General features: G+C 43.5%; 1 protein-coding gene across 1 annotated transcript; it reads left to right on the top strand.

Moving 5' to 3' along the window:
- The first annotated feature begins 46,641 nt into the window (after positions 1-46,641).
- Positions 46,642-227,317, top strand: LOC129696620 (eukaryotic translation initiation factor 3 subunit E). The gene is made up of 13 exons (XM_055634678.1): positions 46,642-46,797; positions 52,046-52,163; positions 59,047-59,164; positions 97,621-97,663; positions 98,139-98,243; positions 104,553-104,678; positions 104,805-104,929; positions 127,562-127,688; positions 151,736-151,837; positions 177,642-177,751; positions 214,668-214,770; positions 219,809-219,943; positions 227,142-227,317. Exons 1-13 carry the CDS (start codon positions 46,708-46,710, stop codon positions 227,178-227,180), a joined length of 1,341 nt encoding a protein of 446 aa, XP_055490653.1. The 5' UTR covers positions 46,642-46,707; the 3' UTR covers positions 227,181-227,317.
- The last annotated feature ends 14,917 nt before the right edge of the window (positions 227,318-242,234 follow it).

Below are 242,234 nucleotides of genomic sequence, written 5' to 3'. Positions count from 1 at the left end.
GGGATGTTTTATGTTAAATTCTATCGTGTGTTGTGTCCTTTATTTTTATTGTATGGCTGTATGGGAATTTCATTTCACTGTGCCATCTGGCACATGTGACGAATAAATGTATGTTGTATCTTGTATCTTGTATAAGCCAGGTGGAGAAGATGCCGACCTGAAAGAAACCCAGAAGGAGAGAAACAAGTTATGAAAGCAGATGATCAAGAAAATAAAATCCAGAAGAAACTAATGGAATCAAAAGAAAATGCGAAGATAGTGCAATCCAATCTGGGGCAATTATTCAGCCTTGGTCACGAGGTTGAGGAAAGCAAAAAGCACTGTTGGATTTACAGCTGCCTCAGGAAGAAATCAAAAGCTACACCCAGTGGTTCCAAGAAAGATTGAATTTTTTTCAATGAGTTTGTAGATTATGTGTAAACAACAAAGAAATGTTTAGTTGAAATCGAACAACTTACTTATGGTACAGTTGAAAGTGCAACAAGGTGCTGAAATGGAAGAGGTGATTACGCCACATGATAGTATCTCGAATGTATCTACACGAAGATCAAGACATAAATCTGACTATAGCTAGTTCAGCGTCAAGGGCCTCTGCTCGAATGGAGGTCGAAGCTGATCTAGTTGCTCTCTCAATGACTTGGAGAAGAAACATGAGATGAGGCAACATGAAGAACAGCTGAAAGGAGAGACGAGGAGACAAGGAGAACTGTTGAAAGGAGAGATGAGGCGACAAGAAGAAGAGATGAGGCGACAAAAAGAAAAGCTGGAACTAACCACAAAGTTGACGGTTTTCAAATCGAAGAAGGAGATAATGGAAAGTGAGGGTTCAAGATGCGGCTCTAAAGCATCTGATGGGATGAACTCTTATTACAGAAAAGGAACTGCTCAAAGGAAACAACAGCTAAACCAAATCTGCAGCCAGATGCTATCCGGCCTCGTGACTCAGAACTAACACATAGCCAGTTGGTGGGCGACAAAACTTCATCTCAGCAACTGGGTGCTAGACCGAAGAAAATTTATGGGCCTCCTGATGAGGCTCGTAACAAACCACCAATTCAGTATTCTTTTTGGAGACCTAATACACAGGCTCGAACAAGCCAAGATTGGCAGATGCCTGTTTATGATACGAAGAGGCCTAAGCAGGTAAAAACAACTAGTCACATGACTCGTGACAAAGCTTACTCAGACCAGTATTCTTTTCAGAGGCCTGTTTATCGTACGTCTGGGCCAAGCCAAGGATCTCAAGGTGAATTATTTGAATTGGTGAGGAATTAAGCTGAAATCAACAAACTCATCTCTCAACAAAATGTCCCTACCACCAATAGAAATTCCTAGATATGATGGTGATCGATTGCGGCAAGAAGCTTTCATAATGGGATTTCACAAAGGAGTAGAAATAAAAACTACTGATGAAAAAGAGCGCTTAAGGGCCTGTCCCACTAATGCGACCTGTCAGCGACTGTCTTCGACCTTCAAGCTCGAGGGCACTTGCCTGAAAAACTTCAAGCTGGATCGACTGTCAGCATTGAAACCTTATTTTTCTCAACGAGCTTTACCTTCGACTATCTTCGATTGCCTTTGATTACCTATGATAGCATTACGACCTACCTCGACTAAACCTACGAGTAAAACAATATCGATTTTTTCCATGGAGACCTTTTTTTACTCGCGGGCATTTTTCAACTTGCTGAAAAAAAACGCAGAGGCCTCGACTACGTGGGGACTACTCTCGAGCACGAACGAGAGTTACAAAGACCTCCTAGGACCTTGTGTCGACCATGCTGCGAGTATGAGTCGAGGGCAAACTCTTCTAAACGCGCGAATTAGGTCACCGCAGTGGGACAGGCCCTTTAATATTTCTGGTGCATTACACAAGGGGACTGTTTATTAATGATCCACAGCAACACACATAGTGAAGATCAATCTTGATTCCACAGGCAAACAGGGACATTCAAACAGCCAGCCATTCTCATCTAGCTCCACTGGTGTGAGAGAGAGAGAGCTGACTGACCTTGTTAGTGTAAAGCTGTGTAGTACCATAGTACGATGTAAAGGATGGCATGCACATATGTTCAGTGGAGATTATAAATGGCCTGGAATAATAAGGGTTAATCTACACGGACATGCTAAGGTGCTTGTAGAAAGTTGTCTAAAAGGGCCTGGAAGCCAAGGCTATCGAGAGGCAAGAAGGTTACTTAAAGAATGTTATGGTAACGAACAGAGCATTTTTAATGCTTACATGAAAAAGCCTATGCTGGAAAGATATCGTCAGAAGATATGGAGGCATTAAGTGAGTTTGTGATATTTCTTAGAGGTTGTTGTAGCTCGATGAAAAATCTCGACCATGTGGAGGAAATGAATGCTGTTAGTAATACTAGAGCCATCATTCTAAAACTGCCCTGTAGACCTAGAGAAAAGTGAAGAGATAAAGCAGGCCAAGTAATGGAAACGATGAATCGAGCAGCCATGTTACCAGACCTGGTGGCTTTCTCAGAAAGGGAAGTACGGTTCACGCCAGATCCACGCCACGGAAGTATTCAAGATTTTAAACTAATTCCAACTCAATAATTAAGTTTGCTGATGACACTGTGGTGGTGGGCCTGATCTCAGACAACGATGAGAAGGCCTACCGGGAGGAGGTGGCTGATCTAGCACTCTGGTGCCAGGACAACAGCCTCCTCTTGAGCATCAAAAAAACTAAGGAGCTGATCGTGGACTTTAGGAGGGCACATCATCCGAGGACGTACACTCCATTGAGGATAAATGGGGATCCTGTGGATAGGGTGAACTGTTTTAAATATCTGGTAGTCCACATCTCTGAGGATATGACATGGACATCACACGCCGGAGCACTCGTGAGTAAGGCAAGGCAGCGCCTTTACCACCTCAGGCAAATGAGGAAATTCAGAGTGTCTCCGAGGATCCTCGAGTGCTTCTACTCAGCGGCTGTAGAAAGCATCTTGTCCAGAAATATTACCATCTGGTTTGGGAATTGCTCTGCCCAGGACAAGAAGGCTCTGCAGAGAGTAGTGCGTTTGGCCGAACGCACTATGGGAACTTCACTCGCCCCCCTGCAGGAACTATACAACAGGAGGTGCAACTCCAGAGCAAATAAAATCATGGGAGTCCCCTTCCACCCCTGCAACGGACTGTTCCAGCTGCTACGGTCAGGCAAACGCCTCCGTTGCCATGCAGTGAGAACGGAGAGGTTGAGAAGGAGTTGCTTCCCAGAGGCCATTCGGTCTGTAAACTCCCATCTCACCAAGGACTAACTTTACTACGTTTTTCCTTCCAATATTTAATATGTAAAAGAATATGTGTGTGTGATGATTGTGTTTATAGTTTGTTTGGTTGTTTGTTTGTTTGTCTTTTTGCACAAAGTCCGCGAGCATTGTCACTTTCATTTCACTGCACATCTCGTATGTGTATGTGATGAATAAACTTGACAACTTGAAATGTCAAAGGTTCTACCTTTACTAAAACTAAAGGAAGATCAGGACCTAAGGGAGGCAGTTTTGCTACCGCTATAATACCTGTGGAAACGACAGGTGGAATGAAAGGAGATGTATCTACTATCAAGAAAAAAGGATTTTGATTGTTATGTGATGAAGTTGGTCACACAATAAGGTGGTGTCGAAGATTCAAAAAGAAGGAATATAAAGAAAAGATGGATTTTTTAAAGGAGAAGGGAATCTGTTTTGGATGTTTGAAAAAAGGACACATGGTAAAGACTCACAGTCCTATAACTTGTGACTATTTTTGCGCAGACTCGCTAGTAGTTTTTAGTTTAGTTAGAGGAAGCATGTGGGAGAAGGCACAGCTTTCCACCATGCACGAGTTTGGCTACGAGTAAAGGGCCTGTCCCACCAGCATGCGATTGCATGCGTCTAGTGCGACCAAACATGGTCGCTTGAGGCGTACGGCCTCGCGGGGCCGTCTCACTTCGATCGGCGGAGGCGTATGCGGTTGTGCGGGGCTGGACCCGACATCGCGCGGGGCTCCAAAAATCCAGCACTGTCCGAAAATCCCGCGCATCAACGACCTGTTGGCCCGCAGGCGCATTGAGGGCGTACGAAGCGTCTCGATGGCCGTATGCAGTGTCTTGACGGCGTACGCCTAGCGCGTGGCGTTGCGCAATGGCGTCACCGCCCGGCGTGCCGTTGCATGATGACATCACCGCCCGACGCCGTGCGACGTCCAAATTCAGTCGGCCCGCATCCTGCCCAGCTGATTGGTGAGTATGATGTCGGGACCAGCCCCACACAACAGGCCCTTAAGATCAAAATTTACTTAAACAAGAAGAAATTTGGATGAATATCTTTCTGCTTTTACGATGACAATAAAGAAACGAATTAAGAGTGTTTTTTGAAGATTTATCTTTGGACGGCTTTGAATGTCTCGTGGAGAGCTCGTATGTATATCACAATTATCTCCTTACCCCGTCTTCAATCATAGTGGCTAGATACCTTGAACAGTATAATAATCTGCCATTATAATAGGGACAGGTTGCATCTTTTGCGGTTGCAGGGAAAGGTACCAGAGGAGGATGAAGTTTGGGTGGGAAAGGATGCACCCGTCCACTCTCTGCACCCGACGGACTCTGCAATCAGCCACCTCTGCACCTGATCAACTTCAGCACCTGTCCACGCTCAGCGCCCAATCAAACTCCGTACGTGCCCACACTCGGAATCTGATCGCCCTCTACACCTGTCCACACTCTGCACCTGTCCACACACCTCACCTGTCCTCCATACTGCACACCTGATCACTCTTTGCACCAGTACACACTCAGCACCTGATCCCACTCCGCACCTGACCATACTCTGCACCAGTACACACTCGGCACCCGTCCACACCTATCTACACTTGGTGCTGCACCTGATCAAATTCCACACCTGATCCTACTCTGGACGCATTTTCACTCTGCACCTGTCCACACTCCAAATCAGTTCACACTCTGCACCTGATCACACCTGGCACCTGTTCACACCTTGCACCTGCCCACACTCCACACCTGTCCACACCCCACAGCTGATCCCCACTCTATACCTGTCCACACTCCACCCCTGTGTGCTATCCACACCTGATCCCAATCTGTACCTGCCCATACTCCACAACAGCTGCACCTGTCCATACATCCTACCTGTTCACACTCCGCACCTGCCCACATATTTCAAACTTGTACACACTCTGCACTAGTCCACACCGCCCTTGCCACACATCTTGTACCAATACATTCCTGTCACCTGACCATTCTCCGCACCTGTTCACACCTTACACCTGTCCACATTCCGACCGTATCCACTCTCTGCACCTCACCGCTCTCTTCACATGTTCACTCTGTGCACCTCTCCATTTTCCACAACCATCCACCCTCTACCCCTGAACAAACAGGCACCTGTCCATCCCCGGCACCTGTCCCCTCCGCATTTGCCCACACTCCGCACTTGTCCACATTCCACATCTGTCCACGCTCTGCACCTGTCCAAACTCTTCTCCCACTGGTCCCTCACACATCATACCTTCTACCCTCCTCACCTTCACCACCCATCCCTGTTCTCCTCACCACACCACTCCTCCTGACCATCGCTCCACTTGGCTACACCCTCATCAACTTTTTCTTATCTATCTTGCCTTATCCTATCTCACCTGTACACACCAACTTCATCACATCACGCTTCACGCATGTCCATGTTCCTCACTCGCCATGCCGTGTCAGCATCCTAGCCTCATGCCTCACCTAGCAACACTTCCAGTTACCTATCCGCAACATCCCTACTGATCCTATCCACCTTCTCACCCTCCTGCACATAGCAGCTCTGCACACCAAATTAAACTGCAAGAAAACAGTTGAACATTGTGTGCAGTGTGTAATTATGTGCAGTTTTGGTCACCCTTGTACAGAAAAGATGTGGAGCTTTTGGAAAGGTTCAGACAAGATTCACCAGAATGCTGCCTGGAATAGCTAGAATTAGCTAGAAGGAGAGGGTGGAAAATGTAGACCATATTCTCTTGAGCTTCAGAGCTTGAGGGAAGAACTGAGTGGCGTATAGAAAATTATGTGCGGCATAAATAGGGAGACAATCAAATCTTTACTACCAGGGTGAAAATATCAAAGACAAGCAGGTATAGCTGTAACCATTTAAAGATGTGAAGGGAAGTTTTTGCACAGAGAGTGGTGAGTGCCTAGAACACCCTGCCAAGGGGTGGTGGTGGAGGAATATATAATGGTGACATTTAAGAGGCTTTTTGATAGGAACATGGATATAAAGGGAATGAGAAGATATAGATCATGTGCAGGTAGAGGTGATGAACTTGGGATCATGTTCAGTACAGACTTTGTGGGCCGAAGGGCCTATTTTTGTACTGTACTGTTCTATGTTATTAACAATTATAGATTCATTATAATATAAATAAAAATGGCAGTATTCAAGAAGGAATTCCCACATCATAACTTGGGGTGGACCCAATGAAAGCGGATGGCCCCATCATGGTCACTATCTTCACTCCCCTCTCTCATGTCTCACCACTTCTTCCATACGCAATGCAACTCCTGCTATGGAAACATTCGAGAAACTTACTATATATTGTAAAGAATAACACATGTCTGTCAACTCTTTTTAAATCTTGATTCATTTTCTCAGGTCTATGGAGACCCATAACCCAATCAAATTTTGCTTGAAAGGTTTACGAAGCCATTAAAAGCTTTTGATTGAATTACCTCGTTGAAATATAATGTCTCTTATCCTCTGATGCAATGATGTAGGGCCAAGCCACATTGCCTTTTCCATGCAGAGCTCCCAGGGGATTTGGTATGGGCTTAAATCACCTGATAAAGACTTTAGGTGTCACACTAGCGTGCTGTAAGAATCTCGACCCTGACACAATAACATTTTATTCCTGAAACAGCTACTTGTGGAAGGGATCGGGTTTGTTATACAATTCAGAGCAGCGTGGATCTTTCAAAACAAAAAGGAAAAGGAGATAAACTTGCATTTCTGAAGCACCTCTCCCATCTTTTGAAGTGCAGCCTGTTACAATGCAGGAAGCAGACTGCAGTCACAAACAACAATGAGCTGACATGTGTTGGGGCAGTGTTAGACGTTACTCTTTTGAAGAATGTGCTACATCCAGCCAAAAGAACATTGACTAATGTTGATAATATCAGGCATTTCGGGTGCTTAACAAAGTGGAGGATTTCTGCTTCTGTAAAACCTGCTTGTCATCTTTTGCAAAAGCTGCAAAGACCATGAGGCTCCAAAGTGTCTGGCTTGGGATGAGGTTGAATAGAGGTTGATGTCCAGATGGCCTTTAATTGTTAATATGTATGAGATTTTGCAGAAGGAGCTAGGTCCTGTTGAAAATGCTTGGGATTGGTTGGGAAATGATGGGTTACAATAATGTTGCAGACTATGTTATGCCGTTACTGGTGATTGGTCAAGGAGAGGGATCTTACCCAAACTGTTTACTTTACCTAGTATAATGTTTACTTAGCAGAATTGTTTCCCACTAAGTGCTTTTTATCAAAACTATGTTATGTGATTGGGTTAGGGAACTGTCATTCAATGTATTTTGTAATCCTTATTGATAATTGGCTTGTAGGGGATCACCCCCCCCCCCCCCATGTATATTCACGCCAAGGGTATAAAAGAGGGGTGAGCACATTGGGGTGTGCCGATCTTCTGTGATAGCGCATTGTAGTGTGCTGATCTTCTGGAGTTGTTCTATTTGCACAAGGCTGATGGGCTTGATTGAGTAGAGACAAGGATCGGACCCGTGGTATTGGACTAGGCATTATATTGGACTAGGTATTGTATTGGTGTGGTGTATAATAAAAAGAGTTGGATTCGAGTGTTTCGTATTCAGTGTTTGACTGAACCAGACTAGGGGGGTAAGATTAGGACGGGAATTACATTGTGGGCTCGTCCGGGATCTCAATGGATTGCCAAACATAAATTTGCGATCAGAGAATTGAGTCGTGTCAGATTGCAAGAGGAGAAATCAGCGCCACGGTGCGACTTTCGCATCGGTTTTCCCCGCTCCGATGATCTGAGATAAATCGGTCAATCACGTGCTTGTGCTTGGGTTCCCAACAAGATCGATAAGATTACTTAAGAGGCTTTCTCACGGGGCGACTTGACGCAAGAGGTAACCAGAGTTGAACATCGTGGGAACCTCGTACGATAACCGTACGGCATTCGTGGACCACCGTGGCGCTAACGGCAGGTACTCGTGTAACTTGTTGACTCGGGAGAAAATTCAAGCAAGCTTGAATTTCTCCAAGAGTGACTTGTACACTTGTGGTTGAACATTGAACCATTATATGGACGTAGTGGCCAGTGCAATATCCGTAATAACTCTTGCGTTTACCGTGGGAACTCCTGCAAACGGTGAACCCGGAAGCTGGACAGAGGGGACAGAAGGTGAGTAACGAAGGTGGTCTCAATATTTGCCAATGGAACATGTGTCCATCGAGGACGTCCCACCTCATTGTCATTGTTGGAGAATCTTTTTTCACTGGAACACTTGCAGTGATGGCTCCCAGAAAAGCTCAAAGAAAGGGGGTAAAGCGTATCAGAAAGGTTTTTGCCATGCAGGAGAATGAGGAGGAGACACAGCAAGAGAGACAGGTGGAGAGGCAACAGGAGATGCCACAGATAACACTGCCTGTGGGCTCCTTGGAGCAGGGAGAAGGTGAGCAAGGTGGATTTCAGATTGCCTCCCCAGTAGCCATTGTAGGAATAGCCTCAACAGATGCGTATATAAAGGGAAGATGGCAGAAGGTAAGGCCATATAATTTCACCAGGGAACAAGAGGGGGAACTTGTAGAATGGTACCAATTCAACAAAATTCTTTACGATAAATTCAGAGAGGATTACAGAAACAGGGAGAAAAAACGGAACCTGCTGGAGACAAAGGCTGCGGAGTATCCCGGGTGCTCATGTGACTATATATATAACGATATATATATAGTACATCAACAGGAAAACCATTTAATGTTATCCATGATTTAAAAACATACATTGCTATTGATGTAAAAGTGCTGTTTTTGCAATTAAATTAAACTTCTCTTATTTTATAGTGTGTGAAAAAAAAGTGACATCATTTGTGCCACGTGATGATTTAACAACACTTCACAGTTCACAATGTTCATTCAAGATTTAACGGGAAAGCTCGGGAGCTGGACAAGTCACTCGCACAAATAACAGAAATGCCGAGTACCCGTGGGAACTCTTTATCTACCCCCCGTTATATCGTGTGATATCGTGCTAGACCACGACCACTTCACTCTGGTTACATCTTGCGTCAAGTCGCCCCGTGATTTTATATACTGTACTTATTGAACAAGTAAGAATGTCATTGTTCCGTTTTTGATGTCCATGACGATAAAACTCTTGACTTGATGGAGCTAAAAGGGCGATCTCTCGGTGCGACCTGAAGCAAGACCTAACAAGAGTGTAACATCATGGGAACCTTCTGCGATAGCTGTACGGCATTCGTGGACCACCGAGGACCTCCGTGGCGCTGACGGCAGGCAGTCGTGTGACTTGGTAAGGTCGGGAGAAAATTCAAACATTTTTGAATTTCTCCAAGAGTATCTTGAGCAGCGTTGCAACATTGTATGAGTGCAGATGCCAGTGCGATATCCTTGCGATATCCGTGCGATATCCGTAATGACTCTTACGAGTACCGTGGGTACTCCTGCAAACGGCAAACCCGGAAGCTTGACAGAAGGGGCATAAGGTGAGGTTAAATAAATATATTTTTTACTATCAGATTGATGTCTGCAACTCTTCATTAACACATCACTACAAGAGGAATGTCTCTAATGTTATAATCCCTCTCATGCTGAACCACAAAATAGTTGAAGGGAGGTGAAATAATCACATTTTTATTCTTTTTCATTTTTGAATGTTGCTGAGCGATTGTACTCTCACTTGTTGAGCTATTGTACTCCAGCAGTTTGTGTCTCTTTTTGTCTGAAAGCAGTTTCTAACTGGAGGAACTCCGCGGGCCAGGCAGCATCTACGGAGGGAAATTGACAGGCGAGCCTTTCCTCAGGCTGCCTTATCTCTCTACACACACCCCCCACCCCCTCCCCCCAACTGCCACCCACACACACAAATGCTGGAGAAGCTCAGCGGGTGCAGCAGCATCTATGGAACAAAGGAAATAGACAACGTTTCGGCCCTGCTGCACCCGCTGCACCCGCTGATTTTCTCCAGCATTTGTGTGTGTGGGTGGGAGTTGGGGGGGAGGGAGGGGGGGGGGGAGAGAGACATAAGGCAGCCTGAAGAATGGGTCGCCTGTCCATTTCCCTCCGTAGATGCTGCCTGGCCCGCGGAGTTCATCCATTCATGCCTGTGTGAGAGGGAGGGAGGGAGAGAGAGAGAGAGGCACACACAAGGTGAATGTGAAATCTCACCTGGCGATGGGTCGCCTGTCCATTTCCCTCCGTAGATGCTGCCTGGCCCGCGGAGTTCATCCATTCATGCCTGTGTGAGAGGGAGGGAGGGAGAGAGAGAGAGAGAGAGGCACACACAAGGTGAATGTGAAATCTCACCTGCCTGTTTCAGTGACAGACACCCACCGCCACTAAATGAAGACACCCCCATCTGTCTCCCCCTCCTCTCCCTCGACTCCCCCACCCTTCCCTCCCAACTCCAGTCCCGTCCCAAGTTCGGTGTGTGAAACGCAACACGCCAGCCCCGACAACCAGCCTGGTGGTCAGTCCTTCGAAGATAGACACCAGTTGCTTGGAGCAACTCAGCGGGACAGGCAGCATCTCTGGAGAGAAGGAACGGGTGGCGTTTCGGGTCGAGAGCCTTCTTCAGACTGAAAGTTTCACCTCTCAGTAGATCATAAAATAACACAATCATCACGGTCAATGTGAGACACAGTCTTTATTCATATTTGACAAAATAAAAAGACGACTTCTTGCACATATTGAGAGAAGGTGCATCACACCAAACAACATTTGTCTAAAAAAACACAGATTATTCTTCAGCTCATTAAAGGGCTCGGGTGGAAAAAACCAATATAGTGTGTGACACAAAGTAACATCAATTGTGCCACGTGATTAACTACACTACAGTCCACGATGTTCATTCAGATAACGGGAATGATCAGGAGACGGACAAGTCACTCGCAAAAATGAGAGAATTGCAGAGTACCGTGGGAACTCTTTATCTACCTCCCACTATATCGTGCGGAACTCTTGCGGAACTCTTACTGGACCACGACCACTTCACTCGGGAGAGATCTTGCATCAGGTCGCACCATGAGATCTAGCCATAAGTGTCCTATTCCTGCTACTCGCTGTTGTGTTGCCAAGTAACATCCAAAAGACAGTACCTCTGAGAGTGCAGTACTCTTGCAAGGCCTCTTTGCAGACATGCACTGCAGGGGGATGTTGATGGGTGCTGTGTGATCTTTCAGATACATTGTTAAGCATTGTTTCATCTGCTTTCACAGATGAAAATTGCATGCAGCAGTTTTGCAGAGCAGGGGACTCTTGGTATCCTGGAGAAAGTTTACCCCTCGATCGACAAAACTGGGCAGATTACCTGGCCATGTTAGCAACTGTCCCTTTCACATAACAACTGAATGCACCTCGTAAAATACTTCAGGGACACTTTGGCATGTGCTGAGCATGGCATAGGAATTTACCTCCCTATTCTTTTCCTCGTTCTTCCACATGAACACATTAAAGATTCTTCATTAGTTGGCAGTGTAGATTAGACACAGTGCCCTCTATTAATGTATGCAATTGTAAATAATACCATACTTATTGAGTCCTAGCGAAATACATCAAGGAAATAGGCCCTTCGGCCTGTTGAGTTTGTGCCAACCTACAACTGCTTTAATCCTACATTAATCCCTTCATTTATTTACATCATGATGAGAGAATAAAGAATAAAGCTTCCAAATTTCTCTCATGACCTCTCTGTTCATCAGTTGGGTTTTCTCTCAGTAAAGTCCTGTCTGCATATCCCTGTTTTTACTCCGTATCCGTTGACACCCTGCCCCAACAAAAATCTAACTAAGTAGCAATGTTACAAAATTTTGAGATTTTAAAATTCAAGTCTGCAATTTATCCCATCAGATAAAGCATAAAATGAAGTTTAATTTGACACCTAATTCACTTTCATATTTCAAGTATTAAAAAAGTTATGGCCATTTTCATACTCTGGAATTAGCATCTTGTTCGCTATTGATTTTCTATGGATATAACAAAAAAGCTGTGATTGTGGACAGTCAAAAGCCCATAACTTTCTTAAAAATTTCTTAAAAACTTAAAAATTAAGAGAACTGAATGACATTTTCAGTTATCATAGATTGAAGCATTCTGAAACAAATATAAAATAATCTTACTTGGATGACCTGAAATTAAAGCATATAATTAGTTAGTTACCCAATTGTAGCTAATTTCAGACTTCAATTACTACATCTAAACATCTATCCATTTCTTAATAAATGATTAACATTTTTAAATAGCCTAAGTGTCCAAATAATATTCACAAATAATTCACAATAAAACATGATTTTTAAATCTCATTTAAATTAATTTATAGGCCAAATGGAAGGAATTTAGTGTTCAATTGCTGTAAATTAAAGTCCATTTAAATCAGCTTTCTAGTGGGATCCTGTGAATGCGCTGGTTTAGAACGTTCACATTGCGGTAGATTTGTGCCCTCAAATGTCCAGAAAAACACTGCGGGATATAATGGGGCCCAAATTAGCTACTCGCAATATTAAACTTTGTACAAAGGGATCTTAAGAAGCCCTTTTTAACATAAAAATAAACAGCCTACCTTCCATTTTCCCCTGTATGAGATCTGGCCCGTTGGCGGTCGGGGGTTTAGAGGTTAATTTTTAACCTACTATAACAAGTAAAGAAAGCCCTTAAAACTAAAAATAGCTCCAGCTACGGAATCTTCCAGCGATTTTTCGATAACAATTAACTAGGCTGAAAAATCCCAGCCTAGGGAAAATCACGTTTTAAACCCGCCCCCCTCTAAACGGCACCAAAATCGCGCACACGGGCTGGAACAGATTTTCAGCGACGCTTCAGGTAGGCTTTGTAACATACCTATACTAAGCATGAGGCTGTGCCCCTTTAATCTAAGAGGGACGATCGGGACTATAAATAATACTTTTGTAACTTTGTCGGCAACCTATAGGTGATGATTTTTTGCATACTTTGTGTATTTTATGCAAAGCAAAGAATTTCACTGTACCTAGGTATATGTGACAATAATGTATGACACAAAGTGTTGGACTAACTCAGTGGGACAGACAGCATCTTCAGAGGGAAGGAATGGGTGACGTTTCATGTTGAGACCCTTCTGCAATAAAGTATCATTGAGACATTCCCGCCAGCTGTGGAGCAGTCACTCACACAAGCATAGCTGTGGAAGAATCAGCCACACAGGCACGACCGTGGGAAAATTAACCACTCAGCTAACCACACAATCACAGCCGTGGGACAGTCAGAAATGCGGAACAGTTGACTATATTGGGCAGGCCACATCATCCGCATGCCCGACACCAAACTCCTTGAATAGGCATTTTGTTCCAAGATCTTGTGAGAGGCTAATACCAGGCAGAGAGGAACAGAATGAAAGGTGTGCTCAAAGCCTCTTTGAAGAAGTTCAACGTCCCCACCAATTCCTGAGAACCTCGCGCCCACGACTGCGCAAGTAGAAAAGGAGCATAGAAAAGGACGTAGGGCCATGCATTCGAAGCTTACAAAGGCCCTACACTAGCAGCAGAAGGATGGCACCACCTTGCAAACTTCCAACCCACCTGTTCCCCTCATGCACCCCCTGCCCATCTGTGGAAGAAACTGTAGAATCCCCATCGGCCTCATTAGCCACCTCCGAACCCACAGAACCTGAGAGGAAGCAATTCACTCTTGATCCTGAAAGCCTGGCTAGGAATAGGAAGAAGACATGGTTTCACTGTTCATGGCCCATTTAATGTTTATTAGTGAACTGGATTTGCAAAGTGGTGAAAGGTTTCTAATTAACGTACTAAGTAATATAGCTTAAACCAAGCTACCTTTGATCTCATTTAAATTGGCTTGTGGAGAGGTTTATACTTAGACATCTGAAAAATGGAGAAAATGTCTAGCAGAGAAGGATCATTACTCCAAAAACCACAGTAAGCCATCTGGAGCTGGGATGTCACTCTTTCATCTGCCTGTTTGAGAGAGCTGGACAACAGTGTCCCTCAGGCCTGGCTGCACTTGACATTGGTAGATGTGCATCACTCAGGAGGTGGTAAGTCTTTGGAATTTTCATCCCAGAAAGGCTGTGGGGATTCACTGAGTATGCTCAAGGCAGAGATTGATAGATGTTCAGTCATAAGAGAATTGAGGGATAAAGGTGTGTCCGGTGAACAGTTTGGCCGGGTTCATTTTACTTTAGTTCACTTTCGGGATACAGCACGGAAACATGCCCTTCAGCGCCCCCTCACCGTTCAAGCAGTGGAAATCCATGCAAAGGCTGAAGAATACGGAATCAATTAAAAGTTTCAAAGCCAAGGTAGCTGAACATTTGTTGTAATTACTTCCTGAGAAGATTACGGAGAGTCGGTTTGTCAAGGAGGACTCTCTCGAACTTCTAAGGTGCACAGTAGAGAGCATGCTGACCGGTTGCATCGTGGCTTGGTTCGGCAACTTGAATGTCCAGGAGCGGAAAAGAATGCATTAAGTTGTGACCACTGCCCAGTCCATCATCGCCTCTGACCTCCCCACCATCAAGGGGATCTATCGCAGTCGCTGCCTCAAAAGGTCGCCAGCATCATCAAAGACCCACACCATCCTACCCACACACTCATCTCTCCATTGCCATTGGGAAGAAGGTGCAGGAGTTGAAATCTGGAATATCCAGGTTCAAGAACAGCTTCTTCCCCACAGCCATAAATGTGAGGTTATCCACTTTGGTGGCAAAAACAGGAAAGAAGACTATTATCTAAATGGTGGCCGATTAGGAAAAGGGGAGATGCAACGAGACCTGGGTGTCATGGTACACCAGTCATTGAAAGTAGGCATGCAGGTGCAGCAGGCAGTGAAGAAAGTGAATGGTATGTTAGCTTTCATAGCAATAGGATTTGAGTATAGGAGCAGGGAGGTTCTACTGCAGTTGTACAGTTGTCTTGGTGAGACCACACCTGGTGTATTGCGTACAGTTTTGGTCTCCAAATCTGAGGAAGGACATTATTGCCATAGAGGGAGTGCAGAGAAGTGAAGAGTGGTGAATCTCTGGAACTCTCTGCCACAGAGGGTAGTTGAGGCCAGTTCATTGGCTATATTTAAGAGGGAGTTAGATGTGGCCCTTGTGGCCAAAGGGATCAGGGGGTATGGAGAGAAGGCAGGTACGGGATACTGAGTTGGATGATCAGCCATGAATGGCGGTGCAGGCACGAAGGGCCGAATGGCCTACTCCTGCACCTATTTTCTATGTTTCTATGTATCAGGCTACATACGACATCAAACAAGCTCTGAACAATAACAGTCTATTGCACTTTTATCTGTTTATTTATTGTGTATATATATATATGGTCTATGGTGTATAGACACACTAAACTTTTATCTCCTGTTCTGTATTATGTTTGACTTGACTCTTGAGTTACCGAATCAGGGCAGGTAAATCATGTTGCAATACAGAACCAGCATGAAGGAACAATCCTAAAGGGCTGAATGACCTGCTGTTCCTCACCTACACACACAGCATAAGGTGACTGTATATTTCAGAAAGTGACCCGAACACATTGTCCATTGCTTTTAGTTCCTTGATCTCTCAAAAAATTATCTCCTCTTTAAATACCCCCAATGATCCAACCTGCACACCCTCCAGGGTAGAGAATTCGAGAGAGCTCCATGAAGGATGGTTTTACCTCAATGCTTTGTAGTGCATCATTCCATGACATACAGAAGTACACAAGACATTCAGCGCAGGAAAAGGCCATTCGTCCCATTGCTCCACTCAGTCCTCCTGCCTTCATCTCAATCTATCTGCCATCCTCTCCTCTCTCCTCTCCTTGTCCTCCCCAACCCCCATCTATTTGTCCAGCCTTCCCTTCAATAAATTGGGACAATAGACATGAACCCGGCCCCATAGGAGCCAGTTTAAGATTCTCACCATCCTTCAGAGAAATAAATGTCTTTAGAATTTCCTGCTGGATTTCCATTGGGAAATATTCCCTCACTTCCTTAGTGATTTTGAATGAAACCACTGTGAGCCTCTTTTTTCAGAGACTACAGTACCAGCCCTACTCGGAGAGCTCCGCAGGATCCAAGGAAATTCACGCCTGAATTAATTCCATCTCGAAAGCTGCCGAGCCCCATGTTTGGTGGATGGTTCAGCAGGCAACTTCTTCTCATGTCCCATTCTCAGCTCTGTCTTTAAAGTATATCTGTTCTATACCTTGGTAAAACATGGTAAACATGGCCTCTGTAGATGGTCCCAAAAACAAATTGTTTGGTAAGCCCTGCCCGTTCTTCCTAAATTCTGGTTAAGGCCTGATACTTGAGCTGTTGTTCTGTGTTTGCCACATCACCTACAGGCCCTCTATTTTATGACTCCACTGAGCTATATTCATGGGTATAAAGCTTTGAGATGAAATCTGAGATTGGCTGTCCAAAGGTATACAGACTGCCTGTCTTTGCGTGTGATGTTAAACCAGCCCCTGTTTGCCATCTGTGTCTTTGTCAATGTTAGTAAATAAACACAGTGGTTCTCACTAGTGTCCCAACTATTTACCTCCCAAACAATCATTTTAAAAAAAAGACTCAAAGTGCTGGAGGAACTCAGTAGAACAGGCGGCATCTCTGAACAACATGGATAGCTGACGTTCCAGGTCAGGATCCTTCTTCAGATTCCTCAGTTGAAAAAGGATCCCGACCCAAAACGTCATCAATGCAGGCTTTCTGGAGATGTTGACTTGCCCACTGAGTTACTCCTGCACTGTGTCTTTTTATGTAAACCAGCATCTGCTGTTCCTTGTGTCCTACCTCCCAGTGTTGCCAATTGGATGCTCTTTTCACCAGCATGAGAGTACAATGGGCCGAATCTGAGTTGCATCATTCTATGGTTTGACTTAAAGTCAGGCAATCTGTGTGACAAAACCTCCAAAATCTGTACTGGAAATGCCACAAGGAAATTATTAGTTGAGTTTAAAAGGTTTCATATAATGAAAAGGTGAATTTCTGCAGCCAGTTTCAATTCCATTCACTCCAATTGCTCCAGATTTAAAATGTATCTCTCACAGAATTGAATAATGAAAGACCACAAACTCTCCCAGAAAGGATCTGAAGAGACACTAGCACACTGCAAACTTTATCTGTGGGGGAAATAACAGGGATTGCTTGTTAAAGCAGAGCAAAGTGACTGCAGAAAGAAAATTTGAGATAAACGGAGAAATCATTCAACCATGGCACTTTTGTGTGCACTTTTATAATGATCTCTGAATCAGCATATAGAGATGCTACCTGTCCCGCTGAGTACTCCAGCATTTTGTGTCTATCTTTGGTTTAAACCAGCATCTGCAGTTCCTTCTTCCACCTATCAATCTCCACTGTAAAAACACCCAATGACAGCCTCTATCACCCTCTGTGACAATGAATTCTACAGGTTTACCACCCTTTGGCTAAAGAAATTCTTCCTTATTTCCATCCTAAAGGTACATCCTTTTATTCTGAGGCTGTGCTCTCCGGTTCTAGACTCACTCAATACTGGAACCATCCTCTCAACATTTCAGTGACACTCTTCTCAGTGAACTACCAACTTCTCTATTAGTGAGCTGGTCCCCCAAGATTCAGATAGAAGGTCTGTCCTCTAAAAAGCTCAGGTGGAGATGGCCTCCTGTTCCTGCTTCTCCCTCCGATAGAGTTTGTCTAGCACAGTTCACTCTCGTTGTCTATCTTTGGTGCTTTTTTTAAAATATGTTTTATTTATTATTTATTTTTATGTTACTTGACCGTAAGGAAAATCCATTTTGTTGTCTCTTATGAGATAATGACAATAAATTGAATCTAATCCAATCCAATTTGCAGGCCCAGAGGGAATGCTGGCATTTCTAAAAATAAATAGTAAAGTTAGAACGTATTTTTCAGGGATAATACAGAAATGTTGCCTTTGTCATCGATCTCACACCAGTGGGGATTGGCTTGAGTTATAAAAAGCCAATTGTCCTCACTCCCTCTTGGGTAAACAGCCAGTTTATAGACGTCCATCAACAGTTGCAAAAATATTCAGCAAATGACCCTATTTCCATCTGTTGTTACCTCAGAAAGTGAGTATTCAAAGTACTTTCAGTTGGTTTGTGTTCTTCGTCCTTACATTACTTTCCCAGCTCTTCCCCCACACCTGTGAATTCATTGTAATCTCTATATTCAAGGATTTATCAGAGAGCTGCGGCTTCCGTCCGTTGTGAAGGAACGGCCAGGGAAAGAATGTGAGCTCTTCAAATTTGAAATATTTCCAACTGAGTGAAAATCGGGGGTAAATATCAGTTCATTATGAATAAATCCAAACAGGAATTCAGGGAAAAGCTTCAACTAAACATCAAGTCCTGTGGAAGATCTGCAACTTGGTGAAAGATGCATCCTGGCCCGTGTGAAATATTTGGGTCTTCCATTACAAGATGATCAGAATGGCACATTCCAGGGAGCAGGGGGAAGTTTTAGTTTAGGTATACAGCATGGAAACAGATCCTTCGGCCCATCAAGTCAATGCTGACAATTTCATCAGTTCATACAAGTTCCATGTAAACCAACTTTCTCATTCACACCCACACACTGGGGGCAATTTATACAGGTCAATTAACTTACAAAGCCACATGTCTTTGGAATATTTGAGGAGACTGGAGCAGCCAGAGGAAACTCACACTGTCGCAGGGAGAATATGCAAACTCCACATAGACGGCGCCTGAGGTCAGGATCAAATCCAGGTCTCTGACGCGGTGAGATAGCAGCTTTACCTGTGCACCACTATGCCGTCCAAAGTTCTGAGAAACACACCAAAGCTCAGTGCAGCCAATGCAAAGGCTTTTTGGAGAAGGATCCAGACTAGGGAAGGACCACTGAGGGGCTAGGCCCTGTGTTACATCCTCTCAAATATGTTTTGTGTGTATTGGTGCAAGAGTCTTTGAGTACGGGAGACAATACAATACAATACCGTTTATTTGTCATTTGAACCACATGAAGTTCAAACGAAATTTGGTTTCTGCAGTCATACAAGAAAAGAACCAAGACACACACCAACACAATTTACACAGACATCCATCACAGTGAATCTCCTCCTCACTGTGATGGAAGGCAAAGTCTTATCTCTCCTCTGCTCTCCATTCCTCTCCCGAAGTCAAAGAGCCCAGCGGGCGCTAGCAAGTCCCACGGCCACTTAAAGCCACGCTGGGCGATGTAAGGCCCTGCTCCGGGTCCCGATGTCGGAGCCCCTGGCGGGCACTAGCAGGTCCGCGGCCATTTAAATCCGCGCCGGGCGGTGTAAGGCCCCGCTCCAGGTCACTCTCAACCCCGCAATTCGAGCGGGAGAAGTCGCCGTTGCCGGTGCCCCGCAAAGCAGTCTCCCACCGGGGACCCGCGAGCTCCCGGTGTCACCATCCACCAGAGTCGGGTCGCAGCAACACGCCAACGCAACTCTCCACGCTCCGAAGCCGGCCAGCTCCACAATGGTAGGTCCGCAGCACCGCAGGCTCCGTGACTTGAGCTGTCGTTCCGGTTGTACAGGGGAAAGGTCGGGTCCCCGTACAGGGAAGAGATCTAAAAGTTTCCCCCCGCCCCCCACACATACACAGTCAAATACCCACCACAAACTGTACACTCAACAGGACAATAAAATAAAAAGAGACAGACGGACTGCAGAGGCCGCTGCGACATCGGTCCCACTGCCAACCCACTTTTATCTGTTTTTCCTCTCTCCCTCCTGTTTTTAAACTGTGGGGTTGCTACCTTCTAATCTGTAGGAACCATTCTAGAACCTGTAGAAATCAGGAAAATGACAACCAATGCATCCACTATTTCCAAAGTATTATCCTTTCCTACTCTGGGATGCAAATTATCCATCCCCGAGGACTTAACAGCTTTCAGTCTATTCTTTTCTTAACTTCCTTTAATCGCTCACCTTCAGTAGGTTATTGGTAAGTTCGATGCCTTCCTGGAGAAATCACCAGTAGTGTTTACAGACCTGTGCTGCTGCTGCAGCTTGTAAGAACGTCATTATCCCGTTGCGGGACAAATGACAATGAAACACTCTTGACTCTTGGTAGATTGCTAACAACTCCAACTGCTCCTCCACATCCTGCTCTAAGAATACTTCTATTTTACTGAACAGGTGTTCAAAAAAACCCAAAACAAATTAAACTCCCAGTTTAGCCTGAATGCACTGCCCCATCGTGTTCTTCCTCGATTCCTGGTCACAATAGGAGGATGTCAATTTCTGGTTGAATTACAAACTACTCATCATCCTTATAATTTTCAGAATCTCCTACATCAGCCGGCTACAGATAACGTTTAATAAATGTATGATGTTCTCGCTGTATCCTTGTGTATTCATAGTGCAACCCTGTTGGACAGGAAAGTCATGTGGCTTGCAGCAAGGTCGTGCTCTCGCAGGCTTCACCAAGTTTCATCTACCAACATGCAAATGGTGCATCATTCCAAACTAAACCATTCCTTTTTATGTTTAAGAAGGAACTGCAGATTCTGGAAAATCGAAGGTAGAAAAAAGTGCTGGAGAAACTCAGCGGCTGGGGCAGCATCTATGGAGTCTCCTTTCTCCTCCCCCTCTCAGCTCTCCCTCAGCCCACTGGCTCCACCTCTTCCTTTCGTCTTCCCGCCCCCCCCCCCACCCACACCTCACATCAGTCTGAAGAAGGGTTTCGACCCGAAACGCCTATTCATTCGCTCCATAGATGCTGCCTCACCCACCGAGATTCTCCAGCAATTTTGTCCACCTAAACCATTATTTTGATTAGATAGGTATACACCTATCATAATGCGTTTATGAAAATCCTTTAAAATGTTCATGAAAATATTTTCTCTTCACAGTTCCCGAAAAATACTGACAATTTTCGTTGAGCAAGTGTTAGCAAAGTTTGGGTGGTACAACTATTTAAAAACCATTAAATGGAACCTTTGCAAATGGGGTGCATTGCGAAGCAAATGAGAAGTAAAATAGGGTTGAGTCACAAGTTCTCCAAAGATGCTGTGCAAACACGCAAATGCTGCTCTCATCCAAATCCAATGGAAATGGCTGAAAACTGTAGAAATAAGGAACTGCAGATGCGGGTGGTGAAAACCGCTCAGCACATCATCGGTGCCCCGCTCCCTGCCATGGATGCGCTCCACCGAAAACGATGTCTGAGACGGGCCGGGAAAATCATCAAGGACCCCTCTCACCCGAACCATGGACTGTTTGCCCTCCTCCCATCAGGGAGGCGGTACAGGAGCCTCAGGCCTCGCACAAGCAGGATGAGGAACAGCTTCTTCAATAACACCATTACACTGCTGAACTCACAGTCCCGACGCTAGATATCCTTAGACTCTCCCATTTGTATACAGTTATCTGCCTATGTATCAGTTTTAATTCATCCACAATCCACACATTGTTAACCAGTATTTTCTTTAACTTTTATTGTATGCCAACTGTAAAGGAGTCTAGTCTGACACACTATAACCTTTACTAGAGTCTTTAATATAGCACATGGCACACACGTCCAGGTACTGGCTGCACCCAGCCTTCAGGCGTACCAGGACAAAATGGGAGGAGGAGAAGGGAGGAGATCATAGTTATACTGATGTGGGAGGGCGTGTTAATGGTGATGAGGTAGCTACATTATAGGTTGCATGCATAAACCATCTACACCAACTTTGTATTTTTATTGTTACTTCTACTATCTTGCACTATGACTATGACCAGACGCTAAACTACATTTTGTTGTACCTATACTTGTATTTGTGCAATGACAATAACGTTGAATTGAATTGAATTGGTTCACAAAAAGGACAAAGTGCTGGAGTAACACAGTGGGTCAAGCAGCATCTCTGGAGAACAAGGTGAGGAGAGATTTCCTGTCCATGTTCTCCAGATATTTTGCCCAACTCCAATACTCTATGCTTTTTTTAGCTGTAAACTGGATGTTTGGGTCCTGAAGCCAGACTGAAACAGTTTTGGTAAAGAATCCATCTTTGCTTTGCAACCTTAGTACCTTCAGAGATTGTGCCTAATGCATTGGGTGTACAGCGTGTGTGGAAGATGGACAAATGCAGCAAAGTGATGGACTGTGCATAAAGTGACATTCAAATCTGCACTTAAAATTGTTCTGTCAATGGAAATGGCATCCAAAACCACAAGCAGTTGCACTAAACGCCATTCAATTTATCCTTTAACTATACACGATGGACGGTTTGATTGTAATCATGTATAATCTTTTCTCTGACTGGATATCACACAACAAAAAGCTTTTCACTGTACTTTGGTGCACGTGGCATTAATAACTAAACTAGCTGCAGCATAAAGTTGGACAGCCTTGGCAAAGACCAAGGAAAGGAAACCTAGTTTAAATAGTACTGGAGAGATCAGCTCAGTTGGTCGCTGTTGTTGCAATTATCATCACTCACCAGTTCTGTCTGTTTACAGCTGCCAAGTTGCCGAATGAAAGGCTGCATTTTGGCAGCTTGGAGATCCAAATTGTCAAGCAGTGCTTCAAAACAACAGAAACAAATATTGTTTTACAGCTCATTCTGTCACCAGTGGACAGGGGCTGAACTGTACCACTAGAAATAGGGGCAGACGTCTGAATTACTAGTGCATTGCTGAGGTAGACTGGCAGACTGGCCAGCAATAAGTCAAGCCATGTATGCCAGTGGGTTCAGACCCAATGAAATCCACGGTCACATTGTCATTTGTCCTAGTGAAATATCACCACATGTGGCATTTAAGAGACAATTGGAAAGGCACTTGCATATGCAGGGAATGGATTATGTTCAGGCCGATAAGAGTTGATTTTGGTATCATGATCGGCACAGACATTGTGGGCCGAAGTGCTACACCTTGGCAGGACAAATCAAAATAGGATGTACATGGTAAATGGTAGGGAATTGAAGAATACAGTTGAACAGAGGGATCTGGGTATAACCGTGCATAGTTCCTTGAAGGTGGAATCTCATATAGATAGGGTGGTAAAGAAAGCTTTTGGTATGCTAGCCTTTATAAATCAGAGCATTGAGCTGGGATGTAATGTTAAAATTGTACAAGGGATGTGAGACAATTGGTACTAACTGTTCTATGTTCAATTTGTGCAAAAATGTGCACAGTGCTACACAACGGACAACCAGTACAACTGCACAGCAGTGTCTGGGGCCTAGTCGTCACTCACAGCTTGTGGAAGAGCTCAGGAATGTCAGGAGATGTCAGGAACGGCAAAGGGTAAGTCAAGGTGGGCAAACATGAAGCATACTGCCCTGCAAGATTTAGATGATAAATCTTTTGGTTTATGTATGCTTCATTTTAATGACTTCAGAAGAAAACATTGCACCTGTTACATATATACCTCACCGTGTGTGCATATGAACATGCTCATGTGTGTATGTGTCTGTCTCCATATTTGGGTAATGGGTGTTAGTGTCTGTGTGTGTATTTGGGGAGATTGAGAGACAGGGATTTAGTGACTGCAAGAAACAAAGATAAGAGATAGAAATAATTAATTGTCCAGGATAAAGGGATAGAAGGAGAGGGAAGACAGACGACGATGACGAGAGACAAAGTGAGGAAGATGTGAGAGAATTGTAGATTGGATCTGGACATTGCTGTTAAGGCTAGCATTTGTTTTTACAGTTATAGCTACAGCATGGTAACAGGTCCTTCGGCCCACCGAGTCCATGCTGACCATTGATCACCTGTTTATACCAGTTATTCCACTTTGTCTTCCACTCCTCACACACCAGGAGCAATTTGCAGAAGCCAATTAACCTATAAACACATCCGTCTTTGTGATGTGGAAGGAAATCAAAGTCCCCTGAGGAAATCCACATAGTCACAGGAAGAATGTGCAAACTCTACACAGATAGCACCCGAGGTCAGGATCGAACCCGGGTCTCTGAAGCTGTGAGACAGCAGCGCTACCAGCTATGCCACGGTACTGCCTTGAAAGAGATAGCTAACTATGTGGTCCTCCTGGTGAGGATGCTCCCAAAGTGCTATTGGGTAGAGAGTCGCAGGAATTTAGACCCAGTGATGAAGGACTGGCAATATATTTCCACGTCAGGATGGTGTGATTTGGAGGGCAACCAGTCGGTGGTTCTGTAGCCGTGTGCCTGATGCTCTTGTCGCTTTTAGTGGTTGAGGTCATGGGGTTTGGGTGGTGCTGTCGGAGTAGTCTGGGTTAGCAGTGTGTGCTGTGGAACAACCGTGTGTCAGTCGTGGAAGGAGTGAGTGTTTATGGAGATGGATGGGGTGCTGACTGAGTCAGCTGCTTTATCTGCAATGGTGTTGAGGTTTGTTATGCTTTGGTGAGAGGAATTAATGCGCTAGCGAATGCAACAGTGAGAACAAATCGTCGGTACAGGAGGGGTCTTGATTTTCCTTCAGCTCAAACTGACAAACGTGCATTGTATGCTCGCCATCCCTGTGAGGGCCTCATTGATCTCTTAGCTTTTAATCTTCAAACCTGCAATGTGCCTTCAAGCGAACATGTGGTCAGGCTGGCTCGACATTCCAAATAATAAAGAAACCACATAAAAATAATCAAGGGCTCACTGAGAGTCTCTGCTGCTGGCACCACCAATGGTGAAGATTACTGTGGCGTGCTACACATGAGGCTCAGGACCATTTGACATCAATGCCCCAACTCGGTTCATTGTACGCTTGAGTCTGAAGCCAGACCACAGAAAGAAACTTTGACTGAGAACACTTGCAGGTTATTTGGATTGGAACAAGATGATTGTGGACACGCACGTTAGTCTTAAAATCAGGGGTTCTAGTGCTTTAATAAATTAAACAAGTGGAGCTCAAAGCCTCATCTGATGGCTGCTCACTGAATCAGGCCCAGATTTTCACTGTGCTCGAGTACTTTGGCTTAAACAAAGTACACAAAGTCACCTGTCAATTTCTTCTCACTGGATGAATGTTGATGGAAAGTGTGACAGATTTGGAAACTTTTACTCTGAGGCAATTTTCTGGGAAGTGACGGAGCTGGAGAATCAAATAATTCCCAACTTTTAACCTCCTAAAACCCATCGAGGGAACACGGTCATATCTAGCACAATACAAAGTCAAAGAAAGGTTCACGAAGAAGAAGGTGGAAGATGAGGAATCAAACATCTGATCGCTGGTCTGATGGAGGGGCAGAGGAGACAGTGGCAATTGGAGAAGAGAGCTTTGGAGAGAGTAGCTGAAGACTTGGATGTCAGTGGTAGGAAGAATAGATGGAGATGTACAAGACATGAGAGGCAGTGAGACTAATGAAAAAGATTGCTGAGAGAAGGAGAGCAAGATAATGGAGAGATTTAACAAGAAGGGTGAAGGTTTCACAATAAGGCCTTATTGGAATGAAAGCCAGCTTGGCTCAATGAGTATAGATGCACTTGGTTTGTGTGAGGGAACAGGCTGCGCTGTTTGGCTGAGCTTGACTTGACTGAGAATACTCGATGTAAAACAGGGGACCAGCTGAATAATAAAGGAAGGGGCAGGGGTTCTGTAAATTAGATGAGGGAGGTCAGGATGATCTTTCAATATGAAGACAATTTTGGTCAGAATGGGTCAGAGGACAGTAAAGCACCTAGTTCAGCTGAGAGACTGAATAGGGGTAGAATGGGTATTAAAATATCTGTTTGGGCTCAGTCATATGTGTGCTGAAGAACCAGGTTTCTCCTGGGGTAGGTTGGGAAGATCAATGGAAGGGCATTCTTGTGTGAATTACCACCAAAGCTCAAGGCAGCATCTGTGAAGAAACACAGTTCAGGGAGATGACTCCAGTTCTGATGAAACCTCATCAACCTGAAATGCTGACTCTTTCTCTCTCCACAGATACCACGGCCTGCTGTACATTACCAACTGTCCTTTTTATTGCAGATTTATAGCCTTCTATATTTTATTTTCGGATATTGGGCATGATATTGCAAAGCACATCTCAGTTATAGCATTACTGGTTCATCACTGATGAATTATCTAAAATAATCTAAAATAATTGTTTATAGATCCCTCCGTTATCTTGCTCCTCCTTTCCTTTGTCCCCTCCTTCAGCCCTCAACCATCACTGCATTCCTCCAACTCTAAGCTCCTGATCATTCTCAATTCTCATTGTTCCACCACTGTCAGCAGTCCCTTCAGCTGCCTGGACCTTGAGTTCTGGAACGCTTTTGCTACACCTCTCCTGACTAGGTTTTAGGTTTAGACTGTTGTTGTGCTATCTCCGGGAGTAACTCAATGTGAAGCTTTTGCTGGACATTGCTCCTGTGATGTGCCTCGAACGTTTGCTCCATTTAAGATGATAAATTAAACGTTCCCATTGTCCTAGCAAAACAAATAAGCAGGGCAATGTGACATTCGTTATGATTCTTCACTTTTTGAAATTAGGATTTTCCCGTAATTTGGTTAATTTTGCTGTGAGGAAATGAAAGGGGAGTTCATTCCCAGATTTGTTTTCTCCCTTTGAGGATGTACGTGACTTAGTGAGCTCACCAGGAATGTTTGTTACAAGGATGAGTAACTGTTTGGCACCACACGCCCAGATCAATACGATATTGAACTGTTTGCAACATGTTGAATTCTGCGGCGTTGGTAATCAGTGAGGAGGCTGTAATTCAATCAGAGCTCCAATGATGTCATGTCTTTTAGAGAGAGGAGCAAAAAACTGGGGTGATGCTGCTGCACCCAGCCAACCCGTTCAACATGTGATCTCTGCTTTTAACCAGACTCAACACGTGATCAACAGGCTTCACTGCAGATTGTGGGCCACCTATAGAATCCACGTGTGATCTGTGTGCTTCACCACAGACTCCACATGTGGGTTTTACTGCTGAGTCACATGCGATCTGTGGACTTCACCATAGACTACACAAGTATTGCATCAGGTTCACCAGCAGAGTACACACACATGTGATCTATTTGCTCCACATGTAACCCTAGGATTCGCTGCAGAGTTCACATGACCTGTGGACCGCACCAGGGGAATGCAACATGGTCCCAGGGTTCCAGCCCTCACTCGTCTGGCTCCTGCTTGACTCTTGCAGCTCTGACTCCAACTCTCAGTGTCAGTGCCCTGAGCCAACACGGCATTGGAGTGGGCACATTGGTGTGTTCGGAGAGGTTGGGCTGGTCCTTAGTCAGGGAACGTTGAGAGCAGTCGGGGCAGGTTTCTAGGCTGGGGCTGCAGCTTTATAGGAATCTGGATAAATCTCCCCAGAGCATTAGAAGGCTACGCAGATCATGAAAGGAGAGGTAGATTAAATCTGGACTTCCAGTGGTTGGAGTGTCAATAACCGTGGACATGAAGAATATTGGGTGAAATGGCGAAGGCTGGAAGGGAAGTTGGGGGAAGACTATCTTCATGTGTGAGTCACTGCATTCTCAGATGTGCTGCCCGAAAGGGCGGAGAAACATAGAAACATAGAAACATAGAAATTAGGTGCAGGAGTAGGCCATTCGGCCCTTCGAGCCTGCACCGCCATTCAATATGATCATGGCTGATCATCCAACTCAGTATCCCGTACCTGCCTTCTCTCCATACCCCCTGATCCCCTTAGCCACAAGGGCCACATCTAACTCCCTCTTAAATATAGCCAATGAACTGGCCTCAACTACCCTCTGTGGCAGAGAGTTCCAGAGATTCACCACTCTCTGTGTGAAAAAAGTTCTTCTCATCTCGGTTTTTAAAGGATTTCCCCTTTATCCTTAAGCTGTGACCCCTTGTCCTGGACTTCCCTAACATCGGGAACAATCTTCCTGCATCTAGCCTGTCCAACCCCTTAAGAATTTTGTAAGTTTCTATAAGATCCCCTCTCAATCTTCTAAATTCTAGAGAGTATAAACCAAGTCTATCCAGAGAAAGATAGTTCAACTGGAACTTTCAAGAAAGCAGTGGATAACTCCTTGTGGTGCTGACATATGCAGGGTTCTGGACAAAGAGCAATGTAAGGGAGTGATTGAAAAGGGTAGCGCATTTATGATGGGCCAAACATCCTCTTCCAACAATATGACAGTGGCAGGCATTGTCCAAAATGCATTGAGTGGACATGAAAATACTGCTAGGTATATGAATTCCATCAGCATTGGTCAACCACAGCAGCAGATCGGAGGTAACAGGGCAATCGATCTGATCAAGTTTAAGCAGAAAGTTTCATGCACATAATCCCAGCCACCCTCTGCCATCAGTTACCCAACAAATACTTTCCACCTATCAGTGATGGGAAGGAGCAAAACCATTGCAGTGATAGAAAATAAAACATTCCAACAGTCTGTCTTTCATCTCTAAAGAATGGTCCTGACCAGAAGAGTTACCCAATGATCTCTTCCAGAGATGCTGCCTGGCTGATTGAATTACTCCAGCACTTTGTGGGGTTTTTTGTTGTAAAACTGCATCAGCAGTTCCTTGCATCTTGACAGGTTCAGCAGGATTGTAGAAAAAGGTGAGAGTTCACACCACAGGTGGATGGGAATCCAGGCATCCCTGGCAGCCAGCTATGTCAGAAGCAAGGCCCTTTGTACAGGTTGTCAAGCGATAGAATGCACGGGCTTAACAACCCTCAGAGCTGAGGAGGATTACCTTCGACTTTGAAAAGGTTCCCTCCACAGATGCTGCCTGACCTAATGGGTTCCTTCTGTGTTTTGCGCAAGATTCCAGCATCTACAGTCTCCTGTATATACAATGTTGCCTTCTGCACTGTTAATCTTATCCTGCTTGACAAACTTGTGGGGTCTCACCTGGCTTTCACTTCGAGACTGATCTCCAGCCCACCAGCAGTGGCCAGCTCTCCCGCTGATGGAAACCCCTCTCCCATCTCCTCTCTCCTGTATCCCATCTCTCTGAGACTCCCTATGGTGCTGGGTGTAATGGACCAAGCAATGCTCGAGCCAAAGGCTGTGCGTGTTAAAGGTGTCACATAGATGGAAGACTTTGCGGAGCGATAAATAATGATAAATCAGTTTAATAGCTGGAAACTAACCACTGAGCCTTTGCCAAGAATTCCTGAAAGTGGTTAGGAAAAATAGCCCGGAATGGGGAGCAGGTCATGATGACATTGTCGATGAATGTTGAGTTCTATCAAGGTGCCTTTCTCCAGATCGCTTGAGACTGAATGTGGGTGACGGCTGTCAGTCACCTCAGTGTGCTTGGCCTCATCCCCATGAACGCTGCGAGAAGCGTTTGTCAGTAACTGAGCGTCACTGATATTACTCCTGACAACGATAATGTTTCAATGTCACAAGGTGTAATATGAGTTGCTCCTGGAGTGAAACGATAGCTAATACGGACTTTACAAGTGCACAGGAGGTGTTGTTACTGCAGTGAATATCTTCAAAAGACAATCTATCATGCTGTAAAGCTGTTCGGTGCTGTTCAATGCATCAGCTACATCTGGCTATTTGACATCCAGATGTAGCTAATTACACGTCTGATTAATAAATAAACAATGAATTAAACTCTTCAGTTGGTCCTATGATCACAGGACCTGGAGACTTTCAGAGTGTGGCTGAGCTTTAACTGAGTATGCTGCACTGTGATGGAAGTGTGAGGGTTTTTTTTAATCGCAGTCATAGCTTAACCTGCCTGTTACTGATGGTGGAAGAAGACAAGAATATGAAGAAAGAAAGCCACCTTCAGCAACAGTGGGCTCTCTTGGAGCCCTGTCAGTCGATCAGACACTTTCAAAGTGTGCTTGATGTTTGAGGGGAAAGTGCAGCATATCAGTCAGCAAGTTCCCCCCATGTCACTCTGGCCACGACCTGGCATGTTGATCCTAGAACACAGAGGCATGCCTGGTGCTGTTTAACTTTCACACATCGAGACCTTCAAACCAGCAGCTGGGCGGTGCCAATGCCTTGATTTAATACAAGCCAAAGAACAGTAGATAAAAGCATGCAGTCCATTCATGAGATACACTTTGAATGTAGTACTACCTCAGTAATACCCCTCCTACGGTGCAGTGGCCGCTCAGTACTGCCTCTCACACAGTGTCGCTTCCTCAGTATTGCCTCTCCCAGAATGTGGCTCCCCTTAGTACCACTCCTCCAACAGTGCGGTGATCCTTCAGTACTGCCTCTCCCATAGCGTGGCACTCGCTCATTATTACCCCTCCTCTGTATTGTCTCTCCCACAGTGTGGAACTCCCTCAGTACTGCCTGTGACAGTGTGTCATGGCCTCAGTACTGCCCCTCCCACTAGGTGGCATCCCTCAGTACTGCCCCTCCCACAATACAGCATTCCCTCAGTACTGCCCCTCCCACAAGGTGGCACTCACTCAGTACTGCCCCTCCCACTGTACGGTGCACCCTTAGCACCATAGATCCTATAGGATCTTTGCTTAGCACCGCTCTTCCCACCGCTTAGTGCTCCTGCCCCTCTCATAGCACTTGCCCCAGAGCATCAGCCTTGACTTTGAGCTGTGGTCACTAGAATTGAAAATGGTAGCAGCTATCTTCTTGCAGAGAATGAGAGTCTCCTGCTGACTCGTGTTTGACGTGCTACAGGTGTAGGTTGAAGCCTGTGACAGCCAATGGATGAGGTTGGATCACTCTGTGATCACCTTGGTATATTGACTCAGTTAAAGCTCAGCCACTCTGATCAAAGAAGAGGGCAAGAACATTGTGCTTTATCTGAATGGCTAGCTATATCCAAATGATGTTGTTGTACTTTCACTTAATATTAAATGGTTGCAGGAACAGTGATAATGGAAGTGAAGATGACCTGACGAGTGGGGGTGGGGGATTTATAAAATCCTGTAGTACTCCTGAATCCTGGCCGACACCAATCATTGTACTTTAGGAAGGATAGGGTGGTCACATTCTATGCCAAGGACAAGGGGCCACATCTGATCAGTGAATGAGGAAGCTAGGACTGCTCCCCTTACAGTAGGAATGGTGAAGAGGAGATTGAACAGAGAGGTTTTGAACTAGTAAATATGGAGAAACCTTCCCAGGGTAGAATGGCAGGCGATTAGTGGACATAGTGATTGGATAAGAGGCCAGGGGAGTGAGGGGGTGCATGATTTTACTTGGCCAGTTGCTGTGATCTGGGACACATTGCTGCCAGGGCAGAGCAAACAGATTTAACAGGAACTTTCAAATGGTGACGTTCAATGGGGATGTTTTGCTGGGCTACCTGGAGTGGGCAGGAGGTGTGGGAGCATTTGGAGAGCTGTTCTGAGAGCCCTTGTGTGAGGTTCTAAGGATTTAGAAACAATATGGGCTAGAGTTCTATCATTCTCATTATACCCTCAGTTCAGTAGAAGGGCATTTGAAATTAGAACGATATTATTCACGCAGTGGGCTGTAAGTCTACATATTGTTAGGGGGTCGGATAGGCGTTTCTGTGGAAGCAGTCGGGAGACCAGGATGGTGGTCTGCCTCCCTGGGGCCAAGGTCTCGGACGTGTCTCAACGCATCCAAGATATCCTGAAATCAGAGGGAGAGGAGCCTGAGGTCGTGGTACATATAGGTACAATTGACATAGGTAAAAAAGGGGAAGAGGTCCTGAAGGGAGGATTTAGGGAGTTGGGAGGAGAGTTAAGGAAAAGGACCAAAAAGGTAACAATCTCAGGATTACTGCCTGTACCACGCGACAGTGAGAGTAGGAATGGAGCGAGGTGGAGGATAAATGCGTGGCTGAAAGACTGGTGCAGAGGGCAGGGATTCAAGTTCCTGGATCATTGGGACTTCTTTTGGGGAAGGTGGGACCTGTACAGAAAGGATGGGTTGCACTTGAACCCGAGGGGGACCAATATCCTGGCGGGGAAATTTGCAAAGGCCACTGGGGAGACTTTAAACTAGAATGGTTGGGGCGAGGGACTCAAATAGAGAAAGTTAGTAGACAGAATGGGAGGCAGGAAGCAGAAAAGGGAAGCACTCGGACACAAGAGGAGAAAGAAAAAAAAGGAAATAAACAGAGAAGAAGAGACGGGGGGTTTCTTAAATGTGCATATTTTAATGCTAGGAGCATTGTAAGAAAGGTGGATGAGCTTAGAGTCTGGATAGACATCTGGAAGTATGATGTTGTGGCGATCAGTGAAACGTGGTTGCAGGAGGGCTGTGGTTGGAAACTAAATATTCCAGGATTTCGTTGCTTCAGGTGTGATAGAATTGGAGGGGCAAGAGGTGGAGGTGTTGCATTGCTAGTCAGGGAAGATATTACAGCAGTGCTTTGGCAGGATAGATTAGAGGGCTCATCTAGGGAGGCTATTTGGGTGGAACTGAGAAATGGGAAAGGTGTAGCAACACTTATAGGGGTGTATTATAGACCGCCAAATGGGGAACGAGAATTGGAAGAGCAAATATGTAAGGAGATAGCAGATATTAGTAGTAAGCACAAGGTAGTGATTGTGGGAGATTTCAACTTTCCACACATAGACTGGGAAACACATTCTGTAAATGGGCTGGATGGTTTGGAGTTTGTAAAATGTGTGCAGGATAGTTTTTTGCAGCAATACATAGAGGTACCTACTAGAGGAGGGGCAGTGCTGGACCACCTGTTAGGAAATGAGACGGGACAGGTGGCGGAGGTATGCGTTGGGGAGCACTTCGGGTCCAGTGATCACAATACCATTAGTTTCAATATAATTATGGAGAGGGTCAGAACTGGACCTAGGGTTGAGATTTTTGATTGGAGAAAGGCTAACTTTGATGAGATGCGAGATGATTTAAAAGGAGTGAACTGGGACATTTTGTTTTATGGGAAGGATGTAGAAGAGAAATGGAGGACATTTAAAGGGGAAATTTTAAGAGTACAGAATCTTTATGTTCCTGTTCGGTTGAAATGAAACAGTAAAAATTGGAAAGAGCCCTGGTTTTCAAGGGAAATTGGACATCTTGGTCGAAAAAAGAGGGAGTTCTACAATAATTATAGGCAGCATGAAGTAAATGAGGTGCTTGTGGAGTATAAGGAATGTAAAAAGAATCTTAAGAAAGAAATTAGAAAAGCTAAAAGAAGATATGAGGTTGCTTTGGCAAGTAAGGTGAAAGTAAATCCAAAGGGTTTCTACAGCTATATTAATAGCAAAAGGATAACGAGGGATAAAATCGGTCCATTGGAGAGACAGAGTGGGCAGCTATCTGCAGAGCCAAAAGAGATGGGGGGGATATTGAACAATTTCTTTTCCGGTATTCACCAAGAGAAGGATATTGAATTATGTGAGGTAAGGGAAACGAGTAGAGTAGCTATGGATACTATGAGTTTCAAAGTAAAAGAAGTACTGACACTTTTGAAAAATAAAAAAATGGATAAGTCTCCAGGTCCTGACAGGATATTCCCTAGGACATTGAGGGAAGTTAGTGTAGAAATAGCCGGGGCTATGACAGCAATATTTCAAATGTCATTAGAAACAGGAATAGTCCCCGAGGATTGGCGTACTGCGCATGTTGTTCCATTGTTTAAAAAGGGTTCCAAGAGTAAACCTAGCAATTATAGACCTGTTAGTTTGACTTCAGTGGTGGGCAAATTAATGGAAAAGATACTTAGAGATAATATATATAAGCATCTGGATAAACAGGGTCTGATTAGGAAGAGTCAACATGGATTTGTGCCTGGAAGGTCATTTTTGACTAAGCTTCTTGAATTTTTTGAAGAGGTTAGTAGGGAAATTGACGAGGGTAAAGCAGTGGATGGTGTCTATATGGACTTTAGTAAGGCCTTTGACAAGGTTCCTCATGGAAGGTTGGTTAAGAAGGTTCAACTGTTGGGTATAAATGCAGGAATAGCAAGATGGATTCAACAGTGGCTGAATGGGAGACGCCAGAGGGTAATGGTGGATGGCTGTTTGTCGGGTTGGAGGCAGGTGACTAGTGGGGTGCCTCAGGGATCTGTGTTGGGTCCTTTGTTGTTTGTCATGTACATAATGATCTGGATGAAAGGGTGATAAATTGGATTAGTAAGTATGCAATGATACCAAGATAGGGGGTGTTGTGGATAATGAAGAGGATTTCCAAAGTCTGCAGAGTGATTTAGGCCATTTGGAAAAATAGGCTGAAAGATGGCAGATGGAATTTAATGCTGATAAATGTGAGGTGCTACACCTTGGCAGGACAAATCAAAATAAGACGTACATGGTAAATGGTAGGGAATTGAAGAATACAGTTGAACAGAGGGATCTGGGAATAACCGTGCATAGTTCCTTGAAGGTGGAATCTCATATAGATAGGGTGGTAAAGAAAGCTTTTGGTATGCTAGCCTTTATAAATTAGAGCATTGAGTATAGAAGCTGGGATGTAATGTTAAAATTGTACAAGGCATTGGTGAGACCAAATCTGGAGTATGGTGCACAATTTTGGTCGCCCAATTATAGGAAGGATGTCAACAAAATAGAGAGAGTACAGAGGAGATTTACTAGAATGTTGCCTGGGTTTCAACAACTAAATTACAGAGATAGGTTGAATAAGTTAGGTCTTTATTCTCTGGAGCGCAGAAGGTTAAGGGGGGACTTGATAGAGGTCTTTAAAATGATGAGAGGGATAGACAGAGTTGATGTGGACAAGCTTTTCCCTTTGAGAATAGGGAAGATTCAAACAAGAGGACATGACTTCAGAATTAAGGGACAGAAGTTTAGGGTAACATGAGGGGGAACTTCTTTACTCGAGAGTGGTAGCGGTGTGGAATGAGCTTCCAGTGGAAGTGGTGGCGGCAGGTTCGTTGGTATCATTTAAAGAGGAGAACTTTTTTCACACAGAGAGTGGTGAATCTCTGGAACTCTCTGCCACAGAGGGTGGTTGAGGCCAGTTCATTGGCTACATTTAAGAGGGAGTTAGATGTGGCCCTTGTGGCCAAGGGGATCAGAGGGTATGGAGAGAAGGCAGGTACGGGATACTGAGTTGGATGATCAGCCATGATCATATTGAATGGTGGTGCAGGCTCGAAGGGCCGAATGGCCTACTCCTGCACCTAATTTCTATGTTTCTATGTTTCTAAAAATAAATTGGATAAGCATATGGATGAGAAGAGAATGGAGGGTTATGGTATGAGTGCAGGCAGGTGGGACTGAGGGGAAAAAGTTGTTCGGCACGGACTTGTAGGGCCGAGATGGCCTGTTTCCGAGCTGTAATTGTTATATGGTTATATGGTTATATGACAGGGCCACACACCATAGGCCCCGAGTGCAGGGTCTTGCTCGGCCCTCTATTAGCACCAGTGTTAATGATATTAATAGCAGTAATGAAAGTGTGGCTTTTATCTTGTATTTTCATCAGCCGAACTAGACACAGGAATCCACAAGAGAACGCAGTGTTAAAGGTAGAATGGCAAAACGTTCAGTTAACGTGCTGACCTCATCCAGATTCAATAGCTGTGTAATATATATATCACCTTTTGACATGTTAGCTTTAATTTCACTCAGCCCTTGGTCAGATGCTTGATCACATGCAGACAAGGGAAGCACTGTTTTCCCTGACACTGGTTCATTCTGCAGCGACCGAACGCTGTGCACGATGCCATGAGGTTGTCAAGACAACAAGGTCAGTGAAACCTATTAGAAATGGCCAAGTGAGCAGCTGGTTTTGGCTGGGTAGGATCGGCACAGAGGCACCTGCTCACAGACGTATAAACCCACCGCAAAGATCTGCAACTCATTTATTCCAGATCAGACTCATCTGGCTTTGAAATATTCCCTGCACCTTCAGCCACAAAGTGTCCCGACGTGATCACTCACCTCAATGCCCAGTGTACAGAAAGGACGGGGGAATCACCACTAATTCTTGAAAAGGATACAAAAGGTGAGATATAAAAGTCTTTCTTTTTTTCACTCATCAAAGCTTTAAACAATAGACAATAGGTGCAGGAGTAGGCCATTCAGCCCTACGAGCCAGCACCGCCATTCAATGTAATCATGGCTGATCATCCCCAATCAATACTCCATTCCATCCCCATATCCCTTGACTCCACTATCTTTAAGAGCCCTATCTAGCTCTATCTTGAAAGTATTCAGAGAACTTTCTTCAGTTGTGAGATGTATATTCTGCAATTTAACAACAATTTTAACAAATACTTTGTTTTTAAACACAGAAAGAGCATCCTGCTAGTGCAGTAGATAGTGCTGCTGTCTCACAACTCCAGAAATGCAGGTTCTACCTTGACCACCAATGTTGTACGAGTAGTTTTTGCACATTCTCCCTGTGACCATGTGAGTTTCCTCCAGGCCTTCCGGTTTCTTCCCAGATCCCAAAGATGTGCGAGTGGGCTAATTGTCCACTGTATGTTGCCCACTTATGTGGGTGGCAAAATAATCAAAGGAGGGATCATGGGCAGGTGTAGGAGAGAATAAGTTGCAAGGATACAGGGAAATAAAGAGAATGGGATTGGAGCTGGGAATGCTCTGCTGGGATCCAGCATAAATCTGATGGGCTGAATAGCCTCCTTGTGTTCTAGTAGGTATATAAAGTATAACATCCCCTGAATTCTACAGGAGTATCCTCAATCTGGATTTTAAACCTTCAAGTTAAATTTGACGATTGTCCTAAAACTGTAGGAGGGAGGTTGTGGGGTTGGTGGAGGCAACATGGGTGGGATTATCACTACATCTGGAGCATTGTGTTGACCTTTTCCATGGCAAGCTGAGCCAGTTGTCGTGCAGTGTGAGTGCTACACACAGACTCCACCAGAGCATGCGCAAGTGGGGAAAGCCAGCCCTCCACTTCCACCTCACTCACACAAGTTTCAGGCTTTGCAGTGAACCAGGACCGCCAGCACACAACAAGCTTACCCTAATGCATGCAAGTTAGCAACCACCTGTCTTCTGGTAGAGTTGAAAACTATTGGCACCCCAGTTATGTGTTGTTATCACTTGCTCATCTGTCACTGGGGCCAAATATCTATTCTGGGGGATCAAATCGCATTATCATCGAAAGACATTAACTACAGATGCTGGAATTCTGAAAAAAACAAAACCTGAGAATGTTGGAAGTGACTAGTAGATCAGGCAACATCTGTGGAGAGAGAAAGTTTTTATTTTATGTCAATGGCTATTCATCAAAAAGTGAAATGTCACTCGTTTCACTACCTACAAATTCCTCTCTTTTTCTCACGGTTTATTCACAGTATAAGCAACACATCTGCACACCCAGAACCGTTCCTATTCCTTCTTTCCAGAGATGCTGTCTGATCCACTGAGTTACTCCAACTATTTATGTCTATCTTCAGTTTAAACCAGCATCTGCAGTTCCTTCTTACACACCCAGAACCATTCATTTTTATCCATAGATGGGAAGTTAGTCTGGTAAGCTTGAGTGTATATTCATATCATCAGGTGAGTCTTGGTTTAGTAACTCAATCAAAAGGTGGCACCTCCAGCGACATGGCACTCTCAGTAATGCACTCAAGTGGCAGGTTCAGGATTATGCTGTGCTTTCAGAAGGCTGGGCAGTCTCTTACAGGGAAAGCCTTGTCTACAGAATGGGTTTTATTGAGTTTTATTTATTTGGAAACCCCCACAACAGTTACGTTAGAAATAGTCAAAACCATAAAATGTTGAACCAGCTGGAGAAAAGGCTAAGCATTGTTAGCCTGATTTACACTATAAAAAGCCCGCTGTCAGGAAAATGGTGCTTAACATATCTGCAAGGGAGCAGTCTGCATGGTGTGTGCACTGCACATATTTAGCTGCAGAAAGTTCACTAGATTGATTTCGGACAACTTTATTAGAAAGCTTTGTTCAGCTCAAATTCTTCTTCACAACCACTGTCAATCTTTTTGGACCATGTGACTCCCACAGAGACTGAGTGGGGAGAAGCTGGATAGGTTTCCAGGTCTTGGCGCTTCCCTTGTTCCATACTCGTCATCTGCCATGCTGTTTTCAGTGCCAGGGTTAACACGTCACCCTCCAATTATAAATAAACAGGTTAGGAATTGCTTCAAAGCTGTCACAGGGGGAACATTAATCATACTGAACCAGTTGAATAACAGCAGCTGTAGTAGATCGAGGTTTCCATGAAGCCCATGAAAAGACGTCACGTTATGGGTAGAAGGTAAAGATCACAATGCATGCTGTCGGGGGGGGGACCAGTTGTGGAACAGAGATGACGCTTAGTTGAAGAGGAGCATAGGGCAGCCGATCAGTGTTCCAGGAATTAGGATGTGGTGTCCCACAAAGATCACCATGGGACCGCAGTTCACAATTTATATTAATGATTCAGACTTTGGAATCAAAAACTACAATTTCTGAAGCTGAAATTGAGAGGGATAGTGAGCACCAAGGAGGATTGCACAAGTTCTAAACCTGCAGAACAGGCGAACGACATCCTGGATATTCGAGTTATTTTTCTTCCTGAACCATGGCTTCTCCTCTATCATTGTCGGATGACCCCTTGGTCATTTATTTCATCCACATTTGCTCCCAACCCCACTCTTCCTGGACAGAGCAGGATAGAGTTCCCAGGTCCTCACTTTCCACCATATCAACCTTTACATTCAATGGCTCATCCTTCACCATTCCATCAGATCCAACAATATTCCACCACCATCTTCTCCTCTTTCTGATTCTCCTCTTCTTCTCAACACAAGTTCGTGCAAAAGCACCTTAACTGGACTCAATATTAGAATTTGCACATTTAGGTAACATACTTTCTTCATCCATATCAGAATCCGCCAGATTCTGTTGGTCCCTAATACTGGCTCAGTTTTCCTCCCTCCATTAACACACCCTGACCTACGGGGCACTTCCCACACCCCTGCCTATATTTCTTTGTTGGTGTTCTCTCTCTGTCTGGCTGACTATCCTTATTAACTTCACAATCAGATCATTTCAGTTCCATCTTATTCCCAAGGCAGCCCTGGCCTTACTTGTTCACATTCCCTCTGATCTATCCCCACATTTTCTGCAATTTAAAACTAACTTGATTTCACTTTTCCCACTTCGAGCTGAAATGTTAAATGTTTATTTTTCCACCAACGCTGCTTGACCAACTGAGTGTCTTATGGTCTTGATATCTAGATTTCAGGCACCACAGCTTCTAAGTGAGGAACTAGGCACAGTGCTCCTGTGCTTTACACTTCTATGAGCAGCCAAGTGACTCCCAACATTGAAGACTCACAGTACATTACTCATAATGGAAGCATCCTTCAATTTGGAGTCATCCAGACAGTATCCAATCGCCAAATTCACATCACACTGCTACGTTTTGACTAAACAGTGATTAAATAGTGTCTCCATTTTTTAATTCAAATTATAATCATGACTTCTTCCCTCCATGTCTCTGTGAGACTTCCAGCCTCTGAGTCACTGAGATCTCACCTCCTCTTTTGGCTTCTTGATCATTGCCATTATTATCACTTCACGTCGGGGTCACCAGCCACTCCAGAGGCCGTACGAGGGCCCGTTCCGGGTGCTGGAACACGGGCAGTCGACTTTTGTCCTGGACATGGGGGGCCGGCCGGAGGCCGTGTCGATTGACCGTTTAAAGCCGGCGCACCTGGACATTGACCAGCCGGTGCTGGTTGCTCAACCTCGGCCCCGAGGGCGCCCCCCCTCACGACTCCCTCCACCTGTCACTCCACCTGTCCTCCCGCCGGTCCCTCGACCTGTCCCTCCACCTACGCCCCCGCAAGCCCCGGGATCTGCTGACTTCCGCACGCGGGCCGGCCGGGTCGTGCGCCCGCCGGTGCGTTTTGTGCCTCTGGTTCTGGGGGGGGGGGGGGGGGGGGGGTCCTGTGGCGGCTCCTAAGGGTCGTGCCATTATACTGCCGAACCCCTCGGCACAGGAGTGGTGCAGTCCGGAGGCGGTCCTTAGCCGGAGGGTATAAAAGGCAGGGTTTGGGTGCCATCTTTTCCTGGTTTCGTCTTCCCCTGAACCGGGAGGAATTAAAGTAAAGTGCTTCTCAAACTTCGGACTACTTGCCTCATTTTGAGACCCACGCACTACAACTTCACCATTTAAATCTTCAACCACCTTTTCATCTGTTTGGACCACAAACTTTTAAATTCCTTCCTCAAACCTCTGCGCCTCTCACTTTCCTATGGTTGCATGCTTTTCACAATCTACCACCGATCAATCTTTTGATTGCTTACTCCAATATCTCCTCATGCAGGGTATTCTATAGCTGGAAGTTTTTATTAATGATAATTGGCAGAAGCCCAACCTGTAGCTTGGCGAAATGTTATTTATATTATCAAGTAATAGGGAGGCTATTCAATACTTTGCAAAATGACTCTAATGTAATTAATTATCTGTTTCTGATTTTTCTCAGTAATTACATAAAACATTCTAAAGAAAAATATTCCTTCAATTCTCAGTCACTTGATTTTTGTTATGAATATCTCCAGATAAAACATCCTGCAATTTATTAGCATTAGATACCAATTATGAATTTACTTCTAAAATCACATTAACAATGCTATAGATAATAGAATTTATCTAATTAGAACCACATGAACCATGTTGTTGGAAATTGTCTAGTAAAGGATTGAAACGTACTGCTCTTCACACTGTCCTGCTTCTTGTCAATAGTGAACTCTCTCTTAGGAGATGCATGGATACGAGTACACTCCAAACACTGTCTTCTGCCAATTGCCCAAGCACATAATTATAAAGATAAAAAATCAAGAATTTTCCCTTGTGAGTTATCCCACAGTTATTGCTGGCAATAATTCAATATTTAGAATGATTATTTCTGACCTAGGCCCCATGACTATTAAACCTAGCTTTACCATCGTCACCTTGTTTGACCAAAATGCAAATTAAGGCAATTATTGAACGCTGGTTCTTTCTCAATATTTGCAGAGATTTGACATCTGTTTTTTGTATTAAAAATTGAGAACTGATGGGGAGAGAAAGTTTCCAAGGGAGGTGTAGCTTTCCTATGGTTGTATTAGTGGTTTTTAGTTGGCATGATGCTTGAAAATTGCTGGAAATCTAAAATAAAAATAAAAATTGAAGGACTCAGCAGGTCAGACAGCTTTTGTGGAAAGAGCAACACGATGATTGTTTCAAGTTTATGATCTTTCACGATACCCTTTATAGAACTTTTCCCCTCAAGTGTCACGTCAAGTGTGTTTTATTGTCATATGTCCCAGATAGAACAATGAAATTCTTAGTTGATGCAGCACAACAGAATATGTAAACATAGTACACTGTAAACAATATGATAAACCTCATTGCCAGAGTTTAGAATATTATTGACTAGTTGCAGAAAATTCTGGAGGAATTGGCTAAAAAGCTAGAGTCAGGATCCATGACGGAGAAAAGGCATTGGGATTCTGAAGACAGATTTCCCCTGAAGGCCCCATGAAGGTGGCTATCTCAAGATTACACCATTTCCAACCTGCCAGTGAGGTGGGTGCTATACCATGAGGAGCGTGCAGATGACTGGTTGGCTGGATAGGTGGTTTAGTTCAGTTTACAGATATGGCATGGAAATAGGCCCTTCAGCCCATCGAGTCCAGGACTACCATTGATCACCCATTCACACTAATTCCATGTTATCCCACTTTCTCATCCATTCCCTACGCACTAGGGGCAATTGACACAGGCCAATTAACCAACACATCCACAGGTCTTTGGGATACAAGAGGAAACCGGGTTATCCACAGGAAACCCACACAGTCCCAGGGAGTACATGCAAACCCCACACAGGCAGCACCCGAGGACAGGATCGAACCTTGGTCTCTGGTGTTGTGAGGCAGCAGCTCTACCAGCTGTGCCACTCCTAGTGGTGGTGGAGGGGTGCTTTAGATTCCTGGGAACTGGGTCTCAGTGAGGTGGGACCCTGCACAGGCTGGATGGATTGAAGTCCAACAGAACTGGGACCAATGTACTCACAGGAAGGTTTGCAAGAACTGTGAAGAGATTTATTTTTAGTGGCTCCAATCTAATGAGGTGAGGTGTTGCATTTTGGGACGTCTAACAAGAGCAAATGGTATGACCATTGCAAACAGTGAATGGTAGGTTCTACCTACAGGGTCTTGGTGAGACCACACCTGGAGTATTGCGTAGAGTCTCCAGAGGGGATGCCTAGGAGTGCAGGTCACCAGCATTCCTGGGATGTTCCATGATAAGGTCAAGTAGGAGAGGTAGAAACTTACAAAATAAGGTGGGACAGGCTAGATGCAAAGGCGATTTTGGCACACAGTTTAAGGATAAGGGGGCCTTCGAGATCAGTCAGAGTATTGCTCTTGTGGCTAAGGGGATCAGAGGGTATTTAGCAGGTACGGGGTACTGAGTTGTATAGAAGTTGTGTAAGGTCATGTTGCAGTTGTGTAAGACATTGGTGAGACCGCATATAGAATATTGTGTTCAGTTCTGGGCACCATGTTATAGGAAAGATATTGTCAAACTTGAAAGGGTTCTGAGAAGATTTACAAGGATGTTGCCAGGACTAGAGGGTCTGAGCTATAGCTCAGACCCTGTGTTCTCATTCCTTGGAGCGCAGGAGGATGAGGGGTGATCTGATAGAGGTGTATAAAATCATGAGAGGAATAAATCGCGTAGATTTAATAGGAATCTAAGGGGTAACTATTTCACACAAAGGATGGTGGGTGTATGGAACAAGCTGCCTGAGGAGGTAGTTGAGGCTGGGACTATCCCGATATTTAAGAAACAGCTAGACAGGTACATGGTTTGGAGGGATATGGACCAAACACAGGAAGTTGGGGCTAGTGTAGTTGGGACATGTTGGCCGATGTGGGCAAATTGGGCTGAGGGGCCTGTTTCCACACTATCACTCTATGACTATAATGGCATTGAAATTGGCCGTTCGCCTATTTAAGATCTGGTTCACCCTTGTCCATACTTACCTTAAAACTTACAGGATTAAGATTCTGCAGGCCACAGGCCACTTGGCCGGAAGGCAGGAGGCAGTGTGGTGACCTCTAGAGAGAAACTGCCGAGTCAGGCCCCTGCTCGTCCCCTAAGGAACAGCGAACCAGAGTGGAGGATGTACGGAGCTGGCAGACATAAGCGGAAGGACCAGAAAGAGAGTGAACCAAGTTCCCTCAACGTCGGCTGCGGGTGGCGCCCCCGTGACACAAAAGTTGAAGGTGCCCGGGCGATGAGAGGGACGTCTACGCTGGACGATTCGGACAGAGGTGACGGGTGGAGGCCTTGCAGCAGCCTGGGGCTCTCCTGGATTGGTCGCTGGTCCAGAGGATGGAGTGCGCAGTCTGGACTGGACTTTGGAAATGGTGCCAAAGTCTGGCGACTTTTGCATGAGGTCCTAGTGGACCATTTCTTTGATTGTCATACTATTGGAGATTGCGCTTAGGTATGGCAGCACTTGATGAGTCTATAGAAGTGTATAGAAGTGAGATCGACCGACTGACCAAATGGTGCCAGCACAACAACCTGGCTCTCAATATCAGTAAAACCAAATAACTGATTGTGGACTTTGGAAGAGGAAGGCTGAGGACCCACAATCCTGTTTATATGAATGGGATGTTGGTGGAGAGAGTCAAGAACTTCAAATTCCTGGACATGCATATTTCCGACGATCTTTCCTGGACCCAGCACACTGTTGCAATTATATAAAAAGCACATAAGCTCTTCTACTTCCTGAGAAGACTACGGTGACTCGGTATGTCAAAGAGGATAGTCGCGAACTTTTATAAGTGCACAATAGAGAGCATATTGACAGGTTGCATCATGGCCTGGTTCGGCAACTTGAACGTCCATGACCGGAAAAGACTGCCAAAAAATATGAACTCTGCCCAGTCCATTACTGGCTCTGACCTCCCCACCATCGAAGGGATTTATCGGAGTCCCTGCCTCATAAAGGCAGCCATCATCATCAGAGGCCCACACCATCCTGGCCACACACTCATCTCACCACTGCCATTGGGAAGAAGGTACAGGAGCCTGAGAACTGTAACATCCAGGTTCAGGAACAGCTACTTCCCTACAGCCATCAGGCTATTAAACACTACAACCTCATATTCTCTGAACTACAATAGACTATTATTATTATGATTATTATTGCACTGTTATTGATTGTTTTTTGAGTATGTGTGTGTATATATATATATAAACATATGTGAGTATGTGTATATATACACACTGAACATTTTTTTTCTCTAGTTTATATTATTTACAGTGTACTATGTTTGCATATTATGTTGTGCTGCAGCAAGCAAGAATTTCATTGTTCTATCTGCAACATATGACAATAAAACACTCTTGACTTTACTGAACTGTATGCAAAAAAAGAATTTCACTGTACATCTGTCCACGTGATAATAAACAGGGCTGCCAACTCTCACGCTTTGAGCGTGAGAGTCACGCATTTCAACCAATTCTCACGCTGATAACAGAATTCTCACGCTGTCTTCAGTCCCTGCACAGTTTGTCTCTGCACCACTTTGCAGCGATTTGTGTGGTTTGGGGAAGCGCGTTGGTTGACCACAATGAGGCCAAACATCTAGGACCAGGTGAATCGGTTGTAAAACATGGGGGGGAGGGGGGGGGACCACAATGAGGCCAAACATCTAGGACATCGTAACCCGAAATAATGTGTTTTTTTTTCAATTTGTTTTCATGGGGCCAGGGCAGGCGAGCCGACCTGGGAATTACAGCCAGTCCCTGGGACACGGGCTGATCTGGGAACTGCAGCCAGTCCTGGGGCACACAGAATGCCAACTTGATCAGTACGGACAAATTGGGCCAGCCATGTACATGTTGTATAACTCTGACTATGCAGATCTGAATGGGCTTAGAATGACCAATTAAGCAAAATTGCCTCCACTTTCCCCATTTTGATTCTTGAGATTAATATCCATTTGCTCTGTTAACAGCATTAAAGTACTTATGACGTAGTCAGGAAAGGGAACATGTTATTTTTTTTAGTTTGCTTTAATTTGTTAGTTGATTGTTAGTTGACTGCCATAATTTCTGAAATGGTCTTAAAGTAACTTAATTGTTATAAAGCAGTAATAAGTGATTTTTGTCCAAACAATTGGAACTTGCATAAAATGTTTGCATTATTAGCAGGACTGCCAACTCTCACGCATTGAGCATGAGAGTCACGCATTTCGTAAAATTCTCACGTTCTCACGCTGATCCCAAATTTCTCACACTCAAAAATCTGCTGGTGCTGAAAGTTCAAAATAAAGCAAAAATGTTTTAGATGCGAGTAAAAACCATGAGGGGAATATAAGGTGAATGCATAGTCTTTTTCCCGGGGTATGTGACTCAAGAACTAGAGGGCATTGGTTTAAAGCAGGGCTGTCAAACCTCCGGCCCGCGGGATGATTTGGGGGAAAAAAAGCACTTTAGTTTAGTTTGTTAGCAGATGGTGTGATAGGTGAGACACTGCGGTGGTCCCAGCACCAGCACCAACCCCCCCCCCCCCCCCCCCCCCCCCCCTGAGGCACCGCTCTCACCTCCTGTGTCCGTTGGCCGCTCTGTCCACATCCCATGGAGTTTTAACCCCAGGAGTGGACCGGTTAAGTGGGGGCGTCGGAACCACCTCCGGTGCAACGGGGATGAATCTCAGGCTAAGGCTCCGCTCCGATGCCCAACCACCGGGTCACTGACCCTCACCTCCCCTGGACCCCAGCTGGACACAGAGCACCTGGGCTGGCCTGCATTCCCAGGAGGGGGAGGGGGGAGAAGAGACGTGGGGGGTAATCTGATTTCCATACATGAATATAGTCATTCATGTGCTGCACCTGTTGATCAGAGCCTGGCTCTACTGTGGAATCTAATTAGGAATGTAATTTAGCCTAACCTTATTCATACCTAATCCAATTTAAAGCATAAATGTTGCATTCAAGTGTAAGTTAAAAGACTCGCTACAGTATCCACCAGATAGCACAATTTCAAGCTGAAAATTGCGAAAGCTCCCTACCGACCCCCCCCCTTCGATCGTTACACTCACTCAAAATTTCTCACTCACAACTCTCACCAAATGTTGGCAGCTCTGTAATAAAGAACCATTGAACCATATGATCACTATCTCCAACTAATTGCCCAGCTACATTACCGAAGATGAGGTCGAGCATTTCGTTGTCTCTGTACTGTACACTGACAATGACAATTAAAATTGAATCTGAATCTGAAATTGAATCTGAGCACTGCTTCTCCAAAGTAACCCTCATTTGGACTTGAAAATCCCAGCCCCTTAAGGCCTTTCACATTGTGATCATCCCAGTTAATTTTGGGGAAGTTGAAATACTCCACTGTATCTCTGTTATTCTTACATCTCGCTTTCTTTATATCTCCATTTCTGCATACCTGGTCCTCCATCTATCTCTGCTGAGTGTTACGAGGCCAGTAGTATAGGCCAAGCAAATGAATTGCTTTTTTATTGCCTCCTCAGATATTGATTACTCCTTGATCATTAGTGCAATGTCACCTCCTGGTTTACATGCCCCGCTTCCTGCTCGTGGGTTTGCAGATGTTACAGCCTAGTTGGCTGTAGACGGGCTGAACGGCCCTCGGCCCGGGCTTGATTGACAGGCGGGAGTTACCGGCTGCACCAATGGGCCGCGCCGGGGGGCGGGTTGTGTCCGCGGACAGTGTCTATTGATAAAGTTGCGAAAGTTTGAATCCCTTTCTGGCCAAGATGGCGGACTACGACCTGACGATGCAGATCGCCAATTTCCTGGATCGCCACCTGGTTTTCCCGCTGCTCGAGTTCCTGTCGGTCAAAGAGGTAAAGGCGAAGGCCGCGGGCCCGCGCTGTCAGGTCCCGCGTTGCGGCTCCGAGAATCTGCAGCGGCCCCACGTGAGGCGGCCTCGAGTCAGGGCCTCGAGCCAGGGCCGGGAGCGGCCGCCGCCGCCGCCACACGTCCCGTCTCCGCCTGGGGCCCGAAAACTGGTGGAGGTTCAGTCCTTCCCCATCCCACTGCTCTCTCCCAACATCACGACCCGCCCCCCACGATCCCTTCCCACCCCCATCATCCCCCCCCATCCCCCCCTATCCCCCACCTCTCCTCCTCTTCCCCCCATCCCTCTTCCCCTCCCCAACTCCTCCTCCTCTTCTCCCCATCCCTCCTCTCCTCCCCCCCCCTCCTCCTCTCCTCCCCATCCCTCCTCCTCTCCTCCCCATTCCTCCTCCTCTCCTCCCCATCCCCCCTCTCCTCTCCCCCCCCCCTCCCTCTTCTCCTCCCCCCATCCCCCCCTCTCCTCCCCCCCCATCCCTCTCCTCCTCCCCCCCCCTCTCCCCCTCCCCCCCCATCCCCCATCCCCCCTCTCCCTCCCCCCATCCCCCTCTCTCCTCCCCCCCCCATCCCTCTTCTCCTCCCCCCCATCCCCTTCTCCTCCCCCCCCCTCTCCCTCTCCCCCCCCCATCGCTCCTTCCTTCCTCCTCCTCTCCTCTCCATCCTCTTCTCCTCCCCATCCCTCTTCTCTCCTCCCCCATCCCTCTTCTCCTCCCCCCATCCCTCTTCTCCCCCCCCCCTCCCTCTCCCTCCCCTCTTCCCTCCCCCCCTCCCTCTCTCCTCCTCCCCTTCTCCTCCCTCTTCCCTCCTCCCCCCATCCCTCTCTCTCCTCCCCCCATCCCTCTCCTCCTCCCCCCATCCCTCCTCCTCCCCCCATCCCTCTTCTCCTCCTCCCCATCCCTCCTCTCCCCCATCCCTCCTCCCTCCCCTCCATCCATCCTCCTCTCCCCTCATCCCGTCTTCTCCCCCATCCCCCCCCCCCCCCCCGCTCCTTTCTCTCCCCCCCCCCCCCCATCCCTCCTCACCCCCCATCCTCGGTGACTCTCACGGTTATCTGGACACCACTTCCTCCCACCCTGCCTTTTGGAAAGACGCTATCGCTTACGTTTAATTTCTCGAGATGTCCTCGATCTTTAGTAAACATGCTCAGTCTGTCAGGGTCTACTGCTATCTCCTGGTTTCTAAGCAGGATCTTCCCCCAAAATAAGCCCTCGCCCGTATCAATCTATCACCTGCCAGGCTTTGCCCTGCCCCTTTTCTCTACCAATTTTATCTCATCCCCTACAATCAGTCTGAAAAAGGGTCCTGATCTGAAATATCACCCATCCATGTGCTCCAGAAATGCTGCCTGATCACTCTGAGCTACTCCAGCATTTTGTTTTTTGTAAACCTGCCTCTGCATTTCTTTGTTTCTACTGTTAAAGTAGGTTGCCTTCCTAACTATTCTACTTCTCACAAAGCAACAAATCAACACATCTTTGTACATAAATATTCCAGAATTTCTACAAATAAATTGTGATATGTTTTAAAAATCTCAAATAAAAAAAATACTGGAACAGTCCTGAAATAAAACAAAAAACATTGCAAAACACTCAGTAGGTCAGGCAGCATCTGTTGAAAAAGGAATGTGATTAACAGTTCTAATGTTCAGATCTATTTCTCGTTCAGTAGATGTTGTCTGACTAGCTACATGTCTTCAACACTGCGTTTATTAAAGATTTTTCTGATAAGCAGTTTCATTTAAAAAAAATCCATTCGCTGAAAATGCTTAGGGTGCATCTCTGGAGGAAGAAATAGTACAAACCCTTCAACCCAATGGCCTTTCCTTTCATGCTATCTAACCAAAGGAGCAAAAAATAAGTTGTTGAGTTATGAGGGGAGGGTAGATCTATGATGAGATATAATAGATGAGAGCGTTTGCCACAAATGGTGATAGTGCTAGCTGAATGGGAATGGTAGAGGCAAGTAAATAACAAAGGGAAGACTGCAGGTGGTGAAATCTGGAGCAACAAACAATCTGCTAGTGAAGCCCAGCCAGTTGAGCACATCTATTGGCACAAAAGGAATTGTCGAAGTTTCATGTTGAAATTTTCCATCAAGAATAACAAAAGGACCTGTCTGGACAGATAAAATATATAATATTAGGATTCACCAAAAGGACTGGTGGGGATGGGGCACCGAAACATTGTTTACTTTTAAGATATAGCACGGAAACAGGCCCTTCGGCCCGCCACGTCCATGCCGACCAGTGACCCCCATACACTAGCACTATCCTACACACTACAGATAATTGGCAATTTTACTGGTCAATTAACCTACAAACTTGTACGTATTTTAAATGTGTGAGGAAACCGGAGCTCCCAGAGAAAATCCACGTGGTCACGGGGAGAACATGCAAACTCTGTATAGTCAGCACCCATAGTCAGGATCGAACCTGGGACTCTGATGTTGTACGGCAGCAACTCTACCACTGTCCACCAAGTGTGAGGTGCTACATCTTGACAGGACAAATCAAAATAGGACTACATGGTAAATGGTAGGGAATTGAAGAATGCAGGTGAACAGAGGGATCTGGGAATAACAGTTCCCTGAAAGTGGAATCTCATGTAGATAGGGTGGTAAAGAAAGCTTTTGGTGTGCTGGCCTTTATAAATCAGAGCATTGAGTATATAAGTTGGGATGTAATGTTAAAATTGTACAAGGCATTGGTGAGGCCAATTCTGGTCGCCAAATTATAGGAAAGATGTAAACAAAATAGAGAGAGTACAGAGGAGATTTACTAGAATGTTGCCTGTGTTTCAGCAACTAAGTTACAGAGAAAGATTGAACAAGATAGGTCTTTATTCTTTGGAGCACAGAAGGTTAAGGGGGGGACTTGATAGAGGTCTTTAAAATTATGAGAGGGATTGGCAGAGTTGATGTGGATAAGCTTTTCCCTTTGAGAATAAGGAAGGTTCAAACAAGAGGACATGATTTGAGAATTAAAGGACAAAAGTTTAGGGGCAACATGAGGGGGAACTTCTTTACTCAGAGAGTGGTAGCTGTGTGGAATGAACTTCCAGTGGAAGTGGTGAAGGCAGGTTCGTTTTTATCATTTAAAAATAAATTGGATAGGTATATGGACGGGAAAGGAATGGAGGGTTATGGTCTGAGTGCAGGTAGATGGGACTAGGTGAGAGTTAGTGTTCGGCACGGACTAGAAGGGCCGAGATGGCCTGTTTCCGTGCTGTAATTGTTATGTGGTTACCCTGAAATGAGATTAGAAAATGCTGATAATAGTCAGGTTAGGTAGCATCTGCAGAGAGAAACAATGTTTCATGTCGATCACCTTCCCTCAGAATCAGGCAAACTTCGAAATCAAACGTTTTCAATTGCCGCGGTAGAGATGGCATAGAGAAAAATCTGCGATTGGATGGGGGCAAAAGTAGACTGAGTGAGGTATGTGTTGGTGCCAGCTGATGAGTGGTGAGTAATTGCAGATGGATAGTGTGCTTAGGAAATTACTGAAAACATAGAGAATAAATAGGAGTTTTATCAAAAAATGTGGAGAAGCAAAGCACACCAGAGAAATAAAACACGATGGATGCTGAATTTGCAGAAAATTTGGAAAGATTTGGGGCAGTTAGCAACTGTAGAGAGAAATCTGATCTATGACCTTTCCTTGGATTGGTCTGTTTTTGACACACACTGGAAAGGAAGGTTATCTGAAATTCTGAAGTCCCAAGGGCTGTAACATACCTCTTTAGAGGATGAATTTATGTTCTTTTTGGGACATGCTTTATTTGAGCAGTGCAAGAGAATTTGGACTGTGGTGGAGAATTAAAGAGAGCGGCAAGTCCTCATTACCTTCATCATTGAATGTAAAGGTTCTGTTCACAAAGTCAAATATATTCTGTTCCATCTATTAGTCATAATTATATAGTGTGAAATGTTCATCCATGCCCACCAAATTGTCCAACTCATCCATGCCCACCAAATTGTTTACTTGAGCTAGATCCATTTGCCTGTGTATGACCAGTATCCCGCTGAAAGTTTCCTATGGACCTCCTGCCAAAATGGATAATTTCACATATTTCAGATCATACTCCATATGCCACCATCTTGCCTATTTATTACCTCTTCTTTCTCATTCCTGCCTCAAGCATTTTAGAGACACTTTGCACCTTCCTCACATACGTTTGAACATATTGACTGAAAGGAACAACAAAATCAGTTTCCACTAGTCTCGAATACCAATTGAATAAGTACATCAAGATATTTTGCGGTACAATGGCTCAGGTGCCTCACAGCTCTTGCAAAATTAGTTTAATCCCATTTTTTCTGTGGAGTTTGCATGCTCTCCCTGTTCCTGGCTGGCTGCTTTGGTTTTGTCCTCCCTACCAAAGGTAAGCAATTTGGGAGGTTAAGTGGCTGGTGTAAGTTAAGCCTACCTTAGGGCAGGTGTTAGAAAATCGGAATGGTATAGATTTGCTTTTGAAAGAGAATGGAGAAAGAAGAGTGGGAGTGGCGAATGGGGTTGCTTTGAGTGCAGGAAAGAACTGCAGATGCTGGTTTAAATCGAAGGTAGACAAAATGCTGGAGTAATTCAGCGGGATAGGCAGCATCTCAAGAGGGAAGTGATGGGTTGCTTTGAGAGTTGGTATAGACTTGATGGGTTGATAAAATACATTTTTAATCAAAAGAAAAATTGAGATGGAAATATGAACAAGCTGGGCTTTGCGATTGCATTGAGCAACTCTTCAAAGAGTCGTCTCAGGCATAATGGGCCGAATGAAACCTCGGCTGCAACATTCTTTACTGCGAAGTGTTCATTCAAAGCTGTACATAGATTTTTCACTGAAGTAATAATGTAAACATTCTTATTACTTTGCCTTCTGCTGAAGTTACTGCAGCAATTATAACAGTTCATCAGGTTTTCAGCAAGTGTCTCACGCAATTGTCTTATTTGGAAATTTCAGCATCCACATGTAATTCTAGGCATTGAAAATGGGAAAAATCTCTTTCAATATTGTTGTGTAGGATTGGATATTATTCTCTTATCAATGTTGACTGTCTTGCTCACTGACTCGCACCAGAATGGGTTGTATTGGTTGTTTAGCACTGGCACAAAGAATGACTTGTGGTCTGTATTTATCTAGATGTAATGTTCAAAGTTCATCTGTCTTGAATACCTTGTGATGTTGTGATTTAAAATGAATAAATAAAAACATTTCAGAATTCTCCGCTTGCATTTGATTTTAGATTTACAATGAAAAGGAGCTTCTCCAGGGGAAACTGGACCTTCTCAGTGCCACAAACATGGTTGACTTTGCTATGGATGTGTACAAGAACTTGTATCTTGATAAAGAGATTCCTCAAGGTGAGTTGTATGCATGATAAATATTTTTCAGGATGTACAATATTACACTTGTCACAATACATAAGCAACATTCACAACGCCCCGAAGGAATACACTGGTATGGTTCTACAACTCATTATAATTTTGCATTTGGGTTAGATGTGTATTTCCTATTTAATTGCAAGTCCACTGCTCTGCTGTGCTATGATTTAAAAAATCTTGGTGCAATCACTTCTGTACAATGGTTGACATGACCTTTCATGCATTTTTTGCCAGCTGATGCAATGACCCTTGCATTAGATGCAGCAACCACCCTTCAGTCATCAGAAAAAAAACAGGAAGAATGAGGTATATAATAAGATGGGTTAAACAATCTGAACATAACTGAACAAAATTCAAAATGCTGGGGTAACTCAGTGTGTTCAATCTGAAGAAGATTCCCACCCCAAAACTTTGTCTGTCCATTTCCGTCTACCAATGCTGCCAGATCCATTGAGTTTCAATCACACTTTGTTTTCTGCTCAAGATTCCAGCAGTGTCTTGTCCCCAAAACTGAACAATTGTTCCAAGGTACTGTTATGAATGTGTTTACGCTTTCAGCCACTTTAAATGGGTTGTGTGCATTCCCAGTTGCTTTTGAGAGTGATGGGAAGCTGTTGCTTTGAACTACTGAAATTCTCAGGTTACTTACTTACTTTTATTACAGACTCAAGGTCCAGATAAAAGACAAGACATTACATAAATAAATTACATACAAAGGCACAATAAATTACATACAAAAACACAGAAAATTACTTCCAAAACCACAATAAATTACATACAAAAGCAAATAGTTGGGAATTCCAGGATGACCTCACGATGATTACAATATGGTGATAAGTTTTCAAGTTAGAATTATGTCGGACATGGAGGGTAACCTTTTGGTGGAGATTGTGCCTTGTGTGTCTGTCCTCTTTAAAGGTGGTTTAGGTTGAAGAAGCCGTGGTAAGTTCTAGCATATTTATTATTAATTATAGTGCAGAGGTGTTTCATGTTTGGTGAAGAGCCATTGTGCATTGCTTTGTCTTGGATGATAATCATTTTGAATGCTGTTAGAGTGCTGCTGGAAAAGTTGCTACCTCACAATGCCAAATATGCGGAAACCTGACAGGGTGCTGTGTGTGTGTGTGTGGAGTTTGCACACTGGAAGTGTTCGTCCCTCCCTTATCCCAGATGTGTGGGTTTTCACATAACAAAACCAGGGCTTCACCATTTAGGTGGTTATTTAAGATTTAGGTGGTCATGACACGTGCAATAATGTGCTCGGACGAAGTGCGTCGTTACCAGTCAGAATTATGGTCAATGAAGCATTCACATATTATTTCTGCTTTAAATAAAATCACAAACTAAACATATTCACCAATCAAAACATGATATATACCACAATGACATGCAGCAAAATTACAATACAGTATCTCAACTCCTTTTGCACTTTGCAAAGAATGCAATTTCTATTATTTCTTTCCACTTCCAAACAAAATTCTGGTTGGATTATTCAGCGTATGATCAACCTCAGTGAGACCAAGTGCAGGCTTGGCGATCGCTTCGCACCACACCTACACTCAGTTTGTAATAACCAACCTGATCTCCCAGTGGCTCAGCACTTCAACTCCTCCTCCCACTCCGAATCCAAACTTTCTGTCCATGGCCACAATTTGAGATTTGTAATAGAAAAAAATCACATGTGGTTAAAGTGCACATTGTCAGATTTTAATAAAGGCCATTTTTATACATTTTGCTTTCACCATGCATAAATAACAGCAGTGTTTATACATTGTTCCCCCATTTCAGGGCACCATAATGTTAGGGACACAGCAATGTCATGTAAATGAAAGCAGTCATGCTTAGTATTTTGTTGCATATCCTTTGCGTGCAATGACTTCTTGAAGTCTGTGATTCATGGACATTTTTCCTGCATCTCAGTTGCTGGGTGTCTTTGGTGATGCTCTGCCAGGCCTGTATTGCAGCTTGTCCCCTTCAGTTTTCTCAGCATATAAAAAGCATGCTCAATTGGGTTCAGATTGGGTCATGGACTTGGCCACTCAAGAACTGATCATTTTTTAGCTTTGAAAAACTCCTTTGTTGCTTTAGTAGTGTGTATGGGATCATTGTCTTGCTGTAGAATGAACCGCCGGCCAATAAGCTTTGAGGCATTTGTTTCAACTTGAGCAGATAGGATGTGTGTATACACTTCAGAATTAATTATGCTACTACCATCAGCAGTTGTATCATTAATGAAGATCAGTGAGCTAATACCTTCAGCAGCCATACATGCCCAGGCCATAACACACCCTCCACCGTGTTTCACAGATGAGGAGGTATGCTTTGGATCTTGGGCAGTTCCTTCTCTCCTCCATACTTTGCTCTTGCCATCACTCTGATATAAGTTAATCTTCACCTCATCTGTCCATAAGGACAGATGAGGTGAAGATTAGTTTTTTCCAGAACTGTGGTTGCTCTTTTAAATACTTCTTGACGAACTGTAACCTGGCCATCATATTTTTGTGGCTAACCAGTGGTTTGCATCTTGCAGTGTAGCCTCTGTATTTCTGTTCATGAAGTCTTCTGCGGACAGTGGTCATTGACAAATCCACACAAGACTCTTGAAGTGTGTTTCTGATCTGTCGGACAGGTGTTTGTGTTTTTTTTTAATTATTGAGAAAATTGTTCTGTCATCAGCTGTGGAGGTACCCCTTGGCCTGCCAGTTCCTTTGCGATTAGTAAGCTCACCAGTGCTCTCTTTCTTCTTAATGATGTTCCAAACAGTTGATTTTGGTAAGCCTAAAGTTTGGCTGATGTCTCTAACAGTTTTATTCTCGTTTCTCAGTCTCATAATAGCTTCTTTGACTCTTTAGCACAACTTTGGTGCTCATGTTGATAAATAGCAATAAAAGTTTCCTAAGGCGATGGAAAGACTTGAGGAAAGACTAGGTGCTGAGAGCTCTCTTATACCTGCATTTAGGAGGCAATTAAACACATCTGAGCAATTACAAACACCTGTGAAGCCATGTGTCCCAAACAATATGGTGCCCTGAAATGGGGGCACTATGTATAAACACAGCTGGAATTTCTATATGGTGAAATCAAAATGTATAAAAATACCCTTTAATGAAATTTGACAATGTGTGCTTTAACATGTGATCGGGAACATTTTTCCTGCATCTCGCCTGTCCAATTCCTTAAGAGTTTTATATGTTTCTATAAGATCCCATCTCATCCTTCTAAATTCCAGTGAATACAAGCCCAGTCGACCCATCCAGTCCCCCATGAACTAATCTTAATCCTGGTTCATCCTTAGGTGCACTCCCCCCATCCCAAGAATGTTTTTCCTCTAGGAGACCAAAACTGCAATATTCGGTCCCACCAGGGCCCTCCTCTGCAGTAGGACCTACACTCGCTGCCTCCCATCAATAGCTTTCTTCACTGTGCTACCCCCAGCACTTTGAGTGCCTCTGATGCACAAGGCCACTAGTCGCTGCCTGTCCCCTTTTTCTAATCTGACACCACACAGATAATTCCCTTCTTGTTCTTTGCCACCAAAGTGGATGCCTGCCATTTTACCCACTTATACTGCATCTGCCCTGCATCTGCCCACTCATCCAACCTATCCAAGTCACCCTACAGCCTCATAGCATCCTCCTCACAGCTCACACGGCCACCCATCCGCAAACTTGGAGATCTTACATTTAATCCCCTCGTCTAAATCGTTAATATATATCATAAATAGTCGGGGTCTTAACATTGTGGTCCCACCACTGAGCCTTGCGGCACGCCACTAGTCACTGCCTGCCATTCTGAAAAGAACACATTAATTCCGACTCTTTGCTTCCTGTCTGCCAACCAGTTCTCTATCCATGTCAACACCTTACCCCCAATACCTTGTGCTCTAATTTTGCGCACTAATGTCCTGTGTGGGACCTTGTCAAAGGCTTTTTGAAAGTCCAGATGCACCACATCCACTGGTTCTCACTTGTTACATCCTCAAAAAATTTCAGAAGATTAGTCAAGCATGATTTCCACTTCATAAATCCAGGCTGACTTTGACCGATTCTGTCACTGCTTTCCAAATACAATGCCATTACATCCTTTATAATTGACACAAGCATTTTCCCCACTAACGATGTAAGGCAAACTGGTCTATAAGTCCCCGTTTTCTCTCTCCGTCCTTTCTTAAAAAGTGGAGTAACATTAGCTTTATCTCGCAGTATACTTTTACATCCTCTCAGTCTGCATCACCAGCAATCTTGGTATCATCTGCAAACTTACTAACCAACGTCTAAATTTACATCCTCTTCATTTATGTATATCGCAAACAGCAGAGGTCTCAGCACAAATCCCTGCAGATGTCCACTGGTCACAGAACTCCAAATTGAGTATTGTCCTTCCTTGGGTCTTCTCTCAGTTAGCCAGCTTTGATCCATACGACCAAGTCACTGTTAATTCTGTGCATCGTAATCTTCTGGTTCATCCTCAAACATCTTCACAATTGGTGCGGAGGCACATGTCCTCTGGAGTGAGAAATGAAGCTAACATTCCTGGTCAAAGATACTTAAGTATTTGTTAATGTGTAAATTTTGCTTGAAGACCCAATTTGAAAAAGGTCACCTTGAAAAGTTACTCTGTTTCTCTCTATACAGATGCAGCCCCACTTGGTGAGTGTTTCTGGCTTTGATTGTTTTGACACTTTGATGATTACTTTTGTTATGGTTTAATTTTTTTATACTATTCTTTGGATTTGACCTATTCTTTACTGTTGTTTAAGAAAGAACTGTAGATGCTGGAAAAATCGAAGGTAGACCAAAATGCTGGTGAAACTCAGCGGGTGAGACAGCATCTATGGAACAAAGGAATAGGTGACGTTTCGGGTCGAGACGCTTCTTCAGTCTGAAGAAGGGTCTCAAACCTAAATGTCACTGATTCCTTCGCTCCATAGATGCTGCCTCACCCACTGTCTACCTATTCTTTATTGGTCAGCTGCTAATTCTCACATCGGATTCAATTTCGCTTTGGCCCTAAATCTCACAACCTGGAGAGATGTGGCTCTAGTAACGTGGTGATACCTTAGTGCTTGCTCGCTGCTCTTTTCTCCATTTCACAGAGGTGGTGGGTAGATTTCATCTTTTTAAATTCACAGCCTTCATTGAAAGTCAAACAACAGGTTTGCCTTCCAGTATGTGGGTTGTTTAGATGCACCACTGTTCATCTGCTTCAAATTTCCATATTGACCTTTTTATTTTCACCTTGTTATTTTTGCCATCAGGTCTGCTGAGCAAAGACTTAAGATTTGAGGTCCTGATTCACAACATGTTTTAATGTTTAATTCTCGTCATTACTGTTACTTCAGGATTATAAGGCTTAAAGGTTTTGAACATCAAGTATTTGATGGTAAATGCAGTGAAATCAGTGCCAGACACCTTAGCAAAGTCCATCATCTAAATGCTCTAAGTGTTCTTTCACATTGCAGAACCAAGTAGAAAAAAAAATTCTGTACACTTAGAGGCTGCAAGCAATTTAAGCATGATTGATCTCACACTTAGCAGCACTTGATTAAGCAATCATGGTAGCCCAGCAGTGAAATAGTTCTGTACTGCAAGCAGCAGTGAAAAGAAGCAGGATCTGTAATAGTCATCCACATTGGGATATGTCAACTTCTGAAGTATTGGCTTGATGTTGCCACACAGAGAATGGGGATTTGTGTATATTGTCAACATAAAGTAAGCTTTATTTTTGAAATGACCACTTTCTGAAAATTTGTTAAACAAGAAATACTCTTTTTACCGGGATTGTAATAATTTGCTTCTTTGAGTCCTAGAATTGCCATTATGTACTAATACGTACATGTGAAAAGCACACTTATTCACAGTCACCTATGCCAACTTCACAATGTCCAGAGTGTTTTACAGCGACTGAAAGAGCTTTGGAAACATACATTTTTATTTGGTGTGTTCTGTGATCCTTATCAGTGACTGAGTAAACTTTAGGCTATCTATATCAAGACATAAGTAGAAGTTCCGCTGTGCTAACTTTGAGACAGAAAGGACGAATCTGTAATTAGAAGACCATTGGAGAACATTTCAGTTTTACTTTGACTTATTTGAAATGTTAACGGTATTGTTTTTTCTAAAGTTGAAAAACTTCAGATCATACAGAACCGAAAGTATTAAAACACTCGGCAGGTCTCGCAGCATCTGTGGAATGTGAAACAGAGTTAATATTTCATGGTCTTCATCAGGGTCGTATGAAAGGTCTTTGACCTGAAACATTAATTGGTTCTCTTTTTGCAGATGTTTCCAGCTGAAAGGTTTTGGCATTTTCACGGGCCTGTTTTTCATGGCGATGGGGCTGGGGAACACAGAGGAAGTTTGGTTGTTGGAAGAAGAGCACTGGAAAGTTACTGTTTTCCATAGCCCAATTAGCAATTGATTGACTGCGGCACGGTGGCCCAGCAGTAGAGTCGCTGACTTTCAGCGCCAGAGTTCTGGATTCCATCCTGACTACGGATCCTGTTGTAATGTCTGTCACCGCGTGGGTTTTCTCTGGAGTTCCAGTTTCTTCCCACACTTTAAAGACGTACAGGTTTGCAGGTTAATTGGCTTGAGTAAATGATAGTAGATTGTCCCTAGGGTGTTAGATAATGTCAGTGTACTGGGGTTGCTGGTTAGTGATTAAATTAAATTAAATAGTGTGGACTCGGTGGGCCGAGGACCAGTTTTCACGCATTATCTCTAAACTAGACTAATATTGGAAAGTCCATGAAAAGATGGCCAGCATAAATTAGAGTCTTTTGCTGTTATTAAAGTTCATCACTGTTATAAAAGCTCATCTCTGACCATTTGGGTAAAAGAGGACATGTTTGCATTTTTAGCTTTGAGGGAAAAGCGTACAACTGTGGTTGCACAACTGAAACAGCTTCAATCAGAAACTGAACCAATTGTGAAGATGTTCGAGGATCCAGAAACTACAAGGCAAATGCAATCAACCAGGTAGGAAATACAAAACTCTAATACATATTGTTTTATATTTACCTTGCAGTCATTTATGGAAATGCCTTTTGTGTCAAATGTCTGACCTGGTCCTTAACCATTGAAGGATGAATTTGATGATAAGCTATCTCACACGATTTGTCCTGAAAACCCAGAATGGTAGGAAGGAACTGCAGATGCTGGCTTAAACTGAAGATGGACACAAAAGACTAGAGTAATTCAGCGCTTCAGGCAGCATCTCTGGAGAAAAGGAATACGTGGTATTTCTGGTCAAGACCCTTTTTCCCTTGACCTGAAACGTCACGTATTACTTTTCTCTGGAGATGGGTAACTCATTTGAACATATTTAATTTTATTGCAAAAGTAGAATAATGAATGATAATACAGAGTTTATTGCAGGTGCACTGTAGATTTTCATGATTGGAAGATTGTGTTCTATATTAAACAATGTATTAAACCTACATATTATGCTGTGATTTAAAATATGGTGAAATTATGACTCATACATTCAATCCTGCTAGTGGCATGCCAATAGTACCATGAACAGTTTTATTCATCCAGCATGATTAGAAATCATGAGCCTCTAATGGGTGTGCTCTTGTTTGGGTAGCCATCCTTTGTATGACTTTGTATGGTTTTGATTTTGTATGCTGATGCTAATGCCACCCATTTAGTTTTACTGAGTTTGTAATGTAAAGGAGCTTTATAGTTGCAATTTCCCCACGTATAATTTGCTGTCAGTTCAGTAATCAATGTCTTGCAGTTTACAATTTATTTAAATAATATTTTTGACAGTGCTGAGAGCCTTTCCTATCCAGTCAAATCATTTTGGAAATGAGTACAATGAAATCATACATGCATACAACGGGCAGTGCAAAGAGGAAATTGCAGAATGTCGAGTCACAGCGCTATTGGGTTCTAGCTGCAGAGAATCTGCAGATTAACAAAAAATCCAAGGGCTGTGGTAAGGGAGTTTGGGAATTAATCCTTAGTTTATGGGATGCCTGTTCAGCATTTAATAATAGTGGGGCAGAACCTGTTTTTGTGTCAGGTTGTACATGCTTTGAAGCTTTTTGCATCTTCTGCCTGGTTGAAGAGGGGAGAAGGGGTGTCGAGTTCTGGGGAGAAGGCAGGAGAATGGGGTTGAGGGAAATATAGGTCAGCCATTATTGAATGGCGGAGTAGACTTGATGGGCTGGATGGCCTAATTCTGCCCCTATGATCTATGAACTTGCAAAGACGGAATGATCAGGGTGCAAATGGGTGATGATGCTTTCCGGAGGCAATGTGAAATGTACATGGAGTTAATGGGGGGGGGGGGCGTAGATGCTGATTTGTGTATTAGCATATCATTTATACATTTATATGCTAGCTTTCTGTATTTCACATACGAGTCTCAAAATCCTTTTGTGTTGTGGCTTTTTGGAGTTTTTCTCCATTTTTGTAATACTCTGTTCTTCGATTCTCCTTCCAAAATGGACCTCATTTTACCACATAATATTCCATTTGCTAACTTTGTTTTCCAATTACTTAATCAGTATCTGTCTATATAAACAGATTGAATGCTCCATGCAGCTTGCACCAATTGTAGTGCCCCCCACAAATGTATTTATTCAAAGTACATTTATTTTTTTTCCATCAGATCATTAATATATTGTTCATAGTTGCAATCCCAGCATTTGTTGTCATCACTAAATTCCCATTGGTATAGGTTTCAGCTACACATACAGTGTCCCGTTCTAATGTGCTTAGGAAGTTGCATGAACATTTTTTTTTCTTGGTTGACTGTCTCTGGGGTTATAGATTATGATCAGATTGATTTGCAGTTTGTGATGATCATTCCTCTGGCTATTAAGAAAGGAAAATAAATCAAAGGACTTTGAAAGGATTTACTGTATTTGGGCATCCTAAACGGAGTTCAGTAGTTTGTCCTGTAATAGTAAGTAATGGCAGTATAAAACGATCATTGATTAGCAATGTTACAACATTTTGAGATTTTACATTTTTATCCCATCAGATAAAGCATAAAAAGAAGTTTAATTTGACACATAATTCATTTTCATATCTTCAGTATTAAAAAAGTTAGGGCCATTTTCATATTCGGAAATTAGCATCTTGTTCCCTATTGCTTTTCCATTGACTGAACTCAAAAGCTGTGATCGAGGACAGTCAAAAGCCCATAACTTTCTTAAAAATTAAGAGAACTGAAATAAATTTTCAGTTATTATAGATTGAAGCATTCTGAAACAAATATGAAACGATCTTACTTGGATGACCTGAAATTAAAGCATATAATTAGTTAGTTACCTAATTGTAGCTAATTACAAAGTTCAACTAGATCTAAACATCTATGCATTTCTTAAGAAAAGATTAACATTTTTAAATAGCCTAAGTGTCCAAAGAACATTCACACAATAATTCACAATATAACATGATTTTTAAATCTCATTATCATGAATTTATAGGCCAAATGGAAGGAATTTAGTGTTTAATTCCCGTAAATTAATGGCCATTAATCATCTTGCGAGTGGAATTTTGCGGAACGCGATCGATTGGAACGTTGTGGTTGCAGTGAATTTAAACTCCATATCGGCAGGAAAAACACTGCCGGTTCGTATGGGGCCTAAATCACCTTTTCGCAACGTAAATTTGGATTAAGGTAATCCTAAGAAGCACGTTTATATGTAAAATAAACGACTTGCCTTTAGTTGTCCCGTACGGGAAATCCGTCCCGCTGTCAGCGTTGACGGCATTAGAAGCGTATTTTTATATTACTCCAGCGCTAAAATTGTACCACGATTTAACCCCCCCCCCCCCCCCCCCCCCCCCCCCCCCCCCCCCCCCCCCCCCCAAAGGCGCAAAAGTCGCGCACACGGCCAGTGGCAGAACTGCAGCGCTGCTGAAGGTAAGTTTTGTAACATACCTACATTGATTAATATGTTTTCTTCAGCATTTGTTTGATGGCGTTGAGGAGATTGGTATTGAGGACGCAATTATTGAGTGGAGTTGGGTGAAATCTGCTTGACATAAAGGACACCAGCATGCAGTTGGATATTTGCTATCTTACCATACAGCGCATGGTTTATTATAGGGACATGATATTCTGCAACCAAATAAAATGGTGAGAGGGAACCTACAAGTTTGTCAAGTGGTTTATTCACTGCTTGGATTTTTGATGTAAGCTTTCAGCAGTTGTAATTTTTTAATTATCTGAGATAACATAGGAAATTTTGGATTTGACTGGTTTACTATTTAACTTGTTAACTATTATTACTAGCATTATGCAAATAGAAAGCACTTGAGACACTCTGACTATAAAATGTCAAAATGTTTCTCCCGGTTCCTTGAAGTGACAACCACAGATCTACAGATGCAGTACTGTATTACCAACAATTGAAATTCAATCCCTTGAGCTGCTTGATATCTGAGGACAAGCTGTGGTAATAGTTCTCCTTTTCTTCATTTTGCTGTGTAAAGATTTGTAGTGGTAAAAATTTCAATGTAACGGACAGAATAGCGATGAGGTTTTTCATTTGTTCTGCTCTTATCTCATGTTCCTGCGTGGAAATAGAAGATATTTAAATAACTTTTAAGAGGTTGAAAGTGTAAACTTCAGAAAGAAAGATTTGAAGGGCATTCAGGAAAGAATTGAGAGAGTGAGACAATTGGATACCACTGTAAAAAGAAGGAACAGCCATACCAGGCTGAATGGCCATTTTCTGTTCAGTTTTGTTAGATTCCACGACGACCATAAATAAATAACTGGCAATCTGTGACTATTTCAGGTGAGGTCTGTTGCTTTTTTTATTCTGTTCATCGGGGTCAGAATTTTTAAACACATATGTTAGAATCTGGGAATGTGTAGTACGCATTGTTTAGTTTAGAGAAACAGCATGAAAACAGGCCCTTTGGCTCACCGAGTCCGCGTTGACCAACAATCACCCATGTACAGTGTCCTCCATGATGTTTGGATAGCCATTTATTTATTTGCCTCTGTACTCCACCATTTGCAATTTGTAATAGAAAAAAATCACATGTGGTTAAAGTGCACATTGTCAGATTTTAATAAAGGCCATTTTTATACATTTTGGTTTCACCATGTAGAAATTACAGCAGTGTTTATACATAGTCCCCCCCCCATTTCAGGGCAGCATAATGTTTGGGACACAGCAGTGTCATGTAAATGAAAGTAGTCATGTAAATGAAAGTAATCATGTTTAGTATTTTGTTGCATATCCTGTGCATGCAATGACTGCTTGAAGTCTGCGATTCATGGACATCACCAGTTGCTGGATGTCTTCTCTGGTGATGCTCTGCCAGGCCTGTATTGCAGACATCTTTAGCTTATGCTTGTTTTGGGGGCTAGTCCCCTTCAGTTTTCTCCTCAGCATATAAAAGGCATGCTCAATTGGGTTCAGATCGGGTGATTGACTTGGCTATTCAAGAGTTGATCATTTTTTAGTTTTGAAAAACTCCTTTGTTGCTTTAGCAACATTGCTAATAGGTGCAGGAGTAGGCCATGCGAGCCAGCACTGCCATTCACTGTGATCATGGCTGATCATCAACAATCAGTACCCCGGTCTGGCCTTCTCCCCATATCCCCTGCCTATTGTCTATTTTGTCTACTGTCATCCTAAATTCCAGAGTATACAAGCCCAGCTGCTCCATTCTATCAACATATGACAGTCCCGCCATCCTGGGAATTAACCGCGTAAACCTACGCTGCATTCCCTCAATAGCAAGCCTGTCCTTCCTCAAATTTGGAGACCAAAACTGCACACAACACTCCAGGTGCGTTCTCACTAGGGCCCTGTACAACTACCGAAGGACTGCTTTGTCCAATACTCCACTCCTCTTGTTATGAAGGCCAACATGCCATTTGCTCTCCTTCACTGCCTGCTGTACCTGCATGCTTACTTTCAGTGACTGATGAACAACGACCCCCAGATCTCGTACTTCCCCTCTTCCCAACTTGACACCATTCAGATAATAATCAGCTTTCCTGTTTTTGCTACCAAAGTGGATACCCTCACATTTATCCCCATTAAACTGCATCTGCCATGCATCTGCCCACTCACCCAATCTGTCCAAGTCACCCTGCATCCTCCTCACAGTTCACACTGCCAGCCAGTTTTGTGTCATCTGCAAATTTGCTAATGTTACTTTTAATCCCGGCATCTAAATCATTAATGTATATTGTAAATAGCTGCGTTCCCAGCACCGAGCTTTGCGGTACCCCACTAGTCACTGACTGCCATTCTGAAAGGGACCTGTTAATCCCTCCTCTTTGTTTCCTGTCTACCAACCAATTTTGGGATCATTGTCTTGCTGTAGAATGAACCGCCAGCAAATGAGTTTTGAGGCAATTGTTTGAACTTGAGCAGATAGGATGTGTCTGTACCCTTCAGAATTCATTATACTACTACCATTAGCAGTTGTATCATCAATGATGGTAAGTGAGCCAGTTCCTTCAGCAGCCATACATGCCCAGGCCATAACATCCCCACCACTGTGTTTCACAGGTGAGGTGGTATGCTTTGGATCTTGGGCAGTCCCTTCTCTCCTCCATACTTTGCTCTTGCCATCACTCTGATACGTTAATCTTCATCTCATCTGTCCACAAGACCGTTTTCCAGAACTGTGGTTGCTCTTTTAAGTATTTCTTGGCAAACTGTGACTTGGCCTTCCTAACCAGTGATTTGCATCTTGCAGTGCAGTCTCTGTATTTCTGTTCATGAAGTCTTCTGCAGACAGTGGTCATTGACAAATCCACATACGATTCCTGAAGAGCGTTTCTGATCTGTCGGACAGTTGTTTGGGGATTTTTCCTTATTTTAGAAATAATTCCTCTGTGATCAGCTGTGGAGGTGTTCCTTGGCCTGCCAATCCCTTTGCTATTAGTAATCTCACCAGTACTCTCTTCTTAGGTAAACAAAAAGCTGGAGAAACTCAGTGGGTAAGGCAGCATCTATGGAGCGAAGGAATGGGTGACGTTTCGGATCGAGACCTTTCTTCAGACTGATGGGGGTCCCGGGAAGTAGAAAGGAAGAGGTGGAGATAGTAGGCTGTGGGAGAGCTGGGCAGGGGAGGGGAAGGAGAGAGAAAGCAAGGACTACCTGAAATTGGAGGTCAATGTTCATACCGCTGGGGTGTAAACTACCCAAGCAAAATATGAGGTGCAGCTCCTCCAATTGGCGGTGGGCCTCACTCTGGCCATGGAGGAGGATCAGGACAGAAAAGTCTGATTCGGAATGGGAGGGGGAGTTGAAGTGCTGAGCCACCAGGAGATCAGGTTGGTTAATGCGAACTGAGCAGAGGTGTTGGGCGAAGCGATCGCCAAGCCTGCGCTTGGTCTCACCGATGTAGAGCAGTTAACACCTAGAACAGCGGATGCAATAGATGAGGTTGGAGGAGGTGCAGGTGAATCTCTGCCTCACTGGGAAAGATTGTTTGGGTCCTTGGATGGAGTCTAGGGGGGAGGTAAAGCGACAAGTGTAGCATTTGCTGCAGTTGCAAGGGAAAGTACCAGGGGAGGGGGTGGTTTGGGTGGGAAGGGACAAATTGACCAAGGAGTTACGGAGGGAGTGGTCTCTGCGGAAAGCCAAAAGGGGAGGAGATGGGAAGATGTGGCCAGTGGTGGGATCCCGTTGGAGGTGGCAAAAATGTTGGAAGATATCTGGTGTATGTGACGGCTGGTAGGGTGGAAGGTGAGGACAAGGGGGACTCTGCCCTTGTTACGAGTGGGGGGTGATGGGGAGTGAGAGTGGAGCTACGGGATATAGAGGAGACCCTCGTGATAGCCTCATTTATAGTCGAAGAGGAGAACCCCCGTTCCCTAAAGAATGAGGACATCTCTGATGCCTTGGTTTGGAACACCTCACCCTGGGTGCAGATGCAGCGTAGATGGAGGAATTAGGAGTAGGGGATAGATGGCTTACAGGAAGCAGGGTGGGAAGAAGTGTAGTCCAGATAGCCATGGGAGTCAGTGGGTTTGTAGCAGATGTTGGTCAGTAGTCTGTTACCTACAATGGAGATAGTGAGGTCTAGAAATGGTAGGGAGATGTCGGAAATGGTCCAGGTGTAATTGAGTCCCGGATGGAAGTTAGTGGTGAAATGGATGAAGTGAGTAAGTTCTGCATGGGTGCAGGCGGTGGCACCAATGCAGTCGTCGATATAGCGAAGGTACAGTTTGGGGATAGCGCCATGGTACGCCTTGAACAAGGATTGTTTGACGTACCCTACAAAGAGGCAGGCATAGCTAGGGCCCATGCACGCGCCCATAGCTACGCCTTGGATTTGGAGGAAATGGGAGGAGTCAAAAGAAAAGTTGTTGAGGGTAGGGACCAGCTCTGCTCGGCGGAGGAGAGTATCAGTAGACGGGTTTGGTTGGTTCTGCAGTCGAGGAAGAAACAGTGGGCTTTAAGACCCTCCTGGTGGGGGATAGAGGTGTAGAGTGACTGGACATCCATGGTGAAGATGAGGGAATGGGGGCCTGGAAAACAGAAGTCAAGGAGGAGACAAAGAGTGTGTGAGGTCTTGGACACAGGTAGGGAGGGATTTAGGGTGGGGCGGGAGGAATAGGATGGAGTCTAGGTACGTGGAAATAAGCTCGGTGGGACTTGTTAATAGGCGGAAACAATGGGTCTGTCAGAACAGTCAGGTTTGTGGATTTTGGGGAGAAGGTAAAATCGGGCCGTGCGGGGCTGGGGAACGATGAAGTTGGAGGCTTGAGAGGGCAGGGAGCCGGAAACGATGAAGCCAGTGATGATGTTTGAAATAACGGCCTGGTGCTCGTCTGTGGCGTCATGGTCCTAGGATAATTAGGAGGAGGTGTCTGAGAGTTGGCGCCTGGCCTCAGACCGGTAGAGGTCAGCGCGCCAGACTACCACGGCACCTCCCTTGTCGGCAGGTTTGATCACCCAGTCGGGATGTTGCCGAGTGAGTGGAGGGCTGTACGTTCGGGGGGGAGAGGTTAGAGTGAGAAAGGTGAGAGGAGAAGTTGAGGCGGTTGATGTCCCGCCAGCAGTTTAAAATAAAAAGGTGTAAAGCAGGTAGGAGGGGGAGTCCAAGAGGAGGGGGTACGTTGGAGACGGGAGAAGGGGTCATCACTGGGGGGCTATGACTCCTTCCCATGGAAGAACACTTGGATGCGGAGGCGATGGAAGAAGAACTCCACATCGTAGTGGATGCGGAACTCATTAAGGTAGGGAACAGGTGAAGCCTCTGCTGAGGACAGACCATTTTGTATCAGAGGGAGGGGGAGGTCAGGGGGGGTGGCGAACACACGGCAAGGATGGGGGTTGGGGCTGGAGGAAGGCAGGTGAGTGGACGGAGGCTGTGGCGATGTCTGGTGGAGGGGGGGGTGGTATGAGGACTATATTGTGGGTGGGGAGGAGCTGGGGTTGTACAGTACAAGGGGGAAGGGGAAGACCCAGTGGAACACCCACTGAGGTTCCCTGGGATCCAGCGCAGTCAGACCCCATGGTGTGAGAGTCTGCAGTGTGGAGACTTCAGTCCCGGTGCTGAGCCTGGGACCGGGGAAAGGCGACGGTTGTGGCCTGCTGGTGGGCGGTTGAGAGGCGCAGGTCGGTAGAGTCATTGGTGGAGTCCCGCGGGTAGTGGAGTCCAGGTCAGCAGGTGAAGCGTTGGAAGTCCCGGTCAGCGGATTGCTGGTGAGGTGGCGAGGGTCGGCGGGCACAGTGAGGTGATGAGGGTCGGCGGGCACAGTGAGGTGGTGAGGGTCGGCGGGCACAGTGAGGTGGCGAGGGTCGGTGGTGGCGAGGGTCAGCGGGCACAGTGAGGTGGCGAGGGTCGGCGGGCACAGTGAGGTGGCGAGGGTCGGCGGGCACAGTGAGGTGATGAGGGTCGGCGGGCACAGTGAGGCTCGACGTGGCGAGGGTCGGCGGGCACAGTGAGGCTCGACGTCATCGGTGGGTAGGTGAGGGTCGGCGGCAGCGGCCAGGAGGAGGTTGGCGACGGGGGTGTCTCGGGGCCTGGGCCTGAGGTCGGTCAGAGAGGCGGTGAGTGTTGGTGCTGCTCCTCGTGGCAAAGATGGCATCGCGGGACTGGGCCTGGTCGTGTTCGGGCAGGTGGCCCGAGCCAGTGTTGGGCAGTTGATTTTGGTGAGCATAAGGTTTGGCTGATGTCTCTAACAGTTTTATTCTTGTTTCAATCTCACAATGGCTTCTTTGACTTTCATTGGTACAACTTTGGTCCTCATGTTGATAAACAGCAATAAAAGTTTCCAAAGGTGATGGAAAGACTGGAGGGAAGATTAGGTGCTGGGAGCTCTTTTATACCTGCCTTACAGAGGAATTTAAAAACACCTGAGCAATTACAAACCTGTGACAATGTGTCCTAAACATTATGATGCCTTGAAATGGGGGGGGACAATGTAATTTCTACATGGTGAAACAAAAATGTATAAAAATGGCCTTTAATTAAATCTGACTGTGCACTTTAACCACATGTCATTTTTTTATATTACAAATCTCAAATTGTGGAGTACAGTGGCAAATAAATGATGTGTCTTTGTTCCAAACATTATGGTGTTATCCCAGTTTTGCATCCTACACGTTAAGGGTGATTTTACAGAAATCCATTAACCTGCAAGCTGCACGTCTTTGGGATGTGTGAGGAAACTGAAGCTCTTGAAGGAAACCCACACGGTCTTAGGGAGAATGTACAAAGTCCGTTCAGACCGTATCCATACTCGGGATCAAACCTGGGCCTTTGGTGCTGTCAAGCAATAACTCTGCCACTGTGCCGCCCAAATATTTTACACGCGTGTCACCTTTTTCCCCTTTGGCAGTCAGATCCCTTGATTGGTGTTTTGGGCGCTCGATTACGATCTATTTTAATTCTAATTTATTTTAAAATCATTTTTATAATTATATTTGGTTTACCTGATTGCTGTGGTTCAATGTAGAAGATATCTATCTGACTCGGAAGCCTGTAGGTTCAACATCGAACACAGATGTCTTCTAGGTCAACCTACAAGAGCAGTACAGTGTGTTGCAATGACATAATTGCCATGTTTTGGATGAAACAATAAATTGAGGCCCCATTTGCTCTCATGATGATGTATCACTATTTTGAATAAGATCGAGGAAGTTCTCACAGGTCCCCTGGCCAACATTTATGCTTTAGTAAACATATTAAACAGATTATTTGGGTCGTTCGCATCTCATTGTTTGTTGGAGCTTGATTAATTCAAGAGAACAACATTTTCAAGACCTTCAATGAAGGCTTTGAAAAGTACTTACTGTATTTCCCAGCGAAGAAGACGCTATTTTTTACCCTAAAATAAGGCCCGAAAATTTACCTGCTTCTTGGAGGCTAAAGGTTAGGTTGTTAGCCAAGAAAGCTAGACATCAAGAACAATTTTTCTGTACTGAGGAATAGCCAAGTCTATCTGCCATTACTGGCAGCTGATTTACATTCTCTGGCTACGTCCAGTTTGCTGATGGCGACATTTTACCAGGACTTGGGTCCTGTCCCCAGGGCGGGAAGACGGAGCAGCTTTCCGCTGGGGCAGCAGGGACAGTGGGCGTCCGCTGGAGAGGAGTTTGGCCGAGCAATGTCACTCTCGTCGCGACTACTCCACAGAACCTGCCACGCCTTCGACCCTGGAACTGTGAAGTGTGAAGCGGGTGTGAAAGGACATCGCCGCTGTGGGGGGTCCCTTTCCACAGAGTGTGGGGATTCTGGCTCGTGTCAGCACGGCCTGGTATGCACAAAGTAGCAAACTTGGCTGGGCTGGCAGGGGTAAATTTGCGGGGAGGGCAGGAGCAGTAGGAAGGAGTGGGGATCATGCCAGCAACTCACTCACTCAGTAGCTCTGGTGGCTGCGAGCCACCTCAGCACCTTCTGCCGGTCACCTCAACGCCGTCTCCAGCCACAGGCGCAACCGGTGGTGGTTGCGGTTGGCGAGTAGCTACTGGGCCGAAGGCTGGCCTCTCTCTTTTTTCAAATATAGCGATTCAAAATGGAGGTGCGTCTTCTTCGCGGCGAAATACGGTAATTAGTAGAGATATCAATTAGCACAGGAGTCAAAGATGTTACAGAAGTGTAAATTGTTATGTCTGTTTAAAAGTGTTGCTTTATAATAAAAATATTTGATTCATTTTTATTTGTAGCCTCGAACTGTTTAGTGAGAATCCTGTAGTAATTGATGTTTCCGTTTTGAATATTGCTGTTTAATAATTGCATGTGGATGAATGGTAAAACAAAATACATCAATAATATTTATAATTATATTCAAAGTACATACACCAACGTATATTTTTTGTTGAAATCCTGGCTCCTTGAAGTATGAACAGATTTCAGTTTAATGGGATCAAAGGATTGGTTGTGGTAGCATTTACGCAGATCAAAGTTTGAGATCAGGGCATATAACTTGACATTTGCTCCATTTGTCAAGCCACATCAGACACAGTTGCAGAGAGGCCCATAATGTTTGCTGTTTGAGTGACCACAATTGAGATGCCAGCTCGACTGGAATGACAGGCTAGCGATCCACGAGTGAGGGGATCAGAGATCCGTGCATCATGTTCAGAAGTAACTGAAGATAGCCATATGCCTGGGTTGTGTTCTGTGACCATTCCTGGTATCCCAGCTTACCTGTTGGAGTCTGCTGGTAGAATCTGTTGTGGTGCATTCCCTAAAGAAGGAACATTGGATTAATTAAAAGGATCATTGTAGCATGCTATATAGAGATGTGTTACAGACAGCATTACCCTGCGGGGAATCTGACAGGCCCTCCTGCCCCTGCTGCTGAGGGCTATTGATTTTAGCACCTTGTTAAGAGCTCAGCCCTCCACTGGCAGTCCTGCAGCAGTTCAGCGTTCACATCACCTCATGGATTGGTGTGGATTGAACCATTGTGGTGGTCTGTGAGGGCTTGTGTTGAATGGGCTGGACGATAATGTGGCAGCTCATGGTCCAGACGTGAAGCTTGGGGCAGCACCAGAGATTAGTATACAAACTTAAAGCACATGGCATTGGGGGTTCAGTATTGATGTGGATAGAGAACTGGCTGGCAAACAGGAAGCAAAGAGTAGGAGTAAACGGGTCCTTTTCACAATGGCAGGCAGTGACTAGTGGGGTACTGCAAGGCTCAGTACTGGGACCCCAGCTATTTACAATATATTAATGATCTGGATGAGGGAATTGAAGGCAATATCTCCAAGTTTGCGGATGACACTAAGCTGGGGGGCAGTGTTAGGTGTGAGGAGGATGCTAGGAGACTGCAAGGTGACTTGGATAGGCTGGGTGAGTGGGCAAATGTTTGGCAGATGCAGTTTAATGTGGATAAATGTGAGGTTATCCATTTTGGTGGCAAAAACGGGAAAGCAGATTATTATCTAAACGGTGGCCAATTGGGAAAGGGGGAGATGCAGCGAGACCTGGGTGTCATGGTACACCAGTCATTGAAGGTAGGCATGCAGGTGCAGCAGGCAGTAAAGAAAGCGAATGGCATGTTGGCTTTCATAGCAAGAGGATTTGAGTATAGGAGCAGGAAGGTTCTACTGCAGTTGTACAGGGTCTTGGTGAGACCACACCTGGAGTATTGCGTGCAGTTTTGGTCTCCAAATCTGAGGAAGGACATTATTGCCATAGAGTGAGTGCAGAGAAGGTTCACCAGACTGATTCCTGGGATGTCAGGACTGTCTTATGAAGAAAGACTGGATAGACTTGGTTTATACTCTCTAGAATTTAGGAGATTGAGAGGGGATCTTATAGAAACTTACAAAATTCTTAAGGGGGTTGGACAGGCTAGATGCAGGAAGATTGTTCCCGATGTTGGGGAAGTCCAGGACAAGGGGTCACAGCTTAAGGATAAGGGGGAAATCCTTTAAAACCGAGATGAGGAGAACTTTTTTCACACAGAGAGTGGTGAATCTCTGGAACTCTCTGCCACAGAGGGTAGTTGAGGCCAGTTCATTGGCTATATTTAAGAGGGAGTTAGATGTGGCCCTTGTGGCCAAGGGGATCAGCGGGTATGGAGAGAAGGCAGGTACGGGATACTGAGTTGGATGATCAGCCATGATCATATTAAATGGCGGTGCAGGCTCGAAGGGCCGAATGGCCTACTCCTGCACCTAATTTCTATGTTTTCTATGTTTCTATGAGCCAGTGCACTTTAAATGGACCCTGGGAGGTGGGAGTGTAAAGCAATCTGTTATCTTCTTGTCTCTTGGTTTGGTGGCACAGCACCCCCCAACCCTAAGAACTTGTCTTTGGATAATAGGCTCAATGTCTAACCATAATTGAGCTTGTTATCATGCAGAACTCTTCAGGCTGGGAGAGCTGTGTAGCTATACAGTGGGGCAGCCATCAGCTTCTATTAAATCTTAACAGGAGCTGCTCAGAGCGATTACAGGATCCAGTTGATTTGTCAACATGTGGAGTGGGTGATGTCAGCCCATAGCAATTGCCATACTTGCTGTGCTGCACAGCCCCCCCCCCCCCCCCCCCCCCCCAATCTTGACTCTGCTCATCCCAGCCCTCCTCACGTTGGGCCGCACCAACAGCCACTGTGCAGAGTCTCAGTTGTTCGGTTGCTGAATGATGTGCTAATTAAATCTACATTTTATTGGTCTGAGTACAGGTTAATGCCTATATTTTTGGCAATTCAATGCATAGTCTGAGCAATCATCTCTTTCAAAGTACAAAGGGGTTTGGACTCCTAGACTGAATGAACAAACGGGCGTTTAGACTCCTAGACTGAGTGCTAAACAGGTATCAGTCTACAGAACGATAGATCATGGAAAGTAATTGATGAAATGAATGGAACTAACTCATCAAGCCAGGACTCTCGCTTAACTTTTTTTCCCTGTTGCCATCCGGACAACCTTGGCAGCTTTTTAGGTTGCCAAATGACAGTTTAGGTGGTCATTTAAGATGGCTTGCATGACGCGTGCTCGGATGAAGTGTGTAGTTACCAGTTAGAATTATGCTCAATGAAGCATTCACATATTATTTCTGCTTCAAATAAAATCAGAAACTAACATATTCACCAATCAAGACATGATATATACCACAATGACATGCAGCAAAATTATAATACAGTATCTCAACTCTTTTTACACATTGCAATTAATGCAATTTTTATTATTTCTTTCCACTTCCAAACAAAAATGTGTTTGGATTATTCAGCGTATGATCAACCTGTGTCAATAATTCCTGGACCTTGATAACATATATGTTTAACCATGCACACTACAGATTGATGTAAGCATGTTTTCTGTGAAGGACCGAAAATTATCATGACATGGCCATAGCATAGCAATGTTACAAAATTTTGAGATTTAAAAAATCAAGTCTGTAATTTATCCCATCAGATAAAGCATAAAAAGAAGTTTAATTTGACACCTAATTAACTTTCATATCTAAAGTATTTAAAAAGTTATGGCCATTTTCATACTCGGAAATTAGCATCTTGTTCCCTATTGATTTTCTATGGACATTACAAAAAAGCTGTGATCGTGTGCTGTCAAAAGGCCATAACCTTCTTAAAAATTAAGAGAACTGAATGAAATTTTCAGTTATCGTAGATTGAACCATTCTGAAACAAATATAAAATAATCTTACTTGGATGACCTGAAATTAAAACATATAATTAATTAGTTACCCAAGTGTAGCTAATTTCAAACTTCAATTACTAGATCTAAACATCTATCCATTTCTTAATAAATGATTAACATTTTTAAATAGCCCAAGTGTCCAAATAATATTCATAAATAATTCACAATAAAACATGATTTTGAAATCCCATTTACATTAATTTATAGGCCAAATGGAAGGAATTTAGTGTTCAATTGCTGTAAATTAAAGTCCATTTTAAATCAGCTTTCTAGTGGGATCCTGTGAACGCGCTGGTTTAGAACATTCACATTGCGCTAGATTTGTGCGCTCAAATGCCCTGAAAAATACTGCGGGATATAAAGAGCCCAAAATTAGCTACTCGCAATATTAACATAGAAACATAGAAACATAGAAAATAGGTGCAGGAGCAGGGCATTCGGCCCTTCGAGCCTGCACCGCCATTCAATATGATCATGGCTAATTATCTAACTCAGTATCCTGTACCTGCCTTTTCTCCATACCCCCTGATCCCTTTAGCCACAAGGGCAACATCTAACTTATAACCATATAACATATAACCATATAACAATTTACAGCACAGAAACAGGCCATCTCGACCCTTCTAGTCCGTGCCGAACACATATTCTCCCCTAGTCCCATATACAGGTGCACAACCTTTTATCCGAAAGCCTTGGGACCAGACACTTCTCGGAATTCGGAATTTTTCGGATTTCCGAATGGAAGATTTTTAGCGTAGATTAGGTAGGTAGCGCGGGCGGCTTGAAAAGTCTGGAGCGGCTGCCTCCTCCCCGGAGACCGGGGAATCATTGTAAATCATTGCTTAAATGTTAGTCAGTTAGTTTGGAGGGATTTTATGTGGTGGTGGGGGGGATGAAGGGGGAAACTTTAATTCTTAGTCCCCTACCTGGTCGGAGAGGCGTGGAGTGGGCAATGCCTTACCGGGTCGCCGTGGAGTAAGCTCCGGAGCGCTGTTGCCGCCGACTCCCACCATCGCGGAGCTGGGGGCTGCGGGCGTCCGACCGCGCGCGGCGCCGGTTGTAGCTCCGACCCCGGCAACTCTACCCCTGGCTGCGAGGCGCAACAAATCCAGCACCGCCCGTGGCCGGACGCCAGCAGCCCCAGCTCCGCGATGTTGGGAGTCGGCGGCGTCGCAGCGCTGGGATACCAGCGGGGAGCGGGCAATGCCTTACCGGGTCGCCGTGCGGTAAGCTCCGGAGCGCTGTGGCCGCCGACACACAACATCACGGAGCTGGGGCTGCGGGCGTCCGGCCACGGGCCGCGCTGGATTTGGAGCGCCTCGCAGCCAGGGGTAGAGTTGCCAGGGTCGGAGCTACAACCGGCGCCGCCCGCGTCGAACGCCCGTAGCACCCAGCTTCGCGATGTTGGGAGTCGGCGGCCACAGCGCTCTGGAGCTTACTGCATGGCGACCTGGTAAGGCATTGCCCGTCCCCGCCTCTCCGACCAGGTAGGGGACGAAGAATTAAAGTTTCCCCCTTCACCCCCCCCCCCCCCTTCACATAAAAGCCCTCCAAACTAACTGACTAACATTTAAGCAATGATTTACAGATGTTTAAGTGTCTCCCCGGTCTCCGGGGAGGAGGCAGCCGCTACAGTAGTACAGACCTGGGTTGACCGTGGGTCGTTTCGGGTCAAGTTTGGCACCAAACGCGAGCTTTGGTGTGCAGACGACATCCTGGAAAAAATGTCTGGTTTTCGGAGCTTTTCGGTTTCCGGAACTCCGGATAAAAGGTTGTGCACCTGTACCTGCGCTCAGACCATAACCTTCCATTCCCTTCCCGTCCATATAACTATCCAATTTATTTTTAAATTATAAAAACGAACCTGCCTCCACCACCTTCACTGGAAGCTCATTCCACACAGCCACCACTCTCTGAGTAAAGAAGTTCCCCCTCATGTTACCCCTAAACTTCAGTCCCTTAATTCTCAAGTCATGTCCCCTTGTTTGAATCTTCCCTACTCTCATTCCCTACTCTCAGTGGGAAAAGCTTTTCCACGTCAACTCTGTCTATCCCTCTCATCATTTTAAAAACCTCTATCAAGTCCCCCCTTAACCTTCTGCGCTCCAAAGAATAAAGACCTAACTTGTTCAACCTTTCTCTGTAACTTAGTTGCTGAAACCCAGGCAACATTCTAGTAAATCTCCTCTGTACTCTCTCTATTTTGTTGACATTCTTCCTATAATTAGGCAACCAAAATTGTACACCATACTCCAGCATTGGACTCACCAATGCCTTGTACAATTTTAACATTACATCCCAAATTCTATACTCAATGCTCTGATTTATAAAGGCCAGCACACCAAAAGCTTTCTTTACCACCCTATCTACATGAGATTCCACTTTCAGGGAACTGTGCACAGTTATTCCCAGATCCCGCTGTTCGCCTACATTCTTCAATTCCCTACCATTTACCATGTACGTCCTATTTTGATTTGTCCTGCCAAGATGTAGCACCTCACACTTATCAGCATTTAACTCCATCTGCCATCTTTCAGCCCACTCTTCCAACTGGCATAAATCTCTCTGTAGACTTTGAAACTCTACTTCATTACCTGCAACCCCACCTATCTTAGTATCATCTGCATACTTACTAATCCAATTTACCACACCATCATCCAGATCATTGATGTACATGACAAACAACAGTGGACCCAACACAGATCTCTGTGGCACACCCCACTCGTCACTGGCCTCCAACCTGACAAACAACCATCCACCATTACTCTCTGGCATCTCCCATTCAGCCACTGTTGAATCCATCTTGCTACTCCACCATTAATACCCAACCATTGAACCTTCTTAACCAACCTTCCATGAGGAACCTTGTCAAAGGCCTTACTGAAGTCCATATACACAACATCCACTGCGTTACCCTCATCAATTTCCCGTGTAACATCTTCAAAAAATTCAAGAAGATTAGTTAAAAAGACCTTCCAGGCACAAATCCATGTTGACTGTTCCTAATCAGACCCTGTTTATCCAGATGCTTATATATATTATCTCTAAGTATTCTTTCCATTAATTTGCCCACCACTGACGTCAAACTAACAGGTCTATAATTGCTAGGTTTACTCTAAGACCCCTTTTTAAACAATGGAACAACATGTGCAGTACGCCAATCCCCCGGCACTATTCCCGTTTCTAATGACACTTGAAATATTTCTGCCATAGCCCCTGCTATTTCTACACTAACTTCCCTCAATGTCCTAGGGAATATCCTGTCCGGACCTGGAGACTTATCCACTTTTATATTTCTCAAAAGTGTCAGTACTTCCTCTTCTTTGAATCTCATAGTTTCCATAGCTACTCTACTTGTTTCCCTTACCTCACATAATTCAATATCCTTCTCCTTGGTGAATACCAAAGAAAAGAAACTGTTCAATATCTCCCCCATCTCTTAAACCTTGTATAAAGGGTTCTTAAGAAGCCCTTTTTAATGTAAAAATTAGCTACATACCTTCTGTATACAGCTCCATGCGGCCATGTGGTTGCGTGAGGTTGCGGGTTTAGAGATTGATTTTTAAACTATTATAACTATTATACAAGGCCATAAAAACTAATAATACCTTTTGCGACGGGGTCTTTCAGCGATTTTTCGTTAATGATTTACTAGGCTGAACATCTTCGATTGGAATAGCCTAGTGAAAATCGCGTTTTAAACCTGCCCCCCTCTAAACGGCGCCAAAATCGCGCACACCCGCAGCGACAGATTTTCAGCGACGCTTCAGGTACGCTTTGCAACATACCTACATAGCATGGGCCGTTATTGCTATTGGTACAGAAACACCCCCGCTTCCCACATAATTTATCCACAACAAAATATACAGGTTGCAAAGAATTTTCTAAAGGCATTTTATGATAATAGCTGTTAAAACTTACTATACCCATCTGACAGGTTAAACATTGCACTAACGTTCAAGAAGATGGCCAAAGGACATAAATGCAGCAAATGTTCTTTTGGTAATATATTTAAAGGTGTCAAGACGCCACATTAACAGACATTCAGATTAGATGTATGTGTTGTGAACAGCAATGAAGATACCCAGATTGTAAGCAACAATTAAAAAAAAAATTGTTGATAAACGCTGTTTCCATCATTCCCACCGGAATTAACGTTAAAATTTCCACTGAAATATATCCTGACCAAATCTGTGATGTATATGACTGACTATAGAAGTAAAACCTGGATAAATCCAACATATAGTTGTGAATGTTGCCATTAAAATTAATTCTGTAATAACGTGTCAAAGGTAGCAGTGACAATCGAACGCTGCGGTTTTAATGTTTCACGTGTTCACAATTTAATTAATCCATCTTTATGGATTAAAACAAATAATAACATTGGGAATTAAAACATTTTATTGCATTCCATTATCAAACATAGTCAATGTTAACTCTGAAGACATTTCCAGCACAATAGGGTCGGGAGGGTGTGTGAATCAGTGCAGGATGGATAGATGGTGGTGGTGGTGGTGGGGGCTTGAGAAGGCAATCGGTGCGGATTGGATGGATTGAGGCAGGGGAATTAGTGCGTGTTGGTTGGAATAGGTAAAATTGTGAGGGGAGAGCGCGGGGGATGAAAGTGGGTTGAATGGGAGGGATCTGTGCAGGATGGATGGGGGGGAGCAGTGCTGGATGAAGGGGAGGAGCAGTGCAGGATGAATTGGGGGATTAGGATTGATGGGGAGTGGCAGGAGAATCAATGCGACGTGGATAGGGAGATCAGTGCAGGATGAATGGGGGGGGGGGGGGAGTAGATGAGGAGGGGAGCACAGGGGATGTCAGTGAGGACTGAATAGAGACAGGAATGGGGATCAGTGCAGGATGGAGAGGAGGGGGGTCTCAGGATAAGGGGAGTGGAGGTGGCCGTACAAGAGAGAGAGAGAGAGAGAGGAAGAGAGAGAGAGGGGCAGAGGAGGTGTGAAGGAAGGCCAGTGCTCTTTGGATAACACCGGCATCATCGCTGCCTTGGGCGTCCCTGTCGGGCACGGAAATCGCTATCAAAATATGGAGGGGTCGGGGGACAGGATACCATGGCGGCCGCGCGCGCATGCGCACACTCACACGCACATGCGAGGATTCAGAGGCCCTGTGAATGGTAATTTCAGCTCAATCCAGCGCTAAATGCAGCTCAACTCTGCCTGTTTCGCCTACAGCCCTGTCTCAATCCAGACAGGGACAGACAGAGTTGAGCTGGGTTTAGCGCTGCTTCTCTGCTGGGCACCACACCCGTCTGACTCCCGACGCCTCTGGCCACCCTCGGGCGTGGGGAGCCTCTCGGGTGGGGACGGGGATGGCCAAATGGCGGTTCGGCAGCAATTGCAACGCCGGAGACCGGGATCAATCCTGGCTGCGGTGCAGGGCTGCCGAGTGTTTTGGCACGTCTCCCTCCTCCAATCACCGCGCTCTATCCTCAGTTCCCCTCCCCACTTCCGCCTCTGACCGACACCTCCCTCCTCCAAGGGTTTGTTTTGAAAGCGCCGTTGGCAGAGTGGCAGCAGCGGCCGTTATCCGGGCGGGCGGGGAGCGGGAGGAGGAGGAGATGGAGCCGTCACCGCCGCTGTGTGGGGCCCATCATTCGCCCCGGCCCTCCGTCACGCCACACTTACCATCTTTCCCGCAGCCGTCGCCGACACAAAACGTCACGTTCCTTTTCTCCAGAGATTCTGCTGGACCCGCAGAGTTACTCCAGTTTTTTGTGTCTATCTTCTGTATAAACCAAGTTGCCAAGCCGGGCAAAATGACTCGCCGTTTAGGTTGCCCGGCGGTACTTTGAGTGGTCAGTGGCACCTGGGCAACCGCTAATTTCGAGCCCTATGAGCGTTGTTCAAACAGAAGTTGAAAATGTACTGGGTTGCACAGTGCACAGCTGGTAGAGCTGCTGCCTCGTGCCACCAGAGACCTGGGTTCAGTCCTCAGGTGCTGTCTGTGTGAAATGTGCACGTTTCCAGCTGTTTGGGTTTCCTCTGGGTGCTCCAGTTTCCTCCCACATCTCAAAGCTTGTAGGTTGATTAAAAAATCACACGTGGTAAAGTGCACATGGTCAGATTTTATTAAAGGCAATTTTTACACATTTTGGTTTCACCATGTAGAAATTACAGCTGTGTTTATACATAGCCTCCCACTCCCCCTTTCAGGGCACCATAATGTTTGCGACACATGGCTTCACAGGTGTTTGTCATTCCTCATGTGTGTTTAAATGCCTCCTTAGTACAGGTATAAAGAGCTTGTCCCACTTAGGCTATTGTCGACTAGGCCACCTTTTTTTCGGCCACCTGCTATGACTAGGACTATGACAGTCGCCTAAAATTTTCCTAAATGGGACAGGCCCTTAAAGGAGCTTTCAGCATCTAGTCTTTCCTCCAGTCTTTCCATCACCTTTGGAAACTGCCCAAGACCCAAAGCATACTACCTCATCTGTGAAACACAGTGGTGGGGGTGTTATGGCCTGGGCATGTATGGCTGCTGAAGGTGCCGGCTCACTTATTTTCATAGATGATAAAACTGCTGATGGAAATAGCTAAATAAATTCTGAAGTGCATAGACACATCCTATCTGCTCAAATTTAAACAAATGCCGGCGGTTCATTCTACAGCAAGACAATAATCCCAAACATACTGTTAAAGCAACAAAGGAGTTTTTCAAAGCCAAAAATGGGTCAATTCTTGAGTGACCAATCACTCGATCTGAACCCAATGAGCAGTCCTTTTATATGCTGAAGAGAAAACTGAAGGGGACTAGCCCCCAAAACGAGCATAAGCTGAAGATGGCTGTAATATAGACCTGGCAGAGCATCACCAGAGAAGACACCCAGCAACTGGTGATGTCCATTAATCGCAGATTTCAAGCAGTCATTGCATGCAAAGGATATGCAACAAATTACTAAACATGGCTACTTTCATTTACATGACTCTGCTGTGTCCCAAACATTGTGGTCCACTGAAATGAGGGGGACAATGTATAAACACTGCTGTAATTTCTACATGGTGAAACAAAAATGTATAAAAAGGGCCTTTATTAAAATCTGACAATGTCCACTTTAAACACATGTGATTTTTTATGGGAAAGGCACTTTTCTTTCATTTCAAGAGTTACAACGGAATCATGGACTGCACTCAAATAATTTCTTCAGATATCTACAAATTAGAGATTATGTTAAATTTAATACACAAGTCTACGGGACTAGGGAACCAGAAATCCTTGATGAATGTTTGAACAAGCACCCTAACACTGAAGAATTAATAGCTTATATTTATAACACCCTCCTAAACAACGAGGTACCACCGATGGAACCATATAGACACACATGGGAAAATGAATTAGGTCATCCTATAACGAAAGATATTTGGGACGAATGTTTACAACATATACATCAATGTTCGTTAAATGCCAGACATGCTTTAATACAATTTAAAGTCTTACATAGATTACACTATAAAATAAAACTAAATAGAATCTTCCCACAAATCTCTCCTATTTGTGATAAATGTCTACATCTTGAGGCTAATTGAACACATACGTTTGCAAATTGTATAAAAATTAAACATTTCTGGACTGATATTTTTGAAATAATTTCAGAAGTTATTAATATAAAACTGGGTCCAAACTCAAAATTAATAATACTTGGAATATCAGAACAAAGTTTAACACTCACAACAAGCCAAAGAAATTTCCTCGACTACAGTATAATAACCGGGAAAAATTAATATTAAAATTTTGGAAACGCCCCACAATTAAATTACAATTAAAATGTGGATTGTGGAAATGTCGGAGACCCTATATCTAGAAAGAATTAGACTTGTCTTAATGGACAAACAAGAACTTTTTGATAAAATATGGGCTCCATTCATTAATTATCTGACGGGATAGATTGGCCCAGCACGAAAACCCAACTGAAACTTGAACTCGGGATTAGATGAAAAGTCATAGTTTATAATCTACGAACCTATCTCCAAAGACGTATTATAAATAATCCAATCCACCTTTTCTGTTTTTTTGATATTTGTAACTCTTTATTCTCTCTTTCTCTCTTTTTCTATATAAAAAAAAACTAGAAGCAGAAGTAATCGACAAATGAAAATTTTAATAATGTATGACTGATGTATATGAAAAGTTTTTTTACTATAATATGTAACTATACTTTATAATATGTCTACTAATAAAAATATTATTAAAAAAAAAAAAAATTCAATTCAATTACCCTTTACTGTCATTCAAACAAGCAAGGTTTGAACAAAATTTAATTCCTGCAGTCATAACAGCAAAAAAAGACCAAAACATACAATTAATTCCACATAAACATCCATCACAGGGAATCTCCAAACACCTCCTCATCGTGATGGATGGCAAAAGTCTTATCTCTTCCCTGTCATTTGTTCTTCTCCCGCGGTCAAGCAGCCAGGCTGTACCGTCGAGGCGGCCGGGGCGCCCGATGATAAAGCCCCCAACGGGCAATGGTAATTCCCGCGACCGTGAAGCCGTGCCGGGCGATGTAGGTCCCTGCTCCGGGCTGATTCAAACCCTCGATTCGGGCAGGAGAAGTTGCCATTGCGGGAGCTCCTAAAATCGGTCTCCCACCAGGGACCTGCGATCTCCCAACTCCATCGTCCGCAGTTCCCGCGGCCGAAGTTCCTAAGCTCCGAAGTCGGGTCGCAGCGGCAGCCGCAGCCACAACCGCAGCACTGCCACAGCTCCGAAGGGGGGGAGGGTGATGGGGGTGATTGCAGATCTCCAGGGTTCAAAGGCTGGCCAGGTTGAAAGAGAAAGTTCACCTCCTGGACTTTAGGGCAACATGAATCCTCTCCAAAGACAAAGTGTAGGAAGCTGTGAATACATGTGGGAAGAACTCATTATGTATCCCTTTGGGATTATTTAATCTCAAAATGAATTGGCTGTTCTCTCTGCTTGTATCATGATGTGTGCTGCCCATTTTCCCTAACAACCAACAACACTCAACACCCCTCCTCCGCAACACCGAGAAACCAGTAGAAGAGTGAGAACACACTGCATGTTGTGCTTTATACCACTGGCTAATGGCCAGCTCTGATATTAGAATGACAAAAGTCAGAGGAGTGCGCTGTCCATTAGTGGTCAGCTGCAGTCAGGCAAGAGGCTATTATACCAATTAGCCAGAGGAAATACGCACACAACTACTGCCCCAGAGGATCCTTGAGGACTGCCAGAGGGAAGCATTTATGATATGATTGATATGTTTATCCCGAATGCCTGACAGAAAGCAAGGAACCTTGAGGAAACCATTTCCAGCCTCTTGTTCGAGAACAATCATCTCCACTCTGGAGATGCCATTCACTATTGCATCAGTGTCCACAGACAGTTTCTTTTGCCAATGGGGCCATATTTCAGCTGCCAGGGAGACAATTTAAAGCCTTCTCAAGCTGACCTTGTTAGTCTTTTCACAACTTAACGAAGTTGGTGACCTGCGAGTTGCTATGAGTGTGTCTGGCATTTGAGGCCCTCCTTCCAAACCTGGTACCCAGTGGACCAAAGAGCCCTTTTCATTGCTTCTATATTTCTGACTCTAATCAGTGTGATCATCATTGTGAAGCACCTATTGTATTTAGTTTTCAAATATTGATGAGACAACATGCATATCACATGGCTATCTGGCTATCTGGACTACACTTCTTCCCACCCTACTTCCTGGACTCCTACTCCCAATTCCTTCGTCTACGTTGCATCTGCTCCCAGGATGAGGCGCTCCACACCAGGGCATCTGAAATGTCCTCATTCTTCAGGGAACAGGGGTTCCCCTCCTCCACCATAGATGAGGCTCGCACCAGGGTCTCTTCCATACCCTGCAACACTGCTCTCTCTCCCCATCCCCGCACTCGCAACAAGGGCAGAGTCCACCTAGTCCTCACCTTTCACCCCACCAGCCATCACATAAAACAAGTAATCCTTCGTCAGTTTCGCCACCTCCAATGTGACCCACCACTCGCCACATCTTCCCATCTCCCCCCATGTCTGCCTTCCGCAAAGACCGCTCCCTCCGTAACTCCCTTGTCAATTCTTCCCTTCCCTCCCGTACCACCTACTCCCCGGGCACTTTCCGTTGCAACCGCAAGAGATGCAACACCTGTCCCTTTACCTCCCCTATCGACTCCATTCAAGGGCCCAAGCAGTCGTTCCAGGTGCGACAGAGGTTCACCTGTATCTCCTCCAACCTCATCTGTTGCATCCGCTGCTCTAGATGTCAGCTGATCTACATCGGTGAAACTAAGCGGAGGCTGGGCGATCGTTTCGCTGAACACCTCCGCTCGGTCCGCAAGAATCTACCTGACCTCCTGGTGGCTCAGCACTTCAACTCCCCCTCCCATTCCCCGTCTGACCTCTCTGTCCTGGGTCTCCTCCATGGCCAGAGTGAGCAACACCGGAAATTGGAGGAACAGCACCTCATATTCCGCTTGAGGAGTCTGCATCCTGCAGGCATGAACATTGAATTCTCCCAATTTTGTTAGCCCTTGCTGTCTCCTCCCCTTCCTCAGCCCTTGGGCTCCTCCTCCTTTTTTCTCTCTTCTCCCCGCCACCCCCCCATCAGTCTGAAGAAAGGTTTCGGCCCGAAACGTTGCCTATTTCCTTCGCTCCATGGATGCTGCTGCACCCGCTGAGTTTCTCCAGCATTTTTTTGTGTACCATGCATATTTGTGATCTCGGAGAAGTCTTCAGATTGAGCATTCAGCCTCAGATGTTCTGCGGGGACTAGAGATTTCATTATGCAAGGCTCTATAAATCTTGCAGCTGCAGAGCAAGCAATAATGTGACAACCTGATTAGGTTGTGACTGTCCATTGAGGGGTCTGCAAATGTTTGCCAGTGCTAAAATGGCTCCAGATTAGGATTGGCATTAGGAGGTGCATGGCTGATTTTCCAGGATGGCGTAATTTCATCTAGAAACAATATCCACCATTCCCACGAGCCACTCCCGGAATGGTTGACTTTCAACTGCACAGCAAATGAAAAAATGCTAAACATTTAGATTCGTAGGCAATTAGAGATGTCCATCCAAGGAACAGGTAAATATGGCGAAAAGCCAAGCTAGGAGAACCCTGGAGAATGTCACTTGTCACATCTGCTAATCAGAGTTCCTTGCCTTCATCCAAACACTGACAATTCTCTTCAATGCATTGAGAAGCTTTCCTCCAGCTCAAGGAGCTGATGAATAAATTGTCAGTTCTGATATCCGGGCAGATTGATCTGCCAGTTTTCAATATAGTCACATCAAAGCTTAGTTACTCTTTTTTATGTAGTTGTAACTACTTTCAAAAGTAATTAAAATCATTATGTTTCAAAAAAGTTTCTCCCTTTCCCAAAGACAGTGAGCTGGTAAAGAGTTTTAACCCCTGATTTTTTTAGTTGGGGCATAAAAATGCTCATAAAAGCAAGAGCTCTGGTTAAAACACTTGATAGCTTCATCAGTGACCAACAGTTGAGTCCCAATACTGAAGAGAGATAGTGATTCAACAAAAATGCTTACATTAAAGACAATTAATTCCTTTGCCAGACCTCCAGTCTTTCCATTTTCCACCATGCATGTTTTAACTATAATGTTTACTTCAACAAATGTTTTTAATCTCAAACATTTTAAATCAAGCCAGTATGGTCTTTCAGGAGACACAAAAGACTGATGAGAATGATTTAAAGAAAGTGAGAGGAATCTAAAGAAAAGGTGTTATCTATGAGAGCAAGTTTTGCCAAGCAGAGGAGAATTAGTTAAGGGAAACTGGTTGAAAGAAGAACCGAGGGCCCCGAGACATTCCTGATGGGGAATGGTTGTAAAGTGACTGGAAATCCATAGTAAAGATGAGACGATGGGACCTACCACCAACAAGAACATAGATTTTTGATTGGTTCGGGTGTTAGGGGTTATGGGGAGAAGGCAGGGAATGGGGTAAGGAAGGAGCGATGGATCAGCCATGATTGAATGGCGGAGGAGACTTGATGGGCCGAATGGCCTAATTCTGTTCCTATCACTTATGACCTCATGACTAAGTAATTGGTAGTTCTTGGAGAACGCGTGAGCTGTCTGAGAAGTAGAAGGAAAGAGACTGTGCAAGCCGGGGATCAAGACAGATTCATGGTATTTGGAAATTAGTTTGGTGGGGCAATAACAGGCAGAAATTGTAGGTCTGTCAGTGCAGTCATATGTGTGGATTTTGCGTTAGAGATGTAGTGTACAATCAGTCCTCAGCAGAGGCTTTACCTTTGTACCACTACGCCTGCATCCCAACGAGTGTTATGCTCTTCTGGATTCCCCCCCCCCCCTGTTACGGGGTCCTTTCTGCCCTTTTCCACATCTCCAACATTCCTCCCCCTCATGGACTTACCCTGCTGGCCTTCTACCCTCTCTGGACTGTTTTATTTCCAACTGCTGGTGCAACATCAGCCATCTTGTTTTCTCCACTCCTCTTTCCCTCTCCAATCTCGCCCCCTCTGAATGCACAGCTCACACGACAGCAATCCCGGCACTTTGTAACCAACCTAAACCGGCACGTTTGTGCAGAGTTGCTGCCTCAGCGCCAGAGACTTGGGTTCAATCTGTCTATGGGTGCTGTCTGTACAGCGTTTGTACTTTTTCCCTGTGACCGTGTGGAGTTTCCTTGGGTGCCCCGATTTCCTCCCACAATCCAAGGAAGGGCAGGTTTGTAAGTTAATTGGCATGTGTGAAATTTCCCGAGTGTGTAGGATAGAGATAATGTTATGGGTGATCGTTGGTCGGTGCTGCGTTTGCGGACTGAAGGTCCTGTTTCCACACTGTATCTCCAAACTAAACTAAACCCTTTCTCTAACTAATAAACCTTTATTCACATTATCCAATAATCAGAGCATTTTAAGAGCCATACTGCACAACCAATGCTGCATTTTTTCTGGCTTATTTCATGTTATCTTTATTATTTTCCAATAAGTGGAGCCTCAATCTTTAATGGAAGCACTCTGTGCCCCAGTGGGGTTGGAGAGATTTATCTGTTGGGCTGGATGTGCACATGGATTATGTGTTATACATCTTTCCAGGAATATTTGTCAGTGGTGGTTCAGTCTTCTGGAGCATGTTAGTGAGCCATTAGGACACTCTGAGAGTTTAATGTTTTTATTTAACCGTTATAATTAGAGATCATGTAATCAAGTAAATATTTATATTTATATCTAGCTTGGTGGGGTTGGAGCCCTTGTCTCTGGATTATTAGTCCAAGATTTTTGATTACTAGTTCTCCAGTTAAAAGCACATCTGATCCCAAATTGATTTGTAGCCTGCTGTGCCTAAGATCAGGTCTCTGAAGAGTTTAGCTGCTGTGGCATGCATGCACTTGCACAGTAGACGAACTCACAGATATTTATTTAAACATTTACTCGACTAGGGAATGGAATGCAATTTGAACCTTTGCATTGCCCACTAGTTATAAAATATGGCTGATAATTGGGCTGATGTTAAGGCATGCTGTTCTTGGGCATTGTCTATCAGTGCAATTGGTTTTGAACAGTTAATGAGTTTGACATTGAGTAATTGGAGTTTAACATACCCTGTTGGAACAGCATGATTTATGCCTGCAGCAACAGTTTGTGACTCCACCTTGACTGATAGTAAGCTCCCTCGCGTGGCCTGATTTGGCAGCTCCTCCAGGCTGCTCCCCTGCTGATGCGCTGAGCGCTCACTTCAGCCTTTAAAGAATGGTGTGCTGGAGCATGCAACTCTTTGTAACTGCTTTTAAGGAAGACTTAATAGTAAGGCTCTTTGTTGGTTTGGTTTCAAATTGGACATGTAAAATTCCAGATGTACTATGAAACCTCCTGCAGGTCAGTCTATTAGATATTACTTTCAAAAGACAGTATAATTGCATTACAAGCTGTTCACCAACATTTTCCAGTTCTACATTAGAAGTATCTTACATGAGAACTATACTATTTCTTTCAAAATCTGAATTTAGTGCTTCGTGCAAGACCATATAGGACACAAAATTGAACGATTGTATGAGTCAGTTATAGATTCCTTTATAGTCTCTGCTGAAAGTTCTGGATATACTTAGTCAAGTCTTTGAAGAGTAAAATGTTCCTGCCAGTGACACTTTTGTGACTTGATCAAGGAATTCCGGTTCCCTGGAGTAGATTAGATGGCTGCAACTTAATTTGTGAGAATATTATATCTTGCTTTGCAGCTCCACTAATCATATCTATCTACATATTAAAACTGTGTGTGTGTGTGTGGGTGTACAGCATTTTGCATTTGAAATGTATCTCCTCGAAAACCAGACGCAAAAACGTGGAGATTTTTAAAATTTCGGTAGGGATTTAACTTACGATTGCATAAATGCATTCCTCTCTAAATTCGGCCAATTATTTCCCCAGATTTTGAATACAAATTTTCACAAAACTCACTTTAAAAAACCTAATTGGCGCTTGCTAGCTGCTACGCCCCCCCCCCCCCCCCCCCCCCCACCTCCCCCCCCCCCCCCCCCCCCCCCCCCCACCCCCTCCCCCCCCCCCCCCCCCCCCCCCCCCCCCCCCCCACCCCCCCCCCCCCCCCCCCCCCCCCCCCCCCCCCCCCCCCCCCCCCCCCCCCCCCGCCCCCCCCCCCACCCCCCCCCCCCCCCCCCCCCCCCCCCCTCCCCCCCCCCCACCCCCCCCCCACCCCCCCCCCCCCCCCCCCCCCCCCCCACCCACCCCCCCCCCCCCACCCCGCCCGCCGCTGTGGATTAAAGGCGCAGAAAGATCGAGAAAGTTCTGCACAACAAATATTCTACAGCTCCGTTCCGCTATAGGATCTTTCATCTGCAGATCTCGGATCAGCGGGGCCTCTCCCGCTGAACCTTTTCCTCACTGCCAGCGCAGCTTGTGAAGCCCTGCCCCTCCCAGCTGTGGGTTTCCAGAGAGTCAGAAGCCCGTGCAAACGCGTCTTGCCTTCGCGGCTTTAAATGGCTGTTGTCAGCTGGCAGTTATCAACGGCTGTTGATACCGCTATAGGATCTTTGCTCTCTACCCGTCACAGGGGACGATCGTCTGTCCCCCACCCCCCGGCTCGGCCCGGCTGTCAGACTGGCGGAAGCCACGATCGGCTGGTGCTCCCACTGTGTTTCACCGTTCTCAGATCGCTACATGCCTCGCTCGGGCTGTCGCCCCGCCACTCTCCTCTCTCTCTCTCTCCCCCCCCCCTCTCTCCCCTTCTCCTCTCTCTCCCTATTCTTCCCTTCCCTCTCCTCTCCTCTCTTTCTTCTCCCCCTCTCTCTCCCTCCCCCCTCTCTCTCCCTCCCTCTCACTCTCCCCCAGCTCCCTCCCTCTCTCTCTCCCCCCCTCTCTCTATCTCACCCCTCTCTCTCTCTCCCTCCCTCTCTCCTCTCTCCCCCCCCTCCCTCTCTCTCTCCTCCCCCTCTCTCTCTCCCCCCCCCTCTCTCACTCTCCCCTCCCCCTTCCTCTCCCCTAACCCACTGCCCTCCCCCCACCCTCCCTCACCCTAAACCCCCTTCCCCCCTCCACCCCTCCCCTACCCCCTCCACCCCCCCTCCACCCCCTTCCCTACCCCCTTCCCTCCACCCCCCCCCTCCCTTCCCCCCCACCTCTCCCCCTTCCTTCACCATCCCCTCTCCCTCTTCCCTTCCCCCCCTCTCAATCCCCCTTTGCCGTCTCTCTCTCTCCTCCCATCTCTCTCTCTCTCTCCTCCCATCTCTCCCTCTCTCTCTCTCCACCCCCCTCTCTCTCTCTCTCTCTGTCTCCTCTCCCTCTCTCTCTCTGCCTCTCCCCATTCTCGCTCTGCCCTCACTCTCTACCCCCCCCCCCCCCCCCTCTTGAGTGCGCCTGTGAGTTGGGGGCCTTTGCGTCAGTGGATAGGGCGGTTATGGGGTAAAAGGAGCAAAGTAATAATATTAATATAATATCAAGGGGGGTAGTTAGCGTTTGTGCGTGTGTGTGAGATGCCGCATGCCGCCCCCCCCCCCCCGTAACTACACGTTGGGGGAACAGACTTGGTCTAGTATCTTATTAAGAAAGATTGCAGGTATGGCAAAGTTCTTCCGTACACAGAGCTTGAAATTAAAGGAGCAAGATTCATTGAAATGAAAAATGGGTCTGTTTCATATGGTTGTCGTAGCATTTAACCTGAAGTTTTGCTTCTTGTGGCCTGAAGATTCTTTTGTGACTCAGAGTACAGTGATTTTCCTTAAACTAAGCCTGTGCAGAATGACACAGAGGTTAGAGTCTTAGAGCCTACATGATGGGTCAAATGGCCGCTTCTCTCATGAGGAAACAAAAATGCTTGCTTTGCACTTTATCTTTTGTCAGTTTCAATCTATGAATGAAGAAAATTGTCCTTATTCTGTTTCCTCTCTGGAGCTTTCACCTATTCTATGAGGGGGGACCAGAATTTTATATACTATTCAAAATGATAGTGCCTGAATTTTTAGGTGCTGAGCTGCGATATTTCTTTGAACTGTCTTCTGGCACTTCCTAGATTGGTAATAATAACCTCGCTGTCACTGTTGTCACTATGTCTGTTTTAAACCTTCCATCATCATCATCATTTCAACTTTTTGACGAATGGGTGTTAGTTTGCATTTACAAAAATGAATTGCCTCTTCACTTACAACACGTTAAAATCCACATACCGTGTTTATGCAATTTCTACTGTCACTCTTAATGATCTTATTTGGGTAGTCAGTAAATTTGTCAGACATCAACACATGCTTTAAATATTTAGTTCCTTTACATAGGTGAAAAATACATTTTGGTGACTGGTTTGTCAGCTGGAATCCTCCTCTGCACACCATAATTCTAATTTTGAAGTTTTGGCAAGTGTTTTCCTTCATTCCTGGGATGTCAGGACTTTCATATGTAGAATGACTGGATAGACACGGCTTGTACTCGCTAGAATTTAGAAGATTGAGGGGGGATCTTATAGAAACTTACAAAATTCTTCAGGGGTTGGACAGGCTAAATGCAGGAAGATTGTTCCCGATGTTGGGGAAGTCCAGGACAAGAGGTCACAGTTTAAGGATAAAGGTGAAATCTTTTAGGACCGAGATGAGAAAAGCATTTTTTCACACAGAGAGTGGTGAATCTGTGGAATTCTCTGCCACAGAAGGTAGTTGAGGCCAGTTAATTGGCTATATTTAAGAGGGAGTTAGATGTGGCCCTTGTGGCTAAAGGGATCAGGGGGTATGGAGAGAGGGCAGGTACAGGATACTGAGTTGGATGATCAGCCATGATCATATTGAATGGCGGTGCAGGCTCGAAGGGCCGAATGGCCTACTCCTGCACCTATTTTCTATGTTTCTATGTTTTTCCCATTTTTAATCACAGTGTGCCAAGCTGCCTGATTTTCGTCCCATGTTTTGGTTTCAGTTCAAGGTTATCCTGTGGGGAATTACTGGAAATCTAAGTAAATGATACCTTCTTAAAATGTGTCACCATATTGGAAGGGATGCACACCAGCATTGGTTCCATATGTTGACCCGATGATGCTCTTGCTTATTGGAAGTCGACAGAAACCAAGATTTGTGCCCAAGAGTATGCTTTTGTGACAACTGTCCCACCTTTATTGTTTGATTGTTTCAAAATGTTAACTGAATTCTTGCAATATGTTAATGTTCTGTTACATGGCTTCCTTGAGACAAACCCCGTCTTGCCGATTCACATGGACATCATTGAGACTTGGAACAGTTTTACATTTGAGGAAATTGGTGTCCATAAAGGGAATGAAATGTTGACCCAGCCCTTGGATTGTTTTCCTTATAGGCACTGGCCACAACAAAATAATAGTGTTTCTTTAATACAATCTATACACAAGAATATGAATAACAGACAGCAGTGAGACATTCTCCATTTTTTCAGTGACCATCATATCAAGCAGTTCATTCTGGCTAATGTTCTAGGCAGAAATGGTGATTCTAGGCAAAAATGGTGGTCTAACCAATAAAATATTGGTTGACAAGTTACAAATGACAAAAAATGTAAGCTGAGCAATATGGTGCAAAATTCTTTGAATGATTTAAAAGCCAGTGATCGATTGAATTGTTTGAAGTTGACCTGTTGTGTCATTTACAGTAATAGCAGGTTGGAACCTTGTAAAAATCCCAATAACTGTCAGATTTTGCACAGTTTCTACAGGGATTTAGATCCATTAGCTGTCTGCGACAAATCTAAAGGATTGTTGGAAAGTAGCCAAAATCTAATACTGCAGTGGAGATGAATCTGTTTTGCCTGTTTTTATCCTCCCTGCTATTTCATTGCAAAGATGCACATTTGTAAGAAATATAAGATAACTAGGGATTGAGCTGAAATATATTCATCAAGTTCAGCTTGTGGGATGATAGTCACGTGCTGCACAGGTGGTCTTCATTTCCCTTTTCATGTTTGGAAGATATTTATAAATTACATACTGCGATGCGCATGGACCAAACTCTTTAGTGTGGAAAGGTCCTTGAAGAAAGAATAGAATGGTGACTGCTATTTTATGTATGATAACCAGTTGTGCTCATCCGGTTGTTCTTGCTGTCATCTAAGTGTAATTTAGGTGCCCCATGCTGCTTGAATGTTTGAAGTTAAATCCTTGTATAATTGTGCTTCAGGACAAGGGCAGTGCCATAAGGCTGAGGCAAGTTGGCTTTGAACTTTAATGGCGTTCCAGGGTTATTGCGCTGACAATGTCTGCCTATAATTATCATAATTTCTTACCCATGCTGTTTGCTGGTGGATTAACACAAACTAAGGGAAATATAACTTCCTGCAACATTACTCATAGAAACAATGATTTGTTTGCAACAAGTAGGATTGATGAAACATTTGAAGTTTGATCTTAATTGAGTCAATCGTTCAAGAATACTAGAAGCTTGAATGAATAATTCAGGCTTTGAGTAAATGTTGAGAATGACAGATTAAGAGCTGCTGCAGTGCATTGCACTGTTACATTTTATCGCCTCTCCTGTTGACGCTTGCTAATACAGCTTAATGATTTCTGCTACGTATTTAATGTTTAAAAATCTGGCTTCTTATGCACCAGCACTGTTAATTGTTTCCCCACCCGTGGCTGTTGCCTTCAACTCCTGAGGATCTAATACCTGAACTATTTTCTGTCTCTTTCTGCCTGTTTAAGGTGCGACCGAACACAGTCCCGTGGCTATGTTTTTGACTATATAGTTTTAAGATTTCTTTTGTGATTTGATGTCAGTTTTCTGGCTAACGGGCTGAAGGAGGAAGAGCTTTGAAAAAGCTAAATTATTTATGCAGTCACAGGCCCTTGTCTACAATCCCTCACGCCAAACTGTGAAGACATGGCGCCTTGGCTATGGCCATTTCTGCGATCCATGTCTACAGAGAAAGCGAGTAGTGAACTCAATCAGCAGTTTACAGAAACTGTAGTGCAAGCACTTGATTTTTATTGAAAGGAAAAATAAGATTTTTTTCCGAATGACAACCTGGGCTTAATGCTGTTCTCCTTAGTGTAAGTAGAAACATTCAGCAACCTGTGTGGTAAGAGCTACTTTACCCACAATAGTTTTGAAGGATCCCAAGCACCCTGCAACTGTGACGTCGTAAAGGATCCTTGAACAATAAACCACGGAGAAGATAAATTACAGTTTACTAATTGACTTTTTAATATCAAACATTTTGGTGTTAAAGATTTGAATAGTAAAAAAATTAAAATATAAAACTTTGTTAAAATGTAATTTTAATAGTTATTGCAGATTAAAATATTTGTAGCATTTAGATATAGGAGAGCATAAGGAAGGAAAAACCATTTGGCCTCTTTCATCTATACTGTATGAATTGAATATTCAATGGTTCAATTATCCCTTTTTCCCCACATACCCAGGTACAGTGACATTTTTATTTTTGCATGCAGTTCAGTAAAAATCTTACTATACATAAGCATGATCGTACGCAAGTATAAGAATAGTAAATTACACTGAGGCAATATACAGGATTGTCATGTTTCTAGCACTATCTTGTACCATTTGTTCAAAGTTGAGAGATCAAAGTTCATCATGGGAGTAGATGGAGGCTATGGTCTGGTACAGATGATTGTGGGAACGTGGTTTATAGGGGATGTCAGTTGATAATCTGACCCCTGTGATGGAGAGAAGTCCCTACTTATCTTCTGCAATATCAATGACTGCTTTGGTGCTGCTTCCTGTACCTGTGCAAAACGTGTTGATTTTGTTAACTTTACCACCAACTTTAACCCTGCCCTCGACTCACTATCTCTGACCTCGCCTTTCTTGATCTCTCTACCCTCTATCTTTAATAAACGTGGTTTCCCCTACACTATCATGGATCAGCGTCTCCTCTGTGTTCGATAGTTCTGTTCTCGCACCCTCTTTTCTGCCCCCTACCCCAGATGGAACAGGATAAAGTTCCCCTGGTCCTTTCTTCTCACCCCATCAGCCGCCACATCCAACACATTGACATTGCCACCACCGTTGTCATGAATTCACCGCCACTCACATCTCCCCTTCCCCACCACTTTCCACTTGCCACAGTTGCTTGCTCCTCATTGGTTTACTTATTCGTTCCTGTCAAAACCACCCCTTCGGCTGGTACTTTCCCCCACAACTGCAGGATATGTAACTCCTGTCCCTATCGTTTCTCCCTTGCATCCATCCAGGGACGTTAACACTGTTCCAGGTGGGACAGGGCTCACATGAACCTCCTCTAATCTCATCTACTGAATTCGGTGGTCCTAATGTAGCATCCTTAGAACGACCATTTCATAACGTTGAGGCCAGTTCATTGGCTATATTTAAGAGGGAGATAGATGTGGCCCTTGTGGCTAAAGGGATCAGGGGGTATGTAGAGAATGCAGGTACAGGATACTGAGTTGGATGATTAGCCATGATCATATTGAATGGCGGTGCAGGCTTGAAGGGCCGAATGGCCAACTCCTGCACCTATTTTCTATGTTTCTATAAGATCATAAAGGATAGAAGTAGAATTAGGCCATTTGGCCCATCATTTACTCAGCCATTTAATCATGTCTGATCTATCCCTCCCTCTTAACCACATTCTCCTGTCTTCTCCCCATAACTTCTGACACCTGTACTAATCAAGAATCTATCTCTGCCTTAACAATATCCACTGACTTGGCCTCCACAGCCTTCTGTGGCAAAGAATTCCACAGATTTTGAGTATAGAAGTTGGGATGTGATGTTAAAATTGTACAAGGCATTGGTGAGACCAATTCTGGAGTATGGTGTACAATTTTGGTCGCCCAATTATAGGAAGGATGTCAACAAAATAGAGAGAGTACAGAGGAGATTTACTAGAATGTTGCCTGGGTTTTAGCAACTAAGACAGAGAAAGGTTGAATAAGTTAGGTCTTTATTCTCTGGAGCGCAGAAGGTTAATAGACTTGATAGAGGTCTTTAAAATGATGAGAGGGATAGACAGAGTTGACGTGGACAAGCTTTTCTCATTGAGAGTAGGGAAGGTTCAAACAAGAGGTCATGACTTCAGAATTAAGGGACAGACGTTTAGGGGTAAAATGAGGGGGAACTTCTTTACTCAGAGAGTGGTAGCTGTGTGGAATGAGCTTCCAGTGGAAGTGGTGGAGGCAGGTTCGATTTTATCATTTAAGAATAAATTGGATAGGTATATGGATGGGAAAGGAATCGAGGGTTATGGTCTGAGTGAAGGTAGATGGGACTAGGGGAAAATAATTGTTCGGCACGGACTTGTAGGGCTGAGATGGCCTGTTTCCGTGCTGTAATTGTTGTATGGTTGTTGTATGGTTATTCACCACCAGATTTTCATTTGCTTACCATATTAATTCCCTTCCCATTCTCATACTAACTTCTCTGCCTTGGGCCACTGACTTGCTGCCAATCAAACTCTCTCCTCCCACCTATATCCAGCTATCAGTTGCTAGGCTTTGTCCCACCCCACCTCTTCCTGTTTTCTCCCCCTACTACAATCAGTCTGAAGAAGGATCCCAACCTGAAACATCACCTATCCATGTCCTCCAGTGATGCTGCTTGACCCACTGAGTTACTCCAACATTTCCTTTTTTGTAAACCAGTGTTTGCAGTCCCTTGTGTCTATATAATATTCCAGGTGTGGTGTCAACAGCGATTTGGATAGCTGCACTGATTTGCCTAGTCTGAAGAAGGGTCTCGACCAAAAAACCTCACCCATTCCTTCTCTCCAGAGATGCTGCCTGTCCCGCTGGGATACTCCAGCATTTTGTGTCTATCTTCGGTTTAAACCAGCATCTGCAGTTCCTTCCTGTACTGATTGAATGTTTTTCTGAAATAATCTTGTAGTTAAGGTCAATATTCTGCCTGTTTTCCAAATTTCTTGATATATCTTCATGGTAACTTTGAGTTATTCGCACATGAGAATACACAAAGTTGTCTCAGCACGATACTCAAAACTCGTTAAAACTCAACGTTTTAAAAACACACTTTTTTCATCAAATTGTCCAACTTGATGTCCTTCCCCATTATTTCATCTGACATGTCCCCATCTATTCACTTAGCCCATTTGTATCTCCAGAAGAGTCTCTGTACTCTCCTTGCATCTTGTATGTCCATGTATGAATCTTGAGCAAACTTAGATATATTGAATTTGAAGCTCCCGTTCAGGTTATTGTTGCAGATTATGAACAGCTGGGGCCTAGTACTGATCCCTGTGGCACCTCACTCGTTATAGCTCTTTTAAAGCTAGAATATGTTAAACTATGGCTTGTTGCCACATTAAATTGCATAGTTGCTGATAGCTCACATTATGATTTTAAATTGTTGACATGATGCATTCATGAAAATGGCTGGGTGGCAACATTGGACAGTTATGCTATGATACCTATATAGATCTGCTTCTCTGGCTGGAACTTGGGAGTTGATGATGCTGTGAATTATAAATTTGTCGAATTTTAACATTCTACGGATTAATTTTGTGTAGGAGAACACATTATGGGTGTTGATGTAGCCTATTCATGAATTGCTCAGAGTGTACCAAGTGAATCAAGCCAGATTCTTAAAATTAACTGTAGCATCTGAAGAACATTCTATTCAATATCTATAATTACAAGCATCTGTGATGCATATGTACTGCAAGTATTTTTTTGCATTAGTAATTTATATTTTAGCAGCATTGAGTTAATTGCATTTAGGATGCAAGTAAAAACAAAGAGAAATGGGACCTCCCTTACAGTTGTAGGTGGTTGGATATTACCTTCATATATAAATGTAGAGTAGGCATAGTTACATGATGTGACTCATAATTGTCCCATAACCAGCAATGGGATCACTGGTTTGCAGTGAAATTCTCTGGCTGAGAAGGGGAAAGATGCAATTGGCTCTTCCTACTCTTTAATGTCTGTCTACCACTCTTCCACCTACTTCAATGGTTAAAGATTCCTGGGGTCAGCAGAAGTGAACCATTTATTATGTTATTCACAGTGTACAATGTTTACATATTCTGTTGTGCTGCAGCACAAGAATTTCATATGACAATAAGACACTCTTGACTCTTGACTAATGAAAACCAGGATTGTGTTTTGAATTGTAAGAACCTAGTGAGGATTTAGTATGATTTGAAATAACTTTTAGCCCTATTTAGGAATCTATCTTGACCTATTGTGATTATATGTATGAACATGTGTACAACGAGTTGGTTTAACTTCCATCAACATGTATCCACCAAAAGATGATGATGATGATGGAGACTTCCAAAAGTTGATATTGTTCTTCATTTCAAATAGATGGGGGTTTTTTTTCAAGAAATGTAGCATTCTTAAAATAGTATAAGGTATGATTTCTCCTTTGTCTTTCAGTCTTAAATTAATGCAAATGGAATGTGTTTCCAATAAAACTATTCTTTCTCCCAATAGGGATGGACGAATGCTGTTTGATTATTTAGCTGAAAAGCATGGGGTAAGTGACGGACACGTGTTTATTATCATGAATATTTATAGCCAGCAATAGCATAATATTATAGCTCAGCTGCTGAGAAGTGAATGACAGCGATCATGAGTAATAGATGAAGCAGTGCGTTAGGACCAATATTACACTTGCCCTGAGATGCAATTGATTCTGCAAATGTTTGGATAGGAAAAGAATGACGTCGCATTGAATAGTGCCAGTCAATGATTATTTAACTGATGACATCATTAGTTGTTAAAATAAATCAATAATTTGGATATACTCTGACATCAGGTTAATAATGTAATGGCATCACTTCATCATAAGAAAAGTTAATGGGAAAATTTGTTTTTAAATACTGCAAACTTAATTTATATTGTGCAGGATTTTGTTTGCTTCCCAATGAAGAAGGTAGTGTCTTAATTTAAAAAAAGGTCTTACTTTCCTTCAGCTCATCTTTTGTGCATTGTATACTTTGATTTTGTAGTTTCGTCAGGAATATTTAGACACCTTGTACCGATACGCTAAATTCCAGTACGAGTGCGGTAATTATTCCGGTGCAGCAGAATACCTCTACTTTTTTCGAGTTCTGGTGAGTACCATTTCCTGGAGGTGAGTGAAGTTTGTTGCTATACTGTCCCAAGATTTTGTAGATCTGTGGCAGAAGCATTTTATATATTCCTCATGCTCGAAGCTAACCACAAAGTTGAGCAAGGAATTTTAGCTCAGCATCAACAACTCCTTGAGAGAGATTTGGCACCCTTGTGTAAGCTGATATCCCACATGTTGTCTTTCGTCCTAGAACCAGATAAAAAAAAATTGCATATCGATCGAGACCATGACACCTTGTTACTTGATAACATCATTATAGATTGGGGACGGTTTGCAAACCAGTCTGAAAGCATTGGAGTTGGCCAGTATAGAAGGGAGCTTGAAAATGGCATGCGAGAAATATGAATAGAATAATCCGTGAAAAATGTTTTCAAACCTGCCCATCTGCTATTTAAAACTAATATAAGCCAGGCTTATATTGTTCATTTTCAAGCTCATGAGCATAGTAATAGCTTTTTTTTTTTTTTGCACCAGTTATTGTAGCTTGTGTGCAGTTTTAATCAGTCGTGTGCCTTTGGTATTGGCTGGAAATACAGTATTTATCACTGAATTACACTTGGGAAGTTGGTGGCAAGCTGCTGACCTGGCGCCCTGAATCTGTGTGACGAAGTGACTCTCAGGATTGAGAGCAGTCGCAATAAATTGACTGTAGAGAAAGCAGGGACTCTGCAGAAGGGCTTGGGCAGGTTGAGAGAGTGGGCAGAGAAGTGACAGGTGGAATATAGAGTAGCAAAGTGTGGAGTCATGCATTTTGATAGTAGGAATAAAGGCATAGACTGTTTTCTAAATGGGGAGAGAATCCAGAAACCGGAGGTACAATGGGACTTGGACGTGCTGGTGCAGGATTCTCAAAAAGTTAATTTGCAAGTCGAATCAGTATTAAGGAAGGCAAACGCAATGCTAGCCTTTATTTCAAGAGGGCTGGGATACAAAAACAAGGATGGAATGCTGAGGCTCTATAAGGTGCAGGTCAGACCGCATTTGGAATATTGTGAGCAATTTTGGGCAACATATCTGAGAAAGGATGTACTGGCTCTGGGGAGATGTCCAGAGGAGGTTTACAAGAATGATCCCAGGAATGAGTGGGTGTTTGACGGCACTGGGCCTAAGCTTGCTGGAGTTTAGAAGGATGAGGGGGGGGGGCCTCATTGAAAACGATCGAATATGAAAGGCTTGGATAGAGTGGATGTGGAGAGGATGTTTCGACTAGTGGGAGAGTATAGGACTAGAGGTCATAGCCTCAGAATTAAAGGATGTTCCATTAGGAAGGAGATGAGGAGAAATTTATTTAGTCAGAGGGTGGCGAATCTGTGGAATTCTTTGCCACAGAAGGCTGTGGAGGTCGTTAATGGATATTTTTAAGGCAGAGATAAATAGATTCTTGATTAGTACGGGTGTCAGGGGTTATGGGGAGAAGGCAGGAGAATGGGGTTAGGAAGGAGAGATAATTCAGCCATGATTGAATGCAGAGTAGAGATGATGGGCCGAATGGCCCAATTCTGCTCCTATCACTTCCACCCTTATGACTTTGATATTTTACAAGTTAACGGAATGTGTGACTTGGAGAGGAAACTTGCAGGTGGTGGTAGTGTTGTTCCTATGTTCCTTGTCTTTCTTGAGAATGCTGGTGAGTTTGTATGGTACTGTGAAGAAAGTTGTAAGTTTCTACAGTGGTAAATATTAGACCGTGCAGTCATGGTGCATCTGATAGTTTCAGGGACACTATTTCATTAGCTGAATTTAACTTCCCCAGCTTCTGTGGAGAACTTATGTCTCCAGATCACTCGCCTGATTCAATGGGTCTCTGGATCAGTTGCATACCCACTCTGGTATCTATTGCATTCTTTATGGTTGCACAATGGTTACAATTGACAGTGTGCGTGGAAGGACGGAGACGCTAGAAGGATTTATACGCTGGAAGTGGTCCACAGGTGTCAAAACGATGCTACTGTTACCACCAGTAATAGCTTTCACTATCGAACAATAAGTCACCCCAAGCGATTCACAGTCATAAGTGTTGATACATGATAGGATATTTGAGATGTTACAGTGCTTCTCTAAGGTTGAAGTTAATGCCACGTTATGTAATGTGATCCTGGAAATGAATCAGGATTCCTTAATATATAAAGTTGAAATGAAAGCTTTTATTTTATTTCTAAGGAGGTGAGAGTTATTTCCAGTGTAGGTTTGTGGATCAACTCATGAACAGCCAGCTGCCTTTTCTAGGCAGAGAAATCTAAGAATACTAACAACCTTTTGTGTCCAATATTAAGAACTGTTTGCAGAGACCACATAGGTTTAAGTTGAAAATCAATTTGTTTTCCCCCTAGGAGTGAAATTAAGGATGCCGGCCAGCTAGTCATTTACTTTCTATTGCTTCAAATAAATACTAGAAGCCAAGAACCGCTGAAACATTCCTCCAAACAACTATCGGTCCATCAGTTATTGCAAGAGTTCAGCTGTAAATAAATAATTGGATTTGCATCAATTTTATATGAGTGCTGTGAGTTAGGAAGTCCAATGGGGAAAAATAATATGTTCTACAAAAAGCTCCCATTGTTCACTGGGTTTGTCTTGCATTTTAACAACTCTGAGGTACAACACAGTTTGCCAATCTCCAGCTTTATGATGGCCCGTTTATACACTGCTAACTTTAACCTCTTCCTCGAGATCCAGGTGCAGGACTGAACTGGTAGACTCATCATTTCATCCTTATATTGCACTGAATGTATTTCTTCCTACCTTGATTCCATCCTTTCTTTTTGGAGATGGTGCCTTATCATTTAGATCCACGCCAACTGTCCACCGCTTTCCATTTCCTTAGTTTCATCTTGCTCATTATTCACCATGGACATTCAATCCCTCTAGACTTTTAAAGGCCCAGTACTGGGACTCTTTCTACATGCGTCTAAGCTAAGTTTGTCTCAGGACTGTCTTTGTAGTCTGTATCCAAACTGGTTCATTCACATGGTCATCAATCTGTAATATCACTATTAATTTTCTCTCTTCAGGGATATTCCTGACCAATTGGATGTTTCCAGCATCTTCTTTTATATCACATTTTGTGTGTCCGCAGTTTGCTGTATCTTGGTTGCACCATATTTTTCTTCCTCTACTGCTCCGGGCAGATCATCTGTAATTAACATCAGTTTCTCCAAGATTGCACGTTCATCACATACACACATGAATCACAGTCTCGCTTTCTCTCCAACCTGTCACCAATATAGAACGTAGAACAATACAGCACAGGAACAGCCTTTACCACGCACAATGTCTGTGCCAAACACAGAGTTAAACTAATCTCTTCTGCCTGCATGTGATCCATATTCTTCCATTCCTTACATATCCATATGCTTATCCAAAAGCCACTTAAATACTACAATCGTATCTGCCTCCACTACCACCATGGCAGCGCATTCTAGGCACGCACACACACACTTGTGTAGTTAAAAAACCCCAACATACTTGCCTCACACATCTCCTGTAAACTCTGCTCCTCTCAATTTAAAGCTTTGTCCTATCGTTTTTGGTATTTCCACTGAAATAAAGGTTTAAACTACTTATTCTAAGCCCCTCATAATATTCTTCCATCAGGTCTCCCTTCAGCTTCCAGATAAATTCCTCCAGAGAAAACCAATCTAACCTCTGCTCATAGCCAATACCCTCTAATCCTTGCATCATTCTGGTAAGCCTCTTCTGCACCTTCTCCAAAGTTTGCACATTCTACCTGCAATGGTCAACCAGAATTGCACATAATATTCCAAATATGGCCTAATCAAAGCCCTATAGAGTCGCAATATGACTTCCTAACTCTTTTACTCAATTCCCCGACGGATGAATAGGGCTTCTTGCCACTCTATCTGCTTGGGTTGCCGCCTTCTGGGAATTATCAACCTGGACCCCAAGATCTCTCTGTACATCAATGGTGTTTGGGGTCTTGCCATTAACTGTATACTTCCCTCTTACATTCGATCTTCCAAAGTCCAACACCTCACATTTGCTCAAATTAAACTCAATCCGCCACTTTGCGTCAGTGTTCATAGAAGCCGACACCAGCAACGTGCTGGAAATTCAAGAGAATCGGGGGCAGAAGCTGGTGGAGTTGTTATAACAAAGGAGAAGGTGCATGGGAGGCTGAAGGTAGACAAGTCACCCGGTCCAAATGGACTATATCGCAGGGGTCTAATAGAGGTGGCTTTAGAGAATGTGGAAGCATGAGTCGTAAGAATCGCAGGAGTGCTTTATTTGTCATATGTAACTGCACAGTAAAATTCTTTTTGCATATATTATTCAAAGTCCGGTCGTGCCCGTATTGGAGCAGTTTCCGCGAACCAACGTCCCTCTCTTCTCCTTTGTGTTCCGGGGGCACTTCCTGCAGCTTACCTGAAGGAGCTGGAGGCATTACCCTGCTTCACCGTCCTGCCGGTCCTTGCTCTTTGCATCGGACTTCCCCAGCTCCCTCCCATTCACGCCGTCCGTCGTGCTTTCGGGAAGGTTCCCGACCCACAGAAGTCTGTGGAGACTAAGTCAATGGATATTTTTAAGGCAGAGATAGACAGATTCTTGATTAGTATAGGTGTCGGGTTATGGGGAGAAGACAAGAGAATGGGGTTTGCAGGAAAAGATCGATCAGCCACGATTGAATGGTGTAGTAGACATGTTGGGCCGAATGGCCTAATTTTGCTCCTATCACTTATGAACTTATCCCGCCGAGCCTTTGGGCGAGGTCCTCGGTCCTGCTGGAGACTGCAGCGGGCGAGTCGGGCCTGCTTGCTGGAAAGGTCCCGGCCCGCTGCTTGCCGGGAGCGTCCCAGAGGACTGGAAAATTCCAAGTGTTACTCCACTGATCAAGAAGGGAGCAATGCAAAAGAAGAAACAATAGGCCAGTTAGCCTGACTTAAGTGATTGTTAAGATTTTACAGTCCATTAGTAAGGATGAGATTTCCGAGTACTCAGAAGGACATGATAAAATATCTGTGATTCTGTGCTTGATGGCGCAAAGTTCCTCCAGTATTTAGTGCTTTGCTCCAGAAACCAGCATATGCAGTTTCTTGTGTCTCCATGTCACCGCATTTCCTTTGAACCTTCAAACATTCCAGGTTCTGTGCAAATTAAAGCTTTGTTATGCTTTTACCTATCGGGTCAAATGACCTTTTATCAGAACCGGAAAATAAATAGTTATTTCTCTCTTCACAGATACTAACCGACCTTTTCTGTATTATTTATTTTCCAGTTCTTAGCTTTTTGATGTGAGCCGCGCATTTTGGCACCTGAATTTAGAAACAAAACAGATGAATGGTTGCCTTTTTTCTCTCTCTCTAAACGTGGTTCTATATATGAAATAATTGTGAAATGATTGTCCGTTGTCTCCTTTGTTGTGTTTTCTGGGCTTCTTGTTTAATCATAAAGCCACACAGAATGTAATCCCGTTCCTTCCAACTCTAGTCTGGATATTTTTAAGGCAGAGATGGACAAACTCTTGATTAGAACGGGTGTCAAGGGTTATGGGGAGAAGGCAGGAAAATGGGATTAGGATGCAGAGATCAGCCATGATTGAATGGCGGAGTAGACTCGTGGACCGAATGGCCTAATTCTACTCCTATAACTTGTGAAGTCCACACTATACATCAACCACGCCTTGACATTAATCCTATATCATTTTCTATTCTCCCCACAATATCATCAATTCTTCATGGTTTCTACCATTCAGCTACACACTAAGGGCAATTCACCTACCAACTCGCATGTTTTTGGGATGTGGGAGGAAACCATAGGGCAAACGTGCAAACTCCATAAAGACAGCGTCTGAGATCAGGATTGAACCCAAGTCTCCAGCAGTTTGTTGCACCACTGCTGTTTTAAAGGTGTTTGATCTAATCAACTGCTAAATCATTGTTGGCCAGGCATTATCAGTTGTAATAGAAAATGCAGAACAAATACTGGATACCAATCAAGGAATCCTTTTGTTAATATAACTCGTTTTTGAAGCTGCCAGATTGCTGTCATATTGAAGTTTGTGGTAGCAAACCAATTCTGGCAAAGCTGTTTAACTATTCATCACCTTCCGATGTATTAACAAGTACTATTGTGCAAGGGCTAAGTTGTACGCTTCAATTGTACATAATTGTACACTGTAAAAGAGAGATTATTGGGATGTCCATAATGCCAGCTTTAAGCAACCTCTACCTATGTTTATGATTGGTTTGCCTCACCTGCGACATGCGACGGAAGAAATTCATTAGGTTGAAATATTCCGACATAATAATATGTTTTCTTCATGTTTTTTCAGGTTCCTTCAACTGATCGGAATGCCTTGAGTTCACTCTGGGGGAAACTAGCTTCAGAGATACTAATGCAGAATTGGGAAGCTGCAATGGAAGACTTAACGCGACTTAAAGAAACCATTGATAATAATGTGAGCATTTTTAATGTATTTATTCCCTGACAAAAGATTTAATTTAGTTCACTTTCAGGTAGATTAGGTTCTTACCAGGTTCAACCTGCAGACTAAAAATGTCTCTTTTCTTTTTCCTTCTCACAGTCGGTCAGTTCTCCTCTTCAATCTCTCCAACAGAGGACATGGTTGATCCACTGGTCGCTGTTCGTATTCTTTAACCACCCCAAAGGCAGAGACAATATCATTGACCTTTTCCTCTATCAACCACAGTGAGTAGTGTGCATGCAGAGCACTTTCACTTGTTCCACATAGTATACAGTAGCTTAGACGAATGGGAAAATGGCAATCACCTGGTTTTAATTAGGTTCTAGATATGATATTAAGCAATTTCCATTTGTGTATTATCAAAATACTCTTTGTTTTCAATGCAACCTGATGATTTTTCCATATTATATGACTTCAGAGATAAAACTAAGTGTATACACTGATATATTAGAAGATTATTAAACCATGACCACAAACATGTAGACTATTCAGCAAAACCAGCTGTACTGATGCGTTTTATGGAACTTTTCCTGCAAGCAGATGCAATAGATAAATTTCACGATACGGGAGGGGTTGTAAAATATTCTACAACTTTGAACATAAACCAGCTTCCTATTTGAAAGATTAGACAAGTTCATTTTTAACCACGAGAAAATGAACACATTGAGCAGTCTGCAAGCTGTCTGCTAATTTCTAGACAGGCAGGAATCTAAATCATGAAATCGTTGGGGTTTAGAGCTTGTGCAGTTCTAAATTAATTGTCCATTTACAAGCAATGCGAATGTATGTGCACAGCTAATGAACTTGCTCAAAGAACTCTTGTGAGTCTGGTCTGCACTCACGGACATATGGGAAGCTTCTAATACAGAACACGTGAGTGCCACACATCTATTGCAGTATATGGCGTGTATGAATTATGTTTAAAATTACAAGATGTTTTGACTATTGTATGCTTTTCTAATTTGTCCTTGAGTATGTGTCGCTGATTCTTAATTGCTTCCGGTTCCATTAAGTGTTGATCTTGCTGTAGAGAATTTTGCTTGCGTATTTTATCTCTGCTTTTTGTTCCGAGGAGTTCTGTTTCATCTTCTTTATCCGTTGCCCATTATAGCTTGTGGCATTCAAAATGTTACCGTACAAATGTGTGTGTGTGTGTGTGTGTGTGTGTGTGTGGGAGGGTGCGGCGTGATGGCTGGATCAAGAAAAGCAGAAGCAGTTTAGTGACAATATTTTTGGAGCAAAATGATTTAAAAGGAGAATTGATCAAGTAGCCATTTTGGGAGAGGGACGGGGAAGATTTAACAGGAACCTGAGGGGTAATTTTTTTTTCACTCAAAGGGTGGTGAGCTGCCGGAGGAGGTAATTCAGGCAGGTACCATCACGATGTTTAAGACATGGATAGGACAGGTTTAGAAGGATGTGTGCCACTGGGACTAGTGTAAATGGGACATGTTGGACGGTGTGGGCAAGTTGGGCCGAAGGGCCTGTTTCCAGGATATAAGACTCTGATTCACAATTGTCAGTGTTAAATTCAGTGTTATCATTCCTCAGCCCCCCCTTTCCTACTAATTTTAATCTTGTTGTAAACTTAAATAATTTTTCTCACTGTCCACAATGCCATCAATTTTGGTATCATCTGCAAATTTACAAACAATGTTAACTGCACTGTCAACCAAATGGTTCATGTATATAACAAACAGTAATGGACTCAGCACTGGTTGCTGCAGCGCTCCACTATTCACAGGCCCCCAATCGGAAAAACAACCCTCCACAACTACTCTTTGACCCCTTCCTCAGTCAATTTTGAATCCAGTTGGCTATCTCACCTTGGATGACATGTGATATAACCTTACAGACTGGCCTTCCATGAGGGACCTTGTCAAAGGCTTTGCTAAAATCCATACAGACTATCCTCTGTCCTGCCCTCATCAATCCTCTTGGTGATCTCTTCAAAATACTGCTGTCAGATGCTGGTAGATTCTGTCTTTCAGAAACCCCTGCACCTACTTTCACACCACTGACTTAAGGTTCACCGTCCTGTCATTCCCAGGCTCGTTCTTGCTGCCCATCTTAAATAATGATACAACATTAGCCACCCTCCAGTCTTCTAGAATTTCATCTGTGGCTGAAGATGATACAAATATCTCTGCATGGATCTCTGAACTTTCATCCGTAGCTTTCCACCATGATCTGAGCATCCAATGCTGCCTCTTGGGTAATTTAGATATGATCCAAGACATTGCAATACCTATGCTTCAATTTCTCAGCTTCCTTGATCTTTGCATCGGTAAAAATGAATGAGAGGTTTAAAAATTAATATCTCTCCCCATCTCTTTTGACTTACACAAATATGTCATGCCAATCTTTAAGGGTCCTATTCTGTCCTCTGCCATTCTTTTACACAATATACCTGTAGAATCTCTTGAACTTTTCTTTAACCTTGCTTGCCAGCTCCATTTCAGATCCTTTTGGCCATCCTGATTGCTGCCTTGTGTCCTGCTCCACATATGTAGTAATTTGCAGTATCCTGATTAAATATGACATATGCCTCCTCCTTTTACCTGACCAGAGTGTCAACATCTCAACTCAAGTAGGGTTCCATAAATTGGTGGGCTTTTCCCTTTATAATAGGGTTCCTAATAGCAACCTGCTGCCCCTGTATTGTTGCTCTTTTTTTTTATTTTAAAGCTTCCCACTTGCCTGTTGTCCCCTTATCTACAAGAAGACTTTTCCAATTGATCTCTGCAAGCTCCTTGCTAATGCCCTCAAAAACAGACTTGTCTCAGTTAAACCTTACCTTGTGGGCCAATCCTATCCTCCATAACTACTTTAAAATTAATGAAATTATGGAGACTTGTCACAAATTGCCACACCCCGTCCTCTGATGAGTGCTGATTCTATTATGGCTCTCATTCCTGACAATGCATCCTGTGTGCTAAGCCAGTGTATTTAAAAAGTGAAACGAGGCTTACGTACCTGGTTATTAACCATTTGCCATACAATTTGAAATTAGCCTGATCCATCTGACCTCTATCTTGGTGTTGGCCCTCTTCCCTGATTGCCAAAGTGGGCTTCTACACAGTGTATTGTACAGTGTTTAGGGCCATACCCCCTTCTTTTATGAAGTAGAATAGAGCATTTAGAAACAGTTCTAATTGTGCAACTTTCCTTTTTACTTGCTGCCATTTGCTTTGGGAAGTATTTTGGAAAACATCTCATTCAGAATGTATTTAGCAAAAGAGACCACTGAGGAAAGCTGACCTGCCCCAGATAAATATCACAAACCTCAAGTAAATCCTCAGTCCCAGTTGAACCTTCTTCCAGTAAATAATAACACTCATCCAATCCAGCTTTTAAATCGTGGCATATGTCTAAGAATAAAACTCTAGCGTGCCAGGAATGTGCTGCCAGGGGTGGTGGTAGAAGCCAATACAATAATGCAATTTAAGAGGCTATAAGATGGGCATGTGCATGGAATGGAGGGATATGGAGAGCATGAATGCAGAACGGATTAGTTTAAGTAGGCATCATGTTCGGCACAGACATTATGGGGTGAAGGGCCTTGTCTTGTGCTGTACTGTTTTATGTTATCTCATTTCTAAGGACTGCAGAAAGCTCTGGTCTTAAGTATGTTCTCAGTATTTAGTTTAGTTTAACCGTAAATCAAATTTATGGTTTAAGAAATGGTGTAATTGTAAAATCTCCATTATATCAGTTTTATCATAGACTTTGGTAGAGATTTTAAGTCAAAATAAAATGAGATAAATGATAAAGGAGAATTTTTGGAAAAAAAAACCTTAAACTAATTAGTTTCAAGAGTGCTGGAGTTGTGCCAGGATTTATGGAAGGTCATGTTTGACAAAGTGGGCAGGTATTGTATGCAACTGTGCTGTGCATTTATTCAACTTTGTTTACATGTTTGGAACTAGTGAGATGTAACCACTCAGAAAATATACTTAATTACAAGTTATTTGCACATTTTGGGAGACAATTTAATTTATTTTGTGTATGTTGGATAACATGGTACAAATGATTGCTCCATTTTGGTCTCAGAGAGAGAAGTGGAAAAGTCAGCTGTCATTTACCTAATGCATCTTTATTAAATTACAACTGTCTGCATTTCTGGTTGTCATCAGGGTGGTCAAAAAGGCTTTTGGCACATTGGCCTTAATCAGTCAGAGAATTAATTAGTGATGTTGGGAGGTCATGTTGCAGTTATGTAAGACGCTGGTGAGGCGACATTTAGAGTATTGTGTTTGGTTTTGGACACCATGTTGTCAAGTTGGAAATGGTGCAGAGAAGATTTATGAAGATGTTGCCAGGATACGAGGGCCTGAGCTACAGGGAGAAGTTGAGCAGGCTAGACTCTATTCCTAGGAGCGCAGGAGCATGTGGGGTGATATTATACGGGTGTACAAAATCATGAGAGGAATAGCTTGGGCAAATGAACACAGTCTCTTGCCCAGAGTAGGGGGCTAGAGAGCCAGAGGACATAGGTTTATGGCGACTGGGGAAATATTTAATAGGAATCTGAGGGGTAACCTTTTTACACAAAGGGTGGTGGGTGTGATGAACAAGCTGCCAAAGGAAAGTTTCAATAGTTGAGGCAGGTACTATTGCAACATTTAAGAAACAGTTCGATGGGTACATGGATAGGACAGGTTTAGAGGGATATGGGCCAAATGCAGGCTGGTGGAACTAGTGTAGATGGGACATGTTGGTCGGTTTGAGGACGGGTTGGGGCGAAGAGCCTGTTTTCCATGCTGTATGACTATCTATTTCCACTTTCTGGCGTTACATGTTATTGCACCAAATGAGAAAATGTTGTCAACTTGTGTGTTTTGAGAGTGCATTTCAATTGTACACTTTGTGAAACCTTTTCAATGGGTTGCTGCACAAGCTATCACCATTTGTGTCTTCTGATAATTGATCATACAAAGGCTGTCTCCACTGCATTTTGTTATGCTTTCCTCTTTTAAGATTGTACCTTTTTTTTGGTGCCTTTACGATTATGGAAGGTGACAGGGTAGGTTGAGATAGGAGGGATGAAGTTTAAGATGAAGGATTAATCTGGTTTGGACTTTGGTCTAGAGTGAATTGTTTGAGAGCCAGATATTTTGCATCTTGGGATGTTCTGGTGTTAAAGGCATTTATTTAAATGAAAGTTAGTGCTGTAGTACTTCTGGAGCTCTGTTGGTATTGCTTGTTTATATATTGTCAATGTAAGGTCATACCTGTGACCAAATGTATTTACTTTCCGTTCAGTGAAAAACAAATGGACTTTTGCTGCTTAATTATAAAGCTCTTGATTGTCCATTGTTTAGAAATTAATGTTATGTAGAAGTCTGACCCAAAACATCACCTTTCCATGTTCTCCAGGATGCTGCCTGACCCGCAGAGTTACGCCAGCAATTTGTGGCCTGTGTGAAAATGTATGTTTGATACAGCCTGTGAAATGTTCATACTTTACTGGATGTTATTAATTTTGACATCTAATGATGGAATACCTCAGTATTCTTAGTTTCCTATTACAAAAATGATGTAGATGCACTGGAGCTCAATGGAAAGGGCATTGCTTTCAGCAAAGAATGATCTTGCAAAGAGGAGGTTGAGTGGTAAACTAATAAAGATCTTCAAAATGATCAAATATTTGATAAATTGATATTGCATCAAGGAGTATCAATGTACTACCGATTGTAGTAAAAGGACTTTATCAAAGTTGCTACTTCAATGAAACACAAAGTTCTGCAGCAACTCAGCAGGTCAGGCAGCATCTGTGGAGGGAATGGGTAGGTGACATTTTGGATCGGGACCTTCCTCAGATTAATTACAAGATACATCTATTTGTCACATGTACCAATTGGTACAGTGAAATGTGTGGTCACCATACAGCCATACGAATAATAAAGAGCACAGAACACGATAGTCTTCAACACAGACATCCCCACACTGCTGGATCAAAGTTTCCCACTGTGAGGGAAGGCTCCAAAATCCTCCTCTGTTGTCCTCCCATGGTCGGGGGAGGCTCCCGAACGCCCCGCTGTCACCGCTAGGGGGGCCCAATGTTCAGGCCCGCTCGCCGGGGTGAAGGTACTCCGACGTCGGGACTGGAGGACATCCTCAGCGGCTTGGACATCCGAACCGGCCACCTCCTACCGGAGTCCGCGGCTCCCGAAGTCCACAAGCCGCGCTGGGCGGGGATTCAACTCTGGCGGCCCTCGGCAAAGGGATCCCAGGACTCCGCAATGTTGGTCAGCGCCATCCGCGCTGGAAGCTCGACGAACCACAGCTCCGATGTTGAAGCAGCAGGCCAAACACTCCGGAGCCTCAAACGGTGATCCAGGAACGCAATCGCCCGCTCTGCGATGTCTCCAGCGCTGCGTCAACACTGCTGAAACTCTGATCCGGGTCCCCGACAGGAAAGGCCGCGAGGAGGGGGGGCGAGGACGCGACTCGGAAAATAGTCGCGTCCTCGTCAGGAAGTGACTGGGAAACGGTTTCCTCCTTACCCTACCCCCCTCCCCCACTTTTAAGACTGACTACAAATTAAAAAAAATACAGAAAAACAGTCAAACTGTAGGCAAAGGCTGCCATCATCAACGCAGTGCCCCTAGTGCAGGGCTGCCAACATTGGGTGAGAGTTGGGAGTGGGAAATCTGCGAGAGACCAAGCCCGAGGGAGCATCGCGACCGGGGGGGGGGGGGGTTGGATGGATCGGGAGGAGGGTGCCCCGTCTCATTGGTATGCAACATTTGCATTTTTCAGCTTGAAATTGTGCAATATGGTGCACACTGTAGCGTTTCTTATAACTTACACTTGAATGCAATATATATGCTTTAAATTGGATTGGAGCGTTTTTGAAAGGGGGGAGGCTGTGCGATCACTGACCTTGGGGGTACTGGGTGAGGGAGTGGAGCAACCGAGTGGGGAGAGGGTGTGGAAGAAGGGTAGGAACGTTTTGAAATTTGATGTATTAAAATCATGTTTTAGTGCACTGTAGAAGTATGATTTCAATGTTTTTTGTATGAAGTATTTTTAAGAGGTAACTTTTTAAGGGGTAACTTTATCCACACAAAGGGAGATGGGTGTATGGAACAAGCTGCCAGAGGAGGTAGTTGAGGCAGGGACCATCCCAACATTTAAGAAAAAGTTAGACTGATACATGGATAGGACAGGTTTGGAGGTATGGACCAAAAGCAGGTAGCGTAGCTGGGACATGTTGGCGGGTGTGGGCAAGTTGCGCCGAAGGGTCTGTTTTCACACTGTATCACTCTATGACTACATTATACCTCCACCATGCATGAATGCTTCAAAATCAAGTGATCGAGTTTTATTGCCATATACTCAAGCATAGAAACATAGAAAATAGGTGCAGGAATAGGCCATCGGCCCTTCGAGCCAGCACTGCCATTCAATATGATCATGGCTATTCATCTAAAATCAGTACCTCTTTCCTGTTTTCTCCCCATATCCCTTGATGTCGTTAGCTAAATGTAACTCTCTTGAAAACATCCAGTGAATTGGCCTGCACTGCCTTCTGTGGCAGAGAATTCCACAGATTCACAACTCTCTACGTGAAGAAAGTTTGTTCTCATCTCAGTCCTAACTGCCCCCCCTCCTCCTTTATTCTTAAACTGTGACCCAATGTTCTGAACGCCCCCAACATCGGGAACATTTTTCCTGCAGTTACAATAAGTGAAAATCCAACAGGCAAGCAGCATGCTTTCTCCAACCACCCCCATTTGAAGTCCACTACCTTCCACCGTTTCTACCCAGTGCTTGGTACTTACTTCCAGCAGCCACTGGTTGTCCTCCAGGATGCACCGAGCCACAGCCTGATCCCTGATCCATGCCGGTCACCTGGGCAAATTCGACACAGAGACTCTCTCTCTCTGCCCCCTCTCTTCCGCTCTCTCTCCTCTCAACCCCCCCATCTCTCTCTCTCCCCCTCTATCTCTCCCCTCCCCTCTCTTTCCCCTCTCTCTCTCTCTCCCTCTCTCCCTCCTCTCACCCCCTCTCTCTCCCCTGTCTCCCCCTCTCACCTTCCCTCTCTCTTCTCTCTCCCCCCTCTCTTCCTCCCACCTTACTCTTCCCCCTCTCTCCTGTCCCCTCTCCTCTCTCTCTCTCACCCCTCTCCCTCTCTCTCCCCTCTTTCCCCTAACTCTCTCTCCTCTCTTTCCCCTAACTCTCTCTCCCATCTTTCTTCTCTCTCTCTCCCCCCCCTTCTCTCTCCCTCTCTCTCTCCTCCTCGCTTCCCCCTCGCTTCCCCCCAACCTCTTTCTCCCTCCCTCTCTATCTCCCCCTCTCTCTCCCTCTCCACACACTCTTTCCCCCCTCTCTCTCTCTCTATCCTCTCTCTTCTCCGTCTCTCCTCCTCTCTTCCCCATTTCTCCCTCCTACCTCCCTCTTCCCCGTGCCCTCTCTCCCCTCTCTTTCTCCTCTGTCTCTATCTCTTTTTCTTTACCCACTATCTCATTCTTTCCCCCGTTTCTCTTTCCCCCTCTCTCTTCTCCTTCTCTCCAATTCTCTCCTACCCTCTCCTCCCTCTCTCTCTTCCCTCTCACCCCTCCCCCCCTCCCACCTCACTCTCCTCTCTCCCCCCTCTCTCTCCCCTACCTCTCTCTCCCCTCTCTTCCCCATCCCTCTTCTCTCTCTCCATTCACTCCCCCTCTCTCTCCCCTCTCTCTTCCCCCACTGTCTCCCTGTCTCCTTCCCTTCTCTCTCTCCACCTCCCTTTGAGAGTCTGTCCCTTCGGCACAGAGACTCTCGCGGCAGCGGCGCAACGCTTCTGACGCCTCCGACGCCCGGGACATGCACTGTCCGGAGTGCTCCATGGCCAGAGCTGCAATGAGCAACACGCCGGCCCCGGCAAACACTTGTCCGTCCCGGCTCCCCGCATCTGTTCCGGCCGCTGGTTCTGCTCCCATCCCTCCCGCAGCCCCGGCTCTCCAACACCCGCGGACCAGGCAGTTTATCCGAGTTTTTAAATTTTCGTTGATCACAAAATTTCTCACCACTGAGCGTGAGAAATTTCTGATGAGCGTGAGGGCGTGAGAGTTTGCTTGAGGGCGTGAGTCTCGCGCTCAAAGCGTGGGAGTTGGCAGCCCAGCCCTAGTGGCAATTATAGTTGGGGGAGGGGAGAATGATAAACCTCAAAGCAATGCAAGTGAAACAAATACTGGCAGGTGATGGGTGGATATAGGCATTCCATTCCTTCTGCAGCTGCCTGGCCTGCTGAGTTCCTCCTGCACTGAGTTTTGATCAAGATTCCAGCATCTGCAGTTCCTGTGTCTCTAATTTGCTAGTTCAGTGAGTCCTTGAGACAAGTCGTATTTATAAATGAAGGGAAGGCTGTGCAGCATTGGGAGATTTGCAGAGATGGTTATCAGATGGTTGAGGAAGGATAGGAGTCAAGGTCACCAATCATCTGAACTGGGGGATGATAAATGTAAAACCCACGGTTGGGCAAGAACCATTATCAGTCACCATGGATGAGTGATAAAGGACGATATGAGTTGGCTTACAAACAGCAGAGTTTGTGGTCTGGAGAATGAGAGCAGCCAGAAAGTAGTCAAATAATCAGATCAAGGGATAATGCAGACGGGGACATTTTCTTCACAGATAAACAGGCAGAGCCAGTTTCAGGCCAATAATGTGCTGGCTGTTAATCTACATGCATGCCTATAACAGGGGTTTTACTGCTCAGGAGGCAAACGTTAACTTTATTGCTGTTCATGCAGTCAGTCTTGTTTATGATGCTGACAACCCCTCTCGCCAAACAACCCATTCCAATAAACTATTTTTCCAATAACCCTCCAAATTACTTTTTCTAACAACCCTTGGGGTAGTGGCAGGTATTTTTTTTTAGGATTTTTAAGTGACTTTGGCACTGTTTGATGAGTTGTTAAATTGGATAATAGATGAATGCAAATGGGGTAATTGCCAAGCTTGAGGTAAGTACAACTGACTCTAGAATGTTCAACAGTTCAACCATAACACTAGGCAGCACATAGATCAGTACAAGAGTTGCCACTGGACTTTGCTCCAGTTCTGACGTTGCATTAAGTGTCTTCATGCCAGGCTAATGGAGGAGTTACACAGTTTTATTTTTTTGAAAAGGGAATTAAATCCGAGTGTGACGTGTTTAGACATTGAATGTACAAGGGTGATGACACATCTGTAGATTTGTGATTATGATGTTTTACTTGAGGTAACTTGCTTTTTTAACATTTAGTAGTTTATAGGTCAGGAAAATATCAGAGAACTACTGAAGGCTTGTAGTTGCTGGCAGCTTGGATGAATATGACCTATTAAGTAAAATTTATGGTCTCTTTATTTGAATTTTAAAATAAAATTAGTGAGGTAATACATTTTGGTAATAGGAATGAGGGCCAAAATAAGTCATAATATCTGGAACAGAAAAATAGTGTTTGCTCAAAGTAGCATCTAAGAAATAGTTGTAAATTATAAATTGAAAGGAGGGAAGAACTCTAGGGAAAATTGTGATTGGAAGGAAGTGGCACTGAGTAAATTGTTGGAGCTGTGAGCTGATGAGTCTCCATGTCATGGTGGACTTCATCCTAGAGGCCAAAGCAACTGGGAAGGCTCAATTGGATTGGAAAATAGGATTGTAATTATTTCATTTGAGGAGCAAAGTTGAAACCTACAGTTCAATGAGCCTAACATCTGACATAAAGAAAATGTTGGAAGCTATTATTAAAGATATTATAATTGGGTCAACAGGCAAAATCAACATGGATTTGTAAAAGGAATATCATGGTTCACCAATTTATTGGAACTCTTTGGACAAGTTTCAGTGCCAATAGACAATAGGTGCAGGAGTAGGTCATTCGGCCCTTTGAGCCACCACCGCCATTCAATGTGATCATGGCTGATCATCCCCAATCAGTACCCCGTTCCTGCCTTCCCCATACTCCGCTATCTTTAAGTGCCCTATCTAGCTCTGTCTTTAAAGTATTCAGAGAACCGGCCTCCACTGCCCTCTGAGGCAGAGAATTCCACACTCACAACTCTCTGTGAGGAAAATGTGTTTCCACGTCTCCGTTCTAAATGGTTTACCCCTTATTCCTAAACTGTGGCCCCTGGTTCTGGACTCCCCCAACGTCGGGAACAACCTCCTATTGTTTGTCATATATATTAAGCAATTGCATGTCAGTGGCAAGATTAGTAGATTTCCATATGAATATAAAGCAGGATAGTAAAAAGAATATAAAGCAGGATAGTAAAAGCTTCTTTAGGTATGTGAAGAGGAAAAAATTAGTTAAGACTAAAGTTGGACCCTTGAAGACCGAAAAAGGTGAATTTATTATGGGGAATAAGGAAATGGCAGATGAGTTGAACAGGTACTTTGGATCCGTCTTCACTAAGGAGGACACAAACAATCTTCCTGATATAGGAGTGGCCAGAGGATCTGGGGTGACAGAGGAACTGAAGGAAATCCACATTAGGCAGGAAATGGTGTTGGATAGACTGATGGGACTGAAGGCTGATAAATCCCCAGGGCCAGATGGTCTGCATCCCAGGGTACATAAGGAAGTGGCTCTGGAAATCGTGGATGCATTGGTGATAATTTTCCAATTTTCTATAGACTCAGGATCAGTTCTTGTGGATTGGAGGGTAGCTAATGTATTCCCACTTTTTAAGAAAGGCGGGAGAAAGGGAATTATAGACCAGTTAGCCTGACATCGGTGGTGGGAAAGATGCTGGTGTCAATTATAAAAGATGAGATAGCCGAACATTTGGATAGCAGTAACAGGATCGGTCCGAGGCAGCATGGATTTACGAAAGGGAAATCATGCTTGACTAATCTTCTGGAATTTTTTGAAGATGTAACTAGGAAAATGGACAAGGGAGAGCCAGTGGATGTAGTGTACCTGGACGTTCAGAAAGCATTTGATAAGGTCCCTCATAGGAGATTAGTGGGCAAAATTAGAATAGAATAGAATAGTTTCTTTATTGTCATTGTAACATGAACCATGTACAACAAAATTAAAAAAATGTCAGCCAGTCAGTGCACCATTCAAACATTTCTAAAAGCTAACGATACATACACGGTAAAATATTAAAAGTTAAACAACTAAAATAAATATCACGAAAATAGCACGCATAAACACCCAACACTCCATCCTTCTGTCGATTTCACAGTGTACCCCAGTCCCTTAGTATGTCTCGCCCCTGCGTTCCTTGGCGGCTACATTTAGTGCTTTTATAGCAGTGGGGTAAAAACTGTTTTTTAGTCTGTTCGTCCTTGTCCTTGTAGATCTGTACCGTCTGCCTGACGGCAACAGTTCAAACAGGGAGTGTCCGGGGTGGGAAATGTCCTTTATGATACTCTGGGATTTTTTGGTGCAGCGGGAACTGTGTAAGTCCTCCAAGGTAAGGAGAGGGCAGCCGACAATCCTCTGGGCGTTGTCAATGGTCCTCTGGAGCGCTTTCCTCTGAGCCGCTGTGCAGCTGGTGTACCACACGCATACACAGTATGTTAGTATGCTCTCAATGGAGCACAGATAAAAGGACAGCAGCAGTCTCTGAGTGATGTTATTCTTCCTGAGCACCCTCAGGAAGTGCAGTCTCTGCTGGACCTTTTTCAGCAGCGCAGTGGTGTTCACGCTCCACGTCAGGTCCTCCTCAATATGGATTCCCAGGAAGCGGAAATCCGCCACCCTCTCCACACAGTCCCCTCTGATAGTCAATGGTACCATGTCCGTTTTATTCTTCCTAGGGCACATGGTATTGGGGGTAAAATGCTGACATGGATAGAAAATTGGTTGGCAGACAGGAAACAAAGAGTAGGGATTAACGGGCCCCTTTCAGAATGGCAGGCAGTGACTAATGGGGTACCGCAAGGCTCGGTGCTGGGACTGCAGCTATTTACGATATATGTCAATGATTTGGATGAAGGGACTCAAAGTAACATTAGCAAATTTGCAGATGACACAAAGCTGGGTGGCAGTGTGAACTGTGAGGAGGATGCTATGAGAATGCAGGGTGACTTGGACAGGTTGGGGGAATGGGCAGATGCATGGCAGATGAAGTTTAATGCGGATAAATGTGAGGTTATCCACTTTGGTAGCAAAAACAGGAAGGCAGATTATTATCTAAATGGCGTCAAGTTGGGAAAAGGGGAAGTACAACGGGATCTGGGGGTCCTTGTTCATCAGTCTATGAAAGTAAACATGCAGGTACAGCAGGCAGTGAAGAAAGCGAATGGCATGTTGGCCTTTATAACAAGAGGAATCGAATATAGGAGCAAATACACTTCTGCAGTTGTACAGAGCCCTAGTGAGACCGCACATGGAGTATTGTGTGCAGTTTTGGGCCCCTAATTTGAGGAAGGACATTCTTGCTATTGAGGGAGTGCAACGTAGGTTTACAAGGTTAATTCCCGGGATGGAGGGATTGTCATATGCTGAGAGAATGGAACAGCTGGAGTTTAGAAGGATGAGAGGTGATCTCATTGAAACATATAAGATTGTTAAGGGCTTGGACTCGCTAGAGGCAGGAAACATGTTCCCGAAGTTGGGGGAGTCCAGAACCAGGGGCTACAGTTTAAGAATACAGAGTAAGCCATTTAGAACGGAGGCGAGGAAACACTTTTTCATACAGAGAGTGGTGAGTCTGTGGAATTCTCTGCCTCAGTGGGCGATGGAGGCAGGTTCTCTGGATGCTTTCAAGAGAGAGCTAGATAGGGCTCTTAAAAACAGCACAGTCAGGGGATATGGGGAGAAGGCAGGAACGGGGTACTGATTGGGGATGATCAGCCATGATCACATTGAATGGCGGTGCTGGCTCGAAGGGCCGAATGGCCTACTCCTGCACATATTGTCTTTTGTCTGTTGTCTATTGACACCAAAATTGGTGGTATAGTGAGCATTGGTCTCGTGTTACAATAGGATGTAGATAAACTGAGAAAGTGGACAGCGGAATGGCAGAGGCAATTTAACTCCAACTAATGAGAAATGGTCAAACCAGGCAAGGACATGCACAGTGAATGGAAGGACTCTGGGGAGTGTTGTTGAACATGTCTTTGCTGTAGCTTGGCGACCAGAACTCTAGTTTTATTTTGATTTCACATATTGCTGGATACATTGGGAAGATTGGAGGGAATTTCTTCCAGTTTCAAACATGTATCAAATCTACTTAGTCTTGCCAATGGGGGAAAAAACAATCCCACTTTCTCCTGTCCACCAATGTACTGAGATTTGTCATCCCTGGAATTGTTCATACAAATAGCATCTTCATGTAATTTGGGATTAAATATAGGATTATGATGACATTGGGGAAAATACAAGGATTGTTGTTTCGTTGAAAATGCATTTCGTTGTCTCTGTACTGTACACTGACAATGACAATTAAAATTGAATCTGAATCTGAAGGATTTACAAACCGGTTGTGATAAGGTAGAATTATGTAATATGATTAGGGCCTGAAATTGCATCTCTATGAAAAAGTCTCTGCTATGATTTTATCATCATTTAATGTGCCTTCTGCCTCTCATTGCAGTTGTGTTTTTAAGGCTGGATATTGGGAGCCAGGATAATTATTTAAAGTGAGATAATATCCAAAATTAGTAATTGAAAACACTGAAATTAGCTGCTTAGGTAATTTGTGGCAATGAATTGCTGATGATTGCCAGTTCCTGAATTTATGATAAATTACTGCATTACTTGCACAATACTGTAACATACATTTGGCTAAAGACCTTGGTCAAACACAAGCAAATGCTTCTTATGACTGCATTAACATTTTATAAACTTGCTCACTGCAAAATGATATTAGAAATAGATGCAACAACTACGTCATTTTGATTACACTATTGATGTTTTCCACGTACAATGTGGTTTAGATAATATGTCTGCGGTAAAAAATGAGTGCAGATTTGGTGCGATAACTAATGGATATCAAGATAAACTTATCTTGATCGCCCTTATCTTGATCGCCTTATGGCTGGATTTCAACCTGTTCAGTCTGAAGGTCTCAACGCGAAACATCACCTATTCTTTCTCTCCAGAGCTGCTGCCTGTCCTGCTGAGTTATTCCAGCTTTTAGTGTCTATCTTCAGTTTAAACCACCATCTGTAGTTCCTTCCTACACTCTTTGTTATGCGAAACAGGTCCTATTCTCATAATAATATTCACCTTCGTTGCTGCAGATAATACAATCCCAGTTATCAAATCTTTCTTCAAAGTGAAAAAAAAATCCAGCTTTGCCAATATATTTATAAATCGCCCCTGGATCGTCTCCAGAGCAATTGCACCCTTTCTACAGTGTGTCATAGTCTTACAGCATGGAAACGGGCCCTTCATCCCAACTTGTCCATGCAGATCAAGATGCCCCATCTAAACTATTCCCATTTATCCACATTTGGCCCATATCCCTTTAAACCTTGTGTGCGCCAGGGTGTGTTTTAGGTTGTGCGAGTCAGTGAAGCGGGGACAACACCTGGAGTGAGCGGAGACTTGGCGATGTCCGGCGAGCATTTCCCTCTCCCCCTCCCCCCCCCCCCCCCCCCCCCCCCGGGAATGCGGGCCGGCCCAGGTGCTCTGTGTCCAACTGGGGTCTGAGGGAGATGAGGGACAGTGCTCGGGGGTCCGGGGGATGTGACGGACAGTGACCTGGGGGTCGGGGAGCTGAGCCTTAGCCCAAAATTCATCCCCACGGCTCTGGAGGCTGCACCGATGCCCCCACTCACCCGGTTCACTCCTGGCTCCGGGCCGAGATTAAAACCAAAGATCCTATAGCCGCCGGAGGTGAGAGTGGGAGGTGTGAGCCGTGCCCCCCCATTGGGAAAAACGCTATCAGCCGCAGACTGGCGCGTAAAGCAATGCACAGCGCTACACGCTTGCTGCGCAAATCAATACACAGTGCTTCAGACTTGGCATGTAAAGGTAATACACACAGCGCTGTCGGTTTGGCGCGCAAAGGTTTAAACAGAGCTCTGTCGGCTTAACGTGTGCAGATTTAAACAAAGAGCTGTCGGCCGCAGCGCAATGCGTGCTAAATATACTGCTACCGGCTGCAGCTCTATGGGGTTTAAATATAGCACTATGGCCTTTAAACATAGTGTCATAGGTCACAGGCTGGGAAATTTTTGATTTTGCCTTTGAGGATTAAATGTCCAGGCATCTTTAAGAAATGTTCACAATTGCCCTCAGAGTCTTTATTTGCCTTCAAAGATAAACTGAACCTCATTGCAATTCATCCAAAGGGCAGTATATCTCCAATAAACATTGTGACCGTACATTGGGACATCACTCTAGATGAGATCACTCTTGAGTTTGGCTTGAGCGGACGAAAACTAATATGGGGAAGAATATAACCACTGAGCTAAGCTGACTCAGGTAGAGATAGAGATAGAGCTAAACTGACTTTTTAAAGAAAGTGAAAGGAAATCGCTGAACTTTTCAGATATGTTGGTAGACAAAATTGCTGGAGAAACTCAGCAGGTGCAGCAGAGTCTATGGAGCAAAGGAAACAGGCAACGTTTCGGGCCGAAACCCTCCTTCAGACAGATATGTTTTCTGTTACTTTTGAACAAAATGGTTTTGGAGAATTACGGTAGAGTATTTAAATATGACTCCCAGCATCCCTTCAGGGCTTGTTGAGTTGTAAAAATTGTCCTAATTCAATTCAGAAGGTGTCAGCCAACAAATAAGATTTTTTCCTGGTTTTATATTCTTAGATGAAGTAGTGGAATTTGCAGAATTCACCCTGTGTGGTGATGGAATTAAAGAGTCATATGGTGATACAGCGTGGAAACATACCCCTTGGTCCAATGTACCCACACCGGCCAACATGTCCCAGTTACACCAGTCCCACCTGCTTGCGTTTTGTCCACATCTCTCCAAACCTGTCCTATACATGTACTAACTGTTTATTCAATGTTGGGATAGTCCCTGCCTCAACTACCTCCTCTGGCAGCTTGTTCCAGACACAGCTACCAGCCTTGGAGGGCATCTACAATACACGGTGCCTCAGGAAGGCCATCAGCATTCATAAAGACTCCTCGCACCCTTGCAATAGTCTGTTTGAACTTCTACCATCCAGCAGACGTTACAAGGCCTTCTACGCCTGCAGCTCCAGACTTAGGACAGCTTTATCCCCAGAGCTATAGCTGCTCTGAACCAGTCCTGCTGGGTGCCCTCCCCATGAACTATCCCTCGGATGGTCACGTCGCACATTTTTTAAACTTTTTTTTAATCTTGTTTCTCTGGGTGTCTAAATGTTTAGCTAATTAAGTTATTACATCGGATGGAAGTTGCATTGCAAATCTCGTTGTACCTCTGTACAATGACAATAAAGATATATTATTATTATTATTATTATACACCCAAAACCCTTTGTGTGGAAATGTTACCCCTCAAATTAAATATTAAATATTTTCCCCTTCACCTTAAACCTATTTCCTCTGGTCCTCGATTCACCTACTCCGGGCAAGAGACTCTGTGCATCTACTCAATCAATTCCTCTCATGATTTTATACACCTCTATAAGATCACCCCTCATCCTCCTGCGCGCCAAGGAATAGAGTCCCTGCTTGCATAACCTCTCACTATAGCTCTAGTCCTGGCATTATCCTCGTAAATCTTCTCGGTACTCTTTCCAGTTTGGCAGCATCTTCCCTATAACATGGTACCAGAACTGGGTACTGATTTTGGACGAACAGCCATGATCATGTTGAATGGCGATGCTGGCTCGAAGGGCCAAATGGCCTACTCCTGCACCTATTTTCTAAGGTGTTTTTCTGTCTTGAGTTTGAGACAAGAATTTTGCTAAACTTACAATGGATATTTTTATTTAATTAATATGGTATGTGGTTGATTGATATGGTGAAAACCAAAGATCATAGAGCGGAGCAAGATGGTCCACTCCTGCAAAATCTAATGGACTGACGTGTAGTAAGGAACGGAGCGGGGCTCTATGATCTTTGGTAATTAACGTTGCGGGGGAATAATAGCAATATGAAGATTCCAGTTCCTCTACTTTTGGAGTGTTCCTTATTGTTTTTTTGTGTCTATGGAATTGTTTTGAAACAATAAAATGGGGTTGGTCTTCCTAATAGCCAGAGAGTGAAATGAGATCTGTCTGTAATAGTGAGGGTTATCTAAATGAAGTATTTAACAAACTAAAATTTGTTTTGAGCAAGATTAACAATGGATGTATAACTTGTTCAGCGGTCATACAACTTATTTTATTCAATACACAATAGACAATAGGTGCAGGAGTGGGCCATTCGGCCTTTCGAGCCAGCACTGCCATTCAATGTGATCATGGCTGATCATCCACAATCAGTCCCCCATTCCTGCCTTCTCCCCATATCCCCTGACTCCACTATCTTTAAGAGCCCTATCTAGCTCTCTCTTGAAAGTATCCAGAGAACCGGCCTCCACCGCCCTCTGAGGCAGAGAATTCCACAGACTCACAACTCTGTGAGAAAAAGTATTTCCTCGTCTCCGTTCTAAATGGCTTACCCCTTATTCTTAAACTGCGGCCCCTGATTCTGGACTCCCCCAACATCAGGAACGTTTCCTGCCTCTAGCGTGTCCAAACCCTTAATAATCATATGTTTCAATAAGATCACCGCTCATCCTTCTAAACTCCAGAGTATACAAGCCCAGCCGCTGCATTCTCTTCAGCGACCATACAACGTATTAGATTGTGTAGGAAAGAACTATAGATGCTGGTTTAGATCAAAGGTAGACACAAAATAGAAGAAGGACCTCGATCCGAAACGTAACCCTTTCCTACTCTCCAGTGATGCTGCCTGTCCAGTTGAGTTACTCCTAACTTATTGGATTGATCAATTCTAAATTGCAACCATATACAAGTGTTGAATGAGAATTTTGTATACTTAAATGTAACCATCTTTACAGCTCCAATTTCCGAACATTGCCATTTGGTATGTCCTTTTGCTTTTCGTCAAGGTGCCATAAATTTGACAAGTGATGTGAAAGGGTGAGGGATTAGCTGTTTTAGCCATTGTATTTCTCCCCCTTTCAATAAATTCAGATGGTTGTGTTTATGTTTCTCTGGCAAAATGGGCACTTGGATGAAATATCCTGGCAGTTTCATCAAAGAATATGTTTGTTTAAAACAAAAAAAAACTCTACTGGGGAATTTTGCAGACCATTCTTGTTCTCTTTATCTTATTTCTATGATGTACATGTCATAAAGGCAATTTTATATAAATTATATTTATATATATAAACACATATATTCATTATATATCTTATATCTATATATCTATCTATCTACTAGATCAAGTGCAGACCCTCTGTTACCCCAACGTGCGGTTGGGGGGGGGGGGGGGGGGGGGGAGAGGCGGCAAGCAGCATCACACACTAACTACCCCCCCCCCCCCGCACTCACGCTAATAGAGGGGGGAGGAGAGGGGGAGAGAGAGGGGGGGGGGAGGAGAGAGGGGCGGGGGGAAGAGAGAGGGATTGCAGAGAGGGAATGGGGAATGTTGTAAAAACATTAATATCTCTGTCAATTTTCATCGACGGGAAAAATCCTCGGCACATATGCGGCGGAGGGGGGCTCTCAGCGAGGTGGCCAAAAATGACGGCCGTAGGTGGCGGCATACTCTCGGAAACCGCAGCACAGAAAGCCAAAACCTGACATTACTCAACCATCTACACAGGGATGAAATTGATGGAAGGGTGAAAATGCACTGGCAGAACTGATATGCTCGGGACTCTGGTGGTAGAGGGACAAAGCAATGACCTTGTCTGACTAACTCCATCGTCTTCCTCTTGCTCTTCTACGTCCTGTCGCATTCCGCAATTGTGACGCAAAGAAAGACAGTGCAGTTCTTGTAAAAGTTCACCAGCTCCTCTGATCAAGTCACTAATTGCATGGGGCGCTGCGCTCACTGCGGCTGTTCGTTGCTCCGGTTCCAGTCATGGTTCCTCTTTGTTTAAGGAGGAACTGCAGATGCTGGAAAATCGAAGGTAGACAAAAGTGCTGGAGAAACTCAGCGGGTGCAGCAGCATCTATGGAGCGAAGGAAATAGGCAATGTTTCGGGCCTAAACTCTTCTTCAGACTGATGTTGGGGGGGTTGGGGGTGGGGGTGGGGAGAAGAAAGGAAAAAGGAAGAGAAGGAGCCCGGGGGCTGAGGGAGAGCTGAGAAAGGGAGGAGACAGCAAGGGCTACCGGAAATTGGAGAATTCAATGTTTATGCCACTAGGGTGCAGACTGCCCAAGCGGAATATGAGGGGCTGTTCCTCCAATTTGCGGTGGTGCTCACTCTGGCCATGGAGGAGACCCAGGACAGAGAGGTTGGATTCGGAATGGGAGGGGGAGTTGAAGTGCTGAGCCACCGGGAGATCAGGTTGGTTAATGCGGACCGAGCGGAGGTGTTCGGCGAAACGATCGCCAAGCCTACGCTTAGTCTCACCGATGTAGATCAGCTGAAGATGGCTGCACGTCGCCGAGACACGAGGTTGGCAAACGGCGAGCCGCCGTTTGGTTTGCTCTGGAATGTTCTGGAACATTTCACAAATGAAATTAGAAGTGCCATACATGGATACAGATTGTGCCACTACACACACGCACATGCACACACCCACACACTGAATTTTAAGTTTTGTTAATTCACTCTCCAGCTATCAGGGGGGCGCACTATCCTAGCTATTAACCTTCCCAATGCTTGAGAATTTGACTGCATGTATGAACTATATGTTGGGATGATTTGGAAGATTGATGTAAAATATTCTTGCATAATTCTGTCCAGTCAAATCCTGGACCTCCCAGATAGTACGAATAAAGAACAAATTAATTTGAGCAATAAAGGGCACACAAATCGATAAATGTAATTTACCCAGGAAAATGGACAGCTTCTTCCTTGGATTCTTTTTAATTGACTGAGCTATGGTCCACAAAATTATCTGGAAATATCATTGACCAAAGTCTAAGTCTTCTGAATGGAATAATAATAAGGTAATTTTTGATAGAAAAGGAAATGATAAAACTCAGGGACAAACTTACTTGGATAAACGTGAGGCAGAAGCAAACTGACGGCAGTTTGAGAGCATTGGTTAAACTTGACGCAAGATCTTGTAAGTTATGCTAGAGCTATGCAAATTCTGCCATGGAATGCATTATGAATCGGTTATTACATTACCAATTGTACTTCATTCCTGGAACTTCGGAAAGAAATGTTCACAAAGAAAAATCTTACAGATTCTGAGAAATCTGAATCAAGAACAAGTACTGGAAATACTGAAGTTAAGAAGAAATGGTTTAGGCAGGAGAAGGGATGGCAACCACATTGAAAATAATTCTCAAAAGATCCAAAAATTAGGTGAGATTTTCTGACCGACGATCTTGAAAGTTGCGCTTGTAAAGATAATTGAAGCAGTTACAGTGCTTGCAGTGGAGAGTTTGTATAATAATTGAAAATAAAACATTAGCAAGGTGCTAAGAAAGTGTAAGATAAACAGGGGTAACAGGAAAGCTCTAACAACGTATTGGGATAGTAATGTTAAGTGAAATGGGCTCCTTTTATGTACTATCATTTCAAAGTTCACCTCTTAGTGGGCAGAGCTGTTCAGTAAGAAGTTCATGCAGCTCATATCGATCAAAGATTGCTTTGGATTGAGGATATTTTGGGTTTTTTCCGGTTGTATTCATTTAAAGGACAATGCGCTATGAGCATTGTGTAGCCATTATAGAAACATGGATTGGTGTAAAGCCCATAGTAATTAAATGTCATGGCTATAAGGTCTCCTTTGTCCTGGATTTCTGGTGCATCAATGAGAAGACATTTTCTCACTATCTGACTGTTGTACCATAATAATAATTACTTTATACTTGAGTTTGGAAAGGCTGCAGTAACTAATAAGGGTAATTGGTGAGGTTTATGATTGTTGAGAGATGGTGAAAAGATTGACGTAAAGTTTCAGATGTGGTCGAGGTAAAATGTAATAATACCAGTTGTCATGAAATTCTGCAATTAAAAAAAGAAAGAAAATAAGTGGTTTTGGTATCCTTGTGGTCAGCAGAACATTATGGGCATTATCTAAAATTGGATGTTGTGTTTATAAGTATTTTCCGCTAAGACACCGTAACATTGACTACATGACACTGTAACTCACAGCTCTAGGCTAAATTTTAAAAGCCGAAAATTGGACTTTAAAATTACTTGGGGCCAGATGCAGATTGTAGAAGGTATTACGCTGCTAGTTCCAAACATGCTATTATTTGTACAGTTATGAATATCACTGAACATGGTTGTCACAAATCTCTAAAATTTGCACATTGCTTCAGCTTCTTCCCAAGCTGCTGATTTTAAAATACACATAGTCAGAGAAAGAGAGGCTAATAGCTAAAGCATTATTTTTGGATTAAGGACAGTTAATCGGGAAGTTTGAAAAAATTCAGGAACAAATTGGACCCATTTCATGCAACTGCGTTATCGAAATTAGCATGTTAATGCCATTTGTAGCAAATTTATTCTGTGGTCCAGCTCAACTGATTTTGCCATGATGTGTATTTTAGTTTCTCGGAGCATTTTATTTTGGGTTTTATTCTTATTGAGACGGCTGCTGCTCTCGTTCACTATATCCTCCCTCGCTCAAAAGAACAGAGGAGATTGAAGCAACCACTCAATATAGCCGTGTGGTATGAAGCTTTACCAAATCTTGAGTTTCATGAATAACATTTCTACTTTACATGACAAGCAAGTCTGAATATCATAAGGAATGGAACATGCGTTAAGGGTGCTTTGAACTATAGTGTTTGGCATATCACCATATCTGTTTCTTGCCATGTTTATGTGCTTACAGGTCCCTGTCTTTTATGCTGACATATCTTTTGTCTCTTTATTATTTAGATATCTAAATGCCATTCAAACTATGTGTCCACACATTCTTCGTTACCTGACCACCGCAGTGATCACCAACAAGGATGTCCGAAAACGTAGACAGGTCTTGAAAGATTTAGTGAAGGTCATCCAACAAGTGAGTACTCATTTATTCATTTGCATATTCCTCGAAAGGATTTCCTTTTTTTCCACACCCTATATCGGGAAGCATCTTACTTTATCCTCAAGTTAGACACAAAATGCTGCGGGACAGGCAGCATCTCTGAAGTGAAGGAATGGGTGGCGTTTAGGATCAAGACCCTTCTTCAGACTGAGAGTCAGGGGAGATGGAAATTCAAGAAATGGAAGGAAAAGGTGTGAAATGACTGATGAAAGCAGATGATATCAAGGAAATGTAGAATGGTTCATTGTTGGCTGAGGGGAAGGTGACAATGAGGCATAGAAATAGTAAAACTATTCTGGAGGACAGTGAAACCAGTCAAAGAACTAGGGTGGGGGGGAGGTTGTGGACAGAATGGAGAGAGAGGGAAAGCAAGTTAAAGAAGTTAGATAAATCAATATTCATACCACTGGGTTGTAAGTTGCCAAAACAAGATATGAGGTACTGTTCCTCCAATTTGCGTTTGGCTTCACTCTTAACAGTTGAGGAGGCCCAGGAAAGAAAGGTCAGTATGAGAATGGGAGAGGTTTTTAAAGTGTTTGGCAACCGAGATATGGCGTAGGCCGAGGCAGACTGACCTGATCTGTCGGACAGATGTTTGGGGATTTTTTTTTTTTATAGAAAGATTTCTTCTGTCATCAGCTGTGGCGGTCTTCCTTGGCCTGCCAGTCCCTTTGAGATTAGTAAACTCATCAGTGCCCTCTTTCTTCTCAATGTTGTTCCAAACAGTTGATTTTGGTAAGCCTAAGGTTTGGCTGATGTCTCTAACAGTTTAAATCTAACAGTACAACAAGTAGCCCGTATTTATTTTGGTCTTCCTCCACTTATCCACTTGCTTCCATCTCCCAACTCCAACATTTCCCATCCCCTATCTAGCTCCAACTACCTGTCATCCTTCACCTACTGTCAGTCAAATAATTATCTACTAGCTTAATCGTTTTACTCTTTTTTTGATACTGACTCTTTTCAAGCACAGACCCGATGCGGATCTTTGACTCAGAATGTAAGCAATTCCTTTCCCACTGAATTTCTCCAGCATATTGTTGCTCTTGAATGTAGTAATTATTAGACTAAGTGAGACCTGTTGGGTCCCAGCATCACAGGGGAGGGCTGGTCACCAACGCAATATTCCACCTCTCCACCAATTCCAATGTTGCTCGCCAGTGGGGGAGGGGCTGTCTGTTGCGCTAGTATGGGTGTTGCGGGCCGAAGGTACTGGTCTCCAGAGGGCTAGTATAGACATTGTGTGCCGAATGGATTCTTGGGCTGGCATCCAAGTGTTGCAACGATTTTTTTAAAAGCCAAGCCAAGGCAAACAATTGGGATGCAGCCACCTGACAACCAAAATTCATTTTGTGAACACAAACATTTTAAAAAGGTGAGGCAAACACTTGGGCAGCAGCCACACCTGACAACCAAAATTCATTTTGTGAACACAAACTTGTGAACACAAACTTGTTAAAAAGGCGAGGCAAACAATTGCGCTGCAGCCACGTGACAACCAAAATCCATTTTGTGAACACAAACTTTTTAAAAAGGCAAGGCAAACAATTGGGCTGCAGCCACTTTACAGCCGCAGCTCAGAGAGCCGTGACCCTCTCGCTTCCTGAGTCTGGCAGAGACTGAGTGAGGCATTACACTTCCGGGTTTTATATTCCCTCCCCCTGCCACCAGCGGGGGCAGCAGAGAGAATGGGGATTTAAAAAAACCCATTAATATCTCTCTGATTTTTCATCGATAAGAAAAATCCTCTGGTCCAGGAAGGCGGAGGGGGTCTCTGAGTGAGGTGGCCAAAAATGACGGCCGTAGGTAGCGGTGTTCTCTCGGATATCTCACCAAAGTGGGCTAAAAGCGGTCAAGATCAGACTTTTAGTAATATAGAAGATATCCGATTGCTTCTTCTGATACCATTCTGGATATCATTCACTCACTATATATTAAAAAAGTCCCTCAAATGTGCTTTAAAACTTCTTTCTCTCACCTCTGGTTTTTGATAACCCCACTACAGGAAAAAGATTCTGAATATATTTCATATCTATATTATCTTTGAAATTAATATTTCATATAATAATGATATTTCTAAGCATGAATAAAAAAAGCTGCAGGTATATTGCCATAGTCTTCTTCCTATGGCTCTGAAGCCATTAGGCCGTTATTTCATATTTATATATGAAATAGCTGTAGTCCCAACACCGAGCCTTGTGTTACCCCACTAGTCACTGCCTGCCAATCTGAAAGGGACCCGTTGCGCCCCACCCAAGGTTTCTCTGAGGTTCCCGGAGGTTTTGGTCCCTCTCCCTAATGGTCGAAAGTGGTTTCCGCGTAATCGAGGCTTCTTCTATGTTCCTGAGATTATTTCAACAAATTCAAAACCAGCCTCAACTAAAAATAGGTTGCCGTTTGATCGAAGCTAGGTAGAGTGGGGTTGCTATTTACTTACAGGCAGTCGAAGGCCAGCTCCTTCGCTGACCCGGCCATTTTGATTGGCTCATTGGAGTTTCAGCAAAGATCCTGTAGGATCTTTGGTTTTCAGGACCTAGAAGATCCGCCGGAAGGTAAAACGCCCGCTAACTTTATTAAACTTTAAACTGTCTCCCCCCCTTTCTCTCCCCCTTCTCTCCCCTTCTCTCTCCCCTCCCCCCTTCTCTCCCCCTTCTCTCTCCCCTTCTCTCTCCCCTTCTCTGTCCTTCTCTCCCCTCCCTCCCACGCTCTCTAAAGGACTTACCATGCTCTGTGGCAGCCGTTTACCTTCTTCTTCATCGCGCAGACAGTGCTCCTCCGCTGCCCCTGGCCCCCACCTTCACGATGTGTTTGTGTGTGTTTACCTCGAGTTCCCTTATCAAATCCAGAATTGCCTTCTCCCTGATAGGCTCCAGTACAAGCTGCTCTAAGAATCCATCACGGAAGCACTCCACAAACTCCCTTTCTTGGGGTCCAGCACCAACCTGATTTTCCCAGTCTACCTGCATGTTGAAATCTCCCATAACAACCATACCATTTCCTTTGCGACGTGCCAATTTTAACTCTTGATTCAACTTGCACCCTATATCCAGGCTACTGTTTGGGGTCCTGTAGATAACTCCCATTGGGGTCTTTTTACCCATACAATTCCTCATTTCTATCTATACTGACTGCATCTCCTGATTCTATGTCACCCCTCCCAATGGACTGCATTTAATTCCTCACCAACAGAGCTACCCTACCCCCTCTGCCCACCTGCCTTTTTGATAGGACTTGAATATTCAGTTCCCAGCCCTGGTCCTCTTGCAGCTATGTCTCTGTAATTCCCACAACATCATACTTGCCAATTTCCAATTGAGCCTCAAGCTCATCCACTTTATTTCTCATACTTTGTGCATTCATATATAATTCTTTTAATCCATTATTCCCTTCACCTTTCAGATCGATTCCTATTTCACTTGCCCATACTCTCCTATCCCTTCCTGAGCTTTCTGCCCCGTTAAAGATCATAAATCTTTGGTTTAAACCCACCCGTTTGGTTTAAAGTCCCCCTCCTGTTAAGGTGCAACCCGTCCTTTTTGTACCATTCAACCTTCCCACAAAACAGATCCCAGCGGTCTGTAAGGTTCTAAATCCCTGCTTCCGACACCAGCTCCTCAGCCACACGTTCAGATCCCCTATCTCCCTGTTTTTGCCCTCACCAGCACGAGGAACTGGAAGCAAACCGGAGATAACATCTCTCGAGGTCCTGCTTTTCAGACCTTCCGAGTTCTCTGAAGTCACGCTGCAGAATGTCTTTCCTCTTCTTCCTGACATCATTTGTGGCGACATGCACTACTACTTCCGGCTGCTCACCTTCACCTTTGAAGATGCCCTGCAATCGGTCCATGACGTCCTGGATCCTGGCACCAGGGAGTCACCAGGCTACAAGCACCCGACTCGTGCAAAAATTTGTGGCGAATTCAGGCTCACATGGTTTTTAGGTACAGCTTGTTCCGGTTGCCTAGCAACGAGCAGCTTCACGTGAGGGTCGAGAGCTGAGATTCAAGCTCTGAGGCCAAAGGGCATAACGGGCTTATCTGTACAAGGGGAGGTTGAGGAGATTTTTATTAAACGAGGCACAAGCTTGGTGTCTCTTGTCCTTTACTTTCGGTCGTGAGATTTAATGGATTCTACATATTCTTTCCTAACCAATCCTCTAGATCTTCTTTTAGTGATCCTTTGTATTCAGTCTTAAATGCTTTTAATGCTGTTAATTGCAATACCGTAGGGTTATGCTTACCATATTGAGTGATTTTGTTTATTTCCTCATTGACAAACTTAAATTATAAAGGGCTGTAAAAAGAGCCTGTTTGTTAAGGGGCTGTCCCACTTGGGCAACCTAATCCGTGAGTTCTGGCGAGTTTACCCTCGACTCGTACTCGCAGCATGGGCGACACGAGGTCGTAGGAGGTCTTTGTAACTCTCCTTCATGCTCGAGAGTAGTCCCCCGCGTACTCGAGGCCTCAGCTAGGTCGCGGCGTATTTTTCAACATGATGAAAAATGCCCACGAGTAAAATAAGGTCGCCATGGAAAAAAAATCGATACTTTTTTTACTCGTAGGTTTAATCGTAGTAGGCCGTAGTAGGTCGGCATGTTAGTCGTAGGCAATCGAGGGTAGTCAAAGGTAGTCGTAGATAGTCTTCATTATGGTCAAAGGGAGGTCGAAGGAGATCGAAGGAGGTCGTCTTCACTCTCCACTATTTCGGTGTCCAATTTTCCCAAAGTTAGTTGTAGCTAGTCGAAGCTAGTCTTCAACATAATCGAAGGAGGTCTTCAACATGACATTTTTTCAAACTCTTCTAAACTCTTCTAAACTCGCCAATTAGGTCGCCCAAGTGGGACAGCCCCTTTACTTGGGTGCAGCCTAGTATTGTCTCTGCTCCCATGACCCCCCACAGGCAGCTCATTTCAGATATGCCCCGCCATCTGTATGTAAAAACCTGCCCCTCAGACCTTCTTTAAATTGCTCACTTTAATCTTGTGCCCCCTACTGCCTTGCATAAACAATTGACCATATATATTCTATATATGCCTCTCTTAATTTTATAAACCTCTGTTACATTATCCGTCGGCCTCCTAGGTTCCAATGACAATAAACCCAGTATATCCAATCTGTCCCTGTATAAACAGCCCTCTGTGTCAGACAACATCCTCCTGAATCCCTTCAGTGCTCTCTTTTGCTAGCATATCCTTCCTAGAGTATGGCAACCAGAACTGTAGATGAGAATCCATTGCTACCTGATGAATCATTTGTGTTACATGGCATCCCAACATATGTACTTTGCTTATAAAGGCAAGAATGCCCAATACCTTTTTCACTATTCTATCCATCTACATTGCTTCTTTCAGGGAGTAATGGACTTGCACCACAAGATCTCTCAGTACATGAAGCTGTATATGAGATGAATTTTAAAGAAAGGTTTTGAGCAACATAAAGAGCTGAGCTTGTCTGAATGTGTTATCTTTAACAGTGAGAAAGGAAGGGAAAGAGAGAAAATCAGATGCCAAACTCACTGGAACTGTAGAAAGTCCATTGCCACTACAAACACATACAGATATGTAAAGCTAAATATAGGGCAAGAGTGGAAGGATTAAAAATCTTAGGGCTATTTTAAGTCTTGTATAAAACAGCACAATCCCGAAAATCCACAAATATACAGATTTGAATGGGTTGCATTGGCCAGTGAGAAAATAAATGCCTGTTTTGTTTTCTGCAACATGCTGCAATAAGGAAATAATGTACATATATAATAAGATTAAAATACAGTAGATGTAACTTGAAGACTCTTGATGAAAAAGTTATAGTTGCATTCCTCTTTATGTATGTCTGCCTGAAATATTTGGAACAGAGCAAAGTGCAGATTTTTGAATTTAAGAACATTTTGTTCGCATCAAGATGTCCTGCTGAGAAATAAATTTCAAGCCTCTTTGGAATTTCAAAATAGGTAGTAGGTGCTTTAAGAATATTAAGGAATATCCGTAAAAATGCTGAAAGATTTTGATTTATTCTGTAAAGATAGATGGTCCAAATTGAATTTGTTATGAAAAGGAATACGCCGTTGTGAAATAGATGTAAAACATGATAAAACTTCTTCCGAATGTGCAATATGGAGATTTATGACTTTGTATTTTGACATTCCAGTCATTTGCAGAGCTTCGTGCAGCTCCTGTAAGTATGGAATAAGAGCAGTTATTGCAAATGTAGAACGCTTGTACCCAATATGCCAATCCATTAGGACGCCCTATTTTCAGCATTTGATGTTGAAATACTTTTTTTAAATTTGTATAGTTTTGTTATTTCTATCTAAGATTGATGGAATTTCTCCAAAGTCATCTCGACCTATCCACCTGATTCACCTTCTTTTGCGTATCTGTTACATAACTGCTTTAGTAATCTTTGTTTTGTCGCCAAAGTCAGCTTTTGATCTGTGGTAAAAGAGGCTCTAGAAGGTATTCCATGCAATAGCATATCTTTTTTTTGACACACGCCGTGGTCAACAATATAGCATATCAAACAATGTCCCCGTTTCTCATTCCTATTAATGTTGTGATTATGTATCAAGGAGAACATCTTGTATAAAATTATCACCCTGCCTCCTTTTCCAGAGATCATGGCCTCACTGAATCTATTTTAAAATTACCAGAGGAAATGCTTTTAATTCCAGCTGTTTCACACCTGCATGAAGTAATGTAAAGCATCTTTGTTTTCTTTTGCATTTTTACAATCAGACAACTCGTTGAGTATTACTGTAGGGAATAGACTGGCTTTATACAGCAATGTAGACCAAGCATATAAAACAAAGAACTGCAGTTGCTGGTTAATACACAAAAGGACACAAAGTGAAGTAGTAATTCAGCAGGTTAGGCAGCATCTCTGTACTCTGATGAAGGATCTCGACCCAAAACGTTACCTATCCATGTTCTCCAGAGATGCTGCCTGTCCTGCTGAGTTACTCCAGCACTTTGTGTCCTTTAAGGTAGACCAATCATCCCTCTAACTAGTATTGGAGACACAACAGAATACAGGTGTTGGAATCTGGAGAAACAAACAATCTGCTGGAGGAACTCAGCAAGTTACGTTGCATGTGAGGGAGGGAGGAAATGTTGACATTTCGGGTCTGAAACCGGCTATTCCTTCCCTGCGCAGATGCTGCTCGATCCGCTGAGTTCCTCCAGCAGTTTGTTTATTGCTTGTATTGTTATCCCTGAGTTTCTGTAAATATAGAATATTAACTCATTCTTTTGACAACAGTCAGCGGATAGAACAACTGTAAGAGACCCAACTGTTGGCGGACAACCATGACATCAGTTTTGCACCTCCGTCTGATGATTAAGGTCCTATCCAGCTGAGAGGCAAGAATACAGGAAAGCTTCTCAAGAATTATGATGAGCTCAGTGCATGCTCGATGGAGCACTTCTTAACCAAGACTCCTCAATGCATGTATCCTTGATTTCATCTCTTTCCGCCTTAACCTTGTTACAACAACAGCTCAGCAATTGATTAGAAAGGCCATCCATATGTTGTAACATGGACTAGAACCGGCAAAATCGCTGCTGAAGTAATAAAGTATGGCAGAGAACAGCTTCTGGCAGAAATGCATGACCGTATCTCCCACATCTGGGAATAGAGAACATGCCAGAGAACTTCAAAGACACAGTAATCAACAAAGGAGGCAAGTCCAGTTGAAATAATGATGGAGTCTGCCTGCTGTCTGCCATGGCGAAATTATTAAACGGATTCTTAACTGCTTCTTCTCAGCAGCTAAAGTTTCAGGGTCAAGAAGAGGATTTTGCCTGTGAAGAAGCGACAAGGGCATAATGTTCACTTCTCAGTATGTGCAAAGAGCAACATCAATCACCAAACTTACCTTTCCTTGTCCTCACACAAGTCTCTATTGACCAGGAGCAATTATGAAGGATCCTTCTCCAGTTGAGGTGCCCACAAAAATTTGTCACCATTTTGATTTGGATATTTGGTCAGCTATGTGAATAGGAAAGGTTTGGAAAGATATGGACCTGATGCCAGCAGGAACCTTTGTAGATGGGGCATTCTGGTTAGCATGGGCATTGGGCTGAAGGGCCTGTTTCCATGCTGTATGACTATCTTGCACTATTCAAGTTGGTCAAATTCAAAGCACTCTAACCTTCTGCAGCTCTGCAAATTTTAGCGTGTTGTAATATAACACTCCATGTTATGCATCACACACAATATGACTGGATGGGAGATATGAACAAAGCTTGGTCGCAGAAGTAGGAATTAAAGATTGTTTTAAAGGAAGATGAGGAGGTTTGGAAGGTTAATCCAGAGGATAGTGTCTCAGCTGTCAATGGAAAGAAATAAGGGACATGCAAGGAGTCAAAATTAAAATTACCTGAGGTTTCCAAGAGATTGATAATGGTAGGAAATTAGGTATTTAATCTCAAGAATGTGATTAAAAAACTAGAGATATGGCTTGTGGAAGAGCCAGTGTAGGTCAGTGAACATTGTGTGATGGACAATTGAAATATAAGCAGCGATGTTTTTGGGCAAGTGAAGTTTGAGGAGATTAGAAAATTAATCAAATGGATTGATGTGATACGGAATAGCAAGAGTCCATTATACCAGTGTAAATATGTGTAGAGAACTTTCTGGAATGAAACCACAGAAAACTAAGTCCAAGGCTGCTCAACACTGACCTGTTGATTTGTACCTCTTTGTTATTGAGTTGTGATGAGAAAATCGTGGAAATCTTTTATTTTTATTGAAAGACGTCAGAGGTTTGATTATCAGTCAACAATTATAAAAATGAAAGAAGTTGAAGGGCCAGTTTGTAAACTGCATTAATAATTGCACACCCAGAACTCAGACTTTCAATTAATTTAAAAATCTGCTTTGAATCCTGGTGACATTGCTTCATTACGTGCCGATCAAGCTTTATTTTATGTGTAGATTGTGTATCAGATATGGTGAAAGGGTTAGAAAACAATCCTGTCTGTGTTAGTCAATCTGTTCTGCAGCAACTGAAGTATTAAATTATTTGGGTAATATTACAAGAAATAATGTGTCCTCATTACATCACTCGTGTTATAGTGCTGATCTCCTGTAACATTACACTTCTGTCCTTCAACTTCATCTGATGCAATGTTTCTCAGCTGTTTATTAGACTAACCTCCCATTGTTTGACCAACTTAATACTTGGCTTAATTCCTTTGTGTTTAAAATATTAGACCAGGATAATTTGGCATTGGCAGACGGCATGTTGATGCAAGGACCCAAGCTCTTTGTGTTGACAGTGTCTGCAACATTTGTCGCCCTTTCATTCCGATTGTTGTTTATTTACTTGTGCAAATTTCATCAATTCAAGGACTGGTATTTTGACCAGACAGATTTCATTAAAAGGCGTTAATATTTTAAGGAAAACGTTTGCATTGTCCATTTTGAGAGATTGGAAAACAGACCAAGGAATAAATCTCAACCATTGTGTTTTGTATTGCCACCTGCAGCTGGGTCAGAGTTCATAATCAATACTGTTCTCTAGTACTGCCTCTCACGTTGGGCCTAGCAACAATGACTGAAACTATCAAATCTGTTAGAATTTTTTCTTCTGTTTTTAACCATACAAAACGGGAGGGCTAGTTACCATGTTGTCACTGGGCAAATGTTGTGGCACCAAATTCAACTGGTGGAGTGGCTGAATGGATGGGTTTGGGTGCCCTATGCACAGTCAGCTTTTACCTTCCATTATCCCCCCTCCAGAAGCCTGACGACTGGGTTCTGATAGTCAACATGCATCCAAGCTTCTAAATGTTCTAATTTATTTCTGAATGGACATAGCTGTCAAGGCTTTTTTTTAATTGCTTTCAAGGAGGTAGTGAACTGTCGTCTTAATCACTGCAGTCCTTTGCACGTTGTGCTGTTAGGAAATAGGTTCAGGATTTAGAATCAGCAGCAATGAAAGAACAACAGGTTATTTCTAGGTCAGGGTGATGTGCATGATGATGGGGAATGTGCAAGTAGTGGTGTTTTTTTTACATACCTCAAACTCTTGCCTCCTTAGTAGATGTTCTGGGTTTGGGAGGTGCCTTCAGAATATTCATGTTTTTAATTGCATGTTATAAAACCTGCACTCTGCAATGGTGGTGTTGGGGGAAATTAGTTTTGTTTATTGTCGAATGGTGTATGTGGTACCAATCAGATGGCCTGCTTTGTGCTGGATGGTGTCAAGCTTCTTGAGTATACATGTCCCTGCATACTAGACAGAAACTGTGTTGTACTTTTTTTTTGAAAGTTTAACTTTCCTTTGTCATATTATGATTTATTTTTGCCCTATAGGAAAGTAAAAAAAAAAATTGTACTCCACAGCAAGCTACATCTTCAACACAGTAGAACTTGAAGTTTAATTAAATTGGTGTTGGGGGTTTGGCTGGTTTCCTTTGACGATTATATATTCATGCTTGTGTACACTTGTATACTCAGTTTTCTAATCTTTAAAGTGCACTTAGAAGAAAGTACAGTGCTCAACAATCATCTGACTTATTGTATTGTAAAATGTGAACCATGATCTCATTCTCTGCAGTAAGTATTGATGGAAATCTAATCCTTTGGGGCCTGTTAAACATCGAAGAGTGTTACTTGGTCCATCTGACTCTGCTGCCAGTTATGATTTGGCACGTAAATCGTTGTTCAGATTTGTTTGTATTTCCAGCCTCTTTTCAGCTAACTGTTGCCCATCCTGCTACATGAAGGCCGAGTGTGCCCTTACTTTTGGACCTGCAATTGTTGTGGGCTGTAGCCTTTCAGTGGTAGAAGTAGATATGGTTCGAGCTTTAAAAGGAACATGATAGATACTCAAAGGGCAATCATTTGCAAGTATATAGAAACATAGAAAATAAGTGCAGGAGTAGGCCCTTCAAGCCCGCATCGACATTCAATATGATCATGGCTGATCATCCAAAATCAATATCCCGTTCGGCTTTTTCCTCATATCTCTTGATTTCCTTAGCTCTAAGAGCTAAATCTAACTCTCTCTTGAAAACAAGTAACTCGAGTAACTTTCCAACTACAGATGTTAAGCTCACTGGCCTATAATTCCCAGCATGTTTCCTGCAGCCCTTCTTGAATAGAGGCACAACATTAGCCGCCTTACAGTCTTCCGGTAGCTCACCTGTATTTAAAGACGACTCGCAAATTTCAACTAAGGCTCCTGCAATTTCCTCTCTAGTTTCCCCACAATCCCCTCGGATATAACTGATCAGACCTTGGGGATTTGTCTATCTTCATAAACAATAGTACCTCTAGCACCTCTTCGACCGTAACACTGACCGCTCTCAAGCCACTTCCATTGACTGCCCCAAGTTCCTCTGTCTTCCTGTCTTTCTCCTTGGTAAATACAGAGGAGAAATACTCATTGAGGACCTTGCCCATGTCCTGCAGCTCCACACAGAGTTAACCACTTTGATTCCCGTGTTATAAATTTAAAAAAAGGTAGAAATACTCATTGTTGGGAGGAAAAAAAACTAGAATTAAAGGTTAATGAACAGGTGGAGGTACAAAAGACTGCTTTGCAGTACATCTTCGTTCAGTCTGCAAGGATGACCATGTGCTTCCAGTTGAATGTCGCTTAAATTCTCCATTCACTCCCTCTCTGAATTTGAGCTCCGACACTGTTCTCACACAAGTCGGGGAACAGATTGTCATCTCATTTCCAGGCACATTACAACGCATAGAACGGCAAGCCTTTAACCAGACATTCCAGTTTGTAGCTATCATAAAAGATTACCAATCTGAAAGGTTAACTGAATTTATTTTCTCTCCTGAGATGTTAGTTGGCCTACAAATAATCGGTGTATCAGAATTTACCAGTTTTCTTTTTCCCTCTCCTCTATTCTCAATCATCTACTATTTACATTGCATCAGACAGATCAGCTGTGATTAATAAGCTTTCACTGCAGCGTCTCAGGCATATTCACCACCACGTGTCATTTTTGTCTTCCTCGGACTTCTCCCTTCTGAACATGCTCCCTTTGTTCTTTGCATCCCTCCATTTTTCCTGCAATTTAAAACACAAACCATCAAATTGGCCAAATACGAATATTTATTTTCACATGAGTTTTCACAGCCAGCTACTAGTGAGTGTTATCAACTCACTCAGAGGGTGGTGGGGCTGTGGAATGTTATTATTGTACCTGATTCAACTACTTTCTCTGGCAATTCATTCCTGATCCCCACCACCCTCTGAGTGAAAGTTGATAACTCTCACTAGTAGGAGGCTGTAAAAATTCATATGTGAATATCAATATTTGTGTTTGGCCAATTTAATGGACTGTGTTTTCGTTTTCTGCAATACCTGGGAAGCTCCTTTATAAAATCTGTTTATCAGAATACTTACTTTCAAACATGGTCAGTGTAAGACTGCTCCTTGACTGCCTGTATGGAGCACATGGCAGTGATTCCTGGGTGTGGCTGGCAAACACCTTTAATAGAGGAGGATAAATAATTTGCTGTTGCAAACTCTTAACTGTCTTAAGTACACCGAGGATGTGAGCCATCTGAAACCCATATGAATACTGATGAATATTGATAGTTTAGGAGGATATTTTTAAACAGTTAGCACAGTCCGCACTATTCTGAAACTTCATGATATGTGAAAAGAAAGAGATTAGTTAAAACAAATGTAGGTCCCTTGCAGTCAGAAACAGGTGAGTTGATCATGGGGAACAAGGATATGGCGGACCAATTGAATAACTACTTTGGTTCCGTCTTCGCTAAGGAAGACATAAATAATTTGCCGGAAATAGCAGGGGACCGCGGGTCAAAGGAGTTGGAGGAATTGAGTGAAATCCAGGTTAGCCGGGAAGTGTTGTTGGGTAAATTGAATGGATTAAAGGCCGATAAATCCCCAGGGCCAGATAGGCTGCATCCCAGAGTACTTAAGGAAGTAGCTCCAGAAATAGTGGATGCATTAGTAATAATCTTTCAAAACTCTTTAGATTCTGGAGTAGTTCCTGAAGATTGGCGGGTAGCAAACGTAACCCCACTTTTTAAGAAGGGAGGGAGAAAGAAAATGGGGAATTACAGACCAGTTAGTCTAACATCGGTAGTGGGGAAACTGCTAGAGTCAGTTCTTAAAGATGGGATAGCAGCACATTTGGAAAGTGGTGAAATCATTGGACAAAGTCAGCATGGATTTACGAAAGGTAAATCATGTCTGACGAATCGTATAGAATTTTTCGAGGATGTAACTAGTAGCGTGGATAGGGGAGAACCAGTGGATGTGGTGTATCTGGACTTCCAGAAGGCTTTCGACAAGGTCCCACATAAGAGATTAGTATACAAACTTAAAGCACAAGGCATTGGGGGTTCATTATTGATGTGGATAGAGAACTGGCTGGCAAACAGGAAGCAAAGAGTAGGAGTAAACGGGTCCTTTTCACAATGGCAGGCAGTGACTAGTGGGGTACCGCAAGGCTCAGTGCTGGGACCCCAGCTATTTACAATATATATTAATGATCTGGATGAGGGAATTGAAGGCAATATCTCCAAGTTTGCGGATGACACTAAGCTGGGGGACAGTGTTAGCTGTCAGGAGGATGCTAGGAGACTGCAAGGTGACTTGGATAGGCTGGGTGAGTGGGCAAATGTTTGGCAGATGCAGTATAATGTGGATAAATGTGAGGTTATCCATTTTGGTGGCAAAAACGGGAAAGCAGACTATTATCTAAATGGTGGCCGATTGGGAAAGGGGGAGATGCAGTGAGACCTGGGTGTCATGGTACACCAGTCATTGAAGGTAGGCATGCAGGTGCAGCAGGCAGTAAAGAAAGCGAATGGTATGTTAGCTTTCATTGCAAAAGGATTTGAGTATAGGAGCAGGGAGGTTCTACTGCAGTTGTACAGGGTCTTGGTGAGACCACACCTGGAGTATTGCGTACAGTTTTGGTCTCCAAATCTGAGGAAGGACATTATTGCCATAGAGGGAGTGCAGAGACGGTTCACCAGACTGATTCCTGGGATGTCAGGACTGTCTTATGAAGAAAGACTGGATAGACTTGGTTTATACTCTCTAGAATTTAGGAGATTGAGAGGGGATCTTATAGAAACTTACAAAATTCTTAAGGGGTTGGACAGGCTAGATGCAGGAAGATTGTTCCCGATGTTAGGGAAGTCCAGGACAAGGGGTCACAGTTTAAGGATAAGGGGGAAATCCTTTAAAACCGAGATGAGAAGAACTTTTTTCACACAGAGAGTGGTGAATCTCTGGAACTCTCTGCCACAGAGGGTCGTTGAGGCCAGTTCATTGGCTATATTTAAGAGGGAGTTAGATGTGGCCCTTGTGGCTAAGGGGATCAGGGGGTATGGAGAGAGGGCAGGTACGGGATACTGAGTTGGATGATCAGCCATGATCATATTGAATGACGGTGCAGGCTCGAAGGGCCGAATGGCCTACGCCTGCACCTAATTTCTATGTTTCTATGTTTCAGCGATAGCACTGCAAGTAATCATTGCCTTTAAACCATAACTTAAAGATTTTTGTATTGTTTAAAAAAATAAACTCTGCAATATTGCACTACATATAACAAACAAAATAATGCAATATTTCAATTTATAACTACCACAACATTTCTCAATAAATGAAGAAGGGTTTTGGCACGAAACGCTGCCTATTTCCTTTGCTCCATAGATGCTGCTGCACCCGCTGAGTTTCTCCAGCATTTTTGTGTACTTACAACATTTCTCAATATTGTACATTAATTTTGTACATTTGTAATATATACTTTTGAATCTTTCTTACACTTCAATAAAGTCTTGCGTCTGCAATGTGATGTATTAAATATCTAGAATGTTGAGCACATGACAGCATTTTAACCTCCAACAAAATAATGTCATTTTTAACAGTTGGTGATCAGCAAAGATCCCAGAGGCACCCACTGAAAAGTAATCACTTGATATACTATATTTTAAATAATTTATATTATTGAATTTAGTTAGCATCAACAACCTTTAGGCTTGTCCAGCATTCTGACATTCTAATGGTAAAAATGAACAGTACTTTTCTCCAAGATACTGGTTTAATTTGATTTTGAGGGGATCCAAGTTGTATACTGATCTTATAACGTCCCTCAGGGAAACTATTCCACAGGTGGAACACCCTCCATAAAGCGGTGCTTTCTTTCATCATGTTTGAATCTTCCCACTCAGCCAATTCCAGTATCACCTTCCTGTACCATGGCTAATGTCACTGTTCTTTCCATACTCAAAACACATTTCTGCCTTTGTACATTTTCAACACCTGAAGCAACCTCATTCTGAAGCATTCTTCCTATTGAATAAATGTAAATCCAATCTACTTGGTCACACCCATGTGTTTTTCAAATGACCAGTTTTAAAATGGGCTTTAAAGTGGTGGAAAAACAAAGAAGTGCAGATGCTCGAAATTTGAAAAAAAAATTAAAGATTCAACATCTTCAACATGTCATCTATGAAAATAAAAACAAAGTTAATCTTCAGGTTGATTTTTAATCAGGCTAGGAAATGTTGGAAAACAGGCATGTTTTAAATTGCAGGGAAAATGGAGGGGTGGAAAGAACAAAGGGAGCATGTTTAATAGGGAATGGCAAGGAAGGCAAAAATGATACGTGGTGGTGAATGTGCCTGAGACGCTGCAGTGAAAGCTTATTAATCACAGCTGATCTGTCTGATGCAATGTAAATAGTAGATGATTGAGAATAGAGGCAAGGGAAAAAGAAACCTGGTAAATTCTGATACACCGATTATTACAGTTACCTGACAAGTGAAAAAAAAAAAGATAATTTCTAGAACTATTTGTAGGTCAACTAACAGCTCAGGAGAGAAAATAAATCCAGTTAACCTTTCAGATTGATGATCTTTTATGATATATACAAACTGGAGTGTCTGGTTGAAGGCTTGCTGATCTATGCATTGTAATGTGCCTGGAAATGAGGTGAGAATCTGTTCCCCGACTTGTGTGAGAACAGCGTAGGAGCTCAAATTCAGAGAGTGAGCGAATGGAGAATTTAAGCGACATTCAACTGGATGCCCAAAGCAGTCTTTTGTACCTCCACATGCCCATTAACCTGTTAATTTAATTTATTTTTTCTCTCCACAATGAGTATTTCTAGCTTTTGCTAGTCTTGTTGGCCATAGTGCTTTGCATTGGTATAAGAATAGTATAACAAACATAGATTAAATACAAACATTACTACATACATATAGTCCTCGCTCAGAGGACGTCAAGAAAGGCTTGGGAGTAGAGATGAGTTTTAAGTCTCGACTTAAAGGAGGCGATGGAGGGGGCAGTTCTGATGGGAAGAGGGATGCTGTTCCACAGTTTAGGAGCTGCAACCGCAAAGGTGTGGTCGCCCCTGAACTTATGCCTAGACCCCGGGATGTTCAGCAACCCCAAGTCGGCTGATCTGAGGGACCTGGAGGTGGTGTGGTCGGTAAGCAGACTTTTGATGTAGGTGGGGGCAAGCCCATTGAGGGCTGTGTAGACATAAAGGAGGATCTTTTTATTTGGAACTGCACAGGGAGCAAGTGGAGAGAGGCCAGCATCGGGGTGATGTGGTCCCTTTTTCGGGTGTCCGTCAGGAGTCTCGCTGCGGCGTTTTGGAGGCGGGACAGGGAAGATTGGCTGCTGCCAGTGTAAAGGGAGTTGCAGTAATCTAGGCGGGAGGAGATAAATGTGTGGATGATCTTTTCGAGGTCATCAAACTGGAGGAATTAGTTTATTTTAGCTATCGTCCGAAGCTGAAAGAAGCTAGCTTTTACCACGGCATTGACTTGTTTGTCAAATTTCAGTCCCGAGTCAAATATCACGCCAAGGTTTCTGACGTGAGGTTTGAGTAGTGGGGTAAGGCTTCCAAGGCTGCCTGCTATCATTTTGATTGAGTCCGAGAGGCCGAGAAGGATGACCTCAGACTTACTCTCGTTTAGTTGGCGGAAGGTCTGGGCTATCCAACACTTTATATCCTCGAGGCAGCGGATAAGGTTAAGCAGATTTGATTGGTTTTTGGGCTTCAGGGGGAGATAGAGTGTCCTCAATGAGTATTTCTCCTCTGTATTTACCAAGGAGATATTTACCAGGAGGACAGAGGAACTTGGGGCAGTCAATGGAAGTGTCTTTTGAGCGGTCAATGTTACGGTCGAAGAGATGCTAGAGGTACTATTGTGTATGAACGTAGATAAATATCCAGGAACTGTTCAGATATATCCGAGGACATTGTGGGGAAACTAGAGAGGAAATTGCAAGAGCCCGAGTTGAAATTTACGAGTCGTCTTTAAATACAGGAGACCTGTCGGAAGACTGGAGGGTGGCAAATGTTGTGCCTATATTCAAGAAGGGCTGCAGGAAAAATGCTGGGAATTATAGGCCAGTGAGCCTAACATCTGTAGTTGGAAAGTTACTCGAGAGCTACTTTTTTTCCAAGAGAGAATTAGAATTGGTTCTTAGGGCTAAGGGAATCAAGGGATATGAGGAAAAAGCCGCAACGGGTTACTGATTTTGGATGATCAGCCATTATCATGTTGAATGGCGGTGCTGGCTTGAAGGGGCGAATGACCTACTCCTGCACCTATTTTCTATGACGGACAAGGGCTGATTGGGGATAGTCAGCATGGTTTTGTACGTGGATGGTTGTGTCCCCTTTTAAGACGTGACCAAAATGGTCGATGAGGGCGGTGCTGTAGATGTGGTATATTTGGACTTCAACAAAGCATTCAACAATGTTTCACATCGTAGGCTGTTCTGCAAGGTTAGATTGCATGGGATCCAAGGGGATGTAGCTGAATGGATAAAAAATTGGTTTTGTGGAAGGAATCAGAGTGTGATGGTGAAAGGTTGCTTCTTGGACTGGAGGCCTGTAACTAGTTGTGTGCCTCAAATTCAGAGCTGGGCCTGTTACTGTTTGTCATCTATATCAATGATTTGGATGAAAACAAACATGGCAAGCTAAGCAAGTTTGCAGATGATACCTAATTGCGTGGTTTTGCTGATAGTGAAGATGGTTGTGGAAAATTGCAGCAGGATCTTGATCGTTTGGCCAAGTGGGCTGAGTATTGTTTGATGGAATTTAATAGAGAAATGTGAGGTATTGTCTTTTGATAAGTCTAACATGGGCAGGACCTACAAAGGGAACTTGGGGCAGTCAATGGAAGCGTCTTTAGAGCGGTCAGTGTTACGGTCGAAGAGATGCTAGAGGTACTATTGTGTATGAACGTAGATAAATATCCAGGAACTGTTCAGATATATCCGAGGACATTGTGGGGAAACTAGAGAGGAAATTGCAAGAGCCCGAGTTGAAATTTACGAGTCGTCTTTAAATACAGGAGACCTGTCGGAAGACTGGAGGGTGGCAAATGTTGTGCCTATATTCAAGAAGGGCTGCAGGAAAAATGCTGGGAATTATAGGCCAGTGAGCCTAACATCTGTAGTTGGAAAGTTACTCGAGAGCTACTTATTTTCCAAGAGAGAATTAGAATTGGTTCTTAGGGCTAAGGGAATCAAGGGATATGAGGAAAAAGCCGCAACGGGTTACTGATTTTGGATGATCAGCCATTATCATGTTGAATGGCGGTGCTGGCTTGAAGGGGCGAATGACCTACTCCTGCACCTATTTTCTATGACGGACAAGGGCTGATTGGGGATAGTCAGCATGCTCTTAAACCCTACAAAGTGAATGGTAGGGCGCTGGGGAGTGTTGTGGAGCAAAAGGATCTAGGAGTACAGGTGCATGGTTCCTTGAAGGTGGGGTAACTAGTAATATATAGTGGTCAAAAAGGCATTTAGCATATTGACCTTCATCAGTCAGAGTTTTGAGTATAGAAGTTGGGAGGTCATGTTGCAATTGTATAAGGCATTGGTGAGGTCGCATTTAGGGTATTGTGTTCAGTTCTGGAAAGATGTCAAACTGGAAAAGGTACAGAGAAGATTTACGATGATGTTGCCAGGACTAGAGGGATTGGGCTATGGGCAGGGGTTGGGTCGGCTGGGACTCTATTCCTTGGAGTGCAGCAGGATGAGGGGTGATCTTAAATACGTGTATAAAAGAATAATAGATCAGTCAGAGTCTCCTGTCCAGAGTAGGTGAATTGAGGACACAAGTTTAAATCCAAGGGGAAAAGATTTAATGCGAATCTGAGGGTAACTTTTTCACACAGGGTGGTGGGGGTATGGAACAAGCTGCCAGGGGTGTTAGTTGAGACAGGGACAATCCTAACATTTAAGAAACTGTTAGACAGGTACATGGATTGGACAGGTTTGGAGTGTTACAGGCCAAACGCGGGCAGGTGGGATTAGTGTAGTTGGGACATGTTGGCCGTTGTGGGCAAGTTGGGCCGAAGAGCCTGATTCCACGCTGTATCACTCTATGACTCTATAAGATGTGAAATCTTCCTTAAACCGCTACCAGCCCCAAACTGAACCTACTTTCATGTTTTGCATCAGAATTTGGTTGAGTATTGAAATGTTCCTCTCTTTTATTTGTTGGGTCTTTCTTTGTTTGATTAAACCCCTGTGTAGTGCCGTGGGCTTTTTCTGTGCACTGAAGGATTCAATATAGAAGCCAGGTGTTGAAGATTAAAATAAAATTGAACAACTTTACAAACTTTGTGCCTTTTGGGCAATGAAGGAAATGACAGATTTATGGATAGGTTAGGAGAAAGTGGAAAAGAACATTTTGAATGCCAATGGTGGGCTGCAACAAGAAATGCAAGGTTGCAGCCAAGTTTGACAAATATTTCCATTAAATTTGAGCTCATCTGTAACTGCTTTGAATTCTTCTGCTGGTTATACTGTGGATATTGTGAGTGGGGGTTAGGGATTCTGCAAAGGCTGGAAATCTAAAATAAATAAAATACTGAAGATTTTCAATAATTGACGAGCCACCATGGACTATTGAAAGATAAATCATGTTTGACAAATCACTTTGAAGCTGTAACTAACTGAATAGATAAAGGGGTACCAATGGAAGTGGTATATTTGGGCTTTCAGAAGGTCTTGTGTATGATGCCATTCAAGGGCATATTAAAAGTACAAAGGATTGAAGACATTAAACCTTGGACTTGGACTGAGGAAAGGTCAATTGGCAAAAACAGAGCAGGAAAGATCAGGTTATTTTTTAGTTGTGGGACTGTGTCAGGTCAGGTGCCTTCAAAATTGGCAGTAGATCCCTGATTGATCACAGTCTATATCAATTATATTTATGAGTATTATGAATATATTTATATTTATGACCATGATGAATAATATATCTGTTTGCCGATGATAGAAAAGCTGGGTGGGAGTGTGGGTGGTTCAAAAGACCCGAAGCCTTTTTGAAAAGGTGACCAAGAAAATTGATGAGCACAATGTGGTGGACAGTATAAACGTAAACTTTAGCAAGGTCTTGCACGGTAGTCTGGTTTGTAAAGTTAGATCACATGGGGTATAGGGTGATCTAGCAAATTGGGTATAAAATAGTAGCAATAAAAGTAGCTGGAGGTCAGGCAGCATTTGTGGAGGGAAATGGACAATCAACTTATCAGGTCAAGACTGAAAGGATAACAGGGAAGTCACCAGTAAAAGAGATGAGGGGAGGGATGGGGCGAGAGGTAGCAAGCAGTAAATAGGTAGATACAGACAAGGAGGGGAATTGATAAATAACAGTCAGGTGAGGAAGGGAAGGGTGGGATGGAGGGAACATGATGCTGGGATGCAATAAATGGAGAATAGAAGCCTGCTGATTCTTGAATTTGGTGAGCAAGGAAATTGTATGGGAAGGGGAATTAAAATGGCATATGTAGATCAAACAGTATTGCTGATTTGATCTGTGTCTGGTTTTGCTGCTGATGACCTGATCCATAATCCATGTCAGGTTTCCACACCACCACCACCTCGTACCATGCGGGAAGCCATGTTAGTTTTAACTTACAATTCGGAGCCTACAGTACTCATCTCGATGGTCTCTGTATGTATACAAATTAAAGTACTTGTTATGATATATATAATGACTCTGTATCATAAGTACTTTGCTTAAGAAGTGGGATTTTGGTTTGACTTTGGCTGTTATTTACAAGCTTTTCATACTCAGACATGGCGGAAAACCAGACACGGATCAAATCAGCAATACTGTTTGAGCTACATCCCCCTTCTTTAGTTACCATTTTAAACAAGCCTATACATGCTGCTCTGGCACAGCTTCAAAGAATGATGCTGCAGCTACAGAAGTATGATATCTCTCTCACTGGCAAGCAGGGTAAGCACATGTATCTGGCTGACACATTATCTTGTGCTCCCAGGAGGTCGAGCGCCCAACACACATCAGAAGTAGACACGTTTGACGTCATGGCAATTGATATCACTCATCCTTCACATCTGGATACCTTGGTGGTTCACACGGCAGATGATGCCACCCTGCAGATGCTCGCATTGGTCATCAATCACGGATGGCCTGGCATTCAGCATTCGTTTCCGCTTGCTGTTCCGCCTTAATATTCTGTCCAAGACGGACTGGCCATTGAAGGCGGGGTTATGAAAAAGGGCCATAAGGCAGTGATCCCGCCTTCACTACAACAGAAGTACTTTGACGCTGTACACGGAGGTCATCCTGATTCTGAAGCTACGGTGCAACGAGCATGTTTTTCTGGCCTGCCATGTCGGATTATATACGCAACAGGGTGCAGTCCTGCGCTGTGTGCAACAGCATGGCTCCACATCAACAGAAAGAGCCCCTTTTGTAGCACCCAGTTCCTGACTTGCCGTGGTCTACTGTGGCTACTGACATTTTCGACTGGCGTGGCAAGCAATACTTGGTCCTGGTTGAGTCTTACTCCGGGTGGTTTGAGATCGATCTCCTCCCCACAGCTTCCACTGCGGCAGTCGTCAAGAAACTTGCGAGGCATGGGGTCCATGGGGTACCTCAAACTCTCTTGTCTGACAATGATGGCCGATTCGCAAGTCAGCGTTTCAAGGACTTTGCAAAGGAATGGGATTTTAGGGACATTATCAGCAGTCCGGAGTACCCCTAGTCGAATGGGCCGGCTGAGCGAGCTGTCCGCAGTGCAAAGGATCTCATGGAGAAGTCCAGCAGGGCCAGGTCTGATGTGTTTTGGATCTTCTCAATCTCCGCAACATTCCACGTGATCCCACACTCGGTTCGCCGGCTCAACGACTCGTGTCCAGACAGACCAGGGCTACTCTTCCAGTCTCGAAGCAGCTGCTCCAGCCACAAGTCTGTGAGCCCGAGGTGGTTCGGGCTCGTCTGGAGCGTAAAAAACTGATGCAGAAGGCGTACTACGACCATTCGAGTCCAGGTGGTCCATCTCCAAACCCAGAAGGGTTATGACGTTATGGGCACGGTCAAGGAGGTGTGTCCGGAACCAAGGTCTTATTTGATTCAATCTGATGGAGGTCTATACAGACGAAACCGACGACATATTCTGCCAGTAAATGAGCTGGTGCCATTGAGGCAGGTTCAGTATGATGATGCAGATGACCCAGATGATGTGTTATGGACAGAGGATGGAACAAGTATCTGAATAAGAGACATGTGACAGCAGACGGTGAGCAGTTATGTGATCAGAACTTTGATTCTCTACCTGCAAAAGGACTGCGTGCCAATGACGAAGACCCCTGTAAAGCCTGTCGACAAATCCCCTGCGAAACCTGTGCTTGTTGAGCCATCGCCTGCTAAGAAACTCCCGATGGGGGCCGTGCCTGTGGCGTCATCTCCTGTGAGGGGATGTGAGGCCTGTACCATACGCGTGCAGGACGGGTCAGCAAGCCTGTGGCTAAATATGGGGATTATGTCTAGATGTAGATCTTGGATTCTAATTAACTATAACCGACGATACTTACATTACTTACAGTATATCCTCCATTGCTTTAATGTAGATGATAGTTACTTTTTATAGCTTTATATACATATTACTTCTGCATGCTTTATGTTTGCCCTTTGGGCAAATGCCCAAGAAGGGGGATGTAGATCAAACAGTATTGCTGATTTGATCCGTGTCTGGTTTTGCTGATGACAAACTTACGATTTAAAGCTTACAGTACTCATCTCGATAATCTCTGTATGTATACAAATCAAAGTACTTGTTATGATATATAATGAGACTATCATAAGTACTTTGCACAGCATATTTTTCCTGGTGATGGGTTTTATGCTTATTTTGGGTTTCACTACCTGGAAAGTATCGTTCTGCATGTTCTGTTCCCTATCTATAAACTGATGGAGGTGACCCAGAGAGTGATAATTTGCACCCAGAGTTAGCTTAGGTACTGATAATCCACACTCTTACACTTCCATAAATAATGTGAGTAACTGCAGTTTCTCCTTCCTGCCCGGACAACAGGCAATTTCCGAAATTGCTGGCATGGCGCATAAGGATCATTGAGTGTATGTCATGTAAGTGTGTGCGCTACCCATGAGCCCACAAAAGGTTGGATTCACAAACCAGACGTCCAGTTCATTTTTAATTTGCAAGATTTGAATTCTTCATAACAAATGTAATCTGAAACGATGATAACCCCAAAACTATGCTTCATTAAATATTTAATGTTGTGGGCTGATTATTTGGAAAATAAAAACTATTGACAGTTTTAATACTTAAAATAGCTGGACTGAACTGTACACTGTTTTGTATTGGCAGTCTGGGTTATTAATATTTAGTCAAGAATTAACTTAACTCAGGCAGCTAAATAATCGTAGAATAAATTTCATGTGAACTAGAACAATTGATTTTTCTTGTCCTTAATGGCTCTGGAATGGAATTGATCGTACTTGAACCTTTTATCACGTAAAGGCTTGATCAAAATGAATGGCGGTGCAGGACCGAATGGCCTCCTCCTGCACCTCGTTTCAATGTTTCTACGTAAAGGTGTATCATGCCATCCCATTTCAATGTCCTTTAATTTGAAATTAGTTCACAGTCTGTTTAGAAACGTACCTGGTAATGATGAGTAAATCTCCAGGCTTTCATGATTAATTACTGTTACTTAAGTATTACTTAAATGATTTTATTTCTTGATGATTGTTGCAGGAATCCTACACATACAAAGACCCGATTACTGAATTTGTGGAATGCCTGTATGTGAATTTTGATTTTGACGGTGCTCAGAAGAAGCTCAGAGAGTGCGAATCGGTAAGTGTTGTTTCAAAGCTTGTTGCATTATTAATAACAGATGGGTCATCCTTTGCCACAAGCACTGCTATGTGTGGTTTGCAATCTTTTAAATAAAAACTGCGTTTTAATTCCTCTATGAAGAATGTGTCAAGTAAATGAGTGTGCTCACTGGTTTGCAAGAGTGCTTTTGGGATTGTTAACATTTAGGAAATGCATTAACACACCTCCAACATTCCTTCACTTCATTCTTCTGAAATTTTGGTTGTGGTAGCATGGAATCGAATTGAGTGGCAGAACATGCATTTAAACCATGCCTTTGTTCAGAATGTGCTCCCAACAGCTTCACTGCACCATCCAAATGTTGCCAGTATGTGTGGTACTCAGCAGGACACTATGGTGAGTGAGCTATTTGGGCTCATTGTGTATAATGAAGTTCCTTCTGTTCTTTTATAAATTGTATTGAACGGTAAGGTTATCATGGTTTCTCATAAAGCACCATAGAAAAAAAATGCTGCTATATTTAATGTGTGAATATTATATTACAAAGCTATGCTAGGAGCACATAGCCATTGCACCATACCCCAATGCAAGATCCTAACATTCTCCCTGCTACTAATAATAAGGTAATTGTCCTAGAATTCTGATTTCTCCCGGGGGAGGGGGGACTTTCTGGAGCACTAGTATGGGTGTTGTGGGCCGCAGGGACTGGTTTCCAGAGGACTAGAATGGACATTGTGGGCCGAATGGATTCTTGGGCTGGCAGCTCAGTCACTCGGGCCTGGTGGTCTGGCCGCTCAGTCACTCAGGCCTGGTGGGCTGGTAGCTCAGTCACTCAGGGTTGGTGGGCAGGCAGCTCAGTTACTCAGAGCTGATGGGCTGGCAGATCAGTCACTCATGGCTGGTGGGCTGGCAGTTCTCACTCATGGCTATTCCTTGAAATTCCATTTCAAGCAGAGCGCAGGCCACCAAATTAACTTTCATAGCATTTCAGGCAGAGAGCAGGCCACCAATTCAATTTCATAGCATTTCAAGCAATGCAGGCCACCAAATTCAATTTTGTAGCATTTCAAGCAGAGTGCAGGCCACCAAATTCAATTTCATAGCATTTCAAGCAGAGTGCAGGCCACCAAATTCGATTTCATAGCATTTCATGCAGTGTGAAGGCCACCAAATTCAATTTCATAGCAATTCAAGCAGAGTGCAGGCCACCAAATTCAATTTCATAGCATCTCAAGCAGAGTGCAGGCCACCAATTCAATTTTATAGCATTTCAAGCAGAGTGTAGGCCACCAAATTGCCAAACATCTCATTGCATTGTCGTTAAGGGCTAACAAATCATTTATTGCAAGTACATTGCAGACTCACAGTTCAGTTGATTCACAGCTTAGAATCACAGTTGTGGACTCTCCATCACGTTCTTCCAGAGTGACTGACTCACATCCAGGCATCCGGGGTTTTATAGTCCTGCCCCTCCTCTGGAAGGTGCGTGGTGATTGACAGACGAGAGGACCAATCAGCTGATCTCAAGATTTTTTAAACGCATAACTTTTTTATTTTCCATCGACCAGGGCTGCCTCGGTGGAGGAGCATTGTGAGTAAGACGGCCAAAAATCATAGCGATATATGGTAGCGTTTTTTCTAAAATCAATATATAGTGCAGACAGGAAGTGGTCAAGATGAGACTTTTAATTATATAGATGGCAGAAAAATCCGAGAACCAGTGAAAAATATCTATGGTGGGTAAGATCCTGGAAGGCGCTCTGATGGGTAAGATATACACGCGTTTAGAAAGATAATGTCGATTAGGGATAGTTTGCAAATGTGAAAAATCATGTCTCACAAATTTGAGTTTTTTGAAGAAAAGACCAAGATGGTTTCAGGGCAGTAGATTTAATCGATATAGACTACAGCAAGGTTTCCTAGTTTGTATTTTTCTCCAGAGGAGACATTGGGCTCTAATGCATCTTTACCTTTGGATCCTCTGCCTCTTGCTGCACTCAGCCTTGAAAGTTAATTTCATTAGCAGACTTTGGACAATCATTCAAGCATTCTCTTATTTCATCATAGTTCCTTGACTTTATTTTTTTCTACTTTCATACTAACCCTAACCCAAGCCCAACTTAATATTTTTGTCTTATTTACTGCCCTAGTTATATGACATGTCAGGATACTGATCCCAACCCAGTTTAAGTTGAGCCGTTCCTCGCAGTATAGCATTTTCTCTCCAGATTTAGTGTCACTGTTCCATGAAGCTAACCGAATGTTTCACACACAATCCTTTCAGCCACATATTTAACATTGTGTGTTTAACAATATGGCAGTCAATCCAAAGATTAATTCTCAGAAGATTCTGAGTTTTAGGTTGGACCCTGGTTCCCTGAACTCTCTTGGCAGAATCTCATTCCTGGCTATATTGCTGGTTCCCATACATATCACAGCATCTGGATTCACACCCACTTCATTTTCACAGCCAGCTGCAACAAGATGCTCATTGCTCCTCCCATTTCCATTCTGTTTCACTGTCAATGTTTATGTGCAGTGCTCCCCACCCCAATGTGCTATCACTTCCTTTACTATCATTTTACTCCCAACATTCCACTGTGCTATTGATCCACCTTCAGCTTCATTAAAGGCTACTAAATCTGCCTTGGAATTGCTACTTTTAAAAATATTGTTAATGCTGACAAATTTCATTTAAGTTGGGCTGCATATATACAATGGAAAAAACATTATTGATATAACTGCATATGATTATATGTGCCTTAATATTATGGTATTAGTGGTGGATCTCCATCAGCTACCCCAGGTTCAGGTGCTATTATGACATATAATTTGCTTGGGCTCAATGCTTAATGCTAATCACCTTGGCAAACAGCAGGCCAGTTCGTATTTCGCTAAGTACTACAACCATATGTTGCGAGCATGACTTGCTGCTGACCGAATGCTGACACCACAAAACTATTATATTGCCAGTAATTTTGAATTTGAGCTTTATTACTTTTATTTGTTCCGAGTGCTCAATTGCACATTGTTGAGAGCATTTTGTTTTCCAAAAAGAGCTTAAAGTAAGTGAAACAGAAGTGACCAAGCCTGCTTCATTCATCGGCACTTCAAATATTTTAAAGGCATTCAAACAATCAAAGTTCGGTCTGTAATTCCAGCCATATAAACTGTGAACAACGTAACTCCTAACCAATGAAAGTGAGTATGTTCCATACGTTGCGTGTTACCAAATTTCTGTAACATATATGGCTTTCACAATATTACATTGTAGCGCAGGAAACGGAGACACACTGCCAGGCGAAGATGGCAGTGCGGGCGCTTGGGGCAAGGGCCGGAACGGAGGGTGACCCCGAGGGCGAGGCCGCGCAAGTAGCACCGGCTGGCTGATGTCTATGTGTTCCGGCTTCAGCCGCGCAACGGAGACCATCTCACGACGACCCCCCATGTCAGAAAACGAAAGTGATGGGGCCATACTCGAGGACCTTGTATGGTCCTTCGTATGGCCACTGAAGGGGCGTCTGGTGTGCGTCCCGACGCTGGAAAACAAACGGGCAGTCCTGGAGAGCGGAACGAACCTTGGCGAGATGTCGGCACTGGTGCCAGCTTGCCCACCGTTTGCCGAAGCCGTTGCAGGGCGGCTGATGGCAGCTCCGCCTGGCCCTGTGCTGATGGGATAAACTCACCGGGCACTGTCAGCGTGCCCCCATACACCAACTCAGCTGAGGAGGTGGCCAAGTCTTCTTTGGCGCGGTGCGGACTCCCAGCAAAACCCACGGCAATGCTTCGACCCAGTCCCGGTCCATGAGCCGAGCCTTCAGGGCAGCCTTGAGCTGGCGGTGGAAATGCTCATCCAGGCCGCTCGCCTGTGGATGATACGCCGTAGTGCGGTGCACGTTAACCCCAAGAAGGCGAGCCATGGCCGACCACAGTTCAGATGTGAACTGGGCAATGTCGGACGTAATTTCCAGCGGCACTCCAAATCGGCCAATCCAGTGGGCCGCCAAAGCACGGGCACACGTTGCGCAGAGGTGTCTGCCAATGGAACCGCTTCCGGCCACCGCGTGAAATGGTCAACCACGGTCAGGAGGTGGGTGAAGCCCCGAGAAGGTGGCAGCGGCCCCACGATGTCCACGTGGATGTGGTCAAACCGCTAGCGAGGAACTCGGCCCGCACATGCCGCTCTACCTTGGCAGTTTAGCACGGGATGCAGGTGCACGCCCAATGACCAATCTGTTTGCGCAACCAATGCCACATGAAATGGGAAGCCACGAGGGCCGTCGTCACCTGAACGGAAGGGTGGGCCAGCCTGTGGAGCACCTCGAACACTCTGTGCCGCCAGGCGACAGGGACGATGGGCCGCGGCTGACCAGTCGAAACGTCACACAGCAACCTTGCACCCCCGGGGCCACATGGAACATCGTCCAACCGCAGGCCCGAAACTGCTGTACGATAGGCAGACATCTCATCATCCGTCAGCTGGGCAGCAGCCAGGGCTGAGTAGTCAATGCCATCGGACACCTGCAAAACGGCGTTGACCACGGGACGAGACTGCACTGTTCTCTTTGCCCTCGATGAAACGAATGGAGGTCGTGTATTGAGAGACGAATGCCAACTGCCGCTGCTGGCGAGCGGACCATGGGTCAGAAACCTTGGTGAACACAAAGGTGAGGGGCTTGTGGTCCGTGTAAGCGGTAAATGTCCAAAAGGTAACGGAAGTGGCACTCGCTGAGGTAAAGGGCGAGGAGCTCGCGGTCAAAGGCACTGTAGTGCCGCTGTGCACTGCTGCGGTGCCTGCTGAAGAAGGCCAGAGGCTGCCAACGCCCATCGATCAGCTGCTCTAGCCGCTCCAACAGCTACATCAGAAGCGTCGACCGTCAGCCCGATTGGTGCATCCGCCCTTGGGTGCACGAGCATCGTGGCCCTAGCCAGGGCCTCCTTGGCCTGGTGGAATGCTGCCACCGCTTCGTCAGTCCATTCGACCTTTCCTTTGCCCGCCATGAGGTGAAACAGCGGGTGCATGATCCTGGTCACAGACGGTACAAAACGGTGGTAGAAGGCCACCATCTCGACAAATTCCTGGAGGCCGCTCATGGAAACTGGTGCACAGCGTCAACCTTGGCCGGGAGCGGCACCGCACCTTGCAGAGTTATACGTTGGCCCAGGAAATCAATGGACGTCACTCCGAAACGGCATTTGGCTATATTGACGGCCAGCCCATGATCGCTGAGACTGGCATAGCTGGCGGAGATGGGTACAATGCACTTGCCGCGAGCGGCTTGCCACCACGATGTCGTCGAGGTAAATTAACATAAAATCCAGACCACGGCACACGCAGTCCATAAGCTGCTGAAAGGCCTGCGCAGCGTTCTTAAGTCCGAATGGTATGCGCAGGAACTCGAAAAGGCCGAATGGTGATATGATGGCCGTCTTGGGCACGTCGTCGGGGTGGACAGGAATTTGATTGTAGCCCCGTACCAGGTCGACCTCGGAGAACACCGCAGCCCCGGCCAGGTGCGCATTGAAATGCTGAATGTGGGGTCCGGGTACCTGTCACCGGGTACCTGTCATTAAAACGACGATAGTCTCCGCAAGAGCGCCAGCCACCGTCCGCCATATGGAGCGAGGACGCCCACTGGCTGTTTGAGTGGCGCACGATACCCAGCGACTCCATAAGGCGGAACTCCTCCCGAGCTAAACGGAGTTTGTCCGGTGGAAGACGCCGTGCAGGGGTAGGCCAGGTCAGAATGCGATGCTCCACCTCGTGTTTTAGGGCGGAGGAGCGGAACTGCTGGTCGAGGATTTCGGACGAGAATGTAGCATCCACGGACGACAGGGGCCCATCAGGCAGCAGGACCGGGTCGCCCACGCAGAGGGAAACAGGCTCCAATGTTACAGAGTGCACCAGACGCTGCCGCTTAACATTTGCTGGGCGCAGGGAATCCGCGCCCAGCAAAGGCTGGGAAATGTCAGCAATGAAAAGAAGCCCTCGCCGAAGTTGAGGGAGAGCGATGCGCACCCCGTATAAGCGGATTGGGCTCCCATTTGCCGCAGTGAGGAGGAGGCCGCGTTTATCGACACACGATGAATCTGGCCGGCCGCCGAAGCAATCACTGACGGCCGTCCCATGCATTTCCCGGGAACGTATAGGTCTGCCGACACTGATGAGCTGCAGCCCTCCAGCAGCGGTGATAGTAGCACCAGCTTCCCCTGCTGGCATATGAAGAAACAGGTGGAAGTGCAGGCTGATCCGACCACCAGAGACCTCTAGTAGCGTCCAAAGGAATTGACGGCAGGCCACGCTGGAACGACGTGCCGGCGTCCGGGTGTGCAATGGCGGCCGGATCCCGCTGAGGTCAAATTTATGTAAGAGTAGGGCCTTAAGAGCCTCATACTTATTAGCCACTGGGGTGGCGCGGATAAAAGGCTTAACCCGTCGTGCAGAGGCCTGGTCGAGGGCGCTGATAATATCATTGTTTTTCGTTGCATCTGCCATCACGCCCCACAGTGCAAGCTGTGCCTCGGCCTGGTCAAACCAGATTTCAGGCTCGTCTGTCCACAGGGTAGGCAGCTTCGGCTGACCGGATTGTGCGTCCTGCAGAACATTCTGGTCCATCGCGACTTGCGACGAAATGTCGAGGGTCACCAGTGTAGCGGGTACGTGAGAGAATGACGGCGAGAAGCCAGGCAAATTCTGTTGAGGCTTTAATGAGCACAGCACACTACTCTCCGCTTCAGTGAGAGACTGAAGATTGGTCTCGCGGCAAAAATCCCAGCTCATATCTTCGTAACTGGAAGCTGCCCCCGGTCCTGTCCATCAAGTGCTGAGGGGGATGAACCAGGGAATGGCCTACTCCCCAGGAACCGCCACAATATGTAATTAGCAATACTAATTAATTGCAAACTGCTGTGTTTTCTGTTTATGCTGGTGTCACAGCATTAAGCTCAAAAGAGGTGGTTTAGTTCAGAGGTACTGCATGGAACCAGGCCTTCAGCCCACTGAGTCTGTACCAATCAGTAATCACCCATATACTATTTTCTGTGTAACCTTCGATTCTCCAGCATCTGCAGTTCCCTCTTAAACACCCATATACTATTGCTATCCCACACACAAGGGACTATTTACAGAAGCAAATTAACCTACAAATCTGCATGTCTTTGGAATTTGGGAGGAAAATGGAGCCACTAGGAGAAAACCCAGACAGCAACCTTAGTCAGAATCAAATCCAGGTCACCTGTGATGTAAGGCAGCAGCTCTACCACTGCGCCATTGTGCCGACAACAATTGACAGAATCAAGAAATGTGACATTTTCTAGATTTAATCATGATATTCTATTTTGATTTTCAGACTGATTCTTACTCTGTTGATAAAAATTAGGTCAAGAGGGAGAAAAGTGCTCAAATGTAGTGAATTTTGACCCTGGATAGGAATGTTTTCTGAAACAATTTCGTCCCGACTCATTCACGCTGACCAAACTATCTGTCTCGTGAGGCTAATCCCTTTTGCCCACATTTGACCCATATCCCTCTAAGAACAGACGGGATCAGTAATGGTTATGTTTTAATGCTAACGATGTATATTGGTGATAGTTTTATGCATCTTGTAAATTTAGCCTGAGGCCTTTACAGATGTGGACTTCCAAAAACTTGTCTATCACTGACTGATCTAGATGGGGTCATTTTCGATATAATCAATTTGAGATCATTCAGCACTTTTTTTTACTGTTTGTATGAGAACATTGCCATTATGAGCCAGCATATGTTGTGATGAACTTCCCGATCCAAGTCAAAATCTTCCAGAGCATTCCATGTTAGCGTTGTTTGCATAGTTTAATTTTGACAAGAGGGAAAAACATTTTACAAAGGTCTTCATTTCAGATGTCAGAATTTTGATACTGAATTTTCATACCTACATTATGTGAAGATAATGTAGATAACTCTGATCGTAAGCATGGGTGGAAGAAGCACAAAAATGATTAACACTGATTTCTCGATGGAGCGGAATAGTTTGAGTAGACACTTAGTTTATCGTGGGCTTCAAGTAAAGGAAACTGTGACCTGAGAATACTTCCTGGCAGAGTTTTATCGAAATGGAAAGTGTATTTTGCTTCCAATGCTGACAGCCTTCCTTTGACCCAGTATAAGATTCAGCAAAATAGTTTTTATATCTTTCCAATAAATCTGAAGCTGGATGAACAGATTAGTGGAAATATCGCATACAGTATTAAGAAGCCTTCATTTATAAATTCATCAGGAGGAGGACTAGCTGGATTTGTGGTGAACTGGAGACTCTATTCAGAGCCAAGAATTGCCCTCCTAGCAGAAATCTGTCAGGGCCTTGGCAAACCCACGGCACATATGGGACGCAGACCAAGATATTTCACTTAATCAGGATTGTTATCCAAAGTACGTGCAGAGGGATTTTGTTGCGTGATTTCTTGTTCATGGTATTTCAACGAATATTCTTGAATAAGGGTGTAGAAGATAACACTGCCCAAACAATTAAACTGAGGAGTAAATTGGATTAATTAGGATTCATTTGGCATGAAGTGCTAAAACGTTTAATGTTCTAATGTAACAATATTTTTTAAGAGTGATATTTTGGTGCATTTATAAACCACTGCTTTATACTCATCAAACCTGCGTGCAATTAAATAGACAGTGGGTTTGCACTTCTAATGAATAGTTAAAGGAATATCACAATGATCGTGAAATTGCCTTGATCACCAGGAGAAAATAATTGGTTGCGGTTCAAGCATTTTGAACTAATAGTCCGAACTAAATACTGAAGTCTTGCACCTGAATCTTGAAATAAGTTGGAATTCCCTTTAAAGAAGAGAGTCTTTCCACCGTGGGGGAGTGAAGGCCACTTCCAATGCAAGGTTTTGTAGCCCACCCTAAATTGCCATTGAGCACACGATAAGGGTAAGTTTTGCGTATACTATAGGTTACGTGAATATATTCCTATTAGGCTGTCAGGTTCACAGATTTCAGGATTCATAGTCACGTGGGCATTGCAGTGAAGTTGGTTTTAAATCTATTATATGCAATGATGATTCTGATCAATGTTTCACAATAGTTCTATTTCAGAAACTTAGATTTAAATCTACAGCATGCTATATGCTATAGGAATTCAGTGGGAGGAGCTGTGTATATGGAAAGAAATAGACAGTTGATGTTTCTGTTCAGAACTCTATGCCTGGCCTGAAATAGTAGAGAAAAGATCACCAGTATAAAGAGGTGAGGGTGAGGGCTGAGGCTAGGACTGGCGAGCAATAGGTGGATCCAGCTGAAGAGTGGCTGATTGGCAGACGGAGTCAAGTGGGGAAGTAAATGGTGGATATAGAGACGTAAGCAAGGAGATGATAAGTGGAGGCAACAAAGAGCAGCATACAACAAAATAATTCAGTGGGCAAATGGGAACAGTGGGAGAGGGGCCCCAGTGAGAGGAATGGATGGGTGAGGGACAGGTGGAGTGGGTGAGGAAGGGGAAAGGAAAAAAAAACAGGTGATCAGCAGCTGGGAAGTGGGATGGCTAGGGAGGGATTAGTGAACCAGGAAATTGTAGTGAGAGTTGCTTAATGGAAAACTGAAAAATATGTGGACGGAAGATATGATTGGCGGCAAGTTATTGTTGAAGCTGGTGGAAATATCAAATAATTATGTGTTGGGTGCAGAGGCTGGTGTAATTATTTAGGATTCAATGATATGAAAATTTAAGCTGCTTAGAAATCCAAGTAGACTTGGATGCAGAGTTTGTTGCAGAGCCTGCGGAACTGAGATCGCGGAGCTGGCCAACTTCGGAGCGGGAAGAGCTGTGGTGGCGTGCGGCTGCGACCCGACTTTGGAGTTCGGAGGCACCGGCCGCAGACCCGGTGGACGGGAACATCGGGAGCTCGCAGGTCTCTGGTGGGAGACCGCTTTTCCGAGCTCCGCAACGGCGACTTCTCCCGCTGGAACCGCGGGTTTAAAGGACGGAGCCGGGGCCTAACATTGCCCGGCGTGGCTTAAACGGCCTCAGGACTTACCATCGTCCGCCGGGGGCTTTAACATCGGAGCCCCAGTTCGCCTTGACACTGCAGTTGGACTGCTGAACCGCGGGAGAAGGAACAAAGGGAAGAGATAAAGACTTTGACTTCCATCACAGTGAGGAGATGTTGGTGACTCACTGTGATGGATGTTCATGTAAACTGTGTTAAGTGTGGGTCTTGGATTGTTTTGTAATGTAAAAAAAACTGTAGAAATGATATTTCGTTCAAACCTAGGTTTGAATGACAATAAATAGCATTCTATTCTATTCTATAATAGATGTGTCTTCAGGGTCCTGGAGTCATACAGCACAGAAACTGGCCCTGTGGCCCAATTTGCCCATGGGAACCAAGGTCCCTTCTACACTAGTTCCTCTTGGCATGTACCTGTCCAAATGTCTTTTCAATTATGTTATAGGACCTGCCTCAACTACCTCCTTTGGCAGCTCGTTCCATATATCCACCACCCTCTGTATGAAAAAGTTGCAACTCGGGTTCCTATTAAATCTTTCTCCTCTCAACTTTAACCTATATCCTCTCATTCGTGATTCCCTGATTCTAGGTAAAAGATTCTGAGCATTCACTTTGTTTGTTCCCTCATTACCTTAAACACCTCTGTAAGATCACCCCACATCCTCCTACACGCCAAGGAATAAAGTCCTAGCCTGCCAAGCCCCTCCATATAACTCAGGCCCTCGAAGTCCTGGCAACATCTTCACAAACCTTCACTGCACGCTTTTCAGCTTAACACCATCCTTCCTGTGGCAGGGTGAAAAAAACTGAACACAATACTCCAAATACAGTCCCAACATTTTGTAAAATAACATCCCAACTGCTATACCCAATACCATAACTGATGATGGCCAATGTATAGAAAGCCTTCTTGACCACCCAAGTGATGCCAATTTCAAGGAACTACAGTGCCCTCTATAATGTTTGGGACAAAGACCCATCATTTATTTATTTGCCTTTGTACTCCACAGTTTGAGATTTGTAATAGAAAAAAATCACATATGGTTAAAGTACATATTGTCAGATTTTATTAAAGGATATTTTTACACATTTTGGTTTCACCATGTAGAAATCACAGCTGTATTTATACATAGTTCCCCCCATTTCAGGGCACTATAATGTTTGGGACACATGGCTTTGCAGGTGTTTGTAATTGCTCAGGTGTGTTTAATCACCTCCTTAATACAGGTATAAGAGAGCTCTCAGCACCTAGTCTTTCCTCCAGTCTTTCCATCACCTTTGGAAACTTTTATTGTTGTTTATCAACATGAGGACCAAAGTTATGCCAGTGAAAGCCATTATGAGACTGAGAAACAGGACCAAAACTGTTAGACATAGCGGCCAAACCTTAGGCTTACCAAAATCAACTGTTTGGAACATCATTAAGAAGAAAGAGAGCATTGGTGAGCTTACTAATTGCAAATGGGCTGACAGGCTAAAGAAGACCTCCACAGCTGATGACAGAAGAATTCTCTCTATAATGAAGAACATTCCCCAAACACCTGTCCGACAGATCAGAAACACTCTTCAGGAGTCAGGTGTGGATTTGTCAATGACCACTGTCCCCAGAAGACTTCATGAACAGAAATACAGAGACACTGTTTTTGATGCAAACCACTGGTTAGCTGTAAATATAGGATGGCCAGGTTACAGTTTTCCAAGTACTTAAAAGAGCAACCACAGTTCTGGAAAAAAGGTCTTGTGGACAGATGAGACGGAGATTAACATATCAGAATGATGTCAAGAGCAAAGTATGGAGGAGAGGAGTAACTGTCCAAGATCCAAAGCATACCACCTCATCTGTGAAACACATTGGTGGGGGTGTTATGGCCTGGGCATGTATGGCTGCTGAAGGTACTGGCTCACTTATCTTCATTGATGACACAACTGCTGATTGTAATAGCATAAATGAATTCTGAAGTGTATAGGCACATCCTATCTGCTCAAGTTCAAACAAATGCCTCAAAACTCATTGGCCAGCGGTTCATTCTACAGAAAAATAATGATCCCAAACATAGTGCTAAAGGAACAAAGGTGTTTTTCAAAGTTAAAAAATGGTCAATTCTTGAGTGGCCAAGTCAATCACCCGATCTTAACCCAATTGAGTATTCCCTTTATATGCTGAAGAGAAAACTGAAGGGGACTAGCCCCAAAATAAGCATAAGCTAAAGATGGCTGTAATACAGGCCTGGCAGAGCATCTCCAGGGAAGACACCCAGCAACTAGTGATGTCCATGAATTTTAGACTTAAAGCTGTCATTGCATGGAAAGGATATGCTGTAGCGGTACCTGCTGGTGCCCGCAAGTAATCAAACCCTGCGGTCGCGTGACTATGGGGAGGGGTTTGTGTTTGCGGGCTTTCTGGGCGATACCCCTTCAGTCGTTCTCGACCACCGTTGTGGTTTGACCTTTGTACTGGCTGTGTTGTGTTACTCCGTTGATTTAGTCATTTTGTTAATATAACTGATTTTGGAAATCGACTCTCGTCTCAACCCGCCATATTGGTGACCCCGACGCGCCCAATTGATAATTGGACGACACAATGCAAGATAATTACGTTCCTGCCGCCGCTGCCAACGCCCATCAGAACGGCGTCGGCCTCAAACTGCCTGTGTTTTGGCCCGATCAGCCGCAAGTGTGGTTCACACTCGTTGAGGCACAGTTTCATCAGCGCCGCATCGTCACGGACAAAACAAAATACTTCCATGTGGTGGGAGCCCTGCCGCAAGAGTCCGCCTCCCATCTGCTGCCATATCTGAGGAATCCGCCCGCGATCACCAAATACGACGGCCTCAAGGCCCTCCTGTTACACACCTTAGGGCTCAGCCGCCGGGACTGTGCTGCCCGCATCCTACACATGGACGGTTTGGGGGATCGCAGGCCGTCTGTCCTCATGGCCAAGATGCTCACACTCATGGACGACCATAGCCCATGCCTGTTGTTCGAACAGGCTTTTCTGGGGCAGATGCCCAACGATGTCCGCCTAATGCTCGCCGGCGCAGATTTCTCCGATCCTCAGCAGCTCGCTGAATGGACTGACAAGCTCTGGATGACCAAGCACCAAGATATCTGTGCCATTAACCGCATCCTCTCACAAACACTTCTATCGCCTCGGCGGCTCCGCGAGGAGGGCCCGCCCACGTCTTCCAGCGAAGAACCACAGCAGCAACCCAGGACTCGCGGTAGGCACCGTTGATGTTACTATCACCTCTGCTATGGTGCGGAAGCTCGCGCTGCCGCCCACCCTGCATGTTTCAGGGAAATGCCTTGGCCGATCGTCTGTATAGGCGATTGCGTTCCAGCGGCTCATGGACCAGGTTGGACGGGGCCTGCCTTTCGTTTTCATTTATTTGGATGACATTCTCATCGCCACGTCACGCCACACGGAGCACGTCACCCACCTCCGTCTTTTGTTTCAGCACCTCCGTGAACACGGCCTGGTCATTAACCCCGCGAAGTGCCAGTTTGGCCTTTGTTCCATCTCCTTCTTGGGGCACCTGGTAACCGCACATGGCGCTGCCCTGCTCCCTGCGAAGGTCGAGGCCATCCGCCAGTTTCCCCGGCTGCTCACCGTGAAGGGGCTGCAGGAGTTCGTCGGCATGGTGAATGTTTATCACCGTTTTGTGCCGGCGGCTGCTGCCATCATGCGCCCCCTGTTCCGGTGCCTGGCGGGTAAGCCGCGGGACCTTGTGTGGTTCACAGCGACGGACGCGGCGTTAGAGGGTGCTAAGGCGGCTTTGGCTGACGCCACCATGCTGTTGCACCCGCGGGCGTCCGCCCCCACCGCGCTCACCGTCAACACCTCAGATGCCGCTGTTGGTGCAATTCTGGAGCAGCTCGTTGACGGCCGCTGGCAGCCGTGGCATTCTTTAGCCGACAGCTGCGGGCCCCTGAATGCAACTACAGCGCTTTCGACCGCGGGGTTCCGGTGCTCTACCTGGCCATCAGGCATTTCAGGTATTTCCTCGAGGGCCACACGTTCACTGCGTTCAAGGACCACAAGCTCCTTACTTTCGCTCTAGCTAACATCGCCGGCTCGTGGTTCGCCCGGCAGCAGCGACACCTTCCCTACGTCTCGGAATTCACAACTGATGTCCGACACGTCGCCGGGAAGCTTAATGTCGTTGCCGACGCCTTCTCCCGCCCAGCCATTCCATCCGTTTTGGCCCTCGACCACGACGTTGACTACTGCGAGCTAGCAACAGCGCAACGGGTGTATACCGATATGTCAGCCCACCGCACCACCAGTACTGTTCTTCGGCTTGCCGAAGTGCTTTGCGGTGCGGCCAGTACTGTGGTCCTGTGCGACGTCTCCACGGGGCACGCCCGCCCTCACATCCCCGTTAGTTTGAGACAACGGGTTTTCGACGCTATTCATGGCCTGGCCCACCCGTCCATACGTGCGACACCTGCCGTCTTGGCAGCTAAGTTCGTCTGCCACGGGCTCCGCAAGCCAGAAGCTGCCTGGGCCCGCGCCTGTATCCCGTGCCAGACCACCAAGATCCAGCGGCACGTACGGTAATTGTAGCTTAAATTGGTTCTGGGGCATTTGTGCATAGCAGTTTAGTATTCAATAGCAGTGGAATAGTTCTAATAAATGTCAAGATTGTGCATTTTATGCCATAATTTAATGAAGCTACATTTTGTTACTTTATTATTGCCTTGCAAAATATGCCCAGCTAAATATGTTTCTCCATTTAATACATATAGGCTGCCCTTTTGGCTTGCAGCAGTATCATGTGATGAAAATGTGAATGTTATGGTTCACTTCTTTTACTCTGAATAATATGCAGGGATCTTGGATACAGGGATGGGGAAGGTTGGCACTGAGAAGAGTAATAATTTGATCAGGTGATATTTTCATCTTAATGGGCCTTGAAACAAGCAGAACTGAATTTCAGTCTGAAAATTAACACTGATTAAAATTAACACTGATTTTAAAGCTTCATTTTTATTTGAGAACAACATTGGGTTTTCAATTAAATTACTATTATCCTACTACAGTGGTCTGGAATGTCATCCAGAAGATATGTATGCCCTTTAGTTTGGGAATTAGCCTACTACAATCTGCTGAGAGCTTTTATGGTGTGCCTGATGCGTTCACTGGATATCACAATGTGGTCTTTTATATCATGCAATTAGCAACCAGTTTTCTATATTCCCAAAATTATTTAAACGTTTATTGTAATTTTGTGAGACAATATGACGGAACTTCTCAAATTATTGCCATTTCTGCTGCTGTTCTGAGAGAATTTGGTTTGATTGTTTATTGTATTATAGGTAACTTCAATAACTACAGATGCTCAAGTGACTCAATAGTTCATGAGTGATGTCTCACAGTTTAGATGCACATTCAGTGACCTGAAATATTAGCACCTCCACCTTTCCTTTGACGCAGACTGCCCTGAGTGCTTTTAAAATTTAGTGATTTTATATTTCCAGCACGTGCAGCACTTCCCTATTATTTTGAGTTTCAAATGCCCTCCTGCTCAATCCACACGATCATCGTTCATGAGTTAGAAGGATTAGTGCCCCATTTAAAAAAAAAAAAAATTGAAATACTGCACCATTCAAGATGCACCCTTGATGGGACATTAAACCAAGACTAAGACCATTTAGATGAATGTTCAAAGATCCCATGGCACCATTTCAAAGAACAGTGAAGTTATTCCTAATGATGTTGAATATTCATTATTAACCATATAACCATATAACAATTACAGCACGGAAACAGGCCATCTCGGCCCTACAAGTCCATGCCGAACAAATTTTTTTTTCCCCTTAGTCCCACCTGCCTGCACTCATACCACAACCCTCCATTCCCTTCTCATCCATATGCCTATCCAATTTATTTTTAAATGATACCAATGAACCTGCCTCCACCACTTCCACTGGGAGCTCATTCCACACCGCCACCACTCTCTGCGTAAAGAAGTTCCCCCTCATATTACCCCTAAACTTCTGTCCCTTAATTCTGAAGTCATGTCCTCTTGTTTGAATCTTCCCTATTCTCAAAGGGAAAAGCTTGTCCACATCAACTCTGTCTATCCCTATCATCATTTTACAGACCTCTATCAGGTCCCCCCTTAACCTTCTGTGCTCCAGAGAATAAAGACCTAACTTATTCAACCTATCTCTGTAACTTAGTTGTTGAAACCCAGGCAACATTCTAGTAAATCTCCTCTGTACTCTCTCTATTTTGTTGACATCCTTCCTATAATTGGGCGACCAAAATTGTACACCATACTCCAGATTTGGTCTCACCAATTAAATATGATAAATTCTTATGATTGCATTAGTTTTTGTGGAAGCTTACTCTACAGAATGGGCTAGCAGAGTTTCAAGCATTACTGTACAAACTGTTTGATAAGAACTTCAAAGGGACCTTACATACCTTTAAGTGCATGATACATTGGTTTCTATTGGATAACAGTCAGTTATCTGTAATGAGTTATGAAGTGCAGGGTGATGTTTGGCATCCCTCTAATAAAACTTTAAAGGTCAAAGTTAATAGGATTTAAACATATCAAACAAATATTTTTTTATTCTAATTACGTGAATGCATGTGGTATTTTGGCATCAGCAAGCATTAACCTGCCTATATTAAAATTGCCAGTTTCCTTGTACCATTTTCTCACAAATAAACGTTGTATTTTTATTATTGTTTTAGAATGTCCCAAGGAGCCATCTTAAATAAAAGTTAACACTGGCACATGGAGATATGATGATAAATACCAACAGCTTAGTGAATTTTAAGAAAGGTTAAGATGAGCGTAAGAGACTCATTGAGGTTTAGGGAGGGAATTTCAGAGAGCCAATGATGAAGCACTGAAAATCAGAAGAGTACACTGTTCATCATTCTTAACTGCAGGTAGTGAGTTTTCCAGAATGAATCAAATGTTTTGTATGCAAAGCAGTAATTTGCAATCGAGCTTCAAATGCCTGTATTTAACCAGCAAGAGATGTGACCCCATTTTCCTTGCATGTTTTAGAACTTGCTATATTCCTCTTCAATGTCTTTTCACGTAGAATAATAAATCTGCATAGTTATAGGATTGATAATTGTGCTCCGTGCAATATCTTGTTCATTGTCTATCTAAACGATGTTCACGAGTAAATTTTGAAAGCGTATTTGACTTTTAATTATGTTTAAATAACGTGGCTAATGCACAAAGGGAACCCTTGCAAAATGCTATTTTCAGCTGATCTAATCTTTCTGGACAGGGGCAAAAACACCACAACATTGGACCCTATTCTCAGAATTTTACGTTGGATCGTGATTTTTAGATTTCATTTATAAATTATGGTGTCCTTATTAGTTATGAATCTTGCTATTATAAGTTATGAGGCTTGCTATTTTCTAAAATTTTAGAACTGTGAAGTTATAGCCAAAGTCCATCTCTGAAAAACAAGTCTCCGTGAGAAGAAAGTGCAGGTCAGTTCACTTTAAAAGAAAGCATGGCACTTTGTTGTTTTAAATTAACTTGGTCAATTAGTTTTTTAAAAGTTTGTAGTTTGAAAAAGGTTTTGTGGATCTTACCCAGTGATGGATATTGAGATGCTTGAAAGGGTCTTCATGATCTATTCTGAGTTTAAAGCCTCTTTGAAGAAAAGTTCAAGAAGCTCTTTGGGAAGAGTAGACTTTGGATAATTTGAGGATTTTTAAATAATGTCTGGTGAATGAACAGCGTGCCACTTGAAATTGTGGCACTTGAGTAGAGGAGTATAGATCTTCAGAAATGGAGCACAAATTTAAGTAACCTGCTGAACATTGCAAGCTAGTTACACTTTCTGGGCATATGCAAGTGCATCCAGGATCATGATCAATCACTCATGATTTTGACCCTTGTGTGTTAGATGGTCAGACAATAATATATTAATTTTATCAGTTATCTTGCTGTTCCATTATTTAATTGACAATCTGCATCTCCTCTGCCACTTTCAGCTGATAATTTATTAGGTCATTCCCTAATATGACTCTGTTAGTTTCAGTGCGTTACTCTGCCTGCGCAAATATACTTCTGCCAGGAAATAATATGAGGAAATGTATGATTTCCTTGTCACTGCTGCCACATAAGATGAAGTATACTTCTGTTCTTCCTTTATCATTCCATATTCATTCAATGGTGATGCCCAAATTACACATACTAAGAAAGAAACCAATATAAATGATTATGCAATCAGTAATATACTACTGTTTGCATGCTAAGTATACTTGCCACGATTGTGGAGAATCTGGTTTCTTTGTGCCCAGAAACCAAGCCTCAATAATCAATGTACAGTTGTTATGAAATAAAAATGGAGAGTAAGCAAAATAAAGTAGGCAATTCTTTTCCACTAATGCAGTGTAGAATTCAGCTGATTTTAATTATGATAGTAACTAATTATTACACTGGCAAAAGATGAAAGCAAGAAATAAGAATGTTTTCATGATTCTAAAAATGAGTGAGCTGTGAATCAGGTATGTTCATGGTTTTCCTCATATTCCTTGTGGTATTTGCAAGCAGATTTCTAAAGTTCAATATTGCAAATGGCCACTGTAATTGGGAACTTGATTCACGAGTGTGTCTTTATGTGGGGTCAGTGGTATCTTGTGGAATTTGGTTGATTAATATCAGAGCCTCTCGTCATTTAGTGTGGATAATATTTCTGTGAAGTTACTTTTAGGTAGATGCCAAAAAATAAATGGTTGTGATGACCAATATCTATCTTCAGTTATTAAAATATGTTGGAGCCTTTGAATCTTTGGTCATTTTAGTGATTCATCTCTATCCGATTGTTGTATAAAACAACATAATGTATCCTTTGCACACAATATTAAATGTTGGCAGCTATTCACTCACATTCTCGTTGATCAACCAGTGGATTATGAGCATGCTTAAATCAATTTATGGATAGTTTGGAGATTACTTATGGAAAAATTAGAGACAACAAATGTGAAATAACATGTTTAATTATGTCAAGACCAGAAAGGCCAATTCAACTACTGCATACCTTTTTCCCTTATCAGCTGTGGAAGATCTATCCCCTTTTCACTATATTTTTAGTATTGTTAGAATATAGAATAGAAAGCCTTTTATTGTCATTCAAACAACTTGGTTTGAACAAAATTGCATTTTCTACAATTTTTACATTACAAAAAAACCCAAAACCCACACTTAACACAGTTTACATAAACATCCATCAGAGTCTGCAACACTTCCTCACTGATGGAAGGCAAAGTCTTATCTCTTCCCTTTGTTCTTCACCCGCGGTTCAGCAGTCCAACTGCAGTGTCGAGGCGAACGGGGGCTCCGATGTTAAAGCCCCCGGCGGGCGATGGTAAGTCCTGTGGCCATTAAGCCACGGCGGGCGATGTTAGGCCCCGACTCCATGTCATTTAAACCCCGCGATTCCAGCGGGAGAAGTTGCCGTTGCGGGAGCTTCGAATGCGGCTCCCACCAGGGACCTGGAGCTCCCGATATTACAGTCCACCGGGTCTGCAGCCAGAGCCTCCGAAGCTCTGAAGTCGGGTTGCAGCCGCGCGCCACCACAGCTCTTCCCGCTCCGAACATGTCAGGTCCGCAGGCTCCGCGACTGAAGCCCTCAGGTTGGTCCCGGCCGGAGGCCGCCGCCGGCTCCACGATGTTAGGCCCAACGACACCGGAGACCCGACCGGGAAAAAGTTGGGTCCCCGTACAGGGAAGAGATTAACGGTTTCCCCCACATCCACCCCCCCCCCCCCACATATACACAGCAAAAAAATAAATAAAAACTAGGCTCAAGACATACAAGACAAAAATAAAAAAAAGAGACAGATGACTGTAGTCGAGCCGCTGCAGTTAGGTGCCGCCACACCCACATAATGTTATTAGTCAAATAAATCTCTAAAGGTAAAATCCTGAAGATGCTGGAAATTTGTAATACAAAGGGAAAATGCTTGAATATTCGACAGATTAGGCAGCATCTGGTGAGGGAAATACAAATTGTATTTGGGCGATCATCTTTTGAAAAACTGGCAAAAAGTTAAAAATTGGACAAAATTAACCAGCAGAAAAGGCGAAGAAGTGGCAAAGAGAACAAACGACAAGGTCTGGAATGGGATAGTGAGGAGGAAAGAGTGACTGACAATGTTTATGATGCTGCCCGACAGATTGGTAAAGGTTCAGAGTAAAAGAAGGTATGTCTGGGTGATTGTAAATAGCACACAACAAATTAAATCTGAAATATCACTAGAGGAGAGGAAATAACAATCACATGTCTAATGTACATGAATCCTGAGGCTTTAAAGCGCCGTTGGAAGATGAAGGACTGATCCTCAGCTTATGATGAGATTCATTGGAACAGTGTAAGAGGCAAAAGTTGAGGTCAAAATCAGAGAAGCATTAAAGTGACTAGTAGGTCAGGGTCAGCACCACCTACTGATGTGGGGATGCATATGGTGCATTGGTATACTGGGGAATATATTATAAAGCAGCTGGATCCTACTGAAGTAGGCTAAGGATAAGGCATCTCTCTGCCCTTGCATTTGTTTACTGATCAATGCGGCAATACCTTTCAGAGATATCAAATATTTGTGTTCCTCCCCTCTAGCAGATTGTTTGTTTTTCCAGATTCCAACATCTACAATATTTTGTTCCTTACTCATGGCTGGAGAGAGGCAGAGCACCAATACTTAAACAAACACACAGCTAATTAAAATGCCATTGTCAAATGCCTAGGACTGATTTGCTTTTCCAAGGAAATCTGTTGTGCAGCAACTCACGACTTTTGGCAAATCAAAACCCACCATATCACCTACCAAAGAGTGAATTGGTTCAGCAAATATGTAACATGCATTTTGTACGTATGCATGTGTGGTGACTGCTGATATTTTTATGCAATATTTTAATTGGAATACCATAAAAATAAATACCAGTTTTATTCTTTATAGAATTATTAAAGTCTGTACATTAGCCCATTTTATGGTATCATCTAGTGCTATAATGATATTATGCTATAATCAATAGGCAGTTATTTATTTCCTACATATTGCATTGTATTTTGGCCTCCCTCCATTAAGCCACTTATTCTGCACACTGTAACTAATGTGATCATTTATTTCTAATCAGATGAAATGTTTTTCTTGTCAAAGTTCTTCTACGATCTTTTTATTGACTAATTTATGATGAACTTTAACCCTGATTAATTGAAAATGTAACTCGGTATCTTTTTTTGTATTCTATCTTAGTTAAATAGGTGATTCCCTATGGACAAGGGAGAGCCAGTGGATGTAATGTACCTGGACTTTCAGAAAGCATTTGATAAGGTCCCACATAGGAGATTAGTGGGCAAAATTAGGGCACATGGTATTGGGGGTAGAGTGCTGACATGGATAGAGAAGTGGTTGGCAGACAGGAAACAAAGAGTAGGGATTAACAGGTCCCTTTCAGAATGGCAGGCATTGACTAGTGGAGTACCGCAAGGCTCGGTGCTGGGACCGCAGCTATTTACAATATACATCAATGATTTGGATGAAGGGATTCAAAGTAACATTAGCAAATTTGCAGATGACACAAAGCTGGGTGGCAGTGTGAACTGTGAGGAGGATGCTATGAGAATGCAGGGTGACTTGGACAGGTTGGGGGAGTGGGCAGATGCATGGCAGATGAAGTTTAATGCGGATAAATGTGAGGTTATCCACTTTGGTCGCAAAAACAGGAAGGCAGATTACTATCTAAATGGCGTCAAGTTGGGAAAAGGGGAAGAACAACGGGATCTGGGGGTCCTTGTACATCAGCCTATGAAAGTAAGCATGCAGGTACAGTAGGCAGTGGCATGTTGGCATGTTGGCGAATGGCATGTTGGCCTTCATAACAAGAGGAATCGAATATAGGAGCAAAGAGGTCCTTCTGCAGTTGTACAGAGCCCTAGTGAGACCACACTTGGAGTATTGTGTGCAGTTTTGGTCCCCTAATTTGAGGAAGGACATTCTTGCTATTGAGGGAGTGCAACATAGGTTTACAAGGTTAATTCCCGTGATGGCGGGACTGCCATATGCTGAGAGAATGGAGCAGCTGGGCTTGTACACTCTGGAGTTTAGAAGGATGAGAGGGTATCTCATTGAAACATGAGATTGTTAAGGGCTTGGACACACTAGAGGCAGGAAACATGTTCCCGATGTTGGGGGAGTCCAGAACCAGGGGCTACAGTTTAAGAATAAGGAGTAAGCCATTTAGAACGGAGATGAGGAAACACTTTTTCTCACAGAGAGTGATGAGTCTGTGGAATTCTCTGCCTCAGAGGGTGGTGGAGGCAGGTTCTCTGGATTCTTTCAAGAAAGAGCTAGATAGGGCTCTTAAAAATAGTGGAGTCAGGGGATATGGGGAGAAGACAGGAACGGGGATGATCAGCCATGATCACATTGAATGTCGGTGCTGGCTAGAAGGGCCCAATGGCCTACTTCTGCACCTATTGTCTATTGTCTATTGATTCACTAAATCAGGAGTACAGTTGGGTAGCCACTATACTGGGACTGTGAGCACCTATAAATTTACAACAGATGTTGGTATTGGTATTACATTCCTTACTGAGTCATCAATACTACCAATTTCCTGCATTCAATGATTGTACCCTTTAACAGAGGCAAGGGTATTCTGCTGACTTAACTTTGTGTGGTGTGTTCTTTATTTTATTGTATGGCTGTATGGTGATCACATTTCACTGTGCCAACTGGCACATGTGACAAATAAATGTACCTTGATTCATGAGATCAAGAACCCTTTAACTACCCAGAACATAATGACCATCATCCTAGACTTTTAAGGAGGCAGCTGTGGAGATCGTGAATGCCATCTTCCAACATTCCACAGCCTCGAGTGCAATTCTTAGATTGAAAGATGGCAAAGATAACCCCATATTTAGGAAAAGAAGGCGAGGAAAAATAAAGTACAATAAATCTAGTAGACGGGCATTTTAGGGAAATGCTGGAATATCTTGTTAAGGGAATGATAAGAGGGCACTTGAAAAAATAAAGTTTGGCAAAGTCAGCATGAACTTATGGAAAGAAAATTTGATAAATCCTGAGCAGCAGCTAGCAGGCAAAATAAAAGGTAATCAATGTACATTGTCTCTTTGGAATTTCAAAACACCTGCAGTAAAACATCTTTTTTTTTTTTAAATCATCACATGACAATGTGGGAATATATTGACCCAGATTGATAATTGATAAGCAGTCAGAAAACAGGTTAGGAATAAACAGATGGTTTTTCATTTGAGAGGCTGAGAGACTCTCCCTAAAGATTGGGACTGAAACTCTGCTGTTCACTATTTGCGTCAATGATTTGAATAATGGAATTCAAATTTAATGCTGGTACAAAACGAGATAGCTGTGAAATCTGTGAGGAGAATGATGAGATGCCCTGTGGAGATATAGAAGGATAATTGTGAAGGGCATGGCAGATGAAAACAAGTGGAAAATGTGAAGTCCTCCACATGTGTGGAGAAAAGAGAATAGTGGAATTCAGAATTCATAAGTCCATATCTGAGGAAAGACATTCTTGCCATAGAGGGAGTACAGAGAAGGTTCATCATACTGATTACTGGGATGTCAGGACTTTCATATGAAGAAAGACTGGATAGACTTGGCTTGTACTCGCTAGAATTTAGAAGATTGAGGGGGGATCTTATAGAAACTTACAAAATTCTTAAGGGGTTGGACAGGCTAGATGCAGGAAGATTGTTCCCGATGTTGGGGAAGTCCAGGACAAGGGGTCACAGTTTAAGGATAAAGGGGAAATCCTTTAGGACCGAGGTGAGAAAAAAAATTTTCAATCAGGGAGTGGTGAATCTCTGGAACTCTCTGCCACAGAAGGTAGTTGAGGCAGTTCATTGGCTATATTTAAGAGGGAGTTAGATGTGGCCCTTGTGGCTAAAGGGATCAGGGGGTATGGAGAGAAGGCAGGTACAGGATACCGAGTTGGATGATCAGCCATGATCATATTGAATGGTTGTGCAGGCTCGAAGGGCCGAAGGGCCGAATGGCCTACTCCTGCACCTATTTTCTATGTTTCTATGTTCTGATTTTGTTTAACATTCCAGACATGTGCTGATTGGTTGATTAATTGACCAGTGTATATTGCCCCGAGTGTAGAGGTGAAGTGATAGAATAATGTAAGGAAAATAAAATGGGGTTAGAGTAGGATTAGTGCAAATTAACGTTTGATGGTTGGTTTGTTTTTATGTTGTGACTCAATTTTTCTATCATTGTAAAGTGGGGCCTACACTTCATCTTCTCCAGTGCTTCCACCATTCTTTCATGAAGTACATTCCAGGTACTCGCCACTCTCTGGGTGAAAAAGGGTCCCATCAGATTTTCTTGGAGGGAATGTAAAAATCAGAACAAGTGCAGAACAATATTATTCCAATTTACTATTTAGGTTTATTATTGTCACATACACTGAGGTACAGTGAAAATATTTGTTTTGCATGCTTTCCAAACAGTTGGATATACCAAACAAATACAATCAAGTCGAACTCAGGATGCAGAATATCATTCTCAACATTGTAGCATATCATTGTACCATAAACAAAGTACAATGTCCACCTCCAGGGAAGATTGCTTGCCTTGGATTAATTATGGGCAGTTCCCAACCCAAAGGGCAACTTGAAGCTGTTGGAAATTTGTTGTTCACCAAATCATCACCTGGGGAGATGGTGAAATTACAGATTGTAGTCTTTTTGTGAGTTAATAGTTTACTTAAACATTCATATAATATTCTGAGCATACTTAGATATTATGAAAGTCTATGTAGGGAATATGGTCAGAATTATTTATTGACAAATTGTTGGCTCATTTCCTGCTTTGCCAGTAATATTCAAGTATGAATATTAGATCAAATTGCCTGTAATGGCTGACGCTGTTTTTCCCCACAATATTTTGGATATCAAAGGCAGCTAAGAAAACTCCATGTGAGCTAAATCACAGACATAATAGAAATTCAAGTTTGTTGGGAAACAGATGAGATACAATATAAGGTAATTGGGCAGTTAATAGGAACTGCAATACGGATGGAAGAATTATATATGCGCTGTGAAATAAAGAATTTATAAAGTGAAGTATCTGTTAGACATCACACCCCACAAATCCATTTGGCTCTTGCCTTGTAGAGCAAACCTTACCTTTCTCTGACCATTACCAGGTTGGAAGATACTGTAACCTAGGTTTTTTTTTAAACACCTAAATTCTTTTTTTTAAACAGCAAGATTTTTTTTACAACGCTGATATCTACTCTTTCAGTATTTTTCAATAAAAAGCTATTGCATATGTTGGCATTTGCCCAATTCTAGCACTTAGCATGTGGGCCCCAGCTCCTGCTTCGATGTTTGGAAATCTGTTTAGGTGACAATTCAGAGTGGATATTGGGAACTGTTTAGTTTCCATCTGTATCAGAACTGGAGAATAAAGGAATGATTAAAATATCCTGCTTTTATAACTGCTAGCTCTTCTAAGAGCAGAACTCTTACAGTTTTTTCAAATGTAATAGATCTGTCACCAGATGTGTTTTTGCTGACTAACCTCTTGCAGTTTTCCATTTGTATCTCAAGCACCTGCAGTTTCTCTAACCTTTTCGGTGTAATGCTGCTAAGTTGAAAGTCAATTTTTTTTCTGCTTATTTTCCCAAGGGAGGATGATTTCATGTAAGGATGTTTTGCAGCTTGCGACAAATGTAGTAAGAGCTGGCTGTGTACAGCACATGACATTATATGCTATTTTAATGGTTTATTTTGGAATTAACTATTTTCATATATATTCTCATTCCAGGTGCTTGTGAATGACTTCTTCTTGGTGGCCTGCCTCGAGGACTTCATAGAGAATGCTCGTCTTTTTATCTTTGAAACATTTTGTCGCATTCATCAGTGTATTAGCATCAGGTAAAGACATCTCTTAATCACATCATCGTACAATAGAAGCTGCTTCTTAAAGTGTCATCTTGCAGGTTGACGTTTCGGGTCCAAGACTTTTCATCAGAACCTGAAAGGAATTGGGAACTGTTCTTTCCCAGATCTGACAAAGGGTTTTGGACCTGAAACGTGCATCTGTTTATTGCTCCATAAATTTTGCCTGCTCAGGTGTGCGTTCCATCGTTTTCCATTTTCAATTTTCCACCACAATTTTTCCTGGAAATATGTCTCTCAAGTCAAGTCAAGTGAAGTCACTTTTATTTATACAGCACATTTAAAAAAATAACTCTTGTTGGCCAAAGTGCTTTACATTGGTATAATAATAGTATAACAAACAACAGTGGTTCATAGATTAAATACAAACATCACTACATACATATAGCCCTCGCTCAGAAGAATTCAAGAAAGTCTTGGGAGTAGAGATGAGTTTTAAGTCTCGATTTAAAGGAGTCGATGGAGGGGGCAGTTCTGATGGGAAGAGGGATGCTGTTCCACAGTCTAGGAGCTGCAACCGCAAAGGCGCGGTCGCCCCTGAACTTATGCCTAGACCGTGGGATGTTCAGCAACCTCAAGTCGGCTGATCTGAGGGACCTGGAGGTGGTGTGGTGGGTAAGCAGACTTTTGATGTAGGTGGGGGCAAGCCCATTGAGGGCTTTGTAGACATAAAGGAGGATCTTGAAATTTATTCGAAACCGCACAGGGAGCCAGTGGAGAGAGGCCAGGATTGGGGTGATGTGGTCTCAGGACCCAGGGAGTGGCAATCTTTTGAATATTGCTTAATAGTACTCTATTGTTAATGGAAGAATCCCACTGATGGTGATCCAAAGTAACTAACAGTGCTCATGGAACCCAATGTGTACATTTTGTGGGGATAATTGCGAGTTTTCTGTTGATTCAAGGCTTTTCTGATCAAATAATTTCTGAACCATTGGCATTTGACAGAATTCAAATTCATGTGCTACATTTGAATTTAAATTTATTGGAGATCCCCGGTTACTTAATGCACCAATCTCATACTTGTTGAGGTGTATTATTTAATACAAATATAAATTTGGGTCAAGCTTGTGATTTTCCAGTTTCCTCTGGAACTGATTTGGGACCTGACACTTCAACTAATGTCTAATTTAGCAGTTATATGACTTTAATGATATTGGTTGAAATTAGTTTTATAGAAACACTTAAGTATTGCTGTCCGTTGCTTTTCTAACACAGGAGGTTATATAAATGGAATCTAAGCAGCATGTATAGTGTTTCCATTACAGCTACTGTATACAACCTAGTCATTGATGACCAGATTTGTCAGGTGTGAGCCAATGAGGGTGCATTTACATGATGGCTGTGATTGATATATTTAAATGTATCACTATGTAATAGTTAAAATTTAAATCTAAGTGTGAAATCTGTTGTACGATGGTGATAGTTAAAAAATGCACCATGGCAGAAGGAGCCTTAGGACTGCTGGAGTGTAGGCTTATTAACACAGGCATATTTCTCCCCACCACCACTTGTGGGCGAGATTGCAATAAATCATTCATTTTTTATCACAGACTGAAATCCCCAAAAGAACAGTGAATGCCATTCTGTCATTTTTATGGAATAGATAGTGGGATGGTTTAAATCAAAATGTGAAGTACTTTTACCTTTTATTTGGTAACATTTTGAGATGTTTTCTAGATGTTTTCCAGAAGTGGCCTTAAGAACGTGTGCGTGCGTGTGTACGTGTTGCTTCGTGTGTGTGTGTGTTTGTGTGTGTATATTTGCATTGGATTATTTTGACACCTACATACTCTAACCACTTCCAGCAGACCTCTGACTCGTGACGTACTTGATTCACCAAATTCTTGTGTCTGGCACTGTATTAATAAGAGATTTCTGGGGCTCTGCATGAGCTATCTATGTTTGATACTCCAGAAATTACATACTGTTTGAATTTGTTGGAAGCATTTGCTAAACTAACAATTAGTATACACATGCTATTACAACTATAACAGAGTTGGCCTCCTTTGTTAACTACTGTTCTGGGAGATGCAGTGGAAGTTGAATAGTTCTACATACCAGAAAATTCATAAAGTAAAAAGAGAAAGTCTCATGCATCTTAACAACAATATGTTTGAAAGTTTGGATCTTAGCATTGGGCAGTGACAATTATCTGCATCATACAGTTTATGATGATGGGAATAGTGCAGGGAGGAAAAGGTTCCCTAAGATAATATACCTTTGTAAAATCTATTTGTGGTGTACCTTTTAAAAGGTTCATAAAATGCTTTGCAGGCCAGGTTGTGTATTTCAACTTCCCTGTGGAGAGTAGGGCCCCGCAGTGTCAGTGCCCATGTGTTTAGATTCTATTGCCTATTGGTGATGGTCATTGACTCCTGTATGGTGATATAAATTACAAGACATTAGTGAGAACAATTTCCACAAGTGTTGACTCTTTAGTCAGTTATGCTTGGAGTTTCTAGACCAAGGGAGCAGTAAGATATTTTTAAAATGTTGGATTAAAATTCCTCAAGAAAATGTTATGGTTCCAAATCGATTGAGCTGGGTGTCAGTCTGTTACCTCAGTTAATGGATTAGGTGAGAAATTCCCCCAAATAGATGAAATGGGCAATCTTGGCATATATAGAATAGATATTTCTTTTGAAAAATAATTTTGAAAAAAAATAAAAATCGTTTTTTGCCAAATATTTTGCAACTAAAGCCATCCAGAACTTTTCCTTTCCAAAAAACGTGGAATACCGTGATACTTTGTTCATGGCTGAATCCAGGGCTGCCAACATTGAATGATAGTTGGGAGTGAGAAATTATGAGAGACAAAGCCCGAGGGAGCGTAGCAATCGAGGGGGGTGTCCCCCCCCCTCCCATTTGTATGAAGCTTTTGCATTTTTCAGCTTGAAACTGCAATCTGGTGCATACAGTAGCGACTTTTAACTTACACTTGAATGCAATATTTATGCTTTAAATTGGATTAGCTATGAATAAGGTTAGGCTAAATTGCATTCCTAATTACATACCACAGTAGAGCAAGGCCCTGATCAACAGGTGCAGCACATGAATGATCTTAGCACATGAATGATCTTAGTATATTAATGTATGAAAATCAGATTATAATACACTATAGATACACTTGGTCCATGTTGATCAACCTGGGTCTCACTGCACATCTGGTACTACTCCTGACCCTGACTCCAGTTGCATACCTTCTCTCATTCCTGACCCTGAGTCCAGCCTTACACCTGGCCCCCTATTCTACCCTGATCATAGCTGCTTACCTGCTTAGGTTCCTAGTGCTGAACATTCCCATTGTCCCAGCTTTGACTGCACACCTAGTACTTCAGACCTTGACTGTTGATGCACACATGACCTTGCTCCTAGCCCCTCTGCACTGACAATATATTTGACCCCCTGGACTTAATCTATTACGTACAAGGCCACAGGTGCTTATCTAATGCGGTAATATTTTATGGGGCACTTCACAGATCAAATTTAGTATATCAACATTTGCTCCATCCATTGGCTTCCTTGTTATCTAACATGCTAGTTACTTTGTCAAATAAGTAATCAATTGGTTGAACACAATTTCTCATCCATAAAATTATACTCACTCAGCTGTATGTATTCTGTTACCATTTCCTTGATTTTCCTCACAAATTGTCCTGAAGTCATTTTCACCCCCAATATTTTCAGTATTTTGCTGTCTTCCTCTCAGCTGGGACTTTTCCAAAATGCAAAGTCCAATAACTATATATTTAAGCAATATTATTCTATTAAATGTGATCTGGAGAGTACATAATATTTTCTGTGGTATTCATAACACAACAATGATTAAAAAAAAATATATTTGATTGCACCTAACCGACATGCATACATTATTATATTACAGTTAATATGTACCGAGGGCAAATTTTTGTTCCAATGCTCCCCATTACCAATTACTTTTACATTGAAGTGATTGAAATCCACGTGAAATTTAAATGGCAGCAGAAAAATAAAACCTCCGGAATGGATGATATTCATTACGTGGTTGGTTGGAGTCAGTATCAGCACAATTACTATATTAAACTTGGAATCTTCAGATGTCCTGGTTCAAGCTAAAACTAAAGACAAATAATAACCCCCTCACACAATCCCCTGCAAGTATCTCTGTCGCTCCTTTAAAATATGCCCCTTCTTTGAACAAGCTCTTAAACATCTGAATCAGTTTCCATCTGATTACACCTCCTTGAGGATGTTCATCAACGTGTTCAATTAATAAAACAATGAGATTGGCGATATTTCTATTCAACCTGTCAAAGGAATTTGGGGGGGGGGGGGAAGAGGGCTAAAAATAGTCAGTGAGGTAAACAAACATAATAGTTGTGTGGCAAATGACAATAGTGCTACCTTCCCAATATTTAACTGAAAGAAATAATGGGTTATCGGGACTATGTTGTGACAGCCAGACACCTTGCATATTACACTTATCCCATCCCCCTGGATATTCTAGATTAATAAATTAAGGTTTTGTCAACTAATTACAAATCAGGCTAATTACAAATTAATAGCATTAGACAACTCCGAAACACGAAGCGCTGAGCATTGGGATCCAGACATCACGGACAACTGGCCTCAGTTTCCCGCTCACATCTGGCAGTGCTCTCTGTCTGAACCAGGGGCCACGCAGTGTTTTTGAAAGTGGGGACAATAGACAATATGCAATAGGTGCAGGAGTAGGCCATTTGGCCCTTTGAGCCAGCACCGCCATTCAGTGTGATCATGGCTGATCATCCCCAATCAGTACCCCGTTCCTGCCTTCTCCCCATATCCCCTGACTACGCTATTTTTAAGAGCCCTATCTAGCTCTTTCTTGAAAGCATCCAGAGAACCTGCCTCCACCACCCTCTGAGGCAGAGAATTCCACACTCACCACTGTTACTTTCTCCAAGTGTTTCCGCGTCTCCGTTCTAAATGGCTTACTCCTTATTCATAAACTATGGCCCCTGGTTCTGGACTCCCCCAACATCGGGAACATGTTTCCTGTCTCTAGCGTGTCCAAGCCCTTAACAATCTTATATGTTTCAATATGTTTCAATCCTCTCATCCTTCTAAACTCCAGTGTGTACAAGCCCAGCTGATCCATTCTCTCAGCATATGACAGTCCCGCCATCCTGGGAATTAACCTTGTTAACCTAGGCTGTACTCCCTCAATAGCAAGAATGTCCTTCCTCAAATTAGGGGACCAAAACTGCACACAATACTCCAGGTGTGGTCCCACTAGGGCTCTGTGCAACTGCAGAAAGACCTCTTTGCTCCTATTTTCCATTCCTCTTGTTATAAAGGCCAACATGTCATTCGCTTTCTTCGCTGCCTGCTGTACCGGCATGCTTACTTTCATAGACTGATGTACAATGACCCCCAGATCCCATTGTACTTCCCCTTTTCCCAACGATGCCATTTAGATAGTAAGCTTCCTACCTGTTTTTGCTACCAATGTGGATAACCTCACATTTATCCACATTAAACTTCATCTGCCATGCATCTACCCACTCCCCCAACCTGTCCAAGTCACCTTGCATTCTCATAGCATCCTCCTCACAGTTCACACTGCCACCCAGCTTTGTGTCATCTGCAAATTTGCTAATGTTACTTTGAATCCCTTCATCCAAATCATTGATGTATATTGTAAATAGCTGCGGTCCCAGCACCGAGCCTTGCAGTACCCCACTAGTCATTGCCTGTCATTCTCAAAGGGACCCGTTAATCCCTACTCTTTGTTTCCTGTCTGCCAACCACTTCTCTATCCATGTCAGCACTCTACCCCAAATACCATGTGCCCTCATTTTGCCCACTAATCTTCTATGTGGGACCTTATCAAATGCTTTCTGAAAGACCATGTACACTACATCCACTGGCTCTCCCTTGTCCATTTTCCTAGTTACATCTTCAAAAAATTCCAGACGATTAGTCAAGCATAATTTCGTAAATCCACGCTGTCTCGGACCTATCCAGTTACTGCTATCCAAATGTTCGCCTATCTCATCTTTTATAATTGACTACGGCATCTTCCACCCCACCGACTGGTCTATAATTCCCTGTTTTCTCTCTCCTGTCTTTCTTAAAAAGTGGGATAACATTAACTACCCTCCAATCCACAGGAACTGATCCTGAGTCTATAGAACATTGGAAAATTATTACCAATGCATCCACAATTTCTAGAGCTACTTCCTTAAGTACCCTGGGATGCAGACCATCAGGCCCTGGGGATTTATCAGCCTTCAGTCCCATCAGTCTATCCCACACCATTTCCTGCCTAATGTGGATTTCCTTCAGTTCCTCTGTCACCCCAGATCCTCTGGCCACTACTATATCAGGAAGATTGTTTGTGTCCTCCTTAGTGAAGACAGATCCAAAGTACCTGTTCAACATCTGCCATTTCCTTGTTCCCCATGATAAATTCACCTTTTTCGGTCTTCAAGGGTCCAACTTTGGTCTTTACTAATTTTCCCCTCTACACATACCTAAAGAAGCTTTTACTATCCTGCTTTATATTCTTGGCTAGCTTACCTTCGTATCTCACCTTTTCTCCCCGCATTGTCTTTTTGGTTATCTTCTGTTTTTCTTTAAACATTACCCAATCCTCTTGCTTTCCGCTCACCTTTGCTGCGTTGTACTTCTTCGCTTTAAATTTTATACTGTCCCTGACGTCCCTTGTCAGCCATGGTCGTCCCTTCTCCCCTCGAAATCCTTCTTCCTCCAAGGAATGAACTGATCCTGCATCTTCTGTATTATTCCTAGAAACTGGGTTGCTCCACTCCCTCGCCAGGTACTCTCAAAGCCAGTGATTAGTGATCGCTCAGCTTCCCTGGCGTACCTGGTAAGGGAGTGGAGCAACCCAGTGGGAGGGGGGTGTCCCACGGTAGGGACTTTTTGAAAATTGATGTATTAAAATCATGCTTTAGTGCATTGTAAAAGTATGATTTCAATGTTTTTTGTTTGAAGTATTTTTAAGAGGTAACTTTTTAAGGGTTAATGTTTTCCACACAAAGGGTCGTTGGTGTATGGAACAAGCTGCCAGATGAGGTAGTTGAGGCAGGGACTATCCCAACATTTAAGAAACAGTTAGACTGATACATGGATAGGACAGGTTTGGAGGGATATGGATCAAAAGCAGGTAGCGTAGCTGGGACATGTTGGCGGGTGTGGGCAAGTTGCGCCGAAGGGTCTGTTTTCACACTGTATCACTCTATGACTACATTATACCTCCACCATGCATGAATGCTTCAAAATCAGGTGGTTGAGTTTTATTGCCTTATACTCAAGCATAGAAACAGAAAATAGGTGCAGGAATAGGCCATTCGGCCCTTCGAGCCAGCCATTCAATATGAAGAGGGCTGTTCATCTAAAATCAGTACCTCTTTCCTGTTTTTTCCCCCATATCCCTTGATTTCACTAGCCCCAAGAGCTAAATGTAACTCTCTCTTGAAAACATCGTGAATTGGCCTCCACTGTCTTCTGTGGCAAAGAATTCCACAGATTCACAACTCTGCGTGAAGAAAGTTTGTCCTCATCTCAGTCCTAACTGGCCGACCCATTATTCTTAAACTGTGACCCCTGGTTCTGAACTCCCCCAACATCGGTAACATTTTTCCTGCTGTTACAGTAAGTGAAAATCTAGCAGGCAAGCAGGATACTTTCTCCAACCACCCCCATTTGAAGGCCACTGTCTTCCACCGTTTCTACCCAGTGCTTGGTACTTACTTCCAGCAGCCACTGGTTGTCCTCCAGGATGCACCAAGCCACAGCCTGATCCATGCCGGTCACCTGCGCGAATTTGGCACAGAGACTCTCACGGCAGCGACGCAACGCTTCCGACGACCCGGGACTCTTGCACTGAGACTGCTCCATGGCCGGAGCTGCAGCGAGCGACTCGCCAGCACGGCAAACACTCGCCGGCCCCGGCTCCCCGTCCGCATCTGTTTCCGCCGCAGCTTCTGCTTCCATCCCTCCCTCAGCCCAGTCTCTCCAACAACTGCGACCTATGCAGTTGATATGAGTTTTGAAATTTTCGTTGATCACAGAATTTCTCACGACAGAGCGTGAGAAATTTGTGATCAGCGTGAGAGCATGAGAATTTGGTGAAATGCGTGAGAGTTGGCAGCCCAGCCGAATCCCATCACTTTGCTTGTTTGTCTGAAAGATGGAGCTGTGACATAGAATTCCATGTGATGTACAACAGAAGAAGTAAGCCTAGGCCACTCCCTTTTTCAGGTCAGAAAGGTGAATTATAACCATCTGGTGTGTTGTTTGCCGTCTCGTGAGCATACACTGAGCCTGGCTATTGAAGGCTGTGTATCGAAAGTAGTTCCTCCTTACACTTCCCATCTCTCTGTTAACCCATCTCACTTCAACGCGCCTCTGTTCTCACAAGCCACATTAAGTTAAAATGATTGTGAAAGTTGCAGGTTGGAAAGTAAACAACGACTTCATGGTACATCAAAAATACTTTTGATTTGAGATTCCCTTAAAACTGCATCCCATTTGTTTGATACTGTGCATTATGCATGCTCATTAGCTGTAATATGGTATTGTTAACCCTAGCCTGAAGCTAAGCAATGATGCTTCAGCTGCTGCTCTCCTCGCCAATCTAAGGCCCTGTTCAAGTTCTCCCAATGGGAATCCAAGTTGTTAATAACTGCTTGTAAATTGCTGAAAGCAATTAAAGGTTGGTAAATTACTTGTAAATTGTAGGTTGCTGGTCTGAATCTTTACTTAGTGATTATGCACCTGTGTGTATGTGTAGTGCAAATTGTGCAGATTAAGACTTAAAAAAAAACCTTGAATATTAACATGTCATCTTCGGTGCACTATACAGTGAATCTTGTGATAATGTCCACTCACATAAGGTTTATGGAGGGGAGTCCTTGTTTATTTTATTTGGCTCACGAGACATGAAATAATCGTGTTTTCCTGTCCAGTGCAAAAAGATAACTATCTGTTCCAGAAACGTTCTTCAAAATGTTTAGATTAAGCGCTTCTCGGGATATGAAACTGCACTGTATCTTTTCGTAGTTAACTATCAGCAATAGGACCATGTTGCCAATTGGTGCAATAAGTTTTTTTTCTCTCAAGCAGTCAAATGGAGGTGAATGACCTTTATTTGAACTAGAAGAAATGGCATTTTCCACCACCTGCTTTGAGGTATTCTACAAAGACCAAAGGATACTATTAGTCACTTTTCCCTCAAGAGTTTAGCAAAGGAATGCTTAACATCAAGTTTCAGTGTCACGGAATTGCATGTGTCTGATATTAATGCATGCTTGTGTATCTGTGCATCAGCTATTGACTAGGTGAGATAAGCTTAATGTTGACAGAATCTAAAGCAACAGTATTTTGGATGGTGTACATCATGCAGCACCGTGGCAATTTTGACAGCTGGGACTTTGGTAATCCTACTATAGTGGCAGATACCAGTGTTGAACTGTAAACGGAAAGTCACAATTTACATTAAGAGTTAAAAATTATAAATGACCAATGTAAAGGCAAAGGTTGAACAGAATGGTCACACGCAGCAGAGCTTTGGAAACTTATCTGGATGAAACATGAGAAGTTGCCAGGTAGGGTTCTGTACCAGCAAATACCAATATAGTTTGTGTAGTCGTTGCTGCTGATTATAAAGTCTTAAGGATGTTAACTTCAGGGCTGCCAACTCTTACGCATTAAGTGTGAGACTCACGCATTTCATGAAATTCTCACGCTCTCACGCTGATCACAGAATGTCTCACGCTCAAAAAAATAAATGTTTTTAAAAAATGAATAAAGAAAGAAAGTCCCAAACAATTCAATTCGCCCAAGGCTTCCAGATCTCCTCCACACTCAATGAGAATAGTTTTCTGTCGGCTGGTTTCCCGTATAGAATGAGCAATTTGATTGTCTTAAGCCCATCGCGAACTATTTAAAATGGTAATGTACCTGCAGTACTAATTATTCCATTTGACATTCATGGAACCAAAATCTGCAGGTACTGGAAACTCAAAATAACGCAAAAAATGTTTTAGAGGTGAGTAAAAACCATGAGGCAAATATATAAGGTGAATGCATAGTCTTTTTCCTGGGATATGTTATTCAAGAACTAGAGGGTATTGGTTTAAAGCAGGGGTGTCAAACTATCGGCTCACGAAGGGGTCCAATCCAGCCCGAGGGATGATTTGGGGGAAAAATAGTCGCTTAGTTTAGAGTCTAAACTACACATTCCCGTGCAGATGGTGTGATAGGTGAGACACGGCGGTGGTCCCAGCTGAGGCACCGCTCACACCTTCCACTCTCACCTCCAGCGGCTCTGTATCCGGCGGCCGCTATGTCCACACCCCATGGTTTTAACCCCGGCCCGGAGCCAGGAGCAGACCGGGTGAGTGTGGGCGTCGGAGACGCGGGGATGAATCTCGGGCTAAGGCTCCGCTCCGATGCCTGACCCCCGGGTCACTGATCCTCACCTCCCCCGGAACCCAGCTGGACACAGAGCACCTGGGTCGGCCTACATTCCCGGGGGTGGGGGGGTGGAACGCTCCCCGGACGGACATCACCAAGTCTCTGGATTTCCGCTCACTCCGGGTGTTATCACCACTTCACTGACACACACTCTCACAACCTAACACCCTTACGCACACACTGACACACACACTCTCACACACTTTCTCACACGCCCTCACACATACATCCTCACACACAATCTCACACTCACACACACACCCTCGCACACACTCTCACAACCTAACACCCTTACGCACACACTCTCACACACACACTCACACGCCCTCACACATACATCCTCACACACAATCTCACACTCACACACACACCCTTGCACACATTCTCACAAACACACACTGACACGTACACTTTCACACACCATCCCACATACACTTTCACATACCCTCACACATACACTCTCACACACCTCCACACACACTGACACACCCTCACACATACCCTCACACATACCCTCACTCATACCCTCACACACACACTCACACCTTCACACACACTCTCACTTCAACCACTTCAATAAAAAATTAGAGGCTAACTGTTTATCATTGTCAGAGTTTGATTGCTGGAAGCAGGCTAATAAAACTAGATGCAGTTGCGTGGCCTACATTTACAATTGGTATAGTTAGGTCTACATTTGTGTGTGCTAATGTTCGATTTCAAATGGTTTATTAATGGAAAGGGTGCGTTCGCTCGTGCACAACTGCTCCGGCCCGCATAAAGTCGCATATTTCCCAATCCGGCCCGTGACCTAAAATGAGTTTGACACCCCTGGTTTATAGTGAGAGATGAACGATTTAATAGGAACCTGAGGGACAATATTTTCACGCAGAGGGTGATGGGTTTGTGGAACGGGCTGCCAGGTGAAGTAGGCAGGTAAAATGACAGCATTTAAAAGACATTTGGACAGGTCCGTGAACAGGAAAGGTTTAAAGGGATATGGGCCAAATGCGGATTAATGGGACTAGTTTAGATGGGACATCTTGATCTGCATGAACAAGCTGGGATGGAGGGTCTGTTTCCATGCTGTAAGACTATGACACATTGTAGAAAGGGTACAATTGTTCTGGAGAGGATCCAGGATTAATTTATGAAGATGTTGGCAGGGCTGGAATTTTTTTTTCACTTTGAAGAAAGATTTGATAACTGGGATTGTATTTGCAGCAATGGAGGTGAAGAAAATACTTAGTTGAGGTGAATAATATTAAAAACATAGAAAATAGGTGCAGGAGGAGGCCATTCGGCCCAGCGAGCCAGCACCACCATTCATTGTGATCATGGCTGATCGTCCCCATGCCTGCCTTCTCCCCATATCGCTTGATTCCACTAACCCCTAGAGCTCTATCTAACTCTCTCTTAAATCCATCCAGTGACCTGGCCTCTACTGCCTTCTCCGGCAGGGAATTCCACAAATATTATGAGAATAGGACCTGTTTTGCTTAACAGAATATAGGAAGGAACTGCAGATGCTGGTTAAAACTGAAGATAGACACAAAAAGCTGGAATAACTCAGCGGGACAGGCAGCATCTCTGGAGAGAAAGAATGGGTGATGTTTCGGGTCGAGTCCTTCAGACTGAAGAGGTTACAAACCAGCCATATAGATGTAAAACACAATGACTGGAGATGTGTGGTATCTAAATAAGGGCAGAAATCAGAATCATGTGTTCATCTTTATTGACGTGACACCATAATCAATATGTTACAGAAAAATTAATTTAAAGGAGTGGCACGGTGGCGCAGCGGTAGTTGCTGGATTACAGCGCAGCAGACCCAGATTTGATCCTGACTACGAGTGCTGTCTGTACAGAATTTGTACATTCTCCCTATGACCACATGAGTTTTCTCCGGATATTCCATATCTGCCAACATTTGAAAATGAAAAATCTTACTCTGAGTGCACGGGTTGAAGGAGTGCGAGCATCGAAAGCATTACGGGTCGGGTCATGCCCATGTATGAGTACAAGTCGAGTAAAGAGAGTTTATTGTCATATATCCCAGATAGAACAATGAGATTCGTGCTTTGCATCAGCACAACAGAATATAGTTGGCGCGAATACAGAACATATCATATCAGTGTGTCCATACACCATTATATAAATATATACACACATCAATAAATATGCAGATAAAGTGCAAATAAACAGATAATGGTCTATTGGTGTTCAGAGATTTGTTTCAGTTGAGTTTAATAGCCTGATGGCTGTGGGGAAGTAGCTATTTCTGAACCTGGACGTTGCAGTCTTCAGGCTCCTGTACCTTCTACCTGAAGGTAACGGGGAGATGAGTGTGTGGCCAGGATGGTGTGGGTCCTTGATGATGTTTCCAGCCTTTTTGAGGCAGCGACTGCGATAGATCCCCTCGATGGTAGGGAGGTCAGAGCCGATGATGGATTGGGCAGTGTTTACTACTTTTTGTAGTCTTTTCCGCTCCTGGGCGCTCAAGTTGCCCAACCAAGCCACGATGTAACTGGTCAGCATGCTCTCTACTGTGCACCTGGAGAAGTTAGAGAGAGTCTTCCTTGACATACCGACTCTCCGTAATCTTCTCAGGAAGTAGAGTCGCTGATGTGCTTTCTTCATAATTGCATCAGTGTTCACGGACCAGGAGAGATCTGCAGAAATATGCACGCCCAGGAATTTGAAGCTCTTGACCCTCTCCACCATCGACCCTCTGATATAAACGGGACTGTGGATCCCCATCCTTAATTTTGCTGGTGTTGACGACCAGGTTATTGTGCTGGCACCATTTGGTCAGTCAGTCGATCTCCCTTCTATACTCTGACTCGTCCCCATCAGTGATACGTCCCACAACAGTGGTGTTGTCAGCGAACTTGATGATGGAGTTTGCACTAGGACCGGCTACGCAGTCATGAGTATAGAGTGAGTACAGCAGGGGGCTGAGCACGCAGCCTTGAGGTGCTCCCGTGCTGATTGTTATCGATGCTGACACATTTCCACCAATGCGAACAGTCTGTGGTCTTTGAATGAGGATCACACTTTTTTAACATTTTTGAAATCGCACGTTTTTTAACTTAAAAATCAGAACAAATACAATAAAATTGGACTAGTTGGCAGGTACGATATTCCGGTTTCTCCCACATCCGAAAGATGTGCAGGTTTGAATGTTAATTGGCTTCTGTAAATTGTCCCTGGCGTGTAGGATAGAACAGGTGTATGGTAGATTACTGATCAATGTGGACTTGGGTGGGCCGAAGGGCCTGTTTCCAGATATATGTTTTACATACATATATTAATTTAATTGAACCATATACTTGGTTGAATATGTGGCATAATTTTCATCTTGCTTATATAGTCAAAGGGTAAGGTTGATTAATTTATTTGTACAGAACAGTGATGGAAGTCCGACTCCTCTTCCCTTGTTTCTATGTTTCCATCTTTGCATTACAGCATGAATTCCATACATGAATGTACCAAAGTTATTCATGTGCTGCACCTGTTGATCAGAGCCTGGCTCTGCTGTGGAATGTAATTAGGGATGTTATTTAGCCTAAACTTATTCATACATATTCCAATTTAAAGCATAAATGTTGCATTCAAGTGTAAATTAAAAGACTCGCTACAGTATGCACCAGATTGCACAATTTAAAGCTGAAAAATGTAAAAGCTCCTTACCCCGTAGGAGGGGGGACACCCACCCCACACCCTACACTATGCTCCCTCGCGCTTGGTCGTTGCGCTCCCTCGCAATTTCTCACTCTCAACTCTCACCCAATGTTGGCAGCCCTGTAACTGCCAGCTATTTTAGGCAGTGATCAGTGGATTATACCTCATTTCATGATTTCTTTCAGTCTTATCTTATGTGCAGCAGACAAACGTATAAAACAAGCAAGACTGTTCAAAACCACAATTAGAAAACATGTTCAAGGTAGTGCAAAATGTGGCCTGTATTGTATCGCAGAGGTAGGGTTTGGCAAGAAGGTGATGGCATTGGAAAGTAGCTGTTTCTGAATCTGCTGGTATGGAAACTCTTGCCTGATGCTAGCAGCAAGAAGCAGGCATGACTTGAATTGTGAGTATCCTTGATGCTGCCTTCGTGAGGCAGCACCTCGTAAATGCTTTCAATAGTAGGGAAGGCTGTGTGAGTGTGTGATGGATTGTGCTGAGCCCACTTGTTTTTCTGTACATTGGAATTGCTATATCAGAACATGATGTAACTAATCAGGATACATCCTTTTGTTCATCTGTATAACTTTGTTAGTATTTGGTTACATACCAAATCGCTTTAAATTTCTAATAAACTAGAGGTGCTGGATTCCCTTCTTTATATGATATGCTGGGCCTTGGACAGGTCATCCAAGACGTAAAAAGGCAGAAATTTGAAGCTCAAATCTCCCCACGGCTGACCCACTAATGGAAACTAGTAAGTGGTCTCCCGACTTTCCATTTCTGGTGTCAACATTTAGTCCCTAGGACTTGTTGACATTGAGCAAGAGGTTGGTGCTGTGGCACCATTCAATCAACCATTCTGTCTCTGAATGTTGATATTCTTTGAGCTGATTGTTTATAGTACATCATAAATATTCTGAGTTATATTTACAGCACTTAATGGAGCCCGAGTTAGAGAAACTTGCTATTACGTGTATGTATAGAATAACTGAAGTGCTTTTAATTTATCTTAAAATTCAAGTTACTACAGAGGTTAAAAATAGAGAGAATGAATCTAGGCACGCCAAAGTACATTTTAAGAGAATCAAGAAAGATTTACCTTATGCTGTATGTCCCACTCTTAAAGATGGAATTTTGTAATACCTAGAGGTATGATTTAAAAAAAATATTGATAAGATCATAAATGATAGGAGTAGAATTAGGCCATTCCGCTCATCAAGTCTACTCCGCCATTCAATCATGGCTGACCTATATCTCCCTCCTAACCCCATTCACTTGCCTTCACCCCATGACCTCTTTCACCTGTACTAATCAATGAGAGAAAAGGCCAATTGAAGCAGCAGCATCCTGAGACTGTTGGGGAGGGAGATTATTATCGACAACTTTATAGAGAGGTTGCACGGCAGTCGAGGTCACGACCCGTGACCCGTACTGTTGCTACGCAATGCCTTCTGGAGTACACGCGGTGAACTGCAGGTAACACTTACCATGGCTTCCAGTGCAGCGGGGCCCACTTTTGTCCCCGTATCCGTTCAGTTGTCGCAGTGTGCCTCAAATCTAGCAACTGAAATTATGAAACACCAAAAAGAATGGTTTTGCCCGGATTGTAGGCTTCTCCCAAAATCAAAAAGAAAAGCTCCCAAAAAAGAAATGAACTGTAAGTGTTGTGATGTACATGGTTCTCATAAATACGAAGCCTAGCATTTGTATACCACCTTTGCCTTGCACTGCATAAAACCACATAATAGGACATTTTACTTAAGAAGGAACTGCAGATGTTGGAATTCGAAGGTAGACAAAAATGCTGGAGAAACTCAGCGGGTGAGGCAGCATCCATGGAACCAAGGAAATAGGCAACGTTTCGGGTCGAGACTGAAGAAGGGTTTCGACCCGAATGCCTATTTCCTTTGCTTTTTTGCCACCATTTTTGTCTACTATAAGACATCTTGTGTTCATTTTAACACACCAGTCTCTTTTTGAAACTCTTTTATTTAAGTTTAATGTTAAAGATTTTAACATCTGTGTTTGTTATTCAATGGTTTGCAATTTCATCCATAATTAATACTGATGAGCCAAGTAACTTTTTTGAAAGTTTTTATTGTTCGTATATGCCCCATACGAAAGCAGTACTATCTGCACCTACTGTGGGACTATGGATTCATACAAGTTGAAAAGTGCACAACAGATCCTTGAAATGTTATCAATTGTGGGTACTTGACTTTCAGAGTTGGTCATCATGTACTCCAGTGGTAGTATGACTTAGAAATAGGTATTGTTGCCTGGCACCACCAATCACACGTTGTCTATCCTGCTCATTGTCATCACCGCGTCCCATATTCGCAGGTGGTGTCCAGATTGGTAACATTGTTCCATGCTGCAGGCTCTTCTGTGATGAAATAATAAATAAATCCAAAATAAATACAAAAATAAATGTGGATAATTGTGTGGGCATTAAATTAAAAAAAATGTTTGAGATGTATATTTTGGCAAATAATAAAATGTCCTGACAGCTTAAACTTATTGTCAATTTGCTGAGCTGGATTATGTCCAATTAACAGCTAACAATTATGCCATTCCTTTGCTTGCGTCTGAGTAAAATGTAATTCAAAACCCACGTATGGTTTGCGATTTTTTTTTTTTTTAACTTCTGAAGATAAATCTTGCCGCAGCATCGCAAGCACATACTCAGTCAACACAAAAACATAAATTACACATAAGTTACATAAATTCTACAAGGCATGAAATAAAACAACTCTAGTCCAAAGATACAAGACACTAGTACAAAAATACACATGTTCACGGTAGTGCAAAGACTGGTCCATAGTGTTCTGTTGCTGAGGTGAGATTAGGGTTGTGCGAATTTAAGAACCTGACAGTTATAGGAAAATATTTATTCCTTAACCTGGTGTGGGACTTCAGACCAGGGTTCCTCAAACCTATGGTAGTTGAGAAAGAGGACATGGGAAAACAGTGAGGATCCTTGTTGATAGATTATGCCTTCATGAGGCAGCGCCTCATATAAATGCTTTCAAGGGAAGGATCTGCCAGGGCCGGCCTTAAACCGATTGAACCGATTGCACCCAATTGGGCCCCAGCCTAAGGGGGCCCTGTACTAATTTTCCGTATTTCGTACGGAAATACGAATTTGCGTTGTTAAATACAGATTTTTTTAAAAAACATTTGCCTTGTTAAATACGGATTTTGTTTTTTTAAACGAACATGGATAAAAACCGCTGCAACGGCCATCAGACAAAAACTATTTGTTAACTACTACTGCTAGCAGTTGTTAACAGCCAGTAGTGAACACGTAGTTATACAATGTGTGGCATCAAGCATCGATCCACATTCCTCAGTAAATGTTTTGACCAAGTATTAATGACGCCACGATCCTTTGAATAAAATTCACGGGACTCCCGTGAGATCCCGAGAGATCGATGTATTGATGACACATTGAGGATTTCTTAAAACTCACTGTCATGATTGAGAGCTCCGGACTACGAGCACGGGCTTCCTCTTGGTGTGCAGGTAAAGTCATTCACCTACCGACCCACGTTGTGTCTCTCTGACTTTCGCTCTCTCTCCCTCCCTCCCTCCCTCCCTCTCTCTCTCTCCCGCTCCCTCTCTCTCACCCTGTCGCCTCGGCATTCCCGGAATCATTTGCGGTGACGGCTGCACCTGCGGTTCCTTTCTGTTGTGGGGGGGGGGGGGAGTCCTGGCCCGTGGCGGCTCCTGGTCCGTTTCTTCCGCAGGTGCCGCCTTGCCCGCTGAGTTTCTCCAGCACTCTGTATTTTTTGATGGGCTCTGGAGTTGAAGGTAGACACAGGGGGCTGTGGTGGCTCAGCGGGACGGGCAGCAGCTCTGGGGAGAGGGTTGCTTTTGTGGTCGGGATCCTTCTTCAGACAATCACAAGTACTCTCACCGACGAGAGTTCAGGGTCTTCTCTCCAGAGTCGCTGCGCTGCCTGTTCTGCTGAGTTACTCCAGCTGTCTATCTTCAATTTCAGAGTTAAATAAAATTTCTCATGGGGGGCTCAAGGTTTGGTTGTTAGCCAAGACAGATAGATCAAGAACGATGTTGCTGTACTAAGGGATAGCCAAGTCTATCTCTCATTGCTAGCAGCTGATGGGAAGCGGCTGTAAAAGGACAGCGCCGCTGGGGGGGGGTGGAGATAGTTTCTTTCACAGGCTGTGGGGAGTCTGGCCAGGGGTAAAGTTGCGGGGACGGCTGGAGTGTCGAGAAGGAGGTGGTCGGGGATCATGCCAGCATCCAGCTCAAGAGCGGGTCAGCGGGCAATAGAGCTTACTCCATATGTCAGTGCGAGTAACCTCAATTGGTCCCTTGTTCATTCTGACACAGGAGTAAGCTCCACTGCCCACTGTCCTGTTATCCATCACCCGCCGACCAACTCCGCTCTATGACCTTTCCTCTTGAGCTGGTCCCCTCACTGTTCAGATGGAGAGCACTCAGACGGGCCAGCAGAAGGCGTTGAGGTCCCGGCGGCTGCTCATAGCCACGCGAGTTGCTTCCCTCCCCGGCCACAATGCGGTGGCTCCACGCCCGGAGCGCCGCGGCTGCTGGCATGATCCCCGACCCCCTCCTTCTCAACGCTGCTGCCCTCCCCACAACTTTGCTCCTGGCCAGACTCCCCACACACTGCGAAAAGAACTCTCCCTCCAATTGGTCCTTTGAATTAGTAATGTCATTCAATAAGATCACAACTGATTCAACTTGTCCCGGTGTGCTCCCGTTTTTCCCACCATCTCTCCACCTGCCGTCACCCCCCACCCATTCAGTAATTCAGAAAGAAGGAGATTTGGAAGCCTTGGGCAAATTGAATTCTTACTTTCTTTATTTTTATTTTTACGGAGAGGAGAACAATCTGCGCATACGCGGTTTAAGATTTTTTAGAAGCCGACTGACGGCCTACCCTAAGTAATTACTCACCGCACGTGCCTGAATATGACTCATTTATAATTATATATTTATATTTCTATGAAAATTGTTCCCAATTGTGCCCCGCACCTCCTAAGGCCGGCCCTGGGCTCTGCCCATCATGGAAGCAGCCTGGATTAACCATTCTGCAGCCTCTTACATTTTTAGTTTAGTATAGAGATACAATACTCAGCCCACAGAGTCCATGCCAACCAGTGATCCCCATACGTTGACACTAGGGACAATGTCCAGTTTGACCAAGCAGATTAATGTGGCAGGCTCACTGTAATCATTGAGAAATCGGTGTAGAATATAGAATCAAGGTCCTGCTTTGTTTCCAGTTCAGAACATGTACTCATGCATCCCGCACTTCAATTTAGACACACACTGAAGAATCTACAATGAATTTCATCAGATTAGTGTACTTTTGATTGACTATAGTTGTTCATTATAGTTCAACTTTACGTAATAATCTCTGGATTACTACCAGTACCACGGGCCAGTCAGAGTAGAAATAGGAGGATATTGCAGATGAATACGTGGCTTGAAAAATGGTGCAAGGGGGAGGGATTCAAATGTTTAGGGTATTGGAACCAGTTCTGAGGGAGGTGGGACCAGTACAAACAGGACGGTCTGCACCTGGGCTGGAATGGAACCAATGTCCTTGGGGGAGTGTTTGCTAGTGCTGTCGGGGATGATTTAACTAATGTGGCAGGGGGATGGGTACAAGAGCAGAGAGGCAGGGGGGTGTAAAATGAGGGTAGAAGCAATAGGTAGCAAGGTGAAAAGTAAAAGTGGCAGGCAGACAAAACCAGGGCAAAAATCAAAAAGGGCCACTTTTCAACATAATTGTATAAGGGGTAAGAGCGTTGTAAAATCAAGCCTGAAGGCTTTGTGTCTCAATGCAAGGAGTATTCGTAATAAGGTGGATGAGTTGAACGTGCAGATAGCCATTAATGATTATGATATAGTTGGGATCACTGAGACATGGCTCCAGGGTGACCAAGGCTGGGAGCTGAACATCCAGGGATATTCAATATTCAGGAGTGATTGATAGAAAGGAAAAGGAGGTGGGGTAGCGTTGCTGGTTAGAGAGGAAATTAACGCAATGGAAAGGAAGGACATTAGCTTGGAGGATGTGGAATCGGTATGGGTAGAGCTGCGAAACACTCAGGGGCAGAAAACGCTGGTTGGTGTTGTGTACAGGCCACCTAACAGTAGTAGTGAACTTGGACATGGTATCAAACAGGAAATGAGAAATGCGTGCGACAAAGGCAAAACAGTTATAATGGTGACTTCAATCTACATATAGATTGGATGAATCAAATTGGCAGGGGTGCTGAGGAAGATGATTTCTTGGAATGTATGCGGGATAGTTATCTAAATCAACATGTAGAGGAACCAACGAGAGAGCAGGCTATTTTAGACTGGGTATTGAGTAATGAGGAAGGGTTAGTTAGCAGTCTTGTTGTACGTGCCCCCTTGGGCAAGAGTGACCATGGTTCTGAACTTAAAGAAAGGTAACTTTGAGGGTATGAGACGTGAATTGGCCAAGATTGACTGACAATTAATTCTAAAAGGGTTGACGGTGGATATGCAATGGAAGACATTTATAGACTGCAAGGGTGAACTACAAAAATTGTTCATCCCAGTTTGGCAAAAGAATAAATCAGGGAAGGTAGTGCATCCGTGGATAACGGGAAATCAGGGATAGTATCAAAGTGAAGGATGATGCGTACAAATTAGCCAGAAAAAGCAGCATACTAGAGGACTGGGAGAAATTCAGAGTCCAGCAGAGGAGGACAAAGAGCTTAATTTAGGAAAGGAAAACTAGATTATGAAAGAAAACTGGCAGGGAACATAAAAACTGACTGCAAAAATGTAGGTCCCTTGCAGTCAGAAACAGGTGAATTGGTCATGGGGAACAAGGATATGACGGACCAATTGAATAACTACTTTGGTTCCATCTTCACTAAGGAAGACATAAATAATCTGCCGGAAATAGCAGGGGACCGCGGGTCAAAGGAGATGGAGGAACTGAGTGAAATCCAGGTTAGTCGGGAAGTGGTGTTGGGTAAATTGAATGGATTAAAGGCTGATAAATCCCCAGGGCCAGATAGGCTGCACCCCAGAGTACTTAAGGAAGTAGCTCCAGAAATAGTGGATGCATTAGTAATAATCTTTCAAAACTCTTTAGATTCTGGAGTAGTTCCTGAGGATTGGCGGGTAGCAAACGTAACCGCACTTTTTAAGAAGGGAGGGAGAGAGAAAACGGGGAATTACAGACCAGTTAGTCTAACATCGGTAGTGGGGAAACTGCTAGAGTCAGTTATTAAAGATGGGATAGCAGCACATTTGGAAAGTGGTGAAATCATTGGATTTACGAAAGGTAAATCATGTGTGACGAATCTTATAGAATTTTTTGAGGATGTAACTAGTAGCGTGGATAGGGGAGAACCAGTGGATGTGGTGTATCTGGACTTCCAGAAGGCTTTCGACATGAGGAGGATGCTAGGTCCCACATAAGAGATTAGTATACAAACTTAAAGCACACGGCATTGGGGGTTCAGTATTGATGTGGATAGAGAACTGGCTGGCAAACAGGAAGCAAAGAGTAGGAGTAAACGGGTCCTTTTCACAATGGCGGGCAGTGACTAGTGGGGTACCGCAAGGCTCAGTGCTGGGACCCCAGCTATTTACAATATATATTAATGATCTGGATGAGGGAATTGAAGGCAATATCTCCAAGATTGCGGATGACACTAAGCTGGGGGGCAGTGTTAGCTGTGAGGAGGATGCTAGGAGACTGCAAGGTGACTTGGATAGGCTGGGTGAGTGGGCAAATGTTTGGCAGATGCAGTATAATGTGGATAAATGTGAGGTTATCTATTTTGGTGGCAAAAACAGGAAAGCAGACTATTATCTAAATGGTGGCCGATTAGGAAAAGGGGAGATGCAGCAAGACCTGGGTGTCATGGTACACCAGTCATTGAAAGTAGGCATGCAGGTGCAGCAGGCAGTGAAGAAAGCGAATGGTATGTTTAGCTTTCATAGCAAAAGGATTTGAGTATAGGAGCAGGGAGGTTCTACTGCAGTTGTACAGGGTCTTGGTGAGACCACACCTGGAGTATTGCGTACAGTTTTGGTCTCCAAATCTGAGGAAGGACATTATTGCCATAGAGGGAGTACAGAGAAGGTTCAACAGACTGATTCCTGGGATGTCAGGACTGTCTTATGAAGAAAGACTGGATAGACTTGGTTTATACTCTCTAGAATTTAGGAGATTGAGAGGGGATCTTATAGAAACTTACAAAATTCTTAAGGGGTTGGACAGGCTAGATGCAGAATGCAGGCAAGATTGTTCTCGATGTTGGGGAAGTCCAGAACAAGGGGTCACAGCTTAAGGATAAGGGGGAAATCCTTTAAAACCGAGATGAGAAAGACTTTTTTCACACAGAGAGTGGTGAATCTCTGGAACTCTCTGCCACAGAGGGTAGTTGAGGCCTGTTCATTGGCTATATTTAAGAGGGAGTTAGATGTGGCTAAGGGGATCAGAGGGTATGGAGAGGAGGCAGGTATGGAATACTGAGTTGGATGATCAGCCATGATCATATTGAATGGCGGTGCAGGCTCGAAGGGCCGAATGGCCTACTCCTGCATCTAATTTCTATGTTTCTACTTTGGAAAAAAGAAAATAAATACATTCCCTAGATATATCTCCTGAAACTTAACACAATTCTCCAAATGTGGCCCAACTTATAAAACTGCATCATGACTTCCGGACATTTATACTCAATGCCCTGACCCATGAAAGCAAGCATCCCACATGCCTCCTTTATCACTTGTATTGCCACTTTTAGGGAAAATCCTCTCAAATCATGCACGTGCTTCCTTTTTCATTTTGACTAAATTTACAACCTCTCTTTTCATCCAAGGTTCCCTTACTTTGTCATCCTTATCCCCCTTCCTTACTGGATTACACCGATTCTGAACTTTGATCAACTGGCCTTTAACAACGACCACATGTTGGATGTGGACTTGCCTATTAACAACTGCTCCCAGTGTATCCTTCCGAACCCCTGCCTAATAACACTGTAATTTGCCTTATTCCAACTTAATACTTCCCTAAATGGCCTAGCTTTCTCCCTATTTAAAGCAATCTTAAAACCTATGCAGTTCTGATCACTATCCCCAAAATGCACTTTTGCTGTAACACCAATCACCTGGCCTGGCTCATTTCCCAACACAAGGTGCAATATGTTCTCTTCTTGGGTTGGACTATTCACATACTGTTTTAAGAAACCCTCTCAAGTCAAGTCAAGTTTATTCGTCACATACACAAACGAGATGTGCAGTGAAATGAAAAGTGGCAATGCTCGCGGACTTTGTGCAAAAAGACAAACAAACAAACAACCAAACAAACTACAAACAGAATGTAACAGAATCACACATTATTTTTCATATTAAATATTGTGGGCAGAAGGAAAAAGGGAAACAAACAGCAATTTAAAAAAAAAAGCTGTCGAATGGTACAGTAAAGTTAGTCCCTGGTGAGGTAGGAGTTTACAGTCCTAATGGCCTCTGGGAAGAAGCTTCTTCTCAACCTCTCCGTAGGGGGCTGAGGACGCAACTCTGGGGCGATCCTGTGGTCAGGGTGAGGGACTTCGATGTATTCCCTCCCATCTTGACTACCTGGGGCCTGGCAGTGAGAAAGTCCAGGGCCCAGGCACACAGGGAGGTGTTGAGCCCTAATTCCAGTAGCTTCTCGGCCAGTCTGGTGGGGCCTATCGTGTTGAAGGCTTGGATACATCTCACAAATTTTGCCCCGTCTTAACATTTGGCACTGAGCAAGTCCCAGTCAATATTGGAGTTGTCAATGCCACCCATAAAAACAACCCTGTTGTTCTGGCATTTCTCTGTAATATGTCCATATATCTGTTCTTCTATCTCCCATTTGCTATTGGGGGGCCTGTAATACAATCCTATTAGAGTGCTTGCACCTTACCTATTTCTAACCGTATCATCTCAGCAGACAAACCCTCCTGTGTGTCCTAGGAGTACTTCCCTGACAGCCTCCCTAATTCATAGCCCAACTCCTCCACCTCTTTTACCTCCCTCTTGATCAAGTCTGAAACATTGATTTACCAGTCCTGTCCTCGCAACAGTGGCCAAAATATCAAAGTTCCCGGTACTGATCCAGGCTCTGAGGTGTTGAATAAAATAGTGAAAGGCCCAATGTAGTTCCCTGGGGGGGTGGGGGAACCACTTTCCGCATCCTGTCACCTGCTCTCCATGCATGCGCAGGTTTGAAGAGGAGCTGACAGTACATTGCTGAACGATTCTTGCATAAATTTCCTCAGATCTGAAATATATGCTTGGATTAAGAATATGAGTTGCTTTCAAAGATTATAAACCAAAGATTTTTAAACTAAAATTTACATTTCAATTTGAATCAAAAGGACGAGTAGAATTGCCAAGCTGTTGAGTGCTTGCCAGTACCAACAGACTTGAGCACTGCTATGTGATCGCACTAATATGCTCAATTACAAACAAAGTCTTTGCTGGCAAGCATTATAATCAGATTAATTTCCTTTTAAATCGTAGAGCTCACTGGTTTAAATGAACATATTTCTTCAGTTTGCTAACACCGCACATAACAGCAGATTGTGTGACGAGGAGTTCAGCACTCTGGAGGAAATAAAAATGCAATCCAACAAATATTTTTATTGTGAAATGGAAAATAAGTGAGCTACCAGGCTCTGAACCCAAGCTATGGATCATGTAACATCATTATTCTCAGAAGCAGATTTTATTCCATGTTGTCAAAAGCCTCAAGCCCAGCAATAATATTTGGGAAGCAAAGAAATATGTTAGCCAAGAAATTCAGCTGAACCTGTTGGTCATTTGCATCTGTCTCTCCACTGCTCGCCTTCTGCAGGCAGCATGTTTTCTTAATGGCCAAAAGGGTATTTTAGGGAGGTGGGAAAGGGTGGGTATAAAACGCCAAATAAGTGTTCAAAACCTTTGACCAGTGGAAGGCCATGGTCAGTCGCCAAGGCATGGTTCTACTTTCAAAAGCCATTTCAAGAGGTCCTCAGTTGAGACCATCTTTATTAAAGAAAGAATCATCCCTGAATGAATTCTACCTCCCATTAGCTGATGGTTCAGTGGCATTGGTAGTTATGGATTTCAACAGTTTTATGGCTGAAGAACCTGCAGTAAGCTTCATTAACCAAAACCCAGTGATATTTATATCTGAAGCAGTTGGTGTACCTAGGGATGGTGAACATTTTAGTTGACCCTGATTGGTCTTGATCAATGAGAATACAATTCAAATAACAACACTGTCTATTACGTAAAGTAGCTAAATGTGCCATGATAGGAATGGCACATGATGAACCATTGCCAAAATATTAAACCTAATTGCAAGTCTTCTAACACCTGCCTTGAGCCTGTAGTCTATGCAGATACTGCATCCTGGTGCTGAAACTGTTGCACTATAGATGAGAGACCGGGTTGAGATCCTATCTCATATCCAAATGACCCTATTAAATTATTTGAACACAACTTGGGAACACCTTTGCTTTTTGTTATAATTTTTCAGCAAAAGAGCAAAGAATTTCAATGTCACAATTTTCCACATGTCTGTCGCTGCTTGTCGGTATACTTTGCGTATTCAATACTGGCTGCAGAGTGCTAAGGAACTGGAATGCGCACCATAAGTGAAGTAGTTAAAGTTTGATGCTGTATGCACAGGTTGTCTAGTAATCATCAGTGCAGGTTAATTAGCTATAAGTGAGTTCGGTATGCCGAAAAACCAAAGGAATGGGATTTGTCAAAGGTCATTCACCATAAAGAAAAAATGAACGAAGCGCTGGCTGAAGAACTGTGTATAAATTCTTATCGTTATTCAAAATTTATGTGTAAAAATATATTTAATCTGAGGAGCGGGGATGCCGTGTGGTTACATTATAGGAAAATTGACGTATTCCAGACTGAAACGATGATCGTTTCTGAGTCGCGTTTCACTATTCTGCTAAGTTCAAGGCAATGGAATTCTTCAGCCTCATCTATGAATATGAATGAGCAATGAAATTCTCGATTCCAGAGAGACTCTCATGAATAGTCAACTCCTCATTCCCCCCCTCCCCAAAGGAACAGGTAGCGGGAGAGCATGGTGTAACAGCGAGAGAAAGGGGGGCAGATGCGAGTGGGAGGCAAGGGAGAGCGGGCGCACAGACCCGCGCCTCATCCGCAGCCAGGATCAAACCAGGGCCCCTGGCGCCACAAGCGCTGCCGAACCGCCACTGGACCCCCCCCCTCCGAGTGTCCCATCCCCACCCAGGGGGCAACTGGAGATGTCCGGAGCGACCCCGGACCGACGACACCAGCGGCCCTAGCGACCCCGGACCGACGACACCAGCGGCCCTAGATCCATAGCCGGTGCGGAGAAGAAGCTCCAACCCCAGCTCAACTCCGCCTATCCCGCTGAGCCACCGCAGCACCCCGTGTGCATCCCCGCCGAAGACCGGCGCTCGGTCCCCAATGGCACCAAGGGGGCCAACCGACAGCCACTGGACAAGGAGAGAGGTGCAGCCAACTGTACCCGGCCCGCCAAGGACGGCCCCCTGGGAGACGGAGCCAGCACCTTCTCTCCACACCAGCTGCAAGCCCTGCCCGACATCTCCGGCCGCCCACCGAACAGGGACAGGACACCCAGGGGGGGACAGTGATATCCCAGTAGCAACTCAAAGCGCCTGCAGTGCTTGAGACCCGGGCCAGGTCCCCACCACGGAGGAGCACAATCTCACTCACTCACCAAAGCATAAAGCAATAAAAACGACAAAAATAATCTTAGCTTTTAACAAAGGAACAATAAATACAACTAATTCATAGTTTGAAAGCAGTATTTTTCTTACCTAGAAGAAACAAAGCTGGAAAAGACGGAAGAAATGAAGGTTTCTTTGTACACAGCTCCACTGCTTACCAGCAATGTTTATGCATAGTGACCTTTGACATGGGCATGCGCAGTCGGAACTCGCTTATTGTCCAAATTATAGATAGATGCCAATCAAATCTTACCTTGTAAAAGTGCGTTGAAGGCAGTTTCAGTTAATGTGTACATTGACTAATGCTAGTTGCAACCTCCTGGTTTGGTTGATGATTACTCATGTACAGCATCACGTACAGATGTCTTTAGATTTGTGTTATTTTTTTTTTCATTTTTACAAGGGTGGCCATTTTTTTAAATTTGGAAAATCAATCTTCCTTTTGTAAAAATAATGAACCCTTCTACAGACTGATTGGGTGGGGGAGAGGAAAAGCTGGAAGAGGGGATGGGCAGGACAATGCTGGACAGGTAATAGGTAGATGCAGGTGAAGGTAGGCAGATAGTTGGACAAAGACCTGAGATGGAAAGGCAAAAGGTGTGAGACCAAACTCTCCTTCCACCTACTTTCCTTCCTCTAGCTTCACAATTCACAACTCTTCAATCCTTGTATCTCACGCCATGTGTTTTCATCTCTGGCCTTTACCCATCCATCTATGTGCCTTTGAAGGAACTATCCTCACTTGTATCAACCTATTACATGCCAGACCTTTCCCTGACCCATCTCTCTTCCAGTTCTCTTCCCTCTTCTCCCCACCCCCACCCACCTGAATCGTTCTGTAGAAGGATCCCGACCCGAAACGTCGCCTATTCATATTCACCAAAGATGCTGCCTGATCCGCTGAGTTACTGCAGCACTTTGTGTAATCTTCTTTCTTTGTTGCATTCTTTTTCAGGATCTTTGGGTATCACACTAGTGAGTTGCATAAAGCAAGCTCCAGGTCTTCATGCCCGTTATGCATGCGTGTCTTTTTACAATACTGCACACAAAAATGTGACAAAGGGCGTCAAATTTCAGATTCCTTCAATAAAGTTGACAAGCACTTTATCGTGTTCATGACTAACATAGTTTCGATAAAAAATTTAGAAAAGATAGCATATTGATGGCAAGTTTCCGAAAATGGCATCAGAAAACACAAATACATTTTGTGTAATGGTTGTTGCATGGTGTCAACCAGTGACCTGGTTGGCACAGTAAGTGCACGTATTTCTTATTCTTTTCTATGTTTATGAATGCCACATGGAACAATAAAATTGCAAACACCATTTCCACTTCATTCACCTGATCATGTAGTAGAATACTGCATCCATGTGAGTGGACACCGCAACGCATGTTACACATCATACACACAAACATACGTTGCGATGCACAATAAAAGGTTTGGTGTACCAGAAAACAAATGTTACATTATTAGAGAAAACCAAACGTAATCACCAATGTGATCCAAATTATACATTACCTTATGGATTTGAGCTATATCGATGGCCGATGATGCGTCAGAACCTTTGATTTGGGCTGATTTGTTAGTAAGTGAAATGTTTCCATAACAGTCATTGCGGAGCTTCCCGAAGTTATCACGAAGGAATGTAATTAGCGACCTGGTCCGTACAAAAGGTAACCAAGAGACAGTGTGTTGCCAAATTGAAGATTGGCTCAGTTTCTTAGTTTTGATGACCAATTTATGTCCAAAAATTTTTTTAATTGATTTTAAAAAGTAGGATGATATATCGTAAACGTTTGTTGTGTTTTTGACACCACAATGTTTTTGATATATTAAATTGGAAAATAAGAAAAAATAATTAACTTGCCCAAAAATCGTTACTATCATAGGATACCTTGTTGGGTTTTTGAAAAGCATTAGAGGTTTGGAGCCTCCGTGATTTAACTTATGGTACCGACCCCGATTGCAGTCGTTGTGACAATGGACACCAAGCACAACGACTGTTATGGGATCTTTACTGTACTGAATTATCTTTGTTACTGTATTTTTCTCCTGGTATGGATGAAGATGGCATCATGTGGGGAAACTGGGGTAGTGGGGAAACTGCTAGAGTCAGTTATTAAAGATGGGATAGCAGCACACTTGGAAAGTGGTGAAATCATTGGACAAAGTCAGCATGGATTTACGAAAGGTAAATCATGTCTGACGAATCTTATAGAATTTTTCGAGGATGTAACTAGTAGCGTGGATAGGGGAGAACCAGTGGATGTGGTGTATCTGGACTTCCAGAAGGCTTTCGACAAGGTCCCACATAAGAAATTAGTATACAAACTTAAAGCACAAGGCATTGGGGGTTCAGTATTGATGTGGATAGAGAACTGGCTGGCAAACAGGAAGCAAAGAGTAGGAGTAAACGGGTCCTTTTCACAATGGCAGGCAGTGACTAGTGGGGTACCCCAAGGCTCAGTACTGGGACCCCAGCTATTTACAATATATATTAATGATCTGGATGAGGGAATTGAAGGCAATATCTCCAAGTTTGCGGATGACACTAAGCTGGGGGGCAGTGTTAGCTGTGAGGAGGATGCTAGGAGACTGCAGGGTGACTTGGATAGGCTGGGTGAGTGGGCAAATGTTTGGCAGATGCAGTATAATGTGGATAAATGTGAGGTTATCCATTTTGGTGGCAAAAACAGGAAAGCAGACTATTATCTAAATGGTGGCCGATTGGGAAAGGGGGAGATGCAGCGAGACCTGGGTGTCATGGTACACCAGTCATTGAAGGTAGGCATGCAGGTGCAGCAGGCAGTAAAGAAAGCGAATGGTATGTTAGCTTTCATTGCAAAAGGATTTGAGTATAGGAGCAGAGAGGTTCTACTGCAGTTGTACAGGGTCTTGGTGAGACCACACCTGGAGTATTGCGTACAGTTTTGGTCTCCAAATCTGAGGAAGGACATTATTTCATAGAGGGAGTGCAGAGACGGTTCACCAGACTGATTCCTGGGATGTCAGGACTGTCTTATGAAGAAAGACTGGATAGACTTGGTTTATACTCTCTAGAATTTAGAAGATTGAGAGGGGATCTTATAGAAACTTACAAAATTCTTAAGGGGTTGGACAGGCTAGATGCAGGAAGATTGTTCCCGATGTTAGGGAAGTCCAGGACAAGGGGTCACAGCTTAAGGATAAAGGGGAAATCCTTTAAACCCGAGATGCGAAGAACTTTTTTCACGCAGAGAGTGGTGAATCTCTGGAACTCTCTGCCACAGAGGGTAGTTGAGGCCACTTCATTGGCTATATTTAAGAGGGAGTTAGATGTGGCCCTTGTGGCTAAGGGGATCAGGGGGTATGGAGAGAAGGCAGGTACGGGATACTGAGTTGGATGATCAGCCATGATCATATTGAATGGCGGTGCAGGCTCGAAGGGCCGAATGGCCTACTCCTGCACCTAATTTCTGTGTTTCTATGTTTCTAAGATATTTCCCTAGATCATTATCAAAACGTATATGTATGAGGGGCCACATGAAGTTTACTTATGTATTAAATATACATGACTAAATGTGGCAGCATTTTTAATGTCCAAATTGTTGTTAAAACGATGAATATTTGTCTCATGAAAAAAGTTTTTGACTTTCGGTCTTGAAATTATCTAATTTATATCTGTTATTTATAAGGTTTCACGGGTAGATTTTTGTTAAGAACAGTGTATTGGTGTAAAAAACTGAATAATAATGTTGTCCCTCAAAATCGCTCCAGTATTATAAAAATACTCAAATTGTTTTTAACCAAGAGGCTTGGGGTTATTGGGGGATGAGGAGAAGGTCTCTTCTGCCTCATTGGCTGCTTTGCCTCCTGTTCTGCTTCAATTTTCTTCTCCACAATAAGTGTAACAATGCTCTTTAAATCAAATCGTACAGTTTTGTGGATAAAACCCTATGTTTTCATGATGCCAAAAAAAAGTTTAACAATGCATTATAAAGTTATTACACATCCCAAGAGGCTTACACATTTCACCACCTATGCTGGAAAACAATGGCGTTTAGTTGAGAGCTCTGCTATGTTGTGCAGATGTCTCTTTTTATATCAAAAAGATTCTGTCACTGCTTTTAATTTGTGCAGTGCTTGTGTGAATATAATTCGCTAGCATGCTCTTGCCAGTTATGTTTTGTAACATTCCTCAAAAATGTGGATAAATCTAGCACATTCTTTTAAATTGAAACAGCAATTTTGAAACTATTAAAAGATTATTAACGAGAAAAACAAGTCTAAAATATTTCAATCTGTTAAGTATCAATCTTGTATGTTAATTCTCGAAGCTTTGCATTGGAGGGAAACACCTTGCCTTTCATACCAACGGGCTGTCCCAAGTTCTTGACAGCCAAAATGGTGAAGCATCATCACTCTAATAACCAAGTTGCTGAGATAATGACTAAGGAAGAGGTTAACAGGGAAAAGACTTGGTTATTTAGGTTTGAAAAGTTGGGCCTATTTTATTCAGCATGGACTGACTGAGGTGTCTAGAGCAAAAAGGCATGGTTATTGACCTTAAGATAATGGGAAAACTATGGGAATGCACTTCACTATTGCAAAGTACAAATAGATTTTAAGGCAGTGGTTCCCAACGTGGGGCGTACGCCCCACAGGGGGGGCAATTTGATTTTTAAGGGGGGCAATTGAGCACGACTGAGGAGGTCTGGGTCCAAATTTTCGATTTTTATTTTTTTGGATTTTCCATCAGGTAAACATATGTAGTTTATGTTTCAGATGTTATTTTGAGTAAATAATTTTTTTGGGGGTAAAAAAGGTCTTTATTGTGTAGTTATTACATAATCACCGCGCCATCGCTCTTCATGCACGTCGCACGAAGCGCGCGAGGTCATGGGAGAACCTTATTTATTGAATTGGATTTAGAAATGCGATTCAAAGAGCTTTTGCTAAGTTACCCTTATAATATCTATTTTCTCCGTTTTCTCTCAAGGGAAAGCAAGGGGGGGGCATCAGGATTTTAGAGGTGATTAGGTGGGGCATGGCCAAAAAAAGGTTGGGAACCACTGTTTTAAGGGATTCCTCTCCTCGAGAAGTGTACATCTCTGGAATTGTAGACACTCCACTTTCCGGAGGGAGTTGCTCGATCCTGGCAAAGGCAGATTATGCACCACGAAGAAGGAAGGTGAATTAAAAGCCCCTTTTTGCATGGTCATTGTGCGTCCTTTGTCCTTTGCATGGTTATTGTGAGTTTTCCATTTGCTTTATTTCCCTCCCTCATAGTACCTGAGATTTTCTTTTTGCAGGGGTTTACACAGTTGCATTGGATAGCTCTTGCCTTCCAGATGTAGATGTATTAGATGGTTGATACACCAGCTGGTGCTTCCTTGTCAATTGTTATTGTGGGTTTGTATTTCAACTAAGAAACATAATGAGCTTATAATTATTCAATGGCGTTGGGTGAGGGATGAATGGTGATCTGAACATGGGGTGTACTCCAAGCTAGCAATTATTGTCTAAAGTGGAACCTGACTTAAAGGGGTTTGTTTGCATATAATGACTCCCCTAAAAGGTAGGCTGAAGAATTTGAATGTCTGTTTTTAAAGTACAAAGACCATCTATGATTGCCTTTTATGATTGCCTTTACTGGTTTCAGTCAGTGTGTGCAGAAGCACAGTTAATTGTAGTAAGTGAGTTAGCTTTTGAAGAAATTTAATTGCAGGAAGTGGTGGGAAACTGCAAGGTTTTTGGCCTGAGGGTTTACTGCGTACTATTTACTGCCAGGTAGGCCCAGACTGCTGAGGGAAAATGCCAGCAGTTGCTTGAGACCTGCAGTTGTTGATAGATGAGGATTTATGGGGCTCTGGAACCAGCCACACAGCAGCAGGATATGTAGCAGGTTTATTGAAAAGGCACAAGAAACAACATCAATGCTGGTGTTACTTTGTCAGAAGCAGGGCATCTTGAACATTATTAGAAGGCAAAGTTTTCAATCTGAGCTTTACTGGGACTGGTCTGGACATTGACATACCATTTTTGTAAACCCACAGAATGATCCATTTTAGCATTTATTCATTCAGAATCAACAAAAAGTAGTATTCTGAGATTTTTCTATAAGTAATGAAGGAATTACATATTTTTGTTGTGGTTTATTGATATGCCACTAACATACAACAGAAATGCATAAGTTGGATAGTTGTGGGCGGATAGCAAACTCCACATCAAACGTCAGATGTCATGCTGCATAAAAGCTGGGCTGGTTGGTTTTATTGTAACATCCCTAGTACCCTGCTGCATCAGATAAAACATGCAGTTGGTCGCAATAATTATTAAATCCTCAAGGCTACAACTAAAGGATAAAAAGCCACGAGTACATCTTTATCTCCATTTTCTTCCACTTTCACAGTGCTATTTGAAATAATTTGCTAACACCTACCTGATTTATGGTAAAATCCAACAGCTGTTGTATATTCAGCCTTCTCCATGTACCATCATCCCAGTCATACAGTATTGCAACAACTGACCAGTATCCACATTTTCTTGGTTGTCGTTGTACTGTCGCTGATTTAAAAAAAATTGTTAATGTTAATGTAGACATAGACATAGACATAGAAAATAGGTGCAGTAGGAGGCCATTCGGCCCTTCGAGTCAGCACCACCATTCATTGTGATCATGGCTGATCGTCCCCAATCAATAACCCCTGCCTGCCTTCTCCTCATATCCCTTGATTCCACTAGCCCCATATGTTCTATCTAACTCTCTTAAATCCATCCAGTGATTTAATCCTCCACTGACCTCTGTGGCAGGGAATTCCACAAATTCACAACTGGGTGAAAAAGTTGCTCGCCACTGCCTGCCATTCTGAAAAGGACCCTTCACTCCTACTCTTTGCTTCCTGTCTGCCAACCAATTTTCTATCCATGTCAACACCCTACCCCCCAATACCATGTGCTCTAATATTAGTCACCCGCCTCCCATGCAGGACCTTATCAAAGGTTTTCTGAAAGTCTAGATACACTACATCCACTGGCTCCCCTTCATCCATTTTACTTGTCACATCCTCAAAAAAATTCAGAAGATTATTCAAGCATGATTTCCGCTTCATAAATCCACGTTGATTTGGATTAATCCTTTTACTGCTATTCAATTGCCCCATTATTACCTCTTTAATAATTGACTCCAGCATCTTTCCCATCACCGAAGTCATGCTAACTAGTCTGTAATTCCCCGTTTTCTTTCTCTCTCTTTTTTTGAAAAGTGGGAAAACATTAGCTATCCTCCAATCCCCAGGAACTGATCCTGAATCTATTGAACAATGGAAAATGATCACCAATGCGTCCACTATTTCTAGAGCCACCTCCCTGAGGACCCTGGGATGCAGACTATCCGGCCCAGGGGATTTATCATCCTTCAGTCCCATTAGCCTACCCAATACTATTTCTTGCCTAATGAAAATTTATTTCAGTTCCTCCTCCCCCTTAAATCCCCTGTCCTCCAGTACATATGGGAGATTGTGTCTTCCTTAGTGAAGACAGATCCGAAGTACTTGTTCAACTCTTCTGCCATTTCTTTGTTACCCATAATAATTTCACCCGTGTCTGCCTTCAAGGGACCCACATTTGACTTTGCTACTCTTTTTCCCTTAACATATCTAAAGAAGCTTTTACTGTCCTTCTTTATATTCCTGGCCAGCTTCCCCTCGTACTTCATCTTTTCAGCCCGTATTGCCCGTTTTGTTTCCTTCTGTTGTCTTATGAAAGTTTCCCAATCCTCTCGCTTCCGGCTACTCTTTGCTGTGTTATGTTTTAGTTTTATTCTATCCCTAACTTCTCTTGACAGCCATGGTTGCCTCCTACTCCCATTAGAATCTTCCTTCCTTTTTGGCAATCATTGATTATTGATTTATAAATGGCATGTAATTCAGCAGTAGCAAAGTAACAGGACATTTCTGATGCAATATTAGTTCTCCAGAAAGTTCAATGGGGAGCTTTGGGCAGTGCAGATAATGTTATACCGTTGTACATGATGTGAGGAATTTGTTCACCTGCACCGGAACCTAGTTATGAAGATTTGCTGGGACTATTTTTAAAGAAGACTAGACCAACTGGGACCTGTTGGGTCCCTGTCACATTGGAAGCCTGGTCCCCCAACGCATCCCATTCCCCAACACAATATTGCACCACTAACCCGTAGCCCCCGTGGGAGGCGTTGTTCTCCAACTCAAGCCATTCCTGAACCTAGGATTCCAGCACTCCCTCAGCAGTGGACTTTAAAAAAAAAAATCCAATTGCGCCTGCCCTGCCTGCAGCAGCAGTTCCAATTGTAATACCAATTGGCGATCCCCCTCCCGTTGAATTTATCCTCCCCCTCCTGTTGAAGGACTAAGTTCAGAGTCTTCCTGTCTTGCAACCTTGTATCAAAGTGTGTTGGAAACTGTGAGGAATGATTTTAACAGTAAAAATCTTGTGAAAGTTGCCATTTTTAAATCTTTAATCGCGAATAATGTGTGAAATATAGGATCAAATCTTGTGAACCTGATCACTGCCTGAATCAGAATATATAAAAATCTTATCGTTACCGTGTAGTGTTTTTGTGAAATTATAAAGACACACGCATATACAAGATGAGAGTTTTAGAGTTATACTAGACCAAATGCAGATCCGTTGGGTTTGCTCCCCCAGCATATCCGTTCCCTACCCGTAGCCCCTACGGGATGCATGGTCCTCTAACTCAAGCAGTTCCCGAATATAAGATTCCAGCATTCCTTGCTTCCCTCAGCAGTGGGCTTAAAAAAAAAATCTAATTGCACTTCCCCTGCGTGTTGCAATAGCAATTCGTCTTCCCCCTCCTGTGAGATGAAAAGTTCAGAGGGTTCCTGTGTTGCAACATTGTATCAAAATGTGTTGGAAGCTGGCAGGAATGATTTTATTGAAAAATGTGATTCAGAATATGTCTGCTCCCCCAACGGTGTGGTCTTCCAACGCAATATTCCATCACTCAGCCGTTTCCCCAACGCAACTGAACCCGTTCCCAAACATAAGATTCCAGCACTACCCAGCCTCCCTAAGCATTGGACTTAAAAATAAATTCCAATTGCACTTCCCCTGATCTCTGCCCAGAGGGGGAAATGTGGAATCAGAATATGTAAAAATCTTGTGGAAACTTGGCATTTTTAATGCTTTAATCATGAATAACTTGTGAAAAATAGGATGAAATCCCCAGTGAAGCTGATCTCCACTAGCCAGCCATCGTGCTACCATCAGTTGAAGCTGGTTGTTTTAAATTCTAAGTCTTTTGACTTTTTTAAAGTTTAATCAGTAATAAGTAGAAAAAAAAAGCATGAAATAAAGCATAAAATGTTCAGTGAAGGTGTTCTCTGCCTCGAGGGGGAAAATGTGAATCAGAATATGTAAAAATGTAATCGTTACCGCATAATGTTTTTGCAAAGATGTAAAGACAACCACATATACACACACATGTATGGTTAATTCTTCAGTAAGTGTCTACTTTGGTGTCCCGCTACTTCAATGCTGTATATACAATTACAAATTAGATGGGTGGTGGGTGTATGAAATAAGCTCTCAGAGGAGGTAGTTAAGGTTGGGACTATACCAACATTTAAGAAACAGTTAGACAGGTACATGGATAGGACAAGTCTTGAGTGATTTGGGCCCAACACAGGCAGGTGGGACTAGTGTAGCTGGGACATGTCGGCCCGTGTGGGCAAGTTGGGCAAAGGGGCCTGTTTCCACACTGTATCACTCTGACTATGGCAAATCACAAGTTTGATTTTTGTTTCTGTGACAGTTTGCGGTTATAGCAGCCATCTTAAAGCCCCATTAATTGCTTTGTTCTAAATGTTATCCTTTCTATTGATTGTGCAATTATGGCAGGTTCTTTTACCTCAGCTGAAGATAATTTAAAGATTCTTGCAGTTAGTGTGGAGATGTAAATCATGGAACTGCCTTGTTCTAAAGACTCCTTTATCTCCAGTATGCTTGCAGAGAAACTGAATATGACTCCTGAAGAGGCAGAGCGATGGATTGTCAACTTGATTCGAAATGCCAGGCTGGATGCCAAAATCGATTCCAAACTGGTAAGAGTGTTTCTGAAAACGTTGTTTGGCTTTACACGAATCCAATGTGTTGTAGCAGAAATACATGCCAGTATCATGAAGACCATAAGCTGATGGCTTGAAATAACTGTTTCTGTGTGTTAGTGTCCATCCCAACAAATATTCTGAATGATCCTTTAGCTACTCGATCTCTTTATACAGTTGAGGCACAGGCCAGGCTGTAAAACAAGAAATTGGGGAGGCAGTCAGTGGTTGAGGGATGTCTGCTATCCAAAATGTATAAGAGTATTGCAATTATTAGGTGAATTTATTTTCACTAAAAGGTTATGATATCTGTAATGTCATTTGTATTCATCTTTGGTGAAACATGGTTTTTTTTTACAACAAAATGGTGGCAAACTATTTATGGCATTACCAGCTTCTAACCTCCTAAAGAACAACGTGCCAAGTAACCCTGTACTTTCCAACTACCACAACCATCCAGCAAACCAACTACGTTTACCTTTCATCTTACTTGTGGCCTCGTGAGCAACTCTAAGAAAGCATGCCATTTGTATTTAAGGCAGTCATGGTCAACTATGCATTTTCATTCTACTTAATCCCTCTGTTGCTGACAGTGATGTGTGTGCAGTATCCCTTCCACTTCAGACTGATATTATGAATTCATCTCTGCACACCATAGTACAGTACATCTTTTATTGATCTCTGAATGCTCCATTTTTTGCAAACTCACCAATTCAATTTTTTTGATTTGTTGTCAATATCATCTCTGGTTCAGCTGCCCCTTCAGGCCTTATTGAGAGTTTAGTACATGCAACAAATATAAATGAGGTAAATATATTCAAGATTCAAGATTCAATTTATTTGTCATTTGGACCCCTTGAGGTCCAAACGAAATGCCGTTTCTGCAGCCATACATTACAAACAAATAGACCCAAGACACAACATAATTTACATAAACATCCATCACATCGCTGTGATGGAAGGCCAAAAAAACTTATCTCTCCACTGCACTCCCCCCCCCCCCCCCCCCCCCCCCCCCCCCCCGATGTCAGAGTCAAAGTCAAAGCCCCCGGCTGGCAATGGCGATTGTCCCGCAGCCATTAAAGCCATGCCGGGTGGTGCAAGGCCGCACACCGGGTCTTGATGTTAGAGCCCCCGGCGTGCGCTTGCAGAGTCCCGCGGCCATTCCAAGCAGCTCGGGGCGGTGATGTCAGGCCCCGCTCCAGGAGCTCTTCGACCCCGCAACTCGGGCGGGAGAAGTCGCCGTTGCGGGAGCCCTGAAAAGCGGTCTCCCTCCAGGGACCTGCAGGCTCCCGGTGCCGCCGTCCACCAGACCCGCAGCTGCAGCCTCCGAATCTCCGGAGGTCGGGCCGCAGCAGCAGCAGTGCTACACCACCGCTCCACCCGCTCTGGACTCGGCCAGCTCCGCGACGGTGAGGTGAGTCGTCGGCACCAGAGTCCCCGGTCTTCTCCTGTTGGAGGCCACTCCTCGTTGCAGCCCCAACGACAACGGAGACCCGACGAAGAAAAGGTTGGGTCTCCCGTGCAGGGAGAGATTTAAAAGTTACCCCCTCCCTCCCACCCCACACACACACACACCCCTACAAAAAAATAACAAAAACTACATAGAAACATAGACAAAAAATAATAAAAACTCAGACGGGCTGCAGAGGCCGCTGCTGACGAGAGTCGTGTCGCCTACATATGTTTTGGAGGATATGTTTTGGATATGTTTTGGTGCTGTCAATGACAAGAGCAGTAAGTTAAATTGGTGAAAAATAAATTTATACGAAGCACTAAAAGAAATGTCAGGCCTTGCTCAAAATTTAGAATTAATTAATTAATGTAATAGTCAGACATCTATCTCTGTGTCAAATGTCCATGTGCTCACATATTCCAAGCACATAATCTGGGCCAATACTTCAGTGCAGGACTGAAAGATTGCTGTATTACCTTAAGCACAATTTCTTTAAATCTGAACCCTTAAACTTAATCCTTAAAGTTAAGGCATTTGTTCGTGCATTCAGGTGAATTTAAAAGATTTGTTGGGAATATGTGACAAGCAGGAAGAACTGTGGACTATCATCTATGGAAGGAAATGGACAGAAGACATTTTGGGTTGAGACCATCTTCAAGTCTCAAGAAGGGTCCAGACGTTAAATGTCTTCTATCTGTTTATCTCCACAGATGTTGCCTGACCTGCTGAGTCCCTCCAGCAGTTTGTTTTTTTAAGATTCCAGCATCTTTAGCTTCTCTAATTCCATATATGTCATTGTTGCCTGCAGAAACGTGCAATGCATCACCTAGCTGTTACATTTGTATATACTGCAGTAGTGACAACACTTAAAACTGTAAAATGTTTTGGAATCCTGAGTCATAATGGTAATTGCACAAATACAGAATCTTTTTTTTTTGTTCGGGGAATAAGCTTTGGTGAGAGTACGGCCTTTTGTCATTTATGTATAGAGCAGAATGAAATTGTTGTCTGTGTGTATTCACAGTCAGCCTCTCAGCTGTTGTTTCAGGCCAGTGTAGGACCTTGCTTTTGTTAACTGTACCATAAATCTAAATGTTGAGAGGCCATGTCATTTAATGGGAATGCTGAACGTTAATAAGGATTTTTTTTTTTTTAATCTAGCATTAATCGATGCAAAACCTCTTGATGTGACACTCTCTGCTAAACCAAGTAGACCATTGATTTCTTCATTGTCTCCAGACACTGGAAATCAATCAGAACATTACAGCTGAGCTGTAGTGGGTCAAACAGAAAGATGATCTGGAGTTAGAATATACAGACAAGCCCTCCCGCCTCGAGCCTGATGGTGCACTCTTCTATATTTCAGCCAAGTACTATTAACGGCTCATTCCAACCAATTGGACAATTGACTTGCTCATTCCTCCTGTCTTTTGTGGAACATTGGATGATCATGAACATTAAAGGGAATAAAAGAATAGATTCCCACCAAATATTCAGGACTCTTTTCAAAATGAATATGCAAAAAATATCTAATAAACAGATTCAAATGAGACCTAATGAAAGCAAATTAAAAAATAACCTGGGACATCAGGTGACCATAATGTGATGTTGAGAAAAATGTAAATATGTACAAGGGGTTAAAGGAAGGCATTAGTAAACTTACACAAAGGACAAGTAATTGACAGATTAAGTTAAATAAACAATTAAGAAAACGAAGGGGAAATACAAAGTTAAATTATTGAAGATCATAAAGCAGAATAGATTTATTTACAGACATATAAATAAAGTTTGAGATAGTGATCCACCCATTAAGAATAGACAGGACAGTACCACAAGTAATGATAGGGAAATGGCAGCAATACTTCATCTTTATGTTCTCTTGATTATTACCAGGGAGAGAAAGCTGTGGACATGACTATAATTAATTAAATAAAGGCATTTAAAATAAACTTTTAAAATACCTTGGTTTATCTCAGTGCATTTTAAAATAGGGGCATGAGAGAAGATGAAGAAGAATTTATTAGAAAAAGATGCTGTGCCCGAGGAATGTAATACCTATATTTAAGAGTGGGGATGAAACAAGTCCAGGGAATAATACTCCAGTCAGCTTAATATTGATGATGGCAAAAGTAATGGAATCCTCACTGAAGGAGAGAATAACAGACATGAAAAGTAAATTAATGAATAGTCAGCACAGATTTCAAAAGCAAAATCTTGCTTGACATTAATTTTTTGACGAGGTAACAGAAAATGTGGATTTTGGTAATGCGGTAGATATAATTTATCTAGATTTTCAATAAGAGGAAGATGACTACTGTCAGAGAATATGAATTCGGGGGACCAACAGTATAATGTTGGCTAGCTTCAGTACAGAAAGCAGAGAGTGGGATTAAAGGATAGAAGCTTGTGGTGAAATCATCACCAAGAAATCCAGCAGGGAATTTGAATGACATTTTTTTATCCAAAGAGTGGTGAAAATGTGGGACTTGCTCCTGCATGGAGTTGGCAAGGAAGATGTGTACATACCCTTAAGAGGAAGCTGTACAAATAAATGAGGTCGGAGGAAACACAGGACTGTGCTGATATGTTTTGTTGCGATTTTCTGGGCTTGAATGGAGTAAACAACACATAGTCTGGCTGGATTGAAAGGCGTCATTTAGTGCTGTATATATTGTATAAACCATTTCTTATGTTGGTGGCTGGTGTTGAGATGATCGGATTACCTTTTCTACAAGCCCTGATAGAGCTGGAACAGGTTAGCATTTTTGAGCTCAATAGGTCTTACACCAGTGAGTGCAAATCCTTTTGTTTTGCAAATTGAAATATTCGAAGGTTGATCTGATGACAGGTTTTTTGTAATGAGAGACTTTACAATGTTTTCGCTAAAACTCTCAACGGGGAAAATTTAACTAGCTGGAAAATTCCAGATGGACCAAATCTCAACAAATGCCTTCCTTCCTTGTTATTGAACATATTTCTAGTGAACTAATAAATAGGAAATGTGCGGCATCTAGTTTTGCCCTATTGGGTTGCGGTGAAGTAGTCTTTTGTTAACACCAGTGATGTGATTTCTTAGAGATGCCGTCCAGCTGAGGTTACTCCGATTGTAATGTATAGTAACCGCTTTGCCAGAACAAGATACAACATTTCAACCCTGCAAAAATTTTAGTTAGAACAGCAAATGGTCTCTGAAACTTAGTCCATTAGAGTGAAGCTTGAGGACCTTCCTGCATTTTACCTCTTACTTGAATGTTGTGACATAATATGGCTCATTGCTACATATTAGATGTTACCTTGAAATGATACAGCTCTCCTCTGTGATATTGTATTGAATGCCACAATCTATGCTGTTGAACATCACCAACTTCAACAACTCTGTTTTAAATGGATAAAATGTCAAATTGTTAGCAACCAGAGATTATTTCAAATGTAAGTTTTCACGTTCTTCTTTAGAACAATTTAATTCCAAAATATTTAACCTCGCTTGCCACACTTTAGTCTATTTTAGTACGCTGACTCAAATTTATACAATCCAATGAAATTTTCCAATGGTCAAGGTAACCATTTCTTTGTATGTAGGGACATGTCGTCATGGGAAACAACGCTGTGTCGCCATACCAACAGGTCATCGAGAAAACAAAGAGTCTCTCTTTTCGGAGTCAGATGCTGGCTATGAACATTGAGAAGAAGATGAATCAAAACAACAGGACAGAGGTGAGCACTATGACCAGTGTACAGGGTCCCTTTAGGAGGCAAATGTTGTGTTAGTCTACGTTTGATTAGTTACTCATTATTTAACCTCACCTTTATTTAACCCAGTTCTTTAATCTTAATTTTCCATTTAAAATTAATATGTATGTATATTATTTGCACAATACAAAACATATGCTGGAATGTTTTAAATAGCAATTACTTTGTGATTAAGTGACATTCTAAACTTGTGACCTGTAATCCCGAACTTCAGATTAAATTGAATCTGTTCAAAAATCGGAGCAAAGGTAATGTACAAATGGGAATTGAAACAAAATGGTCTTTGCATTTACAAATAGTACTGAATGAATATTTTATATTATTTTGTCAAAGATGCATGCAGCTCGCAAGCAAGTTTATCACTCTTATCGAGTTCACACTGAACATCAAGCACCTATTTAATCCTATTTTATTCTCTTCATATTCACTTCAACTTCCCCTACCTACTTCCATGATAGGGGCAATTTACAGTGGCCAGTGAACCTTCTAACCTGCACGTTCTATGGATGTGCAAGGAAACTGGCGCACTTGGAGGAAACCAACATGGGGTGAATGTGAAAATTCCACACAGTCAGCCACAGAGCTCAAGATTGAACCTGGGTCACAGAAGCTGTGAGGCAGCAACTCTACTAGTTGCTCCACTGTACCGCCCTTGTAATTGCTTATTAAAAGCAGACATGTAATTGAATAACTGCTAATATAGCTGGAGGATAGTACTGAGTTGAGTCCATCTGAAAAATCCCTAGATAAATCAACACAAGATTTGCACAGCTTTATCACCAGATCCATTATCACAGCCAAATAAATTTGAAATAAAGGTGTATTTTTCCAGTTAGCACGTGAAAGCAATGATCTAATGTTCCCTCATTTCCCACAAGAATTGGATAAAATCTTCAAGGCATTTCCAGCCTTTCGTGTGTAGTCCCCATGCTGCCGGTTCACTTTTCACATTCTTGTTCTTTTATGTGCAGCTTCTACATGTATTTTGTTCAGAAAATAATATAAATGGGGAAAATATAATGTAACATTTTCAACCTTAAACTGGATCTTACGCTGTCATTATAAATGTTCACTTCTCCGATTCAGTTTGGCAAAAGTGCAGATCTTTTAGAGTCTGTATAAGCAACAAATTTGAATAAATGTTGTCGGTGTTTCTTTCTCCTACTCACATGAGACATATAACTGGGACTGGGACACTTTTCCTTTACTGCCAGTTAGAAAAAATACCTTTCTTCCCATTTTATTTGGCTCTGATAATGGATCCTGTGATGAAGTTGTGTAAATCTCTTGCACTGATTTACGTGGGGATTTTTTACATGGCTGAAGTCAGTACAATCATTCAACCATGTTAACAGTTATTTAATGACATGTCTGTTTTTAATAAGATATAATAAGCAGTAACAAACTGAGCTTCATGGTTATAAATGGTTACATTTGCTGTGATTGATTATAAAATACAAAATTATATAAGTGACTATAGAAAAAACATCTGTAGGCTGCTTTGGGGAATTGGAGAGGACTGTTTGTGTTATTTGAATGGCACATGTTAAAAGGGAACTTTAGAGACAAGTGCAGTGATGTGTACATCAGTTCTACACATTTCTTATTAAAATATTAATATCCCAGATCTCTCCACCACTACACGCTATATAGTTTAGCCGTTCTGATGGCTGGTGGCAAGATTACATGCCAGGAAGATAAGGGATTGGTTGTGATTGATTAAATACTGGTGTCAGACTGCTGTTTTCTTTCTCATTGTTCTCAATCCTGACTGAAATATGGGGTGGGGGCGGGGAAGGGGTGGGGGGGGTTGGGTAGGGGAGAAAGCATGTGAACAAGCTGTGCAGTCAACAAAACAACCTCCAGCTGTGCTGAGGATTACATTTTGCCACGTATTTTCACAGTACAGCCAAAGTGGGCATGCTCAACTTGTACTGCAGCCATCCTCATTTATTCATTCACCACGAGCCAATGACAGGCTCTGATCTGGGAAGAAGGAAATATTTCTGGGACACGCTTATCTGTTATGAAAGCATACTACTTCCGCCAGTTCCCGTCAAATTTTAACCTTCGTCAGTTCATCATTCTTGCAGTTTATTGTTTTAAATAAAGTTTGTATTATGTTTTTTGACATGTCCACGATCATCTATGTCAACATCATTTAGATGATATTTTGTGCCCTGCTTATTGACAGAGCATGAGATCAGTTGACATTTTTGGTGATTCTTTTCTATTTTAATCTCTAATTTTTTTTTAAAATTACCATATTTAACCACTCACGGGAAGGCCCAACTCATCTCCAGAATCTTGCAAAAGCATTATTCCATCTTCAACATGTGGCCAAATAAAGAACATTTAATTTCCATAGTATAACGAAGCGATCTTGTGATCTGCTCCTCTGGAAGGTAGCTGAGTAGATACTTTGGTAAATACCTCTAAATTCTATAAGGGCAACCAGTTCCATTTGATACAATCTTTCAGATTAGTTTCATTTTTGACTGCTGGATAATAATATTTTGCTATTACTCTGCTACACTGTGATAACAAATTAATTTTTCTCCCTGTATTTGTGGAAAATAACTGGCCTCATTTATTTCTGTGTTAAACAAAAGTTACTAAAAACTTTTTTTAGCAACGGACGTGACTTGGATCATCAAATTTAAGCAACTTTTGGATTTAATTTGAGAATTAAAGAAGAAAGAACAAATCCTAGACTTCCTTATATTGTGCCTCCTTCAGATATCAAGCACAAAGGCAGTGCCAGACCTGTGTAGCTGCCAGGCCATGTAGGTCTCTTTTAAAAAATGTTTAACTTGTTCCATGCTCAGTAACAAATCCTGGCCCTTGTATACCAAATGTATATCAGTATATAAAAGAAGAGTTTCGGCCCGAAACGTTGCCTTTTTCCTTCGCTCCATAGATGCTGCTGCACCCACTGAGTTTCTCCAGCATTTTTGTGTACCTTCGATTTTCCAGCATCTGCAGTTCCTTCTTAAACACGTCATCTATTCCAGGCTTGGAAAAGGCCTTTGGGCCCTTATTTGCTAACCCTCTCTCTGACTTGAATTGGGTTCATTTTTCCCTTTCCTTCCATCCCTCTCCACCTCATCTGACTCCACCCTGATCCCGTCCTACTTGTTCCTGCTTTCTATGGAGACCATTCCCTCTGCAAATCCTTGGTTCACTCCTCACCCCCTTTCCAGGTACTCTCCTGGCAACCATGTAACACCTGTGGCACACCTCCTCTCTCACTTCCATCCAGGAACCCAGCAATTCTTCCAGGTGAGACAGAGGTTCATGCTTCAAACTTCGCCTACTGCATGTATTCAGTGCTCCTTTACATAGCGGAGACCATGCATAGAGTAGGCAACCATTTAGCCAAACATTTGCAATCTGTCCACTCGGGTCTACTGGATCTCCTGGTTGCTAACCATTTTAGCTATCCTTCCTATCCCTGTCTTTGGCCTTCTCCATCGCCAGAGTGAGGCCTTGCAACCTGGAGGAACAGCATCTCATGTTCCGCATGGGCAGCTTACAATCTAACGGTATGAATATTGAATTCTCAGCGTTCAACCCCCACCCCACCCCCACGCTCTTCACCAGTCACACTGCTCTTTTCCTCTTCTTCGTGCAACCATCTCCCATTCCTGAGTTCCCATTTCTCTTTTATCCTCTCCTTCCTATTCCCCTCCACCCATATTCACTGGTTTTACATTTCACTCCTCCTTCCCTTATCTGACATCCTTTTTTCTCCTTTTGACCTCTTGCCTTTGTCACCTACTCTGCCCATCTGCCAATCAGTGCCCCCACCCTCACCTGCAAAAACATATGTGTATATCACTTGCCAGGCTTTGTCCTGATCCCATCTCTCTTTTCCAACTTTCTCTCCCCTCAGTCGGAAGAAGGGTCCCAGTCCGAAACGTCTGCAGAAACTCCCAAACCCACTGAATTCTTCGAGTACTTTGTTTTCTCCATCCTAAGTAAATGGGAGATGCATAATAATTTAAAATCCAAGGACCTCTTTATTTTGTTATTACAGGGCATTATTTCTTTTTCTGCCATAATTTCAGACTGTTCCATACATGTCTGTACCAATGAACATTTTGTTTAAATAGTACCCTTGATGCTATTGAATTTGTATTTTCACTTCATAGTTTCAGGCCTTGCGCGTAAGTTGTTTATTACCTGTGGCCTCTCTATCTGTTCTTGACATTGCAAGAACTACTTCCAGTTCTCTCATTGTCCTCAATTAGCAAGTTATTTGTTATTCCTTCATCATCCTAGTGGGAGCACACACGCCATTCGTTTAGTTTAGAGCAGTGCCTCGTTATTGTGGATGGCCATTGAATGCTGCCTTGGCCAGCAGTGACCACATACAAGAAGGAATAACATTGTAATAAAAACTTAACATTTGCCATTTAGAGTTGAAAATAACTTTTCCAGATCAGGCAGCTGAAGCACTGCCACATCTATTGCGTTTTTATTCATCTTCTAAGAGCATAAGCAACAGAAGCAGGAATCATCTAATCAGCCCCTTGAGCCTACTCCACATTAAGACCGTGGCCTCCACTCCACCTTCCTGCTGGTTTCCCATAACCAGTGACTCTGTCCAAGTCAAATCTATCATGGCCTTGAGAATGTTGATGCTTGTTCGTGTAATCCTTAAAGCCATAATGCATTAATCTGTAATTCTGGTTTGAAGAGATCAGGACCTGTATTGCAGCTTCATCAGCTGATTCACAGCACTAATTAGGTTGTAATACTTACTATCCAGCTCTCTGCCTATTGAATTATCCAGTCCTGGCTTTGAGCAGTCTGTTTTCTAACTTGCCTTATGCTTTGTCCAACAGTCCCAGATGTGCTCGCTTGTAAAACAAAAGTTCATAACATAGTCACCTTGCTCTTAAATTGTTACAATAATAGCGCCATGGGAGGTTTTAATTCCACCCGTTTAAAAAATAGATTTCATGCTTCATTTCATGCTTCCTTTTAATGTGGATCCTGTCAGGTTTTCGAGTGTTAGTAAAAGTAAGAACATCTTAGAAACATAGAAAATAGGTGCAGGAGTAGGCCATTCGGCCCTTCGAGCCTGCACCGCCATTCAATATGATCATGGCTGATCATCCAACTCAGTATCCCGTACCTGCCTTCTCTCCATACTCCCTGATCCCTTTAGACACAAGGGCCACATCTAACTCCCTCTTAAATATAGCCAATGAACTGGCCTCAACTACCTTCTGTGGCAGAGAGTTCCAGAGATTCACCACTCTCTGTGTGAAAAAAGTTTTTCTCATCTCGGTCCTAAAGGATTTCCCCTCTATCCTTAAGCTGTGACCCCCTTGTCCTGGACTTCCCCAACACCGGGAACAATTTTCCTGCATCTAGCCTGTCCAACCCCTTAATAATTTTGTAAGTTTCTATAAGATTCCCCCCTCAATCTCCTAAATTCCAGCGAGTACAAGCCGAGCCTATCCAGTCTTTCTTCATAAGAAAGTCCTGACATCCCAGGAATTAGTCTGGTGAACCTTATCTGCACTCCCTCTATGGCAATAATGTCCTTCCTCAGATTTGGAGACCAAAACTGTACGTCTTGCTTAGCAATTGCCCTTTAATCCATTCTCTTCCATCTCAGGGCAATTCTAATATTAACTCTGCTTCCACAGAGGTAAATACTAATAGAGTCACTAGCAGTGTGATTCTGGCCATAGCTTTGTCCATCCTTTGGCCTCTGATAGGTTAGGCGGCTAATTTAAATCCATGAATTGTAATGAGAAGATCACGGTCACATTCTCCTTGGCAACCGTGGGTTATTCCATATTTATGTATCTGCCAGGTACCCACACATACTTTACTTTAGGACTTACTTTATACTTTAGAGATACAGCACGGAAACAGGTCGCTCGGCCCACCAAGTCTGTGCCAACCTGTACAACAACACTATTCTTCACACTAGGGACATTTTTATACAACTTAAGGAAGCAAATTAACCTGCAAACCTGTACTTTGGAGTGTGGGTGAAGGGGGTGGGGGGGTTACCGGAACACCTGGAGAAAACACCCGGTCACGGGGAGTACGTACAAACTCCATATAGAAAGCACCTGTAGCCAGGTTCGACCCCGCATATCCGGCGCTGTAAGGCCACAACTCTATCGCTGCGCCACTATGCCGCAGAGGAACAAAATATAATGGCATAAGTATTGATCCGGGAATTGGATTTGCAATATAAGAAGAAACGCAGAGAGGGAGAAATATGTTGAGATGGAAAGAAATGGTAATGCAGGGTTAAACAATAACACCATGTGCAAGTTGACATGGCGATAAAAGATAACATTAAATGGGTTTTGAAAGAAAATATATGCTAAGTCTAGTCCTGGAAATAAAGAGAGGATAGTTTTGTAAGCTAGGGTAAATACTGGCAATTTTGGTCCATCTAGATGCAGTGTTCAATATTGTTACGTGTATTTAGATTCATTTATTGTCATACACACCAGAGTGTAATGAAATACCTTGTTCGCGTGAAGCAAGAGAGTACACATGCATTAAAGATAAATACTGGTGCAAAACAGCGGAATATTGAATCTGAATATTTTTTCAAATTAAAGGACAATAACAGAATAACCAAATGAGGTGGAGTTATAAGTAAGAGTATGTGGCAGCATACTCCAGGAATGGAATGGTACAGATGTGGCATGACCCATACCACCCCTCTATGGGTATAGACTCGGCACGACCCCAACTACCCCTCTGTGGGTACAGACGTGGTACGGCCCCAGCCTTCTGTCTGTGCAGGACTTTAGTTTTCTTTGGAAACTGTCAAAAGTTGCCATTCTAGACATGGAGCAAATTCAAATGTTGGGGGGAGACCATGTGAAGGAGTGGATCCAATTGGCATTGAAGAGATGGTGTTTCACACTCAAGGCGCTTGGTTGTTTATGGGAGTCTGGTGTTTGGATTGTGAACAGTATTCTAAACAGACAGTGTAATGAGTGTTCAGCCTAAATCGTTGCAGATTTCCTTTTTCAGTTAAACGAGAGCTGGTAATGGTACATTGTGGTCTCATTAACTAAATGCATTCAAAGTTTAAAATGGCATGGTTTAACATGTACTGAATAAAGCTCCCTGCGTTGTTCCTAATGAATTTGGTCTTGTTCTTGTTTTGCAGGCTCCCAACTGGACCACCTCAGACTCTGGCTTTTACTGAAAATAATTGCAGAATAACATACAAATTGAAGATCAGACTCGTCCTGGTTTACCAGACCAAATGAAGTTCAGTTTTAAACATTTTTGTCACATTTTGAAGTCCGTGTCAATGGATCAAATAAAAAGCCAAGTTTAAAATATTGTGATCATTTGTTTTTATGTAAGGTTTATATTAGTTTATTTCACTCCATTTTTGGTATATTAAGATTTTGAGGATATGGATTTATGTTATTCTGAGCAATCTGACGGAGGAACCTGATTGTAAGTCACGTTACATTGTGCCCTGTCATCACTGAAAGTTTGTAAACTCTGGATGCAAAATCTGTGATTCACCTAAAATGTGCAGAGGCCAGAATTGGAGGGCAAAGCAACGCAGGAATTCACATAGTCTCAGAAGTGCATAGTTTAAGCGGGCAATGTAAACTCATCACATGGTATAATGACACACAATTCGCCATTCAGCAGTCAGGAATTCACATCAGTGCTTTACGCGTCTGGTGGCACAGTGGGGGGCTTTCTTATGGCTATCTTTCTAAAATAAAATTTCTTACATTTCTACAAGCCAAATATTGCAGATGCTGGAAGTCTGAAACAAAACAATTCAATGCTGAAACAAGAAACAAATACTGGAGGAACCTAGTGGGTCAGGCAGCGTCAGTGGAGGGAAACGGGTCTCAATCTGAAACGGCACCCATTCCTTCTCTCCAGAGATGCTGCTTGCCCGCTAAGTTACTTTAGCATTTTTACAATCACAATCACAGTAATACTGTATTAGCCAAGTATGTTTTGTAACATGCGAGGATTTTCATTTGCCATGTCAGCCACACAAATAAAAAGCAACGAAACACACAAAACGCATTTTAACATAAACATCCACCACAGTGATTCCTCCACATTCCTGATGGAAGGCGACAAAAAGTTCAAATCCCTTCTGGATTTATACTGGAGGAACCTAGTGGGGGCAGCAAGCGGGGCCTGGAAGAGGTCAAGGAAGCTGTGCTGGCTGGGTGTGGTGTCGGCAGCCCGGCTTGGTGCTGGTAGGAAGGACTGTCGCTACCACCAAAATCCATTATGAAATGGTCTACTGTATTGAACCAAAACACAACGTCCTTCAGAGAATTTCATTAAATTGGAAAATCTCACTGTCATCCATGACCAATGGGTTATTTTTTGAAGTTGAATATTGTTACAATGTAAACATTGAAGCAATCAGTAGGAACAAAGTAATCTGCAAACTCTGGGTCAGTGTCATCTATTTATAATTCAATTTCATCTTAGTCATTCATATTTTTAAGTTTGTTGATGATTCAGAGCTTGCAGGGACAGTAAACTGCGAGGACAGCAAGTGTATTAAATTGCTATATTTAAGAGGGAGTTAGATGTGGCCCTTGTGGCTAAGGGGATCAGGGGGTATGGAGAGAAGGCAGGTACGGGATACTGAGTTGGATGATCAGCCATGATCATATTGAATGGCGGTGCAGGCTCGAAGGGCCGAATGGCCTACTCCTGCACCTAATTTCTATGTTTCATTGTTCTCCCGCGGTCGGGGGCCTCAGGCCCTCTGTTGACGGGACAATCTTGACTCCGGTAGCTGGCGGTCAGGCCCCCCGCATTGGGGTGATCAGCTCCTGCATCAGGGGGATGTCAGCCCCCCCCCCCCCCCCGTCAGCGATCGGACCCCGGATCGGGGCTCGTTGAACCTCTGTGTCGTTGGAGCTCCCGACATCCATGGTCTTTCCCGAGACTGCGAGCTCATGATGGTAAAGTCCGCAGACCGCGGTCGGAGCAATCCCAGGCAAGGGATCGGCTCCGATGTTAAGTCCACGCCCCGCGGTGGTGCTCAAGTCAGTCCGAGGAGGCCTTCAGCTCCATCGATGGTAGGCCGCAGAGCAACCGGAGATATGACCCGAAATAAAATCCCATCTCCGGCAAGGTAAGAAATGGAAAATAAGTACCCCCCCACATAAAACAATCCGGAAAACATTTACACAAACTGTTAACACACGCTAAAAAAATGTTTTAAAAGACGAAAAAACAGACTGTTGGCGGGGCTGCCAATCGTGCGGCGCCCCTGGTGGTAGATGTGTCTATCTTCGGTTTAAACCGGCATCAACAGTTCTTACCTAGCTTTTGGGACAGGTCGGGATTCTTCTTTAGAGTAATGAGTAAAATGCTGGAAATATTCAGTGGCTCATGCAGCACCCATGCAAAAATGTTGTTGATGGCCTTTCAGGTAAAACGTATTTTTCTCCATAGATACTTCCTGACCCAGTGAGTACTTCCAGCAATTTATTGTTTTATTTCGCTGCGTTGTTTTAAAGTGGTTCACCCATTGGATTCTCATTTCCGTCAGAATGTTCTGAGATACAAGCGCTTCTGAGGTGGTGGACTGATGAAGTATTTTGTCAATGGAACTCCTCATTAAACTGTCATCACTTTCAGGTTGACATGAATAGTTTGGATTTTTTCTCAGATGTTTTATTTCCAGTGTTTAAGAAATCTTATGTGTAATGTATCTACTATTTTTTATGTATTTGAGACTATATACCTGTGATGTTGCTGCAAGCAAGATTTACATTGTATGCACACCTCAACATACTTGTGCAGAAGGCAATACAGTGCCCTCCATAATGTTTGGGACAAAGACCCATCATTTATTTATTTGCCTCTGTATTGCCAGACGCTAAACTGCATTTCGTTGTACCTGTACTCGTATTTGTGCAATGACAATAAAGTTGAATTGAATTGAATATTCCAAAATTTAAGATTTGTAAAAGAAAAAATCACATGTAGTTAAAGCGCACATTGTCAGATTTTAATAAAGGACGTTTTTATACATTTTGGTTTCACCATGTAGAAATTACAGCAGTGTTTATAAGTAGTCCCCCCCCATTTCAGGGCACCATAATGTTTGGGACACAGCAATGTCATGTACATGAAAGTAGACATGTTTAGTATTTTGTTGCATAACCTTTGCATGCAATGACTGCTTGAAGTCTGCGATTCATGGACATCACCAGTTGCTGGGTGTCTTCTCTGGTGATGCTCTGCCAGACCTGTATTGCAACCATCTTTAGCTTCTGCTTGTTTTGGGGGCTAGTCCCTTTCAGTTTTCTCTTCAGCATATAAAAGGCATGCTCAATCGGGCTCAGATCGGGTGATTGAATTGGCCACTCAAGAATTGACGAATATTTAGCTTTGAAAAAGCTCCTTTGTTGCTTTAGCAGTATGCTTGGGATCATTGTCTTGCTGTAGAATGAACCGCCGGCCAATGATTTATGAGGTATTTGTTTGAACTTGAGCAGATAGGATGTGTCTATACACTTCAGAATTCATTATACTACTACCATCAGCAGTTGTATCATCAATGAAGATAAGTGAGCCAGTACCTTCAGGCCAGGCCATAACACCCCCACCACCGTGTTTCAGATGAGATGAGGCGGTTTGCTTTGGATCTTGGGCAGTTCCTTCTCTCCTCCATACTTTGCTCTTGCCATCACTCTGATATGTTAATCTTCGTCACATCTGTCCACAAGACCTTTTTCCAGAACTGTGGTTGCTCTTTTAAGTACTTCTTGCCCAACAGTAACCTGGCCATCCTATTTTTTGTGGATAACCAGTGCTTTGCATCTTGTAGTGTAGCCTCTGTATTTCTGTTCATGACGTTTTTTGCGGACAGTGGTCATTGACAAATCCACACCTGGCTCCTGAAGAGTGTTTCTCATCTGTTAAACAGATGTTTGGGGATTTTTCTTTATTATGGAGAGAATTCTTCTGTCATCAGCTGTGGAGGTCTTCCTTGGCCTGCCGGTCCCTTTGCGATTAGTAAGCTCACCAGTGCTCTCTTTTTAATGATGTTTCAAACAGTTGATTTTGGTAAGCCTAAGGTTTGGCTGATGTCTCTAATTATTCTTGCTTCTCAGTCTCAGAATGACTTCTTTGTCTTTCATTGGCACAAGTTTGGTCCCCATGTTGATAAACAGCAATAAAAGTTTCCAAATGTGATGGAAAGACTGGAGGAAAGACTAGGTGCTGAGAGCTCTCTTATACCTGTATTAAGGAGGCAATTAAACACACCTGAGCAATTACAAACACCTGTGAAGCCATGTGTCCCAAACATTATGGTGCCCTGAAATGGGGGCACTATGTATAAACACAGCTGTAATTTCTACATGATGAAACAAAAATGTATAGAAATACCCTTTAATCTGACAATGTGTGCTTTACATAGAAACATAGAAAATAGGTGCAGGAGTAGGCCATTCAGCCCTTCGAGCCTGTACCGCCATTCAATACGATCATGGCTGATCATCCAACTCAGTATCCTGTACCTGCCTTCTCTCCATACCCCCTGATCCCTTTAGCCACAAGGGAACACATTTAACTCCCTCTTAAATATAACCAATGAACTGGCCTCAACTACCTTCTGTGGCAGAGAATTCCACAGATTCACCACTGTGTGAAAAATGGTTTTCTCATCTCTGTACTAAAAGACTTCCCCCTTATCCTTAAACTGTGACCTCTTGTTCTGGACTTTCCCAACATCGGGAACAATCTTCCTGCATCTAGCCTGTCCAACCCCTTAAGAATTTTGTATGTTTCTATAAGATTCCCCCTCAATCTTCTAAACCACATGTTTTTTTTTCTATTATAAATCTCAAATTGTGGAGTACAGAGGCATATAAATAAATGATGAGTCTTCGTCCCAAACATTATGGAGGGCACTGGATATTTGACGTAACTTGAGGCAATGCACAGTCAAACCTCTGAGCAGCCAGAAGCATGGATTTGGAAGTTACTACTGGAGAAGACTTGATGCATGACATTATATGTTATCAATTGCTGCCACGGTGGTGTGACAGTGTATGTTCACAGTGGTGGCTGTATCAATCACACAGGCTGCCGCTGTGCTCTGGATGCTATTGACCGTGTGTTGGCTTTGCATGCTTCAAAGTAAGTGGAGGGATTTCATTGACTTGTGCCTTGTGGAATGGTGCAGGTACCTACTGCAGGATGCATAGCTCTTGGAGTCTGTGTTTGTGGCTGATCCAATTATGTATCTGAACAATGATAGCTTGTAGCATGATGAGTTCATGGGGGCTGATGCTGAATGTCAGACGGAAATAACTGGACAAGTGCTGGAAACCATCATTCATGCCTGGCTTGTAAATTAGAGATGCACCATGTGACACAAGAGTAGAATCGGCCCATTCAGCCCGTCGAGTCTGCTATGCGATTTGATCATTGTCTCCTTTCAATCCCATTCTCTTGCCTTCACCCTGTAACCTTTGATACCCTTGCTAATCAAGGATGAATCATGTAATTCACCAGCTCGGTTAATGAGCTGGAGTTGGCAATCAATCCAACCAGATTGACAAGAATGAATTGATTCATTCATCATCATCATTAAAAACAGTGACGCAGTGGTTGGTGCTGGTTTCCGATGGAAAAGGTGATGGATGCACCACACATCTCTGTCCTCCAATTTCTGCAGGCTTCCGCCGCTGGAAGTATAGGACTTTCCTTACAATGTTATGTACGACCGTGATCGCAACTTCTACCAAAGTGTGGATGGCCGTTGGCTCATCCACCCTTTGACAGGTCTTGTTTTTGGTCTTGCTAGGGGGTCCACACCCCCCTCCTCACCTGGCAAACCAGGTGGGGGAGACGGTTTAATCGCCGACTATCCGACCATGGAGCAGGTAGCACGTAATTACATGGCACCCATGGCGGGGGCACCCCCCCCCCCCCCCCCCCCCCCGACCTGACCTGAATAAGATAAGGTTTAGAACTAAAGAAAACATGGTGGTTCCTCATTAAAGAGAAAGCTTTATTGAAGCATTTTTAAACTGCCTGGACCTGGAATGTTCTGCTCAACAACTCAAGAGTCACAAAGTCCTTGGGCTGAGGTAAATTACTAGCATTTTGTTGTATGCAGTGTGAGACCAGCTGTGGCGTTTGCCCTGCCCTTGCTGGTTTCAGTTTCAGTGGAGCTCCCTGGTGGCCCAGGCACTGCCTCTGGGGCAAGATTCCAATTGATGGTCCAGCCTTCTGTATCACTCGCCCGTCTACATGACTATTAAGCCATAATACCTCGGTTCATTATCGCTTCTGCGGGGTCTTGCAGTGTGAAAGATGGCTGCTGATTCCTTCTTCACCAAACTCCAAATGGAATTCACTGCCTGGCATGTTTAGAAGTTCAAGTCCTCCCGCACCTAATGGCGCTTTTGAAATTACATCCAATGCAGCAAGTACGGTTTTGTCCCCATTCAATACCAAAGATTCTCAGACATCATACTCGTAATTTTTGATGTGAATTAGTACAGCACCGGAAGCCATTCAGCTGATCATGAGAATTTTCAAATTTTGTCCCACTCACCTTTTCCCCATGAACCAGTTTCCCTTTTAGGCGTTTCTAAAATTCACTTCTGAGAGTAGTAGGTTCTTCCTTGGGCATTTTGTTTTTTTGATCAAGGTTCCAGTATATGCAGTGTCTTGTCTCCCTGCTGAAAGTTCCTGGTGCATCTGTTTCCTCTACCCCTCAAGCAGTGCATTCCACATCAAGACTGCTTGCTGTGTAAAAACATTCTCCAAACCTCTAAGATCCATTTCATTTAACTGAAGTAATTGTCTCTGGTTATTTCAATCTCCCTGAGCTCTCATAGTCCCTGCTAAAGTGGCATCAAAACTCTCCTGAATCTGAAATTATAAATTTATGTGTTGTGCCTGAAGGGCTTTGTATATGCAAAGTGGAAAATGAAATGATGTTCCTCTAATTTATTTGGGATGATTAAATCTTTTTTTTTTCAATAAAGCACCAGCAAGCCACCAGAGGAAAACGGTGAAATGTGGACCTGTGGCAGGAGGAAGTCGAGATGAATGTTTGACATTGGTACCTTCTAATTGGATTCTCGTGATCAGCTTGTGAGCAGGGCAAAGCTGCAGTAAAGGATGTTGAAGACTAGTCAGATACTTGGAAATTAGTATTTTTGGATCATCGGGTCTATTCTGGGCCACTGAACCTTTGGAAGAAAATTGCTCATGGAACCAGATGGAAAATGAGGAGAGTGTAGTGTTATCTGTTCTGTGACCCCCTAAGGAAACTCCATCAACAGGAGCTTTCAACAAGGAAGATGTAAGATTAAATGAACTGTTACTTAGCAATAGTGAATGTAAAACCTCGATGCTGTGGTGAGGAGATCAGAGGTCTCATCATTGGAAGCATTTAAGTCAAATCTGTCTTGTGTTTTATTTGAGTGATAATTCACCCACTGGGAAGGGTAGGTCTGTCGCCATGAATGATGATTCTATGTGTCACAGATATAGTGTGGGGAAATCAAAGCTCTTGATGTGAGTACTCCTCACTCCTAGCCAAAAGCCATTGCATAAATTGAACAGATTGGGAGGCTTATAAATACATATGTACAGCACCACCTCACAATTTGACAGTAAGCATCATAATAAGAATTGCTTGACCATGTTCATAGACCCGATCTGATTCAGTCACAATCACAGTCACCCCAATGCAATATGATGCTCAGAGAATTACAGGTACAATGACGGCATTCTCTGCCAATCGGAATGTGCAAGAACATTATCATGCATGAGCAAGTACCTAATGTGTGATGGGTAGTCTCAGATTTGCCCTGATGGTTTCGCCTGGTCTTTTGGAGATTAGGCAAGTGATAGCTGTCATTGCACTGTTTTCGGGTCTACCCTGGTAGTCATGACGATGGACTCGACGGAAGAAAGTGGAGAGCATGAGGTAGACTGGGCTGAGTTCACCACTCTGTAGATTCAGACAGTCAAGAGCAGAGCAGGTGTCATACCTGGCTGAGATGCATCCCATCAGAATAATTGCCATGGCCATCTGTCGAAGTTTGAGAATCCTTATGGACATGCTGAATCTTCTCAGACGCCAATAAAAGTAAATGTACTGATGCACTTTCTTGATCATTACATCAGTGTGAAGAGACCAGTTTAGGTTGCTGGTGATGTGGATGCCCAGCAACCTGAAGGTGTCAACCATCTCTATAGCATCTCATGATGCAGACAAAATTGTGTTCACCGTTTACTTCCTCAGGTCATGAACCAACTCTTTCATCTTGTTGATGCTAATGGCCAAGTTCTTGTCCTAAGATCGTGACGCAAAGTTCCCAATCTTTTTTCCTGTATCATCATTGATACGATGATACAATTTATGGATGTGACCAAATTTGAAGATTCCAAATTGTCTGGATTGGAGGAGAAATTATTTATTTTAAAGCAAATTTATTTCCACACCTGGAGTATTGTGTACAGTTTTGGTCTCCTAATTTGAGGAAGGACATCCTTGTGATTGAGGCAGTGCAGCGTAGGTTCACGAGATTGATCCCTGGAATGGCAGGACTGTCATATGAGGAAAAATTGAAAAGACTAGGCTTGTATTCACTGGAGTTTAGAAGGATGAGGGGGGATCTTATAGAAACATATAAAATTATAAAAGGACTGGACAAGCTAGATGCAGGAAAAATGTTCCCAATGTGGGGCAAGTCCAGAACCAGAGGCCACAGTCTTAGAATAAAGGGGAGGTCATTTAAGACTGAGGTGAGAAAAAACGTTTTCACCCAGAGAGTTGTGAATTTATGAAATTCCCTGCCACAGAGGGCAGTGAAGGCCAAGTCACTGGATGGGTTTAAGAGAGAGTTAGATAGAGCTCTAGGGGGCTAGTGGAGTCAAGGGATATGGGGAGAAGGCAGCATGGGTTATTGATAGGGGACGATTAGCCATGATCACAATGATTGGCGGTGCTGGCTCGAAGGGCCGAATGGCCTCCTCCTGCACCTATTTTCTATGTTTCTATACCTTCATTCTATTATATAATGGAGTAAGGCCAACACTGGTGCACTAATTGGGTGATTGGATTTATACCGCTTGTACTGCACTTACTCAAGAGGGATTGTCCACAGGAAAAGAGTTAGTCATTCAACCCTATCTCCTGCCAAAATGCAACATTCCCCTGGCCCCGGTGGTGTCTGTGTGGAGTTTGCGTGTAGTGGAGACCGCATGGGGCTACTCCCACATTCCAAAGATGTGCAGGTTTGTGAGTTAATTGGCCTCTGTAAATTGCCCCCAATATGGAGGGGGTGAACACCAAAGTGGGATGAAATAGCACAAGCGTGGATGGTCGATGGATGGTCAGTATGGACCTGGTGGGCCGAAGGGTACTTCATGCTGAATCTTTCAATCAATCAATCACTCAAAAAAAAAAACAGGCTGGTCTGTTCCACACTTGCTTGCTCAAAATGTCAACTCATCCGCAGCCCTTTTTGCAAAAGATTCCATTACACGTATATTTCTCTGCTCTGCCCCATTTCCAATGTTATCCTTCTCTGAGCTTTCCATCCAACAAAATTTGATTTTTTTTTTCCTTTTGAACACTGCAGAATCTTTCCATAAATTTGATTACATTGCACAGAAATACCAAATCTTGTGTGGATATTAACCCTTCAGGTCGTCTTGCGATCCTTGCCTTTGTTCCTTTCCACACCAAAGCAGTGTAATCCCATATGGAGTGAGGCATCTTTGCGTTATTTTAATGAACCGACGTAATGGAGAGAACGCTGAACTGCTGTGCCCTTCCACAGAGGCTGAAAATACAAGTTCTAGGCTGGGAAAGAAAATATTTAAATCTTACAGTACTTAACAAGGTCAGTTGTAATCCAGTTCTCTTGCCAATTCCCAGCTTCGGTTTTATTAGAACAAGCATGATTATTTGTATTTTGCACTCCAGCAAAGATGTTCTGGGAAATACCCAACTCACCCACTGTTTAATGAAGAAATAGAAATAATATTTATACCAGTGACTGGAGTCTCACTATTTGATGAATCTTTTCTCTCCATTATTCAGAACTGATGCATGACTTTCACCCGACTGTTGATAGATAGTTAATCCACGTGGGAGGCCAGTTGAAACAGTGTACTCTGGAAATGGTGTAATAAGCACCACATCTACCAAGTGGTACAGAATCGGATTAACTGACCTCCCCGTTCAGCTTTGGATCAAACCACTTAATAAAACATAGCCGCTGAATTATGGCTCTCCAAATCATAGGCAGTGTCCTGCGCCTGTGACTGATGATGTACTCCAAGCATAAAAAGTTGGCTGTTTTTAATCAGAATAACTCTTGAAAGTATGCATATTATCTCACAGACGTACATCAAGGACGAGCATTGTGATTCTTCTCAAATGCTTTTCATATTTTGGGATCGGCTATTAATAATGTGAATCCATAATTTTTGAGCTCCGAGGTATGTCTTGACAGCTATCGTATATAATCCTTATTGAAATGATGCTAACCACATTCTGTGCACCATTTCTCCTTCACTATGCTGCACTGCCACAGATATGATTTCAATCCAGTGCATGCTGAGAAATGTCACAGTGGAATTGCAAAATAAAGCTTAGAAAAGTGCTCTTGTAATTTTGAAAAATCTGGTAACATTCAACTGCAAATAACAAATGAAAGAGAATTTATTGGACAGGAGTTTGAATATGACTAAAGGCCTTCCCAAAAATGTCATGCTGTACTGTAATGACTTCAGAAGAAGGTAACACGATCACTGCTACAGCACAGAGTGATCATGAATAATTTATTTCACTATCATAAAATGTTTACATCAACCTGATATTCAGAATCCACTAAAACTTATTTACTTTTCAACTCACACTGCTCTAAGGAGCAATTAATTCGAGAAATTTGTAGCTGCTCATAATCCCAGCACCTCAACCAGATTTAAGATAGTTCAGCCCATCAGATATGTACTGGTCCTTTGAAACAGCAATCCATTCAGTTCCATTCCCCTGTTCTCTTCTTGTCAGCTGCAACCTCTCCGACGAGAAGTTATTCCGTGAAGGCTCCTGTTGAATCACAAACCATCCTGTCAATTAGTGCATAATAACTCTTAACCGATTTCTGTGTGGAAGTATCTCTCTCATTTGCCCGGGTTCTTTTTCCAGTCACCTTTATTCTGTGTCCTCAACCCTCTGCTGTGAGGAACCAAGGTCAAGACTCCTCCACCCTGTTCGACCATTGAAGCGGTCCCGTGACCAAACTTCAAAATACCAACCTCACCCCATCCTCTCACTACTTCCAAACTCAATAACTGATGCTCTTTGCAAAAGGGAGTTTTTTGTGTAGAAGCAATTTTTTAACAATTCTGAAGAACAATTCTTTACTTTTCAGGCATTAACTTCTCTCCTCCTTGTCAACAAAATAGAGAGAGTACAGAGGAGATTTACTAGAATGTTGCCTGGGTTTCAGCAACTAAGTTACAGAGAAAGGTTGAACAAGTTAGGGCTTTATTCTTTGGAGCACAGAAGGTTAAGGGGGGACTTGATAGAGGTTTTTAAAATGATGAGAGGGATAGACAGAGTTGACGTGGAAAAGCTTTTCCCACTGAGAGTAGGGAAGATTCAAACAAGGGGACATGACTTGAGAATTAAGGGACTGAAGTTTAGGGGTAACATGAGGGGGAACTTCTTTACTCAGAGAGTGGTGGCTGTGTGGAATGAGCTTCCAGTGAAGGTGGTGGAGGCAGGTTTGTTTTTATCATTTAAAAATAAATTGGATAGTTATATGGACGGGAAGGGAATGGAAGGTTATGGTCTGAGCGCAGGTATATGGGACTAGGGGAGAATATGTGTTCGGCATGGACTAGAAGGGTCGAGATGGCCTGTTTCCGTGCCGTAATTGTTATATGGTTATATGGTTATAAGAGTCATCTCCCTCAACCAAATCAGCCCTGCTTCATTCCTTCCATCAAATCCATATTAGCCTTTTAAATTCCAGGAAATACAACTCCAATATATGTGCATTCTGCCAACGTTCTTCATTATTGATCCATTGTTCAGGTATTATTCTGGTAAACATGATCCTGACCTCCCTCAAAGGTCACCCTCTCCTCCCCAATTGCTGGGGCCCAATGGTGCTCCCTGTACTTTTGTTGGTATTGTTTTATTACTGGAACATTACTGAAATACAATGAAAAACTTGGTCTGCATGCGATCCAGTCAAATTATACTATACATGAACGTAATCAAGCCTTGCACAAGTACACCAGGGAGTGCAAAGAGGCTGCAATAAAATAGGGTGGTTGAATGGCAGAACCACACCCTTAGCTTATGATAAATCCACTCAGTAGGCTGATAACAGTTGGGAAGAAGTTACTCCTGAATTTATTGGCACAGTAGTACTTTCAAACTTTTGTATCTTCTGTCTGACAGAAGAGGGGAAGAGAGGGAATGACCAGATTGTAAACAATTCTTGATTATGTTGTCTGCTTTCCTGAAGCAGTGTGAAATGTAGATGGAGTCGATGGGGAAGTTAGATTAGTTTGTGTCATAGACCGAGCTACATACACAACTCTGCAATTTCTTGTGATCTTGCCCAAAGAAGCTGTGTGCATCCTGATGGATGCTTTCTACAATGCATCCTTAGAAGTTGGTAAGAGTTGTTGGAGAAATATCAAAGGTGTACAGTTGAGGCATGATGGCTTGGTTCAATCACACCAATGCCCAGGAATGGAGGAGACTGCAGAGAATGATTGATATTGCCCGGTCCATTGCGGTTACTGGCTTCCCTAGCTTCCTCAAAAAGGCAGCTCATGGCCATGCTCTCGTCTCTACTACTATCAGGAAGAAGGTGTCGCTGCCTGAAAACTGTGATCTCCAGGTTCAAGAACAGCTCTTGCCACCAACTATCAGACTCTTAAACACTGCACAATACTAACCGCTACCCTATCTCAGCATCTGTGACCTACTGTGGACATTATTTGGGTTGTATTGCTTACTTTGGATTTGCACTATGATGGTATGGTTACCGGAGATTATACAATAATCAATAATACAATAAATTAATAATTATTAGTGTTGTTGCATTAGTGGGTCTGTAAAGCGACAGCAAGTCAGAATTTAATTGCGTAGATTTCATTGTGCTGTTGTTCTTGTTTCACTGATCTGTAAAACATTCTTCACTCTTCAAATTCCTTGTTCTCATGAAGCTCACAGTTTATTATTGTCACGTGTTGCAGTGAAAAGCTTTTTTGTTGTGTGCCACCCAGTTAGGGAAAAGACTATACATGATCGCAATCTAGTCGTCCATAGTGTAAAGATGCAGGATAAACGGTGTAACATTTAGTGCAAAATAAATTCCGATTGAAGATCGTTCAAAGGTCTCCAATGAAATAGATGGACGGTCAGGCCCACTTTCTAGATGGTGAGTAGATGTTTCTGTTGCCTGATAATACAGTAATAAATAGAACAATGAATACAAGAACAAGTGCAAAACAAACAGAATGATGCAAGATCATAGTGCCATTTGAAACAGTGCTAAAAATAATAAAAATGCAATAAATAAATAAATAACTAAATGAGGAAGAGTTAAAAGTAAGAGTACATGGCAGCACCTCCGGGAAGTGAGTGTACAGAGGGTGATTACTTCAGGAACCTGATCGTAGTGGGGACTGTCTGAAGAAGGATCTCGACCCGAAACATCATCCATTCCTTCTCTCCAGAGATGCTGCCTGTCCCGCTGAGCTACTCCAGCTATTTGTGTCTATCAGCAGTGGGGATTCAGCTGTCTTTAGTCTGGGCTTTCAAGCTCGTCACTTCTCCCAGAAAGTAGAATAGAGAAAAGTGAATGTCTAGGCATTCTTAACGATACTTCCATCCTTCCTGATGCAATGCACTCTGAAGATGGACAGAATGGAAGAAAATGACAAGCCTGTGATTGTCCAGATGAGTTTCTGGTCAATGTGACAGCTCACAATATTGTGATGGTAATGAAGGGTCAGTATTTCAAATCTCTAATTTGTGCCATGTAATCAGCCTATTTCTGAACCTTGTCGATTTTCATCAGTTAAGGGAGGACAGAATGTGGGTATCAGGAAGAGGTTTCCTTACCCATGTTTGACCTGATATCCTGAGGCTTCATGAGACCTGGTCGAGGGCTCCTGGATCTGCTCGCTCCCTCTGCAGATAAATTCAGTGCAGAACAGCCCAAGGTGAGGCATTACAGAAAGAAAGTCATTCATTATAAGCTCAACTGTACACTGTTCAAAGGAATGAGGGGCAGACAAGCCAAGATCAAGCAAGTTTAGTTCTATTCGACCAAGAGACGGTGAATGAGAACAAAGTGCAGGTTGATCTACGAGTTTCACATCAACTAACAGCTGTAGTTGCTGGAATCCCACTGGGACAGAGGGGAAGGCTCTGGGGAGAGTTCAAGGTGATATATTGATTGTCCTGGTATTGAGGGGTTAGTTGTTGGAGACACTGAAAGCGGGCTCATGCGAGCAGCCTACGTTAAGAGATGATGTGATACTTAAAGCCAGCAAGCATTCTGACAAAATTAAACAAGGAACTGTTTTCAATTTCACCTCGGAGACTGTTTGCTGGTTCACCCCTGTGGAGCTGCAGGCAAATTATAGAAAGAGCAGAGCAGCTGGAGAGAGCATGGAATAGAGAGCGAGCACTCCTCATACATATCTGAGCACTGCTATCTAATTGGGGACAGCTGGCCACAAGCACTTAAGCAACAGTGCAACGTAATCAGACTTGCAGAATCAGACCATACAGGTGCCAGCCTCTTGCATCATAAACTCCAGGTACAGCCTGTATACCACAGTGCCTCTCCTGGGAAGACCACCGACATGAAGCAACCTCCAAACCAGGGGGTGGGAGGTGGGGGTCCAGGCTACTGGGTGAACTCCTGGTAGCTGGTGAAGGAAGAAGCAGGTTTCACATTGTACTGTAACAAGTGTCGCAAAGTAAACCATCGGCTGATTCAATGAGGGACGCAGAGTGTGCGATGATCCCAGGAGCATGAACAGGGCAAACAATTCATCAGCCGCTAGCTGGTCTCAGTGTCAGTCAATGGCCAGTTGCCCTTTTCCATGCCATTTCATGGACTTGATGAACGGCTATACTGCCATCGTAGAGTCTGTCCTCACCTTCTCCATCATGGTCTGGTTTGGCTCAGCCACCAAGCACGACATCCGGAGGCTGCAGCGAATC

Source organism: Leucoraja erinacea, chromosome 4 (assembly GCF_028641065.1).
Source record: "Leucoraja erinacea ecotype New England chromosome 4, Leri_hhj_1, whole genome shotgun sequence".
NCBI lineage: Eukaryota > Metazoa > Chordata > Chondrichthyes > Rajiformes > Rajidae > Leucoraja > Leucoraja erinaceus.
Note: the sequence above shows the minus strand (reverse complement) of the source record. Positions and strands in the feature narration are given on the sequence as shown.

What these genes read in the sequence shown, in the direction of transcription:
- LOC129696620 (XM_055634678.1), top strand. Translation starts at nt 46,708, where the DNA reads ATGGCGGACTACGACCTGACGATGCAGATCGCCAATTTCCTGGATCGC. An exon ending in TCTACTTTTTTCGAGTTCTG is followed by an intron (nt 98,244 to 104,552) that starts GTGAGTACCATT and finishes ATGTTTTTTCAG; the next exon opens with GTTCCTTCAACTGATCGGAA. An exon ending in CTTTTCCTCTATCAACCACA is followed by an intron (nt 104,930 to 127,561) that starts GTGAGTAGTGTG and finishes TTTATTATTTAG; the next exon opens with ATATCTAAATGCCATTCAAA.